We start from the raw sequence: 273,776 nt of genomic DNA, 5'->3' as shown, positions 1-273,776 counted from the left end.
ATGTAAAATAAATTAAATGGAAATACTTATATGATGTAAATGAAAATAGCTAATTATAGTAGTTAAAAGAAATTATAAAAGATACGCCTAAGCTTATTCCCCAATGCGTTTTTTTTTAATAAAACTAAAATAAATCTTGTTGCATGTTTTTTATTGATTTGCTATGTATTGTGTTACAAAATTTCATTAACAAATCTTAATATGACAAACATGCATTTCCTTTTTAAAACATGTAATAATGTAAATAAATAATTTGATGTCATATACGTTTTTTGCATTTGTGTACCATTGCTTGTGATGGTCTCTTTCACTACGAAAAAAAAAAGATTTTCGACGTGACTTCCAGATTTCAAAGAGGTCAGCAGCACTGATTCTTACAAAATTGAAAAATGACATGTTGTACTTAATAATGCCTTTATTTATGCATGTCGAAAGTCTAAATTCATATGTTTTTGTAGCACATTTATTACGACTCATAATTATTATACATGTATGTTTGTCTATCTAAACTTGGCTCCTACAGTTCCAGTTGATGGTCAATCAAGTCATTGCAGTAAGGATTGGTATCTTTATTCTGATAAAATTAATACAGAATATTATGTCAGATATTCATACATAAGTTTAACATTTGTTTTTGTAATATATATTTTCTTATTTTCGTATCATTTTCAAATCTCATCTATAAATAAAAATGTACAAACAATTATTTTTTTACAACTCCTGAACCTTTAGTTAACCATATGTGTTACAAATTATAAAATACAAAGTCAATAACAGTATACAGAATACATGTGCATTGAGCTCTATTCCTTTATATTATCACTATTTGACCATTTTTTTTTATTCTTATTGATTTATTGGTAGAGCACAAACTCAAAGAGACCATGTCAACCCTATACAAAAAGTTAAGCCACTCAATTGCTTCAACAACAGATGGGACTGTAAATCTAACTCTACATAAATAAACATATCTCTTTAATATGAGAATACATGTATAAAGAATATCTTTAAATAGACGAAATTTAACACCCAAGATTATACTTGATAAGGTTGGGAGAAAGCTTACATTACATACCTTTTCTAACTTTTGATAAAAATTAAGCCAGAATGTTCGAACATATCGACATTAAAAAGGAGATGTATATATGTTTCTTTAGTTTCTGTACATAGTTCTGTTTCACTACATTTACATTTCATAAGTAAAGTATTTGTTCCTAGAATTCTAGTTAGTAATCTGTATTGCAATGCCCTTAATGTGAGATCTTAAGTTTAACATATTCCTTTAATTCTTGACATTATAAAAATAAAATAAGAAATCAAGAATGTTAGTCTATGAGTATATGAATTCAATCTTCGAATGGCAAATTATACTGGTATTCTAACAGTATAATAAGCATACAAAAATCGTTAGATTAGATTTCTTTAAATACTGTTATTTTCTTCTGCTCGTTTTTTCTTCTGGTAACTACCCAATGGTAACATCTGCGTTCTATGTATTCATAAATTAACGATAAAACAGCTAACATCACTCCAATGCCGGTTAAATAGAATGCAAATTGAAAATCCGAAACACTAATGGATTTTGCGTCTGTAATTGATGTATCACAATTTTCTGGCTTTGGCCATGTTTTCAACATCCAAGTCTGAATCAATCCAGTTTCAATGATGGCAACGATTCTTGAAATAAACATAGAAATCATAGTAAGAACGTAGGCAATGGAAAACAAAATGTATGTACAAATCATAGCTATTTTACGAAATAAAACGAAATATTAAAATAGGATTTCAATCCGTTATTATGCAGTTTTATTCTAATTAGTTATTATATTATTCCCATGAAATTACGCATGTTCATTAAAGACAAAGCCTTTTGATTTAAAACATGAATGTTTCAATAGTACACAGATGCCCAAACGCACTATCATTTTCTGTGGACCGTGAAATTGGAGTCAGAACTCTAATTAGACAAAACAATTAGAAAGATCATATCATAAGGTACATGTATACTAAGTTTCAAGTTGATTGGACTTCAAAAACTTTAACCTAAAGCGGAACAGACAAACGAACGGACGGAAGAACGATCGAACAGACGAACGAACGAAATGCAGGCAGATCAGACATATGTCATATTGTTCGAAATAGACGAAAATATAGCGACTAGACAAACAGATAAATATTACATTTTGTGCTATTGTTGATCAGCCAAGGGGAATATTGTTCGAATCAGGCGAAAATATCTGGACTTGTTAAACAGATAATTATTACAATTTGTGCTTTTGTTGATCTGCCATGGGGAATAATGTTCGAATCAGACGAAAATATAGAGACTAGTTAAACATATAAATATTACAATTTGTACTATTCACCATTTTGGCCATTTTAAACATTTTTGATTCGAGCAACACTGATAAGTCTTTTGTAGACGAAACGCGCGTCTGGCGTAAATATAAAATTTCAATCCTGGTATCTACGATGAATTTATTAAATCATCATCCTTACTGAATACTATCACTCTATATTTTTCAAAAGATATCTCGCAAAATGTTAATATTTTGTTGACATTTGTTTTTGTTTGGGTTTGTTTAATTGCAACTGTTAAGATTACTCACTCATTGGAAAATACTTTCAAAAATGGAGAATTGTTCGGCAAAGGAAGAGCTATTAGGAGTGGATGGAAATCATCGGTTGATATTACCGACATGTCACAACTCTGGCCAATAGCCATATCTAGGTATGTCCGTTCTCCAATAAATGCATAATTTCCACCTCTAACTTTACGTATCTGTTCAGCAGGATCACTACTTAAGACTGACGGGTCACTCTTGTTAAATTTGTATATACCATCCCATAACTTTCTTCGTTCTGGCAGCTCTGAATTCTGTAAAAAAAAACAACAGGAAAAAACTAAAACGCTGTGTGCGTTGCATGGCTGTGGTGTCCTATTGATCTGTAAGACTTAACTTGACAAATGCCTAGTAAAAGATAAATCATTAGCCGACAATCTATTTGATGTAATCGTCTGCATGAAATTTCAAACTTTATAAGTAATGAAACTAGTTTTGTCATAAGCTCTTTTGACAAAACATGGTTTTATTTGTCGATTCTTCCTTTTCTTTGTTTGTTTTTATTACTTTTTAAATATTAAGATGTGTTATGGTAAATGTAAAGTATGTGTTGTCTTTACTAGAATGAAGCTAGTATGTCTATCAAAATGTATTACAACATCCGACACAATTGACTACATAATTTTGAAAACTAAAATACTAACTGTAACTGTACATGCTCTTAACCCCTTTCGTAAAAAAGTACGCTTTAAAATCTTCCTATAAAATATCAATACCCTCATGTTAAAAACGTAATTTGTTTAACAAATTTCAGATTGCTCAAATATTTTCCCTTTCTTTGTCCGAATTTTATGAGATGAGTATATATATTAAATAAAATTAACTCTGATTGTTGCGAAAGGTACTTTCTTTCTATGAAGAAGATAAAAAATAATGTATATGCTACATTAGAAAGAAACAGTTACAATCCATTGAAAACAACAGACGTATGTCCTAACCGTCTTCAACTGTTTTAATCCGGAGCAAATTTTGGTAAACTACCGTTTGAATTTATGCGAACACTTTAACCTTTTTGAATCGTTCAAATAAATAAACGTAAACTACTAAAATGAAGTTACCTTCAAAATAGTTTCAAATACTGTTTCCCCAGCTGTACCCCATTTATAAGTATTTTGTGCAACTAGTCCTTCTACGTCATTGAAAGGCAATAATTCCTTTGAGACGGTCAAGAAAGCCACAAAATTACCACTGTAAGTGGTTATTATAACGATGCAGAATATCCACCAACAACTAAGGAGTGTCCTTCCTGCTGAAGAAGCTGCCACGTGCTCTCCTCCTGAAATGATTTTGTACGTCAAATGAGTTTTGTTGCTTTCATTTGTTAATTGACTTTCCTATCGAATAAAATTGAGAATGGGGATGGGGAATGTGTCAAAGCGACAACAACCTGACCAAAGAGCAGACCGAAGGCCACCAATGTTGGTTTTAACCGGGATCTCCGGCTTTCTCCACCAATAAGTATTGGCCGCTAGAAAATAGGTCAAACGGTTGCTTAAAAAGGGCATTAAAACGCAGAAAATCATATAATAAAAAAGCTATATTTTGAAGATATGTACTGTCATAAAAAATATTTATATATAAAAAGTTGTGGTATGATTGCCAATGAGACAACTCTCCACAAGAGACCAAATGACACAAAAAATTAACAACTATAGGTCACTGTACGGCCTTTTACAATGAGCATTAATGTACAAAAAATTAACGAAAAATAAATATGTAACACATAAACAAACGACTGAATTACAGGTTCCTGACCTTGGACAGATAAATACATAGAGAACGTGGCCGGGTTAAACATCTTAGCGGGATCCCAACACTACCCTTACCTGGCACAGTGATGTGATAGTACAATATAAGAACGATCTATTAAAATCAGTTGGAAAGGCTTAACTCATCTGAAGGACACAAACACAAATACTACACAGAGTTACCGTGGCCGGGTATTTGTATATCCCCCCCAACAAAAAGACACTATAGGTAAAGATCTGAGATTACTCGCAGTTACTAACAACAAGTTGAAATCCAATAACAACTAATGAAATAATCATGCATCTAAAACTAAAAATGTTTAAAAAGATAGTATGACCATATAAAAGATAGTATGACTATAAAAAGGAAAGATATAAACAATTATCTAAAGAAACATTTTATTGTTTTGATAACTAACAAAAATGTATGGTTAAGGCGAAAAGAACTCCTACCTTGGCAAAGTAATGCTCCATAAAGGTACCAGAACGAATCAGAGAAATGGTGAAGTCCCCTGATCTTCATTCTACCTGGTACTTGTCTGTAAAACGGATTATACTTTTCAAACAGAAACAGAAGAAATGTTATTACTGGCAGAGTAATTCCAACACAAAGATACACCATAGGATTTAACGGGTCGACTAATTTCGTAGAATGTGATTGAACAGGTTTCTTTATAATGATTCCTGATTTTTCATGAAAATATGGCTGTGTAAAATCTGCTACTGTTTCTCTGTGTGCATCTATGATAAGTGGTGCTGCAACCAAGTCTACTTCCTGAAACAAATATTCATTCTGTATATGCTGGTATCGACTGTACTTATTAATTAAAGGCAAAATAACACAAATAACCAAATTCGAGGAAAATTCTAAATGGACTCCCTGAACAAATGGCAAAATCAAAAGCTCAAACACAACAAACGAAAAAATAAATCTATTTCTTTACAGTCGAGTTCCAAAACAGTTTGAAGATTGGATTGTTTATGTTATTTCAATATGTGCAATCATTTTGTTTTGTCTGTTATTCTTATTATTTGTTTAAACATACTGGATCCTGACACAATTACTCAATTATTTCGAGATCTTCTTGAAAATTGATTAAACCGTAACCTTAGATTCGCTAAGACTTATATATACCTGCTAATCACTGCAGAAGTTGTACAGTACATTATAAATAATCCTGCAAAGTGATACCGAATTTAGATTGTGGTTATATTTGATTTTAATTCTATAACTTTTTTTTTATATGACATTTATAAAATATATTCAATTCGACTTTTGTTTTACACGATATGAGATATAAATAAAGATGATAATCAAATGGATATTGTGTAGTGTGTCTTTTATTTAAGGTGGTATGGGAGTCTTAAATAAAAATGATAGAATCTGTTCCTATTTTGTCAAAATTTAGTATCTATTGATACAGGTTCAAAAATATTATAAAAATGATAGGTCACCGCGCATTTTCTCAAGCTACAGGTTGTGACAAAATGACAAATTGTGTATGGATTATACAGGAAAAAACACCATTTTTTGAATAAAAACTAAACAAAATGATAGAATTGTAAAAAGAAATAGGAAAAGATTGCTTTCAGACAATGCTCTGAGAATATCAAAAGAAAAGATAGGTTCCCCGTACATTTTTTGCGGCTACAAGACAAAATAGGAAAAGTTCATGTAAAGTCCTTCAAAAAATGGACTGTTTTAGAGTACCTTCCTTTAAAATTACAATTTGAAAATATTCATAGTCAACCAAAAATAATCTACACTTTTAAAAAAATTAATATTTCCAAGTTATATTCTTATAAATTGGTTCTTTAAAAATGAAAATTTACATTAAATATCTGCATTCCTGCATCAAATTTTGCTAACTTGATAGAAAATATGACCCTTAGATTCTCGGTTTTTTACAATCCAAGATGGCGAAAGACACCCATACCACCTTAAGGGAATAATCGAGATATGACATATTCCTGATAAAACTCTGTTAATGGAATATCATAGAATAGGTGTTTGTGTTTGTTCTAAACAAAACTGTCTTGACACCTTGATAGTATACCACAAGTTTATAACCCTTCGTATCCCTGAAAATAGAACAACATAATATACCACGACAAAACAAAACACATATTGATTCTTAAGTCAAGTCAAGCTAACTGAGTAATTCCATTCCATGTTATAAAAATAAAATTGTTCTAATTATGTATATATTGGAATAGGTCGAATGTTTGTCACTGTCTTGAAATTATAAAGTGAAATAACAACATTCTATTCAGATCTATAATGCAATATGCGAATTCTGAGACAGGAATGCAAGAAATATTTAAGACTTAGATTACAATGATGACAAGTGTATGACTTTATTCATGCTTACAAATACTTTAAAACAAAAGGAATATTTCGTGTTTGGTTACTTTCTAACTTACCCATATAAAGGGATATAGCTGAAACAATTACATTGTATAAAAGTATCAATTGGAAATTAACTTACTTTGTTCGTGTCAAGAGTGCCGTGTCCAATTTTTTCTTATTTGTTTTCTAAAAGCATATGATCAGAGTTTTTTCCTTATTTCACTGTTAAACTTCTCCATTTCTAATTATCAGTCGCGAAAAATAACATAAGTAAGTCAATACCTTCCCTGTGACTATATCGTGACTCGTATATCTTTTTGTCACGTTAAACATAAGAACCTTTTGAAAAAAATGTTAGGAGAACAACTTGCTGAAAAACTACTCGACTCATTTCTCGAAACAAGCTTCCATTGCTACCATTGATAAGATTATCATTGATTCATGTTCTGTCCATATGAATTTGCATTTGGAAAATAAAACAGAGGTGTAGTATGATTGCCAATGAGTAAATTATCAATTCAAAACTCACTCTACGTTGCAACTGTCCTAACATACCATTCCAAATGTTATCGTTCGATGCCACTCCCCATTTACCATCTGGTGGATGTATGAGTTCATATCTACAAAGCACACATAATACATACATTAAAGTAAAAAAAAACACGGTAATATGGGAGCTATCTACTTATACTAGATGTTTCACTTCATTGTCGACAACTACGACATACTTTTGTTTTATATTTTATTTTTGTATGAAATTCTATTTTGAAACAATATCATAAAAAGTATACTATTATTGAAATTGACTGACAAAAAGTAGTGATAATTTTTCTTTTTTTATAAACTGATCGGTCTACTATGATTTATCAAATAATGTTGGTGCATTTGAATTAAAATGTTACTTCTGTTTAAAACTTAAGTCAAATAAGCGCCTGTTATTAACTTTCAGGAAAGAGATTACAGAGATTACATTAGTCAAAATCGACTATGTGATATTACGGTACATACGTAAAATTAAGTCTGTGTGACAATTCCTTAAGTAGTTCAATGGTCATTCCTTTATACTCATTTGTGACTTCATCGATCTCAACATAAGGCTTCCACTTAAAAATACATATATTGGAATCAACGTTCGTTTAAATACACTATAATACATTGTAAATCATTTTTTATATGATTTGAGGTGTTTTGTTTCATAATTTATCTACTTTTTTTAAGAATAAGAGAATAAGATTTTGAGAAACGTCACAGGATTTATATTTGCATTAGCACCTGTACGTGTGCTCTGAATGGAGAGAAAAAACTGGTCATCTTTCAAGAGTTTGATCGGGATTTTGGTGGGGATTGTTTAGATCGATCTCAAGTTTTCTATCAAGTGTTTTGTGGATTTGTTTCCCATGTTGCCATTTTGGTGTTTTTTTCTTGCCAGATCGTTGTCAGTTTTCCCTCGACGTATGAGTTCTAAATGTACCGTAGGTGTTTTTTGTCTCTTCTAAAAAAAACAATCAACCTTATTCAAGACAAAAGAATCGTTGCCACAATAGCATGATATAATTCAAATTTGATTTTTTTTTATCATAATAAATCATATACTTTTAGTACCTACTGATATAATCTGATATCATATGAAACTATTAGCTTCACATCGTGATACAAAGAAACTTTTCGATTTTCCGGTATTCATGTAAGTTCAAAGGCTTTTTAATGATAATTGTTCTGATATATGTTTTACAATTAGATAACTATGTATATGTATTTTTTATACTTAATATTAACATCAACTGCTGTCAACGATGATATCGGCCATGTTCCTCATGTCGTATCTTGTTCCCTTTTAAAGAATGTGACCTTCCGATTTAGATTATTTACCAGGTTTATAATACATGAGCAACACGACGGGTGCCATATGTACAGCATGGTCTGATTACCCTTCCGGAGCACCTGATACCACCCCAAGTTTTTGGTGGGGTTCGTCATGCTTAGTCTTTTGTTTTCTATGTTGTGTATTTTGTATTATTGTTTGTCTTTTTCTTTTAGTCATGGCGTTGTTAGTTTGTTTTCGATCTATGAGTTTGAATGTCCCTCTGGTATCTTTCGACCATCTTTTCTAAATTTGTGAAAATAAATAGTCAGATTTTAAACGTATTCTTTCCCTATCTGGGGGGAAAAAATCAGTATCGTTTAGATTGGAGCTCGTAGCATTTTCTTTGGTTTGGGTTGTTGCCTTGGGTTGTATCTTTCTAAGTGATATATTAGATTTGAACATAGATGAATAAATACAGAATACAGAAAACACAGACGCCGGTTTTGTTTTCAAAAGTCTTATTACGCTCGAAATAGAAAACAGAAAAAAAGCTAAATAAAGAACAAAAGCTTAACATGCTTCAATTTAACAATATGTCATTTTGTACTATTTCACATATCGGAATATTGTTTTTGATTTTGAACTTAAGATAACTGAGCGAATGTCATACTTTTTTTTAACTACTTACTGGTAATAAACTCGTCAAAAAATTTCTCTGATTAAATCCAAATTTTATATTTGGAAATATATCGTTTTCAAGGCTAAGACTTCCATTGAAATATACATATCCGACAGTTTTAAATTCTCGTTTTCTGTCATCACTCCACATCAATGTTTCAATAAACAGACAATTGTTATCCCTGCATTGCTAAAACATTCAGTAAAATGAAATCTTATTTCTGCGCGTATTAAATTAACGCAATGAGTTTTGAAAAGTTTTGTATATGTTCAAGACTTTATTTCTCGAAAGTGCAAAAAAGAAAAATATAATTTTTAGACGTATTTTTCTTTTGTACTTTAATTATATACTAGACATCATAGTTGACAACACGGCTTTGATTTGACACGAATGATAATCTTAAACAGTTGCCAGATTTCTACATCAGACTTCTAAAGATAGGTGTCTCATTGATCTTCTTTCGGTTTTTTTTTTTAAACAAAACGTGTTTCCACAATATATCTCAAAAAAGAAATTATAATAAATGACGATAGTTTATCGATGCTTAAATCCTTCAAAATGGACTCGAAAAGACAAAAAAATCGAAATAGAAGAGCATTATGTCATCAAAGCAAAATGACGAAGATATTGATTGCAGATTTGTACTTTGCAGTTCATTTGATGAATTTGCTTAATCAATCAAACAAGAACTATTCTTCATTTGTATCATAAAATGTTTCTTTAGAGATATGTAACTGTTGATGGTGTATGGTACCGTCATTTTAACGATTGTATATTCAAAATAACCTACAAATCGAATATTTGATAAAGTCTAACGATTTGAATTATGCTAGGTAGTTTATGATACTTACCGTATATTTCTGCTTTTGATCACTCCCAGCGAATACGTAATAATGCATAAAGGCTACATTATCAAACTCAATAGGAGTATTAATTGTCCAAGACGTCACATCAGACGAATTATGGAAAATACCAACCAGCCATCTGGAATACTGTAGCAAGGAATTTCTCCAGACATTTTTGCGACCAAAATCAAAGGGCTAAAATTAATAGTATTTGATGTTAGAGCTGAAAATATGTTTTTTAAGGCAGTGGTTAGAATTTCGTTAAAAATACAACGTAGATTCTACTCGTTGAGGTTGTTTGTTGTATGAAGTTTAACTTGTTTTCTCTATTTTTAAGGATTTACATTTGCCATTTTACCCTTTTGTTTTAGTTTAGAATCAATGTGTGGTTTGTTTGATCTTAGTTCTTTTTTGGTCAAAATTCAATGGGAATGTTGAAAACTCTTGCTTTCTCTTGATGTTACACAACAAGGTAACCATGATTTTTTCTGACTCATATCACGAACACATCATTCAAATAAAAAAATAAGTTTTTCTACGCATCGTCGAAAATCATAAAAGACAGAGATTGCACCACGACATATAGTCCAATACATTATGTCTCCACTGTCAATATATGCAAAGATGCTTCATAAAGTGTTGAGAAACTGTTATTTACAATATGAATGTACAGACAACAAGATGATGAATTTATTGGGATGTATTTGCATATTTTGCATGATAGAAACAAGTTTTTTCTTTGTCTCACAAGCAAACCGAAAGCTGAATTGATAGGTAAGGGTCAAAAATGAAATATCTAGAGAACTACAAGGTAAAATTCAAAACGGAAAGTCCATATTCAAATGGCAAAATAAAAAACTCTAACACATCAAACGAATGGATAGCAACTGTCAAATGCCTGACTTGGTGAAGAAATTTTCTTATGTAAAAAATGATAGATTAAACATTATTTTATAAATGGCTAAACATATCACTTGTATGAAATTACATGATATTGACAACGATGTGGATAAAAACAAACAGACATAATAAGTAAAAATGTCAAAAATTAGAGTATAGCAGTGTTATAATCTTAATTGTGACTGTTTATTTAACGCGTCATGTAAATGTAACGGAATTTGATGAGACTGTTATTAAAGTGAGAGGGTTAGCGCTATAGAACCAGGTTTAATCCACCATTTTCTACATTTGAAAATGCCTGTACCAAGTCAGGATATGACAGTTCTTGTCCATTCGTTTTTGATGCGTTTTGTTTTTTGATTTTGCCATGTGATTATGGACTTTCCAAATTGATTTTCCTCTGAGTTCAGTATTTTTGTGATTTTACTTTTCACTATATAAACAAACTTGTATGTAACAAAAAAACACAAAAAGGCATAAAGAAAAAGCATAAATTTATCAACGTCGGTTCATTTAGGATTGAGTGAATGATATTTCTGAAATAAACAGTGGGACGACTGACATTTAAAAGTCTGGAGTGAAGAAATATATTACCACACTCGCCACAGTGATTGAATCTTGGTGTATAAGTAACATTCATCATTACATATCGATATTGAGATCCAGTTAATTAAAGCTATTAAGGCTTACAAAAATTCGTACAAATTGAGCCTTTATCATTTTCGTTGTGTTCCATACATAATGGGTATTGTACAAACAATGCCGTGTTCTTACTTGAATTGGTACTGAGATCATACTCAGTTCTTCAGCTGATTCCGATATCAAACTTTTACACTAGCAGTTTTCACATTTTTTTTGTGTGTGAGGTTATGTGTTTTTTTTAACAGAGATGATAGTTCACCGACGTAAATTAAATAAAATGAAGGATATAAACTTTTTAGATAGTGCAGAAATACTTGATTTAATACCTGTTTTAAAAATGGTTGACTTGTTTCCCAGCGGCAAAGAACTACAAAGGTAATTATGTCAGGTGCATCATGAAACGAAGTATTTGCTAAAAGATCAATTTGGGATGACGTCACTTCCTCCATACGATAAATGACATTAAATGTTCCGATCTTTGACAAACTTTCGTGTAACTGCACTGCTTCATTTTCTGTTTAAAAAAATATTTGTAATTATCATATACTTAGCATTAATATGGTAGCTTTTGCATATGTGTAACGAACGGAAGTACACTAGCCATAATTTCCCACCCAGGCTGATAACCCATATCAGCCCGGTCTGATAACCCATATCAGGGGCGTCTCGTGCAAAAACCCATAACAGTGCTTCTCGTGCATGTTACTTCCGGTGTTTCCGGTACAGGTTGTTTACTTTTCCATTGTGACGTCAGATATTTTTTATGACGACGTCCAAATCTACGTGAACTTTTGTGGGGATAGTTAAGTACTTGCTAACAAATGCCATTGGCAATTATGAATCATTTTATGGTACAACACACCTTCAGTAATTATGATCATAAAACTCTTCCAACTTCTTAATGTTTCAAAATGCCTCTATAGGAAATGTTACCATACATATATATGGAGGTAGTGATGTTGATGTTGGACAATTATAGTATATTTGATTCATAACGAAACTTCTTTGTAAAGTTTTAGACTGTTTTCTGTTGTTGCATTTGTTTATTTGCCTGACATAAAACTATTGTCAGAAGTATATGATAAAGCGATTAATACATGGCCTTTTCCATATCAGCCTGGGTATTATCCCTCGACCCATATCAGCGCCTCGACTCCGTCTCGGGCTGATATGGGGGTCTCGGGATGATACCCAGGCTGATATGGAAAAGGCCATGTATTAATCTCTATTTATTTCACTTAAGAGAGTGTAAATACGTAATTAGACGATATTTCGGATGAAATAACATATTCAAATCCAACTTATTCAACTACATCAAGTAGTTAAAGCTTCAACAGCCAATTAAAAAGTTGATTGAATGTAAGTAAATAAATGAAAAGAATTCAGTAAAAAGCTGCAAAAACTATACACATTTTTCATTTCATTTTAAATTGCTATTTCTCGAAAAAAACTCAAATTATTTGTTTAAAAAACATGCATTTTTGTTATAAACCTTATGATTTGAACGATATGAACAATAATAAGAGGACGTGTGTATTAATTTATGCTGTGATTGAAATATGAATTCATAAAAAGTTTCATATCGGCACTAGTTGATTTCTTTTCAAAATCAAACAAATATGATGACCACACATATATTTACACCATTGCAACAGAATTATATAAAACTAAGATAGTATATAATCAAAATGCCGTGCAAGAATTTTCGAGAAAACACAATTTTATATGAAGAAATGATCTTTTTTTTTGGTGCTTTTTAGCTATACTTGTCAAGACATATTTAATGAAACCTGCGTCTTGACACAAACTGTGCCCCTCTACTTGCCGACTTGTTTCTTTATTATAATGAGGCTAACTTCATGCAGGAACTTCTTAGGAAGAAAGATAAGAAGTTAGCAATATCCTTTAACTCTACTTTCCGCTATATAGATGACGTTTTTTCACTAAATAATTCAAAAATTGGTGACTATGTGGAACGCATCTATCCCATCGAAATAGAGATGAAGGATACTACAGATACAGTTAAGTCGGCTTCATATCTTGACTTACATCTAGACAATGAAGTGAAGGCCGTACTTTAACCTATAATGGTTCACTTTTTAAATTGTTATTTGGATGGAGAGTTGTCTCATTGACACTCACACCACATCTTCCTATAACCAATGAAGGTCGGTTGAAATCAAAACTTTACGACCAAAGAAATGATTTCAGCTTTCCAATTGTGAACTTTCCATTTCTAAGTAGCAACATTCCAGAAGCACCTGTACACGGGGTATATATCTCCCAGTTGATACGATATTCCCGTGCTTGCATTTCCTATCATGATTTTCTTGATAGAGGGTTGCTACTCACAAGGGAGCTATTAAACCCAGAGTTCCAAATAATGAAGTTGAAATCATCCCTTCGTAAATTTTACGGACGCCATCAAGAGTTGGTTGACCGTTATTGAACGTTTCACAAATAATATCGGATATGTTCCTTACGTCGTAACTACAATCCCCTCCCCTTTCATGAATGTGACCTACCGAATTATACTTTTTACCGGAATTGGTTATCACATAAGGTAGCAATACACAGTTAGGAGTTTAGTTTCGCATTTTTGGCCCCTGTGTATTTTTCAAATAGGAAAGTTATTGTGTAATAAAATTCATTTTTATACAGCTGAGGGCTACTTTAGCCGTCAAAGATGGTTAATAAGAGCATCAAGATTATTGTTTACATGTTTTATGTTTTACAATCCGTATTTTCATAGCTAGCCCGGCAATCACTCCAGAAATTAATGCAATATTTATAAACACTTTTTATCATCAGAAAAATGAACATAGACGTATTTGCCACAATTGTTTTTGGAATTTTGGGTCATCCATGCTCTTGAACTTATTACTTCTTTGGCTTTCTTAAAATTTGATCTGAGCGTCACTGGTGAGTCTTATTTAGGCGAAAATAGCGTCTGGCGTATTAAATTATACGCCTTATACCTTTGATAACTATTTGTCTGGTCGAATTATTATTATCAGAATGTCTTTAAAATTTATGAATTAGATTATCTAGTGACCTTGCATGTGTTTTCTCGATATATTTCTTTTATGATCCCATACCAGATCTTTCTAGCTCTAATTAAGGAAATAACGTTGTTCTAATTTTAAACTTGCTGATCTTTTATCTATGAACGTTTTCATTATCCATTAGGTAATAGTTTGGTTAATGCTCCAAATAATGAAATTATTCTACCAACAACGTATAATTTTTAAAAAGAATAATTGTATGGATTTAAAGATGGAGATTTTATCATTTCAAGCACAACTTTAAGAACATTTTTTTGCTGATTCTTCTTGCTTTCTATATCACTGTTTTTGAAAGAATTCAATTAGTATTATTTCAAGTAATAAATGAGATAAACGCATTATTCGTAAACTTTTTAGTATTATTTCATAGAACTAAAGTTGTTTGTCAAATTGTACCAATATCTGTGACATAACTCATTTACTGTATGTTAAGTGTGTCAAACTGGTGTACCACTTAATATATAAATATTATTTTTCACATACACTAATTGAATCAATTGAAATAGTCTAAAATACTTATGTGTTTACAAAGTATCCGTAATCTTTTGTCAGATGAACTTGAAAATTGGGGCCAATATTGGCCCTAACCGGACCTATTCCTTTCTAATATCGTCTAATATCGTCTTTGTTTTATCGTATAATTTTTTTACTACATGTAGATATAACTAGGTGTGATATAAGTGCCAATGAGAAAACTATCCACCCAAATCACAATTTGTAAGAGTAAAGCATTATAAGTCAAAGAAGAGCTTTATACACGTAATTTGGATTACTCAAACAGCAAACTATAAAACGTCTTAAAATAGACTAGAGTAAAACGAACTTTACAGGAAAACCAACGATCGAAAATATACTAGTATATAATACGAGAAACGAGAAAAATGTTTTAACTTTGTTTTTAAAAATGTAAAAATCATATCTTTGTTCTTAAACATGTATTTGTACAGGATAAGATTCCATAATTATGTATATAATCGATTAAAGGCTACTCATCTTCTTATATATCAATATACATCAAATATTACATAATTTTAATGAGTTTCAGGAAAGGTATTGGCCTATGATAACAGTTTATCTATGTAATTGAGTTTGTAATCAAATATATTCAGAAATATCGGAATTTCTAAACTTTGATTATCTCATTATTAAATCTAAAATTTAATCCTTAATTATACATGGAAAAAAAATACCTTCCGCTTTATCTTATCATCTTTTCAAAAAGAGGGGCGAAAAATACTAGATGGACATTCAAACTCATAAATTGAAAATAAACTGACAGTTACATGGCTATTCAACATGTTAAGATTGCTAATGCACAACATTTTGTCAAACAAACTATAATACTTTTTTTTCCCCAAAAGCAAGTAATAGGATATTGTCATATTTTAGAAATAAGTTTATACATGTAAGGTTGGGTTTCCTGTTTGAATGGTTTACACTATCATTATTATATTGATGTTTTGGGAGACGAATTTCCTGATATGGAACTTGCGCCATCTCTCTAGTCCATGTTGGGCCCTTTATAGCTTGCTGTTCAGTGTGAACCAATGCTCCGTGTTAAAAGCCGTATTTGGACCCATAATGATGTGTTTGAGCTTTCAATTTTGCTATTTGATTAGGGACTTTCCGTTTTGAATTTTCATCGAAGTTTAGTATTTTTTGTTATTTTACTTGAACTCCATACCAAGTCTTCTTATATCTATGAACAATTCGTACAAAGAATATTTCATTATAAAAGAAATAATAAATATTAGCAAATGCATCTGATTTACAGTGTTTTTAATTGCATGGGTTCTGTTTAACGTTTAGCGGCAAATAACATTCATATTGAGGTCAAAAACATTACAATTTGATATAAATACCAACACTGTTTTGCACTAGATTGGTTTCCTGTGATTTTTAATGTGATGGGGTAACAGAATGTACTATTTTGATATCGAGGAGCACAGTCTTTAGTCTTATCACCGCTTATTGTCGCGTGCGTATAAAATCAGCAGCGAGAATCTCGTTAAAAGTAGTTTCAAGTTTTTAATTTGAATTGGGCGAGATTGAATCCTTGAGCTCCAGAACTCTCCTTACAATTAAGGAAGAAGGATATCTTAAAATAAACTTATCATCCAAAATTTGGATTTTAGTTCTAAGCAACAAATTTTATTAAATGAATGAGCATCCTTCATGGGAAAATCTGCTAAACGTCAATTTATAATCATAACATTGAATTCAATTTAGGAAATGATAACACAAAATAGATACCTTTTTATCCGCTCGACATATTGAATACTTATAGTGGGATAGCCACAAATATTGATAAAATTTGATGAACTATTAGAAGTCGTTATTTTTATTGAGAACCTACCTGTTTCCTGGTCAAAAATAATACACACAGATGTCCAGTTAAGATGAGTAACTACAGAAATTAATGTCACTACCGGTATATCCATGTTGTACGCTTCTGATTTCTAGTAGATTAAATTGCTAGTCAGATAGATACTGCTCACTTACATATGTATTTTATTGGAATTCATATATTTCTCGGAAAATTAACAGGTAAAACTTTTTCTTCGACAGCCAAAATTCCGTATCTGCAATTTGACATCGTTGAATACATCCAATTAACCACGATCTTTAACCGGGTTAACTGCTCTAAATTTACCTTTCAGTACCGGTTAAAAATATAAGTCAATAATGTTTCATAATATAAATTTATATATAACGTAACGGTGGTTATTTTGAATATCTCTTTAAAGAAAAAAAGTATCATCCTTTTTCCATCATGACGTTGTTTGATGTCTTAATATTTGAATTGACACGCTTCTAAAAATTGACAAAATGCTATTAGGCTTTAGAAATACTGCCACTAATTGTTTCCATAATTGAAAGACAATATCCAAGACGGATATCGATATACCATCAGACCTTCTCTCTCAAAGTCCGATTTCATGGGACAACGCATTTACGATGCTGATTACGTTAACCGTATTTCATTCGTCTAAATTTACAGCATGGCAAGTTTCCTTTAATATTTTTATGTTTAAACTCCTCCTATGATGATAGGACATTATATATTCTCGTTTGTGCGTACGTCTGTCCGTCCGTTATACCGCTTATCTGCCCCTTGGTTAATTTTCTCTTCAAATTTGTCGGCTGTCCCGCATTATGTTAAGTTGTTGGTCATTATAGACACTTAGAGAACATGTATCAGTTGTATTATTTATTTCGAGTTCGATTACAAAGCCATCAAATCATAAAGTGACCAACTTCATGTAACATTCAACTGCCGCAATTATTGAGAATCGTCTCAAACTCAAAACCCATATATTTAAAATTGGCTAAATACACAACCGGTTTTTTCTTCGACTGCCAAAATTCCGTATCGTCAATTTGACATCGTTGAATACATCCAGTTAACCACGATCTACACAACACTATGATTACAAACAAAAAATGAACGGCTCGGAGTCTGAATAAAGTTTCAAAGTGAAAGTTTTTATCGTTTATATGTTAAACTATTCCTTTATTTGTCTTTATGAATATTGTTTTACTGTTTAGTCTGTTTTTATTGATATATATTTGTTGTGGCTCGGTATTTGTACGTCCCGTCATTGTGTTATTGTTCTATAGTAATTCTCGTACTCTTGTGTTTTTTTTTTGCTAATATACTTTGTCCATATTTTTCATTGTGTTTCTTTCATACATATATGACGTGGATCTGTAGTAATACATCCCGCAATAGTGTTAATTTACTATGATAAGTCCAGGCGATTATTGTAAACAGTAAAATTACTTAAACCTATAATATAACATAATAAAGTAATATTACAGCTTTTTGTATTTTCTGTTTACAAAACTTTGAATTATTCGAAAAACTAAGGATTTTCTTACCCCAGGAGTAGATTACCTTAGCCGTATTTGGCACAACTTTTTGGAATTTTGGGTCCTCAATGCTCTTCAACTTTGTATTTTTTTGGCTTTTTAACTATTTTGATCTGAGCGTCACTGATGAGTCTTATGTAGACGAAACGCGCGTCTGGCGTATAAAATTATAATCCTGGTACTTTTGATAACTATTATGTAATATAAAGTCTATATAACAAAAAGACGTAATAATCAATAGTACGAAAAGATGTTATATAGATTTGCTAAATTACGAATATAAGTAATATAAGTTATGACGACCATTTTACTAAAATTCGGCATCATTGTTACTGACCTCAAGTAGTTGTTCTGAAAGAGAAATGATCAACTTTCAGTTTAGCATTTGCCAAAAAATATTCATTTTACAGCCTAAAAGGTAAAATTACAAAATAAACGCTTTTCCGACATGTCATTCACTTAAAGTTGTAGTTTTTGACATAATGCGTATCAATACAGTCTTCACTGTAACTTCTGTTGGAAGAAACTTATTTTAACTTTCAGAAAGGTATCATGTGCAAGGATTTTAATAATAGTATAGCGTCGAAAAATGTTTAAAAAAAACCGTGTATCAAAATAAAACAATATTTCAGCGGAGATAACTCTTGGTTACTTAGAAAGTGGTATAAGATGGATTTTGGTTGTTTCCAATTTAACTGAAATATACTATGTCGTGGCAGGATTCTTTCTATTTTACGATAATTTTTGGATGACTTTATGTAGTTTTATATATATATATTTATATATTTATAATATTTGAAATTGTCCAAACATCAATAAATCGAACTTGATTTTCATGTAAATGAAGTAAACTCATAAAGGTGGTTAGGTAAGGTAATTGAATCGTCTGTGAGTTCGTTCATCCGTCTGTCCCTCGTAGCTGGTATTGTGTTTCAGTTTTACTTCGGATTTCTTCTTATTAATTGATAAGGTACATCTTAGTTAGAATGATTTCAGTATTTTGTTATAAATAAACACCCATGCAACCACAAGGCATATCATATTGCATGATAGGACCAGACACTTTTTTAGTTAAGTTTGGGGTAGTCATTTTAAGATGCATTTTTTTTTATCATCAAATATGAAAATTATATTTTAATTCTTCTTCAATAGATCTAGTTTCATAGGGTAAAAATTGCACGAAATACCCCCATCAAAGTGTATAATGTACTGATCAAACATAACGTGTAAATATATTGTTTAATTATATGATATATGCTGATTTAAATAATTCATACTTGGATGCAAAATATTTGATAAATTCTATGTTGTTTATAATAAAATATAATATACTTTATTTCAAATCGATCGGCACATACAGGCTAACATGCCATAATAATTATTAACAATGCATCAAAAATTCTAATGGAAAGAACTTACTTATATATAAATTTAACAAATAAAAAAATAACAAAACAAAAAACAACTTCACATATGTATATTATATTTTTTACAAATTATGATTAATGTGTCTTGTACATATTGCAAAGGTTAATAATATTTACACAAAATAATACAAATACACATCTAAGGTAAGGAATTAATAAAAAAAATTAAGGCAAATAACTTATCAAAAATACTATTCGTTATAATATCACTTGAGAGCGTACTCGATAGGATAACTTTTGTGTATTTTTTGTCTTTAATTTTGCTTATCTGATTGGTCAATATTCCATTTGTGCTTCTCTTTTGCTTCTTTGTTTGTTTTTATAGTGATTACAGTTATTACACAATGTTGACTGCTGTATCCCTATTTTTGACATTTCTACATGCTATGTCTGTTTGTGTTATTCATACATCGTTGTCAATATAATGAATTTTGATGCAACAGTCATAAAAGTGAGAGGTTAAGCTAGCTTTAAAACCAAGTTAAATCCACCATATGAAAAACAAAAGAAAATGCCTGTACCTAGTCGGGAATATGACAGTTGTAATCCATTCCTTTGATGAATCATTTTTATATTTTGTAATTTGATAACGAACTTTCCTTTTAGAATTGTCGTCGGAGTTCTGTATTTTTTTTATTTTACTTTTTTATCAATTCATGATTTGTACAAAAATGGAAAAAATAATATAAACATAATAAACAGATATACAGAACACGAGTCGTAAACACATAATTTTACCCTTTATGATAGCCCCTTCCTTTTTGAATATCTTAGTGGTGGCAATATTGGTTCTTTTCATGTTACTGTCGACTGTATTTTTGAAACTACATTAGTATATTTAATGTGTATTTTTCTTAACCAATATAACACCTTTGCATTTGTCATGGATCACTTTGGCACGTTATTGTAAAAGTTAAGAAATTTAAAGACACACCAAACCACACTTTCTCGTTTCAAACACAAAAACAATATTGACTCTCTTTGTCTTTCATTGTCTTTCATTCTTTAAAAAAATAACAAACCATGAAAAGTTATCTTAGAATTTGATCGAAAAGAAAGAAAAAAAAAATACATTTTCTAATCAAAGTACTAAAGTATTGAATATCGAGTGACCGCAAGAACTGGTCACAAAAAATATCACCAAAGGTTAGGTTAAGTACATATATATTTTTTCAGAAACAAATTCCTGTGTGGATAATGAATGAATGACAGGGAATTCTACCTCACCGTTACAACTATTATATTGTAGTGATTATTCCGGAAGAACATGTGATGAAGTGAAGGTTTTCCATTAATATTAATTGTACTTTTGTATTCATAACTAATTTGGTAATGTGTCTTTAATGAAAGATATTGATATCACTTTTTTTCAGCACAAGCAAAACAACAGACAGTAAATAAATGGCATGTCTTTTATTAGATGTATTTATAAAAAAAGAGTTTCCCAAAATAACTTTAGACAAACACAAAAATTAAGCTCTTCATCACATGTTCATTATTTTCTTATTGTAGTGATATAATTTAAAGAAAGAAGACGTGGTATGATTGCCAATGAGACAACTGTCCACAAGAGACCAAAATGACACAAACATTAACAACTTTAGGTCATCGTACGACCTTCAACAAATAATTTTATTTTATTATACTCTGGTTGATATTTTAATAATATTTGAATAACAATTTTATATAATTTACATTAACTTTTATATCATGCTATACTACTGTTCCAATGATAGTGCTGTGCAAGTGCATGGTGGACACTCTTCTGTAATAATTCGTTTTTCAATCAGAAGGCATTCATATTAGCCCGCGGTTTTTTTTGCGAAACGTTTTTAAGTCAAATTTTTTTGTATACTTGATTTGATGTTGATATATATGAAATGCGTTCGGATGTCAAACATGCAAGCCACATGGATAAAAATGTCTGCGGCAACAAAACACCGGAAGGCCCTCACGCTCATCTGCTGATGAATACTAAGCGTTTACGTAGAAATATATTCGAACTTCCATTGCTTCATATATATGATATTTGAATATTGTTGTTCATTAAATTTTTCACTATTTTCCTCGTGCTTTAACAATGTTAAGCAAATGTGTGAGTACTCTTGCATTTTATTTTATTTTTTTTTGGGGGGGGGGGGACTGGGAAAAAGGATACACACTTTGAGTTTACCTCTCCCATACTTTTCTGCACTATTTTTTTTAGAGAGATTGAACAAAACATATCATCCTCATATATATAAATTTTTACTATTATTTGGGTTTAATGTTTTCAAAAATCATTATGAAGGATAACAACCCCTTTCTCCATTTTTGAAAATTGTACTGACACATACACAATGCATAAGAAGTTATCCACAATGTGCGCCGAGTATACCTGACGATGTTTAATCTTCAAATAGCAGCAATCACTCTGATTTTTATGAGGTTTGTGTAATAAAGAATTGATCGTAACATATTCAAAGCTTAAACAAATGCACCCATTAGACTTAAAATAAGCAATCCTCTAATGATACAATTTGTCTTATTAGTAGTTGAAATCTTTATTACTTTTATTATCTATATTTCGTAAAGAATACGGAATCTGTCGTCGAATTGCAAGATGTATGGGTGTTTCATTGACACCTTGACTATTTGAATAGAATTCAGTGATAGGATTAAAATCATTTACGTAAGTTGTCGCCCCTTGAATGTTTCGTCTCCTGCAGCGTGTTACTGCACATTGGTAAAATTTACGTTTTATGTGTTCATAAATAAGCGACAAAAATGATATTATTACTCCTATCCCTATTATATAGAATGCAAATTGGAACTCCAAAACACTGATACTTTTAGCAACTGTAACCGATGTATCTCCACATTTCGCCAACTTTGGTAATGCCTTTTTCAACCATATCTGAATCAATCCACCTTCTACGATCGACACAATTCTTTAAAGAAACAAAAAGGTAAACATAACAATCATGATCAATATGTATCAGTTTTGATAAGTTAACTTAATTTTATATGTGCCCTTATTCTTGGACATGCTGAGGGGTGTTCGTAAGGCGATTACTAAGTTAATCATTTATTTTGACCTCAAATTCGTTTTTATCGTTCAAATAAAACATATGACTTTAACGCTGCAAACGGGCTTCGAGAGCCCGGGCATCAGAATGTTCAGAAACTTAATACAGTACACAATGGACAATACAAAAACATAAACATGTATGTCTAAAATGTATACGTCACGCTAATTATTTTGATTTTGTTTGGCCTTAACACGTGGTCTGATTCTCAAATGAACGAGACTTACAATATTTCCTCTTTGGACCTAATCTTAAACTATTATCTTGTCAGTCGACAAATTAGCACTTTATATAAATAAGATCATCATGTTTTTATAATGTAGAAACATATTATATTCTTTTACGCAGATTATGAAAAGAAACAACAAATCATTTTTTTTAGGTAAATCTCTTTTTACTAGTTTCATCATTTTATTATGACTCTTGTGTTCTAAGGCTATCTTTGATACATCAGATCAGCGCCAAAATAACAATGCAGATAGCTTATCATATGAAGGTCATTCATAGTATATAATGATTGTCTTTGCTGATAATTTATTTTTGACTAAGATATCGATAGAACCGAATATAATGGCAGACTCTTGATATTTTTTTTTTATAAGATAAATCAAGAAATATCAAGGCAAAGTAAAGCACCTGTACATGCGGTGTCTGAACTCCAAATGATTGAAATATAAAACGTTACGTTACCCAATTATACATCTACAAGTAGCATTCAACCGTTCAGATGCTGGTTAAACCGAAATATTAAACTTACTCATCAGAGAAAATTTTCACAAAGGGAGAATTGTTCGGCAATGGCAGCGCTATTAGCAGTGTGTGAAAATCTGCAGGTGATATCACTGACATGTCACAACTCTCTCCTATTGCCATATCAAAGTAAGTCCGGTCTCCAATATATGCATAGTTGCCACCTCTAACTTTACGTATTTGTTCAGCTGGATCACTACTTAAAACTGATGGATCACTCCGGTTAAATGTAAGGATGCCATTCCAAATCTTTTTACGTTCTGGTAACTCCGAATTCTGTAAAACAAAAACATATGTTACTAGTTTATGGATTGCTGTTGTGAGACAATGCTTCATTTAGAAGCTGTACTTTGACTTTCATCTTTATGACTAGGATGGAGAGTTGTCTTATTGTCACTCATAACACATCTTCTTATTTATATATGTTAAGAAGTTTGTATTACTGAAGTCTACTATTAATCTTCATATATAATAGTAATAAAATTAACGGTACCAATTTTCTTGCACCAGATGCGCATTTCGACAATACATGTCTCTTCAGTTATTTAGACAAGGTTTTTCGGTGTAATTTTATGACATTGCACAAATTATATCATTCTAATACACCTGTTTTCGATTATGCAAGACAAGAACAGGATGATGAGTAATGAAATAACTCTGATTATTAGTACTAGATAACACTTTAAAGTCAAAGAACATGTCACCCTTACTCGATGCATTATTCCAAGTTAACAGCCAAAATTTTTTGCAGATTGGTCTTTCAGGAGTAATGAGTTGTGAACCATGTATTTCAATGGTATTGTTTACTTTCAATTGTACATAAAACTTTTTTTTAAAATGTTTATTTTGGATTCAAAAATACCTTTAAAATAGTTTCAAATATAGTAGCGCCAGCTGTACCCCACTTATATGTACTTTGTTCAACTAATCCTTCTACATCTTTGAAAGGTAATGTTTCTTTCGTAACTGCCAAGATTGCCACAAAATTACCACTTTATGTTGCCACCATTATGATGCAAAATAGCCACCAGCAACTAAGAAGTGTCCTCCCTGCTGACGAAGCTGCCATATGTTCTCCACCTGAATTAAATGTTCTATTCCTGTTATTAAGAAATAAAATACTAATGCCCTGTACCATGTTATGAATTTGGCAATTGTTATCGTTTCTATGTATATTGGTGTTTGGGTTTTTTTTTGTCGTCAATGTTTCTGTTGTTCTGTAGTTTTCCTCTTACAATTGATGGGTTTCCCTTGGTTTAAGTCTGTTACAGATTCCTCTCTCAATAGAATAATGATTTTGATTAGCAATATACTACTGTTGCCTGCTTTTATTCGCCATTCTTTTGCAACCTTTTATTGATATTTTGTCGTTAACATACCTATTCGATAAATTAGGATGGTTGTTGCTACCGAGAAGGACAACTCTATACTGTTTCGCCAAAAAAAGTTTTAGATTGAAGAGATACAAATAGAAACTAACCTTGGCAAAATAATGCTCCATACATGTAAAAGAACGAATCAGAGAAATGATGCAGTCCTCTGATCTTCATTCTACCTGCAACGTTTTTGTAAAACGGGTTCAACTTTTCAAAAAGAAACAGAAAAAATGTTGTAACTGGTAGAGAAATCCCAATACAGATATAAACCATGGGATTTAATGGATCAAACAATTTCGTGGAGTACGATGGATCTGGTTTCTTTATGATAATTCCTGACTTTTCGTAATAATAAGGCAGTGTAAAATCTGATACTGTTTCTTTGTGTGCATCTATAGCTAGGGGCGCTGCTACTAAATCTATTTCCTGGAACAAACGTTTTAATTAAAATTATGTCTTTGGCAATTTATATGAAAATCTATATAACAAACACAACAATATTATAACTGGTTGCGCTGCAACTAAATATTTTGACGCATGTACCAAACAGTAATTGAATGTACGTATGAACGCAATAACACTTATTAACACAATGAAAAGAAGGTATGCACATTTACAAGAGTTAGGTTTTTTTTCTATCTTGTCTCTTTAGCAAAAAAATATTTTTATTTCTTCGATAATATTCTGATTGTTTTCATCTTTAATTTTTTAATCTATATACATTGTAAATCAATCGTTTTTTTTTTATCTCGGATATCAAAGTCGTCAGCATTTGTTTAAATGTACAAATTTATACATTTTTCAAATAAAAAGACAGATCATATGTTTTTTTTTATTCCTTTTTCAGTTGTGAGTCAAGTTAATTTAGCACAAGTACCATGCAAAAATTGTTAAATAGATGGTTTTTTGTTTTGTTTTAGGGAGACGGATTTATAAAAGTTTTTCCAAACTTGTTTCCGAATCCAATATTTGAACTTTTTGTGACATTGTAATATTCATCTTGACATTTTTCATTTATAAATACTGTTTAATCTAAGTACCATGCACATAAAATGCCAAAGCGTATCGAAAGGCTGGCACATGTTTTGAGACATATTTAAGAATCAATACTCGGAATACTTTGCTGTTTTCATTATGATTTTAGTTCAAGTTTTGCGTTGTTTTTCAAACTCCAGCGATGACATACATTTTGATGTAAGAGAAATGTTCGAATGAATGTAATAATAAACCTATGCGATATGTTGATCTATCAACGCACGAGCCATATGCTTTCGCTGTCTTAGATTTTTTTTGACTATGATTAATCCAAAAAAGTGCTTCGTATGCATAAAATTAATTTTCACTTTTTGAGGGGAATTTAGAACATTTTATATTATTTACTGGTAACATTTTATTATTTCAATTAATTCAAAAACACCAGAGCTTATGGAATTAAAACTAGTATGGTTATTTGCGTATGGCAAGTTAAGACTTGGAAATTTGAAAGTCATAAGAAATGAAATAGTAAACATGAAGGTCTAGAATGATGCTGAAATTTCAATAAATAAAACAGAAAGTATTGACTTTATTGATTTTTTTTGGACGAATGCAACATTTTGACTCGCAAACTTTTGTCCTTGCTTCTTTTTATATATGGTATGTCCCTAAACCTTATTTTCATTCTTCCAATGTATATTGTACTTTAATATATATCTACACAACCATTAATTATATTAAATATTCATACTCACTCGACGTTGTAACTGTCCAAACAAACCATTCCAAGTGTTATTACCAGAAGCCACGCCCCATTTTCCATCAGGTGGCGATATCAAATGATACCTACAGAATATGAATGGAAGTGTGTCATTCCATACAAGCTAATGATACATTTTTTTTCAAATTTTAACGTAGTTTATCTCATTTCTTTTCATTATGTTTTGTTTTTGAGAATTTGTCAATGCTTAAAATCCAAATGTGTAACAAATTTGTGATAAGCTTTTATTCTTTGTTACCTTATCATATGCAGTTAACATTTTTTTTTTGTTAAATTGAAGATTGAAAAAAACATCAAAATCAATCCGATGAAATATTCGATCATATCATACGTTTATTTTTCGTCTAATGAGTATTATTTTCTGAAATGAAATGAAAATAGAATAGTGATATAATAAAACTAAATGGACTTTTTTTCTAAATATTTTGGTACATACGTGAAATTAAGCCTGCGTGATAATTCTTTGAGAAGATCAATGGACAATCCTTTATACTCATTTGTGACTTCGTCTTTCTCGACATACGGCTTCCACTTATAAATAAAAATAGAAGATCGACTTTAAGTAATCAATATATGACTGAGCATACGCAGTCTGAGTAAACATTTGAAATTTTATATTATTTTGTAAAAGTCTTATGTTTGAGAAACTATGAAAATAAAATGTGGTGTTATTATCATGTTTGTGTCATAATAACTCTGCTGTAAGGACTATTAGTCACCGAAGCTATCATCAGATCAGATCAGTAGTCAATACTTCGGTACTGACATGATTTATGACAAGACGTTCTAAAGATGCCGGTGTATGACATACAAATGAAGTTCAACTCTCTCTTTAAGTGGATTTGGCTATTGTTTTAGGTCCTTCTTACGTTACACACATATGTGAAAATTTTAATTTGAACACCTAGGCTTTCTATGCAACTTTTGCGATATATTGAATCTTTGTTGTTTTAGTAATTAGGTAATCAAGTTAGTTTGTATCAAGTTTCAGGGAAAGAAAAGTTTGTTACGAACACTATAATCAATTTCTATTATTGATTACTTACAGGCAGCAGGCTTATCAGAAGCCTTCTCTGATTAAATCCGAACTTAACGTTCGGAAAGATGTCTTTTGGAAGAATCAAACTTCCATTGATATACACATATCCTACAGTTGTTAATCTGCGTTTGCGGTCATTACTCCACATCAATGTCTCTATAGACACACCACGTTTACGTGAACAGTTATTTTTATTCATCCATGCCTACAAAACAGTCAGAAACTCGTTGCATATGACTTTAAGAATTTCATATTTTAAACAGCAGTTTTAGTATAATAAAAAAATAATTGTTTTCTTGATATTACCTTACTGAAACCGATTACATATAAACTAGATGAGCATAATTTAAAATCTGATAAGTGCCAAAACAGTTGCCACACGACATCACAGCCTCCTTGTCGTGTAACCATTAAAGCTATGGATCAATAACTATTGCAGTTCGCTTTTATTTCAGTAGTAATTGCAAAAAAAATCTTAATCTGAAGAATAACGTCATTTCTTTCAATGAGTATTATAAAGATATCCAATGGTGATTTGCATTGTAGTTGACAAAATACAACTAATATAACGCTTAACACAAAGATAGTATTGTTGTTACTTTTGTTTATGTCACAAGTATAATGTTACTAATATGACAAATAAAGATTATTATTAATAATCAGGTCAAACCAACAGAATTATACTAAACCGACATATATATAATGATTCTTACCGTATAATTCCGGTGCTGTTCATCCTCAGAATATAAATTATATTGTATAAAAGCTACGTTATCAAACTCAATACCGGAAGCACTTGGCCAAGATTTCACATCAGTTGAATTATAGAAAAGGCCAACTAGCCATCTTGAATAATGTAGCAAGGAATTTCGGAAGGGATTTTTTCGCTCATAATCAAATGGCTGAAATATATATCGTTGAAATATGTATTGAACAATTGTTAAAAATTTCTCATCTACATTTTATTTCATTTACTTTTGCTTATTCTGCTACTGGTCTTTAAATTGATTAAGTAGATATACAACACTAAAGAAAATAACTCGGAAAATCATCAGTACGTTTGTGTTAATAAGTTTTATTAATATATTCTATAAAGCTTCTAGGTTACATAGATTATTCCCAATCTGTTTCAGGTAAATGCTTAAAATATATTGATGAAAATTGACTTTTACAAACGCGTCACTGATTAAAAGAGTTATTTTACTGAACTGGGATATTGTAACCATTAACCAGTGATGACTATGTTTGCTTCAAATCACGGTGCGGAGCTATTAGTTTCAGTCGACATACACTCCATTTTGAAATATTTACTGATCACATATAGATTCTGATTGGTTGCGGCAGAGATACAGCAACAACTATTGGCTTAAATGAGATACAGACTTTTTTCGTCTCAGGATAAGACATCAAATGTCAGAAAATTAACTAAGTGTATTGCAGTTCTTATCAAATGCCATTAATTCGAGTTCGATTTATGATGCATATATATTGAACACTCAAATTCAATATTGAAATATCTACTATGTTGTTTCTTGTGTACTATTATTTGTCTGTTTGTCTTTTTCATTTTTAGCCATGGCGTTGTCAGTTTATTTTCGATTTAGGAGTTTGACTGCTCCTCTGGCATCTTTCGACCCTCTTCTACTACTAATACGTGTTTATTCGCTTTGTTTATCTACAAAATCCATGTTATATCAATCAATATCTAAAAATACCACATTCCCAATGCTAAATCAACAACCACATGCACACACATAACTTTTAATTTGGGAAAGAGCGAAGCAGTCCATAGCTTTTTCGGAAGCTCAAACTTGTAATGGATAAATTCAATAACAAACTACAATGATATAAATATACAAATCATCCTGTATTTGCTAATCCGATCTATGTTCCAACTCATTCATATAAGATATGAAAAAATAAACTGAGCATGTTCCAATTATGAAAAAGAAGAAAAAAATAATTGCATACCTGTTTTAAAAATTGTCGACTGGTTGACAATCTACACAGCACAATGAAATTAAGTGTATCCGGGGCATTCTTAAAAGTTGTTTTTGATAAAACATCAATATTATATGACGTCACTTCCTCCATACGATAAATCACACCAAATGTTCCAATATTTGATAAACCTTCCTGGAGCTGTAATGCTTCATGTTCTATAAAAAAAACATCGAAACCAAACATCATACCACAACTTCTTTTTTATATCATAATTTTACTTAAAGTTGTGGGCAATCAGTAACTTCATGTAAATCATATTTATAATAGAGTTAAAAATAAAATGGTATTTAAAAAATTTATGGAACTGTACGGCTTTCAACACTGAGAAAAACCATATTCATGATTGCGCTGTTTTTTTACAAATACATAACTAATTAAAACAGTAATTTCTTTAACCCACATCTACGCCTTTCAAAGAATAGTACGTCACATCAAATTTCATGGTAAGAATGGATTAATAGAATATTAAATTCTTCTTAATATGTGACGTATATAATTTTTCTGACGTCAGACACTCAAATCAATCCATGTGTTCGTAGATAGTAGATGTTTTTGTGTCCTGTTAACTTGTTCCTTTTAAAATTGTTATACGATGATGACTGATGTACCCATATTTTGACTATTTTATTAATTATGACTGTTTATTTAACGCATCATGTAAATGTAGCGGAATTTGATGAGACTGTTATTAAACTGAGAGGGTTAGCGCTAAAGAACCAGGTTTAATCCACCATTTTCTACATTTGAAAATGCCTGTACCAAGTCAGGAATATGACAGTTCTTGTCCATTCGTTTTTGATGCGTTTTGTTTTTGGATTTTGCCATGTGATTATGGACTTTCCTAATTGATTTTCCTCTGAGTTCAGTATTTTTGTGATTTTACTTTTTACCTTGTATTAAAGATCTGTTGTTATATCAGTTCATGAACTCAACAGATACAGTATTGATTTAATTAAATAGGAGAATAAATTATTAAAATTACCAGAAGGTTGGTGTAGTCAAAGGTTAACAATTTCAACATATTAAAGCGTAAAAATCAACTTCTTCTAAATGGAGTTTGGATAGGGGTTCTCGGTTATTGTTTTTGGCGGCAAATCGATGTAAGAAGTATGCCCGTAATACATACTTTTTATCTTGCCAAACATACAATCTACAAGACTATCAGAATTAATTTCGTTTGAAGCATATTGTTCTTCAAGATTAAAATTAATAAGCTTGTAGCTTGTATGGCTAAATGGTCTGTGTCATGCTGTTGAAATGTATGAATTATTCAAAGTTTGGAGGCTCTGAGTTGAAACGTATAGGCCTAGAGTAAATAACAAAAACAAAACAAAATTTCAGACATAGTCATAAAATATCAGAAGGACATCAGGGCTACGATTCATCTGCCTTAACCCATTCAATAAAATACCACATACTTTTGTTTTTAAGTAAACGTGTACCTACCTGTTTCGTGGTCAAAAATAATACACACTGACGTCCAGTTTAGATGAGTAACTACAGATATTAATGTTTCTACTGGTATATCCATCTTATACCGAACAGGATTTCAGTAAGAGTAAAGACCCCAACAGTCAATTTTCGCATTGATTGATAAATAAAATAAATCGCTGAATTATTCACATTACACCATGTTATTATGTTGAGTGATTTATATAGTTTTATCACATTACTTTGGATTTCCGATGTTCCTTATCTAAGATCTGACATCAATAGATCCGATAATTGTCAATTCACCAAGCCATAAACTGTAAAAAAAAAGTTAATTAGTTTAATACAAATCATGATAATGGTTCCTATACAAGAATGTTTATTATTTATGCTACACTTAAATGTATACTTATTTGAATGGAGAGTTGTCTCATTGGCACTCACACCGCATCTTCCTATATATATTTAAACTTAACGAATTGAGCCATGATTATATATAGAAATACAAACATCAACTTTTTTTTCAATCAACTAGTATCGTTCTATAATTTAATATTTGATCTAGACTTAATTTTAATAAACTTTACAATATATACAAGCCTAACATATGTTTTTTTTTTACTATTGTTAAATGCAGTACGGTTGCCATTCTAATTGCTAACATCAACATCAACTGGCCAGGATACCACGTCTCCATATTTTTATATGACGTTTGACCTTTTTTTTATTGTAGATATACGGACAATTATTGTCTACATAATTTGTGATAACATTCAAGTCATGTATGCATCTGTCTTCAGCACAACTTACTGTAATCCAACTTATTTTCGCGGATACTTTATTTCGCGTTTTACCCTTTCAAGACCAATTTGCGGCTATTTAATTTCGCGATATTCCAATTGACTTGAAGAAGTTTTATAATAAAGATCCAAGTTAAACATATTCGCGACGATTTAAATTCGCGTTTTTTTCCTACTCGCGAAAGTCGCGAAAATAAGTCGCTCGCGAAAATAAGTTGGTTTACAGTATTTCATTGGGGGATCTAGTTCTAATACAGCTTATATATCTACAGTTAAAAACACGTTTGCTATATATTTTTGGATATACTTTTTTTCTGGTAAACGAGGTTAGAATGGGGGGGGGGGGGGGGCGGGGGGGTACAAATTAAGCATTACTCATATTTCCTTCTGCTCTCACGGAAGTGTATAATACACAACCTTATAAAAACTGGTTACGCACAAAAAACAGCATAATAGATACAAGATACATGCAAATCAAGTTTCATGGAAAGAATGGATTCATAAAATATTACCCTGTATTGAAGATATGTTGTTAATTTAGGTCATGAACTCAACAGATACAATATTGATTTAATTAAATAGAAAAATCAAATGATCAAAATAACCCTTTGGCCGGTGTTATCAAATGTTAAAATAGTTGAATTAAAGCGTAAAAAATCAAATTCATCTTTGTGGAGTTTGAATAGGGGTTCTTGAATATTGTTTTTGGCGGCAAATCGATACAAGAAGTATGCCCGTAATACATACCTTTTGTCTAGCCAAACATACAACCTACAAGACTATCAAAATTGATTTCGTTTGAGGCATATTGTTCTTCAAGATTAAAGTTAATAAGCATAAAGCTTGAATGGTTAAACGATCTGTGTCATGCTATTGAAATGTATGAATTATTCAAAGTTTGGAGGCTCTGAGTTGAAACGTATAGGCCTAGAGTAAATTACAAAAACAAACAAAATTTTCAGACATAGTCATAAAATATCAGAAGGACCTCAGGGCTACGATTCATCTGCCTTAACCCATTCAATAAAATACCACATACTTTTGTTTTTAAGTAAACGTGTACCTACCTGTTTCGTGGTCAAAAATAATACACACTGACGTCCAGTTTAGATGAGTAACTACAGATATTAATGTTACTACTGGTATATCCATCTTATACCGAACAGGATTTCAGTAAGAGTAAAGACCCCAACAGTCAATTTTCGCATTGATTGATAAATAAAATAAATCGTTGAATTATTCACATTACACCATGTTATTATGTTGAGTGATTTATATAGTTTTATCACTTTACTTTGGATTTCCGATGTTCCTTATCTAAGATCTGACATCAATAGATCCGCTAATTGTCAATTCACCAAGCCATAAACTGTAAAAAAAAAAGTTAATTAGTTTAATACAAATCATGTGGTTCCTATACAAGAATGTTTATTATTTATGCTACACTTAAATGTATACTTATTTGAATGGAGAGTTGTATCATTGGCACTCACACCGCATCTTCCTATATATATTTAAACTTTACGAATTGAGCCATGAATATATGTAGAAATACAAACAATTTTTTTAATCAACTAGTATCGTTCTATAATTTGATATTTGATCTAGACTTAATTTTAATAAACTTTACAATATATACAAGCCTAGTTTATGGTTTTTTTTACTATTGTTAAATGCAGTACGGTTGCCTTCTAATTGCTAACATCAACATCAACTGGCCAGGATAACACGTCTCCATATGTTATATGACGTTTGACTTTATTTTATTGTAGATATACGGACAATTATTGTCTACATAATTTGTGATAAAATTGAGAATGGAAATGGGGAATGTGTTAAAGAGACCGCACCCGACCAAATAAAAAACATCAGCAGAAGGTCACCAACAGGTCTTCAATGTAGCGAGAAATTCCCGCACCCAGATTACATTCAAGTCGTGTATGCCTCTGTCTTCAGCACTTCTCATTTCCTGAAGGGGGATCTAGTTCTAATACAGCTTATATATCTACAGTTAAAAACACGTTTGCTTTATATTTTGGGATATACCTTTTTCGGGTAAACGAGGTTAAAATGGTGGGGGGGGGGGGGTTATCAATTAAGCATTACTCATATTTCCTTCTGCTCTCACGGAAGTGTATAATACACAACCTTATAAAAACTGGTTTCGCACAAAAAACAGCATAATAGATACAAGATACATGCAAATCAAGTTTCATGGAAAGAATGGATTAATAAAATACTACCCTGTATTGAAGATATGTTGTTAATTTAGTTCATGAACTCAACAGATACAATATTGATTTAATTAAATAGAAAAATCAAATGATCAAAATAACCCTTTGGCCGGTGTTATCAAATGTTAAAAAAGTTGAATTAAAGCGTAAAAAATCAAATTCATCTTTGTGGAGTTTGGATAGGGGTTCTTGAATATTGTTTTTGGCGGCAAATCGATACAAGAAGTATGCCCGTAATACATACCTTTTGTCTAGCCAAACATACAACCTACAAGACTATCAAAATTTATTTCGTTCTTCAAGATTAAAGTTAATAAGCATTAAGCTTGAATGGTTAAACGATCTGTGTCATGATATTGAAATGTATGAATATTTCAAAATTTGAAAAAGTGAAGGCCTAGAATAAATTACAAAATAATCAAAACAACATGAATTTACAAAATAACCAAAGGGGAATTTTTAAATTTGCGGACATTGTCAAAAAATCACAGAAGGATCTAAGAGCTACGATTCATCTTTTTCGACCAATTCAATAATATACCACCTACTTTTGTTTTTATTCAAACGTGTACCTACCTGTTTCATGGTTAAAAAATAATACACATTGTTGTCCATTTAGGATGAGTAACTACATATGTTAATGTTACTACTGCTATATCCATCTAATACCGAACAGGTTTCAAATAGAGTAAACCCCTACAATTATAAGTTACCATCAGTCAAGTATAGCATTGATTGGCTGAATATTTCATTATGCACCATCATATTATGTTTGATGATTTATATAATTATACAACTTTACTTCGGATTTCCAATGTTTCTTATCTACAATCTAACATCAATAGATCCAATAATTCACCAAGCCATAAACTGAAAAAAAGTTAATTAGTTTAATTCATACCATGATAATGGTTCCTTTACAAGAATGTTAATTATTTATGTTACACTTAAATGTATACTTAAATTTTACGAATTTAGCCAGGAATATCTGATGAAATACAAATTGCAACCTTTTTTTGTAATCAAAGTATCGTTCTATATTTTAATATTTGATTTTGACTTAATTTTAATTAACTTAACAATAGATACAAGTCATACATAAGTTTTTCTGATCGTTAAATGCAGTACGTTTGCATCTAATTGCTATCATCAACTTCAGTTAAACTTTGTTAAATATTTGTCTAACTGCTAAACCTACTACGTCTACTTGTTTTTATATGAGTTTTTGTCTTCTTTTTTTTTTATTATAACAGAAATCCCGTTAATAATTGTCTACATAATTGGAGACATCATACAAGTCCTGTAACTGTATGCATCTGTCGTCAGCAATTCTCGTTTTATGGAGAGAGAAAATATCTAGTTCTAATAAGGCTTACATTTCAACAGTTTAAACACGTTTGCTTTGTGTTTTTGGGATACACTTTTTTCGACAATACCGTTTAATCCACCATTTTCTACATTTAAAAATGCCTGTACCAAGTCAGGAATATGACAGTTCTTGTCTATTCGTTTTTGATACGTTTTGTTATTTGATTTTGCCATGTGATTATCATGCGTGTAAAAAACAAATTCTGATTGTTTATATTAAATGATCAATACATACTTTTATTAAGAGCTGGGTCAAATAGATGTCGGTATGTTAAACAATGCAATAACGAAAAACGGATGAAAAATTAATGCATAAAAGAAAAGGTTTACGTTTTGATTTTTCCAAAACTTAAAACTACTTAATCTTTAATGCATCCTTCATGGATGTTATATTTTCTAAAGACAACAATAATTGTTATTTAAACTCTAACAAAACAGGATAAAGGTTCAAATGGCGTAGCACTAGTGTATAGCATTGTAAGCAAGACTTAGTGCTTACAAATAAATTAATAAAGCTGTTTTTCAATAAAAAGTTTACTAAAATCCATAGATGCTTTTGGACTGTCGCCCCCCTTTCAGACCTCCTTCTTACTTTTTTCTTTATGGTTTTTAAAAGATCTATTTCGATTTGAAATACATAGTTTATCACTTTCCTTTTACAACACAAAAAAGAGAGAAGGGTCAATTGTCCACGAATCCATATTAAACGAGGGATTTTTTTTCAAAAAAGGTCCTACAATCTTAACTAAGACACATGGTTAGATTGATATATTCACGGCAAGGTTTTATCAACATCTTAGTGAGAATATCAATATTTACGTTAACAGAAACTTATCACTGTATATATAAGGAAACACGAAAAATACGGTTAAGGTACCAAACATACGTTATATAAAATTCGATTCGCATTGCAGTGACGGATCCAGGGGGTCCTTGGGTTGGATCCCCCTTTTTTCGACGATCAAATCATATGCATGGGGATATATAATTGGATCCCCCTTTATCCTGGGTTTGGAACCCAATTGTAAAAATGGCTGGATCCGACCCTACATGGGTTATCAGTGGCGGATCAAGAAATTAGAAATTTTCATAAAAGGGGGGGGGGGACTGACTGCCATAAGAGCATCAATGATTTCCTAAATAAGCAACCAAATTGTTCCTTCAAAACGGATGTCCGTAGCCCCCCCCCCCCCCCCTTTCTCCCTTAAATTCACCACTGACCATGGGTAGGTCTTAAAACTTTCAGATTTTGTAAGTGAAACAAATTCTGGTAAAATTTTCCTTAAACCGTAAGAAGAAAAATAAATAATGGAAAGTTTAATCCATGCCGCTCATACATACACGCTTACAGAAAACAAGGTTTTGCATGCATGCCGTCATCATCTCTCTCTTTCTTTTCAAACTGATTTTTAACTAACGGTTACAATTAATACCACGGAATGTATTAACAGATCAATGTTATAAGTTATGTGTGTAAACATGCATGTACAGAGTAAACAAAAGAAAATAATAGCATGAAGTCCATGCGTTTAAAAACTGAGTACTCTTCGGTATAGATAACAACGATATTGAGAAAAAAGGGTATGATGTAATTATATATATATATCCTCTGTTATCACCTGATTTCTTTATTATACGTGATTTTAAGAAAATTTCGATGATCGTTAATATTCAGCAAAAAACACACTAATTGTTAGTTTTTTATTACTGATATTATTATTTAATCAATTAAATTTTTCTAAGCTATTAATGTTCTGCAAACAAATCATACTTTCAACTGATTTTTAGCTACTTCTGAAAATTTAAGGTAGCTCTATAGGTACCTTAGACTTAAGTGAATTTTTAGGCGTTTTCTTAGTATAAGAGGTTTTATGCATACCACTTAAGTTTTGTTGGCGTGACTTAAAACAATTAAGATTTCACTAAGGAAATTTTTTATGCATACCACTTAGATAAAAGGGCGGAGTTTCCTTAACTTAAGTGTTAACTAAGGAAAATCTTAATTTAAGTGGCTTCATGCATACGGGCCATGGCCTTTTTCAAGCTGTTGTTAACTGTTATCTGAGATAAATTTAAACTGTTTGAAAGTGTTTTCAACCCACTGTGTTAACTGTTATCAGCATTTATACATTTGTTGTTGACTGTTTTTTGCCAAAATCGAGGTGTTGTTCAAAAATTTATTACTTAGAATTTCAAAGTTTATAACAAAGTTACGGTGTAGTTACCATGGTGTTTCAATATAACAAAATACGAGTTCGTTATAATCCAAGATAACGTTTCCAATATTCATGCAATTGCTATTGTTTACCTACATAGCAAAACTTTCAAATGGATGACAACTTCATAAATGCCTTCTCATGACGTTCGATTCAAAGTAATAATTTGTACGTTCAATTGTTGATTCATTCTTTAGGGAATACTATTTATCTCTGATATATAGATACAGTTATGAAATAGTGCTTGAAGCTACTGAATAGATCGTTGACGACCCTTGAAAACTAACATCCATTAGCAGAGGTATCGACTTACTGGTAATAATCAAACAGGGAGCATGTTCATTTGTATATATATAAAAAAAAAATCGACCAAATTGTATGTTAAATTAATGAACTGCAAAATGGATATACTTCATGCATTTGTTTGCAACTGTCCTAAGTCAGGCACCTGATGATCAGTGATTGTCGTTTGATGATCTGGTTCATGAATATTTCTCATTTCTCGGGTTTTTTTTCATACAATTAATTAGATTGTTGGTTCTCCCATTCGTATGGTATTACACTATTTTTTTTAGGGGGTGGGGTGTTATAGCTTCAAAGATTTCTTTCACTAGTACTTTGTTTGCGTGTGAAAAAAAGTTTTAAAAAACCCACATTTTATTAGTTAAAACAATTGTTATTGAACTATTACATAGATAAATTAAATGTAACGATATTTTCATTAATTTAATTTGATTTAAACATATTTATTTAAAGTGTATTGGGAAACAAGTTTTGCAACTTATATTAATTCCTTTCCACTTAGCGGGTGCGAGTGCTGCCTTGTATCGGCATGAGCCTGCTCGAAATCTACAAGGGTGTCTTTAACGTTCAAGATATATGGCTCTCTCTGCACACGGATCAGCCATTATTCTTCCCCTTCCGATTTTCTTTTTAATAACGTCGGGGATATACAAAGGAGTAGGTTCAGTAAGACCCCTTTTTGGCCCAAAAAACAGCAGTTTTACAAAGTGGTGAAATTATAAACTTTAAGCTATTTATTGGAGAGAGGAATGTTTCTGCTACATCAATTTTGGCTGTTTTCTTACATTACAATGCACAAATATCGGGTACTAGCATCATTAAGTCATGCTTAATTACTGAAATCTTCACAATTTTAGCATTTTAGTCAAATTTTAGACGGTTTCCGTCTGAAATGAAAGTGGCCGCATGCGTGTTCATTCATAATGTTGTATTTGTATGTTGTATTTGATGATAATACATAATATATTAAAAGGTTGAGAATGAACACGGATGCGGCCACTTTCATTTTTGACAAAAACCATCTGAAAAGTGACGTTTTTTTGGCATATTTGATTGATTTTTCATATTTAAGCTTAAATAGGAGCATTTAAATGACTTAATCAGTTAAAATCTTTCACATAAACTAATCGAATCAATTGAAATAGACACTTAAGTGTTTAAAAAGGGTCTAAAATCTTTCGTTAGATGAACTTGAAAATTGGGGCCAAAATCTGCCATTATCGGACCTACTCCTTTATAATCAATGTTTAAAAATATGGACAGATATGTGTTTGTATGATTTTGTCGTATGGTCAATGTTTATTGTCTTTTTTAGCAATCTGTAATTTTGGATTTCAAACCAATAAATTAACATATTTCATCTTTCATATTAATTTAAGTTTTTTTTTTAAATTGAATACTTTACAAGTTTGTTTATATGACAAAGATAAGAAAGGAAAAACTTGCAAAGTATTCAATTTCACCCAACAAAGATTGGAATAGTTGTAACTTTAGTATCATACTTTTTAATCCCGGAATTTTAGATGATTGTTCTTCCTTAATTTTCTTGTTTACATTTTACTATCTATTAATCAGAAATGAGCAAAAGAGGACATTCTTTCAATGCAAATTGATTCGGTTGGGAATTAATCAATTAATGTCAGATGGAATTCAGATGAACCAATCCTCAGTAATAGATCTAATTCACACATAAAAATGACACTGACATAAAGCCCGTCAGATACTCACCATAATTTATAGCTTTAAATAGATCTATTATAATGTATTGAATTTTTTTTAATAAGCATGAATCAAATTGCATTCTAAATGATGCAGCAAAATCCTAATAAATGTCGTGTATGCAAACTGAAAGACGGGGTTAAATTTTTTTTGAGTTTACTTTTTGACTCCTCATTACCACAAAAGTACCTGGTAAAAAATATAATAAAAGTACTTTAAAACATAAGAAATCAGTTGGCAATAGACTTAGATTTATAGGTAAGTTTCGTGGATGATGGGTTTCTTCCGCAGGTACTTAGCAAACAATTATTTTCAAATTGTTATCATCTACTTTCCATTTCCTGGTTTAATATGAACAAAAGAGGGAGTTATCAAAAAAAAATTCCTTACGATTGTGAAACTTCCTACACTCTAAGTATTCAGGAATTCAGCCCTTCTGATCCCATTGTTTATTTAACCGAGGACAATACATATTTTTTAATATTTATTAGAAAGAAGGGAAACAAAAAAAGCTGTACATTCAGCGAGCTTCTTAAACATGTATATTTAACACAACAGTATGGATGTTCAACAACGATCAAGAGCTATTAAATTCCCAATATATGAGAACAATACAGAAAGACATGTTGATGATGGTGATGGAAACATGCCAGATAAAAGTTACCAAAGCCTTGTTAGAATTAAATCACAAAATGGGGATAATACATATGATGTTATTCACACCGAAGAACCAACTTCTAAAAGTACAGAAAAGAACAAATTGAAGAATGGAAACATAACTACATGGAAAATTTTAGCCTTATTTTTTGGCATAAGTACCGTAATCTCAGGCGGTGGAGTTGCATACCTATGCGCGAAAATACTGTCGCGTGAATCGTGTTCATCTCCTGGTAAAAATCAAACAGGACTTGATCAAGACCTTATAGCATGCAAATGCAACCAAGGTTATTCCGGACGATGTTGTGAAATTACGCCATGTGACAGAATTATTTGCGAGAACGGAAAATCTTGCCTTTATGACGGAAATATGACATTGTGTGCTAATATTTTAAAACAGAGTCAAGGGCTAAATAACTGTAAATCTGCTTGTGCTTCCTTACCCTGTAGAAATAACGGACAGTGTGTAGAAGTGGTTGGGGGCTACACGTGTATTTGTTCTTCTGGATACACCGGTATCACTTGTAAAACGTTGATTCATCCGTGCAGACGTTCACCTTGCAAAAACAACGGGAATTGTACTGAAAATGGTTATGACTATAAATGCGACTGTCCCAAAGGATTTTCTGCTTCTGACTGTCACGAAACTCCATGCGACAACTTTCCTTGCAAAAATCAAGGACGTTGTGAGAACATTGCCAGTGGACGTAATTGTAATTGCAAAGAAGGCTACACAGGAACAGATTGTGAGAAAACACCTTGTAGTGGTAGTCCCTGTAAAAATGGAGGATTTTGTTCAAATAGGGGAAGTATCTATCATTGTACATGTCCCCTTGGTACATCTGGAATAAACTGTCAAAACATTTCGTGTGGATTTCCAGAGTATAGACGAAATGTTCTGAATCAGAAGACATGCAACATCTCACCGTGCCTAAAGGACTGGATATTTAACATTGCAACATTTTCATGCTATTGGATAGACATCAGAAAAGCAAGATGGAGTTCGGCAAATAAAATCTGCCAATCAAAAGGGGCAAGTCTCGCCTTCATTCAAAGTCTGGAAGAAATTAAATGGCTGGAACAATTCATCAATGAAAACGTATGGGTAGGTGGACGTGCGGCTAACAAGCAGTATCAATGGCAAAGTTCAGAGTATAATTACGCTATCCACAATCAGTCTAATTTATGGACTCAGAATGAACCCGGATCATTCAATAGAAACTACTGCGTACAACTTTGGAAAAGAACCGAAAGTTTTCTCTTGGACGATACAACATGCTCTCAGGAGAATCGATTTATTTGCAAAACTACTAATCTTCAAAGAACCTAAAACTAACGCCATAAACTACTTGTTTGGAAAACTAGTGGATGCAATTAATAAGCATAAATATGTTCGTTCATTTAAAAAAAAAATTTTCATAATTTCCCTGATATTAAAAAAAGTGAGAAGCCTGCAAATATAATGTATTAAGTCATTTAGCTGTACATCTCACCCTTCCGGGGCACCTAATATCATGCCCAGGGACTTGGTGGGGTTCGAATTGCCCAGTCTTTAATTGCTTTGTTGTCATTTCGTCGTTTTCTTTTCTTTTTTTGCCTTGTCATTGTTATTTTGGTTTCGACTTATGACTTTGAACACCCTGTTGGTATCATCTGCCTAACTTTATACACTCTTCAAACGTCATTGTGTAGCAACTGTTGATTTAGGACATATATTTAAAAGGGAATGGCGGATACACTTCCTTTAACATCTATTCCAATAACTCAACAGATCTATAAAAAATAACTGTTAGCGGAGCGGGATTACATGCTGTCATCAGAAATAAAAAGTAAATATCAGCCATCATCGTCCTAAATTAAAATCAATAGTAACGTTATGAAAGAAATGATTTAAGCCTCCAAATTGTGAAATTTCCATTGTTTGAAGAAACATTCCATCAGCGCCTTAATACGGTGTATATATCTCTTAGTTGGTGTGATATTTCAGGGCTTGTATTCTCTATCATGATTCACGTGATAGAGGATTGCTGCTCAACAGGAAGTTATTCAACCAAGAGTTCCAAGTCTTGTAGTTAAATCATCCATTCGAGATTTTTACGGACACCATCACGAGTTGGTACACCATTATAAAATATTCGTATCACAGATGATAGCAGATGTGTTTCCTATGTCGTCACTATAACATTCCCTTTTTCTTCCTCGGATGTGTACGACCGAATTAAACTTTCACCGGGTTTGTATTAACATAAACAATACAACGGGTGCCAAATACGAAGCAGATTCTTCTTACCCTTTCGGATAACCTAGGATGACCCCGAGATGTTAATGGGGTTCGTGTTACAAATTCTTTAGTTTGCTATATTTTTGTGTTTGTTTGCTAGATGTTCGTGTTAAAAATTATTAAGTTTGCTATATTTTGTGTTTGTTTACTAGCTATTGTTTTTTGGTTTGACATATTCTTTTTAAACCATGGTGGTGTCAGTTTATTTTCGCATGATACCTTTTGGTATATTTCGCATCGTTGCAATAAAATTTACTTATCGCAGACATGTTATTATTTAATGTTAAAACTGCCAATTGTGTTCATCATAATTCTAAGCTTTAATTAAACCTTTTGTAATGGTAAAGATTATCGGTTATTTCCCTTTCCTGAAATTTTAACAGTCAATAAAAAAAATTGTCCTTTGAATGGTGTCTGATTGAAATCATGCATGCACTAACGTGGTTAAATATTTGTTTTGGTCTACTTTTGAAAAAAATAATATCAGAAATACATGTAATTAAAAATAAAAACAACCTAGTCAATTTCGAAAATATATTCACGACTCTTAACAATAAATTGACAATGGTGGAGTTAAGATTCATTTGATATTGGATTTATTTCCGCATGTACTAACCTAGTGTTTTGTATTGTTTATCATCAACTCTTCATCTCTGTATGTACTGTGTCACCGGATGGGGAACTTTGGAACAACAGGCCGTTTTCCTTTATTGTAAATTGCACTTGAGATATTGTCCTTCCATCAAACATATTGGAAAAACTTACACTTTTCTTTCAGCAAGATTAGTCGTTCGTGAATATCTTCAAATTGTATCTATCAAAAGATCAAACAAAATAACTTAACAATCTTAGAACGGATTTGATTCTTTACTTCATCTTCGACCGGGCATGAACACTACATTTTTAACATAATTTACTCGTATGTTTTCACTCATGGACTGTATTTATGTCAAATAAATTCAAAATTGTCAAAATTTGTTTAAAAATTTATCAAAGGTACCAGACTTACAATTCGATACGAAAGACGCGTGTTATCTACATAAGACTCATCACTGACGCTCAGATAAAAATAATTGAAAAAGTGAAGAGCATAAAGTCATTGCGAATTATTACTATATGAATATATGAGAAGATGTGTTATGAGTTTCAATGAGACAACTCTCCATACAATTTAAAATTTTAAAAAGTAAACCATTAAAGATCAACGTACGGTCTTCAACGCAGAGCCTTTGCTCTAAACGAAAAACAAGCTGTGTATTCCTGCAGTCGTCTGTTTGTACGTTTTATAGTCTTATAATTACATTAGATGTATGTTTCATTATAATACGTTATTCTGATTGGCTAACTAGCAACCTCGCGTTATTCCTTAATCAATTGCATTAAACAATAAAATGCATCATTCATGATGACACGAGGTTACATGATAAAGTAAATTAAATAAAAACTTGATGAAAATCATGTTTTCATTATTCTAACTGTAAAAATGTAATTACAAGTATCGAAGGCTTCTTTTTTAAACTTTATAGGGTTGTAAAAACGTTGACCGTGCGCAATTTTTTAGAATGAAGCGCTTCCTTCATACAAAATGTAATCGGTCAACCTCTATACACCTCAATAAAGTTACTCAATTCTTAAGTGTGGACAAATCGCGCGTCTGGTGTTTTAAATTATAAACCTGGTACCTTTTGATAGCTATTATTTGTGTGTTACTCTGTCCTATATGTTCTCCCATTTATTTGTATTATAGTTCTCTCATGTTATGGTTTCATTTAAATGTTATATTTTACATTGCCATAAAAGCGGGAGTTACATTTTAGTCTTTTGTTCCTGTTAGGTTTCTGTTGTGTCGTAGTTCTTCTCTTATATGTGTTGTGTTTCCCACCGTTATTATTATGTTCAAATTAACAATTTTGGCCAATAGATGACACTGGATTGTCCAAAAACATTGCCTAATAAATATTTTCACACTATATTTGACTCATAACACTAGTACCTAAATAACTGAGTTTTTCTTCTTCCAAATTTATTATATTTTACATTGTATCCTCCAGTTTGATACTTTAAAAATCATGGTGAAAACCAGGGAACATCATGTCAAATTTGAAAAGACTCATGTGCTGATAGAAGCAACTCAATTAAATAGAAAGAGCATCTAAAGCTTTTTCTAGTATTCGACTGACATCCGACCAATAGATGGTGATGTGTGTCTACTCTGGGTTGTATATACCAAAAACTGGACACAGTAGCGGCTCTTTCTTTGAAACTACTAAGTTTTTGAAGTGAGCTTCTACCTTTCTACTTTTCAAATCAACAACTATCCAGTGTCTTTTAGACGTATCCAGCATACATCCGTTGTGTAATTTAGAATATGATCTGATAGTTAAGGGAATTCGATCACTGAATTGATAATGACTTAACATTTGTCAATTGTGCCATCCTTGGAGACACACTTTCCCACATAGGTGACACCCACTTCCACTGATTACCAAGGCGATGGTCGTTTCTAAAACATTTATCGATTATGTCATTCCACGCTAGAATAATTTCAAAAAGAAGAGTCTGTCGAAAAAGGCTCTAACTTTTGACTTTCACAGAAATTTCCCAATAAAATAGTCCCGGTTTGTTGAAAGATCGTGTTCCTATAGTTCCTGGAAATAAACTAAGTCTGCGAGTACCGGTTTTACCTGGAGTAGATCTATTCATATGCTTTGTCGATTCTAAAGTCATCGTAAGACTGTCACGTGACACTTCTACTGAGGGATGATAAACAGCTGAATCAAATGCTATACTTATGCCTGCAAAATGTATAAATATAGACTTGAATTATGGCAATGATATACTCACAACTGATAGTTAATATATACGTTTTACAGGAGATAAACTAGAAATGTTGCTCAGCAAGTTAAAAAAAATATAAAGTATGAAATGCAATTTCTCCAGTCCAATCGGAACAGAAAAAAGTTAAAAACTTCACGTTATTATCACTTTTTTAATGTCTATAAAGTCATGATATTTTTCAAATCTGAAGATTTGTCATGCGTTAGTTTAATAATGCTTCAAAGTCTCTGGTAGACACTTTGTGTTTAATGAAATATAAGAACACTGTATTCTACTCAATACCATGTGACTGCCTACCATTGTTAGACGCTTACAGTTTATGTCGTTATAAAAACAAATACCGTTCCGTTATGGTCTCAAAATATTTTCTTGGAGTGACAGAATACAAGAAATAAAAAAGATTTATTTCAAATTATGATAACATTTTGTTAATGTATTTCTGAGAACATGTATAATATCGGTTATTTCTTTATACATCAATTCAAATTGTAAGAACAAAACAAAATTTTCGGGCATTTTATTAAAAGAAAATGATCAAGTACACTTTTTCACTAGACAACACATGAAAGCTATTAATATAAAGTAAAATCACAAAAATACTGACCTTAGAGGAAAATCTAATCAGAAAGTCCATAATCACATGGCAAAATCAAATAACAAAACACATCACAAACGATTAGACAAGAACTGTCACATTTCTGACTTGGTCCAGGCATTTTCAAATGTAGAAAATGGTGGATTAAACCTGCTTTTATAGCGCTAGCCCTCTCACTTTGATAAAAGTCTCATCTAATTCCGTAATAATTACAATGATGTGTGAACTAAACAGACATAATAAATAAAATAGTCAAAATATGGGTACAGCAGTCATCATCGTGTAACAATTTTAAAAGGAGCAATTTAAAATAACACAAAAACATCTATCTACAAACACAATCATTGATTCGCGTGTCTGACGTTAGAAAATTTTATACGTCACTTAAATTTGTCGTTCAATGTATCTACAAACAATTTTAAACTTTCAAATAGGCAATACAGGGTAAAAAAATCAAAAGAATATAAGAATCAATTTCAGAAGTAGACCAAGATTTAAAATAGTCCAAAAGTTATATAGAATTTATAAGAATCCACAAATAGCTAAGTCCACTACTCGATCGGATAATTTTGACGTTTGCGGTTCAAGTATTTTGTAATTCATAATAGAAATATATTATGATGACATAAAATAGAAAAATATCATACTAACGGGATCTTTTTAAAGGGACATAATCGCGTTATAAGAACCAACGAACTTTAGTATGACGATATTAATGATAACACATGAAAATCATAATACCAATTATAACAATTAAATGCTACTAGTTTTAATAAAAATCAGATGTTTCAAGACGGTAAGAGCCATTATTTCCTAAAACTAATAGATATGTGTAGAATATACACCCACGAATTGCCCTTCATACACTGGATATCAACTTTAAAAATCATTTATTTATAACAGTTTAGTCTTATTTCTTCCATAAATCGTGATTTAGAAATTTCTACTATTATCAATATATAAAAAATTGCATAAGCCATTTCAAATTATTCTGATTCTAGTTAAAGGAGGTTTTTTTTCTGGGCACTTAAAAGATTGGAAGGAAAGTCCATTATCGCTGACAACGATCAAATATAGAAGATTATTGTAAATTGTTATCAAATATACCAGGATTATATTTTAGTACGCCAGACGCGCGTTTCGTCTACATAAGACTCATTAGTGACGCTCAAATTGAAATATTTATAAACCCAAACAAGTACAAAATTGAAGAGCATTGAGGATAAAAAAAATCCAAAAAGTTGTGCCAAAAACGTAACGCATTGATTTTCTTTTTAAAATCTGGCATATTGTTGTCGGTGTAACACAATGTTGCTATTTATAGATATACTTTACTTTCTATCCGTGTTAACCTAATCGTTGGCAGAGAATATATGAATGCATCTTGTAAAGACTCATCTACAAGTGATATGATAGCCTTTACAAGTGGGGTTTTATCAGGTATATTACGACATTTAATTCGGTAAAACACTTTATGTGTAAGGAAATATTTGTTTTTAGTCCAGACATTTGCCTTGGATTTTTTATAATAACTTATAAAGTGTATGGTGTTTGTTTTATTTTTGATACTGTATGTCAGCGCATTTAATCATTATATATATGCTACCGTTAAAATTTTAAATAGACGTCATATATCACAAATCTCTTCAATAATTGTTCGTCACACTATAATATCGACTTTATCAAGACATGGTTGATATAACAATGGAAACATATGATTGGTGTAAAGTGTTTATAGCTTTCCTGTACATGCTATGCCCGATTGTTGCATTGGTATATTTTTGGAAGAGTTTAAGTAAATGAGGCATTTACGTGGCACGCACTCTACACGAGGCATTGGATTTGACGTTCCTGTTCTAACCCGTCGTGATGTGTATTTATACATCCTGCACAATCAAACAGCCGCCACACTGCAGGCAAATTTTTATTGCTAACCGGCAATAGTCCAGGAATGCCAAAATATCTATATCTCATTATTTTAATATACTTAAATTTGATTAAGATTTGTGATACAAATTACAACCATTTGCATCCTCTGCAATTTTCATTTTTTTCGTTTTGCTAAAAAGAAAGAAGATAATTCGTTCATATATACACGTTGAATGTCTCATTGTGAAGTAGGGATGTACAACAGCATAAAGCGTGGTTCTTTTTCTTGTTTTTTTTTTATTCATGTACTGAATTAGAGTCAAATAAAGGCAAGAGTAGTAAACCGCTGTTCGAAGTTTATAAATCGATTGAATGTCTCATTGTGAAGTAGGGATGTACAACAGCATAAAGCGTGGTTCTTTTTCTTGTTTTTTTTTTATTCATGTACTGAATTAGAGTCAAATAAAGGCAAGAGTAGTAAACCGCTGTTCGAAGTTTATAAATCGATTGAGAAAAAAACCAACCCGGGTTACAAACGAAAACTGATGGACACGCATCAAATATGAGAGAACTACGACACAACAATAAAATGTAACACACACAGAAACGAACTATAATATAACAATGGCCATTTTTCTGACTCGGTACAGGACATTTTAAGTAAAACAAATGGTGGTTTAAACCTGATTTGGTGGCATGCCAAACCTCCCACTTTAATGGCAATGTTAAATATAACATTAAAATAACAACATTACATGACAGGACTACAATACAAATACATAGGAGAAAATATAGGACAGAGAAACACACAAATAATAGCTAACAAAAGGTACCAGGTTTAAAAAAAAATTAAAAACGCCAGACGTGCGCCTCGTTTGAAAGCAAAAACAGGTACAAGGTTGAATAGCACTTAGGACCGAAAGTTCCAAAAAAATATGTGACCAATACGGTTTGTCTGCCTGGATTAAAAACGGATACATTACATAACACAACATAAATAGAGGTCGGTCATTTACAAACGTATCAATCGTATCGTATACGTTGACGTATCCGCATCTGCAGATATATATAAAAATATTATGTGATCCCGAGCTTATAAGTTAGACCATGCTTCTTTAAAAAAAAAGTAATTGGAATCTCTTTGAAACGTTTCAATCAAACATATACACTTTCAATATTTGTGATAGTGGTGTTCTGTAAAACAAAATATAGGGGATTCTATCAACTACATTTTTAGTACTTTAACATGCCCTTAAAAAGGAGCCAATATAGGACAGGTACACGAATATCGTACACAATCCTTTAATAATCTAGTTAAAAAAATCAAGATCTTACATGAATAAACACAAAAAAATCAAATGGACTACTCATACACATGTAAGGAACTTTGAATATTGTTCATTTGCGATTTTATCATTAAAGGTAATAGAAAAGTACTGAGTATCACTCTATATGTCAATTAACCATTTGGTTCTACGTGAGCACAAGTTCATACACAAACAAACGATTTTTACCGTATTTACTCCTACCATGCCTGTAAACTGTTCCAACTATCCGAAACATCTTTTAAAGTTGGGTTACATGTTTCACAGAAACTCGATATTTCCTAATTGTTTTGTAAATTTCTGCATTATAAATTAATCAGTCGCCCATTTGCATTATTGAAAGTACATACAATAAAAGCTCAGGATCACATACTGTTTTTATGTATTTCTGCAGATGCGGATACGTCAACGTATATTGATACGGCTGATGCGTCTTTAAATGACCGACCTCTAATACCAGCACATACACATACACAGCCGAATTAGCCATAGCCAGTTCAACGCACAAAGTGACGTCACATTTGAATTTCTCAAAAATAATATATATAATTAGGATAAAGTTCCAAGATTAGATTTGTAAGACTTATTTAACATTTATTTATAACAATGAAAATTAAAATACTACTTTATATCAAATTATGGTGGTAATTATATTACGTACTGTATTATTTATATATGTTAGTGTCGGTCAAGGATGGATATCCCACATCTTTTGTTTTCTATGTTAATGATTTGTGAAACATCGAGCTTTATAGAAAATAAAGTTCACGAAGTTTATGAGTAAGTTTTTATTATTAGTTCTCACCAAAAGGTCACGGAGTAAAGACGACAAAACATAAGTGAGAACAGTTAAACTAACTGTATACAAGAATGCTCGCAATAATAAAGGAGAGCGAACTTCCTTGTAATCATAAGCGTGCACGATTTTTCCACTTCTTACCCTATTGTTTGTTAAGTCAAGAACAATACCCGTTGTTTTATTTTATAATAAGAAAGAAAGAAAATTGTACATACATTCAGAGATGTATTTATCGTTACAACAACAGTATGGATTTTCAACAACGATCAAGACAAGCTAATTTTACAACGTGTGAAAACAACACAGAAAGACATGGAGATAAAAACATACCTGATAATAGTTACCAAAACCTTGTTAGAATTGAATCACTGAATGAAGACAATATATATGAGGTTATTCAAGAAGCAACTGCCAGCAGTACCGAAAGGAATAAATTGAAGAATGAAAACACCACTACATGGAAAATTTTAGCCTTACTTTTTAGCTCACCTGGCCCAAAGGGCCAAATGAGCTTTTCTCATCACTTTGCATCCGGCCTCCGTCGTCCTGCGTCCGGCGTTAGCTTTTACAAAAATCTTCTCCTCTGAAACTACTGGGCCAAATTTAACCAAACTTGGCCACAATCATCATTGGGTATCTAGTTTAAAAATTGTGTCCGGTGACCTGGCCAACCAACCAAGATGGCCGCCATGGCTAAAAATAGAACATAGGCGTAAAATGCAGTTTTTAGCTTATAACTCAAAAACCAAAGCATTTAGAGCAAATCTGACAGTGATAAAATTGTTTATCAGGTTAAGATCTATCTGATCTGATATTTTCAGATGAATCCGACATTCCGTTGTTAGTTTGCTGCCCCTGAATTGGTAATTTTAAGGAAATTTTGCTGTTTTTAGTTATTATCTTGAATATTATTATAGATAGAGATAAACCTTAAACAGCAATAATGTTCAACAAAGTAAGATCTACAAATAAGTCAACATGACCAAAATGGTCAGTTGACCACTTTAGGAGTTATTGCCCTTTATAGTCAATTTTTAACAATTTTTCGTAAATCTTAGTAATTTTTTAGAAAAATCTTCTCATCTGAAACTGCTGGGCCAAGTTAATCCAAACTTGGCCACAATCATCTTTGGGGTATCTAGTTTAAAAATTGTGTCCGGTGACCCGGCCAACCAGCCAAGATGGCCGCCATGGCTAAAAATAGAACATAGGGGTAAAATGCAGTTTTTGGCTTATAACTCAAAAACCAAAGCATTTAGAGCAAATCTGACAGGAAGTAAAATTGTTGATCAGGTCAAGATCTATCTGCCCTGGAATTTTAAGATGAATTGGATCATTGGTTGTTAGGTTGCTGATCCTGAATTGGAAATTTTGAGGAAAGTTTGCTGTTTTTTTGTTATTATCTTGAATATTGTTATAGATAGAGATAAACTGTAAACAGCAATAATGTACAGCAAAGTAAGAACTAAAAATAAGTCAACATGACCAAAATAGTTAGGAGTTATTGCCCTTCATAGTCAGTTTTTAACAATTTTCATAATATTTGTAGATTTTCACTAACATTTTCCACAGAAACTACTGTTATAGATAGAGATAATTGTAAGCAGCAAAAATGTTTAGTAAAGTAAGATCTACAAAAACATCACCATCACCGAAACACAATTTTGTCATGAATCCATCTGTGTACAATATTTAACATTAACATAGACCAAGGTGAGCGACACAGGCTCTTTAGAGCCTCTAGTTTGTATGAGTACTGTCATATTGGTAGGTGCGGTAGCATACCTCTGGGCAAAAATACTATCTCGTGACTCGTGTTTATCTCCAGCTGAAAATCAAACAGGACTCGATCCAGATTTTAGATGCAAATGCAAAAACGACTTTTCCGAACGATGTTGTGAAATAACGCCATGGGACAGAATTATTAGCGAGAACAGAAAATCTTGCCTTTCTGACGGAAATATGACATTATCTGTTAACAATTCAAAACAGGATCAAAAGCCAGCTGACTGTAAGTCTGTTTGTGCTTCGTTTCTAAGTATAAATAACGGATATTGTGTAGAAGTGATCGGAGACTACAAGCATATTTGTATCATATCGTGCCTACAGAACTGGATATTCAACAATGCGACATTTTCATGCTATTGGATAGACACTAGAAAAGCGAATTGGAGTTCTGCGAATGAAATGTGCCAATCAAAAGTGGCAAGTCTCATTAACATTCAAACTCTGGATGAAATTAAATGTCTCGAACAATTTTTAAAATTAATGAAGATGTATAGGTAGGTGGACGTTGGGTTAACAACCAGTAGCGATGGCACAGTACAGAGTATAATTACACTATCGACAATCTGTCTTATTTATGGACTCAAAATGAACCCGCATCATTCGGAAGTGACAAATGCGTACAACTCTGGAAAAGAACCGACAATTTTCTCCTAGACGATACAACATGCTCTGAGAAGAAGCCATTTATTTGCAAAACTACAAATCTTCCACAAATATGAAAACTAACGCTATAAACCACTATTTTTGGAAAACTAGTGGATACAGTTAATAAGCATACGTATATTATGTTTCGTTCATTTTAAAGAAAGGTTAGGCTAAAAGATGATAACTATATTTTCTTTTGTTTTCGTGGTTTCTCTGAAATAAATAAAAATGAAGAGCTTGCAAACAATAAGTTATCTAAATGTACATCTAACCCTTGACCTGCGATTCACCGTGGTTTTTGATGGGCTTCGTATTGCCTAGTCTTTTGTTTGCGTTGTTGTGTTTTGTGAACTATTGATATTTTGTGTACTACTAGTATTTTATGGTTTTGGTACATGTATCTTCTGCCTCTCTTTTAAAGGCTCTTCAAAGTCCTTTTGAAGGGATTGTTGATTGAAAATATATATTTGAAGGGTAATAGCGGATAAACTTCGTGTAACATCCGTTCCAATATCTAAAAACATCTATAAAAAATAATAAGTTAGCGGAGCGGGTAACGTATAATCATCAGAAATTAAAACTAACTATCAGCCATTAACGTCCTAAATAAACATCAACAATAAAGTAATGAATACGGAAAACACATTCAGTCACGTTTGTATGACGTGTTTTAACAAATAATTGGCATTCCCATGAAGTTAACAAAACAAGAGTTCCAAGTCTTGTAGTTGAAATCATCCCTTCGTTAATTTTACGGACATCATCACGAGTTGATTTACCGTTATTGAATATCTGTTTCACAGATGATAGCGGATATTTTCTCTATGTCGTAACTACAGTCCCCCTTTAATCCCGAATGATATCTACCGAATTCAGCTTATTACAGGATTTGTACTAACATGAACAACATGATGAGTGCAACGCAGAGCAGAATCGACTAAACCTTCTGGAGCACCTGAGATCTCCCAGAATTTTTTGGGGTTCATGTAGTTTGGTCTTTAGTTTTTCTATGTTGTGTTTTTTATGTACTATAATTTGTTTTTTTGTTGGTAATTTTATATTTAAGCCATGGCGCTGTCAATATATATAAGAACATGTGCCATGAGTGCCAATATGACAACTCTCCGTCCAAGTCACAACTTGTTAAAGGAAACCATTAACATAGGTCTTCAACATGGACCCGGGATTCACACCGAACAGCAGGTATAGAGGACCCCAAACCATTCAAACGGGAAAACAAAAGGTATAAGCTATATAAATTATAAAACGAGAACCGCGAAACACTTATGAACCATATCAACAAACGACAACTACTGAACGTCAGTTTATTTTCGACTTATGAGTTTGAATGTCCCTTTTGCATCTTTCGCCTTTTTTTATTGATTTGTGACATAGAAATTAATATTGAATAAGATCAATAACACGACATTAACTAGAGGATTTCAGGTGAACTGCATGAAAGACAAGGTAAGCAGCTCCTGTTCTATTATAAAGCATGCTCCTCATGATAATGGATCATTTATATCATGAAACATTGCAATTACATTTACTCTCCGTCCACATATAAACATTTTATGTTAAAACTGAAAATTGGTCATATCGTGATTCTGAGCCATAATTATTTTGTAAAGGAAAGGATTGCCGGTTATTTCATTTTTCATAAAGTCCATAATAAAAAGTGTCTCTTGCTTTATGTGTGATATTTAAAATGATGCATGCACCGACAGGGTCTACTTTTGGAGAAAAAAATCAGAAATACATGAATTTGAAATTGAAAAAAAAACGAAACTATTAAATGTTGATAACCTTTTTACGATCCTTGACAATAAATTAGCAATGGTGGAGTTAATATTCATTTGATATTGGTATTTTCCGCATGTACTTACCTAGTGTTTTGTATTGTTATCATCAATTCTTTATCTCTCTATTTATTGTGTCGTCGGATGGAGCACTTTAGAGCAACAGGCCGTTTTCTCTTATTGCAATTTGCACTTGAGATATTGTCATTCCATCAAACAGATTGGAAAAGCTTACACTGATCTCTCAGTAGGATTAGTCGTTCGTGAATATAATATCGCTTTAGATAATGTTGGAGTTGAAATTCATATTGATAAAAACCTATCATGGTCAATTCAAATTGATAAAATATGCGAAACTATTTCAACCAGAATATATTTGTTAAAAAGGTTGAAACGTTATTTCCCATTAAAGGGTATTATTCTTTTTTACAATAGCTATATATTACCCATTATTGACTACTGTTGTACAATATGGGGTCTTACCACGCACATTAATTTGGAGAGGATACATAAGCTTCAAAAACGTGCTGCAAGATTACTTTTTTCTGTTTCTTTTGAATTTCCATCAACAATAATGTTTACAAAACTTGCATATTTACGAGAATACACTATTTTCAAGTTGTGTTAATGTTTAAATGTATGAATGGTCTAGAACCTGATTATCTATCTTGTGCTGATCTTTATAATTATTGTCTGAGGTCGACAACATCTGGACTTCTTCCTGTACCAAGACCTAATTCTGATTTTTTAAAAAGAACATTAAAATATTCATTCTGGTCTTATTACCTGGAGTAATTTACCAAATAATGTTAAAGAAATAGATAATTTGATACATTTAAGACCAACTGTTCAAACTATTTTCTAATTGAACAGAATAAAGATGCACGAAACTTATGTTTGTTTTCTTCTTCTACTGAATGCATATGTACTTATTCAATATTTAAGCTGCTATATTTAACTGTATTATGTATTTTATTTTGTATGTCTTTTTTTTCCTTTTCTATTTGTATTAATAGTTTTTGAAGGCCTCATGGAAGATTAACATGTAATTATTAAATGTGTTACCTTCGTTAAATAGAGAATTTTATTATTATTATTATAATATCTTCAAATAATATCTTATTAAAAATGCCTTCAAAAACAACCTTACAATCTGTAAACAGATCTGTTTCCCCGACTGGGACTGGTACCTGTATTTTTCACTTCGTGGTTTCTACGTATACTTTATGTTTCCACGGACTGTCATTCTGTCAATCAAATTTAAAATTGCAAAAATTTGTTTTCCGTTTATGCACATTTTTACTAAATTGTTTACTTCTGCCGTCGTCCGATTGTATGTTTTATATTAGTTTCACATTTTTCTCCTTCTACAGAACTAAATGACTTTTTTGAAATTGATAGTAAAAAACTAAATTCCCCAAAAAATATTCAGTAATGAATGACATGCCTTCTTTCTTTTGTAGAAGAACTAGGAGGTCTATGGATTAAATGAAACGATATATTACGTTTATATAATGCTGAAAACTACAATTTTGAGAGAAGATTTTTATTGGATTGTCAACAAATATTGCCTGATACATATATACTAAATCGGTATTTCCTATCAAAAATATTATTTGAACAAAAGCGTGTTTCTTCCTGTTAGATATTTTAAAGAATCGAATTGCAAACCTGGAAACGACATCATGTAAAATTTTAAAAGTTTCGAGCCATCATATCTATTTAAAGAATTACTGTAATATTTTTTCTGTCTATGAAGAAATAACATAAACAATTGGGTGCACACTGAATAAAGCGCGTAGCGGATTATTTAACAGTGTGCACCACATTTTTTTTTATGTTATTTCGAATAGACAGAAAAAATATTACAGTAATTCTTTAAAAAGACATGACTAAATTATGTCTATGGGCTCATAACAAAATAACGTCAGCCAACCAGAAGACGCGTTACATCCAAAATTAAATTATAAATAAAAAGTGCTCATTTGTTGATAGAGGCAACACAGCTAAATAGAAAGAGCATCTAAAGCTTCCTCTGGTATGCGACTGACATCCGACCCATAGAATATTTCCATGGTAATATGTGTCTGTTCTGGGTTGTATATACCAAAGACTGGCCACAATGGGGGCTCTGTCGGTGAAACTACTAAGTTTTTGAAGTGAGCTACTACCTTTCTACTTTTTAAATCAACAATTATCCAGTGTCTTTTAGACGTATCCAGCAAAAATCCGTAATGTAATTTAGAATATGATCTGATGGCTAAGGGAATTCGATCACTGAAAGGATAATGACTTAACATTTGTCCATTATGCCATCCATGAAGACACACTTTCCCACATAGGTGACACCCACTTCCACTGATTACCCAGGCAAACGGACTACGGTCGTTTCTAAAACTTTTATCGATTACGTCATTCCTTGCTAGACCAATCTCAAATAGAACTGTCCGTCGAATTAGGCGCAAGATTTTGAATTTAACGGAAATTTCCCAATAAAACAGACCCGGTTTGTTGAAGGATCGTGTTCCTATAGTTCCTGGAAATAAACGAAGTCTGCGAGTTCCGGATTTCCCAGGAGTAGAGCCATATATTTGCTTTGTCGATTTTAAAGCCATCGTAAGACTGTCACGTGAAACTTCTACTGAGGGATGAGAAACAGCTGCATCAAATGCTATACTTATGCCTGAAAAATGCATTAATATAGACTTAGATAGTGAAAATAATACACACACTGTTTAAGTTAATTTACCTTTTTGTATTGTGGCAATCATATACAGAATTTCTAGTTTATTTACCTTTCAAAGGAGACAAACAGGAAATATTTTCCAAGAAACATAAAGGTACATAATTCATTTATCAACAGTGAAGGTTTTTATTCTCTCGCTTTTTCTTTCTTTTTATAATTGTATTCTACTTTTATGAGGTCAGGACTTTTTTAAATCTAAAGATCAGCCATGTGTGTTGAGAAAGGCAACCGTTTGTTCTGCAGAGAAAAATATTGAATTTAAAATGGAGATTCTTGAGTTTGATATTATATTAAATCTTCCTAAATGAACGGACGGATAAAAGACAATACTGCATATAAATCAAAACACTACTTCATGTTTTCCCAATCAAGTTCCACTAAAGGAATATATGTTCAATGTATTCGACTCAATATCGTGAGACTGTCTCTAGTTGTAAGTAACTTACAGTTTACGTCGTTATACAACAAATTCCGCTCCGTTATTGTCTCAGAATATTTTCTTGTAGTGAAATCTAAAAATAAGAAAAATTTCCAACCTTTACTGAGACTAATAGATATGGGTACAATATAAACTCACAAATAATACGCGCGTATAAGCCTTCATACAATAGATATCAACTTTAAAAATGCATAAATCTCAAATGCATTTAAACAGTCACTTCGTTTAGGATTTTTGGAATGCTTATTATTTTCTTGATTTGAGTTGCGTTGAATTTGCTTCGTGTAAATAGATGTTGGGCTTTTTTCAAAGACTAATGGCACGTGCTCCTACGAATAGAACGTGTCGAAAAGTTGTCCTAAATATAAATCCTTATAGTAGTAGTCTTGTTTTATAAAACTTATTATTTTCCATACATCATGATTTTGAAGTTTCCATTTTTATCAAATATATAGAAAATTTGCATAAGCCTTTAAAATGGACAATTATTCTGATTCTAGTTATAGAAAGTCTTATGACTGGGCACTTAAAAGATCGGAATAAATTCAATTATCCCTGACAAAGACCAAACATAGAAATTAATAATTGAGAATTTATTATTTTTTTCCTATTAATTTCTGTCACATTGATACCAGTTAATAACGCGAGTATTAATAGATTTACTTTACTTACTATCCGTGTGATCTCTGGCAGAATATAACGGTGCATCTTGTAAAGATTCATCTGCAAGTGATATGAAAGCCTAGACTGGTGGCGTTTTATTTAGATACGTTATGACATATAATCCGGTTAAACACTTTATGTTAATGAAACTATTTGTTCTAAGTCATGCATATCTGATAAGTCGAGGAATGCTAACAATAAAGAGACTATTTATTTTCATACTTTAAATGACACAATTATATTATATTTCTACATGTGTGAGTTTAACATTCTGACGTACTTGGTCTTTATGCCGTTTTGTGCTTTTTTGTTACATATATTTTTTTAGTGATTGGGATTGTAATATATTGTTGACTGCTGTATTTTATACATTTTTCATGTTTTTACCTATTATGTCTGCTTGTTTGGTTTACTCACCGTTGGCAATATAATGGAATGTGTTGCGACTTTCATACAAGTGAGAGGTTTAGCCAGCTATAAAACCAGGTTCAATCTACCATTTTCTATATAAGAAAATGTCTGTACCATGTCAGGAATATGACGGTTGTTATCCTTTCGTTTGATGTGTTTGAACTTTTGACTTTGCCATTTGATTTGGGACTTTCCGTTTTGAATTTTCTTCGGAGTTAAGTATCTATATGATTTTACTATTTTCTAAAATGTATATCCCCTATCCTTCTAATATACTGAAAGTGAATGTAATTGTTACTGGATTTTCAAACTTACCTAAAACAGTCAGACGTGAAGGTGGTTTTGTCGCTACAATACCTGTAAATAAAGTATTTCACGTTAACTGTGGTCCTACTATACGTACATGCGCAGAAACGCTTCCGGACGATAGGTTCTTAGAGCAATTCAGATAATATTTTCTTGATTCAATTAGTTAACTCGTCTAATGACATTTTAAAAATAAAGAGAAATCAACCTGATAACTCACTTATTGTACACTTTCATATAAAAAGGTTTTTGAAGAGTGAAATTACAATAAATATATTTATTAGGTGGCCTAAGAAATATACCTTTAAAAGTTCTTGGTGTCCCACGATACAAAATATCATCTGAAAGTAAAACATGAACATCATTTCACATAAGCTGAATAGAAAATATACACAATAAATATTAAATATTTTTGTGATTTATTAATTGCATAAGGACTGGTTATAGTGTTTTCAACGGCGAGAACATCATTTATTTTGTTGTTACATTACAATGGTATTCAAAATATTGATTGAATGAACATTTGTTTTTACAAAAAGTCATGTTGTTTCATTTGGCCACTTGACTTGGTAAGTACCAAACATAGATGAATGTGCTATTTAAGCATTTTCAAAATTGTTATTAACTAGCGACGAGGACAAATGGGTGTTCAGCCATACGCATACCGTGCATATACATGTAGTATATTAGTATCAATCTTAATGAATACAATTTCAATGCGGTGAGGGATTTTTATACTAGGATGTATATTCCGTATAAAATATGTGTTGTCGTACTAAAAGAAAATATCCGACAAAAAAACATAATGGTATTTGTAGGATAGCATGACGAATATCAGCTACTTTAGTTAAATGATTACCTGACTTTGCTGAACGTGATGACATCAAAGCAGAAATTCTTGGTGATGACATTGACGACAACATCCCTGACAAAATAAAGTAGAAAATGTTACCAACTGATGTACATGTGTCTTTTTCAGAACCGCAAGAATAAAAAAAGAAAACTAAATGGTTCAAAAAATAAAAACGTCAATGCAGAGTAAATTTCGAAGAGAAACAACACCAGCTAACAAATGAGAAACAAAATAGGCATCTACTTTAACAGGTAAAAAGTGATATAGTGCCCATAGGGAAAAAAATTTGCTTTTTGATCTCAGCAGAAAATGTAAGTGATTGGACCAACGTCCTCCACACTCAAGGTGAGAACACAACTATAACACCAACGATGCGCTTGTCCAATCTAAATGTGTCACGCGTCAAAATAAGTGTACTTTAACACTCTACTCTACTGATGTGTTCACTGTAATATTCTGAGATGTTGAAGCATAGTTCAAGCAATAGTTGTTGCAGTTTTGTATGCATGTAATACTAGTAGTTGCTGCCAGTTTTTCAAAAAATAAATATACGCCGAATTCAAGATTTGAACAAATCAAATCAAATTAAAGTCTACAAAATCATTTTGAAGATATATTTTCTATCTTTTGTCATCGAAACTTTAATCAATGGATCTGTTGAAAGAAAAAAAAGAACGGAAAATAATTAATGACAACCAATGGCATGTAAATTATACAAGTGATCCTCAATTTCTTTTAAGCTGTAATAAGGAGTGCTTTAATTCGTTAATATTGTCAATAAATATAGTTTTCAAATAAACATGTGTTTATCAAAGAATTCGTCAAAACTTCATGTTTTTGTCTTAAGATTACCTGTAGTCATTCTTGAAATACTTCTGGAAGGCATGTCACCTAATTCAAAGAGAATAAAGTTAAACTCTTTACAAATATTTTATGTGTTTTAGTATCTTCATTTGCAAAATAAAATACTCAATAAGCGCAAATACATGATCATTATCGGTTTTCATGAAGTTTAATCTAAAAAAAATGTCACACTTATATCTTAAATTGTAGACTAGTAATTTCGTGAACTTTTACCTTTCCAATAATTCTAATGTTCAAAAACTTATTATTTTACAATACTAAGTTACCTGTATATAGCCTTGGAGAACTCCTAAAAGAATGTTTTCCTGCAAATAAAAATTTTCAAAATAAGTTCAATAAGCAATTTATGATATGCAACCAAATGATATTTCAGCAATATTCGTCCAATTCCTGCAGCTCAGGAGGGCCCAATGTCACTTTCTGTTACGTTATTTATCTTTCGTTTGCTTGCTTGTTTGCAGCTATCATTTAACCGGAAACCAAGTGTAGTGCTTTCTTATCTACTAAAATATCTAGTACATGAAATAGAAGATACTACATCATTCACATTAATAGATGCATTGAAATAAGCTACATTGATAACTTACTTTTATTGTAGGAATATTGTCCTAACGCGCTGAATTTGTATCCTGCTGTATTTATACATTTCCCATTTACCAGCACATGCGCAGTATATTTTCCTGGTTTTGGAGCAATGAAGTATACTTTGTACGTCCCATCCTTGTCCGTATAATCTTCTGCGTGAGGGCGTAGTATGTCATTGTCTGGGTCTAATATCTCTATACTAATATCTGCAGTCGCTATATATAAAATTGTTAATGATTTTACTTGGAGTATGGCAGAAATATGAAGTCTTATTTACTCTGAGTCGAAGGGTTTAAGGACAACATTTCGTAAGTATTGCAGATGTGATTTAAAATTACTTTACGAAAAACTGAATTAAAAAAAGAAAGGGCTACTTTGTCAAAAAATAATCATATATTGAAAGAATATTTTTGTTTCAACAGAAAGTTTATGCACATCAGTAAAAACAAGATTCCTTGTAGATATATAGAACATTAAAATCGCAAATTAAGGTATTATTAAGGTTCAAAAGCCCTCAGGAAAACTTAACCTAATATATGAATTTGGCTATTTCTTTAAGTTCCCTTGTTCAAATAGCTCCTATCTTTTCTTTGTATTAGTACATCCCAGGAATTCAAACTTTGATGCTAGAGTGTTTCTGATAAAGGTTAATACTTCAAAGGGCTTTGGATGCACGAATATCATAAAAGTTGGGATTTTTTTAAATTTTCAAAATCAATGCATTTTACGAACGGTGTTAATGAGTCTTACCATCGTAGATTGGGATGAGTTCATCGTTATAAAGTCTTATTGTGAGGACAATCTTTTCCTCATCTACTGCAGCGTCACTTGGTACAACAACTGTGTTTGGAATACAGATGGCTATCGATGTAGGTTTCTTAAACAAGTCTTTTGACCGTCTAGTATCCATCTTTGTGGTTGAAGATTGAAGCTTATTTCTGTATTCCTAAATGTTTTAATATTCTAGTATATTTTTAGATGTTATATTTGATTAAAAAAAGCTTTCTTCAATAAAATTAACCATTGCTCCTTTTTATCATAGATACATCTGCTTAGAATATATGCTTTCCAATAATTGTGTAAACCAAAGTTTTCATTCATTATCATTCATTAATATAAAATCGGGTTTTTTTAAGACTGTGTAAACTTAAACTTTGTGCATATCGTTTAACGTTACTTGCTTCAATTTTGTATTCAGCTTTGCTGTTGGTAAACTAAAAGTAACAACAACAATAGCTCTTAATCATTAAACATACATTTCATTTTAAGTTTTACACCTGTTTTACCTGTAAATGTGAGGAGTTTAGATAAATAAACAAATTTAACGAACTTACCCTGTACATATAAATTGCGTCGTAAAATGCATGTGTCAGTTATAACGAAGGAGTCGATAGGCTAGTACAAAATAATGCTCTACAAAAAAATAAACCAAGATACAATGTTGATATATTTTTAACGTTTTTTAATTTTCAGGAACTTTGTATGATTCACAAAATAAAAAAAGGAAAGAATTCATTCATTGTTTTAATCATATTTATTGAAATTGTCATAATATTTTGATTGTTAAATTCGTGATTTTTTTTAAATCAAATAATCACCAATACATATAGAAAAAAAATTAATAACAAATTATTTATTTAAAAACACACCGACAATAAATTAAACATACCACGATAAGAATTTTAAGAAATTTCTTCTGATTGAAAATTCTGATTCTCCTTTTTTAATGTTTCACTCTTAACTTTAAAAAACAAAGGATATTGAAATCAATACACAAAAAACCTTATAACGTATTATTTAAAATCAAGATAGTCAACAAAGATCCCAAATACCTTCACTTTTTGTTGTTTTTGAGGCGTAAAAGTATAGTTTGTGATTCCTTTCAGCGTAACAATAGCCTTAATAGCAACGTGAAATTGATACATGGAAATCGAACACGAAAAGTAAAACAAAAATTTTTTGGGCAAGAATCTAGATCGTCATTTCTTATTACAGAACTATCTACAAAGGTAGGTGATCGAGAGAGTGCATTAACGTCTTTTACTTACAAAACTGTTAATAACTTATTGTTTATTTTCTTTATTACCAATAAACTGGCCTGAGAAAATTTACAAGATACCTTTATTTTGAGTGCATTGATATGAAATTTTTTAAATGCAATATTTGATTTCAGTACTAACACTCGTTGATGCCATTTTGTATGCTGTAACTTAGTTTTATTAGACGCATATATTATATATCGTTTTATCTCAAGAAAAGTTTACCATATATTTATAAAAGGTATCTTGCTACTCTTATGACTATTTTTTTTTAAATTGTGTAGCCTCAAGTTTAATGCTTTGACTTTTTATAGCATCTTCCTATCACAAAGTTTATCTAGAAAAGCCCATCGGATGCACAAAATTCATTGTTTTCCTTGTTACCTGTTTTTTTCTCTTTGCTTTGATTAGCAGACTTTTTGCGTCTATTCTGTCATTATACCATTATTGTGAAAAATAGCCATATATTTTCAAGAAAATTTTAGATTTAATGAAGGTTTTGTCTACATGAACAAATTAGATATAAGTATATATTGTTTTACTTGTTTATTTCTACAAAGGTCAAAATGTCAACAGGCACTTACCATCCGGTGATGACACAACCATTTCGTGTACAAAGTAAAACTTCCATCCGGCCACAAATAGAGCATGTCCGACAGAAGTTTCTTGAATGCTATGTCTGTAATGAGGATTTTAATGAGACTGACCATATACCTAGAACTTTACCTTGTCTACATTGTGTTTGTGAAGTTTGCATGGAATCTCTGAAAACACGCGATTCTGTAGTGTGTCCAGAATGCAATGAATCGCATCCGGTTCCAAACGGAGATGTTAAAAATTTTGAAAAAGATGGTTGCAGGGGATATCTTGTTAATTATTTACAGGTACAAGCGAACGAAACTGCAATAACATGCGATGAATGCTCAAATAAACGACGCGGGACACATCGATGTAAAGAGTGTTCACAATTTCTTTGCAATGACTGTACCGATGCCCACATGAAGACAAAAGTCACTAAGAGACATGAAATAACAAACGTTAACGATCTCAAGGACTGCACGATAGAAGAACTACAAGCCATCCAACGTTGTTCAGTCAAAGGTCATGAAGATCAACAGTTCCAATATTACTGTGTTTCGAACACTTGTGATAAACCGGTCTGTGCTCTTTGTGCTGTCCAGTTCCATTCAGAAAGTAAAGGACACAAGCTACGGACTCTGATGGATGTATATCTGGAAACAAAAAGAACTGTAGATACTTTGGTGTCAGAGGTGAAACACAAACAACTGACGGCTGAGGACACGTTGAATATTGTGGATGGAATAATCGCCAACCTTGACGAAGTTCAAGAAAAAATAGTGGAAGATGTTGAAGTGGCTTTCGGACAATGTCAAAAGAAATTAGAAGAACGAAAAGAAGAAGTAAAAAACGAGCTGTTGAATGCAGTAAGCGTAAAGAAAAAACGTCTTCAAGATCAGTTAAGCTCTCTCAATTTCCACAAAGGAAACCTGGATGACTCTAACGAATTCGCAACATGTGTGTCAACATATGCTACCCCTTCAGAGTTTATGAACTTCAAAGATAAAGTAATTGATAGGTTGAAAGACATGAACACTCGCCATTTTGACGTCAATCCACATGATAATGCTGATGTTCAGGTAAAGGAATTTTCATATAGTCTATGGTGTCAAATTTACATGTAGGTATATTCCAAATAAATAATTGCTGGCGGCAGTCATTTATTTTTTTAGTTATTTTTTTTTATTATTTTATTATGCAGGCATTTTCAGTTAAAATATGATTGATTTTTTTTAAATTTTTGTATGTTCTCTCACAAAAACAAAATTGATATACTAGTATTCGTTCTCATTTCTTCAGAAAATGAATTTTAAACATGTTCAACTTTTATGTTTTACTTCATACCCATGCAAGATTATGCAATTCAAGAGTGAACAATGAATATATTTGGGATGTTTCAATCAATTAAAAAGCAACAAAAAATCCCACACAAAAAAGCCAAGCTACCTTAGGAAACATATATACAGTCATTGCCTATCCAGTATGTATCTTTCTGCAAAAGACAAAACACACATTAAGATAGAAAAGAAGGCACTAAAGGATGATGAGGATTGTATGCATCAGCAATTGTCGGTTTTTGACAAATACGTTATATTATAAGACATCTTTTATATCAAACTTCTATGGTATCTTTCGACTCTCTTTTTTCTTTAAAGTAATTAAAATTTTGATTTCAATTACAGTTTCACCTGGACAACATGGGAGAAGATTTCAAGCATTTTGCAAACAATGTTGGAAAGATATGGTCTTCATCACTTTATATACCAAAAACGAATGTGACAATGAGTGACATCCCAGCTGACGTAGAGGACGTTCCTATTACCATCTTTCTATACAATATTGACGGTGATCCACAAGTAGAAGGTAAGTGTTGACAATGAGGGACATCCCAGCTGACGTAGATGACGTTCCTATTACCATCTTTCTATACAACATTGACGGTGATCCACAAGTAGAAGGTAAATGTTGACAATGAGTGACATCCCAGCTGACGTAGAGGACGTTCCTATTACCATCTTTCTATACAATATTGACGGTCATCCTCAAGTAGAAGGTAATTGATCACTATGTCATTCAATCTAGAATCAATGTTAATCAGTATAAATTCTATGTGTCGTTCTAGAAGACAATTAGCTGTCCACTTTCTTAAGAATGATGCATTATTTTTTCTTTTTTCTTTTTTTCATTTTGCATAATATAACGTTACAACATGTTATTTGATGTGCTTGTTTCATTCAGTCCCAGCTGTGGTCTAGAAAGTTTTAGCTCGGTTCTCAGTCAAAATAGTTTGTCGAAGTATGGTAATATGGTTTCCTGTCTGCTGCAAATTCCAATCTTGGAAAGTGTTAACAAAGAGTGAAAAACCACTTTAGATGATTGACCTGGTAGATCTGGTAGAAAGCAATGTTATATATTTTGTAATATCACATTAAAACATGCACTTTCTGTTAAGAAGGTAAAACTTGCTACTTGCCATGATATTCTTTATCCTGGGTAGGGAACCCTTTTTAAAATGGCTAGATCCGCCTCTGTCGACCAAGTACAAGGGTTATAGATTTTGTAATATCAAATTTAAACATGCTCTCTCTGTTATGAAGGTGAATTCAATACTAGTACTTGCCACTTGACAATTAAAATCAATCCTTACAACCACTTGTGACTTTTAATAAACATTCTTATACTTTATTTAAAGAAGCTTAGGATTTGCCAAAATTGACTTTCCATTCTGCTATATATTTTGTTGTTCTTATATGAGAAACATTTGTTAAATGATTTTTTAAAGTTTGTATTACTCTCATGAGAATTGTTTCTAATGTTTATATATCTGTCTTTTTTTTAAAATCAAGGTGGTGTTGACATTCGAGTTGAAATTGAAGATCCAAATGGTAAGATTCACCGACCTACAGTGGAAGATTTCACTGCAAAGCAAGGATGTTATAAGGTCTACTTCATGTCTGCAAAACATGGGAAACACAAGGCAACAGTTTTAATCAACGGAGATAGCATCAATCCTGATGGGTACAGATTCAATGTCATCTCTCACGGTGCTGGTAGACAATCTGTTACTTACAGTAAGTCATTTACTCATGTTGTCAGTGCATAAATAACTTCAGCCAACAATTTGAATAGACCATTTTTAGTTGGAAGATAAATTAGATTTCTTTACTTTTTATATTATTAAACGTAAAGACAGTTCGCAAAAATTTCTTTCAACGTATTAAAAGAACTTCTACGATTGAACTGTTTTACTAATTCAACGTTGTTAATATATATTAAAAAAAGATGTGGTATGATTGCCAATGAGACCACTATCCACAAAAGACCAAAATGACACAAACATTACCAATTATAGGTCACCGTACGGCCTTCAACAATGAGCAAAGCCCATACCGCATATAGTCAGCTATAAAAGGCGCGATAAGACAATGTAAAACAATTCAAGCGAGAAAACTAACGGCCTTATTTATGTAAAAAAATGAACGAAAAACAAATATGTAACACATAAATAAACGACAACCACTGAATTACAGGCTCCTGACTTGGGACAGGCACATACATAAATAATATGGCGGGGTTAAACATGCTAGCGGGATCCCAACCCTCCCCCTAACCTGGGACAGTGGTATAACAGTACAACATAAGAACGAACTATAAAAATCAGTTGAAAAAGGCTTAACTCATCAGATAGACAAAAAATGAAAGTGGACGTGGACGGGTACTTATAACCTATTAGCGCATTACTTTCCTATATCTTTTCAATAATATTCTCATGCAATGTAACACCGTAATATGTTTAACATCTTGATTGTTGGTTATTTTAGGGTCTGCAAGAATCCCAGATACGCCTCAACCTAGAAATTTGGTGTCACCAACTAACTCGGGTAGGTTTTATTTTACTTTGACGCTGTAAGGTAATCGTATGATACATGGAAGACGGCACAAAGTTAATACATCAAAGTGGGTGGTGATTGTCTTTTGTATAACCCTCTGAATCGTCACAAAATTAATAAACCAACGTTACATTTGATTTTCAATCCTGTCACTTGATCGAACGTGAGTGTTTGAGTTGTCTGGCGTACTAAATTATAATCCTGGTACCTTTAATTAATAACTATTTTAAACTCAAAAAAGATTACTGGAAAAAAGACCTTCAACGGTAGAAACTACACAAAACACAATCAATAACTAAAACAAAATCTAAAGGAACTCTTATTTCTTTAAAACTAGACAATAATTCTTGTGGTTTGGTGAGTTAAGCAGTTCCAGATTACCTATGAGTACCCGTTGTACCGTTGTGTTGTTGATGTTGATACGAAATCTGGTAATAAGTCGCATTCGGTTTGGTCACAATAACAATCGATGAAAAGGGATGAGAGTGTGGCTGCGGTATTCGGAACATAACCGTGGTAATTCCATAAACCAAATCATGGTATATCATTAAGATCACATAAGTTATGCTGGCGTCACACAAAGGCATATAAACCGACGTGGGCCAGGCGTAATTAATAGTTATCAAAAATACGTTAGGTGCACGCAAGAGGAATGCACAGTAATCGTTGAACGCGCGTTGCGTCAGACTGAAGTGCGTCGAACTGCAAAAGTATACGCTTGGTGAACGTTATAACTGCAGGAAATTTTTAAACAGCATAAAAGTGTTCATCTACGTTAAGCAAACGCAAGACATACACCAACAGACGTTACTTAGACGCCAGATAAACACTAATATACGCTTCTCGAACGTCTTTTAAAAAGCTCGTTGTGCACTCGATACAGATATGATTGACAAGTTGAATGCATCCAAAATAACAAGCGTATTTGACAGCGGACATGGTTTTATACCACGTTGGTGCTATAAGCTGATGTGTGACGTCGATATAAAGACTCATTTGTGACGCTCAAATCAAAATATTTATAAAAGCCAAAAACGTACAAGAGCATTCAGGAACCAAAATTCCAAAACGTTGTGTCAAATATGGCTAAGGTAATATATGCCAGGGATTAGAAAATTCTTAGTATTTGAAAACATTTATACTTTTGTAAACAGGAAATTTAATAAAAAAAAAAAGTAACATATAATTGATATTCAGATCAACACCGAAGTGCTGACTACTGGGTTGGTGATCCCCTCGGGACGAAACTTCCACCAGCAGTGGCATCGACCCAGTGGTGTAAATATTTATCAAAAGTACCAGGCTTATAATGTAATGCGCCAGACGCGCGTTTCGCCTACATAAAACTCATCAGTGACACTCTGAATAAAATAGATAAAAACCCAAACAAGTACAAAGTTAAAAAAAATTGAGGACCCAAAATACCAAAAAGTTGTGCTAAATATTGCTAAGTTAATCTATGCCTGGGAAATACAGAAAATATTAGTATTTTAAAAAAAAATATACTTTTGATAACAGGAAATTTATATAAAAAAAATACCATATAATTGATATTCATGTCAACATCGAAGTGCTGACTTCTGGGTTGGTGATACCCCCAGGGACGAAACGTCCAGGATGCACTTTCTTATAAGCAACACATATCTCAAAGAAATCATGATATTATGATAGGAAACGACAAATTATATCAAGTTTGACATAAGCCTTCCAATTGTTATTTTACCGTGCGTTTTTCTATGTAGTGATGTTATGCTATTGTTTAAGAAAAAGGAAGAAGGTTTTGATCCATTAAAACGTTTAATCCCGCTGCAAATGTTTGCACCTGTCCTAAGTCAGGAATCTGATGTACAGTAGTTGTCGTTTGTTTATGTAATTTATACGTGTTTCTCGTTTCTCGTTTTTTTTATATAGATTGGACCGTTGGTTTTCCTGTTTGAATGGTTTTACACTGAACATTTTGGGGCCCTTTATAGCTTGTTGTTCGGTGTGAGCCAAGGCTTCGTGTTGAAGGCCGTACATTGACCTATAACGGTTTACTTTTTTTAAATTGTTATTTGGATGGAGAGTTGTCTTATTGGCACTTAAACCACATCTTCCTATATCTAAATATAATTTACTTCATTTACAAATTATGTTGAACTGTAAGTATATACAAAGAAATAAAATGCTCACAATGGAAAATTTGTCTCTTCATGTTAATGTATAGCAACCGACCCTCGATGTCAGTTTCTAGATATAATTAAACATATGAAGAAGATTTGTTTGTATCTTCGGTGTCCTTTATTTCATTTCAACTCAGATCTTGAGTTAATTTTCCAGGAAAATTCCGACCTTATGATTGTTCGGTTTTCCCTTTTTTAAATGTCGTGGGAGGCTTTGTTGCAATAATATCCATCTACCTACTTGCCTTATCAACAGTTTATAACAAATCTAAAAGTGTTAATTTTCTTTTACTTAGTACAGAAAGTAATGTACATATAAAAACAATATTATTTGGAACAGTATATGTGCATGATAAACAACAAAAACATTTGTCATTTAGGCAGATACACTTAAAATGAGTGTTCAAAACACGTAATCTGAATGTTCTGAACGTTTCGACAAACTCATAGCCGTAACCCATTTGAAAAAAAGTGTTTACATTTTTTCACGTTTTGTTTTATTGTTTGGCATAATCACCGAATCTACATCGTAATTGAATGTGTTGCTTTCAGTTTATTGATTAATGCTTCCGATATTAAGTAAAGAATATTTTTTGGGCGATGCTACAGTTGTCAATAATAAAGCGACCATCAAGAAACTTGTACATTATATTATTTTTTTTTTTTAAATTACAGATGTTACCATTGTGGGTCGTATCACTCCTAGAGATATCATGCATGGAGATGTCAATTGTAAGTATTGAATTGAGCCCGCGGGACCTTTTATCTGAAGAAAACTACACCGACAATACTTTTTTTTAACTTGATCGCAACTGAAATTTCCCGGCGCTTACCATCTTTGTCTTTAAAAAGGAATTTTAAAATGATGGCATATAACTAACTACAAATGGAAGTGTTGATGTTTCAGAATGCGCAGAGGTTTCTGTTCCCTTAGACAAAAAGCAGTGACAATAAATAGTAAACTCTATATTTTAAGAAATGCCTGATAAAATTAGCTGAAAGGGGAAGAGTAAAAATAGACAACGATACTTCTTCGGTTTTTTTTTTATATACGCGTCATTGGCAATAATAGTCGCATTGAATATGTTTCACGTTTATTATAATGAAAACGCTTTAAAGTATGGAATTTCAATATTCAAATACAAAAGCTAGTGAATCTTATATATTTTTTTCATTTTTGAAGGTGTCGACATTTCTTTTGATTCGTCTGTTGCACATAATTCCATGGACATATCTGGCGATGAAAAGGTGATGAAAGTCAAGACAATGAAACAGCGACAAGGAATTAGCTTCCGGGAACCTGAAGCAGGACATTTCAGAAATTATAAAGGAACGATAGCAACCAAATCTTTCAACAAGCCTGGCCTGTTTTACTGGGAAGTTGTAGTCCAATACAAAATTTTGCGCTTGATCCGACAGACAATGCTTTTCGAAATGGGCCTTGCAAGAATTGATTGTGTTGATAAACGCTACACTGTGGATGCATTTCCTTACGCATGGGCAGTAAGTGCACGTGGGTGTCATATCTGCGGAAAGGTATGCCTGCAGACGTGGCATAATGGCCAACTAATGACGCATAATCCTTTGTCAAATCGAACACCAACGCCTGCCACTATGGTAGTTAGGCTTCATTATGGGTTTCTTCTTGATTCAATCAAACGTCATTGGATAATCGTCGACCTGAAAACAAAAAAAGTCATCTTCCATTTTAAAAACTTGGTTATTTCTGAGATGTCTGATCCCCTGTTTCCTGTTTTCGCCCTATACAGCCCAGAACAGGTTCAAGCTTCCATGGAACTCTTGTCTGGAATGAATATTACAGGAATCCCCGAGGAAGCTTTAGACGCTATAGTAATAACGTAGTTTATTCTTTGGAGTGTTGTAGCTTAGAACTGACAATCTTGTTTATGAAATGTTTTACAAAGAAATCCATTGAACAAATTGTAAAAATTGCGACCGAAAGATTGTATTTCCATTTTTTCATATATGTTATATTAGTTTTCATATCAAGTAGACTAAATGTATTTGTAAAAACCTTTTCTTATTAAAAACATCATAACAAATCATTACTTTGTATAACCACAATACGAAACCATCAATAATATATTTAATCCAGTTAGATAAATGAATGGATACAATATGCGGGTATACGTCAATGAGACTATCTTACTTACAACACAGTCACAAAAACTATGAAAATAGTATATACATGGCTATTTTCCAAACTAAGACATTTTCTAAATTGAGCTTGGCCAATAATAGCAGGTATAAATATATACTAATAGTTCCATTGAAAAATCTGGTATATATAAAAAAGAAGATGTGGTATGATTGCCAATGAGACAACTATCCACAAAAGACAAAAATGACACAATCATTAACAACTATAGGTCACCGGCCTTCAACAATGAGCAAAGCCCATACCGCATAATCAGCTATAAAAGGCCCCGATAAGTATGTAAAACTATTTAAACGAGAAAACTAACGGCCTTATTTATGTAAACAAAAATGAACGAAAAACAAATATTTAACACATAAACAAACGACAACCACTGAATTACAGGCTCCTGACTTGGGACAGGCACATACAAAAATAATGTGGCGGGGTTGACATGTTAGCGGGATCCCAACCCTCCCCTAACCTGGGACAGTGGTATAACAGTACAACATAAGAACGAACTATAAACAATCAGTTGAAAAAGGCTTAACTCATCAGATAGACAAAAAAACAAGTGGAGTTTGCTTTTCATGTCATACTATCAGGGCCAAGAATTTATTAAAAAGTTTTTATTTTGTTTTTTTAGAATATATTATGATGTGTAATTATATGTATGTTCCAGACCGTATGAGTATTTGAACCGTACGCGTACGGTCTGTACCGTATGTGTACTTTTTCAAAATACTCATACGGTCGGACCATGCGCGTACGGTACGACTAATATTAAAAAGTGTGTCAAGTTTATTAGATACAAATGCATATATCAGATCAACATAACTTAACTATAAAATTAATATGAAAAAAGTGCAATTACAATTGAAACAAAAACTTTATATTTTAACTTTGTTTTACTTCACGCTAATTAAATAGTGTTAATCTCTTGTATCAAGCATGTCGATCAGTAATACATTAACTGTATTATGAACACTGAAATTGAAGATATCGGAAGTAAACATTATGTGGGAGATCAATTATTATCAATTGTTTTAGAATATTTAGCAACTTTACCAACAAATGCAAATGCAAAAAAAGGACCATGCATGAATTGCATACAAAAAATGTGAAAAATATTACGCTACTTGAATTGTGTCATCTTGGGCGAGAGTACCAAAGTAGGATTCAGATATACAATTAAACAAATACCTAATTTCAAGTGTTCGTTTGTTCATTTTATCTATTTAATTGTAATGAATTATCAATAACAGTTTGTAAAACTAAAAATAAAGATTGTTTTAATTTAACCCATATGATCAAATAACATGTATGGTCAGCTCGTACTGGACCGTACGCGTATACACTTACGGTCCGACCGTCCGAGTATACGTATACGGTCCGGACCGAACGCCTATGGTCCAAATACTCATATGGTCTGGAACATGTATGTATTCAGTTATTTAACCCAAGATACAAATTCCCAATATGTTTGTGCCGAGCGTAGAGGTTTTATGGCACTCTGTGTTTTTTTTACAAATAATCTTGTTTTTAATGAAATAAAATAATGAAAACTGATAGATTTGTTTTTTAATTTGGCATATTATCGATGTGCTATTTACACTTTACTAGTGTGTTTCTTCTGCTGTATTGTCACATCTCTTTCCAGAGAGTTTTCACAAACATATTAAACACCTTGCCTCGTTCACAAATAAGTTAAATATATCATCTGCATAATTTTTAAGGGCTTCCATAAATCTTTAAAAGTTTACATTTTATGGTCTTCTTGTGTGAATTTATCTTGATAACATAATGCCCTCTTGAACTTATAGGGTCGTTATCGTTGAGCAATGTTTCCGTTTTCCAAACTAATTAAAACTTGTACTTAAATATGTGGATACACAAGTCTTTTCAAGGAAATTTTTCATTAGCGGTATAAAACACTCTTGAAATATATTCTGAAAAATTCGAACATTTTTTCTTAAAAATTTAAACCTTTTTTTTTAAATACATGATACACACACACATAGCATAAAGAAATCTTCTTATTTAGTTAAATGATATATCGAAAGGCGCATCAGGGACGTCCGGTGATGCGACACGGATTCTATAATTTATACTTCACGTTAGGACAAAAATGGCAACTAACAATTACTCCAGGTACAATATGTCCCATTCACCGATGACAAATGCACTTTATGGTGGTCTGGAAGAGGAATCCCCAATTCTGTATTCTTTTCTTTTTTAATCCATTTTCGTCTAATTTTTATATTAAAACACCCCTTTTTCCCTCTTCTTTATCTTTTTCCTTAATTTCTGTATTTGAATTACCGTTAATTCTGCACTTTTTGCCCATTAATCTCTTTTTTCTGTAGTAAACCCCATGCATCCAGACCCTCCTTTATGTATATCTGATAAGTCTGATACTTAAGTAGAGTATAACGTATGTCTCTTGTCCGGTGGTCTGTATTAATACTACATATTTGCAACTAAATATATTGATACATACTTTTTCTGTAATGAATAGGATAAATATGCAAAATATTCCTAATGGAACTAGAAACAGGTTTTATAATCAGTGACACAATATTCAATGGACAATAGGGGCTATCATGTTGTCAAAATTTCGTTTTGGACAATTCAAGATTGAGACCAACTGTGCTCTTGAAAAAGAAATTTATTCCAGTACTTTTTAAAATTATAGCTTTTTTCAAACACAGTAAACATGGTAAAGATCTGTCTTTACATTATGTTTTCTCTCTATAAAAAATCATTAGTATAAAATTAACTGACAACGCCGAGGCAACAAATAAATGAGAACCAAAGACAAACAACTGTTCACAAAACGCAACATAGATAACAGATGACTAAGCAACACGAACCTCGCCAACATCATGGGGTGATCCTGAGGGGTGATCTCATGTACTCCGGAAGGTATACAGATCCTGCTCCGCGTGTGGCTTAAAAATCATCAAGGAAGTTAAATAAAAACGTTATTGGTCATATTGTGTTGATTATTTTAGATGTGCTGCTGATTTTATATATATCGTTAGATCTTTCAAAATGGTGTCATCGGCCTAGAATACACCATTGAGCTCATTAAGTTCGCTGCGTGCTAGAAAACACCAATAAATTATTGAGTTGTGTCGCTTTGAACAAATATGCATTCTTTTGCCAAAAGAAATTAAAAAAAAAACGAAGATCAATGCATTGATTCGGTTAAACAAGTAAGACCAATTACTCGGTTTTTTTTCTCTAAAAAAAAATAACGCAGATCACAAAATGTTGTTTTTGTTCGTGCTCATTTAAAAAAAATGGATTAATTCATTGATAGAATAGCATAAAATTTACCCGATTTTATAAAACGTTGTTTGTTTGACTTATTTATAGGGTATTGAACATCAATTACTTGACAAGTTCAAAAGTCCGAAGTTTGGATGATTGCGCAAAGAATGTTTAACACAGAAATCGACTGTTTGTGCCATCGGCAATATACCTACACAAAAAAAAAATATGTACTTAAATAAAGAAAAAAAGGTACTAAGTTACGTACTGTAATAACTTTAATGACCACAAGATCTGAATGGTAACGAATAACTCAAACAGTATGTAATCTCTCAATAGATTTTTAGTGGCAACTTGAAATTGTTGTCTTACGTCCAGTGTCAAATATTTCACAAAATTTGAAGCCATTTGGAATTTAAACCCGAAACCTGAGACTGATTTAATTTATCATTTATATTATGTTGACAGTAAATGCGGATAGAATTCTTAATATAATTGAAGGCATAAAACTTTGATCAGTGCTCGGAGCACAAAAATCATGCTCGAAACATGAAATCCAGCGATTTGATTGGATGATTTTCGAGTCTGAGTACAAAAATCATGCTCGAAAGTGTTATGACCGTGAGGACATTTGCTCTCTTTCATTCTTAATGTATATGTATAATAAAACAATTTTATTTGATAGATGTAAATATACCGGAAGCCCCTGATAATACTATTTGATCGATGGAGGATAATTATGTAACATGTATTCATTAACATTCATCATCACGCATGAACAATTCCGTTATCTTAGATAATTATGATTAATATTTTCCCGCAATGTATAATATGTAGTTCAATCTCTGGTAGAAGTGCAATTAATTAGTGAATAGCAAGTTTGCATCATAAAAAATAAACCATCGCAAAATCGTGAAATAGAGCGATATGCTTTAGCATGCGAAAGGTTCCATGATTTCTAGCTATATGTCGTAAACGTGTTTTAAAATATAAATAAAGTTCGCAATACCTAGTTGATAGAATTAATTTCGGATTCCCTTACTGGTATCCTTTGTCAATACAAGAGATATATGTGTTTAACAACATAATTTTTTCTTTAAATTACGAGCATCAAAACTACATTGTAACATATAACACATGATTGGACAAGGTAGCATATAATTGAAACAAGTATAACGGTTGGACCAAGCAGTTAACATATAACTAAATTAAATGTAACAATTGGAACAGTTAACATATAGATATAAGAAGATGTGGTATGAGTGCTAAAAATTCAACTCTCCATCCAACTCACAATTTGTACGAGAAAAATTATTATAGGTCAACTGGTGTAGCAATTTGTCCCGAGTTAACATATAACTGAAGCAAGTGTAACAAATGGACAAGTTAACATATAACTGGAGAAGGTTACAATTTGACTATAGTTAACATATATATAAATGAAGCAAGCGTAGCAATTTGACTATAGTTAACATATATATAACTGAAGCAAGCGTAGCAATTTGACTATAGTTAACATATATATAACTGAAGCAAGCGTAGCAATTTGACTATAGTTAACATATATATAACTGAAGCAAGCGTAGCAATTTGACTATAGTTAACATATATATTATATAACTGAAGCAAGTGTAGCAATTTGACTATAGTTAACATATATATAACTGAAGCAAGCGTAGCAATTTGACTATAGTTAACATATATATATATATATAACTGAAGCAAGCGTAGCAATTTGACTATAGTTAACGAAGTAATAGTAAAATGGGAAATTTCCAAAACAACTCACACCTTATTGTTATTTGATGTGTATAGTGGTTTTTAAAGTTTTGAAAAAAATTGGAGATTATAAACAAAAATAAATGTTGTGCAGGAATACATCAGATATGCAAAGGAATATGTCCGGTAAGACCTTTTTTGGGCCCCAAAATATGGCAGTTTTACAAAATTGTTAAATGTCAACTTTTAGTTATTTATTGGACAGTTGAATGCTTCTGCTACATAAATATGGGCTGTTTTTGACAATACAATGCACATATATCGGGTTGTAGCACCATTAAGTCATGCTAAATTACTGAAATCTTCAAAATTCTATCATTTTATAGTTAAATTTTAGACGGTTTCCGTGCCAGTAAATCGAAAGTGGCCGCATTCGTGTTCATCCTTAATATTGAAATATAAGTTGTATTTTATAATAATACATAACATATATAAAGGTTGTGGATGAACACGGATGCGGCCACTTTCATTTTTGACAAAAAAACATCTGAAAAGTGACGTTTTTTTGCATATTTGAGAGATTTTTCATATATGAGCTTGAATCGGATCGTTTTAATGACTAAATTAGTTAAAAAATTTTCACAAAAACTAATTGAATCAAGTGAAATAGACACTTGAGTGTTTAAAAAGTGGTCAAAATCTTTCGTCAGATGAAACTGAAATTTGAGGCCAAAATGAGTCCTTACCGGAACTACTCCTTTAAACATATTGTATTTGCAAAAGTAGCAAAAGGGATTGGACACAAGTTAAATAACAACATTAGTGACGTCCTCTCACAATATAAATATAAACACAAAATACATTAGATAATGACGAAAAAACATAATAGGAATGCATGTAATACACACTACAAACGAAAAAAAAACCAATAAAAACAAATATAATATTATAAAGAATAATACTAAAAAAACTGGAATGGAGTGAAGAGTTGGAAAGTAGAAATTTAGAATGTTAACTGATTGTTTTAAATCTTTGTGTTATTCTGATGTAAGATTGTACAGACTCAAAAGTAGCTACCAAATAAGCATAATATACATTGTGCTTTTTTTAATATAGATTAGACCGTTGGTTTTCCCGTTTGAATGGTTTTACACTAGTAATTTTGAGGCCCTTTATAACTTGTTGTTCGTTGTGAGCCAAGGCTCCGTGTTGAAGGCCGTACATTGACCTATAATGGTTTACTTTTTTTTTTTAAATTATTATTTGGCTGGACAGTTGTCTCATTGGCACTCACACTTCATCTTTTGTCATTATTGTCACCTGGCTATTCTTATAGAGTCTACTATAAGGAAAATTAATATATCCCTATAGTGTGTCAGTATATCATGTTAAAAAACGATATTTTATCATCATGCCTCCCCAACGGAATAAGCTGCATAGAATGACGGCACATGACATGACTGGCAACAAATAGTATATGTCAACCCCTTGTTCACGTATTTAATTTAATAAATGATTATGAATAGCTTTGGGGATCATCGGTTATTATCAATACCATTTAAGTTTGTTATGGTCCGTCGTCGTTCGTTAACTTTTACAATAATCTTCTCCTCTGAAACTACTGGGCTAAATTGAACCAAATTTGGTCACAATCATCACGACGGTATTACCAGATTACAGTTTTAAAAAAATGGTCATATATGACCCCGCGGCCCGCTTCCAACCAACATGGATGACGATGGATAGTAGCTAGGGGTAAAATGAAGCTTTTGGTTTAATTCTCTTCAATCAAAGCATTTAGATCAAATCCGAAAAGCTGCAAAAATATTCTTTAAATTTAGATTTTTCTGCCCTGAAATTTTCAGACGAATCCGACAATCCGTTTTTGGGTTGCTGCCCCTGACTGTTTAATCGAAATTTTCAAAGTTTTCGGTTATTATCTTTGACGATCTTTGACATCATTTCAAGTATCTAATAATATCTAATAATGTCAATAATCTATGGCATTTAATTATATTAATCATGATTTAACTTTTAAGGCTTATATTTTACAAGATTTACAAAGCATCCGCAGTCACTGAGTCAGGTGAGGGACACAGGCTCTTGAGGGCCTCTAGTTTTTAGAAATTAATATAATTCTGAGGGTGTGTATTGTATATTGGTATGTTCATATGATAATTTGTATATATATGAAGTATTTTCCTTCTGAAACAGAAAACTGCACAGGCTTTTGGCGCAAAATGCAAATTCCTTTAATAGTCATTGTGTCTGATTGGATGTTATTTTGGCCAACTTTCTACACATGTTTCTATGACGTCATGGTTGAGAACCTGATGGGAAATTCTTTAACTAATTTCGTAGCCACATTTTCGTATTCAATATCATTTATTATTTTGTTATTATAGATTAGTTTAAAATACTTTTAATGAAATTTTTGTACCTAAAAATAATAAAAGCTTAAGTTTCAATTATAATACATGTAATAAATTGTAAACAAAAATGAAAACCAAAACTATATATTTTATCGGAATCTAAATGTTAATCCCCGACGTCTCATCAACATGAATTCGACTTGATCCCCCGAAAGCATTACGGAATGAATTAACGAAAAATGGCTATATTGAGACATATTTCGGGGAAGAGAACTACATGATTTTACTTTTTAATCTTTTATGACAAGGGGGAAGCAAACAGACTGATAATTTTAGTGTAAAGAGGGTTACTTTCTGCTTCAAACGGAACAAAACACGCACTGGAATACCAATGTATCGACAACAAAAATCTGATCTTCTTTGTTGATGTCATTTAAAGTGGGCACACATACCATCAGGTGCTCTTATAACTGGATTTATATTCAGGAAAGGTAAGATTTGTTAAATAATAAGATAAATAATGAAAATAAGGAATTACAGATGACCATATGCGGGATAAACCGTTGCAATGTGCGGTTAATTTCCGCCTTGTTTATCGGGGTCACATTTCAAGTCAAGGTTACATTCGTCATGTTTACGTTAATGGTAACCAGTGTTGTGTCTTGTATAAACTGTTTTCTCTATACATCTATTGAAAGATTAATAAAAACAATTACGAAAATGTAATAATTTGGAATCTGATATTGTGCAGAAAGGTACAATGTTCTTGAAATACTAAGGTAATGTGATTTTGCTCAGGTATATTGGTATTATTGCACATGTACATGTACAGTAGGAGTGTTTACATAGAAGACTTCCAATTGGTATACACAATAGTATATGTAGTTCCCAATCCAGGTAATTTGATTAAACTTTAAGGATGTGATATGTAATAAAGTATTGGAAGTCTGGAGACTATTTCACAAAAAAACTAAAAGATAAAGAAGGATCGCAAGCCATGAACAATTCAGAATACCGTCTTAAGTTTTTTTGTGAAACCAACTTTTGGTCATTGTTTATAACAAATTCCACCTTTATCAGACAAGCCAATTCAAGTTCAGTATCACTACAACAGATGTGAAAAAAACAGAAACATGTCACTCCCTGACATGATCACACTCTTTTAGAAAGGTTTGTGTTGAATATTGTTTTAATCTTATTTGAGTTGGAGTCTTACTGTCATATGAAGATAGTATGGGGTTATTTTCTGAAATAAGTGAAGTCCTCCAAACATATACAGATTCCTTTTATCTGACATGTTTATATAATGTTTTGTGAACTATTTGAATAATTAATATTGTCATGATGAACAAAGGCCAAGTTCATTAATATTCATTATAACAGGTTGTAATTGGGGCACTTTTATAATGACATTATGAAAAACAGTAAAAATTCCGGCCAAATAACTTCAACATCAATTTTGTTGCATGATGATAAAGAAAAAATGAACCCATTTTGACAAATTGTAAAATTTGTATCCAAAAATTACAATAAGTTGAATAACAATAATTATTTGAGACACCTGACATTGTATGATGAAACGCAGCAAAATTTTGACCAATTAGATGCTAACAGTAGGTGAAAATGGAGGAAGGAAGATACAGAAAGGCTATCAATAATAATCAAACTTAGTTTGTCACAATGACATTGCCAGGATAGATATCTTCATTGTTTTACCCATTATCATACCAAGTTAACTGTTACAACAAACTAGAGGCTCTAAAGAGCCTGTGTCGCTCACCTTGGTCTATGTGCATATTAAACAAAGGACACAAATGGATTCATGACAAAATTGTATTTTGGTGATGGTGATGTGTTTGAAGTTCTTACTTTACTGAACGATTTTGCTTCTTACAATTATATCTATCATGAACTTTGCCCGTTAGTAACAGAGAACTATATTTGGTAAAAATTTACATAAATTTACCAAATTAATGAAAATTGTTAAAAATTGACTATAAAGGGCAATAACTCCACCAGGGGTCAATTGACCATTTAGGTCATGTTGACTTATTTGTAGATCTTACTTTGCTGAACATTATTGCTGTTACAGTTTATCGCTATCTATAATAGTATTCAAGATAACCAAAAACGGCAAAATTTCTTTAAAAATTACCAATTGGAGGGCAGCAACCCAACAACCAGTTGTCCAATTCATCTGAAAAATTCAGGGCAGATAGATATTGACTTGATTAACAATTTAACTTCTTGTCAGATTTGCTCTAGATGCTTTGGTTTCATAGTTATAAGCAAAAAACTGCATTTTACCCCTATGTTCTATTTTAAGCCGTGGCCGCCATCTTGGTTGAATGGCCAGGTCATCGGACACATTTTTCAAACAAGATACCCCAAAGATGATTGTGGCCTAGTAGTTTCAGTGTTGATTTTGTAAAAGATTACTTAGATTTATGAAAAATGGTTAAAGATTGACTATAAAGGGCAATAACTCCTAAAGGGGTCAACTGACCATTTTGGTCATGTTGACTTATTTGTAGATCTTACTTTGCTGAACATTATTGCTGTTTACAATTTATCGCTATCTATAATAATATTCAAGATAATAACCAAAAACAGCAAAATTTCCTCAAAATTACCAATTCAGGGGCAGCAACCCAACAACCGATTGACCGATTCATCTGAAAATTTCAGGGCAGATAGATCTTGACCTGATAAACATTTTTACCCCATGTCAGATTTCCTCAAAATGCTTTGGTTTTTGAGTTATCAGCCAAAAACTGCATTTTACCCCTATGTTCTATTTTTAGCCGTGGCGGCCATCTTGGTTGGTTGACCAGGTCACGCCACACATTTTTTAAACTAGATACCCCAAAGATGATTGTGGCCAAGTTTGGATTAATTTGGCCCAGCAGTTTCAGAGGAGATGATTTTTGTAAAAGATTACTTTAATTTACGAAAAATGGTTAAAAATTGACTATAAAGGGCAATAACTCCTAAACGGGTCAACTGACCATTTTGGTCATGTTGACTTATTTGTAGATCTTACTTTGCTGAACATTATTGCTGTTTACAATTTATCTCTATCTATAATAATATTCAAGATAATAACCAAAAACAGCAAAATTTCCTCAAAATTACCAATTCAGGGGCAGCAACCCAACAACCGACTGACCGATTCATCTGAAAATTTCAGGGCAGATAGATCTTGACCTGATAAACATTTTTATCCATGTCAGATTTCCTCAAAATGCTTTGGTTTTTGAGTTATAAGCCAAAAACTGCATTTTACCCCTTTGTTCTATTTTTAGCCGTGGCGGCCATCTTGGTTGGTTGACCAGGTCACGCCACACATTTTTTAAACTAGATACCCCAAAGATGATTGTGGCCAAGTTTGGATTAATTTGGCCAAGTAGTTTCAGAGGAGAAGATTTTTGTAAAAGATTACTTTAATTAACGAAAAATGGTTAAAAATTGACTATAAAGGGCAATAACTCCTAAACGGGTCAACTGACCATTTTGGTCATGTTGACTTATTTGTAGATCTTACTTTGCTGAACATTATTGCTGTTTACAGTTTATCTCTAACTATAATAATATTCAAGATAATAACCAAAAAAAGCAAAATTTCTTTCAAAATTACCAATTCAAGGGCAGCAACCCAACAACTGATTGACCGATTCATCTGAAAATTTCAGGGCAGATAGATCTTGACCTGATAAACAATTTTACCCCATGTCAGATTTGCTCTAAATGCTTTGGTTTTTGAGTTTTAAGCCAAAAACTGCATTTTACCCCTATGTTCTATTTTTAGCCGTGGCGGCCATCTTGGTTGGTTGACCGGGTCACGCCACACATTTTTTAAACTAGATACCCCAATGATGATTGTGGCCAAGTTTGGTACAATTTGGCCCAGTAGTTTCAGAGGAGAAGATTTTTGTAAAAGTTAACAACGACGCCGGACGCAAAGTGATGGGAAAAGCTCACTTGGCCCTTCGGGCCAGGTGAGCTAAAAATGCATACATTTGTAAGTAGATTTATTCCTCCCCTACCTAAGCTAATAACTCAAGAGAGGCTACCATTTATGGGACATTCCAAATGTAAACTCATAAATCGAAAATAAGCATGGCCAAACAGCAGTACCAAAACTCATAAAACAGTACATGTGTATAATTCAAAGTTTAGTATGATGTCCATTATCACTGAACTAGTATACATTTTTTTTACGCTAAGGGGCCAGCTTAAGGACGCCTGGTGTGGGAGTTTTTCGCTACATTGAAGATCCATTGGTGGCCTTTGGCTGTTGTCTGCTCTATGGTCAGGTTGTTGTCGCTTTGACACTTTCCCATTTCCTCTTGTACACGTTTGTGTCTGAGGAAATAAAATATTTTGTCTTTGTCCTTTCTCAATGTTATGTAAATACAAGTATATAATCTAAACTCAACATAAAAAGCTACATTTTGTGAAGACTGAGCAATACAAACCCCATCTAACATACATGTATGCATACATGTACGTATAGTATAATGAGTATAACAACAATCATGCATAATTTTTAAACATACATGTAAAACAATAATGCCAAATAAGGTGTGAATATGCAGGGTGTGAACAAACGTCGGATGCAAATGTGTAAGGTGAAGGTGTGAAATAACCCAGGGTGTAAATAGAGCAAATAGACTGGATACCATGGCCAGCATCAATTACCTCATGGGGAACTATTCCAATGACCATACATTTTTGTAGAAATAACTAGGAACTGTCAGAAATTATATTCTAGGTGAGTTTTCACTGAAAATATCACAAATTATAAATAAATGAAACAAAAAGCACAGTATAATTTTTTTGGGTAAACACTAGTAAAGGGAATGTTCATCTGACAACTCAAGAGGTAATAATTCGTTGCCTTTAAAACTTTCAATAATAAGAGTTATCAACAACTTGTTATATATAAAGTTGTCAGTAAATCATTTATCAGTTCAAGGATTATTCATCTTTCGAAAAAGTTGTTTCATTTGCAAACTTTTAAAAATATATCATAGAACTGATAGACATTAAGTTAATAGACAATTTAATTTAATGTTATAATTATAACAAAATAATTCAACTGACGGACTGACCAAAAATTTATAGGATATTCTGAAATTTGTAAAAAAAATTGTATTACTGTTTATTTTGTAGAAATTAGCCATGCCAGTTCTAACTTTATTTGTTAATTATAAATAACAAGATATTGGAATGCTACATGTACTATGTCTCTCCACTTCCTATTAATAATTTTAGGAACATTTGAATTACAGATACATCATGTACATGCACATGTTGGTCACAATAGTCAAATATTCAATTTAGCTCATTTATTTACCTGCAACTTATAACCCCAATATGGTACTTGGAATATTAATAAATACTAAGTGTGGGACTCCTGATTGGATGATACGTATACAGGGTTGGAATATAATTTTTTATTTTAGGTTTTCTAAATGTACTGCATTATAAAAATGTATTATAACTTTCTTTTCTTGTGCTATAAAAACAGACTGTCATTTGTAGTTACAGTATATAAATGCTATCCTTTTCTTTCAAGAAATAGAAATGCACATCAAATCATTGCTCTCTTGTATGCACTAGACCAGCCCTGTAGAGGGGGTCTCATTGGGGGGTTCCGATCCCGGATCCCGCTTACTGTTTTGTCAGATTCCCGTATCCCAATCTTCACTATGTACGTAAGCAATTCTCATTTTTTTTGGTCATTTCCCAGGTCCCGCTACACCTCATTTCGCAATTTCACAACTCAATAATTTCAAATTTGATTTTCATGCGTCACACTCTCTAAAAATCAGCAATCCTGTCTCACGCTTAGACCCAATGAGACCCACTGTAGAAAATACAGATTTTTGACACTTAAACAATAGTGAGCAAAACAGGTGCAGACAGAACAATAGTGACATAATTTTTGAAAGATAAAAAATTGAAGTTTCCATTGTACATACACATGTATTTGTGATAATATTAATAGTGCATATTACATGTATATATATTGTTCCATTTGATTGCTTAAATTGATTTTTTGTTGCAGCAGGTGTTACTAAATGTACATTTGTAGTATATATAGGGAATAATTATTAGCTGCAGTCATGGCCATTCAGTTGTTCCAACCTAGTTAAATTGTAGGCACTTGTACATGTACATAATTTTTATAAAAACAAAATGAATGCTACAATTGCAAGTGTGAAAATATTTAATGCATACATTGGCACTCACACCACATCTTCCTATATCTATGTACATATGGCTGTTCCAATCTACATTCATTCTAATCATTACTGTCAAACTTTCAAGTTTGTTTTTTTCATTTTGTTTTATTTTATGATGTTTTTTTTCAGACTAAAAGTTACTGATGCAAGAAGACTTTTTAAAGTACAGTTCAAAACAAAGTGCATTTAGTAACTTTAAGAAGATCAAGTTGGAACCCGATATCCATGATGTGAATGCTTTTGGTAGACACGAAATATCGAGCAGCCCAATAGTATACCAACATAATACTGCATATATTTTACCACAGAATCGTAATGTCCTAAGAGATATTGATAATCAGACTCAGAATTATATCCGTGCTTCTACAATTAAACTATTAAATTCGTACCAGAGATGTGGCATTAAAAGGAAGAGTGACGACATTGACGCACCCATGCAGCTCCAAGTGCAAGAGACACAGCCAGTTTCAAGTGATGAAGATAAAGGCACAAATGTTGCCACGACGACTACCTCCAAAAATACCTCCTCGTCTTACAGCGAGGGGGATTATCAGCTGGTACAACATGAGGTTTTGTATTCGATGACCAGTCATAATGCATATGAAGTGCTAGAATTTCTCGGTCGTGGAACATTTGGTCAAGTAGTGAAATGTTGGAAAAAAGGCACTAATGAAATAGTTGCCATTAAAATTTTGAAGAATCACCCATCATATGCTCGTCAAGGACAAATAGAAGTGAGCATATTGACTCGGTTAAGTCATGAAAATGCAGACGAATTTAATTTCGTGCGAGCATATGAATGCTTTCAGCACAAAAACCATACATGTTTGGTTTTTGAAATGCTAGAACAAAATCTGTATGATTTCTTGAAACAAAACAAATTCCAACCACTGCCACTAAAATACATCCGTCCCGTCACACAACAAGTTTTAACGGCTCTTCTTAAATTGAAGAGCCTTCATTTGATTCATGCGGATTTAAAACCTGAAAACATCATGTTGGTGGACCCAGTGCAATTTCCATACCGTGTTAAAGTGATAGACTTTGGATCTGCAAGCCATGTGTCAAAAGCTGTATGTTCAACATATCTTCAGTCAAGATACTACAGGTAAGATACTAATTGGCAACTATATAATTATAGATTATCATTGATCATCTCAACAAGATTGATTTTCTCGCTTGAGCTGGTACAGCGAAAGTGAGAAAAGCAATCGAGTTGAGATGACCAATGATAATCTGTTTATCGCTCTTTTACATGTACCTATGACGACGTTTTCAATTTCATGTCAAATTCGTTAGCAACGCCACATGGCCTCCTTAGTTTCTAGCGATAATTTTTCCATCTCAAGCGAGAAATATGATACGAAAATTATCACAAAAAAAGATCAAGGGAAAAATGCACAAAATAGCGATAATGACTATAAGTTATACATGTATAATAGGTACAAGCTCATTGTAGGATATTTCAGTATGATGGGTATTACGCATACATGATAATAGAAAATGTATTGCTTATACCATTCACAAAATGAAAATAACTTGATGTACAATGTAGTACAGTCTGTACAGGTATGCTTATGCCATTAACATAATAAAAATTCCTTGATGTAGAGCACACAAGCTTAAGACTCTGTACTTGAGAAGAAGTGGTTCATTGCAAATGTAAATGCTCCTGTAGTAAATAATAATAAACTTGACTAAGTAGTCAACAAATACTAGAAAAATGTTAAAAATGTGTATGCAGTAAGTGCTAGGATGCAAGAAGTAAATATATACAAATGTATAATACATGTACATGTACACAAAATGTATGTACATAATTTACAATCAAGGACTAGCAGGTACAAAGATACAAAAATGTATCCCAATTTATTTAGAGATGGGTTACCCCTTAAGCTTGACTTGGTAATGCTGCAAATTAAAGTTTCTGGCAAGCCATTAAAAGTTGTCCAAGGACCAGGATACAGAAATTGTGATTTCACTTCTCCAAAGACTAATTTATAACAGACAAGCAGCATGCAGTTTATCTGATTATTAAGGCTGACTTTATTCATACATGTCCGTACACTGTGGAAATTACAGGACTATTAAGACTTGATACTGAATTTCAGTATATTTGTACACATACAGCATCCTAGTTTTGTCTTTAATATGAAAAATTAAATCTATCCTGAAAAAAAAAATTGCTATTTTGTTTCACATGTGTTTTACTATAAACCCTTGCATGTGGTGAAAATAAATTAGAAAAAAATAAACCACTTTGTTTGATTAAACTTGTCTTGAAAGTGAAAAGAATTTCTTTATCCAGGATGGCAAGCTTAAGTTTCAGAGCTGAGCATGTGTGTAATTACCAGAGGGGAATTATGTTGTTTATTATTTCATGCCACTTAGGATTCTATTTTAGTTAGCCACACATAGGGAACGTAATTAAATGAGAAATTTAATTAAAATTGTATGACTTCAAGTCACTAAATGACAAGTATACAAGCTTAAGGCTCACACGGCCTGCATAATACATTGTACATGAACATGTATATCTGAAATGTAATTTAACATTTAATAATAAAGAATTCATCAGGAATTGATTAAACAATTTATAAAGTTAAATGACTGATTATTTCATTCAAATTTTATATTTGACTTTGTACATACAATTAAATTGAAATGTGCCTGTGCAATAAAATATTAAGTTTGGAAATAAAATCTGTTTTATTACAATATTGTCAATAGTCTTGAACATTTATCAGTGATAATCAGTGACCGATAACCGGCTTTGCTGGCGACACACTGTGGATTAAAAGCCAAATTGACATTTATGAAAAAGGCTCAAGAAATTGGAAACCATTATCGATTCAATCTAAAGGAGTGCAATTTAGGGATATTTAAATCTTTCAAACTTCCAATTTTATTAGTTAGCTTGTCAATGGCCAAGTAAAGTATAAAGGGTTTCATCCTGTGTGGAATTTTTGTAAAAGTTTTGTTAAAGAATCATCAACAGATCTATATACCTGGATACATTGTGTACAATATGTTAGCTATAGACACATCATTCATACTTGAACATTTGTTGTGGTTTAAAATTTTAAAAAGTATAAAAGTTTAAATCAAAAAGTGGAAGTTCATAAAAATGCACAAAATAGCACAAAATCTGACCCTAGACTTTATTAACCAACAAAAAATATAGATATCAACTCATATTTAATACTGACTTAGGGAATTGGTACAGGCAATTTCAGAGTTATAAAACCATGAAAATTATATGCCTTATCTCTTTAAGAATACTTTTATAACCATGGAGAAGGTAAATGTATCTCTTTATTAGATATGAACTTTTGAGTCCAAATATCTTATTATATGTTTGAACTCTTTAATTATGTGTCAGAATGAAAGATGATGTTAGGTGCAAAATGTATAGTGTTATGTACATGTACACTCATTGATTGTCACACTGTGTATCCAACAACACAATCAAACCAGAAACATATCATATCATCTAGAGGTCAAGGTTATAAAATGTATAGTCTTTAGTCATAAACAAGAGGTCTATATCAGATAGAATTTCTACAAACCATTAGATCACCCAAGAGTCAGCCATTCAATAATATTTTTAAAGGACAAATTTAAAACAAAGATATGTCAGAACATTGACTTCCAGTCCAGTGATGTGTTTCCTGATTTTATACCATGAGGCAGGGTTAAACAAGTTGAGATTTTATATACTATACCTATTGCTGAACTATTACTATATATATAGTGGAGAAGAAAGGCAATAGAAACCAAAGGGACAATCAAAAACCACAAGTCCTATAAAAAACCACTATACCTGTACATGGTTTCATGACAAAAAAACAATGAGAGGTACATTTTGTAGATGACATTTTACAAAAAACTACATACATGTACATGTACATGTGACTACATACATATTACAGTAACATATATGTAAAAATACACAAATGACTGGGCATCACATATATACCCCACCATAAACTGGGCGCATGCATGTATTTTTTTCCTGTACATGTCTTTTTGTTTGACTGTTAATCGGACTCAAAGGTTCATATTAATTTCCTGTCTGTGTTCTTTTGTCTGACAGCTGTTTGCGTCTCTGAGGCACACATTAATTTCCTGTCCATGTCCTTTTGTCTGACTGTTAGTCCATCCCTTTGCAATTGGTACATATTATGTTCCGGTCTGTGTATTTTTGTCTGACTGTTAGTCTGTCCCTTTTAAGGTTAAAGCTCTTGTTTACCACAAGGTTTCACTGTTATTAACTAGAAAATAAGTAGCATACATGTACACCTGTTGTCAGTTGATGTAAAGTTTAAAAAAAAATAGATTTTAAATAAGATTTTGATCCAGCTTTTGTGGTTCATTGAACATGGAAATGTGATGGTGTGAGTGGGTACATTCTCAGTTTAAAGTTTTGGTCTTTAGGTAAAGTCAGGGTCACAACAACTTGAACTTATAATTAAGCACACATTTTCATTAGGAAGTGAACTTTCTTCAAAATAAGCAACTAAAAGTGGGTTATGCCTTATAAATGGTGTACGTACATGTTTAATTAGATGAACTTTTTAAGACATCTAAAAATTTAAAGACAATTTTTAAGGATAGTATAAAATGAACATGTAAATTTAGATTTATATATAAGTCATTGTAAGTTCAGTCTTTAAGTTATGTACATATACATACATCTGATATATTTTTAAATTTAAACGTAGGTCCTTCTCATAATCATGATAATTACATGGTAGAACACTATTTGCATTTGTTGTTTAATGTTAGGGTTTATGTGATTATTCAAGGAAAAGGAAAATGTAGTTTAACATGTAACTATACTTAAGCCAAAAAATACTTTAAAGAAAACTGAATTAGGATGTTAGATTTATGACAAGATTAAAAATTATTTTATGAAGATGAATTGGTTTTTGGCATTGTAGTCGAGAGCTTAATTATTGCAAAACTGCCAAAGAATCCAAAAGAAAATGACTACCATATAAATCTTTGTTTTTTATTGCCTTGCAATCAAAATGCATGTAATACATACATACATTTGTACATGTAACATTTCCTTCAAAGTGAATTTTGTGTACCTGTAACTTAAGACTCAATGTCAGCTTTTCTTGATAGTGTTAATGTACTAAGAATTTCTCTTTATAAATGGAAAATGTATTCAGTACTGCCTAACCTGCTCAAATAGAAATCTAGAGAGGGAGATTAAAAATCTCCAAACTCAATCATTTTATATCATCACTAAGAAATATACTTCAATGTAAATTAAAACTCAAAACTCAATCATCGCTTAGAAATATACTTGTAAATTAAAACAGGTAAAAGACTAAAAAGTCAAACATTTATTCATTTGTTTACCTGTGAAATAAACGAAGAGTACACAATGTAGTTAGTGGTATGTTTTCTGTTTACATTGTGTATATCTCAGGTTATATTAAAACCTTGACCTTTACATAAACTTCTTATGTTATATACAGATATATGTATACTCCAACATAAACTTCAGTGAAATGGCTTTGTTAGGTTAGACTCTGTATAATAAGATTTAAATGTTTGTCAAATGTAAACAATATTAATAAGATATTTTGTGGTTAGAGAGAATAAATTTTAATTGTTGTAGAGGTTTAAATGATACTTCAGTACATGAAGAAATAATTTTAATGATGCTTTATGTGAACAAAATGTAAATGAGCTTTGGCTATATGAATATATATATATGTTAAAAAATAACAAGGTTGAGGTTGCCTTGATTTGTACTTAATGTGTTATGATTGCAAATATATCTTATTTAAGAACTTTATAATAATAAATTTAAACGAAGAAAGAAAATTATGAACTGAATATTAATAAAGAAAAAATAGAAGAATTGTCTTATATGCAAATGTGAGCATCAATATAAAGTATCTACTGAATAATGACATTGCTTCATTGTACCATGTAAATTTTTTGAACCGTAATATAAATGGTTCCATGAAACAAAATATCTAAATTAAAACAATAATTTTCAATGTTATATTACATGTATCTCGCCTGAATGAGATTGAATATAGCTTTTTATACCTCCTTCTTTGTACATATATGTAGGAACAAATGTTCATGTACACTGATGGTAGGGAAGTGTTACCCTCATTCTATAAGTTTTGAATTCTAAGTTTCTCCTCCTTTGCATTTAAGCCAGGTGTATCTAACAAAACCTTAGACTTGGTGACAAAATATAAATGCTAACAATACACAATTAATGTATAGTTTAAAACAAGTTTAAAAAATAATTTACATGAAAATCTGTGATTTTATTTATTGCATGTTACTCATGAAAATATTTCTTTTGCAGGGCCCCAGAGATTTTGTTGGGTCTGCCATTCTGTGAGGCTATCGATATGTGGTCCCTAGGATGTGTGATAGCTGAATTGTTTCTAGGATGGCCACTGTATCCAGGTTCATCAGAATATGATCAGGTTTGTTCACATTCTATTCACCCTATTAAAAACATATAGATGTTGTTATAATTTGTTTATAGGAACAAAATGCTACACATGTATTTAAAATAAAAAATTATGATTCTGCAAATTTCTCTTTCTTTTTGATTTTTTTTTTACCAATTTAGTCTAACTATTGTCAGATTTTAAAGAAACAAATACTGAATAATTAATTAGATCAACATGAATCCACAGTATGTGCATAGAATGTGTCATTACAAACATTCATTTCAATGAATGAAACTCTCAGAATTCTATAGTTTATGTATGTCTTAAAATGCCACTGTATTGCTTCTACAGATCCGATACATTTCACAAACACAAGGATTACCAGCAGAGCACATGTTAACTGCAGCAACAAAAACTACAAGATTTTTTATTCGAGAACAGACAGATAGCAATTACCCATTTTGGAGGTTAAAAGTAAGGTTATGATTTAATTTTGAAGTTAAAAGGTCAGATTATCAAATCATGGTGTGAGGTAAGGTTATCGAGCTGTTAGTTTTTTTTTCGGCTGAAATATTTCACATTTTTTATGTCAGTGCCTATTAAAGCTGACCACTGTATGGGTTTTCTATCATTGTTGAAGCTGTAAGATTACCTATAATTGTTTACATCCACTTCCTTTTAACTTTGGGAGATAATAGTCTCATTGGCAATCATACCAAATCTCCTTACATTCAGATTTATACATTGCAAGATGTTATGATTTGAGGTTTAAAGTAAGGTTAAGATGTAAAAGATTTGTAATGTAAGTGATATTTTACATGTGCCTTATATCATTGTAGTAACTCAAAGTTCATGGCCAGTCAGCTGTGATAATCTTTTTCTAAAATCATTGATAAAGAAAATAGGAACATGGAAATAAATGATTGATAGATTTTATCTGATCTCATCCAGACATTTACATATAGTATGTGTAGATGAAAGAAATACCTCCTTTCCCCCTCTTCTTCAAAATGGTGTGCTCTAATGCGATTACATAAGAAGAAATCTTGATGAATGTATTTAAGGAAGAATGAGAAAAACACATGTTAAAGTTAAACAATTATAATATCACATGACTTTGTATTACTTCCTGTTCACAATTATTTTAACATTATTCACTATAAATTATTTGAAAAAAAACTTTCAAATATGAAAGCTATATATAAATATTTATGTTACATGTGACCAAGTCAAGTGTAAAATGCAGTTTTCTTAAAATCTTTCTGATGAACATAAAAGTGTATGTTGCACTTAAAGAGAATGGTGTTTTTTTTTTTAAATTTATATAAAATTGCCTAGGTCTTCACAACATCATAAAATACACAATTTGTTTATAACTTTAACCTTGAACAGTTAAGATTTCTAGATTCTATATAGCTATCTGGCAGATATTTGAAAATTCCTAAAATAAATCTGAAAGTTACTTTTGTGTCTTCAGTTATTTCCTCGGAGCAATGTTATTATTGTTTCGTAACTTGTTTTACATTAACGGCGTGACAGTTGTTTTGATCAGAGAACTTGCTGTTGCTAAAATACAAATGTTAGAATCATGTATACTAAAATAGTTTTGAAGAGTTAAGTGTTTGTTTGCTATTTGCTGTTGAACAGCAGGTGTATGCTATTCATAAAAATACATTACCATAAATGACTTGTTCTTGATGAAGATGTGACATTAATTCTGCACATTATTGTACAGTCATGAACTCATTAGGAGCAGGAATTCATTATTGATGAAAAAGTAATCAATACTGATCATGGTGTAATCATTTACATAGAAATGTACAGGAAAGGTGGAATCCAATCTAACTAACAAATGTTTTAGTCACCCCAGGGCATTCTACGTTCTGTAGGCGTGTTGGAATTAAATGCTTGTCTAGGCACAAGATGTCGTTGCTTGTAAAATCAATTTCCAATAAGGTCTTTCTTCTTGCTTCATTTTCTTTGAAGCACTTCAAAACATCTTTCACATTAAAAGGGAAAAAATGATTTGTGTTTGAGAAGGTTTCTGTTTAGGAAATTGAGATTTGTTCTTTTTTAGTCGTGTCTTAAGGTATTTGCTAAATGTCAAACCAATTTCCAATAAGATGAAATTAAACTGAGATTGTTGTTCGTTAGATTACAAAAATAAAGCAATTTTAGTGAAATCTCTTTGTTCATGTTCTTTGAAGGTTAAAGATGAAACTAGATCTAGAGAGGTGTTGAGGTTTTTGTGAAATCAAAACTTGTATTGATTACTTTTTCATCAATAATGAATTCCTGCTCCTAATGAGTTCATGACTGTACACGATAAATTTTATGTCACCTTTCACCTTTAAAAAGTTTGTATCTTATGTCATAGGAAAATTATAAATGTGACTTGTATATCATTTAGTATGCAATTGTGCAAAAGAAATTATCGATGGTTTTGCCATTTTGTAACAAATTATATAGGGACAGCAGCAATTTATTTAAAGCTATACCCTTGAACTTTAAACTAACTAAATTTTCACAGCAGGAATCTTAAATTTTGAAATTAATATATGTAATCAGTTTGGTAAATAATGATTGATCAGTAAAATTTTGAAAGGCTAGAATTAAGCTTCATGTTTTCCCCATACAATATAGATAAATGCATTTTTGTACTAAAAATGTATGGTCTGACATTTATATTTATTTTTAATAATTTGAGAGTTTGGCAAAGGGTACAAAAATGTATAGAATATTAATATTTACCAACTGGGTAAAAATATTGTTATTATTTTGTCAGCTTGGAAAATGTTCTATGTTGATTCCTGTTATATATTTACATTGTATATTTGGAAAGTCCAGCCATTGTTGTTCATCTTTAGAGCTGAAATGTTGCCAAGTCTTAAAATAGATTAGTTCATAAATGTAAGGTCATCCCTTCTATAATAAAACAAGCTGAAAGGTCTTTGTTATTGAGCAAATTAAGCTGATTTGTATGATGCTTATTAGACGCTGACAAAACTAAAAGGAAAGGAAAATGAATGTTTCATCGATTTTATACATTACGAGATCCATTCAAGCCCTAAAGACAACTGATTCATTTCTTTCATCATCTTCTGAAAATAATATCGTAAACGTTACAAGGATGAGGCATAAACAAAGGAATATGAAGTTAGAATTACCAAACAAAGAGTATCTGATACTTGTAGATGCTCAGTTGATGAATACCTATTAGCTCAATGTTTCATAACTTTAGTATCCAATATCTGATAATTAATTGAATTTCTCCAAGGTTATGTTGACTTAGTTCTTCAGTTCAGATGTAATTTATAGAACTATATTGACTGCAGTGATCTTGTTTACCTTGGAATTGAAATTTACATATGTTAACACAGTCATTCTGTTCATATTTTTTTATGAGCTGCTTGTTGCTTAAAGCTCATTTTTAAATTTGTAGAGAAATTTAAACAAAAAAAAGAAGAGTTAGACAATCCATGTTTGGATTAGAATGTGCAGGGTTTATATTAAACCTTTAAATTTCATATTAATTGGCTAGTTATGTACATGTACATGAACTAAGAATTTTGTAAAGATATGTCATTTTTGACATGAAAAACTTTTAACATAATTCTTTTTTAAGGGTCACCTAATACTGGTGTTTTAGGCTATACAGTATTATTTAGGAATATATACATGTTCAAATTACAACAGCTGTAGGAAATAACATGTAAGGTACATGTATCAAATATAGAATACTGCTTACATGATATACATGTAATTTAAATTGAGGTTAAATTTAGTCCCTGTACACATGGTCAGAAAATTATGTGACAGAATGGCTTTTGAACATGATATGCATGCAAAATGGAGTTGTTAAATTTAGTCCCTGTACACATGGTCAAGAATATTATGTGACAGAATGGCTTTTGAACATGATATGGATGCAAATAGGACTTGTTAAATTTAGTCCCTGTACACATGGTCAGAATATTATGTGACAGAAAGGCATCCGAATCTCTCTTGTATTGATTTTTATCAGCGTTGACAAGAAGATTATTGATGCTGGGAAATACGAAGTGGGTGTCTAGTATGGGCTTACACGACTTGTCAGGAAAATCCATAAACAGACGGTTGAACTGACTGTTATTGTGAAGTAAAACCATCCCTGACGTAATCTTGTATTGTACAAAGAAAATAATTCTGACATAATGTTCAATGGTAGTGTGCATAGATCTATGTAATGTAGGAAAACTGTATCCCTGCCAAAAATACTGACAGCTGATTAAAATGTAAAGAAATAAAGGTCCATGTTTATATTTAGCTGACTTCTGATTTAAAATGTAAAATATGAAATATACAGTAGCAAGTTTCAAAACTAAGTTTTTGTATGTAAAATTGATCCAAAATACTTATAATAGCTAATGAAAATGTAAAGAAATAAATGGTCACTGACTGCTGATTTAAAATGTAAAATATTAAATATAGCAAGTTTCCCAAATACATGAAATATGTACTTGTTTGTAAAATTGATCCAAAATACTGACAGCTGATTAATATGTAAAGAAATAAATGGTCCATGTTTATTGCCAACAGCTGATTTGATATGAAAATATGAATTGTACCAGGTTTATATCTATGTACTTGTACATGTTTGAAAATTGATCCTATATATGTCCGGCTTTTAATGATATAAAATAGCAATATATGTGTTTCTGCTTAAAGAAAATCAAACATCTGCTAAGGGGCAAAAGTAATGGTAAAGAAAGGTTGTGTTGATCTTGTATATGAAAGTATTCATCAGGAAGAAAATGCCTGATGCTTAATGAATTCATCAGCCATTTTATCAGCTGTTGCCAGAATGTCTATCAGGGTTATTTGGGGTCAAGACACTCTGACTTTATTATTATAACTTCAATCTTAATGTCCACTTCATTAATTATTATAGTCTTAATAGTACTTTAATTTTCAGAAATATCTACTTTAAGTGAACTTTAATTTGATTTCCTTTATAGGTGTATGTTTATGTGTGATGAATGAGAAAGTGATATGCAATACTATCATTGTATCCCTTCAGGGGCCCTTTGTTGTAAATAAAATTATTATATAATGTATATGTACATGAAGTAAAAAAATCGGGAGAAAAATGGTTATTCGCTGATCCTTAAAACTTCTTCATTTTCCATGTGTATTGCATTTAATAAAAATATGGGTTTCATTATGCTTGTTAATTTTTAGACACCTGAGGAGCATGAAAAGGAAACAAATATAAAGTCAAAAGAAGCAAGAAAGTACATCTTCAATTGTTTGGATGACATGATCCAAATCAATGTACCCACCGATTTGGAAGGAAGTGAATTGTTGGCGGAGAAGATTGATAGGAAGGAATTCATTGATTTGTTAAAGAGAATGTTAACTTTGGACCAAGATCGGAGAATCACACCAGGAGAAGCACTCAATCATCCCTTTATTACTATGGCACATCTTATAGAGTATGCTCATAGTAGCAAGTGAGTAGTTACTTCTAACTGGTAGGACTGTAGTTTGTAAAATACTATAATATTTGCCACTGAACGTTAAGCAACCAGCTATCAATCAATGTAAAATACTATCAAATATCACTGAACTGAGGGTTGTGTTGAAGTAAGAAATACTATCAAATATCACTGAACGGAGGGTTGTGTTGAAGTAAAAAATACTATCAAATATCACTGAACTGAGGGTTGTGTTGAAGTAAAAAGTACTATCAAATATCACTGAACTGAGGGTTGTGTTGAAGTAAGAAATGCACTGAACTGAATGATTGATGATGATAACTTAATTTCTTGAGTGGAGTCCAAGTTTGAAATTAGATTTTGGCATTTATATACATTGATAATTTGAATGTCTGTTTATTGTTTAATCTGTTTACACTCCTGCATGGTTGATTTAGAAGTGTCTTAAAACACATTAAGTATAAACCTGTAAGGAAAGTGGTTATAAACTGCAGAAGTACAACTAATGGATAAAACACACATATCTGTATTAAATCTCTCAACAATGGGTTGAAGTAGTAAAGGTAAATAAATCAAAAAAAGTTTGAAGATTAAGAATACTAAACAAGTTTAAAACCCACATTGAGATTTATTTTTAATGGGAAAAAGGCATGCTATTATTAAGGTGATTTCATTGTTTATCTTTTGATATTCAAATATTTATATTTTACAGAATGGTAATAGTAAACAAAACAAATAAAACTTCAAACAAAATTAATTGATTCTCGGATTCAAACAAATGTAGTAGCACTGAAATCCTAAAATTAGCAATTATTACCCAAGTAACCCAACCTTATAAATTGGTAATCATAAAAGTCAGTGAAAATTCAAAAGTGGAATTCTAGAATACCCTCCCCATTTTCAAAATGCTTTCCTTGGCTCAGTGTTTTTCTTAAAGGATTTATTGAGTGTGGTGTTCCCATTTTGTCTCCATCCTTTGATATTTGCATGATCTTTCAATTTCATTAAGCTAAAAAGTGGGTTTCAAACACCAACAATCAATCAATTATTATCATGACTACTAACATACGGGACGATATAAAAAAATCAATGAAAAATAAAAAAAATAAAATTCAAATTGTTTGGGCTGGGGAGTCAAAATATCTGCAAATTTTATTTAATTGACATCGATTTTATATATATATCCTTATTGGTCAATCATTTTTTCCCAAATTAAGAAAGAGGGGAGTATGGGAGTCAGTGAAAAAAACTATATGAATTATGTTTATTATTCTACATTGAACTTTTGATGTCGTCCCTAACTACTGACGAATGGGTCAACCTGTTATCCTTACAAAATTTCTTAAATTCTAGTACCATGAGTGTTTGATCAAACAGACCTTATGCACAACTGTAATATATGTATTTTAACAATGCACATTGTATTGTTACAGAGTGAAGCAGAGTGTTACAGCAATGGAGATCTGTAGAAAGTCTGTAAAGAACTTATTTGATGTGAATCAGAACAGTGGACTGATGTCAAACTTTGTACCAGCAACTACAAGTAGTCTGACTGTTACATTTAACAACCAGATCAATGCTCTACATTCACAGGTATGGGATTAAGTGGCAAGTAGTCTGACTGTTACATTTAACAACCAGATCAATGCTCTACATTCACAGGTATGGGATTAAGTGGCAAGTAGTCTGACTGTTACATTTAACAACCAGATCAATGCTCTACATTCACAGGTATGGGATTAAGTGGCAAGTAGTCTGACTGTTACATTTAACAACCAGATCAATGCTCTACATTCACAGGTATGGGATTAAGTGGCAAGTAGTCTGACTGTTACATTTAACAACCAGATCAATGCTCTACATTCACAGGTATGGGATTAAGTGGCAAGTAGTCTGACTGTTACATTTAACAACCAGATCAATGCTCTACATTCACAGGTATGGGATTAAGTGGCAAGTAGTCTGACTGTTACATTTAACAACCAGATCAATGCTCTACATTCACAGGTATGGGATTAAGTGGCAAGTAGTCTGACTGTTACATTTAACAACCAGATCAACGCTCTACATTCACAGGTATGGGATTAATGGCAAGCATTATAAATCATTTTCGTTTCTTGAAAGATGAAGTGATAAACACTAAAATTTGCATAATAACTAACTTTTAACAAATGTAAAATTATGATTTTTTTTGCATCTTGGTTGATTGGAAATGAAAAATGGTGACTTTATGCTTACCTAAAAGATGTACCATGAATCAGGTTTTGATAATGCTTCAGTTCTTGTATGTTTAAGTTAAATTTTACTGTTGACAATATTCACAATTCAAAGCTGTGTACAATGCAAATAAATTAAAGGTTATTAAATGCTGTAAAATGTCTTAAATGTCAATCAGAATGAAATTTAAAGTTTCTTCAAGCTTATAAATGGTTTTAGTTTGTTTAATTTTTTTTTAATAAAAACTATTAATTAAGTTGAAATACTTATTGTAGATGGCATCACAGAACATGACTGCACAACATCAGGGAACAGAACTTCAGTACTTGCCGTACCCTCTACAGTCTCGTCCATACATACCATATCAACCTACACAACAGTCACTAAATCCACAGCTCACAGCACCTAGGAATAGTAACCAGTTCAACAGAGCTGATCCATTTATACATGTGTCATCAGTACTGGTTCCTGGTATACAGGGTAGGTACTTCTATTGCTATTTTATAGAAATGAATTGTAAAAATATATATTACAAAAGAGTCGGTCAAAAGAAAGAGAAACTAGGATATCTTTTATGTCAATTAACTGTATCAACTTTTAACCATGGATTTAATAAGGCCTTATATACTGAGTGCCAATGAAAACGCAACACTTTTGTTTTTCAAAAAAATCTTATAATTTTTTTTTATTTATATAAGAACTCTGTACAGTTGGTTTCAAATGACTTTTAAGACAATTGACGACACCTTTACGTTGAGTGATTTTTGGAACAAATGCGAAGTAAGGATTATTTTGAACGGACATAAACCGAGTTCACCGCTTTTCAACATACACACCATTTTCATGATTTTGTCATTTAAAGCTTGGCATATGTCATGAATTTTCCCGCCCTTATTTTAAGGAAACTGCAATAAACATCTGAGTAAATGCCATGACTTTCTGACAACCAGCGACATGCAGTTTTTGGCATGATCCACTGAAGCCTTTCACTGCATACAATTACGAGAAGACTGAAGTTGTAGCCTCTACAATTACCCAAATCATCCACAAATTCAACCAAAATGGATCATTTAATGATAAGCGACATCCCGGGTACAAAAAGCAAGAAACGCTCAGCTAGACCGATACATTTGGTCTTGAACATATTCGATATTGACTCTGATGGGTGAACAAAGGTCACGAGAGTTCAATGGTGGTCACAGTAGATCCTTTGGAGCAATTTCAGTAAAGCACCATTTGCGCAGAAATTGTTAGAGAGCACCAGTTTTTCCTTAGTGACATCTAAACGGCCATAAGACGTAAATATCGAATTCTGTAGACCAAAAATCATTCATTGTGTACCAAAAACCGTCAGTGGAGGTTACATAGACATTTGACACCCATCTTGGCCAAAAGTCATGTGTTTCGCCCGATTTTGGTGCGATCGAGCAAATTTTGCATCAGGTTGGACATGGTTTAGACGATGAAAACCACCACCAATATCATAAAGTCAGCTTGAGTTTGATATGCGAGACAAGTGGAACAACATTCCTCGAGATCACATTTAACGTCCGGGATGATTAATTCCACAGCGCTGTCGAGATTGCGCTGCACAACGGGGTTGTAACATGTTTTGTTAGGACTGTGAGTTGATGATTCGACATTGGATGTTTCGTTTACCTATAGCGTCTAAAAGATGACAATGGAACATTTTTGTTTGATATCAATCTATTGTTAGGATTGTTAATTTTCAAGAACAATTTATTTTGAAAGATTATCATTTCTAATATAAATTTTATTTTTGAAAAACCAAGTGTTGCTTTTTCATTGGCACTCAGTATATAAACAATCCTCTTGTATGACCAATTTGCTGAACATTTTATGTAATTGGAATGGCAAGAAAGACAACCCTAGCTAAAACTAAGATAATTTGTTTGGGAAGAAGAGTATTGGATATTTCTGCATGCAATTACTTAGATATTGAAATCATAATGATGGATTCCAGGCTACCAATATTTCTATTGAAATACTCTGTATTTGATAGTTATACTCAACTTATAAAGAAGGTTGATTTCTAATTATGTTCGTTTGCAAAGTTCTGAATGAAATGAAAGAAGAGTGTCTAAGCTGATATAGATAATGAAATTGACCATAATATTTGTTTCTATTTTTAGGATTGAGTTCTCCTACAAGATACAATCCAATTCCAATGGTTACACAGGCACCAGCTTTACAGCTACAACCACAGTTAATAACACAAGTAATATGTCAACCATTGCTTATTTGTACTGATTTCAAAAACAAAACAAAAATCTTGAAATTCAACATTTCAACCAAGTCCATTGCATCTATCAACTTTTGTGTTTTTTTCTCGCATATATACATTTATTACATTTTCTGCATTGAAAAATATTGCGTGAGGTTTACTTTTTAAAGTTATTTCTTATCATAGATCATAGATTTCTTGCCTGCTTATTTCATTTTTATTTATCTTGAAAATAAAACCATCGCAGATAAAAAAAAATAAAAAATTATCAGTTCTATGTCAAAGGAAGCAACAACAACAAAAAAGCTACATTGACATTGAGCAGAATTTGCATTAATTAAATTGCATATTTATTTTGTAGACTGCTCCAGGAAACTCGTGGCCTGGAGGACAGCCAGTTTTGGTAGGCTCATGGCAACAGTTAGGCCTACCTCAACAGAGATCAGTGCAACAGCCTCTCTTAGCAGACACCCTGGCATCACAGTCCTTACAGGAGAGTTGGAGACAGTCGCTGGTCCTGGATGGCTTTGAGCATGGTCCACTTGCTGCAATGTTGAATGAAACAGTAAGTTCTATCATTATTATAGGTTCAAAATGATATAGTCCTGAGATATACATGTATTACAGATCCACAATTGATGTATTGAAATATGCCACATATAGATTGCAAATTCTAATATAACAACGTTTTGTAATGTTCATTTTGATTGGATAACATCACTTATTTACATGGCATCAATTGACAATTGATGCTATGGGACGTAGGTGCAAGGGCAGACAGCATATGACAAATTTTAAATACATGTTTTAACGTTGTTTTCTGTCAGTTTCATTAGAATGGAGATAACAATATTGGAATTTAAACTCCAACGGCTTTTGGGGTTTTGATGGTCGCAAAAAAGTTTCCTGTCTCCACTAAAGCGTTGCCAGTAAACAGATGCAGACAGAGCTTAAAATACAATACAATTATCTCCAAAATATACTTTTGAAGTGAAGGACGCCACTGGGTGCCGGAATTTCTCGCTATATTGACCTGTTGGTGACCTTCTGCTGTTGTCTTTTCTATGGTCGGGTTGTTGTCTCTTTGACACATTCCCCATTTCCATTCTCAATATTGTTTTATATGGCTGCATCTTTGTCAAACATACTTAAAAAACATGTGCCACAATCTATGCGAAACATACATTAATTTGCCATATATCATTTTCAAATCTCTTTAATATTCCACACTATAGATGAAACATACCTAAAAATCTCAGAAACAATTTACATCAACTTTTTAAAGTATAAAAGAGGTAAAAGTGATAATGTTGTAAGTGAAAATTTCAAATATTCAAATAACAGATTAATGTATTATTAAGCTTTTAAGTAAAAGAATACCACTCCAGAAGTCTTTCCATTCTTACCAAAGAAAAGATACTTGGAAAATGATTGGTATTGATGAGATAACTTGAATAGTAGTGCTACCAGCTTATACAGTTAGAATTATATTTCTTAATAAAGTTTGCATAACTTTTAACATTATATATATGTGTGTATGTAATCAAAGATTTATTTGTAATAATATTTTGTGTATTGTAGGCAGTACAGAACCAACACTTACAAATGATGTCAAATCCGTACAACAGAAATAATGATATATCTAACAAGATGCAAAGGAAACAAAGGTAAGATTATATAGGAAAGTTAGAAATGTTTGTCCTGGAAAAAATTTGTTCAATCAGTAGTTGCTAAAAAAAACTTGACCTTCATACTTGCTAAATTAAAAGATAGAAACTGTTATGATGCCTGATATCAAATTAAATATGAGTTCTGTGTTGTTGTATGAAACTGTAAAAGAGTTCTTGATATTGTTTGTCATTTTAGGTTGCTATTTCATAATTGTATATCTCTACAAATCAGACCACTTTATGCATGAAAAAATGTTTATAACACTATCATCGGTTGCAAAATGAAAATATTTGTTTTTCTTTATAGTCGAAGTTATGTTAAAGAGCCTACGTCAACTCATCTTTCACCAGTGAAGAAGAGAGTGAAAGAGAATACTCCACCAGATACACTGTTACAACAAGAAGCTGCCCTTTTGTGTGATTGGACCAATGGGAACAGTAGTCATGCCCCTGGGCGTCCTGGAAGAGAACGTCAGACTATTGTGATAGCTGACACTCCCAGCCCCGCCCATAGTATAATCACCATTAGTTCTGATAGTGAAGATGATGGAGAAGGAAAACATCACAGAAGGTAGATCGATAAACTTAAAAACAGGACAGTTATTTAGCTACACTACAGCTCAGATGGATTTTGTTTTGTGCACCCATCCTCAGTGGGAGTGGGCCCTGGGGGATAATATTTTTAGATTGTTCACTCTGCCCACCCATAGCCATAGGAGTGTGGCAGTCTTCACGCTGAGTGGCAGCCCAGACTAGTAAAATTGCTCTCGGCCCTGTAAAAATCATATCTACAGGCCAACAGACTCTTAACTAAAATATTTCAAAAAATTAGCTCGGGCCTGTAGATTTAATAGTTCATCTTGAAGACTGGTGGGCATACAATTTCTTTTGTTAAATTGAAAGACTTTGAAGTGAAATTAATTGAAAAAAGCAGATATGCATTTGTAATCAATATTTTTACCAAATAAAGAATATTGCTAGAGTGAGCCATGAGGGCAAGTCCACTGTCGGCAGGTTGAAAAAAAACAAATTCATGAGGGCAGTTATGTATATTGTAGGCTTTGTCTTTTCCTTGCCTAACAAAGTGCAGTGAGATGAACATTCTTTATAGGTCCTAACAAATGCCCATGTGATGCAATTTAAACATATATACTCAGATATATTCAAGTTACTAATTGATGTGTCTGTATTGAACCATACTTGACCAAGAAAACAGGTTTACTTAGATATATCTTTTATGCCCCACCTACCAGAGTAGAGGGGCATTATATTTTCTGGTCTGTGCCTCCTTTCATCCCTTTGTTTGTCCCACTTCAGGTTAAAGTTTTTGGTCAAGGTAGTTTTTTATGAAGTTGAAGTCCAATCCAATTGAAACTTAGTACACATGTTCCCCATGATGTGATCTATCTAATTTTAATGCCAATTATAGTTTTGACCCAATTTCATGGTCAACTGAACATAGAAAATGAAAGTGCGAAGTTCAGGTTAAAGTTTTTGATGAAGTTAAAGTCACATCTACTTGAAACTTAGTACACATGTTCCCAATGATAGGATCTTTCTAATTTTAATTCCAAATTAAAGTTTTGACCCCAATTTCACGGTCCCCTGAACATGGAAAATTATAGTGCGAGTGGGGCATCTGTGTACTATGGACACATTCTTGGTTTTTTTACATATGTTGCAGATAAATTGTTAAGAAAATTAAGTTATATATGAAAATGTGTGAATTTTTAATATGATGCATTTTATATTTTTATCAGGGGTCATCATCATCACCATCATCATCAAAATAGAAATATTTATCTGGATCAGAAGACATTGGATGGGAACTTGTTTGGTTCAGGGGGTGTGTCAGGTATGTTTTACAGTATAGATATGATCAAATATACAAACATGATACATAAAATTTTAATATCTTCATTGAAATGAGAGAGAGAGAAAAAGACACTCTTTTCAGCACTGTACCAATTAGCCTCATACATAAGCACATTCTTATAAAGTATTCATCTATATTTTCTTGAAGAAGAAAAAGTTGTCACAAATAAAACTTTATTTGAATAATGATATTTGTTGAACCAAAATAAATCAATAAACTTGACCCAATTTGAAGTAGCCTTTGTAAGTGAATTATCTTGTAATGGTTTAGTGAGTTTTAAAATACATTTATAAGACTGATTGACAATTACATCAAGACAAAAACTTATGCATCATGTAAGTAGGTATTACCATGTTGGTTAACAAGAATGTAGAATGGAATTTTCAAGCTGCAGCTAGAAAATCATTTGTAAGATTAGGGGTAGATATTTTGTCTTGCAGCTGGCATTTCATATCTGTCCTTAAGGTTCCTATGCAGAGAGTATGGCTCTCTCCCTTTCCTTATGCAAGTGAAAATATATACTGAAAAAGGAGCTAAAATATCTAGATTCACATGTAAAATGATTTTCCTTTTGCTAATTGGTCCACACTAGCATGACTAGAAATCCTTTTATCTTTTTTTATTATTAAAAAACAACTTCTTAATCAATGAAATATTTTAATGATGATGTTTAAAAAATATAAGAGTTTAAGCAGAAAAAAATATGTTTCAGTTTATGATGTCGGCATTGCATCGCTCAGAAGTTAAAAGGTTTTTATTCTAAATTTTTAGATTCACCAAGAGTAAATCCTATGAGTCATCTATTAGTCTCTGACATACAAGATTCAGACTTAGAGGACAGCAACTTAGATTTCAAGAAACAAATCAATTTGACACCAATTAAGCATGAAGACCTTGAACGATCATTACTTAGTGAGGCACAGCATAGTTTAAGATCATATCCATACAGTGGCATGCAGTTACAGAACTCTAGTAATCCTATTTCATTTGTGCCACCAGAATTGTCAGGCTTGCTAGATCCAATTAAGAAAAGGGAGCAGGCTAAAGTTTCACCATTTTTTGTGAGCATGCCAAAGCAAGAGGCCCTTCACTCATCCTCGTCCATGTCAAGTTTTGATAGATTTCGTGGAGGTAGGAGTCCTAAGCAAGAGGTGAAATTGCCTCCCTTGGAACTGGATATGCCACACACGTCAAATCATGGAAAATTGGCATATGTGTCGCCCACTGTCAGATCAGTTCCTAATCCACAAATAAAATTGTCAGCCGCCAATGCCATTTACAGCAGTGCATTGTTTGGACAAAAGCATAAGCCAAGTAATTTGAACTTTTCTACAGGAGGGACAAATCAGCTGTCACCTGTTCAGGCAGGAATAGCATTTGGTCAGCCAGTGTTTCTCAATGCTGGACCTCAACTAGAAGTACATCGGTAAGATTCGTAATTACATTCCTCAAATAAATTACTGTTAATTCACAAATTATTGCGTGCATTTATTATTGCGAATTTGTCATTTTAGACTTTAATGCGATTTAAATTTTACTATGTGAGACAAATCATGTTTAATTCATATAAATTAATTCAAAATGCGAGTTTAAATTATTGCGTTTACAACTCAGTTGCATTTTTCGCAATAATAAAAACCTCGCATTAATTTCTGAATTTACAGTACTGTTAATTCAGAAATTTATCTGTGCATTTATTGTTGTGCATCACTGATACCTGGTAAACATGTGAGATCTAATTAATGTGAGTGAGAAACAGATGAAAATAAATCACTTCTGAAATCATGAATACAAGTTTTTATTATCTGTTCCATTTTTTGCATTTTTTAAAGCATTGCAATAACTTTTTTAATTTACAGTATTTGATCTATACTTTAATCATGCACTAAGAAAACAAACTAAAATAATAGAAAAATAGAAAAACAAAGGATATGGCATATTCATCCATGACACAAAAACAGTTCATGCACAGCAAATAAAAAGAAAAGTTTTATTGCTGTTCTTCATCTCAAAGTCACAGTGGTCTTCAACATGTAGCAAAATAAAATAAAATAAAATAAATATTGAATGGAAAGAAAAGAAAATATTTACAGTTTCATAAATAAAACTTATATTTGGTGTTTGGTTTGTTTATTATAAAATCTGATGGCTCAATATTTCAGAGACTACAGAAGACAGCCAACATTACAAGGAAGCCCTGTTCATCATTATTTGTTGCCAGCTCATCAGCAACCTCAAGTTGCCATCCCTGCAGGAATGGGCCAGTATGCACCGTTCTCACCTACTGTAGCCCCTCCGCCTGCCCATCAGAGTCCACGACATGTCCAGTACACGACCCACCCACTGCCAGCACATGTTCATCCAGTTCTACAGAGCTCCACCATACCGGCAGTACAGTATCAGCCACAGTTAGCTTCACAGTATGGTGGTCTTGGGAGCTTGAATCCGGCATCAGCAGGACTTTATGCTACATATCCTCTTAGCCCAAACAAGGGCAGACCCTTTCAGTATTTTGCGTGATGTTCCATGTAAATTTCCATAGATTTTGTAGTTTTCATTGGTGCTATGTGGCAACTATATCATTCCTATAACTTAGGGCCGCACAGAGTGCTTGGGGTTTTTTTTTAATCAGAAGCTTTTTTTATCGTTTATTATTCAGTAGTGTGATGTAAATTTTGTTAATGTTGTAAAATTTTAATCATAGTTTGAACATATTTTAATTGTCAATTTTCAACTGAAAAACTGGTTGTATGTAATTGGAAAAGATATTGTCCAAATAAGCATTTTATGAGAGTTTTCTTGCCACGTTATTTTCATAACAATATAGGTTATCCAGAATTTTAAATCATTAAAAATAAAAGTTCAGAAATAACTGATCGATTAATTATTTTTTTTGTGCAGCTTAATTTCATATGTCATTGTAAATATTTCACATTTTCAATTATAGCAGGAAAAAAATTCAAAGCATAGCATTATTTTACATTCCTTAATTTGAATGATTATCAATTTTTAAAACTAAGTGGTGTCTAAAATGCCCTTTCCCTTTTTGTCATTGACTTTCTTGCTCGATGATGTATTTCCCACATCTCAGTTCATTAAAGCAGTTCATTTTTCATTAGGTTTTATTTTTTTTAAACAAAAAAAGTTGTAGACTTAAGCATGTCCATGATATATTTGGTAATGGAGGTTGGGAGGAACACTAAGGAGTTAAAAGACAAGAAAGTATTATTTAAGAGGATAAACCATGTTTTCAAATTATACAACCAGTTTTTTTCCTCAGTATATCAAAACATTTGATGGTGTTTTTTTAAGCTTTTTATGGATTTTTAGTGTGGTACATGTAGAATGTTAGCTTTTGTCATATCACACACTGTTATTGTTAGAGCATTTTATCGTACTATTTTATCGTTTCCACTAATGCATTTAAATGTAGTTCAAGAGTTCTGTTGATTTTGTTTTCCTTCTTGGCTATTTTTATTAGAGACATAAACAAGACACATTAGCTTTCAGTGTCTAGAAAGTTCAGGGGCAACATTTTTATTGCTGTGTTTACAGTTTGTCTCAGAGGTGTGATTTAGATTTTAAAAAACACTGTATTTATAGGAACCCTGACAGTATAGGTGTGCAAATATATATAAATTGATATTGTCATTATAAAACTATGATGAACTGTAAAAATTAAGATTTTTAGTTCTAGGTAATTTGTAAGATGGGGAAATTTGTACATTGAAAATTGCCTGAAATGATGAGGAAATGAATACAAATGTGATAAGGCTTATGTTAGTGTAATAGATTGACTAGCACTGTAACAGTACTAAGGAGAAGTTGTACATATAATGGGTGTTCTGTAGTATTTTTGTTGTTGATGGTGATGATGAAATCAGTCTGTTGCTCATAAGTAAATGGTAGTGCCTTCAAATATGTCTCCATAAATTTTTGCAAGAAGAGAGAGAGATATTTTCGACAATTTTTAATCAGATATGGAGACAACTGGTGTGGCCACATGTTGTTTGCTTCTCGAGTGGAATCACAATATATCCCTGCACGGACAGGATATAGTTATATGCAAATATTCTACATGAATTTTAAAAAGGTGTGCTGGACTTGGAAACATATACGATTAATTTCCACAGCAATAAAATTGTGCCACTTGATAAATTTGATTTGTTAATATTTTTATTTAAAGTGTTAGCCCTCCAGTTACATGATCTGTGATTTGCCAAAGAATTTTTAACCAGGGCTATAAATTGTCAAATATTTTCTATATATAGAATACAAATGAAATGAAAATATTTTTCTACAGAATGAAATGTAGTAGAAAACGAATGAAGTTTTAAAGGGAAGTAATTGTACATAGAATTCTGATAAGATGTAAATAAAGAATTTAGTTCAGATTTTGGTGCACAAATTTATTTAAGTGAAATAAGGTAACAAATTTGTACATGTTGTGTGTCTGTGTGTGTATTTATCAACTAATCATGTAGATTTGTTTTATATATGGTGCCATTTTTACTCACTTTCATCTAAATGTATAGCAAGAAAACATTATATTAATAAATATATATATATTTTTGTTAGCCTCAGTACAATTATAAATTGGAGAAATATACTAATCAGTTATAAAGGCTGTATTGCATTAGAGCAATATACTAATACAAAACTATTAGTCCTATGATTATTATTGTAATTAAATGTCTCCCTGTAAATAAGTGTTCAGTATATATAGGTAGAATGGTGATTTCACTTTGGAGACGGACAAAATGGTATTTTTTTGTGTATTGTAGATGTATTTTAATTGTGTGTAGTGGCCATGTGTTAACTGTAATCTTATTAACAACTTCCAGTATAGTTGTAATGTTGTTTATGCACCGATTTATTGTGATACTCAAGATTTGCATAGTTACTTCATCAAAACATTACAGATCTGTCCACAGAATGGTTGTTTCTTGGACTTTGTCTGGGGTAAGGGCTCTTTATATTAGATAAGGGTTCAAAATGTGACCAAATGAACATCAATATGTACATTTTCTTCCTTAGTGGGAAAAAAATGATCACAAATAAGTGGCTCTTTAAGTGAATAAGGGTTCAAAATTTGACAAAATGAACATCATTATGTATGTTTTCTTCCTTAGTGGTAAAAAATGATTAAAAAAAGGAAGCTTTGAAACACCGAGCACTTTTGCTGTTGTCTGAGAGAGAAATTAGTTCAAGCATAATGTCAACTGTAAGAAAAAGAACTTAAGATGTATTCTTTCTTAAAGAAAGCATGTAAATGTCCGTATAAAAGTTACAGCCAGTCTGTTTGACATGTTTATTTCATTAGTTTTGATACATATATCACCTCACATGTTGCCAGTATTTATAGTGTCTTTCAATCCATTTCCATGTCAACTAAGTGTTTTTTGGACCAAATATGCAAGATGTTCTGACGACATGCTTAAGATCAATATTAAAATGAATTAAAAGTACCTGTATTTTGATAAATCTCAACTGTCTTTAAGCGGGTAAGATAAGATATTTTAAGAACAATTTATTAATTCAGCATAAAACTTTAAGGAGCTTTTGACCGAGTATAAAAACATGGGTATTTTGAAAGTTGTAAGGCATTATTCCTTGAGGGTTGCATTTAAAATTTAAAAAAATTAAAGATTGATAAAATGAACTTTGTCTTTTTGTGATTTTATGATATTATGAATATGAATAGTTAGGTAATTAAATTACAAAGGGCTATATGGATGAATTGCTTGTTACCAAACATCTTGTATAGATCTGGTCAGTACACCAATCATTTCATCATTTACCATGTGTATTCTATTTGCCTTGTATATTCAGCATTACGTGTAGATTTTTTTATCAACTGGTGCACTTGTTATTTATATCGTATTGTTATAGACATTTGGAACTTTCTGTTTGGTATTGTGTGATATTAGTGGTGCTAGAGGTCAACTGACCGTGTAGAAAAGTCATCAGACCGTTTAGAATTACATATCAAATTCATGTTATTTGTATACAAAGAAGTTTGGTTTAGATAAATTGGAAGGATGAATTTTTTGGAATAGGATTTAAAGCAAATGGATATCAATTCTTAAATTTTTGAGTGTGAGATAGGAAAATAGCAAAAAAATGCATGTAGTACTTTTAGTGTTGTGGGTTGTAATTTTGGATGTTTAAAAAATTAAAAAGGGCTGTTATTTTCAAAAACGATAGAATTAATCAAAGCTACCTGTTCCTTTAAACACAAATTAACAATGATCTAACAGAAAGTTTTAAATCAAGTTTAGTTTTTTTATTCTATTTAATCTTAGCACATATTTAATAGTTTAATGGTATTTATTCAAGTTAGTTTTGAATGTTTGAAGAATTTTTTTAATTCTGTTGATGTGGTGAATGGTTGAATTTTTTTGTTTGTGTTTTTTAATTCTTGTGCATGTAGTTTGTAATTTTCAACATTGCCCATTTTGGTACATTTGGATTTCTTTTTGCAATAGTAGTTTTTGGGGGTATATCATGCCATAGAGTTTTATATTTAGTACATATAGCATGCTTTGAAAATAAAGTATAATTACTCAGGGTAGTTGTCAAACATAGTTTTTGTGGTGGGATCGTAGACACATGGATTATTTTAATTTTTTTTTAAATCATATGTTGGAAAAATTGATCAAAAGAGAGAGAATGAAATAGAAACGTGAAATGTTGAAGCTAGGTTATAAAATTTGTAGACAATATCAAAAGTAGATGTAATGTTCGAAATATGTAATAGTTATATATAAGATTTCTCAGAGTAATGTCAAAGCAGTTAAATATAGGTATTTTCATAAGATATGGAGTATATGCAATGAATTAGAATGTTGTGAAGAAATACTTGCTCATGTGATAATCAAAAACTGAGAAAAAGTCATATTATATTCAGTTTAGGTCAGTACAGGTTATTTTGTTTGGTTTGGTTTTTGTTCATTTTTTGTTAGGCTTCTATAATTGATATTCGGAAATTTATTTTTCATCGTTAGTGGGTGCTTTTCTTGCTTCTTCCAAAAGATTTAGCTTTATATATTTTAAACAGAGACTTTTAAAGTATTGTTGTCATCATTTTAGACGTGTCTTTTCATAATTAGGTGATTCTTAGTCTCGTATCTTCTGTCTCGTGATGTCAAAGAAATAATCAACATTAGCATAGCCAGACACACTGTAGTGGATAAACAAACAAAAACTTAATTATCTAAAATTATTTAAATTACTAATTTGATATAGACGTAGCTTGAGATTACACAGACAAGTATTAAACTTATATATATATACATATATAAATATATCTGTAAAGTTAGTTTGACATAGTTATTTGACCTATTTTACTATTTTTTTGCCCCTGAAGTAGATATTTTTCTGAAATATGATATAATATGTATTGATTAGATTGATATTTTTACAGTGGTTTTATGTTAAGTTTAGATTGAAAATATTTTCATGAGTTTTCACATATCTATAAATCTATTGTCTCCACATAGAAGATTAGATTTAGTTATCTCCCTTTGGGGTGTAGATTAAATATTTACTCCCCGTTATCTACATTACCTGTTCCTTATCTAGATGATTATCTCATATTTTTTGGCAAAACCATACATAACCAGATATGAAGACAAATTGAAGAAATAGTATTCAAGCTTGTTAGAATTAGAATTGTTCAAATTAAAAAAAAATCCTTTATAGATTTGTCAGGTGATACATTTGATTTTTTTTTCATGAAAACTTTAACCCAAATATTCTTCATATTGAAGCCATATTGAAGCAAAATAAAAACAGTTTTTACTGGATAGCTTTATATTGATTTCAAAACTTGACATAAAATCACTGTAAATTTTAGTTATGATGTATTATATACAGTGTTGATGGCATTTTTAACATTTTTACTGGAATGAAGTTTTGTGTTCAATTAACCTATTAGTCTTTTTATTTTAACATTATTTTATTATTATTACTATTATTATTATTATTATTTTTCATAAGATGTAGATGTTAATAGGAGCTTGTAGATTTCACTTGTGTGTCAGCATGTGTGATAATATTTTTGTATCATAGTGTGTGTTTTTAGCTTTGTTATTCAGAGTATGATCTCATAATTAATCATTACGTTAGGCTTTTATCATTAGAAATATTTTTATAGGGTCATTTGTTTAAGAATTGTTTTATGAAATCGGTACCGTAGTGTGAAACAAGTTTTAAGACTGTAATATGTTTTAATACCAGGTATAGTAAGAGATAATTGAGAATGCAGATTGACATATAATTTTGATATCAAATTTGAATTTTAAGTACTCTTTAGATTTTGGTTTTGTAAATTGAACAGAAAGACAAATATTAATCTTTTTCAGTTAATTAAACAGATTACTCATTAAAAAAAAATCAAAAAACTTTGTTTTGAGGAGGTTTTATACTGTAATTTTTAAAATTTTCAGTCGTATCACTCAAATATACCCTCTTATGACACTGTAACAGCATTGCAATGAAATAAATTTATTTAAAATGAAAATCTAACTTACAAAACTCATGAGGCACTTGTAAATGTGTACCATTTTTAGAAACCAATTTTTGAACCAATGACAATATGTAACTCTAGTTATCATCAGTCATTATTTTACCACATAGTTTTGATGAGGCACACTCTGGTTGTCTTTCAAGATGGCTTTGATACATTCCATGTCTAGTGCTTTTTGTATTGACCTTTTTGGTGCCCCGGATTGACAAAAAATGTATAAAATGGCTACAGCTAGTCAACATATAGTTCACAACAGCTAGGTTTAATATAAATTTTAATGTTAACCCACTTCTGTTATACATGTACATGGAAAATAATTTTGGTACATACAATTTTCTTCTCATTAATTAGTTCTTTTCAAAGAAAGATCAAGGTTTTTTGTTTTTGTTGTTTCAAACAGTAAAATTTTGAAAAAAAAATTCATGCACCATGAACAGAGGGAGACTGAACATTATTTAGGTTCTGCCATAAACAAGCCCTAAGGCTTTTCTCAGGTATTTGTTTTTTCTAAATTAAGTTTAAAAAGTACTTTCTTGTAAATAGTTTTTTTGGGCGGTCAAGGGGGATGTGTGTGGTGTGGTGAATTAAATGTTGACTAGCTGTATTGTGTGCTATAACTTAAAAACTGTAATTTCTAGTTTAGTTCAGATTATAGGGATTCCAATACTTTACAGTATTAATTTCCCAGAGTTCATAATAAGGGTTGTTTACAAGGGATTGTTCATTCTGATCTACAAATTAAATAGAAGTTGTAGGATACCATTGTGGACCCCTGCCACCAAAGGCAGCTAAGATGTATTGTTGGATCTTTATATTGTTGACTTGTATTTGTATAAAAATGTTCTTTCGAAAGAAAAAAAGTTTTCTTGTGGCAATCAACTTGTTTTAAAAAAAAATCAGTTTTTATGAAAAGAGTTTAGGTTAAGTAATTGTTATAAGTTGATTAGTTAGCATTAATTGGGTTAATTTACAAAAGTTAAAAATTGTTTTTGTTTGACTGAAATTTTGGAAACAACAGATTTTGGAATTAGATAACTAAAAAGTATTGCTGAAGTTTTAAATATGTTTTTTAGATACAAATGAACTTTATCTTTTCACAAGTATTTTTCAATTCAAATGATTTCATTGTTTCACAAGTTCACTGCCATACCCTATTCACAGAGGCATTATCATTCTTAATATTGATGCATTTTGTATTTTCATTGATGAAACCCAGAGTGGAGCCAATATGGGAGCACATTTTTAATCATTATTTTAATCTTATTTTAATATTTTTAATGGTTTTATATGTAATAATCGTCTAGTCAGTTTGTTTGAACGGTTTCACGCTACTTACTCCCCCCTTTTATCATGTGATTGCCATATCTCATTGTACTCCCCTAACCACATTACAGTGGGTATGTAGTTGATTGTCTCTTTGCCCACACTTGTGATCAGCATTATATAGATTTTATGCTTTATGTTTTGATCCCACACACAAGAGAAAAATTGGTCTGCCTAAGAAAAAGTTATTAAATTTTTATTTTTAATGAATGAAATTAATTGGTTATAATTCATGATTTTATTGCAATTTATTTGTTAGAAATGTTGAATTTTACAATTTAGGTTAAAGTTAATTTGAAATATTTGTTTTGAATTCTACCTATTAATAAAGGAAAAGATTTAATTTTTAAAAAAAACATATAGATAGATTAGAAAAAAAGGGACAAAATTTTCAGTTAAGTAATGGGAGCAATTAGATAAGGGATAATTAGATAGATAATAACCATATTTTCCTCTTGTAGCTCAAATTAAATGTATTCCCAACCTTTTTCTCTGATTGTTGATATATACAGTTATATATTTGTAATTAAGTACCTAATTATTGTGTACTCCGTCATTAATCATTTTGTATTAATCGTGTGCAATATTTTCGACAAAGCGTAGTAATCACGTCGGTATGGGTTGCTAATACCAGCTTGTTTCCTTTGATATATCAGACAGTAGTAGTTACTCACATTTTGGGATCAATAGGAAATAAAATTTGTTTTCACTTGATTTATATTTTGTTCTTTTGCTCAGCTTTTAATCTTAGAAGCTGACCTTCTTCTTCCTGAATGAAGTTTTCCAACCATTGTCAACATACTAAATGAGAAAGAACCGAAAATTGCAACTTCCCAATTAGAATAGAAAGTCTGCAAAAAGTAAATTACAAAATACCAAAGCTGTAAGCAAATGGGAAAATCAAAACAACTGCCATATTCCTGACTTGATACAGACATTTTCTCAGGTTGAAAATGGTGGATTTAACCTGGTTTTATTTTATAGCTAGCTAAACCTCTCGCTTTAAAGACAATCACATACATTCCATTATATTGACAACAATAAGTGAACAAAACAAACAGACATAATAGTTAAAAATGTCACAAATAGGGGTACAGCATTCAACATTGTGTTATAATCTAAATCACTTAAAAAATAAGCAAATATTTCCACAAAGATAAACAAAAAGGCATATAGACAAAGCACATTAGCAAAAACTAAAGACAAGAATACAAAAATCACCATAGCACAATAACAAATTAATAGCATGTACAAGTACTGAGCCACACCAGACTAAACAGTAAAAGTAATAATTTACAAAGACGATCAAAAAGAATACTATAACAGTATCTTGTGACCTAGCACTTAAAAAAAAATCATTTACACAAAACTTGTTAGTGTTTATGGTATCTTAACAGTTGGAACGCAAAATCAAAAACAAAGTGGGAAAGCATTGATACCAACAACAAAAATTTAATTGGACGATCCAATTTTCTCTCTGGTTATACCAAGTTAAGAATATAGTTAGGCTATCTATCCCTTGCAGAGAAAAACATGTTCTGAATATTGAAGATTTTATAAGAAGTTAATTTACAGAAAACTTGTGTTCATTAAAATTTCATGACTTGTGGACTAACCATCCACCAGCAGTGACATCGGCCCAGTGGTTGTTCCAATATAACAGACTTGTAAAAACCTCACCGAATTAAACAGGCTTGTGAATTAGTGCATTAAAAATCTGGCATACGACAACTTGACCAGTGACAGGACTTGCCATTCTGATAAAGATAGTGTTCACACCGACTTAAAAAGATAGTGTTCACACCGACATAAAAAGATGGTGTTCTCACCGACTTAAAAATGATTCTTTCATCAACTCTCCCTAAATTTAAACATTGATATTTATTGTTTCTTTACAAAGAACAACAGCTTAAACTGGTCAGCTCAAAGTTGGATAATATGTCTTTGAAGGGTGACATATCTTTCAAGGGACTCATCTTGTTTACTAGCTTGTTAAAAATCAGATACAGCATTTTTTGGTATAGGTTGTTCATAGCAGGGTTCATATTCTAATCACATGACCACCAATTTATTCAGCCATCAAACTTGGTAAATAATTTTTATGCAATTAAAGAGAATGATGAAAATGCAATCTTTAATTCAAAAATTAATGTGCAACTATTATTGCAAATTCAAAGATAAACAGCAAGATGTGTTTTAATATATTTATAGAATTGTTTTGAATATTTTATCGATAACCAGGTTTGCTCTTGTGCAGACGCCTAAATTAAACAGTCCTTGTAACACCGGTGAAATCTGTCTCATAACTTCAGTCTTCGCTTTAGAGTTACTCGTTCGCAAGAGAGCACAAAGCTTTAATGTCTTTTTTGCGTTCATTAACATGATTGAATTCATGTTGTAAGTCTTGGAAGGTTATGCAACATGTGTAAGATATTTAACATGTTCGACTATGCATGAAAAGGTTGTAAGAACTTCATGACTTAGTCATTCCATACACCAAATATAGTTGACGTATTGCAAATTTGACCAATGCACCAAGAAGTCAAAGTTAGATTAAACCTACCAAACAACGAAAAACAACTAAAAGTCAAACACAACACAGAAAGCTAAAAAAAAAAACAACCTAAGGAACACGTACTCAACTAAAACAAGGATAGGTCGCATAGCTGCGGAAGGGTAAGCAGATGCTGCTCTACTACTGGCATCTATCATGTTACTGAAATACTTATTTTGATGATTCGATATTTCATTTATAAATCGAAGATGATTATGACCGCATGCACATTAGATTCTATTTTAATTTAATCTATTTCATTGTTGCATATAATCAGTTTGAGTTATTCACCTTACATTGCATTAATTTTACAATGTCTATAACCGGGCACATTAGACCACTTTAGTCTTACACAAGTTGTTTGAAACTGCATTTCACCCCGACAAAACGTTCTCAATATCAACTTAAACATCAAGATAGATACTTTATGTTTAGATTCGAGTCCAGATTGAAAAAAATACAATCAAAAAGGGAAGGACCTGTCATTGACAGTACGCACATATGCAAACAGTTGCAAATCACTTAAAATCGTATGTTGACCCCTAGATTTTCTCATTTAGTTTCCACACTTATAGGCTTTTATTTAGACTTGGCTTAATTCCAGTTTCCTTGGTCCGTTTATGGATGACTTTTGTATCAAATCTATGTCCATCTATATTTTTAGAATGTGATGTATTAACCGCCAAATATATTGCTTTGTTCAGTAGGAGTCGTCTATTATCTCTTCTTGTTTGTTGCCTCAATGACGTAATCACTATGTCTCGCGTCATCAGAATGTTTGAATTAATTCACCGGAAACCACAGAAGATCTTCTTCAGCGCAAAATTCTTTAAGTGACAAAAAGTGAGAAGCAATCTCAACGATTTACCAAGGATAGGCAAATACGTAGTAATTATAGGGCAAAATGTTTATGTTAGTGATTGTATGTTATTGGTCTTAATTTATATGCTTATACTCATACAGTATATTTGAGATTTTAAACATGTTTTTGTCGTTTTGACGTCTTTTGAATGGGATAAATGTCTATAAGGTTTTTTTCTTTCTTTAATCCCTTTTTTATTTGTTTGCTGTCTCAATGACGTAAACACCATGTCTCACCTCATCAGAAGTTGTGAATTAATTCTCCAGTGACAGCAGAAGAACTTTTTTCACGTAAAATATTTCAAGTGACAAAAAGTGAGAAACAACCTCAACGATTTACCAAGGATAGTCACATTAGTATGTAATATTGAGTATTACGTCCGGGTATTATCATTATAAGTGGAAAGTGAAGATACTGAAAAATAACCTTAACCCAATAGTTTTCAATTATACATTGTTTGCGATTCTCCAGTTACCAATGGTCATTTAGTCCATCTTATAGTTGTAAGCCTGAGACCCATTCTCTATTTTCGCCACTCCATTTCCTGATCACACAGCGAATTGGTAAGGATTTTAGGGTAACCGGATTCTCTATTCTAAGATCGCAAGTTTAGCACAAGAGGTTTGTGGTTGAGATAGTAAGTTATATAATAGGTCTAGATAGATAAGCTTATAATCAGTTTGAATGATTTTTTTGTCGTTTTGAGGTCTTTTGATATTAATGATTTCAAGTAGAAATCCCCAATTTGACATATCGGATTTTTTTTTTTTTTGTGTTTCTGTAAAAAAAAAAGAGGAATAGGTATTATTATTAAAGTATAAGGCACGAAGATGTTAATTTTAGCTGATATTAGCTTAAAATAACATCTTCATGTACTGTAGTACGACGCTAGATTAAAACTGACGTGGAAAGGAAACACCCGGCCACCGAAAGCTTCATTTAAGAAGCACAGGTGGTCGCGTAGTCTTGCGGGACGGCTACAGTGCAGGCGGTTTTGTGTCACGATATCTCAGTAGCATGGGTTCGAATCCCGGCGAGGGAAGAACAAAAAATATTGCGAAAGCAAATTTACAGATCTTACATTGTTGGGTTGATGTTCAGACGAATTGCATATATATACATAGGTTCCATAGATTTTTGTTCAGCATTTAGAAGGAAATGGGGATGCAAAATGCAAAACAGGCCTTACGATCAATTTTCACTACAAAGTACGGCTTAAAAGTTTACCATCACGACTAGCTTTGTTTCATATGCCAGACAAACATATGATCAGATAATGATTGCTATACAGCCATCATTTAATTTTTTTTTTAAAGTTAATAAGAAAGTCTGTTATCCGGAATTTGTCATTAATACTTGACATTATAGATTGGATGTCCTATTCCCACATGAAGAAGGATTTAAACCATATGGAATTGTCTTCACATGGAACTTTAGACAAATCTGTTTTTGTATAATAACATTGTATTAAGCATGCAATAAGTATGAGAGAAAGCATCTCCTGTACAGTGTTTGCATGTTCAGATTTTCCCAGAATACTTTTCTATTTAGGTGGGCAGACAAATCTGCCGTTCCTGCTGGTCTGACACGACGCAAAATTTAAAATTTTCATCGAAATTCTCTTCCTGCTGGTCTGACATGAAGTTTATAATTTTCACCTCAGTGTGGAACAGATCCAGGATACCATTAGAGTCAGAATCTTCAGTTGGAATGTTGTTTTGATCACATATTTGATTTCACTTGATTAATTATAACTTAAAATTAAAGTTTCATATTTTCCCCAAAAAACACTGTGGGAAAAAAATGTTACCTAAACTAAACACATATTGCTTTATTATGTATTTATATTGTCTTGAATATGCATAAAATATAAGTCCCAGGACGTAAAGCAGCCAACAATAAATCAATCTATAGTTGTTTGTGTGACTCAAACTTGAAGTGGTCATAGAATACGATCCTGATTTTCTTGCACTTCCAGTAGCCTTGTTTGAAATGTAAATGGTATATAGCAATATCATTACAGATGATCAAGAGAAAAGTTTGGTAACTAGAACATAAAGTAGCACGAAGTGTAATCAGATCCTAGTAAACAAAGCTTTGACACAGGATATGTGTTTTAATTAATATTGTGGGACTGCATAGATATTTCACTCTTCTTGACAACCATACTATTGGCACAAATAAATTGTATTGACTGGAAACATTTATCAAATACAGTTACTCACCATATAAAGTTATGTTTGTAACATCAATAATACTTGCTTTTAAAGATTTTTTTGTAAGATGTTAGCAAGAAATGGATGTAGCGTTACAGTAGACAGGGAATACAACAATACATAGTCTTGGAATTAAAACTTATTTGTACTTGGCAAAAACAAGGATGGCTAAGCAAGTTTTGTTACGAAATTGACTTTGAACAATATATTGGTATTCTGTTTTGTTGAAGACAGACTTTTTTGTTGTTTTTAAAATATAGAGAAGAAAATTATACTTTCTTTAATGGCATTAGAATATAATCCCTTTCTTTTGCACTGAGTGACCAATTCAGAGACAGAAAATGGAAACTGATCTTTCTGATGGACCAAGTAAACCTTTTTAGATTGTAATTGATTGTAAGCAAAACAAAGAGTTTAACATTTTCTGACAATGACATTGATACTGTAAATTACTAGTCCTTTTGATTTTAGTGGACATTTGTCTCATTGTCATGCACTGTTGATTCTTTTATTTTTCGGGGATAACTCGTTTGTGGATTGAGAAAAACTAGACAGAATACACATAAGAGTAAGTATCAAACTTATTTTCAAACTCTAATAATAACATTTGAACATTAATCTATTATTCCATCACTATAAACGATTGCAATGTTAAAAATAAATCAAAATGCTTACATTCTCACAGTTCTCACAGAATATATAAATTTAGATAAACTCTTATAATGATATTGTTATGATTTCATGCATTGACACTTCTAAACATGAGCAAAACGTTATTAAAGATATGTTATGAGCGTACAGTAATGTTATCATGATTTAGTATCCTGGTACTTTTGATAACTATTTACACCACTGGGTCGATGCCACTGCTGGTGGACGTTTCGTCCCCGAGGTTATCACCAGCCCAGTAGTCAGCATTTCGGTGTTGTCATGAATATCAATTATATGGTCATTTTTAAAAAATTTCTGTTTACAAAACTTTGAATTTTTCGAAATTCTAAGGATTTTCTTACCCCAGGAGTAGATTACCTTAGCCGTATTTGGCACAACTTTTTGGAGTTTGGATCCTCAATGCTCTTCAACTTTGTATTTATTTGGCTTTTTTACTATTTTGATCTGAGCGTCACTGATGAGTCTTATGTAGACGAAACGCGCGTCTGGCGTATAAAATTATAATCCTGGTACTTTTGATAACTATTTACACCACTGGGTCGATGCCACTGCTGGTGGACGTTTCGTACCCGAGGGTATCACCAGCCCAGTAGTCAGCATTTCGGTGTTGACATGAATATCAATTATATGGTCATTTAAAAAAAAATTCTGTTTACAAAGCTTTGAATTTTTCGAAATTCTAAGGATTTTCTTACCCCAGGAGTAGATTACCTTAGCCGTATTTGGCACAACTTTTTGGAATTTTGGATCCTCAATGCTCTTCAACTTTGTATTTATTTGGCCTTTTTACTATTTTGATCTGAGCGTCACTGATGAGTCTTATGTAGACGAAACGCGCGTCTGGCGTATAAAATTATAATCCTGGTACTTTTGATAACTATTTACACCACTGGGTCGATGCCACTGCTGGTGGACGTTTCGTCCCCGAGGGTATCACCAGCCCAGTAGTCAGCATTTCGGTGTTGACATGAATATCAATTATATGGTCATTTAAAAAAAAATTCTGTTTACAAAACTTTGAATTTTTCGAAATTCTAAGGATTTTCTTACCCCAGGAGTAGATTACCTTAGCCGTATTTGGCACAACTTTTTGGAATTTTGGATCCTCAATGCTCTTCAACTTTGTACTTATTTGGCTTTTTTACTATTTTGATCTGAGCGTCACTGATGAGTTTTATGTAGACGAAACGCGCGTCTGGCGTATAAAATTATAATCCTGGTACTTTTGATAACTATTAGTACACAGCAACCTGTATGGGACCGAATCGTATATTGTCGATACCAGATGCTTGCTATACCTTTTTAAATCTTTATGAGAGAGCCATATATGTGAAATTGAGTATAACTTGGGTAAAAATTGTTGTAAAACAGGAGGTGTACAATATCAATAGCTACCATGGATTTGCATTTAGATGGAAATGCGGACGCAAAATTTGGGCAGACATACGAACAACTTTACTATCACTTAAAACTTTAAATAAAGTTAGCCGCTTAAAATTCTACTAACACGATAAACTGCTCACATGCCAGACGAAGATATGATCAGATTGTTATACAGCATTAAGAAGTTAATAAGAAAGTCTGTTATCCGGAATTTGTCATTAAAACTTGACATATTAGATTGGATGTCCTATTCCCATATGAACAAGGATTTAAACTAGATAGAATGTTCTTTTCACATGGAAAGACAAATCTGTTTTTGTATATATTTTACTTCTGGATACTATCTTATGATTATAGATAAGCTTCTGTTCAAATTTGGTACAACCCAGGATAGTTTAAGAAAGTTATTTAAATTTTAAAAACTTTTACCACAGAGTGAATGTAATGTTTCACTGCAGAAAAACTAAGTCCATTCAAAAGTAAAATAGGGAAAAAATGGATTTATTTTTTTGTAAAATTTGCTTCTGGATACTATCTTATGATCATAAACAAGCTTCTGTCATATTATGGTACAAACCCAGGATAGTTTGAAAAAGTTATTAAAATTCTAAAAACTTTAACCACAGAGTGAATGTAATGTTTCCCCGCAGAAAAAAACTAAGTCCATTTAAAAGTTAAATACGAAAAAAATGGAATTTTATTTTTACAAAATTTACTTCTGGATACTATCATATGATCATAAACAAGCTTCTGTCCAAGTTTGGTAGAAATCCAGTATAATTTAAGAAAGTTATTAAAATTTCAAAAACTTTAACCACAGAGTGAATATTTGTGGACGCCGCCGACGACGACACCGACGACGACGGAAAGTAGGATCGCTTAGTCTCGCTTTTTCGACTAAAGTCGAAGGCTCGACAAAAATGTGTAGGCTAAAGGCTAAAATTTCTATAGCTTTTGCTAATGATTTTATTTATGATGTTGACAACAAATAAATGTTTGGGACTTTTTCCACATTATCTTCATGTCATAAAATTAATTTTGAGTTTTTTTTAGCTTTATAGTAGAAAGGGAATACAATACAATGTCTTGAAAATACAACTTGTTTGCAAGTGGCAAACACAAGGTTAGAAATGCTAGTGAAACTTTGCTGCTAATTTGATTTTGCAATAATGTATGGTAATTCCTATTTGTATAAACTGTAGCTTAACCCTTTAGTCTTTTATGTTGTGTACTATTGTTTGTCTGTTTGTCTTTTTTCATTTTTAGCCATGGTGTTGTCAGATTATTTTTGATTAATGAGTTTGACTGTCCCTTTGGTATCTTTTGTCCCTCTTTTAAATATAGAAAAGAAGACCTATTTTCAGTAATGGCATTTGAATATAATCCCTTTCTATTGCACTGAGTGACTTGTTCAGAGACGGACAAAAGAAGCTTATTTTTTGTGTGTGTAAATTATACAATGGATTTTATCTAAGACTTTTATAACTCCAGTATATAAACAATATTAGATCCATTACTGAAACTATCATCACTTTTTATTCAGCACTAAATACTAGCATGTTTAAAACAGGATTTTATTTTGGTCAAGTACAAAGCATGGTTCATATTCATTATGGCATTCACATGTTTTCTTCATGAATATGCATTTAATATGCCACTGGATGTTAATCAGCCATCCATCCATCAACACTAAACTCTTGACCAAGTAATCCCCCTCCTTTTTTCAGCCCAACATCAAGTTCCTCTTTTTCTGACATTAACATTATACTGTAAGTATTATCATCTATTGGTTTAAGTGGATATATGTCTCATTGCCATTCATATTTTATGATAAGAGAGCTGTTGTGTTTGCTAATAAGTGAGTATTTTTCAAAACATTGTCCCGAGAGCACCTAGATCTTCCAATCTCCAAATCAAGTATCTTTTGAATAATCCTTGTATTCTTTTAAAGGATGATGTTTGAAGAAATATAGAAGACATACAAATAAATGTACTTTCAGATCAGATTTATTTTCAAACTCTAAAAATAACATTTGAACATTCATACATCACTAACCAATGCAATGTAAAAAAATCAAAATGCTTACATTCTGTGGAAGTAAGCGCAGAATATCTTACTTAAAATAAATTCTGATTATAATACATTTATACTGTTGTTGAGCTTATTTTGTCAACTAAAATGTTTAATTGACTTTTTTTACATACATATTTCCAGTCTATTCATATAAAACATACAACAAATATTTGAAAAAAGTATAGAAACTTTTGGGCTATAGTTAATATCAATATTTGGATCTGTTTTTTGTAAATTTTTAGTTAAATAGTTGGAAATAACTGGTTTCATTTTTTTTTCACACACCCTAAGATTTTTCAATACTACATGACAAATAATAAATGTGAATTAAACAAATTCTATATGGAAAACTTATCATGTTTTATAAATTTTTATATTTTAGTTTAAAATTTAATTTGTTACATAAATATACCATGTCTGCACACTGAAAAGAATAAGTATCAACCATTTAATTGTGAAAAGTATATGTACTAAAAATTATTCAACATTTAAATACAATTAGATATCTGATCCAAGATGAATTTATTCTTGTCGAAAATAATATCACTTGTTTTCTTAATCTCACAATGTTCAGTACACAGAGGTCATACAGTAGACAATTCACTATTAGCTAGACCCATCTTAACAGTGATCAAAAGTAGTGCTTTAATAAGCCCTAGGTGCTAGTAATTTGTATGAAACCAATTCATCAACCATCTTATTGTACCTACTTCTATCAACTTGCAAAGGAGGATAAAAAAGAAAATAGCAACTGCTTACAGAACATTGATACACAGGAAATTTTTAAGATACCTTAGTTGTAATATCGACAAGTTTTGTCCCCAATTTTTGAAATTGATTCTTGTTTGGTAATTATTTCATAGATAAAAAATTATTTGGATTTAAAATATTAAATGTTATATGAGAGAGCATCAACATAATACTCGGAAAAGTATGGGTGTATTTGAGAGGTTTGAAAATTCACATAAATTATATTACATTAGATTTGATCCATAATCAGTGGAGTGCCTCCTTCGTATATTCATGTTATAAGTTAACTGCAAGAGACTCTAGCTAGCTTGTATCTTGCATGATATTTTTATTTAATTATTATCTTTTCAGACAGAATTAGATTAATTCTTTTATTATTCATTGAGATTAATTTTGTGAAATTTAACTTTAAAAAAATATCAATGACCAATAGTTTTAAAATAAAAGTGAAAATTGAAATAGGGAATGTGTCAAAGCAACAACAACCTGACCAATGAGCAGAAAACTGTACTTATCTGTATAGATAAAATTTTATTTTACATTTCACTAGTTTGCTCTTAATGGAGGTGAAATGACATCTTTAAACTTTATATCACAATTTTTACTAGTTACATTGATTACAAAACCCACTGAGACAGATATACAAATAAACAAAGTATTTATAAGTGAACCTAACCGAAAAACTATTAAAATTGCTAATCATTATCACAGATACTTTGTAACAATAAACACATAGAAAATTATAAAAATAAATTAATAATTACAATGATTTATATATATTAAAACATAGCACAGATAGCAATACACATTATGCGAAAAAATATTAAGCAAGCATCATACGTCTACAGTTTTCAAACCTAGCTAAATAAATCTACGTCCAACAGATAAACTACAAACAGTCGTTTACAACAACAGAAGCCAGTACCTTTGTTTTAGAAACCATAAGACCAATATCAATAAGAGTGCAATTTTATAAATTCAGTAAAATTAGAAAAAAATTGTATAAATCATAATAATGGAAAATCGATATTTTAATAACATCGTTATGAAACCCAAAACCAGTATTATAATTTTTGGAAATATGGAAAATATCACTGTATCAATACGATAATGTGGATTCAATTATTTTAATGGGTACCAATTTTGTAGATTTTGGAAAGTTTGTATTTCAGCAGATATTTGACTTCATGGTTTTACCAAAGCTTGCATACAAGCTTATAAACCATGCGTCCTTGTTAAATACTTGAATTCATGGTTCACTGTATGCAATGCTTACAACATCCATGTTAATTTGTACCCAACAAATAATATAGTATTCACAGTATTAGAAACTCATGTTTATAAGTAACACAATGATGCCACAAAAACCATCAAGTTTATGAGATATGAGAACATTTTTATGTATCAAGAATCATGATTTGGAATATTCACCAATTTTCATATGTTTGCATGAAAACAAAGAATAGCATATAATGAAATGTAATTGCACCAAGTCACACAATCAACTACACAATTAAACATGAGCAAAACTTTCTGAAAGATGTGTTATGAGCGTAGAGTAATGTTATGATTTAGTACACAGCAAACTGTATGGGACTGAAGCTAGAAACTACAATTTTATGATTGAAAATTATATATTTGATTATCACCTTATAAATCAACAAGTTCATGACATAAATGAGGGTCTGGATGGGTGGTGTCTTCATGTCTGTTTTCATTTATTTGTAAAACTGTTTTTCTCTATTCTGTATTATTGTTGGCCATTATTCTTTGTTCTCCATTTTTTGGTACATTTAATGTCATTATATTCAGCATCCAATTAATCTCTATTCTTTATTTTTTAGCCAATTATTATTCTCTGTTGGGTTAACCCCTCCCAGAACCTCATATATTTATGACCTATAACCTAACGTTATGCACCCCCTTTTCCTTTTACAATTCTGTAGTCGTACCAACTGTTTAAATCAGTTTGGTTTTCTAAACCGAGTTCAACTTATTTATGTATCAATGAAATAAATGCATTGGATATATTAGTAAAATATAATGTCAAACATCACTAAGTGTATCATGTGCCATACTTAAAACTAAATTGTTCTGAACTAAATGAGTATACCCAAGCCAAATTGTTCAACATATATAACTTCACCATGAATCTAACTTTATTTCAGTTGTTAATTTATTCACAAATCAATTTTAAACCTTGTATATCTAACTTAAAAACAAAATTGTTCCATTGTTTTGATCGTTTTAGCTTCTTGCTATTATCTATTTTTCAAAGGATTTAAATATCAATATATGATCTAAATAGTGTTGAACAATATTGTTGCCTTATGTTTCTAATCGTTGAAGTTCATCCCTGACATATTTGACCATGTGATCTTCACTTCCCATGCTAGGTCCTTGTTTTGGACTCTCGTCAAAAAAGTCATCCTCTTTTTTATTTTCTGATGTGACACTATTACGTTTTTCTTCCTGTATATGTCCATCAGACCACAACTGATCAGCTGCCGATTGTTGTGATGTAAATCCTCTTGGCGATGAGCCTCCATCTCGTGCATCACTATGCTCTCTAGACTCCATTTTGTATCCATCATTAAATTTTTGAGAATTTTTGGCTAAAGAAAATGCATCATCTAAGAGTTTCTCTCCTTCTTTTCGTTTTCTAGTGGTGTCAGCATTTAAGTATGCTAAGTTGACGATTTCTCTCGCCTTTTCCTTGGCTTCCTGATCTTGGAGATATCGTCTTCGGTCCTCTCGCTGCTGTTGAAGAAGCTGCTGGCGCCTATTAAGAATCTCTATCAAGTCCTGAAATATATATATCAAAGTTGTTTATAAAAATCTTTAGATGTCTTGTCCTCTATTAAGAATCTCTATTAAATCCTAAATGTATTTCAAAGATGTTTATAAAAGTATAGAGAAGTCATATGATTGCAATAGAGACAACTCTGCATCAGAGTCTAAATGAAGTAAATGGAAGCAATTATATATATTGTTAATTCATAATCGGTGTTGTACAATTTCAACATTTTATGCACTTAAAATATTTGAAAAACAATAGCAGAACAAAAAAAAAGCAATATATATTGTTCTATATATGATGGAATAATTTTGCTGGGTAATCTAATGCTATTGGTATATAGTGAGTGCCTATAGAAATATATGCAGCCCGTCATATTTTAAGCCCCCCTTTATCCCTTTTTTAAATAAAAACAACTAAAATTTTCTTACAATATATATCTCAAACATTTGGATATATGTTAATATTTCAATATTCTCAGGTCCCAAATCAAGTCTCCCAAATTTTTCATCCAAATGTGACAACACTGGACAAAATACAAAGGTTGATTTTTAATCTGCATTAGATTTGATAACCTTTTTGAAAGGGGTTCATTAATTTAATGTTTAATATCCAAAGTGTTAGTTTGAAAATGTTCATAAAATTTGTGGAAATTTTTGAACATTTAAATTTTAAATCTATAAGTTCTGAAATAACTGGAGACATTCTGTATGCATGTCTTTAAAACCTTAGAATGATTGATCAGTTTCAAAAGAAATTCTGTCAGTTTGACTAATTAGAAAAACCATGTAGGGATTGTGTTAAAATTGGTACTCAGTATATGTAAGGTATAACACAGAAATACGCTTTAAGATTAATATTGTCCAAAATCAATGCAATGAAATTTTTGATAGAATAAATGAAATTCTCATTAGAGAACAAAATATCTATCTTACTTAGCTATGAATGAAGTTTAACTCAGCAAGTGCATACAGAAAGTTATTTTATTAAACAAAAATGATGATATCAAGAAAAAGATCGATTCATCTTACATCAAGTTTGACCAAAAAATGAAGGGGTTAACTAACTAACAAAAAACTATCAAATATTCTCATTGGAGCATTAATTTTTCTATTCAGATAGTGACATGTAATAATATTGAAAGTCATTACAAATTGAAATGAGAATTAGGCTTCACAAGAGTTGACCACACACTTTTGTATATCTAAAGCAATTGTCTGTAGATCTAGAGGTATTGAATTTACCATTTAAAACAAATCTCTTATAATTCAATAAAAACAAATTTCAGTCTGAAAGAAGGTTTTTCCTAAATCATATTATTTCCTACACTGTTTCAAAATTTTCATGTTTTTTTAAAGCTAAAAAACAAAAAAAATAACAAAATTTGAAAGTCAATCGAGTAAGTATACTTTGAAACAAAAATTGACCTAGAATCAAATACATGTATCTCTGATTTTCAAAACCAAATAGAGAATAAAATATGCAAAAGCTTAAATGTTAATTTCGCATAAAAAGTCCTTAAAATCTTAATATAGAAATAAGGAGATGAAGTATGAATGCCAATGAGACAACTTTAATCCACCCAATTTTGCTTCAAATTTTGCTTATGATGTTACAATCAAATGGTGTCATAAATGAATCAGGCTTATATTCACATTTTCGGAAAGCGGTTTTGATGCTTAAAAATTTGTAATGGGTTTAAACATATCCATATTGCCTGTAATACCGTCATGATCTTTTTACTATAATGGCAGCAATTTTGGATGATTTGCAATAAACCACACAAGTCTGAAACTACTAGACTGAGAATAATTATTGCTTTGTTTGGCGTAACAAGCTATCTATCTAGTGGTTGAAGAGTTTTTTGTTAAATGGACTGATGTTACGTAGATAACAGTAACACTGACCTTACGGACCACATGAACTAAAATCATACTAGCACAAAAAAAATCTATTTAAATCATACTGATATATATGTCTATTCTAATTAATTAATTTAGCAGATATAATTTGACTATTTTAATACAATCATTACACCTATGCACTTTTTACCTTCTGAGAAGTAGCAAAGATCTAAAATAAACAATTAATAAACATGCAGTAAATAATGACCAGGTGGGACAAAATAAAAAAAATCTAAAATATAGTTCACCATTCCAAGAAAAATTTACCACCAAACTCTATCAGTATTCATACATGTCAACCAAGATATATTTACTTTAGACTTTTACTAATATCTACTAAATAACCAAAGTGATGTCTCTCCCATCTTACAGAATACTGTTCTTAACCAAACAGCTTCAACCCCATCATGCTAAAATAACTTAAATAAGTATCATAACTTCCAAATTATCATGCAAAAGAATTTAAAACCCAAAAATTTCCAGCACATGCATTTGTATCGAACATGCATATACTGGTACCTGAGTAGGGTGTTGTGGAGCAATAGATGACCCCGACAGAGGTCTGACCTCTAACTTTGGTTCAAGGTCACTAGGCTTTTGTGGTAAATGAGTATTGTGGAAGTATTCTGTGACTACATCTTGTGGACGATTATAATCTACTTCTAATAAAGGCTGTGCACTTGTATCATCATGCTGCATTAGTTAAAAACACAACACAATCTCATTTGATAATCTATACTATTCCTCAGATTGTCACATGTGTTATCACACTGAAAACCAACTAATTTTTTTTTCTCAACAAAAAAAATACAAATCACACTTGGATCTTATCTATTTGACTTATTACGTCCAATATACTTGAAATATCTTAAAATTCAATTGCCTTGAAGTGGAATAGATAGGGCTAAACGATAAATAAAGAATCAGTGACAAATAAAAATTAGTTTACAGTAACATTCAGGCTATTTCTTAAAAAGTTGTTATCAAATACTGTGAATTTATCCATTTTAGCAAATATCAATTTTTGTGGATTGGAGGAAAATTATGTTTTTTTACATAAATAAGGCCGATAGTTTTCTTGTTTGAATTGTTTTACATTGTCTTATCGGGGCCTTTTAAAGCTGACCGTGCGGTATGGGCTTTGCTCATTGTTGAAGGCCGTACGGTGACCAACAGTTGTTAATGTCTGTGTCATTTTGGTCTTTTTTGGATAGTTGTCTCATTGGCAAATGATACCATATCTTTTTTTTTTTTATATTTTCGTGGTTTTACAAAGCCTCCCTACAAGCCTTTTGGCAATTTTGACTTTGTTAAACATTTAAATAGTGGCGTGTTGACTTAAACTTAGTAATGATAAAAAATGCTATCACACAAATGATAATGCATCTACAGTATTTAGATTCTAAGAACCAAATGCCCCACCTCTCTGTAATTCACCATTCCCTTTAGAGTTTTTTAATGTTACTTAAAGAGTAAAACTAATGGCACTGTCCATTTATTTCTTATTTGTTTTCCCTGAAGAATTCATCAGATATATTTTGTTTACACGATTTTACTTTGAAATACAATAATCAATTGTTTTTATCAGAAAAAACGACTTATTTTAGCTTTATCTTGACAGCGAAAATATCTTGAAATTACTTTTGTTTCAGCTTTGAAATGTCTGAGAGTGCCTTCACATGCAATATTGGACTGTCAGTTTTGGCGGACAAGTTGATATTGGAACTTTTTACATGAGATGTTCAATAAATGGTAATTACAGCTGCTTAGTTATCTTGTATCTACATCAGCTAAAACATTGTCACTTAGAGAAACAATTAACGGCAAAGCATAAAGAATGAAATGATGGAATACAAATTTTAACACTTGCAATGTTCTTTTACAATATAAAACTTTAATAAATCCGTAATTAACTATTTGTTTTCAAGTCAATCATTGAATGCATATAAATACACACTCATTCATCAACCGTTTCTGTAAAGGATTTCTATAGGAATGAAAAATTGTTTAAATTTATAAAAGATGAAGTTGAATATTATTTAAAATGCAATGGATTTTTGGAGATGAATGTTATCCATAATGCACTATCTTGATTGGGGGCCACATTTTTAGGGGGCCATTATAATTGTTTCTTAGACAGTAAAAAATTTGATTGCTTTCTGTTCCATGTTGCAGGAATGAGTAATTGAGGAATTCAAACTTAATGAACTAGACATATGAAAGTCTACCAACTCCATGGAGGTTTCAATAAGTTCTTACTTAAAACTTAAATTACACCGCGCTCAATCCAGATGGGACATTACTTTACAGGAGTGATAGTGTGTTCCTCAAAACTAATTTATATACATATATGTAAAGATAATGATTATAGTAAAAGCACAGAAATAGGTTAAACCAATAATTGCATTAGCTCTTGATCATGTTGATGAATACCAACCTTATTAGTAGTATTACGTTGTGACATTCTCACTCCATCTTTAGAATCAATCCTACGTGGAGCTGCCCTCATGTTACGTCCTAACTTCATTTCATCCTGGAAAAAAAGAAAAAGACAGCATATTTAAAATATTCATTTATAATTTACTAAGTATCAAAGTTAGTGTGTTTTTATTCACTTTTTATTCCCCCCCTTTTTTTTTAGTGGGGATAGGGGTTTCAAAAAGGTTGAAGGGTTCAAACATGTTACTTAATCAGTTTCATACTTCCTGTCCAATACAGCATATATTTTGATTTCTTCATATCAAATCTTTAGAATCATTATTAAGACTCCCAGTCCCATACAACAAAAACATATACATGTTAAATTGATTCTTTGAACATTTTCTTCTCAAATATCAGATTCTTTTTAAGATGTTTATATATATCCAAGTATGTAATCCAGACTAATGTTATTACTTCCCTTGTTGCTAAACATCTCTTCAATTTGTAATAAAACCATATATGTGGTCTCTTTTTAAATTGCAATTTATTTTATCAGTAATTATTCTTTTTCGTTAAACATTAAACTTTTCAAACTTCTAATCTAGAGCATACCAATTTGAGACCAAACCAGTTAATTTTTGAGGAGGGAGGGCAATACATGTTAACAACACCACGATTTTGAAAAAAAATAGTTAACAAAAATGCAAAAATGCTGATAACAGTTAACAAAGTGGGTTGAAAACAGTTAGCAGCTTTAATTTATCTCGGATAACAGTTAACAACACCTTGAAAAGGGCCAAAACAGGTTAACATAAAAAGGTATCCCCCCCCCCCCCCCCCCTCTTTGATGTGCAGACAAAACTCATAATTGTTTACCAGACATCTCAATCATGACATATATTTCCAAAACCCCTTTTACTTTAACTTAATTATATTCATGCTTGTTTTGGTATCCATTCATACAATTTTTATGCTTTTCCATTAATACAAAACTTGAACCAGAATTAATCTTGTATACTTATATTTGATCATATATAGCTACTATCATAATGATAAATGTTTTTATTCAAAGCAATATAAGAACTCCATTAATAAAAACCAATTATTGACATCAAGAAAAAAAGTTCTCGCAACTTATTAATGCACTGTATATCAGAATACATCAAATTGAGATATAAGTCACTTAATTACTTCAAAAATAAAGACAGAATCTACTTCACTGAATAAAAAAAAAGGAAAACAACAGCTTACTCACAACTGAAATTGTTCATTTCCAAGTCTAATTCTATTATCAAAATCTCATGTAGAAATTGGAAGATTAGAAAAGTTCTGAAGCAATTTATTTTGGCCATTTTCCATTGATACATCTTTATTCATATAAGATTGTAATTGACAGTGGTCTTAAGAGTTAATCAATATCTCAACTTCATCTGACCAAATACTTCATGGACAAATGTAATATCTGACTAAATGCTTCATGGACAAATGTAATATACATTGTTAAGCTATTATAACAGATGTTACAAATGATATGGAAATTATTACATCTGGAGAGGATTTTTCTTGATCAGCCATCACCAGAATGTATTAATGTCAAACATTTAGAAAACTAGGATCTATAAATACTTAAGAGAGCAAAGAGGACCAAAAGATTTTAGGTAAAATGAAGGCAACATTAGTTTACCAATTTTCAAATCTTATAAAAACCAGAAGAAAATTAAGGTTACAAACAAATACTGATGAAATTTCATGCACTCCAAAATGAGCAAAACCATAGGGTAACATATATATCAACAAAATATGTAAACACCATATGAAGGGTATATAAATACTGAGAAAAGTGAAGTTGACAATTGGAAAGTTGAAATCATCATGTTTGTCATAGATTTTAGTAAGAACAAACACATCTGTGTTTAACAGCTCATATAAACATTGAATAATTTGAATTTGAGAGTTGAAACTTTGAAAATATAGAAGAGCTTTATCCCAGCAATATACAAATGTAATTATAGAATTCTTCCCACGCTAACAATGCATGTGCTTTTAGTTTTAAACACTGGTGGTTTGCATAATGACAAAATCTTATTCATCTAAGTTTTGTTAGTTATTTTAACAATTGTCTGATAGAATTCTCTTTCAAAGAGACATCTGTATCACATTTTAATGCATGGTAAATTTGTATTCTATACAATTAATACTAACAGTTACAAATAAGAATGTGTCCATAGTACACGGATGCCCTACTCACACTATCATTTTCTATTTTCAGTGGACTGTTAAATTCGGGTCAATACTCTAAAGATCATATCATAGGGAACATGTGTACTAAATTTCAAGTTGATTGGACTTCCATCTTCATAAAAAATTACTGTAACCAAAACCTTTAAACAAAAACCTATAGCGGAACAGACAGATGAACAGATGGACAAACGAAAGGACACACAGACTGAAAAAAACAAAATGCCCATAAATTGGGAATAAAAAGAACATTTTACATAAATTTACAATTTGAGAATTTCCGGAATTGATTTAAAATTGTACAGGGGTACATTACATATTGCATATTTTCTGTAGTCAATAAACAGAAGACTGCAAATACTTGAATGACAAATTTAATAACCATCTAACAAACATAAAATTTGTTTCTTTGGTATGCATCAGTTCTATATAAAGTAGGGGGATGTGGTATGATTGCCAAAGAGACAACTATCCACTAGAGTTCAAATGACAAGGAAACACAAAATGGTATAAAATTGATACTTTATACATTTTTTATAAATTAAAAAATAAATCAGCTTGTACTTATCTATATCTGTAGGTATAGTATTTTTTCTAACTGGATTTCCTATTATACTTCTATTAGAAATGCTAACATCTTATATCACAATTGATATTATCAAAGGGTCTCTTAAAAAGATTAACTTATTTTTGAAGAAGAGATTCATATGTGAAATGGATAAAATTGCAAACATATAAGTTATTAAAATTAAAGTTGTTTCTGTGTCATTTGGTTTCTTGTGGAGAGTTGTCTCATTGGTCTCATTGGCAACCATACCAAATGATCTTCTTTTTTTTATAGTCCTTGTTTGTGTGTATGTGCATGATGTTAAAAAGATTCTATTTCATACATCAGATCATATAATAACTGCATAAATGCATCAGAGAAACTAGCCCTAAAAGTATCACTTAAATACAATTGAAAAGAAACTAATTTGGAGTACAAATGGCAACTATAACCTACTTGAAAACAATAAATTAATTAGTTGAGAAGAAAATTTAACAAAACAAAACTGTTTTGTTTTCAGTCAATTTCCCTAACTTGATTAAGAAAGTTCAATTTGGATGGAATTGTTAACAAAATCGATTGGAAAGAAACTAGTACTATTAGGTGTAAACATTTACAGTAATTATTGACATTTGCTCTGTCTCATTTTTTGTAGAAGTTTTAAAGAATGAGATCTTATGTAAAACATAAACAACACAAGATTAAATGAGCTTTTACAACTCTTTATTAAACGTCCCCCAAAAGTGTGAAGAATGTCTTTTTTCATGAGTTCAGAGCCCTTAATTCTGGTGACAGACTATTGCAGCAAGTGATATAGAACAGATTTCTCCTTGTTTTTTCCATTAATTTTTTATGTTACTGATTAAACGATGTGAGAAATTTTGTTTTAAATATTGACATCAAAACCTCTTACATCTTGTGCAAAGCATCAAAAACTGCCAATTCTTAAAAAGTTTAAATTCATTTTAAGATCTTGTCATTAATATACAGATAGAAATGTGCAACAGCTTTACACAAAAAAATATTTTGCTTCAAAATACCTTTCACAAAATTTATGTTGAATGTATGTAAAATGGTTTTTTTTAGAAAGCTTTCTGCATTTTTAATGCAAAGGGGCAACAAAAGTATTAACACTTTTGGTATGTGGCTAAATTTTGCCCCCCAATGACCTTATATCTGTCTCCAAATAACATTCTGGGTCTAGCAATCACTTTTTAATTATGGCACCAATTTTTAAAAATTAAAATGTCAAATTTTACGGGATTTTAAGAACAGGAGGATAAATTTGCGTACAAATGTAAATAAATCTATTTACCAATTAAATACATCAATTTCATCATGTTTAATTTAAGACATTACTTTTTCAAATATTGACCTAAAAATAAATCAATTGTAAGAAATGATGAAATAAAAAAACTGTTAATGAATTTTGAAATAACTTCAATTTCAGTTCTTGCATTCACTGACAATTTAAAACTTTGATGAATTAAACAAACTTCGCATTTTTTTAGAATATGTAAAAGAAGAAGAAGGTGTAAATAATTATTTAAAAAAAGATAAATAGCTATTTCAAAAAACAAAACTGGCTGAATAAAACCAAATATGATACCAGTTACTCCCCTTTTCTAAATGTAACAAATCATTTCTTTAAATATGTAGAAGTTTTATTTTCTTTGGTAAACAAAAACTTCAAAATCTTTTTTCAAAACATACAAATATATAGAAAATAATTTCAAATTTTTAAACGAATACTTACAAGTTTTTTTGCGGGTAAGTATTAAATGTTTTATCCAGAGTCAGTAACAGTACACTTCTTCAATATTACAATTTGCATAAAAAGCACATTAAGTATATCAAACCATCAGCGAAAAACTTCTGGTGAGAATTTAATATTTTCCATTTTCTTGAAATGGTTTACGTGCAGCCAAGCAGAATGATTGATTAGTTCTCCAACACAGAATTTGTCAAAAGTAGGATCAAATATACCATTGATTTTTCATTCAGTATTGGAGGCGGAGAATCATATCTTGTAATTGGTATGTGCTGATTTATTTGAAAAGAAATAACTTTAGTAAGAAATTCTAGGAGAACGATTAGTTTGGCTTAAGTGCATCATAGAAAAATCTGGTAGTAAAAAATACATCCATACAAATATCACTTTTCGTCTGTCAGATATCTCGTATACGATTTTTTGTTCAGTAAAATTACATTGATTAGGGACTTAAAAAGTTTTATGTACTAACACCCGCTGAAAGCAATCAACAAACAAATTTATCGTTCGATTTATCCATTGTCAATTTATATGGAAAGTATTTTATTTCCTCTATCAGAACTTTTTTTATATAGAAATCAATGTCAAACTGCCAAAAGACCGAACTGTGATATATATAAGGTGTTACTGTCACTGTCCTATTCATGTCCGATTGAAAACTCCGACAAAATAATTCCCCCTGTGGAGTTCATATACAACAATGTCTGAGTGTTCGACACGAGTTTATAACAAATTAATATCTTTGGTTATTGGTTATTTCTGCAACAATTACATAAGTCAAGCCATTGTCTGGTTATAGATTAACAGCTTTGTGGTATATCTCAAGCGATGGATTGCTCATATTTTATAATCTGACAACCCCTAGAGGATACATTGTTTTTGTTGAAAGTAATTTTCTACATTTTCCCAAATGTGCTATCACCCTAATTAAACTCATTTATGGTTACTAGTAAAATGTTGATTACTTAATTAGGATATATATATACTGTGCTGCTGTGCATTCATTATTATTTGTGGGAGACCAATCTGGTTTGATTCCGTGGGTACATGTTAACAACAGATTAATAAACTGACCGACTTTAGAAACGCAACCCTATAGTCGCCGTCAGCTGAAATTCGTAGCGGTTATCAATTAAATTAATCTAAACTATCAACCACGTTCACTCGAGATATAGTTTTTCACATTCCATTCATAAATCGCAAAAAGAAAAACCACTACTGACCTACCTTTTAAGTGATTGCACTGTGATAATCCTGACCTTCACATTTTCCAAGACTATTTTCAATGGTGGAATCCGCCATTGTTTTTTCCGGAAGTGTTCCCCTGGAGTTCAATTTCATAACATTTGCATAAAGCGCGGGAAACCGTATCACATCAATGAAAAGAACATTTCAGGAAACTGCGTAAATGACTAATTTCACATGTAAACAAATGATCCTCATAGAAACGAAGATGGCGGAATTACAATGGAAAACATTCTGGAAAATGTGAAGGTCAGGATTATTACAGTGTGATCACTTAAAAGGTAGGTCAGTAGTGGTTTTTCTTTTTGCGATTAATGAATGGAATGAGAAAAACTATATCTCGAGAGAACGCGGTTGATAGTTTAGATTATTTTTACCGATAACCGCTACGAATTTTAGCTGACGGCGACTATAGATTATTCTTTTTAATTCCCATTTTCAAATATATATTTTTTGGTAAACAAACTTGTGAACAGAAAGTTCTTTCATTACTTCAATGTTGAAAAAAATGCAATTTGAAAATTGAATTGATTAGGTCATTTTTAATGTTCAAATATTGTGGTATACACTAAAACCCTGGTTTTCCCCCTACTAATAAATGTGTCACCTTTAAAAGCAATGACTGCCTGTTTTATAAAGATAACAAAAAATTAAAAAATCTTTTATTGGTTCGTAATTTAGCTTTTTGATATTCATGCAATCTCAAAAATCCAATATGTTCAATAACCACAGGTAGTTTCAGATGTTGATTTTTTTGAAAGAGAAAGAAGTATGATAAGCATGAATAGCAGTTGTATGGAGATCAAACATAATTTGGTAAATAAAATCTAACTAGAGGCTCTCAAGAGCCTGTATCGCTCACCTGACTTTACTTGGTTTTTTTTAAATCATATAAAAAAAGAAAAAAGTAAATAAAAGTAAAGAACACTTTGCTAGCACCTCAAAAGTAAAGGTACAACCATGTTTGGTTACATTCAATTCAGTGGTTCTCTAAAAGAAGTCTTTTGTATGCATTTCCAATAGTTTCCTATGTTAAACTAAGTCCCCCACTGCAGGCCGTCATCTTGGATGATGGATCAGCTACAAAGTAACAACACTTGGTCAGCACCTCACAAAGAACATTCAACAGGCTATTATTTGAACTTGGAATTATTTTTAATTATGGAATTTGCATAATTTCTTGTATTAAAATTTTTAATAAATTCCATGTTTATTTGGTATTATGATCTGTTGAGCAGTTAATAACACTTTCCATACAATGCATTTTGGATAGATAGTGTTGTGAGCGGCACAGTACATTCTATAGGTTTAAATTATTAATGCATTGCCAAAACAAATATTTCATCAAGAAATTCCAGTCATAGATTCTCATGAATATCCTCTTGCTATTAAATACAACTTTTATAAAGTCTGATGAAGTTTTTTGTAGGTGAGACGTTTCAAGTGAGGGACTACGCAGGCGTCAAAAGGCGTCATTATGGAGTAAAAGGTTAAACAATTTCCTTTAGCCACAGTAAATTGTCAATCTAAATTCATCCAAGTTTTGAACTTTCTTTTATAATATGATTGAATAAACACTGACATATATTTTAAAACTCAAACATGATAAAAACCTTTTTTTAAAAGCTTATATGAGGTACAAAATTCACATGTACCTTTGATTTTTATATTTTTGTTACTTGAAGCTTTCAGGATTTGATAATAAGACATCTGAGTTTAAAACAAGAAGATGTTGTATGACTGACAATCTGACAACTATATTCATCACAGACTAAATATCTAACATGACTTTTTAGAGGTATCTGAAAAGATATTAGAAACTGAATGTGTTAAAAAGAAAGATATGAATTGTACACATATACATAAATTAAGTATATAATATGTACAAATTCTTGATCACAATATGTATTGTTGCCTCATATAATTGATCAATTATCTGTATCATTTTTTTTTTATCTTAATTAAGAACCAATAATCAATATATTTGAGCAAAGAACAATCTATATCTTTCAAGATATTTTACAAACCTCAGACCTGCAATAATAACCCTAGTCAAGAGTGCTGGATAAATAAAGGCAACAGTAGTATACCACTGTAAAACTGAGGGAAACACATCAAATATAAGAGGAGTATTAGAACGACACAACAGAAATACTAAAATGCAACACACACAGAAACAAATTGTAATTAAAAACTGAAAGTGGTATTAAACTCCACTTTTCAATCAATCATCAACTATAACAACAACCTCCTACCCCAACAACTTTTGCAAAGAAAGAAAAAAAATCTGAAGTCAGAAGTTTAATGGAGTAAGAGTAGAACAGTTATTATGCTGAAGTATAATGAAGACCCATAGCAACACTTCTGTGCTGTATCATAGTTATAATGTCTCACCGACTCAACTCACCAATATAACCTGTTTGTACCACATGAAAACATTTTCATATCAATATAATTCTCTTGTCAGGAGTTTAGGAAGTCTTCCGCTTGAACTTTAGTTTGGAAAAGCCATAGTTCTATCAATTTGAAATATTTTTAGCCTTTAATTTAGAAAGTTACGTAAAACGGAAATCTTCTGCATGGTAAAGTACAATCCATTTAATTTCAATAAACCATGTTGTCCGTATTTCTCTATAAATCTTTGTTTACATTAAGAAAAGGATTGGGAATGTGATGTTAACCATTTACTTAATCACTGATTCAGATAAAGACTTTAATAGAACCTCCAAGAACAAAAATCATTAATTCAAATAATTTAGTATGTAGGGATAACATAGTTCTGGGGCAAGTTAAGCAACAAGCAATAAGTACTAAAAAGTTTAATAAAACGTTGGTATTTATTGGAAATATTTCCAGAAAAAAAATTTCTTTAAATTTATAATTTTTTTTAAAATTGTAATGTAGTGTGTAAGATGCTTGTTATTTCTACCGAAAACTGTCAATACCACTTAAATAAACAAGTAAAAGGCCAAATCTATAAAAAAAAAAAAGAAAGAGAAATTAGGGATTGTTTTGTTGAATATACTATTAAGATATTTGAGAGGATTATCAACAGCTGTTAATACCAATAAAAGTTAACCCATTCATGTGATAATTACCAAACTTGAGACAATTCACTCACTCACTCACTTACTCAGTGGCGAATTATATAATTATGAGTAGAAAAGGAACAACATTAAGTTAAGTTAATTTGTTATTAATTTGGAAATAATAGTGTTTTTGGATGGGTTTTTTTAATGAGCAAACATAAATCCAAGGCCAGAGGTTAAGGTCATGATCATTTGATAGCTTTTGATAAGGTAGAACTTGCATTCCTCTGTACACACTTTGTAAAATCCCTCTCACTAATCTTTTTATAAAACTTAATTTTTTAAGATAAACAAGAACATGTCCATAGTACACAGATGCCTCATCCGCACTATCATTTTCTATTAGTGGACCATGAAAATGGGGTAAAAACTCTAATTTGGCAATATAATTCAAAAGATCATATCATATATAGGAAACAGGTGTACCAAGTTTCAAGTTGATAGGATTTCAACTTCATCAAAAACTACCTTGACCCAAAACTTTAAGCTGAAGTGGGAAAGACGGAGGGATGAACATAGCAGAAACATAATGCCCATAAATAGGGTATAAAAAAAAAATGAGTATTAAGGAAACTAGAGACTCCAAGGAGCTTTGAGCATTTATCAGGAACTGTAGGAAATATGTCTTCAAAGTTTAATTTGTTCCACATATTAACAGCAAAATGTGCAAGTCAATTAATTATATATAATCAATATAATATTTTTTTCCTTTCTTTAAAAAAATAGCAATTATAAACGTGTGTTCAAATATCTGAATTTATGCTAATAAAACTCAAGACACCCATTTAACTTGTATAAAGGGTTAAGGATGTGAATTTTTCCAACTTAATCATTACCTACAAGCAAATACATTGTGTATACTTTTTATTTTCCAAACTTTTTACGAAGAAGTTTTGTGCTTCAAGATCTAAAATCATTCTAACTACTGTTGTTGTAGTGTCAATATACCATATACTATAACATAACAAGCTTTATTAGAAAATATTATCCTCAGACATTCTTATAGCTAAGTGGTAAATAAAGAGGGTTATCTCCTGTGAAGTAAATGGTGATATAAAATATGCTAGTGACAGGTTATTGCAAAAATAAGATTGTTTCCATCAGTTTAAGTACAGTTCCGAGCTCATTTTGTCTCAATATGGGTATTTTTTTCCCCTATGTTGTCGCCCATAAACACAATTTACTGCTTTTTATATATCTTTGTTTTATTTGTTTGACTAATGGATATTTCTTCGTCAGAACATGCAATGAATACCTAATTGATAAATTGCATTTTAGTCAAAAAGCTCATATAAACTTAACCACTGCATTTAAAATTGATGAAGTAATGTTAAGTATACATGTACTTGCTAGTATTTTATTTTTATTTTATTTTATTTGGCAAATGTTATCTAAGCTGTAAATTTTAAGACAAGTTAAATGTTCAGACAATATACCCAACTGAACAATAAAGAAAAGTAAAAGTAATCAAATCCTTTTAAAATTGTAGAAAAGATGTGAAGGCACACTTAGGAAAACACAAGAGAATAATTGATTGATCGTTAGTTTTTTTTTGGTGCCACTTTTGGGCTATTTCATGATGGCTAGTTTTTTTGGTGGAGGAGACCGGATTGCCCTGAGATAACCATGACTTTCAGTAGGAAAACTGACAATCCTTGTCAAATAAGATTAGAGTGCACCCCACTAGAGAATGATGTATTGTTGCAAAACCCAGTAAGTTATAACTCAGAACAATTTGCTCAGGCACCACTGAAAAAAGTAAAATTGTTTCCATTACATATACTTCAGTTCACTTTAAGCACAAGTTCAATAAGCGCATTGTTTTGAAAATTAAAAAGAAATCCTTTAATTTATTTAGCTGTTTTAATCTGTATGAAATGAAGAAAATAGAAAACAAATTTTGGAATTGGACAATTCATTATTTTTATAAAAATAAAAGAATTATTAAACTATTTTAGGGCAAGGAAATACATGGTTGGTATGACTTTGTAGATCAAATCTTAGACACAGGGAAATTACTGCATAGTTGTAAAGGCACCAGTCCTATTTGAAAAGATTTATGGTGTAGAGTCAAAGTTGAAAAATAACAGCAATTATACTATTTTGGTGAAAATTAATAAAACATGCAGTTAAGGCAGTTATAGGAGAAAACTAATTAATAGTGAACTTGCTACAGAAACACTAATTTACCATGATGTAATTTGAGTAAATGAGAAAATGTTATTTTATTTACAGAAACTTGTTATTTCATGTAATTGATATGAATTTAAAGATTGCATTGAAGAAGTCTTGGAATTTATTTTCTTTCAATTTTATAGTCAGATCAATTCAGGCCATTGGAACTAGATACAGTGAGATTGAGTAAATATGCGAATCAATAAAGCAAATGGTAAAGAAATTGTAAAAGCTGTAAAAGGCCCCTTTATCAATCTTTTGAGACAATTGATAGGTTTCAAACTATCCTCAGATGTGAACGAGTAAAATAGATTTCCTCTATAGCATGTGCGGCGATAACTTAAGAGGTACTTTGGCATTATATTATTATCTTATAAAAAGATATTTCAACAAAATAGCAGATTTTCTTAAAAGTACTTTCTCCTAAAAGTGCTATCTCAAATTTCAATTACTTTACGTATCGAGACATCTTTTGGCCTTATCTGATGAAAATCCATCCAATTTCATCAAATGCTTTTAAATTTGGAAAAACAGATTCCCTATAAAACTACAAACCATTTAACAGTTACATCACAAAAGTTTTCTCTCGCTGAAGATAATGATATAAGGAAACCACTGAAAGCCGTGAAACAGTATTCCAAAGTTAATTTAAATAATAACTCATCTTGAAATCAAATACTTAGGGATTGTTCCCACAAAAAAATAATCTCAAATAATGTGACATTACCTTAAATGAAAAATTTAATTATAGATTTTTTTTTACTAAAATCAACAAAACTATGTATACGATAAGTTAATATTAAGAATTTAAAGCCTGTTAAGTTTTTAAAGGGTAAAAGCACTTTGAGGACTATAACATCAGCAAAATTTGTAAGAGACAACAATAAGGAGTGGATCTGCTTGTGACAATGCTAATTCAATATTTTTTATTTACAAAAACAGAAGCAGTTATTGTGGTTGTCTAACACATATTTACTAATACAATAGTTTTAAAAGTACACTTACCCTTAAAAACACACTTACATAAAAATTGTATGGTATCATTTAGTCTGAAAGTGATTTTTGCCATAAATGAGAACAAAGGAAGTATGTCTGTATCTATCATTGTAAAAATAACCTAAATACATAACTATTAAAAGACATCTATAGGTATGTCAGCATACAATATTCAAAACTTTCTGCTGTAAGCACCTCATAGTAGTTTTCTTTTTATAATTCATCTAAAATTCTTTTGTTTATTTTTTTTTTAATTAACACAAAATGGCTTTTTCATGTATAATCTATATTTATCCTGACATGTTTTGCATTTGAAGGTTGAAAAAAATCTGTGACTAAAACTATTTATCATATTTTTGAAAACGTTCTGCTCTCTTTAATTTAAACCATACATATACCTAAAGCCAAAAAAATATTATCAAATTAAACAGAAACAACTAAAAATCTGCATTTGAGGGTTCATACTATATTATAATCAACATCTGAACTCTTCTCTTATAGTGATCTATATCTTCTCCAATATTCCCCAGTCATTTTTGTTATACAACACTTTACACTTCAAATATTTGCCATCCAACATGATGCAAGCCACCAAACAATTAGTGACACTATAATGTAAAGTAATAAGTCAAAAACTGCTTTGAAAACTTTCAACACAAAGATTAATTGTCCTATAAATACGTAGCAATAAGCCATTGCAAAAAGTACGGTTTGACTTTTAAGAAATATTGGCTGGAAAAAAATAAAATGTAAGAAGTAGTAATTATAAGTGTCTGGCCCATGTCAGACTGGACTTGCTGAAGTCTGAGGGGAATATGTCTCAATACAAGTTGAACTCCTGATGATTTTTTATACAGGATATAAGACTGTACATACCACACTGCCACCTGGTGTAGAACAGCCACTTCTTCCAGAATGGTACCCTCTCATTTGTCTACAATATACAACAAATCCTTTATAGTACTATATGCCTAGGTTATATGACCAGTAACATTACAAATAGAGATTTTATGTAATAATTGCATTCAAATCCAAATATGTTACTTTATCAAAATATGTCAATGTATTTGCATTGTATATAGGACTAAACCTCCAAAAGATTACTGTCTATATTGTATATAGGACTAAACCTCCAAAAGATTACTGTCTATATTGTATATAGGACTAAACCTCCAAAAGATTACTGTCTATATTGTATATAGGACTAAACCTCCAATTTCTCCAATTGTCTATATTGTATAAAAAGCAGAACAGAATTTAATAAAAAAAAAAAAATCTAAACCATGGTTTGAATTAACATTTCAAACATTAATCAAGTTACTATATTTTAACAATAAAGTTGACTATTTGACAACTTGTCCAATATTTGTTTCAGAGAGAATTTTCCAAAGCTTACCAATATGTCTTTCTATCTGCAAGTCACAGCTAATTAAAGTAAATAAACCATAAATAGCCATTTTGTTTTAGTACCATGTATAATCTTAAAGCAAATATTTTATTGGTTATTGACATGTGAGAATAATTAATTTTCTAGGTTTCTCATTACAAGAAATATATATCTTTTGTCGTGACACATATATATATACCTCCTAGTAATTACACTGTAGATTATGTGTGCCTTTCACCATGACACGTATACTTCCTAACATTTTTAGACGACTTGCAAAGGAGAAGGTCCGGTAAGGACTGATTTTGGCCTCAAATTTCAGGTTCATCTTTTTACCACTTTTTAAACACTTAAGTGTCTATTTCACTCGATTCAATTAGTTTATGTGAAAGATTTTAACTGATTTAGTCATTAAAAACCATCCCATTCAAGCTCAAATATGAAAAATCTACCAAATATGCCGAAAAATGTCACTTTATAGATGGTTTTTGTCAAAAATGAAAGTGGCCGCATCCGTGTTCATCCACAACCTTTAAATATGTTATGTATTATAATAAAATACAACTTACATTTCAATATTAAGGATGAACACGAATGCGGCCACTTTCGTTTTACTGTCTAAAATTTAACTAAAATGCTAGAATTTTGAAGATTTTAGTAATTTAGCATGACTTAATGGTGCTACAACCCGATAAATGTGTATTGTATAGTCATAAACTGCCCATATGTATGTAGCAGAAACATTCTTCTGTCCAATAAATAACTAAAAATTTATAATTTAACAATTTTGTAAAACTGCTATATTTTGGGGCCAAAAAGGGGTCTTACCAGACCTACTCCTTTGTACTTTTCCATACATTGTCTATGTCACAACGTCAATGCTAATGTTTTTGCATCACAGAAAGAACAGATTGTTTGAAAAAGTTTAATATGACAATTTACCTCAGGTCCACTGGGGTAACTCATTCATAATAAACTGTTAAAAACAAAGTTATGTCTCACCTTTTTGCAATTTGATGGTAAAATGCAAATGTTGAAATTAAATAATCAATAAAATATTAAGTTATGCAAAATATTCAAAGTTAATGACTGAAGGTACATTTACATAGCCGAGTAATCTCCCTGAAAATCTAATATGCTGATGCTAATACAACTGCATACCAAATATCACTGACCTTCCAATAGTGTTTCCATAAATGACCTTATCACAAACTTATCGTGTAAACCTAAGCAAAAGTTTCAAAGTCAATAGAACATTACTGAGGGGGCGGGGCCTTATAATCTCCATGGAAATGAGATGTGCCAATGTTGAAACAACTGCACACCAAATACCTTGTCTTGTTTATGTAACAATAAAACAATGGAACTAAAGAACAAACATGCCAGCACTACCTTAAACCACTTTCATAAATATCCTTATTTTCAATTTATAAAATATAATTTACCTGAAATCCATTTCTGACATAACTTCATCATGACTATCGTAGGACTGGTTTCCTGTTCTTCTCATTCTGTCTCTCTCTCTCTTTGTATATATTCTCCTTTTTCTGTTCTCTTTTGTTGGGTCGAAGTACTGTAATAGACAATTCATTTATGATGTTATTTATAAACCATTAGTTATCGTTTTCGAGCCGGCAAAACATCAATATAATATATAACAAGGACCACACAAAAAGCCATCAAATGCAATTATGAAGCAATGAAGAGAGTTAAATTATTAATGTTGAAACATCTTATTGCATAAATGAAAAATTGTCATCGCTTTTCCTCAGAACGACAGAAGTGATTTGTGTAAATAAGTCTCTGATATTTATCTTCTCATCAACATTTGTTGTATTTATCAAATATTTCAAACATCAAAACACCAAATATAGATTTTAATCAAGATTTTTGTACCAGTTCAGATGAATGATCATTTCAAATTACTTATAAAATATTTTTTCATCTATAAATATCTCTAACCAGCAGTTAATAAAACTGCAAAAACATGTAAAAATGAGGCATACCTTTATTAAAACATGGGAAGGTATTAATTATATAAATATTTAAATAATAAAAAAAAAAGTGATGATATATGTAGTAAAGAACTATACATTTTGTTTAAATAATTAGTACAGTAACTATATCTAAGATAAAATAAATTAGTATAGGTTATATGAGTGAGAATAGGTTATTACTTGATATCAGCTCATTTTTTCTTTATCAATATAATATAAGTCTTTTTGGCGTTTATTATCAATATTGAATAAATAAAGAGAATTGAATGAACTCTCTTTCAAAATCGGTTTTTTGTGAAACATTTTTTCTTGTTTTACAGTCTGATGCCATAGGTCCCTTTCAAATATATAGTGTTAGCATTTAACATTTCAATGCTTAAATAAGCCTTCATAATAGAATCAATTTTGACAAAAAGAAGATTTTCAGATGAAAAATGTGAGTGTTTTGTTTATTTTTGAAAAATAAAATCTCTAGATCTATATCGGCAGAAAAATAGTAGAAAGTGACCCTTGAGAATCATCATTGGTACATTAAAAAGTATTATCGTCCTTCCCTACAGCTATATCACCCTACTCTGTCACTCCGTACTTCTCATATTAAGGCTTCAAAACTAGACCAGGCATTATCAGCTACGTCACAAGAGGAGAAGTTATCAGCGATGTCATAATGCGAGACGAGACGTTTCAAGTTTGGTTTCGTCAAGCGTAAAACTGTCTTAGGAAGAGGGAAAAGAAAAGTATCATCCTTCCCTTTGCCTATATCACCCTACTCTATTATTTCCTAGTTCTCGTATCACGGCTTTAAGACATTTGCAGGCATTATCAAGGATGTCACAATGTGTGAGGAGACATTATCAATTTTGCCTTTCGACAAATGTAAAACTGTCTTAGGGAGGGGGAAATACCAGTAATAGAACAAGACACACATTATCAGATTTCTGTTTAAGTTCTGAAAGTTAACATTGTGGCTCGTGGCTGACCTTTCAAAATATCATCAATGTGTAGAAAACCTGTTAATCTATATACAAATTATTTTAATCTCAAACACAGAAGACTCAGAAAAATTTGAATCTATTTATACTTATATAAGTCAGAAACATTATATTTTAACAGACAGAAACTTTTCACAACAATTTGGTTATTAATGGGAGATAACTCTAAAGCCAATGCGTTTGTAATTTTTAGTTCATCATGAAATGGCAATTTTATTTCACGTTCATCTGTGCAGATATCCCCCTTTACGCCCCTCAATAAACTCAATTATCAAGTTATCAAAGTTTATTAATTTCTTATTTAAATTCTTAATCTGAGATGAAGGTAAAAATTTGTTTTGAATTTCTAGGATATTAAGCAAAGAACAATCAATAAATCATCACTCTTCTTGTCTGTATGAATTTTTATTTCACTTTTTCACTAGAAATTGAGTTACAATCCATTATTTTGTTAGTAAACTTTTTACAGAACACAATAATTCATCATCAATCATTTAAAATGATTTGATGGTTTAAGCATTATTTCAATACATATTTTTGATTACCTTAATCAGAATGATCAAACCATGAAATCAGTATATAATATCCTAAAAACCTTGGAAATGGACACTGTATATGTCTTAATTTTGTCTAATATTCACTAACGACAATATCAGTACTTGTAAGTAAATGTTGTTTCGTGGAAAATACCACACAATATTGAAAAACTGTGAAAATTAATATCTCCAAGCATGCTGTGACTGACTGTGAGAAACTAGATGTCAACAAAATTGACATTTAAAAACTGCCCACTGAATTACCCACATAGAGTCTAATAGAAAAGATAAAATTTCTGAAAAAATTTACAGTCAACTCTTGCTTTTCAAAAAAATCTTTATCAAATTTTACTGTGCACTTTTCTAACCTTTCTACAGTAAAACCATCAATAAATTAGGCTTTTTTCATAATCTAAAGTCAGAATATAAATTCTGTCTTAAATAAAATACTTAAATTCTATGAAAGTTACGCAAATTTATTGATGTGTTAACGTTAAAACAGTACAAAAACAATGTATTACTAAAGTAAATGTCAAAAAATGAAATCCATTTATCAGTGAAATACAGAAAAATATGTTTTTTCTCTCAAAATTTAGCTGTTGATACTTTCTTTTCGTCAGAAAACAGCTTCCTTCGAAGTTTCATATAAATCTATGGAGATTTGACAATGATATTGTTGCCTAGAAATTTTTTAACCACAAATTGAAAACAAATGTTACCTATGCCACTGACTACAGAATGCATGATTGTTATGGATTGCTTCTGCAACAGAATATTACAGGCTTGACAATAATAAATCTTAAAGAACTAATTAATAAATTAAATAAGACCACCTCATGTCCGAGGTGCTTTTGATGTTCTCGTTCTCTTTGTCGTAGTTTATTACGTAAACGTTCTATCTCTGATTTGTTATCAACACTAGCTCCATCTTCATTGTCATGGATAGAAGTCTGAAAAGATAATGTCATCATAGCAAAAGAGGATGGAAATTGCTAGCCGAGCATATAGTGTCCATATTTATATATAACTACTTTGGATTCATTCATTTTCGTGGGTACCAATTTAATGGATTGAAGAAAACTTGCATTTTTGTTGATATTTGATTTCACGGTTTTCCAAAAGTCTGCATATGATCATAGAGCAAGTTTTTGATTTGTTGAACATTTAAATTCATGATTTCCTTGTTCCCACAAAATTCACAAAAATTGGTAATGGAAGAATAATAATGAATCCACAGTATTGAACATAGTTAAGTTAGATGTCTAATTATGAATTAATAATCATGCAGGAAGCAGAAAATGTATGAGAGAAATTGTATTAATAGTTACAAAATAAATGCGAATGAAGTGAAAATGTTTTAACTAGCTAGTAATATCTAATAAATGAGTAGAATAGAATGAATTCAGAACAGGAGCTAATATGTTGATTTTAGTATACCGTGATCCATTAGCAATGATTCTACTTGACTTTTTTTTTATATTATTGTATTTTTCTCTGTTTCAAAACTAAAATTGGGTTTAAACTGTTTTGAAAAAAATGTGAGGGTCAACAGATGTAAATTTTAAAGGAGAACATGTGAGCTCGAGGGTTCTTGTAATAAAAGAACCTTCAATTGCAAAGACATTCTACTATATATAATTCGTAGTTATGGTGGCGATGTTCAAAGCATGTGATGTGATAAGTTATATTAAATTATTGTGTAAACACTATTCTAAAAAAATGTATTTTTTTTTGTAATTTGAAGTGCCAAATAATGACTCTTACAATAGTGTCAGATAAATTTGTCAATTTTGTAAAAATCAGCTAAAAATTAAGTGCTTCTCAAAAGAAATTTCCAAAACAAATCAGATTCTTTGTATGAAGTTGTGATTGTAATAGAGTACACATACATGCAGTGCACCATAGGTGCAATAAAAAAAAAATACATTTGATTTGTAATTGTCCCTTAACTACGAATTTATTCCATGCATTACATTTGTAAATGACAGAAACTACATGCAGAATAATCAATTAAGATACAATATATACAAGCATAATATAAATAGTTTATCTATGATATAATTCTAACCTATATACCAGACCTCACAGTCATAAACATTTGAATATGATTATTCCACTCAGAAATCAACCAATTAAAATACTGGATGAGGAATGTTTCCAGTACAAGTGCTGAGTAATGTTTTATGACAGAAAGGACTGGTCATGTGAGGGCTTTAAAGCCAGTCAAGGTTGTTTAACACTTCTGAATAAATCATCATGACAGAAAAGAGCTGAAGACTGCCTCTTGGTGCAGGATTTTCTTGCTGTGTTGAGGACCCATTGGTGGCATTGGGTTGTTTTCTGCTCATTAATCAGATTGTATTCTCTTTGTCACGTTCACTGGCATTTCAATTCTCAACTTCATATGTTATAAAATTTAAATTTGTGCTCCAAAAACAAATTCAGCTTTTTCATTGGTTGAATTTAGAGTCTCCAGTACAATAATCATACTCCAAATATTTATGACTGCAAGACCAGATCTACCACTAAACCTTTACATCATCGCCTGCCCTATCTACTACAGTTACATACCTTTTGGAATAATTGTTTGTTAGAGTCTGCCCGTGTCTGCATTCTCGGTGTATCAATATCGGTATTAGTATCACTAGATATCTCAGGTCTTTGCTTGGTTGTGGTATCTTTGGTTGGTTCTGGTGGATGATAGGTAACATTTCGTAATTTGACTGCTGGAAAAAATCTGGTTTGTTGGTCAGGCGAAGGCTTGGGCAACCTACTCATCTTTGCCAGCTGTTCCACATGGCCAGCTGTCATCTGTTAATATATTTAGAATAAAGTCATATATATAGGTGTAACACCACCATAAATTTCCCAGGGACCGGCTTTTAGTCTTTGTTAAATTTGCACTTTTCAAAAAATTGTGAAGATTTTATCTTTGTTTCAAATGATGAAATACATCGCATGAATAAAGTTTTATCCAGTCTAGTACATTAGAAAAAATTTCACAAAATATTTCATTGCATATAAGAAAATAACCATCACTGGAATTTAACCAATTAAATTTCTCCCCTTATTTAAGCTGTGTAAAAGATTTAGTACCCATGTAACCTCCAGTTTACAAAATATTCTATAGAAACCCCAAAAATAAAAAATAATGATGCTTTGCAATACCCAACACATATGCTTATGAAACAGAAATATTTTACTGCAATAAAATGTAGGATAAATTTCAATTAATAACCTACAACTGTCAAATTCAAGGGAATATTTTTTTGGACCTATTTTTGTATACAATCAGATGTGATGTACCATGATTTGGTGGTATTACACAAAAATTCAAGAACTTTTCTATATTTTTCCTTTTATTTTCTTAACCTGGACCTACCACAGGAATTCGTTGTTCTCTCTGTTGTATAACAATATCAGTGGGTTTACACTATTATAACTTGTACTGTGTGAAGCCCACTTAATAGAAAATACTATTTTATCTATTTTCGATTATCAAAGTCATATTTGGGCTAAACATGAGAACATGAGAATAAATTGCCTTTGGTTGAGGGAATATTATGCTCCCTACACGGCAAGAGTTACAAGAAAATAAATAAACTTATTTTATATAAATGTATATACCAATATTGGTGGCTCCATGGCTGAATTATGATGTTCAATGTGATGATATGGACTGGAATATGGGTCAGTTATGTAAATGAAATCTTCTGTACTGCTAACATCTTCAATAACTCCTTCTAATCTGTAAACAAAAGGTATACTAGTATAAATATCAACCCTATAATGAGTATATAATGTACTATACGTGTTCTTTGTTACAACACGATAAAAAAAACCACCACACAGCAGCTGTATATTGTAAACTGTGGAATGAACCTAAAAAAACTGGAAAACAAAAAGGCGTGTTCTTTTCTTCTTTATACATGTTATATATGTACGTACTGTGGATTCATTAATTTTCGTTGGATACCAATTTTTGTGGATTTCGTGGGGACACGAGAACCACGAATTCAAATGTTCAACGAAATACAAATTTTATAAAGGAATGAGTGTAGACTTTGCCAGGTTACCAAGAAATTAAATATCCATGAATATGTAAGTTTTTCTCAAACCACGAAAATTGGTATCCACGAAAATAAATGAATCCACAGTATATACAATGTATATAATTTGTACTTTATTATCATAAATTATTTTGACAAAAATTATTAATGTACTTATAATGCCACAGTCTGGAAAAAAACCCAATTGAACAGAATCAGGATACCTGAGCCCTCAATTTTTTTGTATGCCTTATTTTTTTTATTACGAATGAGAATAACTAATAAAAAACCTTTTCATGCATTACATGCATGTACTTACTTAGTTCACAATCTCATGAATTTCTTAATTATTTATACAATTTAATAACAATAAGTCTCCTCAAAGTAATTCCACATACATGTACATGTATGATACATGAAACTGTCGTTACAGGATAAAACATATTTCACAGTATCATTATACCATGTATGAATTAATTATAAATATTGATCTTTCATTTGTATGATACCATTAGACTAGATGATCATGATGATTATTTACAATTACACAAGGTATTGTGATAACATAATTATTTTCGAACTGCAATTTCGAGAAAAAAAGAATATTGCATTAGTAAAAAAAAAAGTGTCATGGATCTATCTGTTTATACTTAAAACATATAAAAGCCTAGTACTAGATGTGCATAATAAGCAAGAAAATGTGAACTAAAAATAACCACCCCACCTCTCATTTTCTCAAAAAATAAATTTCTTAAAACATGTTTTCCAAATTTCTATGCCCAAGTTTTCTCTCACAAGTTCACAAGGTTAATGCTACATTGTATGTTTTCCCTGTATTATCATAATTGTTGGGTCTTCAGTCATAATGAGAATATCTTGCACATGGAGGCAGGCTTCAGCTGGCCCATTTTACATTTAACTTTATATATAATATTGTATATCAACCTAATGCACTTACTTATTGTATCCAACAATTGTCTCACTCTGAACTCTTTATTGTAGGTTATTTGAAATAATTCATAAAATGATATTAAGGTATTCATAAAATGTATAAGTTTCTAAATAAGGTATGATCTACTTGACCTGCAAATATTTAAAAACATTCATTGGCCCTTTATATACAATGTACATGTACCTGTTATACAACTTCTATACCTTATTTTAATTATATGAATCAAGCTTTTTTACATATTCTTTTTGAATTACAACCTTCAACATAATAGAATAAGTTCAATATATGCATATACTGATCCATACACATATACATTGATATAGTCATAGATAAATTAAAAATACATTTAAATATTGACCTTAAAAATTGATAACTATCTATATAGAAGTTTATGTATGAGCCAGTTGGGAAATTTAACTATTGGAAAATAAAATCAATTAAGTGAATCTTCTCATGGGTAGTCCCTATCAATATTTTATATTTAAATCCTTTGTCCCGAAAGCTTTACATCAATATTTTGTTAGAAATTGTGATCAAGTCCAGCACTGATTTGGAACCATATAAAATCATATCATACTAGAAAATTTTAATATTTGTAACCATCATATATTCATTGTTGTATTTAAATATGATAATGCACCTGACTGATTTTTGTAGTTGTAACATGTCCAGTGGCAAACATTACAGATATTTAAGGAAGAATGGGGTGTCTTACGAATTTGTATCACTATGTGTTGTATTCAGGTGAAAATTGTCAATTTTTTTGGCACCTAATAGTCCTAATACATTGTATATTTATGATTTATCTGGTAATGGGTATACTGTAAAGCATAATGTAAAGTATTGGACAAAAAAGAGATAGGAGGATTGACATTTCAAAAGCATGCCAGTGGTCTTTTGGTGTATAATATTGATATTTGTTTTTTCATACATTGCGAAATGACAGGTACTTGAGATCTCACAAACATGTTTAACCCTGCTGCATTTTTGTGCCTGTCCCAAGTCAGGAGCCTCTGGCCTTTGTTAGTCTTGTTTTATTTTAATTTTAGTTTCTTGTGTACAATTTGGAAATTAGTATGGCGTTCATTATCACTTAACTAGTATATATTTGTTTAGGGGCCAGCTGAAGGAAGCTTCCGGGTGCGAGAATTTCTCGCTACACTGAAGACCTGTTGGTGACCTTCCGCTGTTGTTTTTTTATTTGGTCGGGTTGTTGTTTCTTTGACACATTCCCCATCTCCATTCTCAATTTTACTTGAACTGAATCTGAACAGTCTGTTTTTGAGCTAATTCATTTTTAATTGATATATGATAATATCAAATAAGACTTAATGTTGAAGTGCATGCCTGTTGTTGTAAATAACTTACTTTATATGCTAAACCTTAGTATTTTTAGGTTTTTTATTGATGTACATGTACATGTATTGACTCAAGAGTTTTTGAGATTGTGATCAGTGTAGCATTGTTACAATGTTATTTTTATAATAAAAAGCACCTGTGTATCAAATTTTTTTTACCAACAACTTAAGTTATAAAATACAAATACCTGGGTACTATATAACATATGTCATGTATGTAATAAGCAATAAATTAGTATGGTCATAAAACTTATTAAGTACTTACATTTATACTTAATATTATTTTATCTATTAAAAACTGTTAAATAAACATGTAGAGATGCCACTCACGATAAATTATTACTTGATGGATTTCAAGTATCAAACATAACAGTTTTCAATTGGTTGCAGATGATATCAATACCTTTATAATGTGCACATGCCACAAAATATTAATTTTTCATGAAGTCTCATTTTTTCCATGGCCATTTGCCTGTTCTAAGTAAGGAAATTTTAAACATGAGTCTTACACAATTAAAATTCTATCTTTTAACAAATCCTATCCAAATGTAGAATTCATTTCCCCATGTCCCAATTCTAAAAAAATTGATAAAAGCAGTCTCACGCAATTAAAATTCTACATTTTATTTTTTAACCAATTTTCTATCCTGATGTAAAATCTTGTTGAATTCATTTAAGCTTCAAGTGAGTAAGCAATGTATTCAGTAATCAATTGCATCTGAGTTGATTACAATGAGATAATTACAGGTTGCTACATAAAAAATTCCCAAGACAATAAAACTATCAGTGCCATAAATGATCAGTTTATTATGATCACTAAATCAATGATTGCTTATAGGTCTTCGTCACTCTTTAATTATAACAATCTATGTCCAACACAGTGATGACTACAGATAGGAATTCTAATGTTTAGATTTGTATAATTTAAATAAATAATCCTGACAATATGCACATCTACATGTAAAAAATGTGCATAGTATATCCTTATAATCTAACCAGATGCTCCACAGGGCGTAGCTTTATACGACCGCAGAGGTTGAACCCTGAACGGTTGGGGCAAGTATGGACACAACATTCAAGCTGGATTCAGCTCTAAATTTGGATTGTGATTAAATAGTTGACACAGCATAGGTTTCTGACACAGAATGAATGTGTTCTAATGAAATTAAAATTTTTGTTTTCTCTTAGAGCAATTCACTATGCTGTTGAATATTATTCCTCTCAAAAAAAATGTTTGAAGAAATTTTCTTTTTATTTATGAAATTTCAAATGAGAAAATTGAACCCAATTTTTTTAATCCCATCCCTCTTTCCCTTATTCCAAAACTAATCTCGATTAAAATTTCTAATGGAGTTTGCAACAATTACTACTCATTTAAATACATCATAAAATATTAAGATGTAAAAAAACTGCTTGTTATCACTGAATGATAAAGATTATTTTAATTTATCAGTTGGTAGTAAAAAGTGAATATACATTGTATATTGTATATATAACAAAGATTTAAGTTGATTCTGGACAAAGAAAGATAACTCCAAATAAAAAAAATTCTTACAATTAGATATTTCTTGCTTACTATTCTGGACAAAGAAAGATAACTCTAATTAAAAACAAAATTGCTATTTCACAATATTTTGCAATAAGATATTTCTTGCCATTGCGCAATACTGTGCAATTGAAAAGACTTGCTATTGCACAAAACTTAATATAATAATTTTAGATCCTGATTTGGACCAACTTGAAAACTGGGCCCAGAATCAAAAATCTAAGTACATGTTTGGATTCAGCATATCAAAGAACCCTAAGATTTCAATTTTTGTTAAAATCAAACTAAGTTTAATTTTGGACCCTTTGGACTTTAATGTAGACCAATTTGAAAACAAGACCAAAAATGAGGAATCTACATACACAGTTAGATTTGGCATATCAAAGAACCCCATTTATTCAATTTTTGATGAAATCAAACAAAGTTTAATTTTGGACCCCGATTTGGACCAACTTGAAAACTGGGCCGATAATCAAGAATCTAAGTACATTTTTAGATTCAGCATATCAAAGAACCCAACCGATTAATTTTTTGTCAAAATCAAACGAAGTTTAATTTTGGACCCTTTGGACCTTAATGTAGACCAATTTGAAAACGGGACCAAAAGTTAAAAATCTACATACACAGTTAGATTCGGCATATCAAAGAACCCCAATTATTCAATTTTGATGAAATCAAACAAAGTTTAATTTTGGACCCTTTGGGTCCCTTATTCCTAAACTGTTGGGACCAAAACTCCCAAAATCATTACCAACCTTCCTTTTATGGTCATAAACCTTGTGTTTAAATTTCATAGATTTCTATTTACTTAAACTAAAGTTATTGTGCGAAAACCAAGAATAATGCTTATTTGGGCCCTTTTTTGGCCCCTAATTCCTCCACTATTGAAACCAAAACTCCCAAAATCAATACCAACCTTCCTTTTGTGGTCATAAACATTGTGTTAAAATTTCATTATTTTCTATTAACTTAAGCTAAAGTTATAGTGCGAAAACCAAGAAAATGCTTATTTGGGCCCTTTTTGGCCCCTAATTCCTAAAATGTTGGGACCAAAACTCCCAAAATTAATACCAACCTTCCTTTTGTGGTCATAAACCTTGTGATAAAATTTTATAGATTTATATTCACTTTTACTAAAGTTAGAGTGCGAAAACTAAAAGTATTCCGACGACGACGACGACGACAACGACGACGCAGACGCCAACGTGATAGCAATATACGACGAAAAGTTTTTCAAAATTTGCGGTCGTATAAAAAGGTTACATGAAATTCTATTGTATGGTTTCAGAGGAGTTGCGGTGACAAACTGTTGCAGTAGTACATGTACATGTATATTGGGGCAAATAAGTTCAAAGGGACATAACTCCTAAAAAAAAGAATTATAATTTCCTGTCGATATGCACATCTACAAAGTATGTCCTTATTATCTTATATGGTTTCATGAAATTCTGTTGTATGGTTTCAGAGGAGTTGCAGTGACAAACTGTAGTACATGTATATTGGGTCAAATAAGTTCAAAGGGGTGTAACTCATAGAAAAAATTGAATCCTAATTTCCTGTCTAAACGCACAAATATGTCCTTATTATCTAAATAGGTTTCATGAACTTCTGTTGTGTGAACAGTGTGGTTTTAGAGGAGTTGCGATGACAAGAAATAGGACTGACGGGTCAAAAACATTATACCCTCTGCAACTTCGATGGTGGGGTATAATAAACTAAAATGAATTGTACATGTATACATGAACATGTAGCTAAATGTAAAACAACCAGTATGAAACATTGCATATGTAGCTTTAATACAGTTGTTCATTTGTATGTCAATTTTTATGCCCCACCTACAATAGTAGAGGGGCATTATGTTTTCTGGTCTGTGTGTTCGTTTGTCCATTCTTCTGTCTGTTTGTTCGTCTGTCCCGCTTCAGGTTAAAGTTTTTGGTCCAGGTAGATTTTGATGAAGTTGAAGTCCAATCAACTTCAAACTTAGTACACATGTTTCCTATGATATGATCTTTCTAATTTTAATGCCAAATTAGAGTTTTTATCCGAATGTCACGGTCCACTGAACATAGAAAATGAAAGTGGGAGTGGGGCATTCGTGTACTGAGGACACATTCTTGTTAATTAATATACTGTTCTTGTTCTGGCTAGATATTTAAGCACTTTTCTGTTCCCCCTACTTCCTTATTCATTGATTACTCTATCTGTAAATATATAGTCAGGTCTTTTTACCCTTAAATTGTTACCTTTAAAAGATGATCCACATGCACATGTTCATGGTTTCCTTATTCCTAATAATTCAAAACTTTTTTAAAAGTACATGTAGCTTTAAATGGATATTGCTTTTTCTTGATCAATAAGCAGTTATTAAAAAAACAAAGCAGTTTAATTTCACTGCAACATGTGCAAGTTTTCAATAATATTTCTTCCATTTGTCTACTTAGTAATGTACATCTTCAACACACTCAAATGTATGATTAAATTGGTAATGGTGAATGTGTCAAAGAGACAACAACCCGACCAAACAACAGATAACAGCCGAAGGTTCATTTTGTCATTTGTTCAGTAATAAAATATATTATTTTACAAAACATGTACCATGCTAACATTTAAAGTTTTTTTTATACATGTACAATGTATTATAACACATGTAAAAGATAAAACTATTGATATATATATATATTTAATAATTTTACTGAGTCTTGCAATGTACTACATGTACATGTACTACAGCTAATAGACTTAACAGAGATGTCCCCACAATATTGCTTTCTAAGATGATATATACAACATGTACAAATGAACAAGGTTTTGATAGTTTGAGGGAAAAATACACCTTTATTATTGCTTTTTACATCAATCTAAATAAGTTCTGAAATAACACAACTTTTTCCCCCCACTATTTTAGATTATGTGGAACTGATGTCAAGAATCATGTGCACTGTTTGTCTTACTTAATACATTTGTTAAGGGGCTGTATATATGTCCTTTTAGGACAGATTGAAATCAACTACTTAAGAACATGCCCATTATTGACAGTATCATCATGTCATGTGTTTTTCGTAATAATAACAATTTTCACTGCTTACGGTTTTCACTGTTGAGTTTTTATTCCGGTGTTAACTCAAATTTGACAAGCATGACCTATTGAATGATTTTAGATATCTATTATTTTTGTCAAGGCTTTCTACAATTTTTAACCCTTTCCGATTACTTTGCAATTTTCGTATGTCAAAAAAACAGCGTCATATGTTTTCATATAAATAAAAAAATTGGATCAGTCAACACTGACAGGAAATGACTACATGTATATAATCTGGAAATAAGTATATTCTAAAGTCATGGTTCTGGTGATCGCTTGAAAAATTATAAAGATTAACAGATTGACACATGGTTTATGCAAAAGAAATTATTTTTTTGAAAGTTACATGTAAGACTGTTTTCATCTTTGAGTATCAAGGATGTATAAAAAGAATTGTCAATAAAATATTGAATGAATGGATTTTGAACAGCCATTTTATATAAGAGCCATGCTAATTTTAAGGTGCTCGTTTGTAATAAAAATGTTCAAAAAAATACATGATAGTCACATGTCTTGAAGATCTGATGTTGGGCAGGCAGACGATATAGCTATACTTCATGTAGTCCAAATAATTATGACATCTGGCAAGGCTATTTTAATTTTTTTCTGGGACGCCTTCCTACGACAACTATTCTAGCGAGGCAAATTTTTGGCATTAAATAAAAATGGCTACTCTGGTTTTATTTGATTTGTTCTAGCGCCTTTTAATGATTTTGAATATATTTTTAAGATGTGAAGTTGTAGTGTTGTTGACTGTTGTTTTAAATATAGAAACCAAAAACCTGCCACAATATACACGTGTGAAATCGAAACCGATGAAATATGGATGATACGAAAACATATGACATACAAAAACATATGACATCCAAATACATGACATACAAAAACATATGACAGGACGATAACTGAATAATGTCTGTCCAACTAGGACTCACTAAAAGTAAAGATCCTGTTTTATGTTTTAGGGGAATCATTAGATAAAAAAAGAAAAGGGGTGATGGGTGCTCAAAATCAAAACCCTGAAGACAACAAGAAAAAAAATACTGTTGTTTATATGACAAACATGTATAATTTCTTAGTATTGACTGAAACTCGTCGGTCTCCTGTCATGCTTGTCGTTTGTAACATTAGAAACAATATTCTGCCTTGACGTACATTTTTCAAACTTACCCTACCTATAGAGGAAAATAATTCGCTTTTAACTTTTATGACCGGCTTTTATTCTTGGAATTCAGCCAAGGAATAATTATATATTTCCAGTAAAAACCAGGTTGTTTGGTTGTCACGAAGCCATTCGCATAGCAAACGTCTTCCGAGTTGTCTTACATTCGGAACACTCATTTTACGCGCCAATTTCAAACTACAAGGATCTACAAGGTGCCCTCAAAAATATCTTGGTAGATTATTTTATATCTATTTGTCTTGAGATGGTTACAAACATGACATACCTGTTAAAATTCAATGATCTTTATGGCATAGCCCCTGTGACAGTGTCATTAAAAAAATCGAATTGTTAGTTATGATAATCCGTTATTAGATCTTATTAGCCAGTAAAAAATATATAAGATTACTATAATCCCTACTGTTATTGTAATCTCAGGTATTGTGTAATAGCAGGTGTTTAAACATACTTTTTGATTTTATTTTTAAATAGATCAGAGACTAACGACCAAAAATACAAATACTATTTGGTAGTTAAATTCCACAAACTAGTTGGATTTTCATAGACAAAACAGGATATAGCCCCTAAAAGAAATAATAAAATGAAAATGAGAAAGAGAGTATTTCCAAATTCCTCAACTAAATCCAGTGGTTATGTGAATTTCCGATTTCTTTCAAATCGGCAACACATGATTCGAAGCACTGCAGCACGGTAACGGTAACCTTCCGTAAATTGCATCATCGTCTATATCGGCTTATATGATTTTGTTCAATATACTTGCATGCTAGGTCCTATTCTAAATAAACCCCTATCATTAATCTTTTGGCGATCTTTTGCAAGGAAAAAAAGCCAGTCACTGTCTAACACATATTCAAGTTAGACTCCGTCGGGAAAAACATGGTCTTAGCCCTATACACAAAGATAGACCGATAGTTTACCGAAGCTGATAATCAGTGTTAATTGTAGATTTTTCAACTAAAAATGTACATAATAGAAATTGACCTGAAAGAAAACTCCGATATAATATAGGTGTCGATATCATATAGCACGGATTAACAAATCACTTCACTAGAAAAGAGTATAAACTATGCCCCATATTTCAAAAAGAAAGAAACCCATCTTAATATACAACTGTGAACTTCTTTGTACTTATGAGGAAAAAAACCCAAGTAGGAATATAAAAATAAAGAAATGACAAAATTCTAAAATCAAATCATATGACAGCTTTAGTCTTTGAAACTAACTAACTAACTAATTTTACTCAGTATAAAATCCAATACAAAAGAATCATCATAGGAATCCATGAATAATACACACACACACAAAAAGAAAGAGAAACAACAGTTTTGTGACGTATAACACACAATAGACAAAACATTATGCAATTATTCTCACTGATGAATTTCTTATTATGAAAATAATCTTTCTATATTGAATTTTATGACTCCTGTTCTTTTGAATTCCAAACTTTGCTTTGTATGCAAATGGACTTCAGTTCATGACACAAAAAAACAAATGAACAGTAATTGTAATGATGTTCTGCACTGCAGTTACACCTTCAACAAAAAGCCAAAACTAATATTTGGCAGAGCAACTGATTTTAATCATACATTTTCAGATATATTGAATTTCATATTTAGTTGATTATATCTTTAAAGAGATACTAGAAAGAGATAATTCAATCCAAAGCATTTTATTGTTCAGGGGCGGATCCAGGATTTTGGAAAGGGGGTGCGAAGTTTTAAAAAATTTTGGGACCTTTTTGGGGCCAAAAACATAAAATATAAAGTGTAATATGTACTTTTTAAACGGTTCCTGGCGCAGGGCATGTATATTTTGTAGTTGCTGTAAAGTGTAAGGGTTGGATATTTTCGATGCTGTATTCTCCCTATTATTGTCTATCATTAAATAATACTAGTAGTATGGATCCAAAGCTATGTTCTAATAAATTTTATATGCATTGGACTTATCAGTCAAAATTAGACAAGAAAATTCTCACCGGTTTGTTGCAAGTGATAAGTTTTATCATAATCTCACAAATTTCGTGTTGTAAACAAGATATACGCCGGGCTATATGATTAAATTTAAAATAGGACAGTCACGAGTTAAAAAAAAAGACAAACAAGCATTTTTTATCTAAATGTTTGGTTGATATATTTCACCCAACAAAATTAAGGGAAATGAGGGTTTTCAAATCAACCAATCGCTAAAATGAGTCTGAAATGACAACGAAGTTATAATTGACGGCCGACAAATTGAGACATAAAGGCCACACCCAGCAGGCAGGTTGCAGTCTGGTCTTGAAAAAGTCTTCAATATATCAGTTCGGCGAAACAGATATGCCAGACATGCACACTCTTGCCACAAAATAAAATCATCATGTTCATGGAATGCTTAATAATTCTGTTTGAAATATTCGTTTCTTATAGCAAAAATGTGGACAAGATTATTGTTTTCAATCCAGATACGACCAGAATTTTTTGTTTAAGGAAAAAATCAGAGTCATTTTTCTCTCTAATATCTAAGACTTCTCCTCAAAAGAAATTGTTCGTACATTAGACTTTAAATTAATGTATATAGAGCTCATACTGACTGGGTATCATTATTAAGCTATGTTATTTTAAAATAGGCTGGGGCGTTTGGAGTTAAACATGTTTTCGTACGTGTGTTTAATATTGATGCGGAACTTTTTTGTCATGAGAGTGTAATAGTCTATATATATAGAGTATTTCTTTCATTTGGTGGAATAATGAAATAGAAGTCCATACGTTCTTGCTCAATCCTGTGTCGCTTTGAAAGTGTCATGATTGTCATCCTCAGCAAAAGCAATGTGTAACTGTAATTTGAATATTAAAATGACTGATCGAAGTTTTTTTCGATACACTGGTCATCATAGCGAATCACAAACACATGACTTTGACAATCAGTAGATTCCAGCTAAAATATCTTTATAATAAAGGAATTTTTTCATAAAAATAAAAAAAAAGAGTACACGGGAAATGGCAAAGTTCACGAAGTCTGATTATCATTTTACCAAATTAAAAAAAAAAAAGTCCGAGCAAAAGGGGGGGGGGGGCGTACGCCCTCTACGCCCCCCTCTGAATCCGCCACTGTTGTTTACATATCAAAACTTAATATTAAACAAAGGAATTGGACAAGTGGAAAAGAAAAAGGATTATTTGTTATAGTTTGATATATATTTATCTATATAAACATGTCTAAATTGAAAACTACGTTCAAATCTATGATTGCGTTGGATAAAAAGTTTAAACCGCAATTTTTATACGTGTGCAGGTAAAACAAATTTCGTTGTAGAAAGGTCTAAATACAGAACAAACAACATTTTTCAAAAGACAAAAAAAAAAAAGAAAAAAAAGTATATTATATTATTGATACTAGCAATGACGGTTATTGTCGATCTTTTCAACACAGTGACCCAATAATCCAATATTATGTGGATGTATAATTTAAAACAGGAATATTACTGCCAAACTGGTCAAAAATCAAGTTTCAATGAAGAAGTTATATGCATTCTTTTCGAAAAATATGACAAGTTTTGATTTTAAAGAGGACAGTTTATTAAAAATGTACTTGTGATGACGTGAACAGTGTGTGGTTTCTAGTGGACACATATTTATTATTAAATATGTAGTACTACTAAACATTTAAACAACTTTCAAATCGTGAAATATGTGAGTTTTATCAATGAAATCTATCCATTTCCTATGGAATTCTAAGTAAAAACATGTTCACAATAACGACCATATTGAATTTCGGATTCATAAATAACATATATTCCAATTATACTTGGAATACTTTTTTTTATACAAGGACGAGAATTCAATTCAATAATCTCCAACTATCAACAGAAGATAATACTCAAAATGCAAATTCGAAGAATTACTCATTAGAATAAATTAATAAATATTGTATAGAAATACATAACTGAAGTGAACTGAGTAGTATATAAAAAGGAAACATCAAGGAAAAAGCGTTTGTAGGATTGGATTTAAACTTTAGTTGAAACGTACAGAAAAGCAGGATTATATATACATGACCCATAAAAAAGTGTATCCTTTAACCTATAATAGCCAGAGAAAGTGACTTACAAAAAACAGGTCATCTTTACAAATCCTCGTCTTTCTTCGTATGTATATTTCTTTAATGTATCAGAAAAAGAAGTGAAAATTAGTATAAGAAGATAAAATTAATCACAAGAAAAAAGAAAAATGATAAAAGTTGTAAAAGGAAATAGAGAAAATATTCAGTCAAGTGACTTAAACCTGCTGTGTTCACCTATCACTACAATAACGGAGCATTAGATAGAATGGCGTACCAGTTTATCAGATGTCTTAAAATAAGTTTGAGTTATCCCTCTTACACCGTTACACACCAATCGTGACATACCTCATTCTATTGTTAGCTGAAGGTTGACGTTGGTTAATATTTCTGGAATCACGTCCATCAGATGGATAATAATTTTGTGTATAGTAGACTGCATCATCAGTATTGAGTCTCTCGTGGGGGATGAAATGATCTGATGGTATCGGTAAGTGTTGTTCATCTTCCATAAATCGAAGTGTTGTTTCTCGTGGATTGAACACCGGATTAGCAATTTCATTTGCAAAAATATAGTCTGAACTAAACACCAACTTTCCTGGATGATTTTTATCCCCTAAGTATTCTTGTATATTGAAGTCTGGTGGACATGGCTCATATTGCGGTGCTGTTGGTCTAACTCGATATGCTTCTTCTCTGTTTAGATTATTTTGTTTTTGATTAGTCTGTGGTGTCTCATTTTTGAAACTTGGGGTATGATATGGTATATATCCATCAAAACGTCTTTCATTTTCTAAGTCATAGTTTTGGGTTTCTTGTGATATTGCATTTATCGAATCACCACGGAAATAATCAGAGTCAAGTTGTTGATCCTCAATCGGGGTATACTGAAAACCGGAAGCGGGAAAATCAGAATCAAGTTGTTGATCCTCAATCGGGGTATACTGAAAACCAGAAACTGGAAAATCAGAATCTCGGCGTGCAAATGGTTTAGATTTCCTTTTAGCTTTTTCATTCGATTTATATCGACGTCGTTGTTCATTATTCTTAATTTCATCAACAATTTGTCTGTTAGATGTTTCGTCTTCTCTCTCATAATGGGGTTGACTAACGAAAGTGTCAGGTAATTCAAAGCTTTTCGTCTGCCTGTTTCCAAAGCTTGATTGCCTTTCTTGCTGAGTTAATGGTAATTGTGCATTAACATCATAACTATCGGAGTATAAACTTTGCCGTCTTGTTGGAGGTTGGTATAACTGAGGTCTGGGTATTGGTTGTACCTTTGTCTCATGAATATCGAATGCATCTATAAAGGAAGCATTTTCTGTTTCTGAAGGATTAGTGTATCCTGCATTAAATGACACTGAACGACGTTTGAAGGTTGATGAGACTGAAGTCGACCCACTTAGGCTCTCTCCGCTCTCCAAATCCAATCGACGTCTGTCTGTAATCTAAATAAAACATGTAAAATTGAGAAATTTAGAAAAAGATTAAGATGATAAGTGTAAAATATTTTGGAGGGTAACGCGGTTTACACTCAAGAAGATGTTCGAACCTATGAATAGAAAAGGTATTTTTTGTCAAAAAAATCGTTTTCGACTTGCTTTTGACGTAAAAATAGTGACATCCCAAATGACTTTCTGTACAACATCAACCTGTTAATTTTTCAATCAAATTAATTGATAATGGAAGTCTTGACTAATTTTACTAGTTCACAATTTCAGGGGTCAAAACGATGGTTCTTGCCATACCTTTTCTTTTAAGTTATTGAACAATTAGAGACACGACACATTATAATGTCTAAGTGTCAAAATGGATACCTAACTCGTTAAACAATATTGGAAAAAAATCAGTTGATGTTCTTTATATTGAGATTTTATTTTCAGCAAAAAAACTGAAGTAATTCTAAATTATCGTTGATCATCTCAACGAGATGGATTTTATAGCTTGAACCGGCACGGCGAAAGTGAGAAAAGCAATCGAGTTGAGATGACTAATTACAATCTGTTTATTACTATTTTACCTATGACAGCGTCAATTTCATGTCAAGTTCATGTCAATTTCATTAGCAACGCCACTTACGCCCTTACTTTCCAGCGATAATTTTTCATATCACTCGAGTTCGACTCCGCTGAAAAAGAAAATTATGAGTGAAGAAGATCAAAGGAAAATTTCGTAAAATAACAATAAAACAACTTACACCATCGACACTATATGATCGAACATAACAATGTACGTAGATAAATCCAATGGTGACTATGATCACTAAGGCTGATGGGACTGCTATAAGAATGATTATCAATGGTCCATTAAAATCACTCCAATTTACACCATTATCAGTTGTTTTGACTGATGACAAAGCAACGATTGGCTGTGCTACCTGTAAGATTTCAAAAATAAACTTAGTTAGATTTACATAAAAGTTTTAACTGTTAACAAATACATGCACATATTGTAAACCGATGTTCAGTAGATATCTCATAACCATATATAAGTATTAAAAAGAAAAACAAGGAAGTGCAAGAAATGAAAAAAAGTCCTATATCTTATAACGAATGGGAACAGATACGTGCACATGGTAAATATATCCTGCTTTGTATGTATTATCCGTCACATTCAGGAGTTAGTGTAGAAAAACCAATCAATCATAGCAAGTAACATGACAAAGTGCACATAGGATCTAAGACAGAGTCGTAGTGTCGTTTTTGATCTGAGAAACTCAAAGAAATCCATAATGGCAACCATTGAACTTTTGAAGTAATAATTACAGTTCTCATAATCTCACTGTAGTAATGATTAAGTAAAGGGAAAATCACACTACTTATACCTAATTTCAATTTACCATTTGAAACATTATATATATATGATTTGAAAATACATTTCATAAATCTATACAGAGAAAAATATAATAAAAAGATATTTTACAGAATGCTAAACGTACAGGATATCCAATTGTAGCGCTCAATTCAACATCCGACAATGTCTTGTATGTATTCTCGGCTTCTGTTGCTGGGACTACGGTGCCATCTTTGTAAACCTCGAATTGTACATCAACTGCCGAACCACTAGTTCTTTGGGTGTCTGTTACCTGATGACGAAAATGCAAGTTACAGTGATTGTTTTTATCAAATGGGACTAATGCATATAACATTCATTTCAAAGTAATGCAGCACAATGGTGATTTCATTGTTTTGTTCATAAAAATTTCGTGTTGATGGCAGCTATCGATGGTCTCTATATTGCTTATTCACATTCGAGGGGATTAAGAGATTAAAACATGACATTTTTTTCTATATATACAGACTGACAGCTGAAGTCAGTTACGTTTTGTTGTATTTTTGTATTATTTGCGTTCATCCCACGTCCTCTTTTATTTATAAACATTATCATACGAATTCATTTTAGAAATAGCTTACATAGTTTATTTCATTGTTTTATTTGGACATATGGTAACTATACCTTCACATCCACGCCTTGGTTTGCTTGTCTTTTATCTCTGATCGACCTTTTCCGCCGTGAACTACTGGCTGCAATAAAACTCTCCGCAAGACCTACACATAAATTTACATTACGTATGAAAAAACTATATGAATTTACAAAAATTCAATAAAAAATAGAAATAATTTGTTATTTGCAGTACATACACGAGTGTCATATGTGTAAAAGAGGGACGAAAGATACCAGAGGGACAGGCAAACTTACACATGATTACATTGCAAGTCAGAAATACCTAAGATAAATCTGGTTGTATGTTGTGCTATGTAGATTATGGTTTGTCTGTTGGTCGTTTTTCGTTTTTTGCCATGACATTGTCAGATCTTTTTCGACTGATGAGTTTGACTTTCCCTATGATATCTGCCATTGTTCTTATCCAGTCGCATCTTCTGAATATACATGTCTCTTTTGCAAATGCTTAAACCACAAGTCGTACACATTTAGAAAGGGTTGTCGTATCATTGTCTTATCTGCTGAATTTATGAACAACTTACATAGATTTAATAGAGCAATGTTACACTTTTTTGATCGTCTAGATATAACCATATGTGAACCGTTGTTAGGTGGCTTCTCTCTGTGATTACCCCCATATTCCATTAGTCATTAGTTAAATTTCAAAATAATGATTTTATCTTTCGGGTACAACTTCAGTAGATAGACTACATAAATTTTTTTTCATTTACTTGCAACTATGTAAAAACTCCTTTTATTGTACTTATTTCAAAGAAAATAATATGAAATTTCTTCATATTCTATCATTGTTGGTTCATACTTAGAGTAAATGGATATAGTCCATACCTTTCTCGATCTTGTCTTTGAATTCTTGACTTTTGATATCCACACTTTCTTTCACGTTCAGTGTTACTGAAAGTCGATTGTCTGGAGCTACAACACTTGAAGTTGGTTGCGTCATGGAAGTTGAAGGCGAAACAGAGGAATATGAATTCGTTGTAGATGATACAACATCTGGTGAAGATGATATCTCTTTAACTGATGCAATAGATGATTCCATCACAAAAATAGACGATGAAACATTTAACAATGATGTAATATCCATCTTCAATGTAGACGCAAGTACCTTTGTTATTTCAGTGTTCGTTACTGGTGTAGACGATATCACATTTTGTGATGAAGACACCACTACATATGTAATCGAACCAACCCCGGAGATTAACGCAGTGCTTTTTGTTGATAAATTAAATGCAAACCCAGAAGATGTAATTCCGATAAAAGGGGTCTGCGATTCAACTTCTGAATATAATGGTGTTTCTGCTCCTAATGTAGACGAACCAGGTTCGGTTGATGAGGAAGATACTACTACTAGGATAGTTAATGGAATTTCGGAAGAAACAATTCCTGATACAGACGTAGCCATTTTAATTTCTGACATTGATTCTGTTTCTAATTCAGATGTAGCTAACATAATTTCTGATGTTGATCCGGGTTCCGCTACCGATGAAGAATACATTACTTCTGATGATGATCCTGTTTCATCTAATGTTGTCAAAGATGAAATTTTCACTTTTGATAAATGTGATAGCAAGTATGAAGGTGATATTGGTACCGATCCCGACACTATAACTGGTATAGTCTGTATTGTATCACTCATTACAGGTGTAGTCTGTATCGTATCATTCATCATGGGTGTTGTATCTATGGTATAATTCATTACAGGTGAAGTCTGTATCGTATCAATCATCACTAGTGTAGTTTGTATTGTATCATTCATCACTGGTGTAGTTTGTATTGTATCATTCATCAGTGGTAATGTCTGTATTGTTTCATTCATCACTGGTGTAGTCTGTATTGTATCACTCATTACAGGTGAAGTATCTATGGTATAATTCATAACAGGTGAAGTCTGTATCGTATAATTCATCACTAGTGTAGTTTGTATTGTTTCATTCATCACTGGTGTAGTCTGTATTGTATCATTCATCACTAGTGAAGACATCATTGTTTCGTCCATAACAGGTGTAGTCTGTATTGTATCATTCATTACTGGTATCGTCTGTATTGTATCATTCATCAGTTGTGAAGACATCATTGTTTCGTTAATCACTGGTGTAGTCTGTATTGTATCATTCATCACTAGTGAAGACATCATTGTTTCGTTTATCACTGGTGTAGTCTGTATTGTATCATTCATTACTGGTGTCGTCTGTATTGTATCATTCATCAGTAGGGAAGACATAATTTTTTCGTTTATAACTGGTGTAGTCTGTAATGTATCATTCATCAGTAGTGAAGACAGCATTGTTTCGTTTATCACTGGTGTAGTCTGTATTGTATCATTCATCAGAAGTGAAGACAGCATTGTTTCGTTTATCACTGGTATCGTCTGTATTGTATCATTCATCAGTAGTGAAGACAGCAATGTTTCGTTTATCACTGGTGTAGTCTGTATCGTATCATTCCTCACTAGTGAAGACAGCATTGTTTCGTCCATCACAGGTGTAGTCTGTATTGTATCATTCATTACTGGTATCGTCTGTATTGTATCATTCATCAGTAGGGAAGACATAATTTTTTCGTTTATAACTGGTGTAGTCTGTAATGTATCATTCCTCACTAGTGAAGACAGCATTGTTTCGTCCATCACAGGTGTAGTCTGTATTGTATCATTCATTACTGGTATCGTCTGTATTGTATCATTCATCAGTAGGGAAGACATAATTTTTTCGTTTATAACTGGTGTAGTCTGTAATGTATCATTCATCAGTAGTGAAGACAGCATTGTTTCGTTTATCACTGGTGTCGTCTGTATTGTATCATTCATCAGTAGTGAAGACAGCATTGTTTCGTTTATCACTGGTATCGTCTGTATTGTATCATTCAACAGTAGTGAAGATAGCATTGTTTTTTTTATCACTGGTGTAGTCTGTATTGTATCATTCATCAGTAGTGATGACAGCATTGTTTTGTTTATCACTGGTGTAGTCTGTATTGTATCATTCATCAGTAGTGAAGGCAGCATTGTTTCGTTTATCACTGGTGTAGTCTGTAATGTATCGTTCATCAGTAGTGAAGATAGCATTGTTTCGTTTATCACAGGTGTAGTCTGTAATGTATCGTTCATCAGTAGTGAAGATAGCATTGTTTCGTTTATCACAGGTGTAGTCTGTAATGTATCGTTCATCAGTAGTGAAGATAGCATTGTTTCGTTTATCACAGGTGTAGTCTGTAATGTATCGTTCATCAGTAGTGAAGATAGCATTGTTTCGTTTATCACAGGTGTAGTCTGTAATGTATCGTTCATCAGTAGTGAAGATAGCATTGTTTCGTTTATCACAGGTGTAGTCTGTATTGTATCATTCATCAGTAGTGATGACAGCATTGTTTCGTTTATCACTGGTGTAGTCTGTATTGTATCATTCATCAGTAGTGATGACAGCATTGTTTCGTTTATCACTGGTGTAGTCTGTATTGTATCATTCATCAGTAGTGATGACAGCATTGTTTCGTTTATCACTGGTGTAGTCTGTATTGTATCATTCATCAGTAGTGAAGGCAGCATTGTTTCGTTTATCACTGGTGTAGTCTGTATTGTATCATTCATCACTAGTGAAGGCAGCATTGTTTCGTTTATCACTGGTGTAGTCTGTATTGTATCATTCATCAGTAGTGAAGATAGCATTGTTTTTTTTATCACTGGTGTAGTCTGTATTGTATCATTCAACACTAGTGAAGACAGCATTGTTTCATTTATCACTAAAGTGGTCTGTATTGTATCATTCATCAGTAGTGAAGACAGCATTGTTTTGTTTATCACTGGTGTAGTCTGTATTGTATCATTCATCAGTAGTGAAGATAGCATTGTTTCGTTTATCACTGGTGTAGTCTGTATTGTATCATTCAACACTAGTGAAGACAGCATTGATTCATTTATCACTAAAGTGGTCTGTATTGTATCATTCATCAGTAGTGAAGACAGCATTGTTTCGTTTATCACTGGTGTAGTCTGTAATGTATCGTTCATCAGTAGTGAAGATAGCATTGTTTCGTTTATTACTGGTGTCGTCTGTATTGTATCATTCATCAGTAGTGAAGACAGCATTGTTTCGTTTATCACTGGTGTCGTCTGTATTGTATCATTCAAACGTAGTGATGACAGCATTGTTTCGTTTATCACTGGTGTAGTCTGTATTGTATCATTCATCAGAGGTGAAGACAGCATTGTTTCGTTTATCACTTGTGTCGTCTGTATTGTATCATTTATCACTGGTGTCGTTTGTATTGTATCGTTCACTATGAGTGAAGACAACATTGTTTCGTTCATCACTGGTGTAGTCTGTATTGTATCATTTATCACTGGTGTAGTCTGTATTGTATCATTCATCACTGGTGTAGTCTGTATTGTATCATTTATCACTGGTGTCGTTTGTATTGTATCGTTCACTATGAGTGAAGACAGCATTGTTTTGTTTATCACTGGTGTAGTCTGTAATGTATCATTCATCAGTAGTGATGACAGCATTGTTTCGTTTATCACTGGTGTAGTCTGTATTGTATCATTCATCAGAGGTGAAGACAGCATTGTTTCGTTTATCACTTGTGTCGTCTGTATTGTATCATTTATCACTGGTGTCGTTTGTATTGTATCATTCACTATGAGTGAAGACAGCATTGTTTTGTTTATCACTGGTGTAGTCTGTATTGTATCATTCATCACTGGTGTAGTCTGTATTGTATCATTCATCACTGGTGTAGTCTGTAATGTATCATTCATCACTGGTGTAGTCTGTATTGTATCATTCATCAGTAGTGATGACAGCATTGTTTCGTTCATCACTGGTGTAGTCTGTAATGTATCATTCATCAGTAGTGAAAACAGCACTGTTTCGTTTATCACTGGTGTAGTCTGTATTGTATCATTCATCAGTAGTGAAGGCAGCATTGTTTCGTTTATCACTGGTGTAGTCTGTATTGTATCATTCATCAGTAGTGAAGATAGCATTGTTTCGTTTATCACTGGTGTAGTCTGTATTGTATCATTCAGCACTAGTGAAGACAGCATTGTTTCATTTATCACTAAAGTGGTCTGTATTGTATCATTCATCAGTAGTGAAGACAGCATTGTTTTGTTTATCACTAGTGTAGTCTGTATTGTATCATTCATCAGTAGTGAAGATAGCATTGTTTCGTTTATCACTGGTGTAGTCTGTATTGTATCATTCAACACTAGTGAAGACAGCATTGATTCATTTATCACTAAAGTGGTCTGTATTGTATCATTCATCAGTAGTGAAGACAGCATTGTTTCGTTTATCACTGGTGTAGTCTGTAATGTATCGTTCATCAGTAGTGAAGATAGCATTGTTTCGTTTATTACTGGTGTCGTCTGTATTGTATCATTCATCAGTAGTGAAGACAGCATTGTTTCGTTTATCACTGGTGTCGTCTGTATTGTATCATTCAAACGTAGTGATGACAGCATTGTTTCGTTTATCACTGGTGTAGTCTGTATTGTATCATTCATCAGAAGTGAAGACAGCATTGTTTCGTTTATCACTTGTGTCGTCTGTATTGTATCATTTATCACTGGTGTCGTTTGTATTGTATCATTCACTATGAGTGAAGACAACATTGTTTCGTTCATCACTGGTGTAGTCTGTATTGTATCATTTATCACTGGTGTAGTCTGTATTGTATCATTCATCAGTAGTGAAGACAGCAATGTGTCGTTTATCACTTTTGTAGTCTGTATTGTACCATTCATCACTAGTGAAAACAGCATTGTTTCGTTTATCACTAGTGTAGCCTGTATTGTATCATTCATCAGTAGTGAAGGCAGCATTGTTTCGTTTATCACTGGTGTAGTCGGTATTGTATCATTCATCAGTTGTGAAGACAGCTTTGTTTCGTTTATCACTGGTGTCTTCTGTATTGTATCATTCATCAGTAGTGAAGACATCAATGTTCCGTTTATCACTGGTGTAGTCTGTACTGTATCATTCAACAGTAGTGAAGGCAGCATTGTTCCGTTTATCACTGGTGTAGTCTGTACTGTATCAGTCATTACTGGTGTCGTTTGTATTGTATCATTCACTATGAGTGAAGACAAGATTGTTTCGTTCATCACTGGTGTAGTCTGTATTGTATCATTTATCACTGGTGTAGTCTGCATTGTTTCGTTTATCAATGGTGTAGTCTGTACTGTATCATTCATCAGTAGTGAAGGCAGCATTGGTTCGGTTATCACTAGTGTAGTCGGTATTGTATCATTCAACAGTAGTGAAGGCATAAATGTTCCGTTTATCACTGGTGTAGTCTGTACTGTATCAGTCATTACTGGTGTCGTTTGTATTGTATCATTCACTATGAGTGAAGACAAGATTGTTTCGTTCATCACTGGTGTAGTCTGTATTGTATCATTTATCACTGGTGTAGTCTGCATTGTTTCGTTTATCAATGGTGTAGTCTGTACTGTATCATTCATCAGTAGTGAAGGCAGCATTGGTTCGGTTATCACTAGTGTAGTCGGTATTGTATCATTCAACAGTAGTGAAGACAGCATTGTTTCGTTTATCACAGGTGTAGTCCGTATTGTATCATTCATCAGTTTTGAAGACAGCATTGTTTCGTTTATCACTGGTGTCGTCTGTATTGTATCATTCATCAGTAGTGAAGGCAGCATTGTTTCGGTTACAACTGGTGTAGTCGGTATTGTATCATTCAACAGTAGTGAAGACATCATTGATTCGTTTATCACTGGTATAGTCTGTATTGTATCAATCTTCAGTAGTGAAGAAAGCATTGTTTCGTTTATCACTGGTGTAGTCTGTATTGTATCATTCATCAGTAGTGAAGACAGCATTGATTCGTTTATCACTGGTATAGTCTGTATTGTATCATTTATCAGTAGTGAAGACAGCATTGATTCGTTTATCACTGGTATAGTCTGTATTGTATTATTCAACAGTAGTAAAGACAGCATTGTTTCGGTTATCACTGGCGTAGTCTGTATTGTATCATTCAAACGTAGTGATGACAGCATTGTTTGGTTTATCACTGGTGTAGTCTGTATTGTATCATTCATCAGTAGTGAAGGCAGCATTATTTCGTTAATCACTGGTGTAGTCTGTATTGTATCATTCATCAGTAGTGAATGCATCAATGTTCCATTTATTACTGGTGTAGTCTGTATTGTATCATTCATCAGTAGTGAATGCATCAATGTTCCGTTTATTACTGGTGTAGTCTGTATTGTATTATTCATTACTGGTATCGTTTGTATTGTATCATTCACTATGAGTGAAGACAATATTGTTTTGTTCATCACTGGTGTAGTCTGTATTGTATCATTCATCAGTAGTGAAGACAGCAACGTTTCGTTTATCACTTGTGTAGATATAGGAAGATGTGGTGTGAGTGTAGTCTGTATTGTACCATTCATCACTAGTGAAGACAGCATTGTTTCGTTTATCACTGGTGTAGTCTGTATTGTATCATTCGTCAGTAGTGAAGGCAGCATTGTTTCGTTTATCACTGGTGTAGTCGGTATTGTATCGTTCATTACTGGTGTAGTCTGTATTGTATCATTCATCAGTAGTGAAGACAGCAACGTTTCGTTTATCACTTGTGTAGATATAGGATGATGTGGTGTGAGTGTAGTCTGTATTGTACCATTCATCACTAGTGAAGACAGCATTGTTTCGTTTATCACTGGTGTAGTCTGTATTGTATCATTCATCAGTAGTGAAGGCAGCATTGTTTCGTTTATCAATGGTGTAGTCGGTATTGTATCGTTCATTACTGGTGTAGTCTGTATTGTATCATTCATCAGTAGTGAAGGCAGCATTGTTTCGTTTATCACTGGTGTAGTCTGTATTGTATCATTTATCACTGGTGTAGTCTGTATTGTATCATTCATCACTAGTGAAGACAGCATTGTTTCGTTTATCACTGGTGTAGTCTGTATTGTATCATTTATCACTGGTGTAGTCTGCATTGTTTCGTTTATCACTGGTGTAGTCTGTAATGTATCGTTCATTACTGGTGTAGTCTGTATTGTATCATTCATCAGTAGTGAAGGCAGCATTGTTTCGTTTATCACTGGTGTAGTCTGTATTGTATCATTTATCACTGGTGTAGTCTGCATTGTTTCGTTTATCACTGGTGTAGTCTGTAATGTATCGTTCATCAGTAGTGAAGACAGCATTGTTTCGTTTATCACTGGTGTAGTCTGTATTGTATCATTCATCACTAGTGAAGACAGCATTGTTTCGTGTATCACTGGTGTAGTCTGTATTGTATCATTCATCAGTAGTGAAGGCAGCATTGTTTCGTTTATCACTGGTGTAGTCGGTATTGTATCATTCAACAGTAGTGAAGACAGTATTGTTTCGTTTATCACAGGTGTAGTCTGTATTGTATCATTCATCAGTTGTGAAGACAACATTGTTTCGTTTATCACTGGTGTGGTCTGTATTGTATCGTTCATCAGTAGTGAAGACATCATTGATTCGTTCATCACTGGCGTAGTCTGTATTGTATCATTCATCAGTAGTGTAGTCTGCATTGTTTCGTTTATCACTGGTGTAGTCTGTATTGTATCATTCATTAGTAGTGAAGGCAGCATTGTTTCGTTTACCACTGGTGTCGTCGGTATTGTATCATTCATCAGTAGTGAAGACATCATTGTTTCGTTTATCACTGGTGTAGTCTGTATTGTATCATTCATCAGTAGTGAAGACAGCATTGTTTCGATTATCACTGGTGTAGTCTGTATTGTATCATTCATCAGTAATGAAGGAAGCATTGTTTCGTTTATCACTGGTGTAGTCGGTATTGTATCGTTCATTACTGGTGTAGTCTGTATTGTATCATTCATCACTAGTGAAGACAGCATTGTTTCGTTTATCACTGGTGTAGTATGTATTGTGTCATTCATCAGTAGTGAAAGCAGTATTGTTTCGTTTATCACTGGTGAAGTCGGAATTGTATCATTCAACAGTAGTGAAGACAGCATTGTTTCGTTTATCACAAGTGTAGTCTGTATTGTATCATTCATCAGTTGTGAAGACAGCATTGTTTCGTTTATCACAGGTGTAGTCTGTATTGTATCATTCATCACTAGTGAAGGCATCATTGTATCATTCATCACTGGTGTAGTCTGAATGGTATCATTCATCACTGGTGTAGTTTGTATTGTATCATTCATCATTGGTGTAGTCTTTATTGTATCATACATCACTGGTGTAGTCTGTCTTGTATCATTCATCACTGGTGTAGTTTGTATTGTATCATTCATCACTGGTGTAGTCTGTATTGTATCATTCATTATTGGTGTAGTCTGTATTGTATCATGCATCAGTAGTGAAGACAGCATTGTTTCGTTTATCACTGGTGTAGTCTGTATTGTATCCTCCATCACTGGTGTAGTATATATTGTATTATTCATCACTTGTGAAGTCTGTATTGTATCAAACATTACAGGTGTAGTCTGTATTGTGTCATTCATCACTGATAAAGTCTCTATCATGAAATTCATCACTAGTGTAGTCTGTGTTGTGTTCGCTGATGTCAAAGCAACAATTGGTTGTGCTACCTGTAAAATATCAAAATAAACTTATTAAAATGAACATACCTTTTACAAATGAACTGTTAACAATTCATATATACAGATTGTATACCTATCTTTAGTAAGTATCTCATAAAGATATTTATAAAAAACAGACAAACAGAGGCGGAACTGTTTATATTTTAAACTGAATAAGAAAAGGTGCGTCGAAATGACAAACTTCTTATACTAAATTTCAATTGATCGTTTGATGCGTTTATTTACAACCACTGGGTCGATGCCACTGCTGGTGGAGATTTATTTCCCCTCGGGGAATATATTACCTTTGATGTATTTGGCAAAACGTTTAGGAATGTTTGTACCTTAATGCTCTTCCACTTTGTACTTTGCCTTTTAAACATTTGTTGATTTGAGCGTCACTTCTGAGTCTTTTGTAGACTAAAACGCACGTCTGGCGTTTAAAAAAAAAAATAATCATGGTATCTACGATGAGTTTATTTATAACAATTATATGATTTGAATACATCTCCAATTCTCACGCGATTTATCCCTTTCCGGACCTCTTGATAATTTTTATTTAATCAACGTGTGGATCGTTTGATTTGAGTTCGTTATTGGTCAAACTTCGATCATGACGTCAAATATTCTTACTTTCCTTTGAATTTCCTATTGTGATGTCATGAAATAGGCAACTATTCCTGATGACGAAACACAACAAGAAAACAATCTCACGTAATACGATATTTATCAACTCTCAACAATTAAATTTTAAAGCCTTATGTTTTAACTTTTATATCTTAATATCTCGAATGAATAAATATCGTATCACACTCGATACAATGGTAGAATCTATATAAATAAACTTGAAAAAAATAAAAATAAAAGAGGAAAGTTTGATAAATATAGATTTTGCAGAATGCTAAACGTACAGGATATCCAATTTTAGTGCTCAATTCAACTGCAGACAACTTCTGGAATGTATTTGCTGCTTCTGTTGCTGGAACAACGGCGCCATCTTTGTGAACCTCAAATGTTACATCAACTGATGATCCATTAGTTCTTTGAGAGTCTGTTACCTGAATACGAAAATGAAAGTTACAGTTATTTGAATGTGACTAATAAATATGACGTTTATTCCAAACAAAGTTACACTGCAATTCCGTTTAAAGGAATTTTCTTAGTTTTGTTCATAAAAACATTTGTGTCGACGATAGATACCTGGTTGTCTCTGCATTGTTCATCCACACTCAATGAGATTAAAATATAATAGTTGTTTTATATTTTACACACCGAGTGCTTAACTTTTGAGGTTAATAAAGTTTTGTTGATTTTTTTGTGTAATTTTCGTTGACCCCCATCCTCTATTATTTATAAAAATTAGCCTACGACTTCATTTCAAACACAGCTCACATAGTATATTTCATTGTTTTATTATGTGAAACAAACCTTGACATCAACGCCTTGATTTGCTTGTCTTTTTTCTCTGATCGATCTTTTCAGCCGTAGACCACTAGATGCAATATAACTTTCCTCAAGGCCTAAATATAAATTAACAATACGTATCAAACAAACATGAAAAAAAATGTAAATCTACAAAAAGGCAATGAAAGTAAGAATTAATTTGATACATGCAGTACATACACGAGTGCAATATGTGTTTTATGATCTCATTACACGTCCACAGCAACGAAGATAATCTGAATTTTGGTGGGCTTAAGTTTTTCGATGTTGTGTTTTGTAGGTTTTTTTTTATTTTTCGTATTTTTTTTTGCCAATGCATTGTCAGTTCTTTTTTGAATGATGAGTTTGACTATCCCTTTGATATCTCCCATCGTTCATATTCAATCGCGTCTTCTGAACATACATGTCTCGTGTGTATATAAAACTACAACAACAAGTAGTAAACATTTGGAAAGGGTTTAGGGACCATCGTCGAATCTGCTTAATTCATTTACCTGATCCTAGACTTAGAGCAATAGAAACGGTACAAATGTTGCAATTTTTTTCTTCTTTAAATATAACTTAATGTTTAACCGTTATTGGGTTGCTTCTCACTGTGATGTTACCCTATATACCCTTTCTTCATTAAAGGAGTAGGTCGGGTAAGAGCCGAATTTGGCCTCAAATTTCAGGTTCATCTGACGAAAGATCTTGAACGCTTTTTAAACACTCAAGTGACTATTTTATTCAAATCAATTAGTTTATGTGAAAGATTTTAACTGATTTAGTCATAAAAAACGCACCGTTTCAACTTAAATATGAAAAATCTACCAAATATGCCGAAACATGTCACTTTTCAGCTGGTTTGTGTCTGAAATGAAAGTGGCCGCATCCGTGTTCATCTTCAATCTTTATATATGTTATGTATTATCGTAAAATACAACTTCGATTTCGTTTAGAAACCGTCTAAAATTTAACTAAAATGCTAGAATTGTGAATTTTCCAGTAATTTAGCATCACTTAATGGTACTAGTACCCGATATATGAGCAATGTATTGTCAAAAACAGCCAATATTTATGTAGCAGAAGCATTTTACTGTGCAATAAATAACTAAAAGTTTATATTTTAACAATTTTGTAAAACTGCTATATTTTGGGGCCAAAAAGGGGTCTTACTGGACCTACTCCTTTCATAATGACAGTTTTATCGTTCGAGCACAACTACATATGTTTTTTTTTACTGTATTGCAATTATGCAAAAAATAAAATTTTATTGTGTTTATCTCAAATTTTTTTCATATTGTATCATTGTTGGTTCAGGTTCAGGTAAACATACTTTTAGTTGTTGAACATACCCATACCTTTTTCAATCTTGTCTTTGAATTCCTGACTATTGATATTCACACTTTCTTTCACGTGCAGTGTTATTAAAAGTTGATTGTCCAAAACCACCACACTTGAACTGGGTTGCTTCATAGAAGTTGAAGGTAAAACAGAGGAAAATAATTTCATTTCAGATGATGCACCAAATGGGGAAGATACTATCTCTTTAACTGATACAACAAGTGTAGTCTGTATTGTATCGTTCATCACTGGTGTTGTTTGTATTGTATCATTCGTTACTAATAAAGACATCATTGTATCGTTCATCACTGGTGTGGTCTGTATTGTATCATTCGTAACTAATGAAGGTAGTATTGTATCGTTCATCACTGGTGTAGTCAGTATTGTATCATTCGTAACTAGTGAATACATCATTGTATCGTTCATCACTGGCGTAGTCAGTATTGTGATATTCATAACTAGTGAAGACATCATTGTACCATTCATCACTAGTAGGGTCTGTATTGTATCATTCGTAACTAGTGAAGGCAGTATTGTATCGTTCATCACTGGTGTGGTCTGTATTGTATCATTCGTAACTAGTAAAGGTAGTATTGTATCGTTCATCACTGGTGTAGTTGGTATTGTATCATTCGTAACTATTGAAGACATCATTGTATCGTTCATCACTGGTGTAGTCAGTATTGTGATATTCGTAACTAGTGCAGACATCATTGTACCATTCATCACTGGTAGGGTCTGTATTGTATCATTCGTAACTAGTGAAGGCAGTATTGTATCGTTCATCACTGGAGAAGACAACATTCTATCGTTCATCACTGGTGTAGTCTGTATTGTATCATTCGTTACTAATGAAGGCATCATTGTATCGTTCATCAGTGGTGTAGTCTGTATTGTATCATTCGTTTCTAATGAAGGCATCATTGTATTGTTCATCACTGGTGTAGTCTGTATTGTATCATTCGTTATTAATGAAGGCATCATTGTATCGTTCATCACTGGTGTAGTCAGTATTGTATCATTCGTAACTAGTGAAGACATCATTGTATCATTCATCAGTGGTGAAGTCTGTATTGTATCATTCGTTACTAATGAAGGCATCATTGTATCGTTCATCACTGATGTCGTCTGTATTGTATCATTCGTTACTAATGAAGGCATCATTGTATCGTTCATCACTGGTGTAGTCAGTATTGTATCGTTCTTCACAGATGTAGTCAGTATTGTATCGTTTATATATGGTGTAGTCAGTATAGTACCATTCGTAACTAGTGAAGACATCATTGTATCGTTCATCACTGGTGTAGTCTGTATTGTACCATTCGTTACTAATGAAGGCATCATTGTATCGTTCATCACTGGTGTAGTCTGTATTGTACCATTCGTTACTAATGAAGGCATCATTGTATCGTTCATCACTGGTGTAGTCTGTATTGTATCATTCGTTACTAATGAAGGCATCATTGTATCGTTCAGCACTGGTGTAGTCTGTATTGTATCATTCGTTACTAGTGACGACATCATTGTATCGTTCATCACTGATGTAGTCTGTATTATATCATTCGTTACTAATGAAGACATCATTGTATCGTTCATCACTGGTGAAGACATCATTGTATCGTTCATCAGTGGTGTAGTCTGTATTGTATCATTCGTTACTAATGAAGACATCATTGTATCATTCATCAGTGGTGTAGTCTGTATTGTATCATTCGTTACTAATGAAGACATCATTGTACCGTTCATCACTGTTGTAGTCAGTATTGTATCGTTCATCACTGGTGTTGTTTGTATTGTATCATTCGTAACTAGTGAAGACATCATTGTGCCATTCATCACTGGTGTAGTCTGTATTGTATCATTCGTAACTAGTGAAGACATCATTGTATCATTCATCACTGGTGTAGTCTGTATTGTATCATTCGAAACTAGTGATGACATCATTGTATCATTCATCAGTGGTGTAGTCTGTATTGTATCATTCGTTACTAATGAAGACATCATTGTACCGTTCATCACTGGTGTAGTCAGTATTGTATCGTTCATCACTGGTGTTGTTTGTATTGTATCATTCGTAACTAGTGAAGACATCATTGTGCCATTCATCACTGGTGTAGTCTGTATTGTATCTTTCGTTACTAATGAAGACATCATTGTACCGTTCATCACTGGTGTAGTCAGTATTGTATCGTTCATCACTTGTGTTGTTTGTATTGTATCATTCGTAACTAGTGAAGACATCATTGTGCCATTCATCACTGGTAGGGTCTGTATTGTATCATTCGTAACTAGTGAAGGCATTATTGTATCGTTCATCACTGGAGAAGACAACATTATATCGTTCATCACTGGTGTAGTCTGTATTGAATCATTCGTATATAATGAAGACATCATTGTATCGTTCATAACTGGTGTAGTCTGTATTGTATCTTTCATTACTAATGAAGACATCATTGTACCGTTTATCACTGGTGTAGTCTGTATTGTACCATTCGTTACTAATGAAGACATCATTGCATCATTCATCACTGGTGAAGAAATCATTGCATCGTTCATCACTGATGAAGTCAGTATTGTATCGTTTATCACTGGTGTAGTCAGTATTGTATCATTCGTTACTATTGAAGACATCATTGTATCGTTTATCACTGGTGTAGTGTGTATTGTACCATTCGTTACTAATGAAGACATCATTGTATCATTCATCACTGGTGAAGAAATCATTCTATCGTTCTTCACTGGTGTAGTCTGTATTGTATCATTCGTATATAGTGAAGACATCATTGTATCGTTCATCACTGTTGTAGTCTGTATTATATCATTCGTAACTAGTGAAGACATCATTGTATCGTTCATCACTGCTGTAGTCTGTATTGTATCTTTCGTTACTAATGAAGACATCATTATATTGTTCATCACTGGTGTAGTCTGTATTGTATCGTTCATCACAGATGTAGTCTGTATTGTATCTTTCGTTACTAATGGAGACATCATTGTACCGTTCATCACTGGTGTAGTCTGTATTGTATCGTTCATCACTGGTGTTGTTTGTATTGTATCATTCGTAACTAGTGAAGACATCATTGTATCGTTCATCACTGGTGTAGTCTGTATTGTATCATTCATACCTGGTGTAGTCAGTATTGTATCGTTCTTCACAGATGTAGTCAGTATTGTATCGTTTATATATGGTGTAGTCAGTATAGTACCATTCGTAACTAGTGAAGACATCATTGTATCGTTCATCACTGGTGTAGTCTGTATTGTACCATTCGTTACTAATGAAGGCATCATTGTATCGTTCATCACTGGTGTAGTCTGTATTGTACCATTCGTTACTAATGAAGGCATCATTGTATCGTTCATCACTGGTGTAGTCTGTATTGTATCATTCGTTACTAATGAAGGCATCATTGTATCGTTCAGCACTGGTGTAGTCTGTATTGTATCATTCGTTACTAGTGAAGACATCATTGTATCGTTCATCACTGATGTAGTCTGTATTATATCATTCGTTACTAATGAAGACATCATTGTATCGTTCATCACTGGTGAAGACATCATTGTATCGTTCATCAGTGGTGTAGTCTGTATTGTATCATTCGTTACTAATGAAGACATCATTGTATCATTCATCAGTGGTGTAGTCTGTATTGTATCATTCGTTACTAATGAAGACATCATTGTACCGTTCATCACTGTTGTAGTCAGTATTGTATCGTTCATCACTGGTGTTGTTTGTATTGTATCATTCGTAACTAGTGAAGACATCATTGTGCCATTCATCACTGGTGTAGTCTGTATTGTATCATTCGTAACTAGTGAAGACATCATTGTATCATTCATCACTGGTGTAGTCTGTATTGTATCATTCGTAACTAGTGATGACATCATTGTATCATTCATCAGTGGTGTAGTCTGTATTGTATCATTCGTTACTAATGAAGACATCATTGTACCGTTCATCACTGGTGTAGTCAGTATTGTATCGTTCATCACTGGTGTTGTTTGTATTGTATCATTCGTAACTAGTGAAGACATCATTGTGCCATTCATCACTGGTGTAGTCTGTATTGTATCTTTCGTTACTAATGAAGACATCATTGTACCGTTCATCACTGGTGTAGTCAGTATTGTATCGTTCATCACTTGTGTTGTTTGTATTGTATCATTCGTAACTAGTGAAGACATCATTGTGCCATTCATCACTGGTAGGGTCTGTATTGTATCATTCGTAACTAGTGAAGGCATTATTGTATCGTTCATCACTGGAGAAGACAACATTCTATCGTTCATCACTGGTGTAGTCTGTATTGAATCATTCGTATATAATGAAGACATCATTGTATCGTTCATAACTGGTGTAGTCTGTATTGTATCTTTCATTACTAATGAAGACATCATTGTACCGTTTATCACTGGTGTAGTCTGTATTGTACCATTCGTTACTAATGAAGACATCATTGCATCATTCATCACTGGTGAAGAAATCATTGCATCGTTCATCACTGATGTAGTCAGTATTGTATCATTCGTTACTATTGAAGACATCATTGTATCATTCATCACTGGTGAAGAAATCATTCTATCGTTCTTCACTGGTGTAGTCTGTATTGTATCATTCGTATATAGTGAAGACATCATTGTATCGTTCATCACTGTTGTAGTCTGTATTATATCATTCGTAACTAGTGAAGACATCATTGTATCGTTCATCACTGCTGTAGTCTGTATTGTATCTTTCGTTACTAATGAAGACATCATTGTACCGTTCATCACTGGTGTAGTCAGTATTGTATCGTTCTTCACAGATGTAGTCTGTATTGTATCTTTCGTTACTAATGAAGACATCATTGTACCGTTCATCACTGCTGTAGTCTGTATTGTATCTTTCGTTACTAATGAAGACATCATTATATTGTTCATCACTGGTGTAGTCTGTATTGTATCGTTCATCACAGATGTAGTCTGTATTGTATCTTTCGTTACTAATGGAGACATCATTGTACCGTTCATCACTGGTGTAGTCTGTATTGTATCGTTCATCACTGGTGTTGTTTGTATTGTATCATTCGTAACTAGTGAAGACATCATTGTATCGTTCATCACTGGTGTAGTCTGTATTGTATCATTCATACCTGGTGTAGTCAGTATTGTATCGTTCTTCACAGATGTAGTCAGTATTGTATCGTTCATCACTGGTGTTGTTCGTATTGTATCATTCGTAACTAGTGAAGACATCATTGTATCGTTCATCACTGGTGTGATCTGTATTGTATCATTCGTAACTAGTGAAGACATCATTGTATCGTTCATCACTGGTGTGATCTGTATTGTATCATTCGTAACTAGTGAAGACATCATTGTATCGTTCATCACTGGTGTGATCTGTATTGTATCCTTCGTAACTAGTGAAGACATCATTGTATCGTTCATCACTTGTGTAGTCTGTATTGTATCATTAGTCACTAATGAAGAAATCATTGTATCGTTCATCACTGGTGTAGTGTGTATTGTATCATTCGTTACTAGTGAAGGTAGTATTGTATTGTTCATCAGTGGTGTAGTGTGTATTGTATCATTCGTAACTAGTGAAGACATCATTGTATCGTTCATCACTTGTGTAGTCTGTATTGTATCATTAGTCACTAATGAAGAAATCATTGTATCGTTCATCACTGGTGTAGTGTGTATTGTATCATTCGTTACTAGTGAAGGTAGTATTGTATTGTTCATCAGTGGTGTAGTGTGTATTGTATCATTCGTTACTAATGAAGACATCATTGTATCGTTCATCACTGGTGAAGACATCATTGTAAAGTTCATCACTGGTGTAGTCAGTATTGTATCATTCTTTACAGATGAAGTCATTATTGTATCGTTTACCACTGGTGTAGTCAGTATTGTACCATTCGTAACTAGTGAAGACATCATTGTATCGTTCATCACTGGTGTAGTCAGTATTGTATAATTCGTAACTAGTGAAGACATCATTGTATCGTTCATCCCTGGTGTAGTCTGTATTGTATCATTCGTTACTAATGAAGAAATCATTGTATCGTTCATCACTGGTGAAAACATCATTGTATCGTTCATCACTGGTGTAGTATGTATTGTATCATTCGTTTCTAATGAAGACATCATTGTATCGTTTATCACTGGTGTGATCTGTATTTTATCACTCGTTACTAGTGAAGACATCATTGTATCGTTCATCACTGGTGTAGTCTGTATTGTATCATTTGTTTCTAATGAATACATCATTGTATCGTTCATCACTGGTGAAAACATAATTGTATCGTTCATAACTGGTGTGATCTGTATTTTATCACTCGTTACTAGTGAAGACATCATTGTATCGTTCATCACTGGTGTAGTCTGTATTGTATCATTCATCACTAGTGATGGCATCATTGTATCGTTCATCACTGCTGTAGTCTTTATGGTATCATTCGTTACTGATGGAGACATCATTGTATCGTTCATCACTGGTGTAGTCAGTATTGTATCGTTCTTCACAGATGTAGTCAGTATTGTATCGTTTATATATGGTGTAGTCAGTATAGTACCATTCGTAACTAGTGAAGACATCATTGTATCGTTCATCACTGGTGTAGTCTGTATTGTACCATTCGTTACTAATGAAGGCATCATTGTATCGTTCATCACTGGTGTAGTCTGTATTGTACCATTCGTTACTAATGAAGGCATCATTGTATCGTTCATCACTGGTGTAGTCTGTATTGTATCATTCGTTACTAATGAAGGCATCATTGTATCGTTCAGCACTGGTGTAGTCTGTATTGTATCATTCGTTACTAGTGAAGACATCATTGTATCGTTCATCACTGATGTAGTCTGTATTATATCATTCGTTACTAATGAAGACATCATTGTATCGTTCATCACTGGTGAAGACATCATTGTATCGTTCATCAGTGGTGTAGTCTGTATTGTATCATTCGTTACTAATGAAGACATCATTGTATCATTCATCAGTGGTGTAGTCTGTATTGTATCATTCGTTACTGATGAAGACATCATTGTACCGTTCATCACTGTTGTAGTCAGTGTTGTATCGTTCATCACTGGTGTTGTTTGTATTGTATCATTCGTAACTAGTGAAGACATCATTGTGCCATTCATCACTGGTGTAGTCTGTATTGTATCATTCGTAACTAGTGAAGACATCATTGTATCATTCATCACTGGTGTAGTCTGTATTGTATCATTCGTAACTAGTGATGACATCATTGTATCATTCATCAGTGGTGTAGTCTGTATTGTATCATTCGTTACTAATGAAGACATCATTGTACCGTTCATCACTGGTGTAGTCAGTATTGTATCGTTCATCACTGGTGTTGTTTGTATTGTATCATTCGTAACTAGTGAAGACATCATTGTGCCATTCATCACTGGTGTAGTCTGTATTGTATCTTTCGTTACTAATGAAGACATCATTGTACCGTTCATCACTGGTGTAGTCAGTATTGTATCGTTCATCACTTGTGTTGTTTGTATTGTATCATTTGTAACTAGTGAAGACATCATTGTGCCATTCATCACTGGTAGGGTCTGTATTGTATCATTCGTAACTAGTGAAGGCATTATTGTATCGTTCATCACTGGAGAAGACAACATTCTATCGTTCATCACTGGTGTAGTCTGTATTGTATCATTCGTATATAATGAAGACATCATTGTACCGTTTATCACTGGTGTAGTCTGTATTGTACCATTCGTTACTAATGAAGACATCATTGCATCATTCATCACTGGTGAAGAAATCATTGCATCGTTCATCACTGATGTAGTCAGTATTGTATCGTTTATCACTGGTGTAGTCAGTATTGTATCATTCGTTACTATTGAAGACATCATTGTATCGTTTATCACTGGTGTAGTGTGTATTGTACCATTCGTTACTAATGAAGACATCATTGTATCATTCATCACTGGTGAAGAAATCATTCTATCGTTCTTCACTGGTGTAGTCTGTATTGTATCATTCGTATATAGTGAAGACATCATTGTATCGTTCATCACTGTTGTAGTCTGTATTATATCATTCGTAACTAGTGAAGACATCATTGTATCGTTCATCACTGCTGTAGTCTGTATTGTATCTTTCGTTACTAATGAAGACATCATTGTACCGTTCATCACTGGTGTAGTCAGTATTGTATCGTTCTTCACAGATGTAGTCTGTATTGTATCTTTCGTTACTAATGAAGACATCATTGTACCGTTCATCACTGGTGTAGTCTGTATTGTATCGTTCATCACAGATGTAGTCTGTATTGTATCTTTCGTTACTAATGGAGACATCATTGTACCGTTCATCACTGGTGTAGTCTGTATTGTATCGTTCTTCACAGATGTAGTCTGTATTGTATCTTTCGTTACTAATGAAGACATCATTGTACCGTTCATCACTGGTGTAGTCAGTATTGTATCGTTCTTCACAGATGTAGTCTGTATTGTATCTTTCGTTACTAATGAAGACATCATTGTACCGTTCATCACTGGTGTAGTCTGTATTGTATCGTTCATCACAGATGTAGTCTGTATTGTATCTTTCGTTACTAATGGAGACATCATTGTACCGTTCATCACTGGTGTAGTCTGTATTGTATCGTTCATCACTGGTGTTGTTTGTATTGTATCATTCGTAACTAGTGAAGACATCATTGTATCGTTCATCACTGGTGTAGTCTGTATTGTATCATTCATACCTGGTGTAGTCAGTATTGTATCGTTCTTCACAGATGTAGTCAGTATTGTATCGTTCATCACTGGTGTTGTTCGTATTGTATCATTCGTAACTAGTGAAGACATCATTGTATCGTTCATCAGTGGTGTGATCTGTATTGTATCATTCGTAACTAGTGAAGACATCATTGTATCGTTCATCACTGGTGTGATCTGTATTGTATCATTCGTAACTAGTGAAGACATCATTGTATCGTTCATCACTGGTGTGATCTGTATTGTATCCTTCGTAACTAGTGAAGACATCATTGTATCGTTCATCACTTGTGTAGTCTGTATTGTATCATTAGTCACTAATGAAGAAATCATTGTATCGTTCATCACTGGTGTAGTGTGTATTGTATCATTCGTTACTAGTGAAGGTAGTATTGTACTGTTCATCAGTGGTGTAGTGTGTATTGTATCATTCGTAACTAGTGAAGACATCATTGTATCATTCATCACTTGTGTAGTCTGTATTGTATCATTAGTCACTAATGAAGAAATCATTGTATCGTTCATCACTGGTGTAGTGTGTATTGTATCATTCGTTACTAGTGAAGGTAGTATTGTATTGTTCATCAGTGGTGTAGTGTGTATTGTATCATTCGTTACTAATGAAGACATCATTGTATCGTTCATCACTGGTGAAGACATCATTGTAAAGTTCATCACTGGTGTAGTCAGTATTGTATCATTCTTTACAGATGAAGTCATTATTGTATCGTTTACCACTGGTGTAGTCAGTATTGTACCATTCGTAACTAGTGAAGACATCATTGTATCGTTCATCACTGGTGTAGTCAGTATTGTATAATTCGTAACTAGTGAAGACATCATTGTATCGTTCATCCCTGGTGTAGTCTGTATTGTATCATTCGTTACTAATGAAGAAATCATTGTATCGTTCATCACTGGTGAAAACATCATTGTATCGTTCATCACTGGTGTAGTATGTATTGTATCATTCGTTTCTAATGAAGACATCATTGTATCGTTTATCACTGGTGTGATCTGTATTTTATCACTCGTTACTAGTGAAGACATCATTGTATCGTTCATCACTGGTGTAGTCTGTATTGTATCATTTGTTTCTAATGAATACATCATTGTATCGTTCATCACTGGTGAAAACATAATTGTATCGTTCATAACTGGTGTGATCTGTATTTTATCACTCGTTACTAGTGAAGACATCATTGTATCGTTCATCACTGGTGTAGTCTGTATTGTATCATTCATCACTAGTGATGGCATCATTGTATCGTTCATCACTGCTGTAGTCTTTATGGTATCATTCGATACTGATGAAGACATCATTGTATCGTTCATCACTGGTGTAGTCAGTATTGTATCGTTTATCACTGGTGTAGTCAGTATTGTACCATTTGTATTTAGTGAAGACGTCATTGTATCGTTCATCACTGGTGTAGTCTGTAGTGTGTCATTCGTTACTAGTGAAGACACCATTGTATCGTTCATCACTGGTGTTGTTTGTATTGTATCATTCGTAACTAGTGAAGACATCATTGTGCCATTCATCACTGGTGTAGTCTGTATTGTATCTTTCGTTACTAATGAAGACATCATTGTACCGTTCATCACTGGTGTAGTCAGTATTGTATCGTTCATCACTGGTGTTTTTTGTATTGTATCATTCGTAACTAGTGAAGACATCATTGTGCCATTCATCACTGGTAGGGTCTGTATTGTATCATTCGTAACTAGTGAAGGCATTATTGTATCGTTCATCACGGGAGAAGACAACATTCTATCGTTCATCACTGGTGTAGTCTGTATTGTATCATTCGTATATAATGAAGACATCATTGTATCGTTCATCACTGGTGTAGTCTGTATTGTATCTTTCGTTACTAATGAAGACATCATTGTACCGTTTATCACTGGTGTAGTCTGTATTGTACCATTCGTTACTACTGGAGACATCATTGCATCATTCATCACTGGTGAAGAAATCATTGCATCGTTCATCACTGATGTATTCAGTATTGTATCGTTTATCACTGGTGTAGTCAGTATTGTATCATTCGTTACTATTGAAGACATCATTGTATCGTTTATCACTGGTGTAGTGTGTATTGTACCATTCGTTACTAATGAAGACATCATTGTATCATTCATCACTGGTGAAGAAATCATTCTATCGTTCTTTACTGGTGTAGTCTGTATTGTATCATTCGTATATAGTGAAGACATCATTGTATCGTTCATCACTGTTGTAGTCTGTATTATATCATTCGTAACTAGTGAAGACATCATTGTATCGTTCATCACTGCTGTAGTCTGTATTGTATTTTTCGTTACTAATGAAGACATCATTGTACCGTTCATCACTGGTGTAGTCAGTATTGTATCGTTCTTCACAGATGTAGTCTGTATTGTATCTTTCGTTACTAATGAAGACATCATTGTACCGTTCATCACTGGTGTAGTCTGTATTGTATCTTTCGTTACTAATGAAGACATCATTGTATCGTTCATCACTGGTGTAGTCTGTATTGTATCGTTCATCACAGATGTAGTCTGTATTGTATCTTTCGTTACTAATGGAGACATCATTGTACCGTTCATCACTGGTGTAGTCTGTATTGTATCGTTCATCACTGGTGTTGTTTGTATTGTATCATTCGTAACTAGTGAAGACATCATTGTATCGTTCATCACTGGTGTAGTCTGTATTGTATCATTCATACCTGGTGTAGTCAGTATTGTATCGTTCTTCACAGATGTAGTCAGTATTGTATCGTTCATCACTGGTGTTGTTCGTATTGTATCATTCGTAACTAGTGAAGACATCATTGTATCGTTCATCACTGGTGTGATCTGTATTGTATCATTCGTAACTAGTGAAGACATCATTGTATCGTTCATCACTGGTGTGATCTGTATTGTATCAATCGTAACTAGTGAAGACATCATTGTATCGTTCATCACTGGTGTGATCTGTATTGTATCCTTCGTAACTAGTGAAGACATCATTGTATCGTTCATCACTTGTGTAGTCTGTATTGTATTATTAGTCACTAATGAAGAAATCATTGTATCGTTCATCACTGGTGTAGTGTGTATTGTATCATTCGATACTAGTGAAGGTAGTATTGTATTGTTCATCAGTGGTGTAGTGTGTATTGTATCATTCGTTACTAATGAAGACATCATTGTATCGTTCATTACTGGTGAAGACATCATTGTAAAGTTCATCACTGGTGTAGTCAGTATTGTATCATTCTTTACAGATGAAGTCATTATTGTATCGTTTACCACTGGTGTAGTCAGTATTGTACCATTCGTAACTAGTGAAGACATCATTGTATCGTTCATCACTGGTGTAGTCAGTATTGTATAATTCGTAACTAGTGAAGACATCATTGTATCGTTCATCCCTGGTGTAGTCTGTATTGTATCATTCGTTACTAATGAAGAAATCATTGTATCGTTCATCACTGGTGAAAACATCATTGTATCGTTCATCACTGGTGTAGTATGTATTGTATCATTCGTTTCTAATGAAGACATCATTGTATCGTTTATCACTGGTGTGATCTGTATTTTATCACTCGTTACTAGTGAAGACATCATTGTATCGTTCATCACTGGTGTAGTCTGTATTGTATCATTTGTTTCTAATGAATACATCATTGTATCGTTCATCACTGGTGAAAACATAATTGTATCGTTCATCACTGGTGTGATCTGTATTTTATCACTCGTTACTAGTGAAGACATCATTGTATCGTTCATCACTGGTGTAGTCTGTATTGTATCATTCATCACTAGTGAAGGCATCATTGTATCGTTCATCACTGCTGTAGTCTTTATGGTATCATTCGTTACTGATGAAGACATCATTGTATCGTTCATCACTTGTGTAGTCAGTATTGTATCGTTTATCACTGGTGTAGTCAGTATTGTACCATTTGTATTTAGTGAAGACGTCATTGTATCGTTCATCACTGGTGTAGTCTGTAGTGTGTCATTCGTTACTAGTGAAGACACCATTGTATCGTTCATCACTGCTGTAGTCTGTATTGTATCATTCATAACTGGTGTAGTGTGTAATGTATCATTCATTACTGGTGTAGTCTGTATTGTATCATTCATTACTTGTGTAGTCTGAATTGTGTTAACTGATTTCAAAGCAACGATTGGTTGTGCTACCTGTAAAATATCAAAATAAACTTATTTTAACTTTCATACGTTTTGCAACTCAACTGTTTACAATACATGTTTATAGATGGTATACCTATCTTTAGTTAATGCGTCATAAAGAGAAAGATATAAAACAGACAAACAGAGGCATATAGTGTATCTTTTAAACTGGATGAGAAAAAGTGCGTCGAGTTGAAACACTCCTTGTACTAAACGATTTATTATTTTAAGCAGTTATATGATTTAAATAACATTATATAAATATATGTATGGACTTGAAAAAAGATAAACATAACATGGAAAAATATAATAAAAAGAGATTTTGCAGAATGCTAAACGTACAGGATATCCAATTGTAGCGCTCAATTCAACATCAGACAATTTCTTGAATGTATTTACGGCGTCTGTTGCTGGAAGAACGTCGCCATCTTTGTGAACCTCAAATTTTACATCAACTGATGAACCATTTGTTCTTTGAGTGTCTGTTACCTGAATATGAAAATGCAACTTACAGGGATTTGGATGGGACTTATAAACATGACATTGATTTCAAACACTGCAATGAATTTTCTTTTTTTTTCATAAAGAAATTTCGTGTCTATGAGAGATACTTAGTTGTCTCTGCATTGTGCATCTCTACTCGTTGCAGTTTCTAAATTAACAGACCGGATGCTGAACCTTTGTAGTCAATTAAGTTTGTTTGAATTTTTGTGTTATTTTCGATCACTCAACATACAATTTTTATGCTCAATTTATGGGCATTATGTTTGTTTCTGGTCAGTTCGTCCGTTTGTCCGTTTGTCTCGCTTCAGGTTAAATTGTTTTGTCGTGTTAATTTTTGAAGCAGTTTACGTCAATTCAACTTGGAACTTAGTACACATGTTCCCTTAAGGAAGTACACCACTAATACATGGTTCCATTGCTTTCTATGTTAAATTCTCCGTTTCAAGAAGGCACACCTCTTGTTTTAAGTTCAAATAGAGTGGCAATCATTGCATTTCAAAGCAACACTTTATGGTGTCTTGTACTGAAAAAATCAACATACCTTTAATGGCATATAAGAAAGAACTGGTTCCCGGAACTTTGGATGTACCAAAACAGGTACTTCAGATCTGACAAACAGACAAAATGTACCCTCTTTTAAAAACTTGATGCATTTTTTTAATATTCAAAATCAAAAGTCCAAAAGTGTTCTACAATGATCACCAGTCCTTCAGCTTTCATTTGATACCAAAACTACCTAAACATTCTACATATTTTGAAAGTTACATTCATACGTAGGAACTATTTTGTGTTATATATGTCATACTTTCTGGTATGTGCTTTCTGGCCGTGCCTGAATTAAAGGTGTTACACCTTAATTAGATGAGAGTTTTGACCACATATTCACGTTCCACTGAACAAAGAATTGATAGTGCAGATGGTGCATCCGTGTAAGAGGAACACGTTCTTGTTTTATATACATTAGCCTACGACTTTATTTCAAACACAACTCATATAATATGTAACAATGATTTACTAGAGTAAACAAACCTTGACATCAACGCCTTGGTTCGCTTGTCTTTTATTTCTGATCGACCTTTTCCGCCGTGAACCGCTGGCTGCAAGAAAACTCTCCTCAAGGCCTAAATATTAATTTACAATATGTATGAAAAAATCAATGTGAATCTAAAAAGATTCAATTAAAAGAAGAAATAATTTGTTATATAGATAAACAGTTCCATATGTGTAACATGATCTCCTTACATGTGCAAAGCACCAGGGAAATCTGGTTTTTGGTGCGGTTTAGTTTTTCTATTCTGTGATTTGTAGACCGTTGTCTTTTGTTCGATTTTATTTTTTTTCCATGGCATTGTCAGTTCTTTTTCGACTGATGAGTTTGACTTTCCCTATGATATCTATCATCGTTATTATTCCGTCGGGTCTTCTGAATATGCATGTCTCTTTTGTATACACTTTAACAACAAGAAGTACACATTTGGATAGGGTTTTCGGATCAGCGTCTAATTTGTTGAATCCATTTACTTGCCTAGATCTAGAGTAATAGAAAAAATACAAATGTTGCACTTTTTGCTTATGTTAATATAATTCAATGGTTACCCGTTGTTAGATTGCTTGTCTCTGTGATATCTCCCTATACACCCTATCATTATTTAATTTAATTTAAAAATGATAGTTTTATGGTTCGAGCACGACTTCAATAGATGAAGTACAAATTGTTTTTTTTACTGTACATGCACCTTCATGTAAACTTTTATTGTGATTATTTCCAAAACGAAAATCAACTTATTCATATTTTTTTATTGTTGGTTCATACTTATAATTACTGGATATAGTCCATACCTTTCTCGATTTTGTCTTTGAAGTCGTGACTATTGATATCCACACTTTCTTCCACGTTCAGTGTTACTGAAAGTTGATTTTCTGAAGCCAATACGCTTGAAGTTGGTTGCATAGTGGAAGTTGAAAGCAAAACGGAGGAAAATGAATTCATTGTAGATGATACAACCACTAGGGAAGATACTATCTCTTTAACTTGTGAAGATAAGATCTCTTTAACTGGGGAAGATACTATCTCTTTAACTGGTGAAGATAATATCTCTTTAACTGATGCAACAAGTTTAATCTGTATAGTATCATTTGTTACAGATAAAGTCTGTATTGCATCGTTCATTCCTGGTGTTGTCTGTATTGTATCATTCATCACTAGTAAAGACTGCATTGTTTCGTTTATCACTGGTGTAGTCTGTATTGTTACGTTCTTCACTGGTGTAGTCTGTATTGTATTGTTCATTACTGCTGTAGTCTTTATTGTATCATTCATTACTAGTGTAGTCTGTATTGTATCGTTCATCACTGGTGTAGTCTGTATTGTATTGTTCATTACTGCTGTAGTCTTTATTGTATCATTCATTACTGGTGTAGTCTGCATTGTATCATTCATCACTGGTGTAGTCTGTATTGTATTGTTCATTACTGGTGTAGTCTGTGTTGTATCGTTCCTTACTGATGTAGTCTGTTTGGTTTCATTCATTATTGGTGTAGTCTGAATTCTATCATTCATCACTAGTGAAGACTGCATTGTTTCGTTTATCACTGGTGTAGTCTGCATTGTATCATTCATCCCTGGTGTAGTCTGTATTGAATCATTCATCACTAGTGCAGACAGCATTGTTTCGTTTATCACTGGTGTAGTCTGTATTGTATCATTCATCACTGGTGTAGTCTGTATTGTATCGTTCTTCACAGATGTAGTCAGTATTGTATCGTTCATTACAGGTGTAGTCTGTGATGTATCGTTCATAACTGATGTAGTCTGTTTGGTTTCATTCATAATTGGTGTAGTCTGAATTCTATCATTCATCACTAGTGAAGACAGCATTGTTTCGTTTATCACTGGTGTAGTCTGCATTGTATCATTGATCACTGGTGTAGTCTGTATTGTATCGTTCATTTCTAGCGTAGTCTGTGTTGTATCGTTCATTACTGGTGTAGTATGTATTGTATCATTCATTACTGGTGTAGTCTGTATTGTATCATTCATCACTAGTGAAGACGTCATTGTATCGTTCATCACTGGTGAAGACATCATTGTATCATTCATCACTGGTGTAGTCAGTATTGTATCGTTTTTCACAGATGTAGTCAGTATTGTATCGTTTATCACTGGTGTAGTCAGTATAGTACCATTCGTAACTAGTGAAGACGTTATTGTATCGTTCATCACTGGTGTAGTCTGTATTGTATCATTTGTTACTAGTGAAGACATCATTGTATCGTTCATCACTGGTGTAGTCAGTATTGTATCATTCATCAGTAGTGTAGTCTGTATTGTATCGTTCATCACTGGTGTAGTCTGTATTGTATCGTTCATCACTAGTGAAGACATCATTGTATAGTTCATCACTGGTGTGATCTGTATTGTATCATTCGTAAGTAGTGAAGACATCATTGTTTCGTTTATCACTGCTGTAGTCTGTATTGTATCATTCGTTACTGATGAAGACATCATTGTATCGTTCATCACTGGTGTAGTCTGTATTGTATCATTCGTTACTGGTGTAGTCAGTATTGTACTATTCGTAACTAGTGAAGACATCATTGTATCGTTCATCACTGGTGTTGTCTGTATTGTATCATTCGTAAGTAGTGAAGATATAATTGTATCGTTCATTACTGCTGTAGTCTGTATTGTATCATTCGTTACTAATGAAGACATTATTGTATCGTTCATCACTTGTGTAGACATCATTGTATCGTTCATCACTGATGTAGTCAGTATTGTATCGTTTATCACTGGTGTAGTCAATATTGTACTATTCGTAACTAGTGAAGACATCATTGTATGGTTCATCACTGGTGTAGTCTGTATTGTATCATTCGTTACTGATGAAGACATCATTGTATCATTCATCACTGGTGAATACATCATTGTATCGTTCATCACTGGTGTGATCTGTATTGTATTATTCGTAAGTAGTGAAGATATCATTGTATCGTTCATTACTGCTGTAGTCTGTATTGTATCATTCGTTACTAATGAAGACAGCATTGTTTGGTTCATCACTAGTGCAGACAGCATTGTATCATTCATCACTGGTGTAGTCAGTATTGTATCGTTTTTCACAGATGTAGTCAGTATTGTATCGTTTATCACTGGTGTAGTCTGTATTGTATCATTCGTTACTAATAAAGACATCATTGTATCGTTCATCACTGGTGTGATCTGTATTGTATCATTCGTAAGTAGTGAAGATATTATTGTATCGTTCATCACTGGTGAAGACATCATTGTTTCGTTCATCAGTGGTGTAGTCTGTATTGTATCATTCGTAAGTAGTGAAGATATCATTGTATCGTTCATCACTGCTGTAGTCTGTATTGTATCATTTGTTACTAATGAAGACATTACTGTATCGTTCATCACTGGTGAAGACATCATTGTATCGTTCATCACTGATGTAGTCAGTATTGTATCGTTTATCACTGGTGTAGTCTGTATTGTATCATTCGTTACTAATGAAGACATCATTCTATCGTTCATCATTGGTGTAGTCTGTATTGTATCATTCGTTACTAGTGAAGACATCAATGTATCGTTCATGACTTGTGTAGTTTGTTTTGTATCATTCGTTACTAATGAAGACATCATTGTATTGTTCATCACTGGTGTAGTGTGTATTGTATCATTCATCACTGGTGTAGTCTGTATTGTATCATTCATCATTGGTGTAGTCTGTATTGTATCGTTCATTAAGGGTGTAGTCTGTTTGGTTTCATTCATTATTGGTGTAGTCTGAATTCTATCATTCATCACTAGTGAAGACTGCATTTTTTCGTTTATCACTGGTGTAGTCTGCATTGTATCATTCATCCCTGGTATAGTCTGTATTGTATCATTCATCACTAGTGCAGACAGCATTGTTTCGTTTATTACTGGTGTAGTCTGAATTGTATCATTCATCACTGGTGTAGTCTGCATTGTATCATTCATCACTGGTGTAGTATGTATCGTATCATTTATCACTAGTGAAGACTGCATTGTTTCGTTTATCACTGGTGTAGTCTGCATTGTATCATTCATCCCTGGTGTAGTCTGTATTGTATCATTCATCACTAGTGCAGACAGCATTGTTTCGTTTATTACTGGTGTAGTCTGTATTGTATCGTTCTTCACAGATGTAGTCAGTATTGTATCGTTCATTACTGGTGTAGTCTGTGTTGTATCGTTCTTCACAGATGTAGTCAGTATTGTATCATTCATCACTAGTGCAGACAGCATTGTTTCGTTTATTACTGGTGTAGTCTGTATTGTATCGTTCTTCACAGATGTAGTCTGTATTGTATCGTTCATTACTGGTGTAGTCTGTGATGTATCGTTCATAACTGATGTAGTCTGTTTGGTTTCATTCATTATTGGTGTAGTCTGAATTCTATCATTCATTACAAGTGAAGACAGCATTGTTTCGTTTATCACTGGTGTAGTCGGCATTGTATCATTCATCACTGGTGTAGTCTGTATTGTATCGTTCATTTCTGGCATAGTCTGTGCTGTATCGTTCATTACTGGTGTAGTATGTATTGTATCAGTCATTACTGGTGTAGTCTGTATTGTATCATTCATCACTAGTGACGACAGCATTGTGTCGTTTATCACTGGTGTAGTCTGTATTGTATCATTCATCACTAGTGACGACAGCATTGTGTCGTTTATCACTGGTGTAGTCTGTATTGTATCATTCATCACTAGTGAAGACAGCATTGTTTCGTTTATCACTGGTGTAGTCTGCATTGTATCATTCATCACTGGTGTAGTCTGTATTGTATTGTTCAATTCTGGCGTAGTCTGTGTTGTATCGTTCATTACTGGTGTAGTATGTATTGTATCATTCATTACTGGTGTAGTCTGTATTGTATCGTTCTTCACAGATGTAGTCAGTATTGTATCGTTCATTACTGGTGTAGTCTGTGATGTATCGTTCATAACTGATGTAGTCTGTTTGGTTTCATTCATTATTGGTGTGGTCTGAATTCTATCATTCATCACTAGTGAAGACAGCATTGTTTCGTTTATCACTGGTGTAGTCTGCATTGTATCATTCATCACTGGTGTAGTCTGTATTGTATCGTTCAATTCTGGCGTAGTCTGTGTTGTATCGTTCATTACTGGTGTAGTATGTATTGTATCATTCATTACTGGTGTAGTCTGTATTGTATCGTTCTTCACAGATGTAGTCAGTATTGTATCGTTCATTACTGGTGTAGTCTGTATTGTATCATTCATCACTGGTGTAGTCTGTATTGTATTGTTCATTACTGGTGTAGTCTGTGATGTATCGTTCATAACTGATGTAGTCTGTTTGGTTTCATTCATTATTGGTGTGGTCTGAATTCTATCATTCATCACTAGTGAAGACAACATTGTTTCGTTTATCACTGGTGTAGTCTGCATTGTATCATTCGTCATTGATGTAGTCTGTATTGTATCGATCTTCACAGATGTAGTCTGTATTGTATCATTCATCACTAGTGACGACAGCATTGTGTCGTTTATCACTGGTGTAGTCTGTATTGTATCATTCATCACTAGTGAAGACAGCATTGTTTCGTTTATCACTGGTGTAGTCTGCATTGTATCATTCATCACTGGTGTAGTCTGTATTGTATTGTTCAATTCTGGCGTAGTCTGTGTTGTATCGTTCATTACTGGTGTAGTATGTATTGTATCATTCATTACTGGTGTAGTCTGTATTGTATCGTTCTTCACAGATGTAGTCAGTATTGTATCGTTCATTACTGGTGTAGTCTGTGATGTATCGTTCATAACTGATGTAGTCTGTTTGGTTTCATTCATTATTGGTGTGGTCTGAATTCTATCATTCATCACTAGTGAAGACAGCATTGTTTCGTTTATCACTGGTGTAGTCTGCATTGTATCATTCATCACTGGTGTAGTCTGTATTGTATCGTTCAATTCTGGCGTAGTCTGTGTTGTATCGTTCATTACTGGTGTAGTATGTATTGTATCATTCATTACTGGTGTAGTCTGTATTGTATCGTTCTTCACAGATGTAGTCAGTATTGTATCGTTCATTACTGGTGTAGTCTGTATTGTATCATTCATCACTGGTGTAGTCTGTATTGTATTGTTCATTACTGGTGTAGTCTGTGATGTATCGTTCATAACTGATGTAGTCTGTTTGGTTTCATTCATTATTGGTGTGGTCTGAATTCTATCATTCATCACTAGTGAAGACAACATTGTTTCGTTTATCACTGGTGTAGTCTGCATTGTATCATTCGTCATTGATGTAGTCTGTATTGTATCGATCTTCACAGATGTAGTCAGTATTGTATCGTTTATCACTGGTGTAGTCAGTATTGTATCATTCGTTACTAATGAAGACATCATTGTATCGTTCATCACTGGTGAAGTCTGTATTGTATCATTCGTTACTAATGAAGACATCATTGTATCGTTCATCACTGGTGAAGTCTGTATTGTATCATTCGTTAATGATGAAGACACCATTGTATCATTCATCACTGGTGAATACATCATTGTATCGTTCATCACTGGTGTGATCTGTATTGTTTCATTCGTAAGTAGTGAAGATATCATTGTATCGTTCATTACTGCTGTAGTCTGTATTGTATCATTCGTTACTAATGAAGACATTATTGTATCGTTCATCACTTGTATAGACATCATTGTATCGTTCATCACTGATGTAGTCAGTATTGTATCGTTTATCACTGGTGTAGTCAGTATTGTACTATTCGTAACTAGTGAAGACATCATTGTATCGTTCATCACTGGTGTAGTCTGTATTGTATCATTCGTTACTGATGAAGACATCATTGTATCATTCATCACTGGTGAATACATCATTGTATCGTTCATCACTGGTGTGATCTGTATTGCATTATTCGTAAGTAGTGAAGATATCATTGTATCGTTCATTACTGCTGTAGTCTGTATTGTATCATTCGTTACTAATGAAGACATCATTGTATCGTTTATCACTGGTATAGTCTGCATTGTATCGTTCATCACTGGTGTAGTTTGTATTGTATCGTTCAATTCTGGCGTAGTCTGTGTTGTTTCGTTCATTACTGGTGTAGTATGTATTGTATCATTCATTACTGGTGTAGTCTGTATTGTATCGTTCTTCACAGATGTAGTCAGTATTGTATCGTTCATTACTGGTGTAGTCTGTGATGTATCGTTCATAACTGATGTAGTCTGTTTGGTTTCATTCATTATTGGTGTGGTCTGAATTCTATCATTCATCACTAGTGAAGACAACATTGTTTCGTTTATCACTGGTGTAGTCTGCATTGTATCATTCGTCATTGATGTAGTCTGTATTGTATCGTTCTTCACAGATGTAGTCAGTATTGTATCGTTTATCACTGGTGTAGTCAGTATTGTATCATTCGTTACTAATGAAGACATCATTGTATCGTTCATCACTGGTGAAGTCTGTATTGTATCATTCGTTACTAATGAAGACATCATTGTATCGTTCATCACTGGTGAAGTCTGTATTGTATCATTCGTTAATGATGAAGACACCATTGTATCATTCATCACTGGTGAATACATCATTGTATCGTTCATCACTGGTGTGATCTGTATTGTTTCATTCGTAAGTAGTGAAGATATCATTGTATCGTTCATTACTGCTGTAGTCTGTATTGTATCATTCGTTACTAATGAAGACATTATTGTATCGTTCATCACTTGTATAGACATCATTGTATCGTTCATCACTGATGTAGTCAGTATTGTATCGTTTATCACTGGTGTAGTCAGTATTGTACTATTCGTAACTAGTGAAGACATCATTGTATCGTTCATCACTGGTGTAGTCAGTATTGTATCATTCGTTACTGATGAAGACATCATTGTATCGTTCATCACTGGTGTAGTCTGTATTGTATCATTCGTTACTGATGAAGACATCATTGTATCGTTCATCACTGGTGTGATCTGTATTGCATTATTCGTAAGTAGTGAAGATATCATTGTATCGTTCATTACTGCTGTAGTCTGTATTGTATCATTCGTTACTAATGAAGACATCATTGTATCGTTTATCACTGGTATAGTCTGCATTGTATCGTTCATCACTGGTGTAGTTTGTATTGTATCATTTATCACTGGTGTAGTCAGTATTGTAGCATTCGTAACTAGTGAAGACATCATTGTATCGTTCATCACTGGTGTTGTCTGTATTGTATCATTCGTTACTAGTGAAGACATCATTGTATCGTTCATCACTGGTGTAGTTTGTATTGTATCATTCGTTACTAGTGAAGACATCATTGTATCGTTCATCACTGGTGAAGACATCATTGTATTGTTCATCACTGGTGGTGTCTGTATTGTATGATTCGTTACTAGTGAAGACATCATTGTATCGTTCATCACTGGTGAAGACATCATTGTATCGTTCATCACTGGTGTAGTCTGTATTGTATCATTCGTTACTAGTGAAGACATCATTGTATCGTTCATCACTGGTGAAGACATCATTGTATCGTTCATCACTGGTGTAGTCTGTATTGTACCGTTCATGTCTGGCGTAGTCTGTGTTGTATCGTTCATTACTGGTGTAGTCTGTATTGTATCATTCATAACTGGTGTAGTCTGTATTGTATCGTTCATCACTGGTGAAGACATGATTGTATCTATCATCACTGGTGTAGTCAGTATTGTATCGTTTATCACTGGTGTAGTCAGTATTGTACCATTTGTTACTAGCGAAGACATCATTGAAATGTTCATCACTGTTGTAGTGTGTATTGTATCATTCATAACTGGTGTAGTGTGTATTGTACCATTCGTAACTAGTGAAGACATCATTGTATCGTTCATCACTGGTGTAGTCTGTAGTGTATCATTCGTTACTAGTGAAGACATCATTGAATCGTTCATCACTGTTGTAGTGTGTATTTTATCATTCATAACTGGTGTAGTCTGTATTGTATCATTCATAACTTGTGTAGTTTGTATTGTGTTAGCTGATTTCAAAGCAACGATTGGTTGTGCTACCTGTAAAATATCAAAATAAACTTATTTTAACTTACATACGTTTTGCAACTCAACTGTTTTCAATACAAAGATACAATAACTGGATGAGAAAAAGAACGTATATTATTTGAAACAGTTATATGATTTGAATAACATTAAATAAATATATATCTGGACTTGAAAAAGATAAAAATAACATCGAAAACCATAATAAAAAGAGAATTTGCAGAATGTTAAACGTACAGGATATCCAATTGTAGCGCTCAATTCAACTTCAGACAACTTCTGGAATGTATTTGCTGCTTCTGTTGCTGGAACAACGGCGCCATCTTTGTGAACTTCAAATTTTACATCAACTGATGATCCATTAGTTCTTTGAGTATCTGTTACCTGAATACGAAAATACAATTTACAGGGATTTGGATGGGACTTATAAACATGACATTCATTTCAAACAAATTTACTGCAATGGATTTTCTTTTTTTTTCATACAGGAATTTCGTGTCTATGAGAGATACTTAAATGTCTCTGCATTGTTCATCTCTACTAGTTGCGATTTAGAGATTAAAATATGACAATGTTTCTTAATAAACAGACTGGATGCTGAACTATTGTAGTCAATTTAGTTTGGTTGAATTTTTGTGTTATTTTCGATCACTCCACTTACAATTTTTATGCTCAATTTATGGGCATTATGTTTTTTGGTCAGTTCGTCCGTTCGTTTGTTTGTCACGCTTCAGGTTAAATAATTTTGTCGAGTGAATGTTTGAAGAAGTTTACGTCCTATCAATTTGGAATTTAGTACACATGTTTCCTATGATACGATGAGAATTGATCACATATTCACGGTCCACTGAACAAAGAAATGATAGTGCAGAGAGTAGTGCTAGGGACACGTTCTTGATTTATATACATTAGCCTACGACTTAATTTAAAACACAGCTCATATAATATATAACAATGATTTTTTAGGGTAAACATACCTCGACATCAACGCCTTGTTTTGCTTGTCTTTTATTTCTGATCGACCTTTTCCGCCGTGAACCGCTGGCAGCAATAAAACTCTCCTCAAGGCCTAAATATAAATTTACAATACGTATGAAAAAATCTATGTGAATATAAAAAGATTCAATGAAAAGAAGAAATACTTTGTGATTTACATATACAGTTCCATATGTGTTACATGATCACCTTACATGTGCGAAGCACCGGAGATAAATCTGGTTTTGTTGCGGTTTAGTTTTTCTATTCTGTTGTTTTGTAGACCGTTGTCTTTTGTTCGATTTTAATTTTTGCCATGGCATTGTCAGTTCTTTTTCGACTGATGAGTTTGACTTTCCCTATGATATCTACCATCGTTCTTATTCCGTCGAGTCTTCTGAATATGCATGTCTTTTTTGTATACACTTTAACAACAATACGTATACATTTGGATAGGGTTTTCGGATCATCGTCTAATTTGTTGAATCCATTTACTTGACTAGATCTAGAGTAATAGAAAAAATACAAATGTTGCACTTTTTGCTTATGTTAATATAACTCAATGGTTACCCGTTGTTAGATTGCTTTTATCTTTGATATCTCCCTATACACCCTATCATTATTTTATTTTATTTTAAAATGATAGTTTTATGGTTCGAGCACGACTTCAATAGATGAACTACAAATTGTTTTTTTACTGTACATGCAAAGTAAAATTATATTGTACTTATTTTCAAAAGGAAAAACAAATCATATTTTTTCATCGTTGGTTCATACTTATAGTTAATGGATATAACCCATACCTTTCTCGATCTTGTCTTTGAATTCTTGACTATTGATATCCACGCTTTCTTTCACGTTCAGTGTTACTGAAAGTCGATTGTCTGGAGCCACTACACTTGAAGTTGGTTGCATCATGGAAGTTGAAGGCAACCCAGACGAAAACGAATTCATTGTAGATGATACAACCACTAGGGAAGATACTATCTCTTTAACTGAAGAAGAGAATATCTCTTTATCTGATGCAACAGGTGTAGTCAGTAGTAATACATTCATCAATGATGACGTCTGTATTGTGTCACTCATCACTGATGATGACTCTAACGTGGAACTAATTGTTGTAGAATTTTGTATAGTATCACTCACTGATGATGACGCTATAGATGAATCCATCACTGATAAAGACACTGTCGTTGAAACTAACACTGGTAAAGTCCTAACTGATGATGACTCTATCGTGGAACTAATTGCTGTAGAATTTTGTATTGTATCACTCACTGATGATGACGCTATAGATAAATCCATCACTGATAAAGACACTGTCGTTGAAACTAACACTGGTAAAGTCTTAACTGATGATGATTCTATCGTTGAACTCACCAATGGAAAAGTCTGTATTGTATCACTAATAATTAATGATGACGATACCGATGGATCCATTACTGGTGAAGTTTGAAATGTATCTCTTATCACTGGTGATGACTCTAATGTTGAACTCAATGCTGTTGAAGATTGTATTGTATCACTCATAAGTGATGAGAACGTTTTCGATGAATACATAACTGGTGCAGTTTGTAATGAATCACTTATTACTAATGGTGAATCTATGGTGGAACTGAGGGCTGTTGAAGCCTGTATTGAATCACTCATCACTGATGATGACTTGATAGATGAATCCATTAATGATGAAGTTTGTATTGTATCAATCATAACTGGTGATAACTCTACTGTGGGACTTATTGATGTTGAAGTTTGTATTGTATCACTCAACACAAATAATGACGTTAGAGATGAATCAATTGCTTTTGAAGTTTGTATTGTATCACTTATTACTGATGATGACTCGATCGAGGAACCCATTGCTGTTAGAGTCTGTATTCTATCACTCATAACTGATGATGACTCCATTGTTGAACTCATCAATGGTGAAGTTTGTATTGTATAACTCATCACTGATGATGACGTTAGAGATGAATTCATTGCTATTGAAGTTTTTATTGTATCACTCATTACTGATGGTGACTCGATCGTTGTACTCATCTCTGATGAAGTCTGTTTTGTATCTCTATTCACTGATGACGACTCTATTGTTGATCTAATCTCTGGTAAAGTCTGTATGGTATCACTCATAATTAATGATGAATCTATACTGGAACTTATTGCTGTTGAAGCTTGTATTGTATCAGTCATCACTGGTAATGTCTTTATTGATGAATCCATTAATGATGAAGTTTGTATTGTATAACTCATAACTGATGATGACTCCATCGTGGAATCCAGCAATACAGAAGTCTGTCTTGTATTATTTGTCACCAATGACGACTCTATCGCTGAACTCATCTCTGGCGAAGTTTGTATTGTTGACTCCGTTACTGTTACTGGAGAAGTTTGAAGTGTATCACTCATCACTAATGATGACTTGATAGATGAATCCATTAATGGTGAAATTTGTATTTCATCACTCATCACTAATGATGACTGTATCGAGGAACTCATTGCTATTGGAGTCTGTATTGTATCACTCATCAAAGATGATGACTTTATCGGCGAACTCAGCTCTTGTGTGGTCTGTATTGTATCACTCATAACTGATGATGACTCTAATGTTAAACCCTTCACTGGTGAAGACTGTATTGTATCACTCATCATTGATGATGACACTATAGATGAATCCATCACAGATAAAGACTCTGTCGTTGAACCTAACACTGGTGGAGTCTGAATTATATCACTGCTTATAGATGAGGAGTCTATCGTTGAACTCACCAATGGAAAAGTCTGTATTGTATCACTAATAATTAATGATGACGATACCGATGGATCCATTGCTGGTGAAGTTTGAAATGTATCACTTATCACTGGTGATGACTCTAATGTTGAACTCAATGCTGTTGAAAATTGTATTGTATCACTCATAAGTGATGAGAACGTTTTCGATGAATACATTACTGGTGCAGTTTGTAATGTATCACTTATTACTAATGATGAATCTATGGTGGAACTGATTGCTGTTGAAGCCTGTATTGAATCATTCATCACTGATGGTGACTTGATAGATGAATCAATTACTCGTGAAGATTGCATTGTATCACTTATTTCTGGTGATGACTCTATCGTAGAACTCATTGCTGGTGAGGACTGTTTTGTATCACTCTTCACTGATGTTGACTCCATAGTGGAACTCATCATTGGTGAGGTTTGAAGTATACCAATCATCACTGGTGATGACGTTAAAGATGAAGCAATTAATGGTGAAGTTTTTATTGTTTCACTCATTACTGATGATGACTCTATTTTTAAACTCATCAATGGTAAAGTTTGTATTGTATCACTCAACAAGGATAATGACGTTAGAGATGAATCAATTTCTATTGAAGTTTGTATTGTATCACTTATTACTGATGATGACTCTATCGAGGAATGCATTGCTGTTGGAGTCTGTTTTGTTTCACTCATTGCTGATGATGACTCCATTGTTGAACTAATCAATGGTAAAGTTTGTATTGTATAACTCATCACTGATGATGACGTTAAAGATGAATTCATTGCTATTGAAGTTTTTACTGTATCACTCATTACTGATGATGACTCGATCGTTGTGCTCATCTCTGATGAAGTCTGTCTTGTATCTCTATTCACTGATGGCGACTCTATTGTTGAACTCATCTCTGGTGAAGTCTGTATTGTATCACTCATAAGTAATGATGAATCTATACTGGAACTTATTGCTGTTGAAGCTTGTATTGTATCAGTCATCACTGGTAATGTCTTTATTGATGAATCCATTAATGATGAAGTTTGTATTGTATAACTCATAACTGATGATGACTCCATCGTGGAATCCAGCATTGCAGAAGTCTGTCTTGTATTATTAGTCACCGATGACGACTCTATCGCTGAACTCATCTCTGGTGAAGTTTGTATTGTTGAATCCGTTACTGGAGAAGTTTGAAGTGTATTACTCATCACTAATGATGACTTGATAGATGAATCCATTAATGGTGGAATTTGTATTTTATCACTCATCACTGATGATGACTGTATCGAGGAAATCATTGCTGTTGGAGTCTGTATTGTATCACTCATCAACGATGATGACTTTATCGTCGAACTAATCTCTTGTATAGTCTGAATTGTATCACTCATAACTGATGATGACTCTATTGTTAAACCCTTCACTGGTGAAGACTGTATTGTATCACTTATAACTGATGATGACTTGATAGATGAATCAATAACTGATAAAGTTTTTATTGTATCACTCATCTTTGATGATGACTTTATCGTGGACCCCAGCACTGATGCATTCTGTATTGTAACATTCATAACTGATGATGACCTTATTGTTGACCCTATCACGGGTGAAGACTGTATTGTATCACTTACCACTGATAATAACTCTATCTCTGAACTTATCACTGGTGAAATCAGAATTGTGTCACTCATCAGTGATGATAATTCTATCGTTGAACTCATCAATGGTGAAGTCTGTATTGTATCACTAATTATTGGTGATGACGTTACCGATGAATCTATTACTAGTGAAGTGTGTTCTGTATCACTCCTCACTGTATATGACGGTTTCGATGAATCCGTTACAAGTTCAGTTTGAATTGTATCACTAATTACTGATGATGACTTTATCTCTGAACTTATCACTGGTGAAATCAGAATTGTATCACTCATCACTGTAGATGACGGTTTCGATAAATCCGTTACAAGTGCAGTTTGAAATGTATAAATCAATACTGATGATGAATCTATCGTGGAGCTTATTGCTGTAGAAGTTTGAAGTGTATCTGTCTTCACTGATGATGACTTTAATGATGAATCCATTAATGATGAAGTTTTAATTGTAGAATTCATAACTGATGACTCTCTTGGTGAAACCATCTCTAGTGAAGACTTTATTAAATCACTCATCACTGATGATGACTCTTTTGTTGAACTCATCAATTGTGAATTCACTGATAATAACGTTAGCGATGAATCCATTGCTATTGAAGTTTGTAATGTAACCCTCATTACTGTTGAAATTTGAAGTGTATCACTTATCACTGATGATGACGTTAACGATGAATCAATTGCTATTGAAGTTTGAATTGTATCACTCATTACGGATGATGAATCTATCGAGGAAATCATAGCTGTTGGAGTCAGTATTGTATCACTAATCAACGATGATGATTCTATTGTCGAACCAATCTTTGGTGAATTCTGTATTGTATCATTCATAACTGATGATGACTCTATCGAAGAACTCACTGCTGTTGTAGTCTGTATTGTATCACTCATAACTAATGATGAATCTATCGAGGAAATCATTGCTGTTGGAGTCAGTATTGTATCACTAATCAACGATGATGACTCTATTGTCGAACCAATCTTTAGTGAATTCTGTATTGTATCATTTATAACTGATGATGACTGTATCGAAGAACTCACTGCTGTTGTAGTCTGTATTGTGTCACTCATAAACGATGATGACTGTATCGTTGAACTCACAAATGATGAAGTCTGTATTGTATCTCTCATCACTGAAGATGACGTTAGTGATGAATCCATTTCTACTGAAGTTTTTTTCGTATCACTCATTTCTGCTGATGATGACTCTATCGAGAAATTCATTGATGTTGAAGCCTGTATTGAATCACTTATCACTGATGAAGACTCTATTGTGGAATTCATTGCTGTTGAAGTTTGTCCTGTATCCCTAATCAGTGATGATGACTCTTTCGTTGAACTCATTGCTGCTGACGTTTGTTCTGTATGACTCATAAAAGAGGATGACTCTTTAGAAGAACTGGTCAAAGGTGAAGTTTGAAGTGTATCATTTATCACGGATGATGATTTTATAGATGAATCAATCAATGGTGAAGGTTGTATTGTATCACTCAAAACTGATGGTGACGTTAGCGATGAATCCATTGCGATTGAAGTTTTAATTGAATCAATCATTACTGATGATGACTCTATCGATGAACTCATTGCTGTTGGGATATGTATTATATCACTCATAAACGATGATAACTGTATCGGTGAATCAATATCTGGCGAACTCTGTATCGTATCACTCATCACTGTTTGGGATTTTTTTGTTGAACCCGTCACTTGGGAAAACTGTATTGTATCACGCATAACTAGTGATGACTCTATCGATGAACTCATCAATGGTGAAGTCTGTATTGTATCACTCATCACTGAAAATGACGTTAGCGATGAATCCATTGCTATTGAAGACTGTATTGTATCACTCATCACTGATGATGACTTTATTGTGGACCCCAGCACTGATGAGGTCTGTATTATATCACCCATAACTAATACTGACTCAATTGGTGAATCCATTACTGGTGAAGACTGAAGTGTTTCACTCATCACTGAAAATGACTCTGTCGTTGAACTCATCACTGGTGAAGTATATAATGTATCACTGATAACTGATGATGTATCTATCGTTGCTGTTGAAGTCAATATTGTATCACTGATCATTGGTAATGACTTTATCTTTGAACTCATCCCTGATGAACTCTTCACTAGTGAAATCTGTTTTGTATCGTTCATCTGTTGCGAAGACGCTATTGCAAAGCTTAAAACTGGCGAAGTCTGCATTATATTATTTATGATTGATGATGCTTCTATCGTTGAACTCATTCCTGTTGAGGTTTGTATTGTATCACTCATCACTGATGATGATTCTATCGTTGAACTCATTGCTGATGAAGTCTGTAGTATGTCATTCATCACTGTTGATGACTCCTTCGTAGAACTTATCACTGATGAAGTTTGTATTATATCATTCATCACTAATGATGACTCTATCTCGGAACCCATCGCTGGTAAAAGCTGTATTGTAGCATTTGGTACTGATGATGATTGGTTTGTTGAACCTATCAATGGTAAAGTATGTACTGTATTAGTCATCTCAGATGAAGACTGTCTATTGGAACTCATCACTTGTGAAATCTGTTTTGTATTGTTTATCATTTGCGAATACTCTATTGCAGTACTTTGCGCTTGGGATGCCAGTATCTTGAAACTCATCACTATTGATGACAGTATCGTTGAACTCATCACTGGTAAAGTATGTATTGTAGCATTTGTCAATGATGAAGACTTTAAAGCGGAATTCATCACTGGTGAAGTCTGTAATGTATCATTCATCAACGGCGAATACTCTATCGTGGTACTCATGCCTGGTGAAGTTTGTATTGTGGAATTCATTATTAAAAACGACCCTATTGTTGGATTCCACACTGGGGAAACCTGTATTGTGGTACTGTTCCCTAATAATGACTCAACCATGGAAGCAATCACATGTATAGTCTCTCTCGATTTATTCTTCATTGATAAAGACTCTGTCATAGAACTCGTCACTGTCAAACTCTGTATTTTATCATTCACAATTAATGCAGACTCAATCGTTGAACTCATTTCTGATGAAGTCGGTATTATATCATGCAGTACTAGTGAAGACTCTATGTTGGAAATCAGCAGTGGTGAGGAATTTACAGTTTCATTCAATTCCAGTGAAGACTCTAACAGGGAGCTCATCACTGTTGAAGTTTGTTTTGTGAGCATTGAATTCTCTATCGAGATATTAATGTCAGTTGAAGTTTTGCTCGTTGAACTTATCACTGATTGAAATATATTAGGGACATGCATGACGGATGAAGCTTCTTTGGTGGCAGTTACAACCATTGGAGTACCTGTTGTCAGTGCTGGGGTAAAATCCAAATGTATGATCTGTGATGATGAAAATGTAGTTTCTAATATCGGTGTAGATGTAGAATTTATGGACGGCTTTGAAGATAATGTGTTTAATGATATAACTGGTTTTGATGTAATTGTGTTCTTCAGCAATGAGGTGGTTGATGAATATTTATTTAATAATGAGGTAGGTGTTAATGTGGATTTCGATACTTGTTGTGATGTTTGTATAGCATTTGACAATGAGTTAAATAGTAATGTGTCATCTAGAATTGGTGTGTCAATTAAAACAAGTGTAGATGTTAGTGAGTCAGTAATAAGCTGTGTCGGTAAAAATGTGTCAATAGAAACTGAATTTAAAAAATGTGATTTATCTGTTGATATAGTTGATGATGTATCAAAATTGTGCAATGAAGATGTAAGTAATGATGAAAATGCTTCATTGGGTAAAGATGAATTATATGTAGCTGCAATTGAGGATGTTTGTACATTACTTAAAGTATTATCTATTGAATTTTGTGTTTTTCTTAATGCAGATGTGTTATTTTCTGTTATTGTATTGAATGAATGTGAGTTAAGCAGCAAGCTATTGTAAGTGATAACTGAGTTTTCTGTAGGATAAGGTATCAAATGAATAGAACTGGCTGTGGAAAGTTGTGAATGTGTATTTGTATCTGATTGTGATGTAGAAACAGATGAGGAATAACTTTCTTGTGATGCTGATGTATGTTGTTCCTGTTGTAGAGACATTGGTCTTGGTGCAGGTATGCTCTCATTCTTTCCATCAAGTACTGATGTTGATGCTGCCACTGAAATAAACAAATCAGAAAATAAACCGACTGTTGTGTCTTATATGATAACTGATGTTCATCTTTTAATTACAACCCATATACTCATTTTGAAGAAAATCATGAAAAATGCTGTTATGTATTAACATTTCAATATAACTTATTATCATTTTATGGTGTGTGGGGTTTTTTCCCTATAAGAGGCCATGTCCTGTTTCAGCATTTATCGCATGACAAAATGCGAATTTTCACCGCTAAAACTTAAAACCACTCCAAAATATTTCGAAAGAGGGGCAAATGAACCCAGAGGAACATTCAAATTCATATGTTAAAAATCAAAAGACAACGTCATAGCTCAAAAAGAAAAATCCAAACGACAAACAAAAATACATAAAACACAAAATAGAACACTAAATATAGAACACCAAAGACTAAGCATCAAATTTACTCGTTCACTGTATGTACACTTGTGTCAATATGTCTCTTGATTGAGATAAGCCATTACAATTGTTATTCTTTAGTTTGTCTTTTAATGTTGTGATGTTACACTATTATTTCAGATAAGGGTGAAGGTTTGTACCTCCTTTAACTCCACTGCATTTGTTTGCTCCTGTCCTACGTCAGGAATCTGATGCTCAGTATTTGAAATTTGTTGATGTGTTTCATAAGTGTTTCTTGTTTGTCGTTTTTCTGTATTTAGATTAAATCGTTTATTTCCCCATTTAAATGGTTTACACCTTTCAATTTTTGGGCCCTTTAATTATGGTTTGCTGTTCGGTGTGCGCAAAGGCTCCGTGTTGAAGACCATTCTTTGACCTATAATGGGTTACTTTTACAAATTGTGACTTGGTTGGAGAAATATCTCATTGGCATTCATACTACATCTTCCTATATTTCTGAATGCTTAGTCAGTATTAAGTTGATGTAGACAAATATCGATTTACACACCTTTAGTTGTAACTTGTTTGGTTACAATACTCAATATTTTTAATCGATGCAATACATATGTTAAACCTGATCATCATATTACCATACATGATCATGTATTTAATAAAAAATACGCCTTTATTGATTTAATATAAGAATCAAATTATGTTAGCCAAGCGAAAAACTATCGTTTGAAATTAAAGGAACATTTAAGTTTCCCCATTTAAAAAATTTACCCAGCTGTTCTCTGTGGGTGTGCCTAACGTTATCGTGTAACAAATGTATGATCATTAATTGACGGTCAATAATTTATTATGATGTATAGATATAACGATATTTCGATATATAATTATAACAAAATACGTAAGAGATGTCACATTTTTCATTGATATATGGCAATAAAAGGGTAATATAATTATCTTCATACTGATATATTAAGGTACAATGCCATTATATTGTACATATAATCATTTGTTTATACAATGAGTCAGGTTGTCATAGATGGTGCACCAGAAGTTGGATAAATATACTAAGAATTTCAACTACCTTAGTAGGATAAATTGTTTATTCTACTTGAAGTGTCAGATTTCGAAATTTTCGTTATGAGAAGTACCAACTTAAATATGTATTTGACTTTGGTCTAGAATAGAACTCCCAAAATGTTTTCTTTATATCAGCAACATGAATCTGGTTAATGAGTTTATGCCAAATTTATTTGTTTGCTATTTTAATTAGAAAATATTAAGGACTCGTATATTTCAATACTAGTGTACTATTCCTTGAAAAATGAAAGGGTTCAGCGATATTTTCACCTCAATTTGTATTTGAATTTGTTTGAAAGCGGCCTTTAACAGGCTTTGTGAACAATTTTAGTGCATTGTGTATAAAACTGTCCCTTTATTACTAAAAGCAAAACTAGTCCATTACAAAATAACAGGACAGTAATACCCGGTCAATATGACTGAACAGGGCTATTGACAAAATAACAGGACGCTTATGAATTATCAGGGCTATTACACATTTTCAGGTGTTATAAATTCAAATATACATTTCTTTGGAAAAGAAACATCAAGAAATTGAAAGTTTCCGCTATCCTAAATTATTGATTTAGCGAGGTGTGACGAATGGGTAAAAGATGTCTCTCTGCTACTACGTAATATTACATGATGTATCAATTGACAAAGACTTGACTGCCGATTTCCTGTCAAAAATCGAAATCATAGAAACTATTTATTAAAATAATCAACATTAAACATACTTCTATTTCTAGATTGCAGAGATGACTTACTTTAGCATTAAACACAATAATCAGATGGTTTTAGCAGTTTATTTTGTTAAAATTGATAGAAAATGTATTTAAGGAGATTACAATAGCTTCGCATCAACGCATTGTTGACAGAAGTTGTTTTTCTGTATTGATTTCGAAATATGTATACATTGAAAGATAAACTTGTATACAATATTAATATTAGGTCAATGTCAGAAATATCACTTTTCTGTAGGAGGCTCAGAAATTTGGGAAAGGGTGGGTTTCCGTTCCCTTTCACAGTGTCGAAAACAAAACAAAACTTTTTTTTCTGACAACGATTTATATTACTTGGTTTCTTACGCCAGTTTAAAATGGCGAAATTTATAGTTACTAAAATGTAAATATAAATATAAACCTAATTCCCATCCTCAAAGGAGACCCTGATTGTGAAGCGAAGATCGACATCAGACATATTAACTATATTAAGAAAACAGGAAGAGTGCTTGCTACGGTATGAAAACGTGTTTGCTATCACTATATAACAGAACATATCATTGTTGCCTGTTATGAACTGTGTTGTAATGGTTCATTTACCAAATCCTACATATTTTATATTTTGATGATAACACTTCTGTTCAAGTGAAAAAAAATATATGGGATAAAGCAACTATTTTTTATATACTTATAGGCAACAGATGTCAAGGTCTTCAAAGGTTACACAACCTTGGGTTGTTTGTTTCAATATCATTTGCATATTTACACATTTTTTAAGCTCTCATTGTGTTTTTTTTTTTTGCGTTTATTTATACCATCTATCCTCGTGCACTTAAGATCTAGAAAAGAGAAAGACTGTACCTGGTGATTGTTCAGAATTTCCTTCTTTTAAAACTAGGCTATTATTTTCTACTGTAACCACGCTGTCAATAATTGATGATAATACTATATCGGTGTGTTTGATTTCATTTGTCTTCTCAATAGCCAAAGATTTGGACCCATAACTGCCGTCCACTGATATTGAAGCAAAATTTTCATTGTTTGCAAAGGATGAAAATAGCTGACTTGATTGTAATGATGTCCCTGTAATTCCCTTTTCTGATAGTAAATTTTCGTCGATAGCTGACGAATGGGGTTCCAATAGGCTCTGCTCAGAAAAAACTTCTCCAGCGATGAAAAGTTCTGAAAAAAGATAATTGAGCTCATTAGATAAAGCGTAGTGGTGGCTAGTAGTCCTTACCCAACTGTTTTGTTACTAAATTGTCTGTTTTACTTACAAAACACTTGGAACAATAAAAAATCTGATAATAAATTGTTCAAATAAGGCCTTTGCAAATTGTTGAATTAATTACTTTTGGAGTGTAAAAAACTTGTTGGAAGTATTTGATAAATTGCATGCATATATTGGTGACTTTGAATCTGTTCAAAGTTTTGATTTTTCTACCCTATATACCACTTTGCCTCATATTTTTATTAAGAAAAAAATCACATCACATATTAACTGGGCATTTAAAAAGTCAGAATACGAGTACATATGTTCAAACTCTTTTAGATCATTTTTAGTAGCAATAAACAAAAGAACTATGTCAATTGGACATGCTTTGATACTATATATATCGACAAGTTATTGGAACTCCAATGTGGACTAACTGTGCAACACTTATTGTGGACCTGTTTTTGTATTGTTATGAGCTACAATTTATGACTAAAATTAGCATAGACCCATCAAAACAATATTTGATATAAAAATTGAACAATACTTTCAGATATTTGGATGATATATTGGCTCTCAATAATGACGACTTCAGTATGTATACTAAAGAAATTTATCCTGTTGAACTTACTTTAAATAAAGCTAATACTAACAATGACCACTACCCTCTCCTCGATCTTGATATCTATATCATTAACGGGAAGCTTAATACAAAAACTTATAATAAAAGAGATGATTTTTCATTTCCTATTGTTAATTATCCATTTTTAGATGGTGTCACAATCTTATGGTGTTTATATATCTTAACTTGTAAGATTCGCTCGTGTATGTAACAACGTATTAGATTTTAGCGAGAGAAATTTATGTATTACTGAAAAATTATTACATCAGGGTTTTCGATATCACAAACTGGTCAACATTTACTAAATTTTATCACCGGTATAAGGAAATAATTCGTAAATATAACTCAACATGCAGACATCTTATGCGTTCACGTATTTCACAAACAATTTATTTTGGAAATACTCTTTATAAAGCATAAAAATGTCACTATTCACCTCAGAAACTAACAAAACCTTTAAATAGAATTATTAAAAAGGGATATAGTTACGATGCCAGGTCATTAAAGATTGCATAGAATTGATGTGTTTCCTCACAAAGAGCAGTTATACTTTTGTGAATCGCATAAATGAGACTGTGTTATGCTTAATATATCACTTACAATTTCAAAAATCGTTAAATTATGACAAATTCGGAAAAATAACTGCATACCCTTCCGGAGCACATGCGTTTATCACAAGTTTTGTTATTGTTTGTCTTTTTTACGTTTTTAAATTGTTTTCTACTATTATTTGACTCATTTTCTTTATTGTTCCTTGGTTTCGTCACTCCCTGAATATGTAATGTAAACATAAACAAGTGAACTGTATTTGTATTGACGGTAATGATAGTTATCAAAGGTACCAGGATTATAATTTAGTACGTCAGACGCGCGTTTCGTCTACATACGACTCGTCAGTGACACTCATTTCAAAATATGTATAAAGCCAAACAAGTACAAAGTTGACGAGCATTGAGGATCCAAAATTCCAAAAAGTTGTGCCAAAAACGGCTAAGGTAATCTATGCCTGGGATAAGAAAATCCTTAGTTTTTCGTAAAATTCAAAGTTTTGTAAACAGGAAATTTATAAAAATAACCGCATTACTGATATTCATGTCAACACCGAAATGTTGACTACGACTCCCGGGCTGGTGAAACCTCGGGGAATGAATTTGTATCCAGTAATTGCTAAATTATGTTAGCAGTTCTCTTATCATTGATAATATCGAACAGTAGAACATGTCCATATGAATAAACTACTTGGTAATCAAATATTGGATTTCTATCAAAGAAAATTTACCATTCTCTTCAAAGGTAAAAATCATTTAAAATTACTCGTATGACCAGAGGAAGAAATGATACTATATATGTATATGTATGTATTATTATTCTTATCATTGGCATAAAGACATCTTTGACTATTATTGCTTTCAGCTACATTTAGTGCATCCGGTACAGATTTATTTTGGCAGTTTATTGGTCAATGGACCGTTATATTATGTTGCACTTCAGTATAAACAACATTGATGTTTGAATTCAAATATTCGGCTGAAGAAACTAAACTAAAATAAGCATGCTTAATATTGATGTGTAGAGTGATTTACACCAACATGCAAAACGTTATACTTAATCATCTCAACACCATCTGTTTAAGACAAGAAATTACAAAATGAGTACACTATAAATTTAATCAATGATTGTGTGCTGTATGCATTCTAATGTGTTAATTTGAAGCAGTCCTAGTATCATCTTAGAGGTGTCTAATTCCTTATATACATCAAAATCCCGACACAAAAAAAATGTATGCTATTTTTTTTTATTATAAATAAATTCATTGCATATTCCAGGATTGGAATTATGTATGTGTGCCAGATGCGCGTTTCGTCTACAAATGACAATTCAGTGACGCTGGAATAAAAAAACTAATTAAAAAGGCCAATTAAAGTACGAAGTTGAAGATCACTGAGGACCAAAAACTCCAAAAAGTTTTGCCTATTAAATCTAGAGCTAAGGTACTCGAGGAAGAAAAGCCTTAGTATATCAAAAATTCAAAGTTGTGTTAACAGTTAATTTATAATAATGACCATATGAATGATAATCCATGTCAGCACAAAAGTGTTGGTTACTGAGCTGGTGATACCCTCGGGGGTAAAACTCTACTAGAAGTGGCATTGGCCCAGTTTTTGTAAATAAACTCTTCATATATACCAGGATTAAAGTTTTGTACTTGAATCAGACGCGCGTTTCGTCTTCAAAAGACTCATCAGTGACGCTTGAATAAAAAAAAGTTAATAAAAAGGCCAAATAAAGTACGAATTTGAAGAGCACTGAGGACCAAAAATTACTATATAATCTTGCACATATAATATTACACTTAACATAAAAAAAAATCAAGTTATCTCTCTAAGAAATAAAAATATCTTTTTTTTTTTAGAAAAAATATTTTCTATAAATTATGAAACTGTTGCTGAAAGATAGGCGAAAGATACCAGAGGGACAGTCAAACACATAAATTGAAATAAACTGATAACGCCATGGCTAAAAAACAAAAAGACAAACAGACAAATAATAGTAAAATAAACCGTCATCATAGATACCATGATTAAATTTTGAATTTACTCTATACGCGTGTTTCGTCTACAAAAGTCTCATCAGTGGCGCTCGAATCCAAAGAGGTTAAAAAAAAGGCCAAATAAAGTACGAAGTTGCAGAACATTGAGGACCAAAATTCCTTTAGGTTTTGCGAAATACAGCTAAAGTAATCCATTCCTAAGGTAGAAAAGCTTTAGTTTTTCAAAAATTCAAAAGTTTTGTCAACAGTCAATTTACAAATATTACCATATAAATGATAATTCATGACAGCACAGAAGTGTTAAAACTCAACTAACAGTGGCATCGACCAAATGGGTGTAAATAAACTCATCATAGAAACCAGGTTTAATTTTGTATAAACGCCATAATTATCATAGAAAACGAAAGACTAAGCAATAAGAACACAACAAAAAAAATAGGGTGAACTCAGGTGGTCCGGAAGGGTAAGCAGAACCGGCTCCAGATATGGCACCCGTCGTGCGTTCAACATGGTCATCAAATTTTGAATTATTAAGTGAGAGAACATCATTTATATAGCGGAAAGTTAAGTTAAAGGATATTGCTATATTCTTATCTTTTCTTCCTTAGAAGTTTTTGTATGAAGTCAGCCTCATAATAATAAAGAAACAATTTGGAAAGTAGAGGGGCAAAATTGATTTCCATTGGAATGCCGACAATTTGTTGAAAAACACGTCCTTCAAACGTTATAAATATGTTCAATCAAGACATCAAGCATCTTGATAATGTCAGTTTCGGAGAATATTTTGTATGAAAAAGAGTTATTCTTTAGAAAGTAATATTTATCGCTCCCCAAGACAAGATACTTGTATCTACGTTTGCCATTCTTTTTTATGAAACAAAGCGATACCAACTCTCTCGGATAACTAATTACTAAACCCAAACAATCGCACATGCAAGTAATGAAATAAAATAGGCCGTGAATAAGTCAGAGCTTGAATACCTAAGGGTTTTTTTAATAGATCGAGGACACGCCAGTAGTCTATGATGTAGGAGCTGATCAAGGAAATCACTTATCATGTTTATATTATCTCCACCAATAATATGCTTTGAACTGAGACAAATCAAATTTCCTCTCAATGTGTTTTGACGACTTTTGAGAAAAAATACTTTATCAACATAAGGAGATGTAGCATGATTTGCCAAATGAGACAACTATCCACCAAAGTTCAAATGGAGTGGATGTAAGCATTTAAACGCAGCCATAAGGCCTTAAATAATAATTAAAAAAACATACCACATTGACGGCTTTAAAAATATGAAACATTTGATATAGAAAAAAAGAAGAGAAAACCAACATCCTAATTCATAACAAAACAGTTTACGAAAAACCAATATAACAGACACGAACCAACAACAAACACTGAACTACATGCTCCTGACTTGGGACAGGCACATAGAGAATGTTGCGGGGTCAAATCTGTTTGTGAGCGCTCACCTCTTTCCCTTACCTATGGAAATGGTTCAACAATACATTATAAGAACAAACTATAAAATGCTGTTAAAAAGGATTGAAATAATTTCAAATAGAAATAAATCTATCAAAAACACAAAGTTATACATCTCCAAAGAAAGACACTAAGTATTCGCAGTTACTACCAGCTGGTTTAACGCCAATAATAACTGATAAAAAAAAATCATGCAACTAAGACTAAGATGTCAGTTTGTACACATCCAACATCCAATAGTGAAAGACGGTTTGATTTATATGTCGACACGAATGTTACAATTTTACTATGAACTATAAAAAAAAAGAGTAAACACAAATGTAGAACTGCAAGGCAAATTCAAAAAAGGAGAAGTCCTTAACACCAGATAAAATCAAATGCTCGACGATATAAACCAACGGAATGAAAAACAACAGTTACTATTATATTCCTCACTTGGTACATGCATTTTCTGAAAAAAAATGGCAGTCAGACCCAGGCAACCAACAGCACAACATTTACTATCAAAATTGAGAATGGAAATGGGGAATGTATCAAAGAGACAACAAGTCGACCATAGAAAAAACAACAGCAGAAGGTCACCAACAGGTCTTCAATGTAACGAGAAATTTCCGCACCCGGAGGCGTCCTCCAGCTGGCCCCTAAACAAATATATACTAGTTCAGTGATAATGAACGTCATACTAATTTACAAATTGTACAGAAGAAACTAAAATTAAAATAATACAAGACTAACAAAGACCAGAGGCTCCTATCTTGGGACAGGCGCAAAAATGCAGCGGGGTTAAACATGTTTATAAAGATCTCAACCCTGCCCTTATACATCTAGCCAATGTAAAAAAGAAAACGCATAACAATACGTACATTTAAAATTCAATTCAAGAGAAGTCCGAGTCTGATGTCACAAGATGTAACCAAAGAAAATAAACAAAATGACAATTATACATAAATAACAACAGACTACTAGCAGTTAACTGACATGCCATGAAATGCCAGATTAGATTCTACACATAAAAAGTTAAAGCTTAATACCAAGTAAGTATTTATTTTCTCATACATGCAATGTGTTCTTAAAACAATGGTACATGTGTCGGTTAAAGTACGTAAAAATCAATTATTATGTCTGAATCAAGCATTAAGTTACTAGTAGACATTTTCTAATTTATTAGGTCTTTTTCAATCAATTGCAACGAGATATGACAGGCGTCTGCATATCAATAACATTTATGAAAAGAGATGGATTACATTAAACATGCACTAATATAAAAACATAATAGCACCCACAACACAAACTCCGAAACATGGGTCGAAGCTCGTACACACGAAAATCGTTGAACGCACAATTTGGAAGTAAATTTTTGGCAAGCTGCCAACTCTGCTTCGAAAGATACCCGTACAAATTGTACTTCAACTGTGATGCTAGATGAAGATTATGTATAATAATTCTAACTAAAGTTCCCGAATTTATAAAAAGTTGTTCATATACATAAAATTGAGAATGGAAATGGGGAATGTGTCAAAGAGACAACAACCCGACCAAATAAAAAAACAACAGCAGAAGGTCACCAACAGGTCTTCAACAGGTCTTCAATGTAGCGAGAAATTCCCGCACCCGGAGGCGTCCTTCAGCTGGCCCCTAAACAAATATATACTAGTCCAGTGATAATGAACGCCATACTTATTTCCAAATTGTACACAAGAAACTAAAATTAAAATAATACAAGACTAACAAAGGCCAGGGGCTCCTGACTTGGGACAGACGCAAACATGCGGCGGGGTTAAACATGTTTGTGAGATCTCAACCCTCCCCTATACCTCTAACCAATGTAGAAAAGTAAACGCATAACAATACGCACATTAAAATTCAGTTCAAGAGAAGTCCGAGTCTGATGTCAGAAGATGTAACCAAAGAAAATAAACAAAATGACAATAATACATAAATAACAACAGACTACTAGCAGTTAACTGACATGCCAGCTCCAGACTTAAATTAAACTGACTGAAAGATTATGATTTCATCATATGAACATCAGGCACAATCCTTCCAGTTAGGGGTTTAGTATCATACCATCATAACATATATGACCGTGCCATGCCAACAACTGTTTTTAGAATAAATGCGTTTAGTTCCGATGCAAAGACCCTATAAGTGACTCAATATTATTATATCCCTTCTTAATAAGTCTATTCAAAGGTTTTGTAAGTTTCTGAGGTGAATACTGACACCTTTGTGCTTTATAGAGAATATTTCCATAAAAAAATGGATGTGAAATACCTGAACGTATTAGAAGTCTGCATGTTTTGACTAGTTTGTGATATCGAAAACCCTGGTGTAATAATTTTTCAGTTATACATACATTTCTCTCGTTAAAATCTAAAACATTGTTACATACACGAGCGAATCGTACAAGTTGAGATGTATAAACCCCGTAAGATGGCGACAAGGGAACGTCACCAACTAAAAACGGATAAATAGGAAATGAAAAATCATCCCTTTTATCATAAATTTTAGTATTCAGCTTTCCGTTAGTGATATAGATATCAAGATCGAGAAAAGGGCAGTGGTCATTGTTAGTATTAGCTTTATTTAAAGTAAGTTCAACAGGATAAATTTCATTAATAGATATACTGAAGTCGTCATTATTGAGAGCCAAAATATCATCCAAATATCTAAAAGTATTATTAAATTTGTTTATCAGATGTTGTTTCGAAGGGTCTTTGCTTATTTTTGTCATAAATTGTAACTCATAACAATACAAAAACAGGTCCGCAATAAGTGGTGCACAGTTAGTCCCCATTGGAATTCCGATAATCTGACGATATACGGAATCCCCAAAGCGAACAAAAATGTTATCTAGTAAAAATTCAAGGGCATATATAGTATCAAAGCATGTCCAATTAACATAGTTTTTTTGTTTATTGCTACTAAAAAATGACCTAAAAGAGTTTGAACATATATATTCACATTCTGATTTTTTGAATGCCCATTTAATAAGGTGTGTGATTTTTTTCTTAATGAGAATGTGAGGCAATGTGGTATACAGGGTAGAAAAATCAATATGAGCATGCAATTTATCAAGTACTTCCATCGAGTTCTTGACACTCCAAAAGTAATTCATTCCTCTATTTTCGAAGGCCTTATTTGAACAATTTATTATCAGGTTTTTAATTGTACCAAGTGTGCTGGTAAGAAGAATAGACAATTTAGAAGTTGAACAATGGCTTGAAGACGAAATAAATCTATATTTGTAAGGGGTTTTGTGTAGCTTCGGAAGCCAATGCATAGTTGGAACTTTCATTGTATTTGGCTCTGCTTGTAAAGCAGTGGCTAAAATTTAATGTTTGTTACAGATTTCGTTTTCTGAAAATGGAGTCAGTTGGAATGTTGGTGAATTGGTGATTTCCTTTTTCAGAACCTCAATGTAAAATTTACGTCAAACAATAATAATATTATTAGCAGCTTTATCGGGCGGGACAAAAACAAATTCCTTGGCTAGTTCTTTTAGTCTATGTTTGGTACGTGTTTGATACATGTTTGATACATGTATTTCCAGAAACAATCACTGGAAATGACTCATCAACGTACCAGGTATATTAAAATATGTTAAAAGGCGGGTGTAACTAGTGAACCAGGAAGGTATAGCGGACTTCAGCGCTCACTGTATTTTAGGGGTTACCAACTCGTTGGTTTTTCTTTGGTGTACATATGTTTTGTGGACTTTCGTTTGTCTTTCTTCTGTTCTCCTTTTTTTTCGACTTAAAGTTTTGGTTGTTCTTTCTATCGTCTCCATTTTTATACGAAAGCTTTATTTTTAGAAAGGAATATGGAGTAATAAAATATTAGCTTGGTACCTTTGATAACTATTCACTGTCATATCGTTCAAAGGGCAAATGAATCATATCTAACGGTTCGTTAGCTCACCAAAATACCATCCCCACCTTATACATACTAAATGGATTAAGTAGCATATAGTAACATAATCGTTATGAATACCACGGAAATTTTTGTGTGTAGAACGGTTTAGTCCTATCCTGTTTTTCTAAGTAAAGAGATAAATGTATACTTATACATGTATCATTTCCCCTTACTGACTTAGTAAAATGCTTTATCAACATTTTTTATATTTACTTAAAGATCTTGCGTTGGGATATAATTATATATATTAATTACAATGGCATCCATGACTGCAGCTACCCCCATACCCCTAGTAAATCATAATAAAGAAGATATATGTGTATATATATGAATCACTGTTTGAAATTTAAGTTTAATAAATAAAGAAAACATAATACCATGATAGTTCTGTTTATTTCATATGCGAACTAGAACTGGTTTTGTTACTGGTACATGTATTTCAAATCAATAACTTATAGTCATCCACCCAAAACCCCCACCCCAACACAAACAGAAATGTCGATGTCCCCTTTTTCGGTACTTATATGTCCATCGTCATAATTTATGGAACGTCAAAAAAAATCTGTGACATAACTTAGTCCCGAAGATTTTATATTGTAATGAGTAAATTGATTGATCGAGTGTTGCTTGCTTAACGTTCATGATGAATAGATAATATAGGAATAAGGAAATGTAGTTTAATTTCTAATGAGGCAATTATTCGCAATAGAATAAATAACGAGGATGCAAACAAGACAGCCGTGGTGTAGTGGTTAGCGCATCGGACTACTAACACAAAGGTTCCTGGTTCGATTCACGTTTGGGATGAAAATTTCAGGAACTCAATTTTCGGCTCTCCCTTGACACCATTTGCGAGTATGGTCTTGAGGAAACGATGATAGTTCGTCGGACGGGGACGATAAATGGCTGACCCGTGTTTAGAGAGAGCCATATTTCTTGCACGTTAAAGACACCCTTGTAGATTTCGAAAAAGAGTAGGCTAATGCCGCTACAAGGCAGTACTCGCACCCGCAAAGTGGAAAGGGATTGATATAAGTTGCAAAACTTGTTTCCCAATCCACTATAAATAAATATGTTTAAAACTAAAATAAAACTAAACAATTTACAACGATATGCCACCACACACACAACCGTCAATAGTAAGCAAAGCCCATGCAGAAGATAAAGCTTTCAATGAAGGACTTATGTAAAGCAATTATAGACACCTTTGAAAATGCCTGATTCAAGAATTCTAATGTGTTTGGTGTTACATAGCACATTTGACGTATGAAAAGCATTGAGTGCGTGTTATGTAGTTTAATTGAAAAGCCACGATAACGCTTACATTTTGGATCCTTAAATCCTGATATCAAACTTACTAAAAATTTGTAAAAAGAGATCTTTTGGGTGATAACACCAGATGCTTGGAGATATTCAGAGATGTGCATCAATCACATTTATACAATAGTAAGTTTCTTTAACAACGACGATGATGGGTCAAATTATTTTTGGCATCAAATTTAAAAAAGAAAATGTGGTATGATTGCTCATGAGACAACTCTCAGCTAGAGACCAAAATGACAGAAATTAACATAGGTCACCGTACTGTCTTCAACAATGAACAAAGCCCTTACCGCATAGTCAGCTATAACAGGCACCGAAATGACAATGTAAAACAATTCAAACGAGAAAACTAACGGTCCAATTTATGTAAAATTTTCCATATTAAGAAAATACAACATAAGTGTACGTAAACTGCCATATTAAATAAATGTGTTACAGTTTGCAGCAGTGACATCATCATTGATATTTCCGTACTATCAAACGCGATCAAACTACTGCATTCTATACATTTAACATGCATATTGTATATCGAGTTACATACATATTAAATGTTTCTTAGTTTGTGAACTTTACGTTAATAAGCATTTTTAGACCTTCATGCAGACGTCTCAGAGAACACTCCTTCCGCTATGGCTATGAAAAGATTGCAAAGCGAATTAGTTGAGGATTTAAACGATTTCAAACCAAAGGTGGTCGGAAATACATCTAATAAAAAGTTCACAAAATGATTATTAAGCATTTAAACCAATGTTTCCAAGTTATTTCATACTTGTTGTGAAGTTTTGGTAATGCCGAAAAATAACAATATTTTAGAAAAAAAAATGTGAAAAATTGCCATGATAATTGGAGACTTGCATACATTTAAGTCGTACAGTAACATTATATTTCTGAGCTTTTATGGACAGCAATTCTGTCAGATATTTATATATATATAGACACACAACCTTGAATGTTATGGCCAGACAGATATAAATTATATTTTGCATTATAAAATGGATTTCTGAATGATAACACATCATATTATATATCATGCGTCACACTTATTGTCTGTCTATTCTTTTTATTAGAAAAATCAATCTTGGCTTAAATGAGAAAGACAAATTTGTGTCTTACTATTTTTAGCAATTTTGGCACATATCCTATATTGTTGTAGATTTTACGCATTTTTTTCAATGCTGGCTAGTCTCAATTCTTACCAAAATAAAATACAGTCAGACTTATAGTTTGATCTTATGTTAACGTTGAACTGTTACACCACTGTCACAGGTTAGGAGAGATGGGACCCCTCTAACATGTATGACCCCTTAATATTCTGTATGCATGTGCCTGTCTAAAGTAAGGAGTATGTAGTAATTCAGTGGTTGTCGTTTGTTGCTGTGCTGCATATTTGTTTTTGTACATTAATTATGCAGTTCGTTTTCTCGTTTGAATTGTTAAAAATTACATTTGTGATTTGGGGGCCTTTTCTTCTTCTTCTATGTTACAGAAAACTATCAACAAACTGAAGTTGAATTTCCAGCATAGCTAACTATGCAATATGAGCGTTGTGCATTGTTGAAGACTAAACTGTTACCTAAAGCTGTTAGTTTCCGTGTCATTTGGTCTCTGGTAAAGTATTGTCTCATTGGAAATCATACCACATCTTCTTTTTTATATTAACAAATATCAAATAACAATTAAAAAAAATATCAAAATACAGAAATACATTATTTATAACAACTGTACGTCAACAAATCGCAGACATTTGAAAAAACTATTTCAGATTGTTACTTGATCATTTTATTCTATTTAAATGTTCCTTATTTATAGAGATCTCAGGCATCCGAAACAAATCAAACACTTGACTATGTATTTGCTCCTATTCCTCTAACTATTCGGCATCTATAATAGTAGAGACTGTTTGACTCGGAGTCGTAATAGTGTGCGCGGGTAAGGTGTGTAGCTTTAAAAGCACATTTCTCCCCATAGATTATTCATATTTATATAACATGATCTACTCTTATTTTTATCTACATGTAATATTTGCCACTGGAGTTCCGTAATGATGTGGCATTATTGCTAAAGAGACAACTCTCCACAAAATACCGAATGACACATAAATAAACAACTAAGTTCAGCGTACGGCCTGCAAGAACGAGCATATTCCATACTGCATAGAAAGGTATAAAAAGTCCTGTAATCACAAATGTAAAAGAATTCAAACGAAATGGCTGAAACCTGTGTTTCACATACTTCTGCATTAATTAATCGTGCCCTCAGCACAAACATTAATAAAAATTTCAACCTTCCACATACACAGTTTGTTCAGTTTTGTTTTACATATGTTTTTTCAGTAATCTTTGACAGCCTATTATCAAAATTTACTAATATTATCAACAATTGATATTCCTCTAAAATCAAATGGGTCCTGTTAGGGATCACAACTTATGTCACGGATTGATATAACTAGATAATAACTGTCCCTATAAGATAGTCTTTCTATTTTTTTAAGAGGCTCTTGTATGTTTTATGATGTTGTTTTATCAAATATGAGTATGTTTTATCAAAGAAAAGGTGAGAATTAAATAAAATATTGTATTGTCTTGTCATATATCACAATGGATTATAGTTCGTGATGACTGTCTGTTCTTATCAGCGTATTTCTGTTAGACCGGAATAACCTAAATAAGCGTTTATAACTAGACACCAAAACCCCAAAAAATATAAAATTTTGATAATAAACAAAAGTCTTACCGTCATTTTTAAATATCAAAAGTAAAAGGTTCACAACAAGCACTAGACTTTTCATCTCCTTTTTCTATTATTTTTTCCTTTTTATTTCCATTGTTTCATTCACAATTTATACACCTTACATCATTGTAGCATAATAAGTGTAATTAGTTTACTAAAATCCTTGTTTGTATAATTAGTCAAAGTACGAAATTATAAAGCTGCTTCCGTTTAAATTAGGTACTTTCCACTATCAAGAGGTTGGAGTCTTGACCTGTTTAGCATGTTAAAGGTCTAAGAGAACACGAAATGCATAAAATTACCAATCGGATGTCATTTATTTATTTCCACTTTAAACTTAAGTATGAAATGCAACACGTCAGAAAATATAAATAATTTTTCACTTTATGAATTGATTTTGTGTTAGGTATAACATATGTCTCCAAAGTAATTTGAATAACAAGAATAAGTAAATATTGAATTTGATCACAACGATTGACTCAGACATTAGTATCTATTAGTCTTTTTTATTGTTCGATACTTTAGTTTAAATACTAATTGGCTAAAATTAACTAAATGAATTATAAGTGCGCTGACCATCAACGATAAAAAAAAACTATGGACAGGATTTCCTCAAACGTCATTGAGCATACACAATTTGGCTTTCCTTTTTTATAGTTACTTGTCACGTTTGTTTACCCCCCCCCCCCCTCCTTTTTGCACATGCAAGTTATTTATTGTCGGAGCGTATCTGATGAAGGTAACAGAAGTGTCACTTGCCTTGCAATATCAAAATAAATAAAATTGGAGACCAAGTTAACTCACATTCAAACAAAAATATTGGGGATTAAACTTTTTTCATATGAGCACTAGTCAACTTAAGGAATCTTATAAAATACAATAAGGAACTTTTCATCATGAATCTTTTGTTAGTTGTTGGAGAAAACCGTATTGTTTTTTATTGAAAAAAGGGACAAACTCATTGCTGGTATACTACAAGGAAGCAACCACTGACAATTAGATAGATATTCTGCTGGCAATTAAGCACGAGACATATATTATATCATAGCAAAGACACACTCTTTATTTGAACGACCGGTTCCTTTAGTTATATCCTAGCAAAGGCAAATTATTTATTTAAACGATCAGTTCCTTTGGAGAAATCCGTCTGCACCTAAATTTCGTCATTATGGGGTCACAACTCATTCTTGCCAAATGCTATCCCTTAGCAGCCGCGCTTATTCATGTAATGTGTTTATCAATTTCATGAATTGTAAAACGTCTTTAACAAAAACAGAAAGAAAAAAACATTTATGCAACTGTTTAGCTAAATGAAAAAAATAGATAAATGAAAACTAAAATAACATTGTTGCAGATAAGATTATCTTTTGTAATAATATGTTCTTTTTATCAATAATTAATTGTATTGTTGCAGATAATTACAAGCCGATGTTACTTTTCAATCTTCATTGTGATTCATACATGTAATACATTGACCTGCGTATGTAAGGACAAGGTGTTACGTTTGGATAATAAGCAAAACATTCATATAATGACTGATAAATGGATCAGAGGTATTCATCGATAAAGTATCGGGAAAGGAGGAGTAAAAACTGTATACTATTTATATGTATAGTTCCAAATAAATAACATATTAACATTACAATTACAGAGTGAGAACAACTGAAAGTAAATGTGTTTAAGAGTATTACAGCCTATTGCATTGAAAGTGTAGGTAAAGGTAGACTCTTTGGTTGCTTGTATGCTAGCTGAACCGTGAAGTCATTATTAGGTGAGGTATACTACCCTCCGATCGAAGTTGTCTATTCATACAGACAGATATATTGGTTATATGTCGGACTAGTCTACTCTTAAAGAAGGATGGTTTAATAATGACTTCACGACTCAGCTCGCAAGCAAGCTAACTAACGATATTACCATTGCCTACACGCTCAATGCAATCAGCTGTTAAATGTTCTGTATACATAATATAACTAGCGACATAACCGAATGAAACGCAAAGACGGGTTTGTACTGAACACGATCAGCACGACGGGTGCTAGATGTGGAACAGGGTATGCATACCCTTCACGAATATTATTTTGAGATGTGGGGGAATTATAGTTGATCAGTTTTAAGTTTTTGTATTTATTGTTTTGTGAATTGGTATTTTTCGTTTTGTGTCGCCAAGATTTTGCCGGTCATTTCTTGGTTTGAGAGTGTGCTCTCGCTTGTATCTTCCGACTCTTTCATAAAGAAGGAAATAAGATCAAAATTTACAAATTACGACAAACGCACTCTAATCTTTCTGAATCAATTTCCATTCATTGTTTCCGTATTTTGCCAATCGGGTTGTCAGGTTGTTTTGGCTTATGTGTTTGAATATCTTTTTGGCATCGTTTGCTATTTTTTGGGCTCTATTTATTATATATACAAAACATGAAATAATCAAATTGAACAAGAGATTGCTGATCTTGTGTCTTTTTTTGTTGTTTTCAGGAGCATATTTAGGAGACTGAACACTTAAAAAAAATGTGATAATGAAAATGAGAAAACAGTAGGTATATAACACGTTTTCAAGAAAATGATTACACCTTCGGAAGCTAGGAACTTTTTTTTATCTTTCCAAAAGAGTACAAATTTTAAATAGACATAATTGTGATATAATAACTTTTGACAAAAATAATTGCTTTCCGGCACATCTCATTCTAAATACAAGGAGCCTTAACTTTGCATCATTTGAGTTGTATCGTCAGTTTTGGTACAATATCACAATTTCACAATATTTCTTAACAGCTGTTAGCAAAGTTTAACTTACCAGTTTCTGCCTTAACAATCAAATCAATATTGAATTTGAATTTGGACATATTTTGTTACTGAAAAAACTGGAACGTAGGTACTCTATTAAATGAAGATATCTGTTTTACCTTAGATTAAGGCTTGATTAAGGCTTTTGAAACAGATCAATTTAATAGTCAAAATGCGACCTTTTAGATATTTTTTATAAAGTTGAATTGCACGGAAATATTTTGCCAAAAGTGACATGTATCCTTTTTAAAATATTCTTGTATAAAAAACGAATATTCTTTATTTAGAAAAAAAACATGCCCCCACTTGTTAATTGATAAATATCGGGCCTTATTATTCTCAACTATTTTGTATTATAGAAATACTTTTTTATGAAATCATATTTTGTTCAGTGATATAGTATGAAATGTGACAGCAGTGTATACATATATGATATTTAATGTTCTTAATATAGTATGCATGAAAAGTATAAATCATGTGCTTGACCGGCTTCATAAATATCAAGTTATACAAGTTGACATTAGTCAATGAGAAAATCTGTCGCCAATCTTCATTTTTTACTATTCATTGGTAAAAACAAATTGTGAAAGGTGGAATCCTTTAAAATCTATTTACACAAGATCGTACAAATGGTATGGTTTTGATAAAAAGAATGAAATATGCATTTTTCCTGTGAACGAACTTGATCCACCAAAAAAAAAAGATATATTGAAAACAACAAAAAAATCAAACATCGACTTTCAAATCTTAAATAATTTTATTATAAAACAATAGAAAATATATACATTAAATATGGCTCACTATCAATGTTTTGAAAAGTCTGGATTTCTGCAAGAAATAAGCACTTCTATAACATTTTTGGTATAAAGATTAACAGGTTACACGCCACCAACTGAGTTTACAGCTTTGGTGATTAAAGCTTCGGGTGCATTCGCATCATATACTTTACTGTTTATACTGTCGATAGTTTGAACGAACGGTAATTCATTATATAGCGGATTGGTAAATCCAAGATTTTCGCTAGTTTTTATGAGAACAGGAGCTGATTCGACTATTTTCCCATTTTGATCACTTTCTTTTCGAATCGGGACCGACTTCACGTCTTTTCCGGTAAGTTGAATAGGTAGACCAGATATTGGTGTCCCTATCTGTTGATTGTTTCTAAAAACAGGCAAAGAACTACCTGACGGGTTCTGATTGAATTGTGGGATAGCTTGGTTTGGTGATTGGAAAGATCCACGTACAAATGGTGTGTTTTGAGACGGTCCACCTTGTGCTAATGTTCCAAGTACAGTAAGTGTGTTGGGTTGCTGTCTAAACACAGGTGCACTTTGCCATTGATTATTAACAGGAAATTGCATGTTGTTTTGATCGATCGGCAGTGTGTTCTGCAATTGATTATTTGGCAAAATATTTTGCCATTGTGAATTTACTGCTCCACTGTTTTGCCATTGACCGTTGCCAGCTACATTATTTTGCAATAGACCGTTGCCAGCTATATTATTTTGCAATAGACTGTTGCCAGCTCCATTATTTTGCAAAAGACTGTTGCCAGCTACGTTATTTTGCCATAAACTGTTACCAGCTCCATTGTTCTGCCACTGGTTGTTCATTGGTATTGTATTTTGCCATTGAGAGTTGATTGGTACATTATCTTGCCATTGGATATTTGCTGGAACATTACTTTGCCATTGTGGATTCAGGGGCCCATTATTTGTCCACTGCGTGTTCAAACTATTTTGCCAGACCGGAACATTGTTTGGCAATGGAATGTTGTTATTGATTTGAAATTGATTATTTGGTATATATACAGGCTTTGGATTCAGATTTGCATCGAGCCAACTTCCGGTAAGTTTACCGGTCATTTGATTGACAAACTTTGGAACTTTTGGAATGTCACCTCTACTTGGTCCATTGTCCGGTTGAATTTTTGTAATGTCTGGAACTATTTTATTATTTACACATATATTTTTGTCACATCCTCTGCAAAGTACTCCATACACATTAGTATATATTTCCTTTCGACATTCGTTTGGAATATCAATCAATGGACAAACAAGAGGTGGACATATGTTTACAGGAGGATTTACCGGAAGTAAGGACCCTTCCTGTTTAATAGGTCGATGTTTCACGTGGTGCCTCCCATATCTGCGGTAGCTGTGATATTTATGACCTAAAATTGAAAAATGAAAAATAAATTTAATAAAAGTTTTTGATATAAATTTTTATATTTCAGGTGAATAAAGAGAGATATAGAGATCAACATTAACGGGTCAATTGGTCAACAAAACAAGTTAACAAGTACAGCAGTTCGTTCTCTTTTCAAGATGTTGCATTTTTCACAATTACAAAACATGACAGTGCATCTGTATTTAAGAGTGAATATATATATCATAATGGACTTGCTTGTCTATTTTGGAGCATGAGCGTTACTGATGACTGAGACATATCCAGAAAAGCGCAACAAATATATAAATGTCATTTTCATTGGTACCTTAAATTACTTATTCAAATTATTTTTAAAGAATAATTAATTTATTACTAACATGATACGAATTAACTTTAAATGTTAACTTACCATTTGCGCAATATAGAAATAAAACTCCAAATACGAATGTAAACGTTCCTGTCTTCATTGCTGTTATCGTTTCAAAATCTTTTACCAGTTGTCTTATTCTCAAAGAAATTTCCTTTTATATATTTTTTTTTCTCAATTACGCACGCTAAAACTACGTTTTTATTATATTTTACACGCGTCATTCTAATACAAGACATCTGATTGGTTGATATAATGAAGGTGTCACGTTGTATAATGGCCGAATGATGACTGTCATTTGTTTACCTTGTTAGTAACAGGATAGATGTCATTTTGACAGTTTAGTCACTAGACTTCTTGACGCAGGTTTTATGGGAAATTGCGATGTTCTTAGTACCACCTACTAGATTCATTCATCAGAACATGATGGTTATCATTATAACTTTTGATTGAATCCAACTTATTTGATACTGTGTGTGACATTGTCTTTAATAAAAGAAAATGATAAATTAAAAAATCTTTTTCATATTAATGTGAAACGAAATTCTATTTTTTTTTAAATAATGTAACGCATTAGAAAAGATGTATATTTGTTTTAATCAAAATATATGGTATACCACATTCGTTTTACGCGGCTTTTACTATCTTCCTTGGCCTCATTCATAAAATGTATAAAAGTATAATTTTTGAAACAACATTGCTGTATCAATTAAAAAATCTATTTAATGACGTGAAACGACATTCTATTAAAAAAATCTTTTTTAAATAATGTAATGTATGTAGAAATTTAATGTATATTTTTCTGAAATATATGGTATACCACATTTGTTTTGCCCGGCTTTTCCTATATCTTCCATGTATGTAGGCTTTCATAAAGAAGTATTTTCCAAACACCATTTTACAGGGTCTTAAATATGTATTCTTGACATTTTAAGTACATTTTTCTCTATACTGTATTTCTTTTTTATCTCTTTTTTCTCCCTTCACTAAAAAAGAATGCTACACTCATCATGAAAATGAAAATATCAGGCTAAATGTTTTATCATTGAACGGCCAGATCCGATATACATTTTTTTTTTTTACAGTTTTGTTGTGTCGATACTTGGGGGTGTTTTGTATCGTGCTATACTTGATAACTTTTTGCCGCTGGACCTTAAATATAATGGACACAAATTCAGGCTATATCTTTATTCTTGCTATCAAGTGACCAAGTGAACATCATGAACATTTAATTACAATTGTACATACATTATGAATTAACGATATCAAAAATAAAAGAAACATACATGCATATAAAGAACCTTAAATATAAATTCTGCATATTCCAAAATCATCTTTTAACAAGGGAACTAACTCTCATCTTTACATTCTTAAATATATATATGAAATTAGAGTTAACACTCAATTTGGATAGTCCCTGACTATTTGTCAAACTAAATACTTTATTATAAACCTTTAACAATGAACATTGTAAAATTGTATATCTCAATCTCATATATAATCTTCACATTTCAAGCTCAAATTGAACTGGCAGTATATTTTATTTCTTATAAAAATAAATAACTTATATTATAAAATGCATGATCCGAATTGAAAGACATAATTAATTAAGGACTTTCGAGCAATATATATTTACTTATATCTTTGCATTCTTAAGTAATAAACATTATTTTACAGTCCTAGTATCCCGTTGATATAAACATTTTCTCTTGTTGATCAAACCTAATTATTTTCGCCTTCCCAAGACTTACTGCTTATTGTTCAGTTTCCTGACTATCTTAGAGTTGAACTTATCTATAAATATCATTTTAAATATTCCTTTGGTTCTTATTATTTCTAAAATTGTTTTCTTCAAACGAGTATCGTTCTAAACAATATCAAATTATGTCCCTTTAATATTATAAAATAAAACCAATAGCTGCAAACATGTAATCTTTACGGAACTTATTATATGCTTAAATTCTTGATTGAATTACCTAATATTCAACAAACCTATAAACTTTACAAATTATATAAATATACTTATCGTAACTGAAAAGGTTCTTTTACTTTAATTTGATTTAACAAAATAAATCCATTAAGAGTTAAATTATTATTCTTAATTAATTGTTAACACTTATACTTTACATACCTTAAATATAATGGACACAAATTCAGGCTATATCTTTATTCTTGCTATCAAGTGACCAAGTGAAGTTTATTATCAAAATTTATCCCTTAAAACCTTTTTTCCACGTGGTCACTCAAAGATCAACCTAAATTTGTTTGTCCAATCACAAGATAATTTATTCCTCAATTTAAAATTAATTTGAGTTACTCCTCCCTAAAACCTATTATACAATAGACGATTATTTTTTTATAAAATAATCGCTTTGCCTTCGGCGGGACGCTATCCCTATTGATAATGATTTATTGTCTAAAATGTGCCCCTTTTCATAATTATTAAAGCTTAATTTATTTCAGGGGGATTAACATGTCACAATCTTTTTGATAATGTTTTCTATAATTTCCTGTTACATAACATTGCGTTGTAACTTGGTTTAAAACTTTTTAAATCAATTTTATTATGTTTCTCTTAAAATATGAACCTCTTTATTTAATTGTAAATTTAACAAGTCTTTGTTCTATCTATTGAATATACTTTCATTTATTAAATATTCTTCTATTCTATTTTGAACGAATATTTTCTACGTCACAAATACCCTGTCGGACAAAAAAAACTTTGGTCCCTCAAAGTTAACTGTATGCTAAATAAAATAACATAAAATTACTCATTGTTACTGTTTCTATATATAAAAAAAATTACACCAATAACATATATACATGCACATCAATTTTCATCTATTCTACATTTGTAACCTGGATTCATTTTCACTCATGGTTTTTTTTATTTGTTTTACCCATGATTGAATCAATTGTTCTGATGGATGAACACCATCCACCAGTTTTGCATATGCATATCTTTTCTTTGATCCAGTAGATTTGTGTACATATGCTTGTATTAATGGAGTTGCCAATTCAGATGTTTTATTGTGGCTTATAATATATATATTTATCTGATGAACAGCCCAATTTAAGTTGTCTTGCATTTTCATATAGTTTTCTGTATGAAGAAGGAATTTTGTTTTATTTATATAAAGTCTATGGTAGTTCCATTTTTCAATATTCATTGTTGTAATTGGAACATAAATGATATAGCAATTTATTTTACTTAACCTTTCTGTAATAAATTCTAAGGCATGTTTAATTTCAATGACTTTGTCACTTTTTTTGTCAAAATATACTTCTTCATATGTTTTCTTGTAGTCTTTGTCTTTAACACACATGTCAGGAATTCCTGCCATAATGTAAACTAATTTCTTTTCTTTTATATTTTTCAATTTTTGAAATGCTATTTCACAAAGATCAAAAAGTTTGGCACCTGGTTTAACAAAAAAATCTTTGCATTTAATATGTTGTTTGATTCCACGTCCTCTACTGGATGAAAAGAAGTAACTATGGTTAAATATCTATAACAAAATAATACAACATATGATTAATATTCAAACATAATGTAACATATATATGATCATACATTTTCACAAATAAAACACATTTACATTTTTGTTAATAAGTAAAAACAGAATACGAGATAATTTTTGTATAAAGGTAACAAGGTCGCGCAATATACGGAAAAATACATTATATTCGGTTATTTCTTGTAACAATATCCATGAATTATATCTACACAGTTGGTTTCTCCACACGAAATAATGATGTTATTGAATCCTATCCTTCTATGTTGAACGTATAACACATGACATCTTGTAGTTGCTTTAGTATTCTTCAATATTCACATATATTTCATTTCTTCGAATTCCTCCGTTTTTCTCATTTCCACTAATGTTAATGTCATTTATAATCCGGTGCCATTTTTCACAATCCTAACCTTACTATATATTATTTATATGATGACAAGATAGAAAATATTCATGTTCAGGCAATTGTCAACAAAACTCAAGGCTCGTTTATGATTTTGTACATATTATTGTGTTTTAATAAAATATAAACAAAAAATGGTTGTTTTAAAATTTGTTTTAAGCGTAAAGCTTCCCAGAAAGAAATTTTAATACTTTTAGGACCTACTATAGATTTTTGTGTCAAAGTATTTGTTATGATAAAATCTTCCCAATTAATATGTAAACTAGGTCTAAAAATTCCAGAAACACTGAGACTTTCAACTTCTGGTGGCATTGAAAAAGTCCAATATGATGGACATAGTGGTAGCTTGCAAAGGGGAAGAGTTAAGCAGTTTGAACCTGTGGTTATCTCTAATGATATAAATGTGTGTTGAGAACTTTTTTTCTTTTTGTATAATACAAGAAAAACCACAATGACAATCAAAATACCAATTATGGCCACCAAAATATGATTAAATTTTAGTTCATTAAAAAAATTTGATGAAATTGGGTTTGATGTTGTTGTTTGAATGTTTTTATAAATAAATGATGGTGCTGTCATAGCTTTTACATGGCAAGATCCTTGAAGTATTATTATTGCTGTTGTTAGGTTTTTTATTTTAAAGAATGCCCATATAGCAAAAATAAATGATATGGATGCTAGTACTGTTCCTATCATGCCTAAAATACCATTTAAATCAGGCCAACTATCTTTAACATTTATGATTCCTTCTAGCAGTGGCTCTGCCAAATTATGGAAAACCATGCCTTCTTTCTTTGTAGCTTCAGCCATCTTTGTAAGGCTTAAATGATTTCTTCTATCATTTGACAAAAATGTTGAAAAAGAATGATTATACATTTTAAAGTTTGGAATTGCAATATTTGGTAATGTACTAAATGTAGAATTAGGTTGAATATCTTTTAATTGTTTAGCATCAAAAAATTGTTGTAATAAAGCAAGATTTATTGGATATATAGTAGTTATATTATTTGATCTTTTACAATTTGTAAATGATGGTGGAATATATAAGTTTTTAGTTAAAATAGAACATCTGCATGGGATTTGAATTATACAAAAATCACAACCTTGTTTTATTATTTGTTTTCCATTACAATCCATATTTAACTGTGGGGTTTTATATATTACTACAGATGATTGTGTTAATGCAACAATTTTTGGTTTTATTACATCATGTAAAAATCTGAAGTCACACAATTGGTTTACCTTCTCTTTTTGGTTATTATATATTGATATTAAACATGAGTTTATACTAGTTGAAAATGATTTTGTAAACTGACAATGAAAATTATCATTATATTTGGTACATTTTTCTACTTCTTGGTCTGACAATGTTATATAATATTGTTTATCTTTTGTAATAGCTATATATTTAGGGGTATTTAACAATTGTGTAGCATGAGTTGTTGAATTATGTGGAAATGGCAAAGACGTTACTTTATACAAGTCAAATTTTGACATTTTATATGCTAATGGTATGTTTAACATCACAAATATATCAGATTTATGTTTTGAAAATACAAAATTTTTGGTATCATAATAAAAATTTTGACTAGTTTGCGAAATATAAAATCCTGGGTATTTTGTGTTTAATACCTGTTGTATCCTGTTTAGTGTGCTGGTTATAGTTGAAGGTTTTATTAGTAAGGGAGACAATTTTCCCTGTACTAAATCAAAAATTCCCAATTTCAATTGTTCCAGTTGCTGATTAATTTTTGAAGATAAAGAAAATGATTCTATTATCTTTGCTTGAAGATGCAGAAATAAATTTTCTGCTTCTCTGACATTGTCTAATACAGATTTTTGCATCATATTAATTTCATTATGATTGTCTGATATTTGCGTAACTAGGTTTGAAATTCTTTTATCCACAGAAGCCATATATGAAGATTCATGCTGATCATGTTGAGCCATTGTATTTGTTAACTTTAATGTTCTAGTAGTTAGGGCATTTATGTGCCTTGCTAATAGGTTTACATCATCCATAGTTGCTGTATTGAATAGAGTTTTTGATAATTGCCCCACGAAAGATAAGATTGCTCTTTTAGATTTTCTTCTACCTTTGACTAGTGTTGGTTTGTTGGTTGGTATTAATTCTTTTATCACATTTACGGTTTCATTTAAATTAACCACATTTTGCTTTTGCAACAAATCTAGTTGTACAATCATTTCATTGTATCTTTTGCATATTTGCTTTTGTTTACATTGCTGAATTTCTACACTTCCTCTCTTTATTGGCATTTTAATTTGAAAGGTATGTTTCCAGACATCTTTTCCAAAATGAATTCTACCTTGTTTTTCAAATATAATGCCATAATTAAGTTTAAGAATTTGTTTATGAGTAGACTTTGCTTCACTTAACTGAATGAAAGCTGTTAACATGATGAATATCCAAAACAAAATGGCAATTGGGCTGATCAAAGCAGACACCTGTCTTTTTATCTACAACGAGAGAATTTTTGTCTGTTAGATCCAAGATATACACATTAGAAATCGTACGTTTTTCTTATGTATAAGCACTAATTTATCTTTTTAGTTTTACCTAAATTGATTTATTCTCATGATTCTAACAAAGAAAGTTCAAATATTGTTTTAGTTTTGATAATTTTAGTTTTGTTTGCCGTAATGAAATTTATCATGTATTTGGTCACTCTACAAATCATACTTTTTTTTTTTATTATTATTTCACATTATTTCCCTCAATATTTTACTATGCGCATAGTTTTGGGGTAAGATTTTCTTATTTTCCTTTAATAGTTTTTCCATTTCTCCTTATCAAATTTCATTTCGCTTGACTATATAGGATTAATTTTTATTTCCTCCTAATTTTTATAGCTAAAGCTTAATATTTGATTTTTATTCTATATTTTTCTCATTTAATCTTTATGTTTTTGATTTTGAAAACATGTCATATGTTTTCTTTTTCTTATTTTTCCATCTTTGGTATGTTTATTGTGAAAGTCAACCAACAAACCTTCACCAATGTCTTTTTCAGGTATCCAGGTTGTTTTTTTATATCCAACCCATTTGACCCTGTAAAAATTTTGCCCATTTTGTCTTTTCTTTGCTACTAGCTTTTCAGCTTCAAATTGATTATCATCATTTAATTCATCATTCTCATTCTGATTATCATTTTCTTGAACATTATCATTATCATTTTCTTGAACATCATTGTTATCATTTTCTTGAATATTTTCTTCATTATTTTGTTGTCCGTCATGTGTATTGTCAGTCTGTTGTTCGTCTACTTGTCTATCTACTTGGGGTTGCCTATGGTCCCTAGGATCCACATATATTTTTATTCTATTTGCATGGATTCTTGACTTTATCAATTTATGATCACTTAACCTTCTTAACTTATAAGTGTTTTCATTGGCATGGTTAATATAAAAAGGACCTACCCATTTTTCATGGAGTTTAGGCGCTGACCCTTTAGGTACTTTCATGCATTGCATCAAAACTCTGTCACCTACTTGAAATTTTGGTTTTGCTGCCTTTTTGTCATAGTATGTCTTAGTTTTCTCCTGACTTTTACTTACATTATTCTTGGCAATTGTTTGGACTGCTTTTAAGTGTTCTATAAGATCATTAATATGTTCTTTCACTGACCTACCTATGTTTTCTTTCGGTTTAACTGAGATATCAAATGGTATGTTCATTTCCTTACCAAAAACCATATGAAATGGGGAGTATCCTGTTGACTCTGTGTTTGGTGACATCCGTAAAGCCATCATAACACTTGGAATTAGCTCTGGCCAATTTATTTGGTCTTTAGTACAATATGTACGCAAGGTCTGAGCTATTGTACTATTCATCCTTTCACATGTTGTATTTGATTGTGGGTGATATGAACTTGTTGTGTGACGTGTAACATGGAAAAGTTCACATAAAGCTTGTATTAGCTTTGAGCAGAAATTTTGACCTCTATCAGACACCAAAGTTTTAGGACTTCCAAATCTAGTAAATACCTCTTTGTACAAAATATGAGCAATTTCCTTAGCTTCTTGTGTTCTCAGCGGAAATGCTTCAGCCCATCGTGAGAAACTGTCAACCACTAGTAATACATGTTGATACTTATCTTTACTTGTTGGAAACCCTGATAAGATATCCATGTGCCATCTTTCAAATGTTTCTGCGACTGGCAGAGGCATCAATGGTGCTGGTCGTTTATTTGTTGGTCTTTTTGCTCTCTGACATGCATCACAAGAAATGACATAGTTGTACACATTTTGATACATACCAGACCAGTAGTATTTTTGTTGTAAAGCTGCATATGTTCTACGAAAACCTTTATGACCTCCACCAGCTCTACAATCATGGTATGCTTCTAAAGCTTCTTGTCTCATGCATTTTGGAAGTACAATTTGTTCAATCATTACTTCTGATCTAGGTACTCCTTTCGTTCTAGGTAGGTATTGATGTATTAACTCACCTTCTGTGCCGAACCTGTACAGGTCTTTTTCGTATATTATACTTTTTGCCTTTTTATCATTTTGAGGTAATATACCACTTTCTAGAAAGGTTACTAAGTCTGACAATTCTGTACATTGTCTTTGTAGCTTTGCTATTTCCGACATATCATTTAATCTTACCTCATTGTCATTTTCATCATTTATGGCAGCAATACATGGTTTTTGAATTTCATATTCAAATGTAATTTCTGTTAACATACCTACATCTTCTGGTTCCTTTGTTTCTAAGCCTAGTACCTCGACTTGATTACTATCTACCTTTTCAGGGGTGGGTGGGTAGGGTATTCTTGAGATTGCATCTGCATTTTTGTTATTTTTACCTTCTTTGAAGATTATATCAAAAGTAAAATTCTGCAACTCTAGTGCCCATCTTCCTAATTTTGCATTTGTATCTTTAACCTTATTTAACCATAATAAAGCTTTGTGGTCAGTGAAAACAGTGAATTTGTCATGGGATAAATAGACCCTATTGTGTTTAATTCCTTCTAACACAGCCAAACATTCTTTTTCACTAACAGTCCATTTCTTTTCTTCCTTTTTCAGGGCCCGACCACCAAAAGATATTACTCTTTCCCTATTTTGGTCATCTTTTTGACCAAGTATATACCCTATCGCTTGACCTGATGCATCTGTGGTTAGAATAAAAGGTTTTGACATGTCTGGGAATGCCAAAATTGGTGCAGATATTAACTTTGATTTTAATAATTCAAATGATTCTTGGCATTTGTCTGTCCATTTGAATTCACTTTCCTTTTGTAGTAGGGAATTTAATGGAATTGTTATTTTTGCATAGCCTTCCACAAATTTTCTGTAATAGTTACATAAGCCTAGAAATTGTCGTACCTCATGTTGGTTTTTAGGAGCTGGGTGATTTTTGACAATATGTATCTTTTCAGGATCTGTTGTAACACCTTCTTTTGTCAAAATATGACCTAAGTAGTTTACTTGTTTAACTCCAAAGTGACATTTGCTTGGTTTTAGTTTGAGGTTAGCCTTTTTAAGTCGGTCGAAAACTTGATCTAAATGATGCATGTGATCTTCTAAATTTTTACTAAATACCAAAATATCATCTATGTAAGCCAATACATTTTTCCAGTTTAAACCTTGTAGTACTTGACTTATAACTCTTGAAAAAGTAATACTGCTGTTTCTCAGACCAAATGGCATTCTTGTCCATTCATATATTCCTGAATGAGTTACAAAAGCAGCTTTTTCCCGTGAGTCTTTGTGTAGTGGGACTTGCCAATATCCCTGACAAAGATCGAGACTAGTAAATATAGTGGCTTTTGCTTCCCCAATAGCGTCGAAAACGTCATTTAAGCTTGCTAAAGGCCAGCATTCTACAGTTGTCTTAGCATTTAGCTTGCGATAGTCTATACAAAATCTAAAGGACTTATCCTTTTTCTGACAAAGCACAACTGGGCTGTTGTACGGGGAAGTGGACGGTTCAATAATTTTGTTATCTAACATTTTGTCGATTTGCTTTTCTATTTCAGCTTTAACCTTGGGCGTTGCTCTGTATGGGGGTACTCTAATAGGAATGTTGTCAGTAGTTTCAATTTTATGTTCCCCTATATTACATTTCCCCAGTTCAGACAAGTCAGCTGCAAACACATCTCTATTTACATTTAAAAATTTCAAAAATTTTTGTTTCTGATCATTTGTCATATCTGATGAGTCAAGGTCAAAATCTATTTTACTTTTAGATCTTTTACTTTTTTCCTTTTTCACTTTTGAACTATTTATATTTGCTACACATTCGTTTTTTTGTTTTTCACTTTTATCATCAGACAAGCTTTGAATACTATCTTCAACCACTGGCATCACATTTGCTATTATGCTAAATTTAGGTATTGTGACTGCCATATCAGTAGGGTTAATAATTTGAAATTTTGAACCCGATTTAGAAACTTTTACTAAACAAGAGGCTCCTATCAGTTCATATTTGTTAAGTAAAGGTAGTGGTTCTAATAACACTACATCATTCAAAAAAATATCTGAAATTTTTACTGAAACATTTGCCATACTATTAGCAGGTACTTTAAATCTTTTAGCCGTTCTTGCTTTTCCAGATTTTGTACTAAGGAGGGAAACTTGTAGTGACCCTTCATGTATATACAATGTACGGGAGGGATAATGGATATTACATTTATTTTGTAATAAAAATTCATCACCTAAAATTACAGGATATTGTAGATCTTGAACTACATGAAATCTATGTTTAATGACAAGTCCTTGAAATTTAAGTGGGAGCGTAACTTTACCCAATACTTTATGTTCTTCACCTCCTACTCCATAAATATTCATAAAATTTGTTCTCTCAAGTTCTATTTTACTATTACTTAACTTATTTATCAAGTTTTCTGAGACACATGAGATAGAGGCACCTGTATCAACAAGTCCTATTGTTTTAACATCATAAACTTCTATTGAAATTTTATTTTTATCCATAGGGGTAATTAAGTTAACTCTTGGAGACTTGCCACTATGCCCACTTTTAGACAGCCGCCTAAAAATAGGCTCGCGTCCCTAGTGCCTAATAATTTCGCCTCTTATGTTTCTGATACTATGACATTGCCTTGAGTAATGTCCAATTCTTTCACATTTATAACATTTTTTATCACTTGCATCGCAAGTTTCCCTTTTGCCTGAACATGACATATTGCCACATGCTGTGCATGTGTTGGTTTTATTATATGAGTTCCAGCTGGCATTTGAATTGTAAGCTGGTCTAGCTTGTTGATAAGTTGAATTCTTTTGAAAATTTCTTTGACCATTAAAGTTTCTGCCAGGCGCTCTATTATTTTGCCAATTTGGCTTGTTTTGATAATTTTGATTGGCCTTGCCAAAGTTGGCCTTCAGTTCTTGATTTTCAATATTTAAATTTTCTACCTTGTCAGATAATAATTTAATTGTATCACTTAATGATTTAAAGTCATTTTGTGAAATGGCATTGATTGAAATTTGTTGACTGATGTTTGATGCTAAGCATTTTTCTGCAATGACTGCGGCTTCTCTTAATTCGGCCATGTTTTTCGGATTTTGCTGTATAATGGATTGTTGTAGGGCCTGTTTAAACCCTTTTCTTGCTATTTTTAGAACTAAGCATTCTGGGATGCGTTGACTTGTAGCTTTAAGAGTAAGTCGGTCTAAAAATTCATGTACACTTTCATTTGTTGCTTGTGTTGTTAGAATATCTTCATCATCTGATGTTGTAAATCTTACTTCTAGAAGTTTTATAATTGATGCTAGATTTGTTTTTGCTGAATCTGGCAAACTTTGAAACCAAATTTTTGCTGAACCAGTTAGATAGAATGTTAACGCATTTATGGCGTTTTTGTCTGTTAGGTTTTGTAGTTTAGTCCATGATGAAAATTGGGAAATCCATGATGAAGGTTTTGAAGATCCGTCATATATTGACGGTTGAAGGAGTGCTGTTGCATTAAATATAAAAGGTTGTACCTGTGGATTTTGTTGTGCTTGGTCCTGTTGTTGCATGGTTGTATGTTGTACTATTCCTTGTGTGTCACTTTCTGGATGTATTTCCACTGTAGTAACTTGAGTTGTACCAGTTGTTGTGTTGTCACTATTATTAGTTGTTGTAGTTCCAGTTGTACCAGTTGTTGAAATTCCACTTGTACTAGTTGTTGAAATTCCACTTGTACCAGCTGTTGTTCCAACACTTTCTGTTCTACGTTGAGTTGGTTCAGTTGTTATGATTCTTTCTGTTGCTTGCTGGTCTCCTTCTGTGGTTTTGTTGGTCGACCGCAAGTTTCTGTTTAGGGGGGTGCTTGGCATTTCTAAATTTTAGGTACCGTTCTTTCCTCTCTCCTCCACCAAATCTGTTGTGTCGATACTTGGGGGTGTTTTGTATCGTGCTATACTTGATAACTTTTTGCCGCTGGACCTTAAATATAATGGACACAAATTCAGGCTATATCTTTATTCTTGCTATCAAGTGACCAAGTGAACATCATGAACATTTAATTACAATTGTACATACATTATGAATTAACGATATCAAAAATAAAAGAAACATACATGCATATAAAGAACCTTAAATATAAATTCTGCATATTCCAAAATCATCTTTTAACAAGGGAACTAACTCTCATCTTTACATTCTTAAATATATATATGAAATTAGAGTTAACACTCAATTTGGATAGTCCCTGACTATTTGTCAAACTAAATACTTTATTATAAACCTTTAACAATGAACATTGTAAAATTGTATATCTCAATCTCATATATAATCTTCACATTTCAAGCTCAAATTGAACTGGCAGTATATTTTATTTCTTATAAAAATAAATAACTTATATTATAAAATGCATGATCCGAATTGAAAGACATAATTAATTAAGGACTTTCGAGCAATATATATTTACTTATATCTTTGCATTCTTAAGTAATAAACATTATTTTACAGTCCTAGTATCCCGTTGATATAAACATTTTCTCTTGTTGATCAAACCTAATTATTTTCGCCTTCCCAAGACTTACTGCTTATTGTTCAGTTTCCTGACTATCTTAGAGTTGAACTTATCTATAAATATCATTTTAAATATTCCTTTGGTTCTTATTATTTCTAAAATTGTTTTCTTCAAACGAGTATCGTTCTAAACAATATCAAATTATGTCCCTTTAATATTATAAAATAAAACCAATAGCTGCAAACATGTAATCTTTACGGAACTTATTATATGCTTAAATTCTTGATTGAATTACCTAATATTCAACAAACCTATAAACTTTACAAATTATATAAATATACTTATCGTAACTGAAAAGGTTCTTTTACTTTAATTTGATTTAACAAAATAAATCCATTAAGAGTTAAATTATTATTCTTAATTAATTGTTAACACTTATACTTTACATACCTTAAATATAATGGACACAAATTCAGGCTATATCTTTATTCTTGCTATCAAGTGACCAAGTGAAGTTTATTATCAAAATTTATCCCTTAAAACCTTTTTTCCACGTGGTCACTCAAAGATCAACCTAAATTTGTTTGTCCAATCACAAGATAATTTATTCCTCAATTTAAAATTAATTTGAGTTACTCCTCCCTAAAACCTATTATACAATAGACGATTATTTTTTTATAAAATAATCGCTTTGCCTTCGGCGGGACGCTATCCCTATTGATAATGATTTATTGTCTAAAATGTGCCCCTTTTCATAATTATTAAAGCTTAATTTATTTCAGGGGGATTAACATGTCACAATCTTTTTGATAATGTTTTCTATAATTTCCTGTTACATAACATTGCGTTGTAACTTGGTTTAAAACTTTTTAAATCAATTTTATTATGTTTCTCTTAAAATATGAACCTCTTTATTTAATTGTAAATTTAACAAGTCTTTGTTCTATCTATTGAATATACTTTCATTTATTAAATATTCTTCTATTCTATTTTGAACGAATATTTTCTACGTCACAGTTTTCTAAAAAAGTTATTCAACCAAAAAAGTAGTTATAACATGAACGATCGTTTTGTGACAGAGGCAATACATATACAAAATTGTGCACATGTTATTAACAAAATAAATGAAAATTATAGGTACTATTTATCAGAAATTTGTTAAACATTGGACTACTTATTTATCTTTTATTTATGTTGCAATTCTTACTTCAACATAGGAAGATGTGATGTGAGTGCCAATGAGACAACTCTCCATCCAAATAGCAATTCATAAAAGTAAACCATTACTTGTCAATGTACGGCCTTCAACACGGAGCCTTGGCTCACACCGAACAACAAGCTGTAAAGGCCCCCAAAACTACTAGTGTAAAACCATTCAAAAGGGAAAACCAACGGTCTAATTTACTGTTTATTTATCTCATATTATGCACTATAAAACAAGATCCGTATTCGAGCGATTAGTGATCGATTAGTACTTGATTAAGTAGGTGATTAACAACATTAAATTTACGTTAAAGAATCATCATCATTTATTTTCCTGATTTTTTTCGGCTAAGTATGGACACCTGAGAACAACAACATTTGTCATTTCACAAGTATTTCGTTATGTATGTTTTGAAAGAATTGTAAACAGTGTAATATATGTCAATAAACCTTGATTGATCTCATCAATGAAGTAATACACAATTTGACCACAGGCGATTCCATATATTAACATGTGAAAAAAAAGCGGGAATATTCATTGACTCGGAAATGAATTGATCATCATATACATCTGGTGTTATGTTGTTTGGAGAGAAGACACAGAATAAATGATGATTTCTTTATAGAATGCATCAGTAAATAAATGAAAGAGATAGGGTTATTTCCCCTTAATTTATTTCATAGTAGGTACATATTCGGAAAAAGCATCCATATGAATGTTTGCTAAAATTCACATCAATATATGAACATTATTAGCTTTACCAATATTTTGGCGTATATCAGAATAATTTATCAAGTAATAATACATAGAGATTCATTTTGCACAAAGTTTGATTTTATTTTTAAAAAGATGTGTAACAGTAGGAATATTCCTTAACAAAATCAAATTATGTTTAAAATGATTCAACTTAAGAAGTCATCCAATGGAAAATTGTGCATGTATAAACCGAATCTTAAATAACTCAAACTTGATATTAATATTATTTTCCCCCAAAAAAATATATGCGACAGGATTTTGATTTGATGTACATATAAGTTTGTTTTTCTGATCATTTGTTTTATTTTTGAATACTCAAATTCAAGGTAGTTTACTTCTTATTGTGATACTGTGAGAAAATACAAACCGTTGAAAATCAGAAACAAGGGAAATTCACCTCTTAGTTGTGGCATGTACAAATAATCAACAAACAGAAACTATATTAGAGACATTTGATTTCCTTATTATTCCTTTGTATTTCTTATAGTGTTATAGGTCTACGTTTGATAAAATTTTATACTATATATTTGACACTAACTTGCATGTTCAACGGTATATCTCCCATACAACTATAATTAGTAAGAGTTCAAATGACGTAGACGAAAACAAATGATCACGTATGACTTGATCTAATATTTATTTATAATCTTCAGTATTTTTTTTTTACATTATCTTAAAAGTGCAAAGCTAGTTAAACTTTATCAATCGATCGTTCATCGTTTGTCTAGCAAAACAATTCAGATAAACAGTGTCTTTTCCTTCCTCATATTTTTATCAGCATAGTTCAATGGTGTCCCTCCAGACACTTGAATGTCAATCCCAGTACAAAAGGTGGCATCAGCTGACAAATATAACGCTGTCATCCCAATCTCTTCAGGCTGTCCAATCCTTCCTAGCACCTTTAAGATAAATCATTACAAGTTGATAGATAAATGACCACATAGTCTGAGGTGTTTTTATGAGACTCGTTTCATATACAGCAACAAAAACTAAAACGAGGAAAAAAAATCCTGGAACTGTGAAACAAACCAAATTTTAATATATCTACAAAAACATTTAAATAACCTTTTTTATAATATTTTTCCTGTTTTGTCTTGTCCTTCATGATTTTCATTTTAAATGAACTTTATCGTCTTCTCCGTTTTCAGATTCATAATTTGATGCAAACTCGTATACATGTAGTTGACCTTAATATTCTCAGCAAATAATTTTAAAATTTGGCATTTTTCTTGGATTCATTTGTAGTTATTCAATAAAGTCAATAAAAAATCAATTTGTGCGATGGATTGACGTATAAGAAGAAACCGAAAGACGGATTGAACTTTTGGAACTTCCCTTTTTGTGTTACATGCATTTAACAATTTTACAATTTTATATACTATAGAATGTATAAAATATACATACAGAAACATCTTTGTATCGCTGCATCTGTTGTTCAGGATCTGGAGATATATCGACCATTTTTAAGAGGAGAGGAGAACTTGTAGCTCCAGGAGAAATTCTATAACAAACATGGAAAAACAAAGTGAAACCATGACAATTTATAAGTTATGAAATAATAATATATATGCAATAGTTTAAACTGAGTCATGATATTAGAATTGCATTGAATAAAAACTTGAAAAAAATAAGTGTACTATATTCTTGGCATTGCCATTCCTCTAACTGTTGTTTGCTTCAAAAATTGAGGTTTACTATATAAAATCAGCATGAACTTTTGGTTAGCACGCTTATCTTCGATGTTAAATATTGCTGATTTTGAAAATTGCACAGAAAGAAACTCGAATTTTTGTATCATACTGTAACGCAAAGATTGTATATCAATGAAGCTATACCCGAGTCTAATGAAACTATACCGATAAATGTACTTTACCTCCAACTTGATGGAGAAATGGGAAAGTTGTCTTGATAAGGAAATACTTGTACAAGAAAACGATCAAATAACTATCTGACATATAGAATAACTTACGAGTTTACTCGTACATTGTACTTCGCTTCGTCAATGGCTAGTGCTCTTGTCATGGCTAGGACAGCACCCTGTCAACAAAAAGTTAAAAAGTTAACAAATTTTAATTTTTATCGATATTTCACAAAGAAAATACAACACCACTATTCATAGACTTTCAGGGACACAAATGCTATTGACATCACCAAAACACGGCAGCAAGAGACAAACAAAACAAAAACGAATAAGAAAAATATGTATTCAGATAAAGGAAGATGTGGTATAAGTGCAAATGATACATATCTCCATCCAAGTCAAATTTTATAAAAGTAAACCATTATACTAGGTAAAATTACGATCTTCAACACAGAGCCTAGGCTTACACCGAACGGCACAGCTACTTATAAAAGGCCCCCAAAATTAATAGTGTAAAACCATTCAAACTCATCTTTCAAATGATTTATTTATTGACTGATTTGGCTTATAAGATATAAAAAGGAAACAATGCAATTTAAAAATAACAGTAATTCGAAAAGGAAAATAAAATAAAATAAATATCTATGAAACTAAAGCTTTTGGTGTTTATCGTGCCAGAGTCCAAATTCAACCTGAATGATTCGAATTACGGAATTTCTTCTGTGCAATCTTTAGTAAGTCTTCTTATAGCCTGATACTGATATAAGGAAACGTCAACACTTGTACCTCACCATGAAATTAAAACAACACATATTTAGTTTTAAGATGAGCTATCGTGTAACTACTCCAGAATCCTCAAATCTACTTACTTTCGTTGCAACATAACTAGTTGATCCTCCCGCAGCATGATGGCCGTCCATACTTGCAATGTTTATGATATTGCCTTCAGTTTTACGTAGATGTGGTAAAGCATACTACAATGAGATACACAGTTTACAGTTATACAATAAAATTGAGAATGGAAATGGGGAATGTGTCAAAGAGACAACAACCCGACCAAATAAAAAAAAAACAACAGCAGAAGGTCACCAACAGGTCTTCAATGTAGCGAGAAATTCCCGCACCCGGAGGCGTCCTTCAGTTGGCCCCTAAACAAATATATACTAGTTGTAAGTTTGTTAGATGCAAACTTTGTCACTAGCACAATAACACAGAGGGGTACACGTGACTGTTAACCTATAATACAACAAAAGAAAACGAAACTTCAAAGAATGATAATATTTCTGGTGAAAGAGCGGCTTTTAATTCAGGCCATAAGTGTGTATGCTCTAAAAGCTATCATACATTTATATCATTCCGCACATCTATCTTAAACGCCGCGGTGTAGCGTCAAAAGCTGTAAAATTGTATAGATTAAAAAAAAAAAAAAGACGGCAGTAAAATGTTACTCGGATAAAAACCAATCTGTTTGGTTTGCATCATATAGCAGACAAAATCACAAAACTAACCTTAGAGATCAGAAAATATCCAACAACATTTAAATCAAATAATTTAGTAAAATCCTCTTTGGATATATCATCTATTGTTTGGTATGGCGGATCTGCAACAAAGAAAAAATGCTAAAGTCGAAAACGGAATTCTAAAATTTTGATAGCAGCATATCCATATTCTTCTTCTTCGAATAAACAAAAAAGAGAAAGTTAGGCGAACATAATATTTCCATAGAATTGTTCTTCGAATAAACAAGTAGAGAAAGTTAGGCGAACATAATATTTCCATAGAATTGTTCTTCGAATAAACAAGTAGAGAAAGTTAGGCGAACATAATATTTCCGTAGAATTGTTCTTCGAATAAACATGTAGAGAAAGTTGGGCGAATATAATATTTTAACATATCGAAAAGAATAAATGACAAAATTTCTACCCTAAATCTTTTTATCTGCCGTCTAATTTATGGATGATGAATAAAAAAATAATTCTTTTGCAATTTGATTGATTTCTGGTGTATGGAGTATCGTAAGACAAAGCTCTTTGCAGATTGTAAGAAAAGGTACAAATTGTTTATATTCAATTCTGAGAAATTATTACACTTTTATCTATTTCATTTCTAAAGGAGCTACCTGAAATATGTTGATTGTTGGTTGCTTAACGTTCAGTGGCAAACATTTTATAAAAATAAAAGAAAAGCAAGAGTACTAACAAAAATGCTATACTATATTTAATTATAATTTGTTCTATTTGTGTTTATCATAAAACTAACATATAAAACAGCAATATTTGTACCAAAGGTGTTTCAATTGATAAGATTATTATATGATGTGGTATGCCTGTCAAGTACGAAGATGTGAATATTTTTGATAAAAAAAACTGTTTTACATCAAACTAAACCCGCATGTCCGCTATCAAATTATCAATCGATGATAATTTCCAAGACTCGGTACGCACATTTAACATAGAAATGCAGCTATATATTTTTAACAATAGTAAAACTATTTTTTTTTATGAAAGAAGCAAAAATTAAAAAAAAACTATTTTAACCGCATACCACTCCCGCCGATGAAGTTTTAACTGAATACCACTCCCGCCGATGAAGTTTTAACCGCATACCACTCCCGCCGATGAAGACAAAACATAAATTCCACACAAGACCACAAGGACACGTCAGACGCACATACAAGTTACTCACGGTATCCGGCATTGTTGATGACGCAGTTCAATAAACCATATTTGTTTATTGTTTCTTGTACCAAAAGCTGGAATAGTAATTAGCAAAGCGTTTAGAATACAAATTATTATGGGATACATATATGTCATAAGTGCAGGGGTGCAGTAAATTCTGTTATTCAACGGTGACAAATCGTGCGTCTGTTTTTTATTATGGTCTGAAAAAAGTGTTTTCAGCTATATAAGATCTTCAGAAAATTGACTTAAAAGTTAAGTACAAAAAGTGTTAAAAGTTTTTAAAAATGTATGCGTCTGACTGTCATACGTGAAAGGTTAAGCCAAATAAAAACAGATTTAATCCACCCCTTCCGACATAAGGAAATGTCTGTACAAAGACAGGAATATGACCGATGGTCACCATTCGTTATATGTGTTTAAACTTCGGTTTTGCCGTTTTATAATCGACTTTCTGTTTTGAATATGCCTTAGAGTTCATTTTTCTTATTTTACTTTTTACTGTAAACAATGACGCGCATTATGACATACAAGTGTATAATTTTTAATTCAAAATTATTAAATAACCTTTGAACTTACCTTGACGTCTGTTTCCTTAGTAACATCTGCAAATACAAATGTTGTTTCGCCGCCATAACCTGCTGCATTTATTTCCTTCTCAACAGCTTTACCCTGTTTTTCTAATAGAATTGATTGGATAAATAAAGGCAACAGTAGCATACCGGTGTTCAAAAGTAATAAACCGATTGAGACACACAAATCCGGGTTACAAATCCGAGGGAAATAAATTTAAAAAACAACTGCATTTAAAACCTTCAACATTATTATATTTGCAACAAATGAACAGAAATTTCTACGATGGATGAATGTCTACGTTCAAATTGGCAACAAACATGGAGCGTGTATATATATGACTTTGTTTACATTGATCTTTATGCTGTTTCGGATTTGTATTTCGCTACTAATTAGTTTCATAGTTTATTAAAGTAAACTCAGCCGCAGAAGACTGCGTAACAGGAACATATACACAATATAATTCACAACATATTTCATAATACATACAGTATACATTTTTAAATTACACATCTCCAGAAATAAATCTTGGTTTATTGCAATTTTAAATCAGACAAGCATCTTTTCTACCTTTTGAATAAAAATTGACAGCTTAGACAGCACATTATTTTTACAATATTTAATCATGCCCAGTACTTTTTTTATATTTGGATATTTTAAATAATATGGAGGTATGAACTTCCCTCTTAAATCTTCAGTTAACTTCATAATATACATATATAGTGTTACACATCCCCAAGACCAGCTTTAAAAAGTGGACAAATTCTCTTATTTCGTGGTACATTTCTCCATCTTCCTGTTTCAATGGGAAACTTTGTATAACATACCCTTAATTTACATATATTTACTCTATGACCCCGCCTTAATTCTAACAGATATGGTTATAAGCAAAACTCTTCTTTAAAGTGTAAATCAAATTCGCCCTTAGTGTATAGTAGTATGCGGATATCGGAGCTGGAACTCCCTGGGATATGGGTTGTAGAAACACCGGCACGTATACGTATCAACGCACGCTGTTCCTACAACTCCTGCGATTTTAAAATCGTTTATAACGTGGTGACTCACTAATAAATATATTAATCTTAAAACATGCAAATAGCAAAGACAATTACCGCCTATAAATGGTTGATAATATTTCATCTATTCCTGACTTGTATTTGACTTACCGTCATTGGAACAAAATACTACTTTAGATCCATGTCGAACTGAAAGAGAAAACAATCCAGTAAGCATACAATACTCATTATTATTACAGTGAGCATTCCTGTGGGAACAAAATGAGCTCCTTGGTTCAATCATATAGTGTTTATATATCTTAACTAGCTAGTCATGCCCGTGTGTGAAGTGATGACAAAGATTCTAACGAACTATCCTACTTGTCGATACTTATGTGTTGGTATTGCACAAGTCATGTCTTCTTTGACTGTCCATAGATGTACGTGTTTTGATTGATTTGAGTCTCTGATACATGACTTTTCTTCTTATTATTAATAATGTTTGGCTTAAAGTAACTATGAGTACTCTTCAATCGTACTTTTGTGTTAATCTGATCTGTTGACACTATTTGTAATGCATTTTTGTTAATGTCCGTTTACTTATTTGTATATCTCGTTTCACTAATTTTTATGCCTCACCTACGATAGTAGAGGGGCATTATGTTTTCTGGTCTGTGGCTCCGTTCGTCCGTCCGTCCGTCCGTCCTTCGTTCGTTCGTCTTAAAGTTTAAAGTTTTTGGTCAAGGTAGTTTTTGATGAAGTCCAATCAACTAGAAACTTAGTACACTTGTTGCTTATGTTATGATCTTTCTAATTTTACAGCCAAATTAGACTTTTGACCCCAATTTCACGGTCAACTGAACATGGAAAATGAAAATGGGGGTTTCAAGTTAAAGGTTAAAGGTTTTGGTCAAGGTAGTTTTTGATGAAGCTGAAGTCCAATCAACTTGAAACTTAGTACACTTGCTGCTTATGATATGATCATTCTAATTTTAAAGCCAAAATGATAGTGCCAGTTAAGCATCCGTGTACTTTGGACACATTCTTGTTTTTATATTTTCGACCTGTGATTGGTGTTTGGAATGATTATAAATTTCGCTTCTGTTCTCTTACTATGAAACAACAAAATTATCTATTTTGTAATGTATATTTTACTTACATAAGAACATGCATGTACCAAGTCGGTAATATGACAGTTTTTACCAATCCGTTTGGTGTGTTTTAGCTTTTGATTTCGCCAATTGATTATGGACTTTCCGTTTTGAATTTTCCTCGGAGTTCAGTATGTTTGTGAATTTACTTTTTCCGTACTCCATTATTTACCTTACTGCACAATTATTTTTGTTTATCTGATTTTGTCTTTCTGCTATTATTTGACATCTACATGTAACCCCCTTGTTTTTATTGATTTCGCATTTACATTGTGTCATAGATCAAATTTATTCGTTCAGTTTATGGTTACATGTTTTTGTTCATATGTCTTTTGAAAGAGTCAAGTGTTTGTAGTGTATCCTTTTATGTTGTGATATAACACTTATGTTTCAGGTTTGGTGAATGTTGGCGCCTATTTAAATGATTGATTGGGTATGCCTGTTATGGTCTCATTGAAATTTACTAAACCTTCATCCAATTTCAGCATATTTTTCATATTATCGTTAATCATCCTTAATGAAAGTTAGTAACTTAAACTGAGCTTAAAAACAACTGCAGAAAATTGACGTCTTTCGTGCCAATTTTTTTTTTTGTATTATAAAGAACACCTTCGCTTGCTGAGGGCTTATTATAATCTAAGTTCGAGTAAGATAGAATTTTGAATCCACAATGTAATGAGTTCCTTTAGTCGCAGTTGTAACTGGCGACATCCAATCCAAAACAGCCTTCTAGACGATAGCGTGTAAATGAAGAATTAACATGCTTATAAACATTACACCTGCAAAAAGTCTTTTTTCTCAAAACATAAAGCGATATTTAAAAAAATTAAACGCAATTAAAGGGGACATAAAGAAAATCCAAATTCTGACAAGTAAATCAGATTCGAAGCATAGAAGATTTAAGAACATAAAGTTAATTTAAGCTTTTTACTGCATTTTTAAACGTTCCTAACCTTGACTACAAATGATTTTTTATGTGCATGTTTCTAGGCTTTCACATAATTTATCAATCGTAAATGCAATTGGTAAATGTACAAAATTTAATTCTATGGAATAATATGAAATTATATATTTTTATACCAGGAAAAGCGACACAACTGTTACATATATAATACTCAACAAATATATCAGACGTATACGTATACTATGCCTTTGTCAAGACTCTCTCGTTTACCAGAAACAAAATATCAATTTAAAATTATTCAAAATCTATACTTTACATAATATTAAGAATCAAATGAACATTGTAGTTGAGATAAGTTTGACACGTAAGTAAATATGGGTCATTTGTGCAGCTAATAATAACTTGTACATATCACGTGATCTATGTATTATAACGTAATTATTTGTTCTCCCCGACGTAGACTTACCGAATACTTCTAATAAACCTTTGCCGATACCACTGGACCCTCCAGTAATCAAAGTTACTTTGTCTTTATACCGCTGACAACTTTCAGCCATTTTGTATGAGGGTATTAATGGAGGATCTTTAATTTCTGCATTCTTTATTTTGTTGTTCATTATTCTTTGTTTATTAATAGCACGGTCACCCCCATTATTTTCTATTCTGTATGTGTTTGGTTCATTTTTCAAATTTTCAGTCCATTATTCCCTTTATATGTCCATTATTTAAGCCCCCACAAAACCCTCGTATATCACATACATGTATATGTATATATTATACAAATTACTATCTTATTTATCTGAAGTCCTGATGTATAAGTTAGTATCTTTCAGAGATTTATTGATTATCAATTATGTATCATTTATCTGATATTTCGGATAATTATATCAGTTATTTGATTGTCTGATTTGTAGACAATTAATGTTCGTTATAGATATAGGAAGATGTGGTATGAGTGCCAATGAGACAACTCTCCATGCAAATAACAATTTATAAAAGTAAACCATTATATCATATAACAGTATTTGTTTTAATTATTCTTTAAAAAGTGTTTCTCAAAAATATTTCTCATACATCTTGCATCACACAAATATTCATACAGGTAAGTTATATAATGTTTTACAGTGTATTTAAATACCAGGTCTAAAGTTTTACTTTTAGTATGTGGTTAACATGAAACTGTTTCTTTGCAAATTTATATGTAAACATTATTTAATGAAAAAGGTATACTAATAAACGGATAAATTCACAGATTTGCAAAATTATGAATTGTTTTCTAAAAAAAACCACGATAAAGACTCATTTCATGATTTATACGTTGTTTAACTCTTTTTGCAACTATCTAATTTTAAACTTTGCAGATCACAACTTCGAAAAGACGAAAAATGCCCCAAAACCCACAAACGTATACAATACGTATATTTCTGTCCAGATTTTTTCAATACCTTCTCTGAGGAAACTTTACAAATTGTGTACTATATAAGGGTTTCGAACCCAATACAATGTATGCTGGGTTCAGAAAGAACAAGCTTGTTTTGTTTCGTATTATGATTGGCGAAGGATTTTTTTAGTGTATTTATGTTTTATTTTTGCTTTTTGCATTGCTTTTAGATTTATTTAAGAAAAGGGGGGGGGGGGGGGGCTGCCGTCAAATAGATTTATTCCCCTGATAATCAACAGCTATCAAATGCGATCGTATTTTCAATGTTTTAGTAAAAAGGAAACAACTTTTTTGAAACATTTAATAGGAAAAAAGGAAGATACATGTTATACGTCAATAAAATCCTTTCAAAAAGATTCTGAATTTTGTTGAATTAAAACATATAACAGTATTTGTTTTAATTATCGCTTAATTTTTTTTTCTTTTCTATCCAGGAAATTAGTAAGACTTATTTAAAGTTTGAAGGGGTGTCTGCACTAATTTCCAAATTAAAATAGAGTGTGTCAGTTCTTTCATTTTCCGCTTGACACCAATAAGGTATTGAAGCAAAAATGCTGGCCCGGTCACAAAAGAACATACCAGAAAGTAGTACATAAGTTAAACAAAATAGTTCCTACGCGTAGCTGTAATTTTGTCAAAACGTAAACAAAAAGAGGGGTATTTTTGTGTCAAATGAAAGCGCCAGGTCTTGGGATCACTGTAGAATCCTCGATGACAGTTTCTCTTGAATAATAAATTAATATTTGATACTTTGATAGGGGTCATATTTGCCTTGTCATTCGGGACGGAAGTACCTGGTTGGTTTTTTTTTTGATATATTTTTCATATAACCCAACTTTTTGGAACCAGTGCATTGTAATATGTAAATTAAGATATTTTTTCAGCGCAGTCAAGTCGATTATGTATATAAATAAAGACTGCTAATGAGAGAACTATCAACAAAAGTTCAAATGAAGTCGATGTACGTAATTATAGACAATCGTACGGTCTTCAACAATGAGAAAAACCCAAACCGTAAAGTCGGCTACGAAAAAACCCAGACAAAAATAAAATAGGAGTCAGTTTAATTTAGAAATCTAAAGGCCTAATTCAACGTATAGTTTTGTTATGAAATGACTGCCACTTTACTAATTAAAAGACAAAAGTAGCTTTAAATGCTCAAAATTGCATAATATAACACAGAAGGCTATGCATTAGTGTTTTTTGTTCCAGAAAACACACTTGAAGTAAGTGCGCAAGTTTCTTTCTTTCTTCACTCAGAAAATACAAAAATAGCCAATGTTGAAGTGGACAAGACATATGCGCAATATCTTTACGATTTAATTTCTAGCTGACACAATGGCCTTGACTATACATGAAATATTTGTCACTGGACGTTAAACCCCGACACAATTATGTCAATCCGCTATATTATAAACAAAGACAAAAAAAATTAGCAGTGTACTATCAGGCTGATATGATAATATTTTTTGTAGTCATAAGCTGCATGAATAAAAGTTGATGTGAAGTATACGGCAATGAGACAGCAATCCAACTACACAAATAACCAAAAGACATCGAGAGAGGGACGTGTAATCTTAAAAAATGGACCGGTGTCCTGACAATATGGTATATAGGTGCAATCAGATTTATATATTAATTTTTTTCTCACCTAGTAGTGAACACGGAAAATTAAGAATGAAATAGAAGGAGAACCAGATGAGGGTTATAATATGTCAATGGAACAATAACCTAACGACAGAATTAACGGAAATAAATATCTTGATGCATACGTACAGTCCGCGACAATAGTCAGGTCACCACACAATATTTCTTGCTCTTAATTGTCTCGATTATATGAAAGATATATTTGTTTTTCGTTACTTATTTTGTACATAGATGAGACCGTTAGTTATTTTATTTGAATTCTATTACATTTCCTTTAAAGCTGACTATGCGATATGGGTTTTGCTCATTGTTGAAGGCCGTACGATGTCCTATAGTTATTAATATCTGTGTCCTTTGGTCTCTTGTAGAGAGTTGTTACATTAGAAATCATACCACATCTTCTTTTTTTTTAAACATATAAATTCAACAAAACAAATCTAAGTTCTATAATAATAAAGGGGGGGGGGGGGCGGTACTGACAATACGATATGACGAAAGACAACAATCGCCAAGTATTCTGACATAGACAAAAAACCGTTAAACAGGGTTATATAACAGTTATAGGTTCCCATCATCCCCCTTTTCATTGGCAAAAGTATCAAAGAGAGAAATGGAGAAAGTTGTGTCTTAAAATTAATCTCGTCGCCTAGACGTACGAGTTTTACTCAAACCCAACAAGGGTAGAGTTCCCACCAGGTCTTTTTTTTTTTATCTTTATTAGTTCCCACCAGGTCTAAAGCTTTACTTCTAGTCTGTGGTTAACATGAAACTGTTTCTTTGCAAATTTATATGTAAACATTATTTAATGAAAAAGGTATACTAATAAACGGATAAATTCACAGATTTGCAAAATTATGAATTGTTTTCTAAAAAAAACCACGATAAAGACTCCTTTCATGATTTATACGTTGTTTAACTCTTTTTGCAACTATCTAATTTTAAACTTTGCAGATCACAACTTCCAAAAAGACGAAAAATGCCCCAAAACCCACAAACGTATACAATACGTATATTTCTGTCCAGATTTTTTCAATACCTTCTCTGAGGAAACTTTACAAATTGTGTACTATATAAGGGTTTCGAACCCAATACAATGTATGCTGGGTTCAGAAAGAACAAGCTTGTTTTGTTTCGTATTATGATTGGCGAATGATTTTTTTAGTGTATTTATGTTTTATTTTTGCTTTTTGCATTGCTTTTAGATTTATTTAAGAAAAGGGGGGGGGGGGGGGCTGCCGTCAAATAGATTTATTCCCCTGATAATCAACAGCTATCAAATGCGATCGTATTTTCAATGTTTTAGTAAAAAGGAAACAACTTTTTTGAAACATTTAATAGGAAAAAAGGAAGATACAAGTTATACGTCAATAAAATCCTTTCAAAAAGATTCTGAATTTTGTTGAATTAAAACATATAACAGTATTTGTTTTAATTATCGCTTAATTTTTTTTTCTTTTCTATCCAGGAAATTAGTAAGACTTATTTAAAGTTTGAAGGGGTGTCTGCACTAATTTCCAAATTAAAATAGAGTGTGTCAGTTCTTTCATTTTCCGCTTGACACCAATAAGGTATTGAAGCAAAAATGCTGGCCCGGTCACAAAAGAACATACCAGAAAGTAGTACATAAGTTAAACAAAATAGTTCCTACGCGTAGCTGTAATTTTGTCAAAACGTAAACAAAAAGAGGGGTATTTTTGTGTCAAATGAAAGCGCCAGGTCTTGGGATCACTGTAGAATCCTCGATGACAGTTTCTCTTGAATAATAAATTAATATTTGATACTTTGATAGGGGTCATATTTGCCTTGTCATTCGGGACGGAAGTACCTGGTTGGTTTTTTTTTTGATATATTTTTCATATAACCCAACTTTTTGGAACCAGTGCATTGTAATATGTAAATTAAGATATTTTTTCAGCGCAGTCAAGTCGATTATGTATATAAATAAAGACTGCTAATGAGAGAACTATCAACAAAAGTTCAAATGAAGTCGATGTACGTAATTATAGACAATCGTACGGTCTTCAACAATGAGAAAAACCCAAACCGTAAAGTCGGCTACGAAAAAACCCAGACAAAAATAAAATAGGAGTCAGTTTAATTTAGAAATCTAAAGGCCTAATTCAACGTATAGTTTTGTTATGAAATGACTGCCACTTTACTAATTAAAAGACAAAAGTAGCTTTAAATGCTCAAAATTGCATAATATAACACAGAAGGCTATGCATTAGTGTTTTTTGTTCCAGAAAACACACTTGAAGTAAGTGCGCAAGTTTCTTTCTTTCTTCACTCAGAAAATACAAAAATAGCCAATGTTGAAGTGGACAAGACATATGCGCAATATCTTTACGATTTAATTTCTAGCTGACACAATGGCCTTGACTATACATGAAATATTTGTCACTGGACGTTAAACCCCGACACAATTATGTCAATCCGCTATATTATAAACAAAGACAAAAAAAATTAGCAGTGTACTATCAGGCTGATATGATAATATTTTTTGTAGTCATAAGCTGCATGAATAAAAGTTGATGTGAAGTATACGGCAATGAGACAGCAATCCAACTACACAAATAACCAAAAGACATCGAGAGAGGGACGTGTAATCTTAAAAAATGGACCGGTGTCCTGACAATATGGTATATAGGTGCAATCAGATTTATATATTAATTTTTTTCTCACCTAGTAGTGAACACGGAAAATTAAGAATGAAATAGAAGGAGAACCAGATGAGGGTTATAATATGTCAATGGAACAATAACCTAACGACAGAATTAACGGAAATAAATATCTTGATGCATACGTACAGTCCGCGACAATAGTCAGGTCACCACACAATATTTCTTGCTCTTAATTGTCTCGATTATATGAAAGATATATTTGTTTTTCGTTACTTATTTTGTACATAGATGAGACCGTTAGTTATTTTATTTGAATTCTATTACATTTCCTTTAAAGCTGACTATGCGATATGGGTTTTGCTCATTGTTGAAGGCCGTACGATGTCCTATAGTTATTAATATCTGTGTCCTTTGGTCTCTTGTAGAGAGTTGTTACATTAGAAATCATACCACATCTTCTTTTTTTTTAAACATATAAATTCAACAAAACAAATCTAAGTTCTATATTAATAAAGGGGGGGGGGGCGGTACTGACAATACGATATGACGAAAGACAACAATCGCCAAGTATTCTGACATAGACAAAAAACCGTTAAACAGGGTTATATAACAGTTATAGGTTCCCATCATCCCCCTTTTCATTGGCAAAAGTATCAAAGAGAGAAATGGAGAAAGTTGTGTCTTAAAATTAATCTCGTCGCCTAGACGTACGAGTTTTACTCAAACCCAACAAGGGTAGAGTTCCCACCAGGTCTTTTTTTTTTTATCTTTATTAGTTCCCACCAGGTCTAAAGCTTTACTTCTAGTCTGTGGTTAACATGAAACTGTTTCTTTGCAAATTTATATGTAAACATTATTTAATGAAAAAGGTATACTAATAAACGGATAAATTCACAGATTTGCAAAATTATGAATTGTTTTCTAAAAAAAACCACGATAAAGACTCCTTTCATGATTTATACGTTGTTTAACTCTTTTTGCAACTATCTAATTTTAAACTTTGCAGATCACAACTTCCAAAAAGACGAAAAATGCCCCAAAACCCACAAACGTATACAATACGTATATTTCTGTCCAGATTTTTTCAATACCTTCTCTGAGGAAACTTTACAAATTGTGTACTATATAAGGGTTTCGAACCCAATACAATGTATGCTGGGTTCAGAAAGAACAAGCTTGTTTTGTTTCGTATTATGATTGGCGAATGATTTTTTTAGTGTATTTATGTTTTATTTTTGCTTTTTGCATTGCTTTTAGATTTATTTAAGAAAAGGGGGGGGGGGGGCTGCCGTCAAATAGATTTATTCCCCTGATAATCAACAGCTATCAAATGCGATCGTATTTTCAATGTTTTAGTAAAAAGGAAACAACTTTTTTGAAACATTTAATAGGAAAAAAGGAAGATACAAGTTATACGTCAATAAAATCCTTTCAAAAAGATTCTGAATTTTGTTGAATTAAAACATATAACAGTATTTGTTTTAATTATCGCTTAATTTTTTTTTCTTTTCTATCCAGGAAATTAGTAAGACTTATTTAAAGTTTGAAGGGGTGTCTGCACTAATTTCCAAATTAAAATAGAGTGTGTCAGTTCTTTCATTTTCCGCTTGACACCAATAAGGTATTGAAGCAAAAATGCTGGCCCGGTCACAAAAGAACATACCAGAAAGTAGTACATAAGTTAAACAAAATAGTTCCTACGCGTAGCTGTAATTTTGTCAAAACGTAAACAAAAAGAGGGGTATTTTTGTGTCAAATGAAAGCGCCAGGTCTTGGGATCACTGTAGAATCCTCGATGACAGTTTCTCTTGAATAATAAATTAATATTTGATACTTTGATAGGGGTCATATTTGCCTTGTCATTCGGGACGGAAGTACCTGGTTGGTTTTTTTTTTGATATATTTTTCATATAACCCAACTTTTTGGAACCAGTGCATTGTAATATGTAAATTAAGATATTTTTTCAGCGCAGTCAAGTCGATTATGTATATAAATAAAGACTGCTAATGAGAGAACTATCAACAAAAGTTCAAATGAAGTCGATGTACGTAATTATAGACAATCGTACGGTCTTCAACAATGAGAAAAACCCAAACCGTAAAGTCGGCTACGAAAAAACCCAGACAAAAATAAAATAGGAGTCAGTTTAATTTAGAAATCTAAAGGCCTAATTCAACGTATAGTTTTGTTATGAAATGACTGCCACTTTACTAATTAAAAGACAAAAGTAGCTTTAAATGCTCAAAATTGCATAATATAACACAGAAGGCTATGCATTAGTGTTTTTTGTTCCAGAAAACACACTTGAAGTAAGTGCGCAAGTTTCTTTCTTTCTTCACTCAGAAAATACAAAAATAGCCAATGTTGAAGTGGACAAGACATATGCGCAATATCTTTACGATTTAATTTCTAGCTGACACAATGGCCTTGACTATACATGAAATATTTGTCACTGGACGTTAAACCCCGACACAATTATGTCAATCCGCTATATTATAAACAAAGACAAAAAAAATTAGCAGTGTACTATCAGGCTGATATGATAATATTTTTTGTAGTCATAAGCTGCATGAATAAAAGTTGATGTGAAGTATACGTCAATGAGACAGCAATCCAACTACACAAATAACCAAAAGACATCGAGAGAGGGACGTGTAATCTTAAAAAATGGACCGGTGTCCTGACAATATGGTATATAGGTGCAATCAGATTTATATATTAATTTTTTTCTCACCTAGTAGTGAACACGGAAAATTAAGAATGAAATAGAAGGAGAACCAGATGAGGGTTATAATATGTCAATGGAACAATAACCTAACGACAGAATTAACGGAAATAAATATCTTGATGCATACGTACAGTCCGCGACAATAGTCAGGTCACCACACAATATTTCTTGCTCTTAATTGTCTCGATTATATGAAAGATATATTTGTTTTTCGTTACTTATTTTGTACATAGATGAGACCGTTAGTTATTTTATTTGAATTCTATTACATTTCCTTTAAAGCTGACTATGCGATATGGGTTTTGCTCATTGTTGAAGGCCGTACGATGTCCTATAGTTATTAATATCTGTGTCCTTTGGTCTCTTGTAGAGAGTTGTTACATTAGAAATCATACCACATCTTCTTTTTTTTTAAACATATAAATTCAACAAAACAAATCTAAGTTCTATATTAATAAAGGGGGGGGGGGGGGGGGCGGTACTGACAATACGATATGACGAAAGACAACAATCGCCAAGTATTCTGACATAGACAAAAAACCGTTAAACAGGGTTATATAACAGTTATAGGTTCCCATCATCCCCCTTTTCATTGGCAAAAGTATCAAAGAGAGAAAGTTGTGTCTTAAAATTAATCTCGTCGCCTAGACGTACGAGTTTTACTCAAACCCAACAAGGGTAGAGTTCCCACCAGGTCTTTTTTTTTTTTTATCTTTATTAGTTCCCACCAGGTCTAAAGCTTTACTTCTAGTCTGTGGTTAACATGAAACTGTTTCTTTGCAAATTTATATGTAAACATTATTTAATGAAAAAGGTATACTAATAAACGGATAAATTCACAGATTTGCAAAATTATGAATTGTTTTCTAAAAAAAACCACGATAAAGACTCCTTTCATGATTTATACGTTGTTTAACTCTTTTTGCAACTATCTAATTTTAAACTTTGCAGATCACAACTTCCAAAAAGACGAAAAATGCCCCAAAACCCACAAACGTATACAATACGTATATTTCTGTCCAGATTTTTTCAATACCTTCTCTGAGGAAACTTTACAAATTGTGTACTATATAAGGGTTTCGAACCCAATACAATGTATGCTGGGTTCAGAAAGAACAAGCTTGTTTTGTTTCGTATTATGATTGGCGAAGGATTTTTTTAGTGTATTTATGTTTTATTTTTGCTTTTTGCATTGCTTTTAGATTTATTTAAGAAAAGGGGGGGGGGGGGGGGGGCTGCCGTCAAATAGATTTATTCCCCTGATAATCAACAGCTATCAAATGCGATCGTATTTTCAATGTTTTAGTAAAAAGGAAACAACTTTTTTGAAACATTTAATAGGAAAAAAGGAAGATACAAGTTATACGTCAATAAAATCCTTTCAAAAAGATTCTGAATTTTGTTGAATTAAAACATATAACAGTATTTGTTTTAATTATCGCTTAATTTTTTTTTCTTTTCTATCCAGGAAATTAGTAAGACTTATTTAAAGTTTGAAGGGGTGTCTGCACTAATTTCCAAATTAAAATAGAGTGTGTCAGTTCTTTCATTTTCCGCTTGACACCAATAAGGTATTGAAGCAAAAATGCTGGCCCGGTCACAAAAGAACATACCAGAAAGTAGTACATAAGTTAAACAAAATAGTTCCTACGCGTAGCTGTAATTTTGTCAAAACGTAAACAAAAAGAGGGGTATTTTTGTGTCAAATGAAAGCGCCAGGTCTTGGGATCACTGTAGAATCCTCGATGACAGTTTCTCTTGAATAATAAATTAATATTTGATACTTTGATAGGGGTCATATTTGCCTTGTCATTCGGGACGGAAGTACCTGGTTGGTTTTTTTTTTGATATATTTTTCATATAACCCAACTTTTTGGAACCAGTGCATTGTAATATATAAATTAAGATATTTTTTCAGCGCAGTCAAGTCGATTATGTATATAAATAAAGACTGCTAATGAGAGAACTATCAACAAAAGTTCAAATGAAGTCGATGTACGTAATTATAGACAATCGTACGGTCTTCAACAATGAGAAAAACCCAAACCGTAAAGTCGGCTACGAAAAAACCCAGACAAAAATAAAATAGGAGTCAGTTTAATTTAGAAATCTAAAGGCCTAATTCAACGTATAGTTTTGTTATGAAATGACTGCCACTTTACTAATTAAAAGACAAAAGTAGCTTTAAATGCTCAAAATTGCATAATATAACACAGAAGGCTATGCATTAGTGTTTTTTGTTCCAGAAAACACACTTGAAGTAAGTGCGCAAGTTTCTTTCTTTCTTCACTCAGAAAATACAAAAATAGCCAATGTTGAAGTGGACAAGACATATGCGCAATATCTTTACGATTTAATTTCTAGCTGACACAATGGCCTTGACTATACATGAAATATTTGTCACTGGACGTTAAACCCCGACACAATTATGTCAATCCGCTATATTATAAACAAAGACAAAAAAAATTAGCAGTGTACTATCAGGCTGATATGATAATGTTTTTTGTAGTCATAAGCTGCATGAATAAAAGTTGATGTGAAGTATACGTCAATGAGACAGCAATCCAACTACACAAATAACCAAAAGACATCGAGAGAGGGACGTGTAATCTTAAAAAATGGACCGGTGTCCTGACAATATGGTATATAGGTGCAATCAGATTTATATATTAATTTTTTTCTCACCTAGTAGTGAACACGGAAAATTAAGAATGAAATAGAAGGAGAACCAGATGAGGGTTATAATATGTCAATGGAACAATAACCTAACGACAGAATTAACGGAAATAAATATCTTGATGCATACGTACAGTCCGCGACAATAGTCAGGTCACCACACAATATTTCTTGCTCTTAATTGTCTCGATTATATGAAAGATATATTTGTTTTTCGTTACTTATTTTGTACATAGATGAGACCGTTAGTTATTTTATTTGAATTCTATTACATTTCCTTTAAAGCTGACTATGCGATATGGGTTTTGCTCATTGTTGAAGGCCGTACGATGTCCTATAGTTATTAATATCTGTGTCCTTTGGTCTCTTGTAGAGAGTTGTTACATTAGAAATCATACCACATCTTCTTTTTTTTTAAACATATAAATTCAACAAAACAAATCTAAGTTCTATATTAATAAAGGGGGGGGGGGCGGTACTGACAATACGATATGACGAAAGACAACAATCGCCAAGTATTCTGACATAGACAAAAAACCGTTAAACAGGGTTATATAACAGTTATAGGTTCCCATCATCCCCCTTTTCATTGGCAAAAGTATCAAAGAGAGAAATGGAGAAAGTTGTGTCTTAAAATTAATCTCGTCGCCTAGACGTACGAGTTTTACTCAAACCCAACAAGGGTAGAGTTCCCACCAGGTCTTTTTTTTTTTTATCTTTATTAGTTCCCACCAGGTCTAAAGCTTTACTTCTAGTCTGTGGTTAACATGAAACTGTTTCTTTGCAAATTTATATGTAAACATTATTTAATGAAAAAGGTATACTAATAAACGGATAAATTCACAGATTTGCAAAATTATGAATTGTTTTCTAAAAAAAACCACGATAAAGACTCCTTTCATGATTTATACGTTGTTGACTCTTTTTGCAACTATCTAATTTTAAACTTTGCAGATCACAACTTCCAAAAAGACGAAAAATGCCCCAAAACCCACAAACGTATACAATACGTATATTTCTGTCCAGATTTTTTCAATACCTTCTCTGAGGAAACTTTACATATTGTGTACTATATAAGGGTTTCGAACCCAATACAATGTATGCTGGGTTCAGAAAGAACAAGCTTGTTTTGTTTCGTATTATGATTGGCGAATGATTTTTTTAGTGTATTTATGTTTTATTTTTGCTTTTTGCATTGCTTTTAGATTTATTTAAGAAAAGGGGGGGGGGGGGGGGGCTGCCGTCAAATAGATTTATTCCCCTGATAATCAACAGCTATCAAATGCGATCGTATTTTCAATGTTTTAGTAAAAAGGAAACAACTTTTTTGAAACATTTAATAGGAAAAAAGGAAGATACAAGTTATACGTCAATAAAATCCTTTCAAAAAGATTCTGAATTTTGTTGAATTAAAACATATAACAGTATTTGTTTTAATTATCGCTTAATTTTTTTTTCTTTTCTATCCAGGAAATTAGTAAGACTTATTTAAAGTTTGAAGGGGTGTCTGCACTAATTTCCAAATTAAAATAGAGTGTGTCAGTTCTTTCATTTTCCGCTTGACACCAATAAGGTATTGAAGCAAAAATGCTGGCCCGGTCACAAAAGAACATACCAGAAAGTAGTACATAAGTTAAACAAAATAGTTCCTACGCGTAGCTGTAATTTTGTCAAAACGTAAACAAAAAGAGGGGTATTTTTGTGTCAAATGAAAGCGCCAGGTCTTGGGATCACTGTAGAATCCTCGATGACAGTTTCTCTTGAATAATAAATTAATATTTGATACTTTGATAGGGGTCATATTTGCCTTGTCATTCGGGACGGAAGTACCTGGTTGGTTTTTTTTTTGATATATTTTTCATATAACCCAACTTTTTGGAACCAGTGCATTGTAATATGTAAATTAAGATATTTTTTCAGCGCAGTCAAGTCGATTATGTATATAAATAAAGACTGCTAATGAGAGAACTATCAACAAAAGTTCAAATGAAGTCGATGTACGTAATTATAGACAATCGTACGGTCTTCAACAATGAGAAAAACCCAAACCGTAAAGTCGGCTACGAAAAAACCCAGACAAAAATAAAATAGGAGTCAGTTTAATTTAGAAATCTAAAGGCCTAATTCAACGTATAGTTTTGTTATGAAATGACTGCCACTTTACTAATTAAAAGACAAAAGTAGCTTTAAATGCTCAAAATTGCATAATATAACACAGAAGGCTATGCATTAGTGTTTTTTGTTCCAGAAAACACACTTGAAGTAAGTGCGCAAGTTTCTTTCTTTCTTCACTCAGAAAATACAAAAATAGCCAATGTTGAAGTGGACAAGACATATGCGCAATATCTTTACGATTTAATTTCTAGCTGACACAATGGCCTTGACTATACATGAAATATTTGTCACTGGACGTTAAACCCCGACACAATTATGTCAATCCGCTATATTATAAACAAAGACAAAAAAAATTAGCAGTGTACTATCAGGCTGATATGATAATATTTTTTGTAGTCATAAGCTGCATGAATAAAAGTTGATGTGAAGTATACGTCAATGAGACAGCAATCCAACTACACAAATAACCAAAAGACATCGAGAGAGGGACGTGTAATCTTAAAAAATGGACCGGTGTCCTGACAATATGGTATATAGGTGCAATCAGATTTATATATTAATTTTTTTCTCACCTAGTAGTGAACACGGAAAATTAAGAATGAAATAGAAGGAGAACCAGATGAGGGTTATAATATGTCAATGGAACAATAACCTAACGACAGAATTAACGGAAATAAATATCTTGATGCATACGTACAGTCCGCGACAATAGTCAGGTCACCACACAATATTTCTTGCTCTTAATTGTCTCGATTATATGAAAGATATATTTGTTTTTCGTTACTTATTTTGTACATAGATGAGACCGTTAGTTATTTTATTTGAATTCTATTACATTTCCTTTAAAGCTGACTATGCGATATGGGTTTTGCTCATTGTTGAAGGCCGTACGATGTCCTATAGTTATTAATATCTGTGTCCTTTGGTCTCTTGTAGAGAGTTGTTACATTAGAAATCATACCACAT

General features: G+C 32.1%; 12 protein-coding genes across 15 annotated transcripts; 3 read left to right on the top strand and 9 right to left on the bottom strand.

Annotated features, from left to right (window-relative positions):
- Positions 1 to 1,412: 1,412 nt before the first annotated feature.
- LOC134684653 (glutamate receptor ionotropic, delta-1-like) lies at positions 1,413 to 7,777 on the bottom strand. Its single transcript, XM_063543958.1, has 6 exons — positions 7,731 to 7,777; positions 7,252 to 7,342; positions 4,826 to 5,147; positions 3,683 to 3,900; positions 2,610 to 2,878; positions 1,413 to 1,677 (listed from the first exon to the last, which is right to left on the bottom strand). Exons 1-6 carry the CDS (start codon positions 7,775 to 7,777, stop codon positions 1,413 to 1,415), a joined length of 1,212 nt encoding a protein of 403 aa, XP_063400028.1.
- A 14,447-nt stretch (positions 7,778 to 22,224) lies between these two features.
- LOC134683919 (glutamate receptor ionotropic, kainate glr-3-like) lies at positions 22,225 to 31,514 on the bottom strand. Its single transcript, XM_063543235.1, has 10 exons — positions 31,397 to 31,514; positions 29,918 to 30,105; positions 28,660 to 28,848; positions 27,954 to 28,151; positions 27,344 to 27,438; positions 26,882 to 26,972; positions 25,256 to 25,577; positions 24,638 to 24,855; positions 23,783 to 24,051; positions 22,225 to 22,887 (listed from the first exon to the last, which is right to left on the bottom strand). The coding sequence occupies exons 1-8, from the start codon at positions 31,479 to 31,481 to the stop codon at positions 24,770 to 24,772; spliced, it is 1,254 nt and encodes a 417-aa protein (XP_063399305.1). The 5' UTR covers positions 31,482 to 31,514; the 3' UTR covers positions 22,225 to 22,887; positions 23,783 to 24,051; positions 24,638 to 24,769.
- Positions 31,515 to 40,513: 8,999 nt separating this feature from the next.
- LOC134682975 (neurogenic locus Notch protein-like) lies at positions 40,514 to 43,087 on the top strand. The gene has a single exon (XM_063541940.1). The coding sequence runs from the start codon at positions 40,581 to 40,583 to the stop codon at positions 42,006 to 42,008; it is 1,428 nt and encodes a 475-aa protein (XP_063398010.1). The 5' UTR covers positions 40,514 to 40,580; the 3' UTR covers positions 42,009 to 43,087.
- A 13,410-nt stretch (positions 43,088 to 56,497) lies between these two features.
- On the bottom strand, positions 56,498 to 63,229 carry LOC134682974 (uncharacterized). 2 transcript variants are annotated; one of them, XM_063541938.1, is made up of 12 exons: positions 63,154 to 63,229; positions 62,819 to 62,897; positions 62,235 to 62,430; positions 61,487 to 61,699; positions 61,166 to 61,204; positions 60,888 to 60,926; positions 60,042 to 60,107; positions 59,485 to 59,523; positions 59,192 to 59,233; positions 58,475 to 58,525; positions 57,810 to 57,875; positions 56,498 to 57,300 (listed from the first exon to the last, which is right to left on the bottom strand). In XM_063541938.1, exons 2-12 carry the CDS (start codon positions 62,825 to 62,827, stop codon positions 56,624 to 56,626), a joined length of 1,437 nt encoding a protein of 478 aa, XP_063398008.1. In that variant the 5' UTR covers positions 62,828 to 62,897; positions 63,154 to 63,229; the 3' UTR covers positions 56,498 to 56,623. The 2 variants fall into 2 exon arrangements, with proteins under 2 accessions (XP_063398008.1, XP_063398009.1); XM_063541939.1 differs by lacking the exon at positions 59,485 to 59,523.
- Positions 63,230 to 64,080: 851 nt separating this feature from the next.
- Positions 64,081 to 72,217, top strand: LOC134682972 (E3 ubiquitin-protein ligase TRIM71-like). Its single transcript, XM_063541937.1, has 6 exons — positions 64,081 to 65,181; positions 65,785 to 65,965; positions 66,949 to 67,173; positions 67,924 to 67,983; positions 70,830 to 70,886; positions 71,338 to 72,217. Exons 1-6 carry the CDS (start codon positions 64,090 to 64,092, stop codon positions 72,015 to 72,017), a joined length of 2,295 nt encoding a protein of 764 aa, XP_063398007.1. The 5' UTR covers positions 64,081 to 64,089; the 3' UTR covers positions 72,018 to 72,217.
- Positions 72,218 to 79,850: 7,633 nt separating this feature from the next.
- Positions 79,851 to 116,422, top strand: LOC134682971 (homeodomain-interacting protein kinase 2-like). The gene is made up of 14 exons (XM_063541936.1): positions 79,851 to 80,170; positions 86,060 to 87,038; positions 92,277 to 92,400; positions 92,722 to 92,844; positions 97,591 to 97,862; positions 99,281 to 99,440; positions 100,340 to 100,544; positions 102,218 to 102,303; positions 102,671 to 102,874; positions 103,891 to 103,976; positions 104,287 to 104,550; positions 105,740 to 105,834; positions 106,627 to 107,281; positions 108,018 to 116,422. The coding sequence occupies exons 2-14, from the start codon at positions 86,074 to 86,076 to the stop codon at positions 108,373 to 108,375; spliced, it is 3,597 nt and encodes a 1,198-aa protein (XP_063398006.1). The 5' UTR covers positions 79,851 to 80,170; positions 86,060 to 86,073; the 3' UTR covers positions 108,376 to 116,422.
- Positions 116,423 to 126,373: 9,951 nt separating this feature from the next.
- Positions 126,374 to 171,725, bottom strand: LOC134682970 (uncharacterized). Of its 3 annotated transcripts, XM_063541933.1 has the most exons (13): positions 170,810 to 171,725; positions 169,976 to 170,067; positions 169,458 to 169,604; positions 168,717 to 168,896; positions 166,868 to 167,967; positions 153,942 to 154,062; positions 152,886 to 153,125; positions 151,148 to 151,264; positions 148,235 to 148,362; positions 146,279 to 146,336; positions 133,358 to 133,453; positions 131,440 to 131,613; positions 126,374 to 129,024 (listed from the first exon to the last, which is right to left on the bottom strand). In XM_063541933.1, the coding sequence occupies exons 1-13, from the start codon at positions 171,708 to 171,710 to the stop codon at positions 128,548 to 128,550; spliced, it is 3,831 nt and encodes a 1,276-aa protein (XP_063398003.1). In that variant the 5' UTR covers positions 171,711 to 171,725; the 3' UTR covers positions 126,374 to 128,547. The 3 variants fall into 3 exon arrangements, with proteins under 3 accessions (XP_063398003.1, XP_063398005.1, XP_063398004.1); XM_063541935.1 differs by lacking the exon at positions 131,440 to 131,613; XM_063541934.1 differs by lacking the exon at positions 151,148 to 151,264.
- Positions 171,726 to 171,762: 37 nt separating this feature from the next.
- On the bottom strand, positions 171,763 to 234,117 carry LOC134684652 (mucin-3B-like). The gene is made up of 16 exons (XM_063543957.1): positions 234,069 to 234,117; positions 218,293 to 218,613; positions 207,567 to 215,282; positions 206,766 to 206,857; positions 206,026 to 206,172; positions 197,586 to 205,803; positions 196,776 to 196,867; positions 195,585 to 195,731; positions 182,330 to 195,251; positions 180,981 to 181,072; positions 180,464 to 180,610; positions 177,918 to 179,561; positions 175,644 to 177,836; positions 174,684 to 175,472; positions 171,827 to 174,302; positions 171,763 to 171,782 (listed from the first exon to the last, which is right to left on the bottom strand). Exons 1-16 carry the CDS (start codon positions 234,115 to 234,117, stop codon positions 171,763 to 171,765), a joined length of 37,065 nt encoding a protein of 12,354 aa, XP_063400027.1.
- Positions 234,118 to 234,796: 679 nt separating this feature from the next.
- On the bottom strand, positions 234,797 to 236,774 carry LOC134682969 (uncharacterized). Its single transcript, XM_063541931.1, has 2 exons — positions 236,637 to 236,774; positions 234,797 to 236,231 (listed from the first exon to the last, which is right to left on the bottom strand). Exons 1-2 carry the CDS (start codon positions 236,692 to 236,694, stop codon positions 234,937 to 234,939), a joined length of 1,353 nt encoding a protein of 450 aa, XP_063398001.1. The 5' UTR covers positions 236,695 to 236,774; the 3' UTR covers positions 234,797 to 234,936.
- Positions 236,775 to 237,685: 911 nt separating this feature from the next.
- LOC134682968 (uncharacterized) lies at positions 237,686 to 250,468 on the bottom strand. The gene is made up of 2 exons (XM_063541930.1): positions 248,486 to 250,468; positions 237,686 to 240,103 (listed from the first exon to the last, which is right to left on the bottom strand). Exons 1-2 carry the CDS (start codon positions 248,819 to 248,821, stop codon positions 239,441 to 239,443), a joined length of 999 nt encoding a protein of 332 aa, XP_063398000.1. The 5' UTR covers positions 248,822 to 250,468; the 3' UTR covers positions 237,686 to 239,440.
- On the bottom strand, positions 240,576 to 243,190 carry LOC134682967 (uncharacterized). The gene has a single exon (XM_063541929.1). The coding sequence runs from the start codon at positions 242,931 to 242,933 to the stop codon at positions 240,591 to 240,593; it is 2,343 nt and encodes a 780-aa protein (XP_063397999.1). The 5' UTR covers positions 242,934 to 243,190; the 3' UTR covers positions 240,576 to 240,590.
- A 1,597-nt stretch (positions 250,469 to 252,065) lies between the features above and the next one.
- LOC134683918 (17-beta-hydroxysteroid dehydrogenase 14-like) lies at positions 252,066 to 260,152 on the bottom strand. Its single transcript, XM_063543234.1, has 9 exons — positions 260,048 to 260,152; positions 257,698 to 257,736; positions 256,538 to 256,638; positions 255,966 to 256,032; positions 254,789 to 254,880; positions 254,150 to 254,254; positions 253,389 to 253,456; positions 252,824 to 252,920; positions 252,066 to 252,318 (listed from the first exon to the last, which is right to left on the bottom strand). Exons 1-9 carry the CDS (start codon positions 260,136 to 260,138, stop codon positions 252,157 to 252,159), a joined length of 822 nt encoding a protein of 273 aa, XP_063399304.1. The 5' UTR covers positions 260,139 to 260,152; the 3' UTR covers positions 252,066 to 252,156.
- Between the last annotated feature and the right edge of the window lie 13,624 nt (positions 260,153 to 273,776).

This window comes from Mytilus trossulus, chromosome 9 (assembly GCF_036588685.1).
Source record: "Mytilus trossulus isolate FHL-02 chromosome 9, PNRI_Mtr1.1.1.hap1, whole genome shotgun sequence".
Lineage (NCBI taxonomy): Eukaryota > Metazoa > Mollusca > Bivalvia > Mytilida > Mytilidae > Mytilus > Mytilus trossulus.
Note: the sequence above shows the minus strand (reverse complement) of the source record. Positions and strands in the feature narration are given on the sequence as shown.

Coding starts and splice junctions, on each gene's coding strand:
- LOC134684653 (XM_063543958.1), bottom strand. CDS start 7,777: ATGACCATTGAACTACTTAAGGAATTGTCACACAGACTTAATTTTAC. Junction 7,343..7,730: donor TCACACAGACTTAATTTTAC/GTATGTACCGTA, acceptor TGTGCTTTGTAG/ATATGAACTCATACATCCAC. Junction 5,148..7,251: donor TAGGACAGTTGCAACGTAGA/GTGAGTTTTGAA, acceptor TATTTGTTTCAG/GAAGTAGACTTGGTTGCAGC.
- LOC134683919 (XM_063543235.1), bottom strand. CDS start 31,481: ATGGATATACCAGTAGAAACATTAATATCTGTAGTTACTCATCTAAAC. Junction 28,849..29,917: donor GTCGACAATTTTTAAAACAG/GTATGCAATTAT, acceptor TATATATTTCAG/CCATTTGATTATGAGCGAAA. Junction 24,856..25,255: donor TGGAGCATTATTTTGCCAAG/GTTAGTTTCTAT, acceptor CATTTAATTCAG/GTGGAGAACATATGGCAGCT.
- LOC134682975 (XM_063541940.1), top strand. CDS start 40,581: ATGGATGTTCAACAACGATCAAGAGCTATTAAATTCCCAATATATGAG.
- LOC134682974 (XM_063541938.1), bottom strand. Junction 61,700..62,234: donor ACTCATCCCAATCTACGATG/GTAAGACTCATT, acceptor TTTTATATATAG/CGACTGCAGATATTAGTATA. Junction 59,524..60,041: donor ATCACGTTCAGCAAAGTCAG/GTAATCATTTAA, acceptor TTTTACTTTCAG/ATGATATTTTGTATCGTGGG.
- LOC134682972 (XM_063541937.1), top strand. CDS start 64,090: ATGTCAACAGGCACTTACCATCCGGTGATGACACAACCATTTCGTGTA. Junction 65,966..66,948: donor CGGTGATCCACAAGTAGAAG/GTAAGTGTTGAC, acceptor TTTAAAATCAAG/GTGGTGTTGACATTCGAGTT. Junction 67,174..67,923: donor TAGACAATCTGTTACTTACA/GTAAGTCATTTA, acceptor TGGTTATTTTAG/GGTCTGCAAGAATCCCAGAT.
- LOC134682971 (XM_063541936.1), top strand. CDS start 86,074: ATGCAAGAAGACTTTTTAAAGTACAGTTCAAAACAAAGTGCATTTAGT. Junction 87,039..92,276: donor CTTCAGTCAAGATACTACAG/GTAAGATACTAA, acceptor TTTCTTTTGCAG/GGCCCCAGAGATTTTGTTGG. Junction 92,845..97,590: donor ACCCATTTTGGAGGTTAAAA/GTAAGGTTATGA, acceptor GTTAATTTTTAG/ACACCTGAGGAGCATGAAAA.
- LOC134682970 (XM_063541933.1), bottom strand. CDS start 171,710: ATGATTGATACGATACAGACTTCACCTGTAATGAATTATACCATAGAT. Junction 154,063..166,867: donor TCAGCTAACAATAGAATGAG/GTATGTCACGAT, acceptor TTTTGTTTACAG/ATTAGAAGGAGTTATTGAAG. Junction 153,126..153,941: donor CCATGGAGCCACCAATATTG/GTATATACATTT, acceptor ATATATTAACAG/ATGACAGCTGGCCATGTGGA.
- LOC134684652 (XM_063543957.1), bottom strand. CDS start 234,117: ATGTCCAAATTCAAATTCAATATTGATTTGATTGTTAAGGCAGAAACT. Junction 205,804..206,025: donor GCGCTACAATTGGATATCCT/GTACGTTTAACA, acceptor GATATTTTACAG/GTAGCACAACCAATCGTTGC. Junction 181,073..182,329: donor CAAGATTGAAAAAGGTATGG/GTATGTTCAACA, acceptor ATTTATATTTAG/GCCTTGAGGAAAGTTATATT.
- LOC134682969 (XM_063541931.1), bottom strand. CDS start 236,694: ATGAAGACAGGAACGTTTACATTCGTATTTGGAGTTTTATTTCTATAT. Junction 236,232..236,636: donor ATTTCTATATTGCGCAAATG/GTAAGTTAACAT, acceptor TTTCAATTTTAG/GTCATAAATATCACAGCTAC.
- LOC134682967 (XM_063541929.1), bottom strand. CDS start 242,933: ATGTTAACAGCTTTCATTCAGTTAAGTGAAGCAAAGTCTACTCATAAA.
- LOC134682968 (XM_063541930.1), bottom strand. CDS start 248,821: ATGCCAAGCACCCCCCTAAACAGAAACTTGCGGTCGACCAACAAAACC. Junction 240,104..248,485: donor AAGCACAACAAAATCCACAG/GTACAACCTTTT, acceptor ATTTTGTTATAG/ATATTTAACCATAGTTACTT.
- LOC134683918 (XM_063543234.1), bottom strand. CDS start 260,138: ATGGCTGAAAGTTGTCAGCGGTATAAAGACAAAGTAACTTTGATTACT. Junction 256,639..257,697: donor AGTATTTTGTTCCAATGACG/GTAAGTCAAATA, acceptor CAATTCTATTAG/AAAAACAGGGTAAAGCTGTT. Junction 254,255..254,788: donor GATATTTTCTGATCTCTAAG/GTTAGTTTTGTG, acceptor ATCTCATTGTAG/TATGCTTTACCACATCTACG.